The sequence below is a fragment of the Brassica napus genome, chromosome A9, assembly GCF_020379485.1.
Source record: "Brassica napus cultivar Da-Ae chromosome A9, Da-Ae, whole genome shotgun sequence".
In the NCBI taxonomy this organism is placed as follows: domain Eukaryota; kingdom Viridiplantae; phylum Streptophyta; class Magnoliopsida; order Brassicales; family Brassicaceae; genus Brassica; species Brassica napus.
In genome coordinates, this window is record NC_063442.1 from 14447824 (window position 1) to 14736181 (window position 288358).

General features: G+C 34.0%; 27 protein-coding genes, 3 long non-coding RNA genes, 3 other non-coding genes and 1 pseudogene across 37 annotated transcripts; 23 read left to right on the forward strand and 11 right to left on the reverse strand.

The window, feature by feature from the left end:
• Positions 1-2931: 2931 nt before the first annotated feature.
• LOC125578690 lies at positions 2932-3087 on the reverse strand. The gene has a single exon (XR_007316773.1). It is a non-coding gene; the product is annotated as a 5.8S ribosomal RNA (ribosomal RNA).
• Positions 3088-15836: 12749 nt separating this feature from the next.
• LOC106364433 (two-pore potassium channel 2) lies at positions 15837-18092 on the reverse strand. Its single transcript, XM_022692770.2, has 2 exons — positions 16452-18092; positions 15837-16379 (listed from the first exon to the last, which is right to left on the reverse strand). Exons 1-2 carry the CDS (start codon positions 17570-17572, stop codon positions 16205-16207), a joined length of 1296 nt encoding a protein of 431 aa, XP_022548491.2. The 5' UTR covers positions 17573-18092; the 3' UTR covers positions 15837-16204.
• Positions 18093-18682: 590 nt separating this feature from the next.
• On the reverse strand, positions 18683-21144 carry LOC106416973. The gene is made up of 8 exons (XM_022692766.2): positions 20874-21144; positions 20691-20752; positions 20512-20581; positions 20318-20426; positions 19939-20238; positions 19713-19857; positions 19067-19609; positions 18683-18968 (listed from the first exon to the last, which is right to left on the reverse strand). The coding sequence occupies exons 1-8, from the start codon at positions 20980-20982 to the stop codon at positions 18828-18830; spliced, it is 1479 nt and encodes a 492-aa protein (XP_022548487.1). The 5' UTR covers positions 20983-21144; the 3' UTR covers positions 18683-18827.
• A 263-nt stretch (positions 21145-21407) lies between these two features.
• Positions 21408-24198, reverse strand: LOC106362998. Of its 2 annotated transcripts, XM_022691991.2 has the most exons (6): positions 23780-24198; positions 23515-23626; positions 23004-23420; positions 22773-22907; positions 22281-22691; positions 21408-22202 (listed from the first exon to the last, which is right to left on the reverse strand). In XM_022691991.2, the coding sequence occupies exons 3-6, from the start codon at positions 23163-23165 to the stop codon at positions 22044-22046; spliced, it is 867 nt and encodes a 288-aa protein (XP_022547712.2). In that variant the 5' UTR covers positions 23166-23420; positions 23515-23626; positions 23780-24198; the 3' UTR covers positions 21408-22043. The 2 variants fall into 2 exon arrangements, with proteins under 2 accessions (XP_022547712.2, XP_022548489.2); XM_022692768.2 differs by lacking the exons at positions 23515-23626; positions 23780-24198 and having other exon boundaries at positions 23004-23488.
• A 35-nt stretch (positions 24199-24233) lies between these two features.
• On the forward strand, positions 24234-27002 carry LOC106366831 (carboxyl-terminal-processing peptidase 1, chloroplastic). 3 transcript variants are annotated; one of them, XM_048740664.1, is made up of 12 exons: positions 24234-24674; positions 24764-24883; positions 25169-25306; positions 25393-25497; positions 25570-25738; positions 25820-25941; positions 26031-26114; positions 26210-26248; positions 26346-26408; positions 26495-26624; positions 26742-26829; positions 26867-27002. In XM_048740664.1, exons 1-11 carry the CDS (start codon positions 24264-24266, stop codon positions 26795-26797), a joined length of 1437 nt encoding a protein of 478 aa, XP_048596621.1. In that variant the 5' UTR covers positions 24234-24263; the 3' UTR covers positions 26798-26829; positions 26867-27002. The 3 variants fall into 3 exon arrangements, 2 of the variants coding, with proteins under 2 accessions (XP_048596621.1, XP_013661947.1); XR_001273729.3 differs by lacking the exon at positions 26867-27002 and having other exon boundaries at positions 26031-26130; positions 26742-26846; XM_013806493.3 differs by lacking the exon at positions 26867-27002 and having other exon boundaries at positions 26742-26846.
• A 189-nt stretch (positions 27003-27191) lies between these two features.
• LOC106366833 (60S ribosomal protein L32-1) lies at positions 27192-28203 on the forward strand. Its single transcript, XM_013806494.3, has 2 exons — positions 27192-27382; positions 27775-28203. Exons 1-2 carry the CDS (start codon positions 27293-27295, stop codon positions 28084-28086), a joined length of 402 nt encoding a protein of 133 aa, XP_013661948.1. The 5' UTR covers positions 27192-27292; the 3' UTR covers positions 28087-28203.
• A 132-nt stretch (positions 28204-28335) lies between these two features.
• On the forward strand, positions 28336-35951 carry LOC106364432 (annotated as a pseudogene).
• Positions 35952-37012: 1061 nt separating this feature from the next.
• On the reverse strand, positions 37013-40691 carry LOC106366830 (disease resistance protein RPS6-like). The gene is made up of 4 exons (XM_022692762.2): positions 39224-40691; positions 38817-39113; positions 38328-38735; positions 37013-38257 (listed from the first exon to the last, which is right to left on the reverse strand). Exons 1-4 carry the CDS (start codon positions 40325-40327, stop codon positions 37091-37093), a joined length of 2976 nt encoding a protein of 991 aa, XP_022548483.2. The 5' UTR covers positions 40328-40691; the 3' UTR covers positions 37013-37090.
• Positions 40692-51674: 10983 nt separating this feature from the next.
• On the forward strand, positions 51675-57181 carry LOC106366829 (disease resistance protein RPS6-like). The gene is made up of 5 exons (XM_022692763.2): positions 51675-53099; positions 53224-53532; positions 53651-54058; positions 54853-55912; positions 56035-57181. Exons 1-5 carry the CDS (start codon positions 51963-51965, stop codon positions 56169-56171), a joined length of 3051 nt encoding a protein of 1016 aa, XP_022548484.2. The 5' UTR covers positions 51675-51962; the 3' UTR covers positions 56172-57181.
• A 320-nt stretch (positions 57182-57501) lies between these two features.
• On the forward strand, positions 57502-59098 carry BNAA09G18040D (membrane protein PM19L). Its single transcript, XM_013804012.3, has 4 exons — positions 57502-57727; positions 58206-58425; positions 58568-58613; positions 58866-59098. The coding sequence occupies exons 1-4, from the start codon at positions 57601-57603 to the stop codon at positions 58944-58946; spliced, it is 474 nt and encodes a 157-aa protein (XP_013659466.1). The 5' UTR covers positions 57502-57600; the 3' UTR covers positions 58947-59098.
• Positions 59099-59201: 103 nt separating this feature from the next.
• LOC106364430 (ABC transporter B family member 7) lies at positions 59202-69164 on the reverse strand. Its single transcript, XM_048740667.1, has 11 exons — positions 64258-69164; positions 63487-63541; positions 63238-63413; positions 62609-63150; positions 62009-62534; positions 61661-61934; positions 61011-61587; positions 60614-60842; positions 60273-60539; positions 59931-60194; positions 59202-59853 (listed from the first exon to the last, which is right to left on the reverse strand). Exons 1-11 carry the CDS (start codon positions 64486-64488, stop codon positions 59209-59211), a joined length of 3786 nt encoding a protein of 1261 aa, XP_048596624.1. The 5' UTR covers positions 64489-69164; the 3' UTR covers positions 59202-59208.
• Positions 69165-69279: 115 nt separating this feature from the next.
• LOC106366828 (probable methyltransferase PMT14) lies at positions 69280-72591 on the forward strand. Its single transcript, XM_013806491.3, has 6 exons — positions 69280-69435; positions 69776-70455; positions 70536-70746; positions 71229-71895; positions 71978-72055; positions 72119-72591. Exons 2-6 carry the CDS (start codon positions 69790-69792, stop codon positions 72375-72377), a joined length of 1881 nt encoding a protein of 626 aa, XP_013661945.2. The 5' UTR covers positions 69280-69435; positions 69776-69789; the 3' UTR covers positions 72378-72591.
• Positions 72592-73900: 1309 nt separating this feature from the next.
• LOC106364429 lies at positions 73901-75416 on the reverse strand. The gene is made up of 4 exons (XR_001273198.3): positions 75180-75416; positions 74673-74921; positions 74387-74518; positions 73901-74266 (listed from the first exon to the last, which is right to left on the reverse strand). It is a non-coding gene; the product is annotated as an uncharacterized LOC106364429 (long non-coding RNA).
• A 14478-nt stretch (positions 75417-89894) lies between these two features.
• On the forward strand, positions 89895-89966 carry TRNAC-GCA. The gene has a single exon. It is a non-coding gene; the product is annotated as a tRNA-Cys (tRNA).
• A 594-nt stretch (positions 89967-90560) lies between these two features.
• LOC106366827 (AP-2 complex subunit mu) lies at positions 90561-93382 on the forward strand. The gene is made up of 13 exons (XM_022692760.2): positions 90561-90815; positions 90902-91079; positions 91138-91228; positions 91318-91412; positions 91513-91602; positions 91695-91743; positions 91814-91952; positions 92034-92150; positions 92218-92308; positions 92397-92539; positions 92624-92738; positions 92834-92878; positions 93015-93382. Exons 1-13 carry the CDS (start codon positions 90733-90735, stop codon positions 93093-93095), a joined length of 1317 nt encoding a protein of 438 aa, XP_022548481.1. The 5' UTR covers positions 90561-90732; the 3' UTR covers positions 93096-93382.
• Positions 93383-94642: 1260 nt separating this feature from the next.
• LOC106366826 (AT-hook motif nuclear-localized protein 8) lies at positions 94643-96742 on the forward strand. The gene is made up of 5 exons (XM_013806489.3): positions 94643-95406; positions 95496-95545; positions 95730-95852; positions 95939-96097; positions 96175-96742. Exons 1-5 carry the CDS (start codon positions 94965-94967, stop codon positions 96460-96462), a joined length of 1062 nt encoding a protein of 353 aa, XP_013661943.1. The 5' UTR covers positions 94643-94964; the 3' UTR covers positions 96463-96742.
• A 210-nt stretch (positions 96743-96952) lies between these two features.
• On the forward strand, positions 96953-100243 carry LOC106364427 (ATPase 1, plasma membrane-type-like). The gene is made up of 5 exons (XM_048740666.1): positions 96953-98845; positions 98915-99087; positions 99165-99348; positions 99430-99607; positions 99692-100243. Exons 1-4 carry the CDS (start codon positions 98666-98668, stop codon positions 99601-99603), a joined length of 711 nt encoding a protein of 236 aa, XP_048596623.1. The 5' UTR covers positions 96953-98665; the 3' UTR covers positions 99604-99607; positions 99692-100243.
• A 5060-nt stretch (positions 100244-105303) lies between these two features.
• On the forward strand, positions 105304-106615 carry LOC106364426 (RING-H2 finger protein ATL30). Its single transcript, XM_013804009.3, has one exon. It carries the CDS (start codon positions 105745-105747, stop codon positions 106588-106590), a length of 846 nt encoding a protein of 281 aa, XP_013659463.1. The 5' UTR covers positions 105304-105744; the 3' UTR covers positions 106591-106615.
• Positions 106616-117507: 10892 nt separating this feature from the next.
• Positions 117508-121419, forward strand: LOC106366825 (transcription factor bHLH71). Its single transcript, XM_013806488.3, has 3 exons — positions 117508-117886; positions 118452-118919; positions 121163-121419. Exons 1-3 carry the CDS (start codon positions 117533-117535, stop codon positions 121304-121306), a joined length of 966 nt encoding a protein of 321 aa, XP_013661942.1. The 5' UTR covers positions 117508-117532; the 3' UTR covers positions 121307-121419.
• Positions 121420-133741: 12322 nt separating this feature from the next.
• Positions 133742-135202, forward strand: LOC125578284 (classical arabinogalactan protein 9-like). Its single transcript, XM_048740668.1, has 2 exons — positions 133742-134291; positions 134469-135202. The coding sequence occupies exon 2, from the start codon at positions 134469-134471 to the stop codon at positions 134850-134852; it is 384 nt and encodes a 127-aa protein (XP_048596625.1). The 5' UTR covers positions 133742-134291; the 3' UTR covers positions 134853-135202.
• A 5351-nt stretch (positions 135203-140553) lies between these two features.
• On the forward strand, positions 140554-142199 carry LOC106366824 (protein TORNADO 2). The gene is made up of 2 exons (XM_013806486.3): positions 140554-141208; positions 141679-142199. Exons 1-2 carry the CDS (start codon positions 140708-140710, stop codon positions 141988-141990), a joined length of 813 nt encoding a protein of 270 aa, XP_013661940.1. The 5' UTR covers positions 140554-140707; the 3' UTR covers positions 141991-142199.
• A 986-nt stretch (positions 142200-143185) lies between these two features.
• LOC106441926 (protein RGF1 INDUCIBLE TRANSCRIPTION FACTOR 1) lies at positions 143186-145115 on the reverse strand. Its single transcript, XM_048740669.1, has 4 exons — positions 144760-145115; positions 144224-144424; positions 143918-144142; positions 143186-143742 (listed from the first exon to the last, which is right to left on the reverse strand). Exons 1-4 carry the CDS (start codon positions 144820-144822, stop codon positions 143542-143544), a joined length of 690 nt encoding a protein of 229 aa, XP_048596626.1. The 5' UTR covers positions 144823-145115; the 3' UTR covers positions 143186-143541.
• Positions 145116-154006: 8891 nt separating this feature from the next.
• LOC106364423 (putative gamma-glutamylcyclotransferase At3g02910) lies at positions 154007-154898 on the forward strand. The gene has a single exon (XM_013804007.3). It carries the CDS (start codon positions 154265-154267, stop codon positions 154778-154780), a length of 516 nt encoding a protein of 171 aa, XP_013659461.1. The 5' UTR covers positions 154007-154264; the 3' UTR covers positions 154781-154898.
• A 1870-nt stretch (positions 154899-156768) lies between these two features.
• LOC125578897 lies at positions 156769-156871 on the forward strand. The gene has a single exon (XR_007316973.1). It is a non-coding gene; the product is annotated as a U6 spliceosomal RNA (small nuclear RNA).
• A 5051-nt stretch (positions 156872-161922) lies between these two features.
• Positions 161923-163153, forward strand: LOC106366823 (glycine-rich cell wall structural protein 1.8-like). Its single transcript, XM_013806485.3, has one exon. The coding sequence runs from the start codon at positions 161953-161955 to the stop codon at positions 162994-162996; it is 1044 nt and encodes a 347-aa protein (XP_013661939.1). The 5' UTR covers positions 161923-161952; the 3' UTR covers positions 162997-163153.
• Positions 163154-171306: 8153 nt separating this feature from the next.
• LOC106366845 (transcription factor MYC3) lies at positions 171307-173346 on the forward strand. The gene has a single exon (XM_048740670.1). The coding sequence runs from the start codon at positions 171443-171445 to the stop codon at positions 173129-173131; it is 1689 nt and encodes a 562-aa protein (XP_048596627.1). The 5' UTR covers positions 171307-171442; the 3' UTR covers positions 173132-173346.
• A 7617-nt stretch (positions 173347-180963) lies between these two features.
• LOC106366844 (abscisic acid receptor PYR1-like) lies at positions 180964-182177 on the reverse strand. 2 transcript variants are annotated; one of them, XM_013806511.3, is made up of 2 exons: positions 181917-182177; positions 180964-181776 (listed from the first exon to the last, which is right to left on the reverse strand). In XM_013806511.3, the coding sequence occupies exon 2, from the start codon at positions 181762-181764 to the stop codon at positions 181117-181119; it is 648 nt and encodes a 215-aa protein (XP_013661965.1). In that variant the 5' UTR covers positions 181765-181776; positions 181917-182177; the 3' UTR covers positions 180964-181116. The 2 variants fall into 2 exon arrangements, with proteins under 2 accessions (XP_013661965.1, XP_013661966.1); XM_013806512.3 differs by having other exon boundaries at positions 180964-181783.
• A 4392-nt stretch (positions 182178-186569) lies between these two features.
• LOC106363007 lies at positions 186570-188631 on the reverse strand. Its single transcript, XM_022691988.2, has 4 exons — positions 187691-188631; positions 187418-187576; positions 187146-187310; positions 186570-187065 (listed from the first exon to the last, which is right to left on the reverse strand). Exons 1-4 carry the CDS (start codon positions 187922-187924, stop codon positions 186832-186834), a joined length of 792 nt encoding a protein of 263 aa, XP_022547709.2. The 5' UTR covers positions 187925-188631; the 3' UTR covers positions 186570-186831.
• A 198-nt stretch (positions 188632-188829) lies between these two features.
• Positions 188830-190841, reverse strand: LOC106366819 (mitochondrial carnitine/acylcarnitine carrier-like protein). The gene is made up of 3 exons (XM_013806481.3): positions 190549-190841; positions 189758-190149; positions 188830-189449 (listed from the first exon to the last, which is right to left on the reverse strand). Exons 2-3 carry the CDS (start codon positions 190147-190149, stop codon positions 188939-188941), a joined length of 903 nt encoding a protein of 300 aa, XP_013661935.1. The 5' UTR covers positions 190549-190841; the 3' UTR covers positions 188830-188938.
• A 6167-nt stretch (positions 190842-197008) lies between these two features.
• On the forward strand, positions 197009-199074 carry LOC106366842 (transcription factor bHLH28-like). Its single transcript, XM_013806508.3, has one exon. The coding sequence runs from the start codon at positions 197387-197389 to the stop codon at positions 198908-198910; it is 1524 nt and encodes a 507-aa protein (XP_013661962.1). The 5' UTR covers positions 197009-197386; the 3' UTR covers positions 198911-199074.
• A 2048-nt stretch (positions 199075-201122) lies between these two features.
• On the forward strand, positions 201123-207577 carry LOC125578285. Its single transcript, XR_007316370.1, has 2 exons — positions 201123-207199; positions 207269-207577. It is a non-coding gene; the product is annotated as an uncharacterized LOC125578285 (long non-coding RNA).
• Positions 207578-231666: 24089 nt separating this feature from the next.
• On the forward strand, positions 231667-233178 carry LOC125578079. The gene is made up of 2 exons (XM_048740364.1): positions 231667-232773; positions 232840-233178. The coding sequence occupies exons 1-2, from the start codon at positions 231667-231669 to the stop codon at positions 233176-233178; spliced, it is 1446 nt and encodes a 481-aa protein (XP_048596321.1).
• Positions 233179-247915: 14737 nt separating this feature from the next.
• LOC106364449 (transcription factor bHLH28) lies at positions 247916-250164 on the forward strand. The gene has a single exon (XM_013804024.3). It carries the CDS (start codon positions 248120-248122, stop codon positions 249647-249649), a length of 1530 nt encoding a protein of 509 aa, XP_013659478.1. The 5' UTR covers positions 247916-248119; the 3' UTR covers positions 249650-250164.
• Positions 250165-252137: 1973 nt separating this feature from the next.
• On the forward strand, positions 252138-255874 carry LOC125578286. The gene is made up of 2 exons (XR_007316371.1): positions 252138-252440; positions 254777-255874. It is a non-coding gene; the product is annotated as an uncharacterized LOC125578286 (long non-coding RNA).
• The last annotated feature ends 32484 nt before the right edge of the window (positions 255875-288358 follow it).

Sequence of the window (288358 nt, forward strand, 5' to 3'; positions counted from 1 at the left end):
TCACTGGTTAACAAACTAGATCTCGTGTCTCAACGGTTAGTATGTTGACAACGAAAGAGTGTCGATCGATGGTCCTATAGGGACATCGACCGATACACCTTTACCTACGTCGACCGATAGTCAGTTGAGGACATCGATCGACGGGTTCTAGCCAGGCCTATGCGCGAGTATGATATGCCCTATTAAGATACTAAATTGGCGGTTAGCCCTCTCTAGCAGTCCTAATATGATAGATAGATGTCAGGATGGGATAACAAGGGTGCTTGAGTATGCAATCTTATGATCATGTTCTAGTTAGCAAGGCTAAAACAAGCAATGAATACAAATCTATCATGAATATCACAACAAGGCAGATCTATAGTTTGGGACTAATCCCACAAACCTATCTGAACCCTGGATCTAATAAATGAACTACTCAGACATAGCAAAGCAATTCATGACAATGAAGAAATGGAAATTCATAGTATAGAAGAAAAGAAATGAAAACAAGGAGTTCCAATCACAAGTGATCTTCTCTCCAAAACTCTCTCTCTCTCTCTCAAAGTAAAACTGTAACAAAAAAATCTCTCTGCCGTCAAAACACTTAGGCAGTATATAATCTACTAGGTTAAAAACTCGTCAGGGCTTGGACTTGGGCTTCAAGTCCGCTGGATCCAAAATGTCGCATGTTCAATTTCTCGACATCGATCGATGGTACTTGTGTACATCGATCGATATTAATCTTCATTTGTCGAGGCATCTCATGGTGTCGATCGACAGCACTGGATGTGCATCGATCGATTGTTCTTCCTCTCGTCGACCTCTACATGGTCAGCTCGGATGAAATGTCTTTTAAGCTCCAAAATGCTCCAAAGTCATCGCTTTACTCCGTAATGCACCTGAACCTGAAAACATACCTAGAAGAGTAGAAAACATAGATATATATATATATAGTAAAACACCTATATACCATGGATGAAAACGGGTCAAATCCAAGGTATATCACTCTTCCAGCCGCTGGACCCTACCTCCGGCTGAGCCGTTTCTAGGGTGGGCAGGCTGTTAAACAGGAAAGTTAACTCTTTCCGGAATCCCGCCGACGTCTCCGGACTTCGTAACGTAGCCGTCAACCGCCATGTCCCGGTTCCAGAATTTTAACCAGATCCCCTTTCGAAGTTCGTGCATAAGCGCTATCAGACGGGTTTCCCCCGACTCTTAGGATCGACTAAGCCATGTGCAAGTGCCGTTCAAATGGAACCCTTTCCCTTCTTCGGCCTTCAAAGTTCTCATTTGAATATTTGCTACTACCACCAAGATCTGCACCGACGGCCGCTCCGCCCGGGCTCACGCCCTAGGTTTTGCAGCGACCGCTGCACCCTCCTACTCATCGAGGCCTGGCTCTTGCCCCGATGGCCGGGTATAGGTCGGCGCGCTTCAGCGCCATCCATTTTCGGGGCTAGTTGATTCGGCAGGTGAGTTATTACACAGTCCTTAGCGGATTTCAACTTCCATGTCCACCGTCCTGCTGTCTGAATCGACCAACACCCTTTGTCGTATCTAGGTTAGCGCGCAGTTGGGCACCGTAACCCGGCTTCCAGTTCATCCTACATCTCCAGTTCTGCTTACCAAAAATGGCCCACTTGGAGCTCTCGATTCCGTGGGATGGCTCAACAAAGCAGCCACCCCGTCCTACCAATTTAAAGTTTGAGAATAGGTCGAGGACATTGCATCCCCGATGCCTCTAATCATTGGCTTTACCCGATAGAACTCATTTCAGAGCTCCAGCTATCCTGAGGGAAACTTCGGAGGGAACCAGCTACTAGATGGTTCGATTAGTCTTTCATCCCTATACCCAAGTCAGATGAACGATTTGCACGTCAGTATCGCTGCGGGCCTCCACCAGAGTTTCCTCTGGCTTCGCCCCGCTCAGGCATAGTTCACCATCTTTCGGGTCCCGACAGGCATGCTCACACTCTAACCCTTCTCAGAAGATCAAGGTCGGTCGGCTGTGCACCCGTGAGGGATCCAGCCAATCAGCTTCCTTGCGCCTTACGGGTTTACTCACCCGTTGACTCGCACACATGTCAGACTCCTTGGTCCGTGTTTCAAGATGGGTCTAATGGGGAGCCCACAGGTTGACGCCCTGAGCATGAAGATGTCGAGGCACACCATGAGGCGCGTGCTGCAGACCACAATTAAGGCAGCGACGTCTCCGCGGGCGTAACAAAAGCCCGGGCTTAGGTCACCACCTTAATCTGCGTCGGTCCATGGCCCGAATCGATTGGCAGACCGGATTGCTCCGTTCCGCATCCGACCGGGATGAATCGCCGGCCCCCATCCGCTTCCCTCCCGACAATTTCAAGCACTCTTTGACTCTCTTTTCAAAGTCCTTTCCATCTTTACCTCGCGGTACTTGTTCTCTATCGGTCTCTCGCCCACATTTAGCCTTGGACAGAATTTACCGCCCGATTGGGGCTGCATTCCCAAACAACCCTACACGTAGACAGTGCCTCGTGGTGCGATAGGGTCTGGGCACGACGGGGCTCTCACCCTCTCTGGCGCCCCTTTCCAGGGAACTTGGGCCCGGTCCGTCGCTGAGGACACTTCTCCAGACTACAATTCTAACGCCAAAGACGTCCGATTTTCAAGTTGGGCTATTCCCGGTTCGCTCGCCGTTACTAAGGGAATCCTTGTTAGTTTCTTTTCCTCCGCTTATTGATATGCTTAAACTCAGCGGGTGATCCTGCCTGACCTGGGGTCGCGTTGAGGACTTTGGGTCATCAAGAGCTTTTGGACCGGAACGTCTGACTATATGACGAGAATTGAATTCACCACCGCATGTCAAGACGCTCCTGGCGTCCTTAGCTCGGATTTTGGCCAACCGCGTGCGGAAACACACGGGAGATCAGCTTCCGTCCCCTATCCTCGAGAGTATGGGGGGACGAATATTTGTGACACCCAGGCAGACGTGCCCTCAGCCAGAAAGCTTGGGGCGCAACTTGCGTTCAAAGACTCGATGGTTCACGGGATTCTGCAATTCACACCAAGTATCGCATTTTGCTACATTCTTCATCGATGCGAGAGCCGAGATATCCATTGCCGAGAGTCGTTTTAGACTTTACATTGCAGCACTATTTCCGAACAAACACCGTCTCCGGGTTGGCGAAAGCAGGCTGTTTAGTTGCATTTTCCTTGACACTTTTCGTGCCGGGCTTTGGTGATATCCGGAAGCTATGCGTACGATCCAACCAAAACTGAAGTCTTGGGCATGGATAACCACGGAATCGGCAGGCACAGTAAGAAACCGGCCTACCGAGAGTGATGTTTCATCGTTCTCAGGTCATTCTGTTTCCAGGGTACCACAATGATCCTTCCGCAGGTTCACCTACGGAAATCTTGTTACGACTTCTTCTTCCTCTAAATGATAAGGTTTAGTGGACTTCTCGCAACGTCGCAGACGGCAAACCACCTGTCACACCCCCAATCCTGGATAGGATTGTCGGGACGGCCATGGTTCGAGGGAAACGTACCAGCCGGCCTTAAGACCTTAAAGGCTAGCGTTCCATGGCCAAGATAGAAGGTTAAGGACGTCAGGATGCTGAGACTTAACCTTATAAGAGAAAGAAGTCAGCTAGGATAAGCTGTACAGAAGCTGGGCGATGCTTACAAGAAGCTCGATCAGCTAGACGTAGCTCGGTCAAGCTCAGCCTAGCTCGTTCCAAGTTAAATCAGCTCAACTGGCTGGACTACTAGCTCACTCAGCTGAGGCAGCTGGGAGTCAGCTCATCTCAGCTCGACGGACTGTTCGAGTTTTGGGCCGATGGTCCGGGTCCGGGTCAGTGGCGGGCCATGAGGTTCGGCCATGTAGTCCATGAGTCATTGAGCTCTTGTGGGCAGGCCGTGGGCTTGGTTACCAGGTCTTGGCTTGGGTTGGACGTGCCTATAAGGTCTGGAACCTTCAATTTCTGAACAGGTACGATCTGGACCGTTGATTGTAATCGATGGCCAACATCTGTCCCAAAAAGATGCTTCGAAGGGATGTGACTCTTCGCACATGACCTATGGTTCTCTATATAAAGGGGAGGACTTCCTGGGATTGTGAATTCATTCTCATTCAGTCTCATTCTGTCTGAGACAAAGGACACACGTCCTAAACAAAGGGATCCCCCAATGAGAAACGAGGATCCAAGCCGGAAGGGCAGAATCCGGGACCAAAACCATAAGGGCACTATCCGGTTCATGGTGAGTATGGCTTTAGCCATATGAGGCCGTGGCTTTTATAAGTCACTAAGGCCAATAGGAAGACCTATTCCTGGACGGAAATAGGCGCCAAGGACCAAGGGTGGTTAGGCGAGAGACGGACTGACCAATTGGTAAGGGCTATAGCGGCTGTGAGTGGTTCTATCTCTGTCTCTTTATATTATTATGTCTATATGATATATATATATATATATAGACCATATTACCACGTCGTAGACTATGGGGTCATGGTTGGTTACGTTGATTGCTAACCATAGCGGATAGGTTAGATCAAAAGGGTACTAGTCGCCAAAGGTTGCGTGTTGCCAAGTGTCATGAGTTACCAAAGGTTGTGAGATACCAAAGGATGCAAGTAACCAAAAGGTACGAGATACCAATGGTTGCAAGTATCAAAGGGTACGAGGACCAAAGGGTACCAATGACGGTGCATCGTGATCCAAGGTTGCGTGTTGCCAAGGATCATGTTGTGATCCAAGAGGTACGAACGTGTCGTGATCCAAGAGGTACGAACGTATCATGATCCATCGGATGTGAACGGTTCGTGACCGAAAGGGTACAAACGGGTTGGGACAGAAAGGGTACGAACGGAACGGGACCGAAAAGGGTACGAGTTGTTCAATGGTCACAAGGACACCAAATGCATTATGTTGGGCGTGGACCCACATGATGGCAATAAGTTGTTACAGGTCAATACATGAGTGTAAAGAAATAGCAAAGGCCTTAAGGCTAAGTGCAATCCGTACAACATGATTGATGTATGAACCATAATCCATGGTCAATGGATGAAGGTTCTGGCCGCAAAGGCTAAGTGGGATATCTTATGATCAACCTTTGGTTGGTTAGTAGAATAGGCGCCATATGTAGGGCGTAGACCCACATAATGGCAATGGAAGGCCGGTTATATCAGTACATGCTAAGTGGACGATGGCTTATCAAGTCTAGTGGTCGGATCATGTTTCATGACGATGGTTCGATGGCCGAACACTAGTATGTATAGTCACGTTGCTGGAGTAAGAGTATTGATGTGATGCTTCTAGATATCAACCTTGGTGTTAATAGCTTCGAGATTGGCTAAGAGTCATTACGAAGTGTGTGGCTAGTACTATGTGTCGTAGACCATAGATACTGAGCCTAAGTGTGATTGTTCAAGGAAGGCCGTGTAATATCTGATTATGGTTGAGTATGGACGACCTTACCTCTGAATGATGGTTCAAGGTGTCGGTCCTAACCTGATTAATGAATGCATCGGTTGGTATGAACAAATCATATATGTTGTCTGGGTTAAGTCCCAAGGCCGGTCAGGCCAGATGAAGACTCATCAGTTCCAAGTCATGTGAGGATGGTTGGTTGATTGACTTAGGATCTAATGAGCTTTGTCAGTCCAGAAGATGGACTTGGTACTATTGCCTATAAGGCAAAAGGATTTCGGATTGTGCATGAGCCGAGAAAGGCCATATGCAAACCCTTATCCTTTCAAAGACTTCTCAAAGGTTACTTATGTCTGTGGGGATGGTTGGTTTAATGACTAAGTACCTAGGGGAGTTGTTTGATGCAGGAGTCACGATAAGGACCTTAAGTAAGATCATTGAGTGATCGGGGTTCAGCTGTCAAGCAAGAGAAATTTGAGTCAATGGAGGACCGATGAGCTAATAAGCTCCATAGATGTGGCAAAGGTATGATCTAGCATTTACTTATGTAGATCTAAATAGAATGGTTTAGGGGAATGGAACCTCAGAATCGTATGGCTTGGTTTGGGTTTAGGATTGACCTTTAAGCTAAATGGTAGTTGAGTAAACTGACCAAGGCTAAGGTGATTCGACCAGACAAGTGTTAGATTGGTTTTAGACCAATGGTTAACTAGAGAATAATCCGCTGCGTATCTGTTGAAAGGATCTAAGCTATTAATGACTAAGGAAGTCTTTAGATAAGGTTTAAGTTAGCCCTCGCCTTTAGGCGATATTATAAATAAAGGGCAAAAATTAAGAGGTTCGGCCAGGAAGTGGACCGAGCGATGTAAGGCTTCGACCACGGCCTTGTCGGCCGGATCGGGGTATTACAAGTTGGTATCAGAGCATGCTTGATCCTGTTTAGGAAAACGCTCTAAGATTATGAGTTTCATACCGAAATTATTTCCAAAACTATGATGACTATGAAACCTTAGTTTGGGTGAGCCAAGAAAGAGTTGAGGAAAGCTAGGGTATCATGCTTGTGAATGTGGGAATTCTAAGATGAACCGGCTTAGCCAAGATACGTTTTCCAAGGGCAAGAACCTAAAAACAGAAAGGTTGGTCGATCTAGTATTTAGAAGTACTAGACGGGTTGGAAGGGATGGAATCAATGCAAGACTTGTTTATGGATGTCCTGAAAAAGGGAAGTAACATGGACCAGAGAGTGGCTTGGGTTGAAATAAACGTGCAGCATTCTACTGAAGTAAAGTGTTATCCCTTGATGGTCGTTCATAATAAGTAAAGCATATGCAATATTAAAATCTGACTCAAGGGAGACACTACATGACCAGTACACGAGTGGACTTCTGATCAGATGGATCAGTTAGGACTCGGTATAAGTCAAGGTAGGTTTCCATTTAACGAGTCAGATGGAATGAATCAATTCCAATCTGAATCCGTCCAAAGAAAGAATGAGGAAACTCAGGGTATTCGTTCCAATCTTTGGAAGAACATGATGTTAAGTATCATAGTATGATGGGGATTATAGTATATTATAATTGCTGTTGTGAATGGTGTGAGCATTTGCAATAGTAAGACGCTTTGGAGAATGGTATGGGAAGTTTTCCAAATATGTGATCGAACCGAAATCCTACTCATCTAGGTACCTAATGGTAGTGGAAGTATTAAGTGATAGGCGACGTCATGAGGGATGTTATGGGACGTTCTTTGTGGTGTGGTCATGAACTGAGATATTTTCCACAAGTGGATTTGTGGTGTGGAAACACACATACTTTTCGACACAAAGGCTACACATAGTTTTGTGAGTCCGGGACTGGTCGGAAAGAGTCTGTTCTGTCTGAGCTCTGGGATGATTCGAGACTAGTGAGGGCAGCCGATGGGCAAATAATGCATTCACTAGGGCTCAGGAAAAATATCCCGGTGATGATCCAGTAGAGAAATCTGCCTGTAGATCTGATTGAGAAAAATATCCACGCGCCTACAGAATCATGAGATGATCCTATGCATGAATCTGTTTGGGAAAGTATCGGGCCACTCTCGATTGCCACCAAGTTTGTGTGCAATTGGAGACTGGACCTCACCCGATCCAGTACAAAAGTCTGAGTCTGAGTCCGGCTCTAAGGAAAGAAGGGGTGTCAGCAGTCCAAGTGAATCGGATGCTTAGACAGGGTTGTGAAGTATTTTTTTACCACAACTACAACTATGGAGCACGGCAATTCTGTTGATCTGTCTGGGATCTCGTTGGTATCGAGATCCAATGAGTCCTGAGTCCGGCTTTAAGGAAAGTAGTGGTGTTTCGTGTGGATCGGATACTTAGACGGGATTGAGAAGTATTTTTGACCACAATTACCACTATGGAGCGCGGCAAATTCTGTTGATCTGAAAGATCTGTCTGAGGATCCGTTGGTGTCTAAGTTCCCAGATGTGTTCCGCTCGCTACAGGGTGTCCCCCCTGATAGGTCGGATCCATTAATGATTGAACTGGAACCAGGGGCAGCTCCGCTGTCCTAGAGTCTGTTTCTGATGGCTCCTGCCGAGATGGCCGAGCTGAAGTCGACCACGTCCGAGAGAGGACCATGGTCACAGTACAACCAAGTCGGAGATTGACCTAAGGTTGAGAAGAGAATGATCAAGTCCAGTAAGGGATGAGGATCAGGCCACGACCTATTCGGAGATGGACCTATGGTCGGGGTGAAATGGTCGAGTCCCTGAGTGGACCAGGACCGGAATACGATCACGTCCGTAAATGGACCAGGATCGAATTATGACAAAGTCCAGTGAAGGACAGAGGTCAAGTCTGAGGCGTTTTTAGTCTGGAGGGACTAAGATCGCAATGTGGCGAAGCCTGAAAAGGTTGTGGCTGGTTAAGGGGATGATCCAGTACGTTGTGGCTGAGGTCATGAACCTTATTGTCCATAAAGGACAAAAGAACCATAACAATCTGTTAGGAGTCGTTGTAGGACGAGCAGCCTAAAGATTGGAACGAGTTCATGAGGACTTGACTGGTACATCGAGTGGCGTGGGGATTGGCCAAATCTACTAAGGCTCGAGTATGCAGCAAGTTCCTAGGGACTTGTTATGATCTAGTCGTGGACTATGATCAGAGATAGAATAAAATCTGAAGAAGATGATATTCAAAAGAAAGACATAGACTTGTTGGATACTAGGACCGCAACCTGGAGAGTTCGTCTAGTGACACAAGGAATGTCTTTGGATGGAATTACAAGTATCACTTGAATGAATGCTTGATGGACCCTCCACTGTGGTCGAAGTACACCAGTAAGGGTGCCATAAGCAAAACCAGAAGGACCCCTTGATAGGATTGTTTGTGGTTAAATCCTTATCAAGTAAGGGAGACTTGTACAACGATGGTCAAAGGAATTTGATCATCGAAGTGGTTTTTGTTGTTCTGAATCAGGCTTGTTCTATTCCCTTATCAAGACTAGAATAAGTTCGGTTGGAATATTTTGTCTTAAGACAAGGTATAATCATCACCGGATTCGAGGACGAATCCATTTCAAGTGGTGGAGACTTATCACGCCCCCAATCCTGGATAGGATTGTCGGGACGGCCATGGTTCGAGGGAAACGTACCAGCCGGTCTTAAGACCTTAAGGCTAGCGTTCCATGGCCAAGATAGAAGGTTAAGGACGTGAGGATGCTGAGACTTAACCTTATAAGAGAAAGAAGTCAGCTAGGATAAGTTGTACAGAAGCTGGGCGATGCTTACGAGAAGCTCGATCAGCTAGACGTAGCTCGGTCAAGCTCAGCCTAGCTCGTTCCAAGTTAAATCAGCTCAACTAGCTGGACTACTATCTCACTCAGCTGAGGCAGCTGGGAGTCAGCTCATCTCAGCTCGACGGACTGTTCGAGTTTTGGGCCGATGGTCCGGGTCCGGGTCAGTGGCGGGCCATGAGGTCCGGCCATGTAGTCCATGAGTCGTTGGGCTCTTGTGGGCAGGCCGTGGGCTTGGGTACCAGGTCTTGGCTTGGGTTGGACGTGCCTATAAGGTCTGAAACCTTCTATTTCTGAACAGGTACGATCTGGACCGTTGATTGTAATCGATGGCCAAGATCTGTCCCAAAAGGATGCTTCGAAGGGATGTGACTCTTCGCACATGACCTTTGGTTCTCTATATAAAGGGGAGGACGTCCAGGGATTATGAATTCATTCTCATTCAGTCTGAGACAAAGGACATACGTCCTAAACAAAGGGATCCCCCAATGAGAAACGAGGATCCAAGCCGGAAGGGCATAATCCGGGATCAAAGCCATAAGGGCACGATCCGGTTCATGGTGAGTATGGCTTTAGCCATATGAGGCCGTGGCTTTTATAAGTCACTAAGGCCAATAGGAAGACCTATTCCTGGAGGGAAATAGGCGCCAAGGACCAAGGGTCCAAGGGTGGTTAGCCGAGAGACGGACTGACCGATCGGTAAGGGCTATAGCGGCTGTGAGTGGTTCTATCTCTGTCTCTTTATATTATTATGTCTATATGATATATATATATATATATATATATGGAACGTGATAGTTAACCATATTACCACGTTATAGACCCTGGGTCATGGTTGGTTACGTTGATTGCTAACCATAGCGGATAGGTTGGATCAAAAGGGTACTAGTCGCCAAAGGTTACGTGTTGCCAAGGGTCATGAGTTACCAAGGTTGTGAGATACCAAAGGATGCAAGTAACCAAAAGGTACGAGATACCAAGGGTTGCAAGTATCAAAGGGTACGAGGACCAAAGGGTACCAATGACCAAAGGGTGCATCGTGATCCCAAGGATGCAATGTATCGTGATCCAAGATCTGCGATCATGTCGTGATCCAAGAGTTACGAACGTGTTGTGATCCAAGAGGTACGAAAGTGTCGTGATCCAAGAGGTACGAACGTGTCGTGATCCATCGGATGTGAACGGTTCGTGACCGAAAGGGTACAAACGGGTCGGAACTGAAAGGGTACGAACAGAACGGGACCGAAAAGGGTACGAGTGGTTCGATGGTCACAAGGACACCACATGCATTATGTTGGGCGTGGACCCACATGATGGCAATAGGTTGTCCTACAGGTCAATACATGATTGTAAGGAAATAGCGAAGGCCTTAAGGATAGGGCAATCCATACAACATGATTGATGTATGAACCATAATCCATGGTCAATGGATGGATGGTTCTGGCCGCAAAGGCTAAGTGGGATATCTTACGATCAACCTTGGGTTGGTAAGTAGGATAGGCGCCATATGCCTCATGTAGGGCGTAGACCCACATGATGGCAATGGAAGGCCGGTTATATCAGTACATGCTAAATGGACGATGGCTTTTCAAGTCTAGTGGTCGTATCAAGTTTCATGACGATGGTTTGATGGCCGAACACTAGTATGGATAGTCACGTTGCTGGAGTAAGAGTATTGATGTGATGCTTCTAGATATCAACCTTGGTGTTAATAGCTTCGAGATTGGCTAAGAGTCATGACGAAGTGTGTGGCTAGTACTATGTGTCATAGACCATAGATACTGAGCCTAAGTTTGATTGTTCAAGGAAGGCCGTGTAAGATCTGATCATGGTTGAGTATCGACGACCTTACCTCTGAATGATGGTTTAAGGTGTCGGTCCTAACCTGATTAATGAATGCATCGGTTGGTATGAACAAATCATATATGTTGTCTGGGTTAAGTCCCAAGGCCGGTCAGGCCAGATGATGACTCATCAGTTCCAAGTCATGTGAGGATGGTTGGTTGATTGACTTAGGATCTAATGAGCTTTGTCAGTCCAGAAGATGGACTTGGTACTATTGCCTATAAGGCAAAAGGATTTCGGATTGTGCATGAGCCGAGAAAGGCCAGATGCAAACCCTTATCCTTTCAAAGACTTCTCAAAGGTTACTTATGTCTGTGGGGATGGTTGGTTGAATGACTAAGTACCTAGGGGAGTTGTTTGATGCATGAGTCACGATAAGGACCTTAAGTAAGATCATTAAGTGATCGGGGTTCAGCTGTCAAGCAAGAGCAATTTGAGTCAATGGAGGATCGATGAGCTAATAAGCTCCATAGATGTGGCAAAGGTATGATCTAGCATTTACTTATGTAGATCTAGATAGAATGGTTTAGGGGAATGGAACCTCAGAATCGTATGGCTTGGTTTGGGTTTAGGATTGACCTTTAAGCTAATTGCTAGTTGAGTAAACTGACCAAGGCTAAGGTGATTCGACCAGACAAGTGTTAGATTGGTTTTAGACCAATGGTTAACTAGAGAATAATCCGCTGCGTATCTGTTGAAAGGATCTAAGCTATTAATGACTAGGGAAGTCTTTATCTAAGGGTTAAGTTAGCCCTCGCCTTTAGGCGATATTATAAATAAAGGGCAAAAATTAAGAGGTTCGGCCAGGAAGTAGACCGAGTGATGTAAGGCTTCGACCACGGCCTTGTCGGCCGGATCGGGGTGTTACACCACCCACGTCGCCGCGATCCGAACACTTCACCGGATCATTCAATTGGTAGGAGCGACGGGCGGTGTGTACAAAGGGCAGGGACGTAGTTAATGGGAGCTGATGACTCGCGCTTACTAGGAATTCCTCGTTGAAGACCAACAATTCCAATGATCTATCCCCATCACGATGAAATTTCAAAGATTACTCGGGCCTGTGGGTCAAGGTGTGAACTCGTGGATTATATCAGTGTAGCACGCGTGCGGCCCAGAACATCTAAGGGCATCACAGACCTGTTATTGCCTCAAACTTCCTTGGCCTAAACGGCGATAGTCCCTCTAGGAAGCCGACCGTGAAGGGATGCCTCCACGTAGCTAGTTAGCAGGCTGAGATCTCGTTCGTTACTGGAATTAACCAGACAATTCGCTCCACCAGCTAAGAACAGCCATGCACCACCACCCATAGAATCAATAAAGAGCTCTCAGTCTGTCAATCCTTACTATGTTTGGACCTGGTAAGTTTCCCCGTGTTGAGTCAAATTAAGCCGCAGGCTCCACTCCTTATGGTGCCCTTCCGTCAATTCCTTTGAGTTTCAGCCTTGCGACCATACTCCCCCGGAACCCAAAAACTTTTATTTCTCATAAGGTGCCAGCGGAGTCCTAAAAAGCAACATCCGCTGATCCCTGGTCGGCATCGTTTATGGTTAAGACTAGGACGGTATCTGATCGTCTTCGAGCCCCCAACTTTCGTTCTTGATTAATGAAAACATCCTTGGCAAATGCTTTCGCAGTTGTTCATCTTTCATAAATCCAAGAATTTCACCTCTGACTGTGAAATACGAATGCCCCCGACTGTAACACCCCCGGGCCGTCCTAGGCTGGACCAACCCGGAACGTCCCGGAAGCATTACAAGGGTTGACAGTACCGCAGTCGTACCAGTTAAGACTTCAAAACAAATTCAAAGTCTCGACCAGTCCGACCACTGTACCGTCCCTCTCAACCTCGGCCTAAGGCTTGCCAACCCGTACCTCGGTCAAGAGTTGTGTTAAGTTCGGACTAAACTCAAATATCATCGTTCCACGGGGATTTTATTAAAACAAACATAATTTTATTTATTTTACAAAGTCGGGAACTCGACTAAAGTCCTTAAAGATAAACGCAGCAGAAAATAAAACAAACGAGTCAACGGGTACCCATGAAAAACAAAACGAGTTAAAACATCAACATCTTGCACCTTGCAAACAACAACGGAAATCTACGACTGGCCTCATCCTCCACACCCCGCAAACGCCCAATCCCCTAAGGTTACCTGCATAGTAGAAGAGGGAATGAGTAATCGTTCACTAACCAGATACTTCTTCCCCCGAACCTGTTGTTGACAAGCCAAGGGACCCAAAGCGAACCAGAACCATAAAAGAAGAGCCATAACCGCTTCAGCCTGAATACCTTAAGCATAATGTTAAACAACAAATATATCTGGTCATGTACATCTCGATCTTAAATTCAAATTACGAACTACAGCAGGATGCATATATAGTCTATAAGAAACTTGGTTACATCATTCAAACAATTAATCATAGTGAAAATGTTTCTGAAACCCGAAAATGATGAAAACGTTTTCCAGAAACCGTATATAACAACTTCGAAACAAAATGTGTAAATTTTAGAAAAAAGGAAAAAAAAAGAACAAAATGTATAAATAATTGACTGGAGTCGTACATAACCATAATTATAGAAATCTTGTGATAGATTATCGTTGATCCCTAAAAAGCGACTAGTGACTATTGAGTCATGATTTCGATGGATGATAAACGTCAATAATTGCTACTATACTTGAGTTCTTGATTCTTTTTTTAATCCAACAAAAACAAAGTAAGGCTCCGAATGTTTTAATCCGTCCCGCCTCGCCATACAATTAACAGTAACAAAAATCTTTGCATATACCATATATTTATATGTTTTTATAACTATTAAAACCGCATCGCAGTTAAACCGCTTAACTCGCAATTATCATTCGGAACCTATTTCCTTCTATCCAAGGTTGAAAACAAAAAAAAATACATCAAATGTATAATATATATTTATTCATAGGGTTAAACTTATTATCGAACTAGATTTATAACTGCTTTTCATGGTATATACATATGGTATAACTGGATTCGCTGCAGTGACATTTTTTCCGAAGCAGCCACACAGTGCATAATCTTTTCTTTTGGTGTAATTGATTATATTAAAAACTAAAAACTCAATGAACTAAGGCAATTATAATAGGAGGAAAAATTAATGAAAAACTAAAAAATGAAAATAACCAAAACATGACAAAAGATAGACAATGGCTAAGGATAAAAAAAAATTAATAGAGAAGTTCACTTATATTCCGAGAGCATGCATTCGAAAGAACACGTTAAAATCTAGATCGACGTTGAAGAATCCAATCGAAAGATTTTAAAAGCAGCTGGAACCTATTTCTACAGATATATAAATCTTCCGACGTTGCAGTGAGGTGCGGAGAGACTGCTGAAATAGGACTACAAACAAAATCGTCGATGGTACAACTTCTGAAAAATAGTAGTTCACAGAGTCGAGAAACGCTGAGCTTAAGTTACACGCTGCAGTGAGATGCGTAGGTACATAACCAAGACTGAATAATAACAAACTAGGTTTATATTATAACTGTATATATTACATTTGCTTACTGCTTTTTGTTTTCTTTTGAAAAAGGCCTACTGCTATTTTGCTCATAATCTTATTTGTCTACGCGTTCGCATCTTCATATCCAAGAGGTTTCTATGTACAAGATTTTGTAAAGCTTTTTAAATATATTTGAAATTTTAGTATATTTTCTTTTATATTTTCAAGCCTTACTGTAAATTACCTAAATTACTTAGCAGCCAACCACCACTTTGATACGAGACAAAATTCGAAGCTTACACAAAAATACATGTCCTCAGTTGATATTTACGACCAGTTGTTTTGTGGAATATGCATGTGCGGATGCACCAAACTTCTTAAAGATGGTGCGTAGGAATTTTCATTCACTATCTTTGTTTGAATTTATATTTCTTTTTCTTTTTGTTCAAATAATTGTTTGTTGAACAGTTAATTATCGTATAAAAACTGAAAAGCATAATATTAAACATTATTGAAATCTACTCAACGCTAACAAATTGTATAACAATTATATCATAAAAAGGACAAAAATTGTTATACATGAATACGTGTATTAAGGCTACAATTTTAAAGTTACAGAAAACTACAGATCTCACAGCTCAGATCGTTAAGGGCAGCTGTCTCAAACAAGCAAACCCACAAATGTCTATGAGATCGACCTGCAAACATGATGTTTTTTATTGATGTTAAAAATATTAGTATTATTTTTCAATTTTGTATATTCAATTTGCTAGTGATATTATATTGCTGTTTCTTTGTAAATTAATTGTAGTCTATAATAGAGACCACAATTCTTGTGTAAGAACAATGAATTGAATAAATCTATATATTTTTTTTCTATAAGAACTAACTGTAAAATGCTTAAACAAGAAATTCTTTTTACTGAATCTGTAATATGTGGGTCTCTAACCATAAATACTAACAGTTTTGTTGTACCTAAAGGTCCTAAACTAGTTTAGTTTTGTTGTCGGGTGTTTTAAAACGGATTAATCAGTTTTTATTAATTTTGTTGAGTAATTTTTACACTTAAATCTAGTTCTTATATTATTATTCATCTTAGTTGAGTCTGTATATTGATGACAAAAAAAATTGATTATTCATCTTTGTTACAGTATAATTTTAACATGGACAATAATTATATTCACTTTTCAAATGTAAACGAACTAGAATAGGTCGTCTAAGGTATTAATTTATGAGATTGTTGACCTTTTCCGTAGTTTAGACAGGTTTTTTTGTTAGGGTGTGTGACAACATAGGAAGAAAGTTTTCTTTTTTAGATATATGAAAAAGGTAAGTAACTAAATACATAAAAGAGTTGAGCACAAAGAATTTGATTGAAAATAGTCAAATACCATACTGTATATTAGTATACATTAAAATTTACAGTCTCATATTTGGGAACACAAGTTGCTTTACTTCAAACGGCAACAACTGACTTCAATCAAACCGAAGTAATATCAACAATATATGCATAATATAAACCCTTTGAACCTATATATCAAACCGACGCAAGCCATGGGCAATGTACGTACCCATTTGGTATGACATCAAACAGGTCAAAGGAAACCAAACATCAAACTTCTTTCTCTTCATCATCTTAGGTGAGAAGGAGACAAACTAGACCTTAAACCGGCTCAAGTAAACCAAAATTTTATTGGTTATCTTCAGTCATGTGTGGGATCCTAAACCGAAGTTGCAGTGGGTAACTCGTTGGTGCTGGTTTCCAATAAGTCTAGAAGAGTAATCCTTCCACTATTGGTTTTGTCAAGCCTGTCAAACTGGTTCCCGATCGGATCAATGTCCTTATCGGTTATCTTCTCCATCTTCTTTAGTTTGTATATCACAAACTCTGCTTTACTGCAAAACCAAGATGATCATTAGACCAAACATCATGACATTAGTTTGAAACTTTACTAACAACATGAGTACCTAACGCAGCCATTGTGGTCGATATCAGCAGCAAAGAACTGAGAGATAGACATGTTCTCACCAAGAACTCTCTTCGCCCTCTCCCTATTCCTCTTATCAACCCTCGCCTCAGCTAAATATAAAAACGCCCTCGCAACAGCCAGAGTAGACACGAGCAACCACACCGCAGCGAGAAGCCTACCGGGCAAAGTCTTAAACGCCCTGTCTCCATACCCAACCGTAGTAACCGACATAACCGAGAAATAAAACGAATCCAACCAATCAATCCTCTCCACAAAATGCATAATCAAAACCCCAAACCCAAGACACAACATCACAACACCCAAAGCCAACCCAACCTTCAACCTAATCCTCATCCTCCCTTTCTTCACATCGATTATATAAGACCTCTTCCTCTCCGGCTCATCGAAGCTATCGTTCTTCGCGGCTTCTAGCATATAGTTTTCTTGAAGATCAAGAACGTAACTAACCATCGCGCTTAGTAATATATCCACGAAACCAAACCCGACGAGGACGAACAAGATAGAGAACACCTTTGTCAGGACCGTATCTGGAGTTATGTCGCCGTAGCCGATCGTGCACATAGTGACGATGCAAAAGTATAAACCGTCGACGACGGGGTGAGTGTGGACCACCGAGTAGCTGTCCCGGTTCAGCCAGTAGATAAGCACGCCTAAGGAGAGGTAGACGACGAGGAGAGCAACGGCTTGTCTCACGACGGACTTGGAGTCTGCTCTCTCCGTTTTGAGATCGAACGGGTGTGTCAGGTCGTTGATGGCGACCATGGCGGGAGCTGTTTTAGAGCGGTGGAAGGTCGGTTTGGTTTTTTTAGGGGGTAAGTTGTGTTCCGGAGGCGGGAGGAGGATGTCGACGGTGGAGGTGTCGGGGGAGGAGGACGGTGGCGAGAGGTTTTGAGAAATGGCGTCGATGAGGAGAGAGGAGTCGCGTTGGGAGCGAGGGAACGGGCCGAAGATTAAACGGTTTTTGAACTCAGTTGGTGTCATGGGAGTTATCGGGACCGTTACGTCGTCGTTTTCGGGTAAGGGAAAGAGAGGCGGTTGTGGTGGGTTGGTTCTTGGGCTGAGAAGGTATTGGAGTAACGGGTCAATCTCGTTGGCCATGGTCGGAGAAGATAAAAAGGACGAAGCTCTTTCTTTCGAGGGCTCTACAAAGATCAAACCGTGGCTTATTCTTGTGGAGAATCGTTCATAGGGACTGTTGATTATTATAGGATGATAGGTATTAGTTTGCGATGTTGACAGATTTTAATAAAGGGATTAGTTTGACAACGCCGTATTTTGATTGACACGATTCTTTCTTTTCATAGTTGTTTGTGTATGTGTTATGTTGTTTACAGCTCTTTTGTATTCTTATTTAGATGGTGATTAGATTCTTGTAACTATTTTATCAACGAACCATGTGTTGTTGATCATTTATAAATTAGCACCATAACTTTCATTTGTTTCAATCGAGCCAGAGAACTTGAACCGAATTCAACGCATAATATATTATTCTATAGTTTTTAGGGTGAATTTTATATATACTTGAAAAACTTGAAAATTATGGAAAAAATAGTTATAACCAAATTTGAATTCGGTTTCAAATAAGTATCCAAAATATTCAAAAGTTTTAATAACATAAACCAAATCCATATAATTAAATTCAATCTGTTTAGATTAATATTAACTTATTAAGTGATTTGGTGATTTCATGTATTTTTACTAGGATCTATAGTTAGTATGATAGATGTGGCTATTAGCTATCTGTCAATCAGTATTAATGAAAAATGTTTAGATTATTGGAAATTTGAAAATCATACAAGTTGGTATTGTTATGGGTGAGATACGTTAGTATTAGAAATGAAGGGGTCAAAACGTATAAACTATGGAAATATATACCAAGTTAGTGCATATCATATAAATCAATTGAAGGGTCAACTTTGTTTGTCAGCTCTCAGCGACACCTTGTCACTTTCTAGCTGCGAGTGACAAACGGCACGACGTGTCGTTTTCGCCGTCCCAGATTACGTTGTTTCGGCGATTTTGAGCATTTCTTACACCTTTTTCTATAATATCATTTGACACCTTACTCATTTTGAGAAACAATCAATCATAAAGAATATTTCTATTGACAGTTTCATCAGATAAAGCAAGTGATTTAAAAAAAAATGATTTATCGTAATGATAGTATTAACAACAAAAAAAAAGCATAGAACGTAGTATATCCAGAAAACGTTATCAGAGTATTTTCGAAGGCACAAACAAAGTAGCTTAAAGCCATCTAAAGAAAGTCATCAGTTCTGATATGGTTGATTTTTGATTACTCTAGTTGTCTCTTGGCCGTGACCGTTGTTGGGTTTCGTCAGATGGATCACTCCTATCGTTTTGTTGGTTGGGTTTCGTCAGATGGATCACTCCCATCGTTTTGTTGGTCCATAGATGCATAGACATCATTCCAAATTTGCTGTTCTTGTGGGCTGTGGCTGGAACTAGGTCGCCACGCATTGAAGTCTCCACTCTGAGAACAAAACAACGAGCAAGCGAAAATAGAAAGCAAGAGTTACGGAACATACCAAACCGAAATTTTCAAAGGCTCAAAGATTTGATGGGTTTCACCTGATGCGGCTGAATCGATGGCAAGTAGTTGCTTGAGACACCACCTTCATAGCCAAACCTCGAGTTTGCTGGGTTATTATCACTCCACGTGCCAAAGGTGTTAGCAGAACCGTAAGCAGAAGGAACCATAGAGGCAGCTGAGTACTGAGGCATGTTGTAGCTGCCGTGCTGTTCTGGCCGCCAGTAAGGAAATGTCATCATGTTACTACGACCATGTTGCTGAAATGCTGCTGCTGACTGAGGAGGCATGTTGTAGATGGCGTTCTGTTCTGGTCGCCAGTAAGGAGATGTCACCATAGTAACATAATGCGCCATGTTACTAGTAGTACTACCACCATGTTGCTGTAATGGTAGTACTGCTGATGGTGGCAAGTAAGGAGGTCTCGTGATATTACCATACTGCCCTGAAGGAGGTCTCTGTGTCTGTGGTAGGTTCATGGCTTGTTGGTTCCTCTGTGTCTGCGGTAGGTTCCTCTGTGTCTGTGGTAGGTTCATGGCTTGTTGGTTCCTCTTTGGTACAAAGTCAGTGGATGTTATCAATGCCTGCGCCAAAAAATGAAAATCAAAACTAAAAGTATGAAAGAGAAGTAGTTTTAAAGAATGTAAAAAAAATAAATATTAATGGATTATGAGAAAAAGAGTTTACCTTGGTCATGGGAACCGATAGGCTACGAGAAGGTGAAGATGCAGTAGTAGTAATGCTTTGTCTTGTAGGCATTGGCTGATTCACCGACTCATGAGTTCCAGACTGCACATGTTCTGCTTCAAGATGGTCTGAGGAGGAGGGATCTCTGTGAAATAAAAAAAAACATTTAAGAGATTATTAATAGAGCAAATAAAAAATGGAGAGGAAGCTAGAGAAGCAGACTTACATTTTGCTCAGCTCTTTTGAGTCGTCAACATTCTCTATAGGGAGTAGAGAGAGAGGCATTTTAAGTCGATCTCTTGTTTCATCATAGTCACTAGATGTGTAATCAATTGAATTAGTAACGTCTTCATCATCAGGCAAGGGACGGTCATTCTCGACAGGAGCTTTAGTTACACTCTCGTTGATAACTAAATTATATCTCCTCTTCAAAGCATCATCCATTGTTGGCGCCCCAAAACGGCAAAACATCTCGTATTCACCTGAATTTACTGGCACACTCTTGGTTTCAACATTTGTTATGTCACTGCAAAGAAAAAAAAAGGAATGTTAATGTTAGAAAGCGAGATACAACCATTGATTGGTACCAAGCAGATTAATAATACCTAGAAGATGGCTGAAATGTTGCTTCAACCGAGGTTACAGGCACATTACTAGTAGTAGATGAAACAGCGAATAGTTGATTAGTACTGGTTCCTTGCTCATTACTCGTCTCTGAACCAACAACAACCACAAAGATCAAGTCTTTTTGCATCACATGATCGATCATCTAAGATAAAAGCTTGTTAATTTTCACTACCTTGATCACTACTAATATTCTGGATGCTTCTATCAACTCCTTGAGAGCAAGAAGATGACGTGTCCGTGGTCTTGCAAATAATAAGCAAACAAGGAGAGAGAGAAGGTGAAACTTTTAAGTTTTAAGATTAAAGATTCACGAACAGAAGGGTCTGTTGATTATGTTTCTTCTAATTATACCTCTTTCTTCTCGCCTAGGGGGCTCTCATCTTCATGAACAGGAGGTAACGAAGCAATATCAACTTGATGGACAAGCAAATATATAACTCAGAAGCAAAAACATTCGATGGATATATTAAACACAAAGAAAACATACAAGATAAATGCACTGTCGAAGAAGAAGACGAAAGAAAAGGAAGAAACCTTGAGAACGAAGAACGTCCGATATTTCCTGCAACAGCTCATCCATCTCTCCCGCTTCCGCCAGATTACCATCGGCGTTTACGTTGCCGTCTTCCTCTTTCGGCGCCATTTTTGTCGAAACTTGTCAGAGCTTTCTTTCTTTGTTTCACAGTCGCATGCAAGACGAAGGAACAAACCTTCTTGTTTCCTTTCCTTTCCCTCTCTCTCACTCTTTCAGTCTTTGAGCTATATATATATAGGTTTTTGGGATACGAGAAAAAAATGTATATTCAAATTAAGTAGACTTTATTGAAGAAACTAGTGACGGTGACCATCAGTTCCATTCCAATTGTAGTCAACGTGCTCATTGTAATTTTTGGGTAACTCTTTCTATACTATTAACACATGAACTCTTTTTAAGATTTACCCTTTATTTGCTTTGAACATCACATCTTCTACCATTCCTATATCTCTATCTCTAATACTAAAACATGATATTTTCTTACATTTACACTATTAGTTAGAAAATTTGATTAAAATACCATTAATTAGATATCACTTTTTAAAAAAAATAAAATAAGAAAAATCAAGACATTTGAGTTTAAGGTTTAGCAATTATTGTTTTAGAATTAATATTTATTAGGTGGACTTGGGTTTATAAAATTTAATAAATATTTCTTAAACATTGATAAGTAATTTAATTAGTAGGGTTAGTGTAATCATCTTTCATCACAAATTGTAAGTATTTATGAACATAGTTAGTCTTTAAAAGTAAAGTTGAAAACTTGTGTTAAATTTGTGGTAAAATTAGAATTCTCCCCTTATTGTGGACAAATTCTAATGTAAAACTTTGTTCATAATAGTTTCCATGGATCTGAAAGAGTAATAATCTATCCACTAATATTTCGGTCAATCTTGTCAAACCGGTAAGCGATATAACCGAGATATACACAATAGTAAACAGAGCAAAGCTTGTCTTACAATCAGGGGATTTTGAATCAGACCGCTCTGTTTCCATATTTTGTTCAAATATAAGCTAAAATAAGTATATAGCAAAATTAACCCATCACAGGAACATTCTAAAGAAAGCCCGAAACATTGTTCCAGCAACATATTTATTATTCACAAACAAGCAGCTTAAAGCCATTAAAAGAAAGTCATTAGTTCTGATATGGTTGATTTTTGATTACTTTAGTTGTCTCTTGGAAATAACCGTTGTTGGGTTTGGTCAGATGGATCACTCCTATCGTTTTGTTGGTTCAGAGCTGCAAAGAAATCACTCCGAAGCTGCTGTTTTCGTTGTTGGCGGCTACGTCTGGAACTCAGTGGCCCCACAAATGAATCTCCACTCTGTGACCAAAACAACAAGCAAGCGTTACTTGTGCGCCAAGTCATACAAGCCCTAAGAGATATTTGTTTGGGTTTCACCTGATGCTGCTGAAGCGATGACAAGTGGTTCCTTGAGACACCACCTTCATAGCCAAACCTCGAGTTTGCAACGTTATCACTCGACGTGCCATTGCCGAAGAGGTTAACAGAACCGTAAGCATAAGGAGCAACAGAGGCAGCTATTTGAGGCATGTTGTAGCTGTCATTCTGTTCTGGTCGTCCGTAGGGAAAGATAATCATATTACCATTAAGCGCCATGTTACTACCACCTTGTTGCTGAAACGCTGCTGCTGATGGTGGCATGTTGTAGCTCTCGTTCTGATTTGGTGGCGAGTAAGGAGAGTTCGTGATATTACCATACTGCCCTGAAGGAACCTGACGCTGAGAGTAATGTGGGTTCATGGCTTGTTGGTTCCTCTTTGGTACAAAGTCCGTAGATGTTGTTAATGCCTGCGCCAAAATGAGAATCAAACTATAATTATAAATCAAAGGATGTAAAAAGAATAATGGTTTATTAGTAAAAGACTTTACCTTGGTCATGGAAACGGATGACCTACGACCATGTGAAGATGCAGTAGTAGTAATGCTATCTCTTGTAGGCATTGGGTGATTCAAAGAAGAAGCTGAGTATCGAGGATCCAGTTCTCTTGTGTATCTTTGTCGATGCTATAACACATGGAAGACACAATACAAGATCTTGATTCAGCTATATGTATATAAAGAGCCTAAGAGACATTAAGAGAAGCCATTTTGATCTCTCACCATCGCGTTCTGCCTCTGAAGACTCTGTTTAGGAGGAGCTTGCGCAGGATTCACAGGCTGCCAAACGTCAAATGGGAAAGCAGAAGCATGCTCATGATCTCCATACTGCGCCTGTTCTGCTTTAGGATAGTCAAAGGAGGAGGAATCTCTGTGGAAAAACATTTAAGAGATCATTAATAGAGCATATAAAAAATGGAGAGAAAGCTAGAGAAGCAGACTTGCATTTTGCCCATGTACGCATCATGTGCAAACTCTTTTGAGTCATCATTATTCTCTATAGAGAGTAGAGAGAAGGGCTCTTGAAGTTGATTTCTTGTAACATGGTAGTCACTAGATGTGTAATCAATTGGATTAGTAACTTCTTCATCATCAGGCAAGTTGTACTTGGATGCCAAATCAGAATCTCCAACTTGATCACTGCAAAGATAACAAAGGAGTGTTACAAACGAGGAAGATGAATCATCAACTGCCAAACTTTTAAGGAATTTTACAAGAGATGAAAAGAAGGAACCTCTGCGTATATGCAACAAGGGCATTATAAGTAGTAGATAAACCAGACAATTGATGATTACTGGTTCCTTTCTTCTCGCCTTGGTTGCTCCCAACTTCATGAACAGGAGGATCTGGAAAAAGCAACATCGATCATCAGATATCAACTTGATGCACCAAGCAAACTTTAGATAGAGCGATGTGGCAGAAACTGTACAAGAAACAAGTAAAAGAAACAACACCGACGAAGAAGAAACAAGTGATCCTAAGAAAGAAAAGGAAGAAACCTTGAGAAAGAGTATCCTGCATCAGCTGAGCGAGATCTCTCATCTCCTTTAGAAAACCATCCTTGCCGTCTTCGTCCTTCGCTGCCATTTTTGCCGAAACTTGTCAGAGCTTTCTTTCAGAAGAAGGAACAAAACGGATTCTCTCTCTCTCTCGCGCTTCTTCTTGAGTATCAAGAAACCTTCTTGTTAACTTTTTCCCTCTCTGTCTCACTCTTTCAATCTTTGAGCTTTTATAATTTTTTTGGGATACGAGAAGCAAATATATATATATTCATTCAAATTAAGTATTTATTACTTATTGAAGTAACAGTTGACTAAATTTTCAGTCAACGTCCTCATCGTATACTTTTTGGGTTAAAAATGTATTTTATAAAGTTAGTATCTATAAATATAATACTTTAAGAGTACGAGGACATATTTGTAAATACTTTGTACCTTATATCTGTTTGTTTAAGACAAATAAAAACTAAACCGTTAAAACAAGATGAGGCTCTTGCTCCCATTCTCCTCGCCGTTATCCGCCACGTCACCGCCGTCATTTCCGGAACATCCACCGCCGTCTAAAATTGAATACTCCGGTCTAGCCAAAATTTTCAAAAAAACAGTAATCGGAACACTAACAGGAGCTCTCTCACTCACTCTGGTACTCTCGTCGCCGATTCCCTCCGTCGCAGCTTCCATCGATCCTTACCTATCCATGACTCCGCCTTCGTTATCGCCTGATTCTTCTCCGGAAGATTGCCCTAACGAGGAAGAAGCTGATACTGAGGTGCTAGAAGATGACGTCAGGCCTCAGTTAGTAACTAACGAAGGGATTGTTGAAGAGGCGTGGGAGATCGTCAACGACTCCTTTCTCGATGCTCGAAGCAATAGATGGACTCCTGAGACTTGGCAGGTAGTTAAATAGCTTGATGGGTGGATAAAGTAAGGAACTTTATGTGTAAAGATTGAATCTTTCTACTTGTTGTTGTTGAAACTTTGCAGAAACAGAAGGAAGAGATATTGAGTAGTCCAATTAAGAGTAGATCAAAGGCTCACGAAGTGATTAAGAAAATGCTGGGAAGTTTGGGTGATCAATACACTCGCTTTCTCTCACCAGATGAGGTTTGACGGATTCTATGAATTTAGTTGATGGAGGAGTCTTAAGTTGTCTCAGTTACATATCTCTTTGGTTGTGTCACTTGTTGTCAACTACATTCAGTGTTTAGATTCTATGAATTTGGTTGATGGAGGAGTCTTAAGTTGTATCAGTTACACATCCCTTTGATTTTAAGTCTTTAAGTGATGGAGGAGTCTTAAGCTTTATCAGTTATCAATTACACATCCTTTTGGTTTTGATTCTTGAGTGATCTCAGTAACAGACTTCTTTGTTTGTGTCACTTGTTGAAGTTCTCCAGGATGTCCAAATATGACATTACCGGTATTGGAATAAACCTTAGAGAAGTTTCTGATGGTGGTGGAAATGCAAAGCTGAAGGTTCTTGGTATTGTGTTGGACGGTCCTGCTGACATTGCTGGCGTGAAACAGGTTAACATACTGGTCCAGTTTCTTTGTACTAGTTTTGTTCGTTGATGATTTCACTTAAAGAGTGTGTAATGCATTTATCTTGCTAGGGAGATGAGATTCTTGCTGTCAATGGAGTTGATGTTAGTGGGAAATCATCATTTGAAGTATCATCTTTGTTACAAGGCCCTAGTAAAACTTTTGTGGTTCTCAAGGTTATTCTTCTTAATCACAAGATAAAAACTAAGCTCATGACTAAAGATTGATGATGTGTATGCGTATTGCAGGTGAAGCATGGGAAGTGTGGACCTCTTAGGACAATTAAAGTACAGAGACAAGTTAATGCTCAGACTCCAGTCTCCTATCGTTTGGAAAAAGTTGACAACGGAAAGATCTCTGTTGGGTATATCCGTCTAAAAGAGTTCAATGCTCTGGCTAGGAAAGATCTGGTGATTGGTAAAAGCCTTTCACATCTACAGTTTTCAACTTGTGGTTTCATCCCTTTATTAACTTGTGTTTATGCTTATATATCTGCAGCAATGAAACGACTACAGGACAAGGGTGCGTCTTATTTCGTAATGGATCTTAGAGATAACCTTGGTGGACTTGTGCAGGCTGGAATAGAAACTGCTAAGCTGTTCCTAGATGAAGGGGATACGGTAAATCACATAATAGCCTACTTCAACTGCATGAAGAGATTCATATAAATTTACTTGAACTCCTGTTGTATGTTTCAACTGGGTAACAGGTGATATACACAGCCGGGAGAGACGCCGAGACTCAAAAGACTGTTGTTGCAGATAAAAAACCATTGATCAATGCCCCACTTATTGTATGTGATTGATCATGTAAGCCATTTAATTTTTTTCACACTGATGATGATTTTCTTGCATCAGGAGCTGATTAGAATCCTTATCATTGTTGCAGGTAATGGTAAACAACAGAACCGCAAGTGCTAGTGAAATTGTGAGTGATCTTAATAAGATATAAGCTTAGGGAGACTCGTCTTCTTTTGGATCGGATCAGTTAAATGAAATGAGCTTGTCTGTTTTGTTTATTCCAGGTGGCATCTGCACTTCATGATAACTGTAAAGCAGTTCTTGTGGGCGAAAGGACTTATGGAAAGGTTACTATAAACTGTAAAGTCTTAATAATTTTATATTGAATATGTTTGTGATCATCCTCTTGTGGGTTTGAATTTACTGGTTGCAGGGTTTGATTCAATCGGTGTTCGAGCTCAGGGATGGATCAGGAGTTGTTGTGACAATAGGAAAGTATGTCACACCAAACCACATAGACATCAATGGTGGTGGAATTGAACCTGATTTCAGAAACTTACCAGGTTCGCTTAATCTCTGAGTCTTTTGATCTTTCCTCTTTTCTTTTTTTTTCGATGACCATTTGAACATTTACTCATTGACCTCGTTTTAAACTTTGTGTTGGATGATACGGTAAGCAGCTTGGGATGAAGTAAAAGAACGTTTGTCTAAGTGCAACACTCTCCAACAAAGCTGAAACGTGATGAAGTTCATCAGACTATCTCCTCTTATTCTTTCCCCAAGCTTTTTTTTTTTTTTTTGTCACTATTCTTTCCCCAAGCTACAAACAAAAAAAAAACAAACGATTAGCGTCTTTGGGTATATACACGAGCCTACCTAAATTTTTGGGTGTGTCGTAAATTAGAGAAACCTTATGGGGTGCAATTTATATTTTTACAAAATTGGAATTTGATAATAATATTATTCATGTGAAATTACGCTGCCAAATTTTGGACGTTTCAAGAGAAAAGAAACTTTTTAGCTGTAGATTTAATATTTTTGGTTCTATTGCTCAAACCCAAATTAGCTAGTTTCTTCATAGTTTAAGAGCCCGAAAAGAAATTATAATGGGCCCATAACATGGGCATGAGCCCAATTCATGGGTAATCAGAAACCCTAGGACACTCCTATAAAACATTTTGTTCCGGTGTCAAGTAATACGCCTCTGGGATCCATACGCAAAGGAGCAAAAATGGCGGTACCTTTGCTAACGAAGAAGGTGGTGAAGAAGAGGTCTGCCAAGTTCATCAGACCCCAAAGCGACCGTAGAATCACCGTCAAGGTAGCCATTTCATAGTTACTGATTTAAACTTTCTCACTGGTTCGTTGAAGCTTTAACGATTAGATATGATAGTCTAGCTTGTTTACTTTCTTGAATTATATGACAGTTTAGCTGAAAATTACTAGACTTTCTTGGTAGTTTCAGTCTCCATTTGCATCTATGCAGTGCCCTCTGGTATCTGGTGGCCAGGATTAAACTCCTGTTTCTGGTCACTTCGTTTTTTCAAGGGCGTATAGTGAACAACACTCTTACAGGTCTTGCGACACAGTTTGCTTTAGTTCTACAAGCTTACTGTTACTTTTAATCCTGTATACATTTCATTTTCTCGTACAATCTGCTGAGTTGTATTGTTTCTTTTTTTATTGGTTTTGATTTGTTACTACTGTGTTCAGGAAAGCTGGAGAAGACCAAAGGGTATTGATTCCAGAGTGAGGAGAAAGTTCAAAGGTGTCACTTTGATGCCCAATGTTGGTTACGGATCTGACAAGAAGACCCGTCACTATCTCCCCAATGGATTCAAGAAGTTCGTTGTTCACAACACAAGTGATCTTGAGTTGCTGATGATGCACAACAGGACTTACTGCGCAGAGATTGCCCACAACGTTTCCACCAAGAAGAGAAAGGCTATTGTGGAGAGAGCTTCTCAGCTAGACATTGTCGTTACCAACAGGCTTGCTAGGTTGCGTAGCCAGGAAGACGAGTAAAAACATGCCCCTAACTAGGGTTACTTTTTATTGGTCATTGCCAATTTTTCAGTTTATTATCTGTTTTGTCATTCGATACAATTTCACATATTTTTAAAGTAAAACAATTGTGCCGTAGCTTCAAACTTTATAGGCCAAATCTGTCAGATAGAAGCTTATTTTATTAGAAAGTTGAAAACATTGAATATGTTCGAAGCGATTTTCGTTTATCGTTGCATTATTGACAAATAGCCCTGTTCCTTTCGAGAAACTCCAGCGTCTGCGAACAGCAACAATAAATTTACAATCAACAACAAGGTGCTGCTAGCGTTCATCTTCAAATTCAGAATTTTGACTTGAACCTGACCTGTCACATAAAAATCCCTTTAATATCTTTTAATCGCTTGTCATTGAAGCTGCGTTCAGTAAACGAATAGGGCTAATATTGTTAATTGCGAATGAGAGTTTTATATAAATGGAGAATCGTGCCTTTTTTGAACGACTTTGGTGTCGGATGTTTTAATGAGGAATGTGTATCTGCTTCCCTCATAACGTTTTACGCAAACTGCTAAAGAACAGATGAATCTGGGAAGGTGTTTGACGAGAAGGTTCATGAACAAGTGGACTGCTCTATTGTCAGGCTATAGTCTGAACAGAAAGCATGAAAATGCGCTAAATCAGTCAACATTTCCCAGCGGATTAAAGAGATGTAGTAAAGGTTGGTTTAGGAACTGATGCCGATCATGATGAAGATCATCATCTCGTGGAATTAAATTATTGTTGACTTCGCGCAGCATGGGCGAGAAAAGCGGGCCAAATGATTCAGTTAAACATAAAGCCAGATGACATCACTTTCACTGGCTTGTTCTAAAGAATTTTGACTTGTGATGTGAGAGAAACTTTAAATATTAAACAATGTTGGTGGTAATAAAGTCACGAAATAGTCAAGAAGAGGAACTTCCGCAAAGTTGCATCTGAAAAGTCGCATAAACACATGCAATTGCTAGGTACTCTACATCTGATCTCGTTTTATATATGCATGTGTGCATCTTCTCTGATATTATATGTGCAATTTATTTGTTTTCTCTTCTCTGTTTTTTTTTTTACGGAATAACTTATCTGAACAATCTTGTATGGCTTCTTCTTATTCTTCATCCTCTTCTCGCAATTGGTCATATGACGTTTTTCCGAGCTTCAGCGGAGAAGATGTCCGCAAGACCTTCCTCAGCCACTTTATGAAGGAGCTAGATCGCAAACTTATCACTGCTTTCAAAGACAACGAGATCGAGAGAAGCCGGTCCCTCGATCCTGAGCTTAGACAAGCGATCAAGGATTCAAGGATTGCAGTGGTCATTTTCTCCGCAAACTACGCCTCTTCAAGCTGGTGTCTTAATGAGTTGCTTGAGATTGTGAGGTGTAAGGAAGAGTGTGCTCAGATGGTGATCCCGGTTTTCTACGGTTTGGATCCTTCCCACGTGAGGAAACAGACTGGAGACTTTGGGAAGATTTTTGAGAAGACATGCCAAAATAAAACTGAGGACGAAATCATTCTATGGAGGGAAGCTTTGACTGATGTAGCTAACATCCTTGGATATCATAGTGTCACCTGGTACAAATTTATGGATCAGTATATAATATGTACTATTGTTTAACAAACATGATTGTGGAATCTGAAATTTATTTTTCCTTTTATTAGGGACAACGAAGCAAGGATGATCAACGAAATAGCCAATGATGTTTTGGGTAAATTGAATGTTTCTCCATCATATGAGGTTGAGGATTTTGTCGGAATTGAAGATCACATCAGAGCTATGAGTTCATTGCTTGACTTGGAATCAGAGGAAGTGAGGATGGTTGGGATATGGGGCCCCTCTGGAATTGGCAAGACTACCATTGCAAGAGCTCTATTTAGTCGCCTCTCTCGTCGTTTCCAAAGTAGTGTTTTCATAGATAAAGTTTTCATATCCAAGAATATGGATGTTTATAGAGGAGCTAATCTAGGAGACTATAACATGAAGCTGCACTTGCAACGAGCTTTTCTAGCTGAAGTTTTAGACAATAGGGATATAAGGATAGACCATATAGGTGCGGTGGAAAAGATGCTAAGGCACCGAAAAGCTCTTATTTTTATCGATGATTTGGATGATCAGGACGTGCTAGATGCCTTAGCTGGAAGAACCCAATGGTTTGGAAGTGGGAGTAGAATCATTGTGGTTACAAAAGATAAACATTTTCTAAGGGCCCATGGGATTGATCACATTTACGAGGTCTGTCTCCCTTCTAAACACCTTGCTCTTGAGATTTTTTGTCAATCTGCTTTCAGAAGGAATTCTCCACCTGATGGTTTTATGGAGCTTGCTTCTGAAGTTGTATTCTGTGCCGGTAACCTTCCATTGGGTCTTGACGTTTTGGGTTCTAATTTACGGGGCAGGGACAAAGAAGACTGGCTGGATATGCTGCCGAGGCTTCGAACGTCTTTGGATAGAAAGATTGAGAGAACACTAAGAGCCAGCTACGATGGGTTAAATAACAAGAAAGATAAAGCAATATTTCGTCACGTTGCATGTCTTTTTAGTGGGAGGAAAGTTGATCACATTAAACTGCTACTAGAAGATAGAAACTTGGATGTTAATATTGGGCTTAAGAATTTAGTTGATAAATCTCTTATCCATGAAAGATTTAATACTGTGGAAATGCACTCTTTGCTACAAGAAATGGGTAAAGAGATCGTCCGTGCACAGTCCGATGAACCTGGAGAACGAGAATTCCTTATGGATTCGAAGGATATTTGGGATGTACTTGAAGATAATACTGTAAGTTTTATTGTGCTCGTTTTCATATATCTCGCTCAGAGATTAAAATGCATGTCATTTTATTGTTAAGCTAATTAATTTTGTTTCCGTGTGTTGATCTTATATTTTCAGGGTACCAAAAGGGTTTTGGGGATAGAGTTGATTATGGATGAGACTGATGAACTTCATGTACATGAGAATGCATTCAAAGGGATGTGTAATCTCAGTTTTCTAGAAATTTTCGGATGTAACGTTGTTAGATTGCACTTACCCAAAAACTTCGACTATTTGCCCCCTAGTCTCAGATTATTGTCTTGGCATGGGTATCCGATGAGATGTATGCCTTCTAAGTTCCAACCTGAAAACCTCATCAAGCTTGTGATGCGTGCAGGCAATCTCGAGAAGCTGTGGGAAGGAGTTGCGGTAAGCTATGCTAATATCCCTTATATATTAATTGAGGAACATTTGAAAAGATGTAACCTCAATTTTGTATTAATTAAAAGAGGTCCCAATGCATAGGTGTCACTCAATTAGATAGTCAATTACATTCAATTGAAAAATAAGTAGGTCCACATTCGATTTTTATATGTTGTTAGATATATAAGTTGGTCAAACTATATGATATAATGATATGATATGATATTTTCTTTCCTTAAATAAAACCTACGGAATTACCATAAATGACTAATATATATATGACAATTAATGAGTTTAATAATAAAGATTTGATAACAATGTATATCTCCTCCATCATTTTTTGTTTAATTTTATATTATTAAAATAAATTAAACAATCAAATTAGCTATAAAAAGAAAATTTAGATTTTTTCGTATATGTTATATTTTGAATTTTAAAAACGACAATAAATGACTAAAACTATTAAAATTATTATGTTAAAAATTAATGATCAATGGTTTAACATTTTTATTATAAGAAGATACACATGATTTTAAAACCATATGAGTAAAAAATATCATTTAATAATAAAATAAATATATATATATATATTAAACACTATATACCATAAGATTACATAAATATTTTAATATTAAAACTTTCAATGAATTTTCAAGAACATTTATAAATTATAAACTTATTAAAGATTTCAGATTGAAAATTTTGTTATCGATGATTTAAATATTTTGTTATAAAACGATATGAACGATCATAGAACCGTATGATTATAAATTCTTATTTAATAAATAACTATACAAAATATACTATTCCTAGAAAAATAGGTTGGTCTATCTTAACTTATATTACACTTTTTATTAAACTAACTATCGAATTGATAAATAACGTACCAAAAAATGTTTTGCACTTTCCTTAAATAAAAGCTACGAAATTACCTAATATGATTAACGTATATGTGAAAATTAATTATAATGAATAATAAATATTTGATAACAATTTTTGTATCTTAGTTCTTTTTTTTAATTTTATATTATTAAAATATATTTAAAAATCACATTAAATATATAATAAAAACATTTATAATTTTTCTTATATGTTATATTTTGAATTTTTCAAAACGTCTATAAATTATTAGAAATTTGAAGATCCCCACTCTGAAAATTTTGTGATCAGTAGATTTTTTTTTGTCATAATAAGTTACAAATGATCATAAAATTGTATTAATATGAACTTTTATTTAATATTATAAGAAGATACACATTATTTTAAAACCATATGAGTAAAAAATATCATTTAATAATAAAACATATATATTTATATATATATATATATAGATTATACTATATACCATAAGATTACATAAATATTTTAATATTAAAACTTTCAATGAATTTTCAAAAACATTTATAAATTATAAACTTATTAAAGATTTCACATTGAAAATTTTGTTATTGATGATTTAAATATTCAGTTATAAAATAATATGAATGATCATAGAACTGTATGATTATAAATTCTCATTTAATAAATGACTATATAAAATATACTATTCTTAGAAAAATAGGTTGGTCCATCTTGACTTACATTATATTTTTTATTAAACTAACTATCGAATTGATAAATAATCTACCAAAATTTTTTTTGCACTTTCCTTAATTAGAATCTACGAAATTACCTAATATGATTAACGTATATATGAAAATTAATTATTATGAATAATAAATATTTGATAACAATTTTGGTATCTTAGTTCTTTTTTTAATTTTATATTATTGAAAGATATTAAAAAATCGCATTAAATATATAATAAAAACATTTATATTTTTTCTTATATGTTATATTTGAATTTTTCAAAACGTCTATATATTATTAGAAATTTGAATATTCCCACTCTGAAAATTTTGTGATCAATAGATTATTTTTTTGTTATAATAAGTTACAAATGATCATAAAATATAACGCATATGAATTTTTATTTAATAAATATTCAAACTAAATAATATATATATATATATATATATAAACACTAATGATTTAAAGCAACAAAATTGGCTGATCAATTTAGTCGTCCAGTTGAAATCTTTCAAAAGTATGTGAAAGACTAAAATCAAAGTACATATGGATTTAGAATAGTAGTTATATTTTACTAACCAAATACCGAAAAAACCGAACCGAACCGAAACCAATCCGATATCCGGATTGAACACCCGTAATCCAAATAAAGCCAAACTATTGTTTCATTCTCCAAAATATAATAAAAATAATAACTTAATCCCGCGCAAGGCGCGGGTCTTATCCTAGTGGCTTATGTATTAGTGGTCACCCGATGAGTAATTTTCTACTTAACTATGTGTTTTTTATTTGTTTTGGTACAGTCACTTACATGTCTCAAGGAAATAGATTTGACGCTATCTGTAAATCTAAAAGAAATCCCAGATCTTTCAAAGGCCATGAATCTCGAGAGGCTTTGTCTTGACTTTTGCTCGAGTTTATTAGAGTTTCCTTCCTCAATTCGGAATCTAAAAAAACTCAGGGATTTGGAAATGAATTTTTGCACAAATTTGGAGACTATTCCAACTGGGATTTATCTCAACTCTTTCGAAGGCTTTGTTCTCTCTGGATGCTCACGGTTGAGAAGGTTTCCTGAAATCTTAACCAACATCTCAGAATCCCCTTCTTATTTGACTCTCGATGTGCTTAACATGACCAACCTAAGGAGTGAGAACCTATGGGAAGGAGTGCAGCAGGTATGTCGTTCCAAACTTAACCTACACATATATGCAAAAATATAAGAGAAAATTTACATCGGATGTTACATGTAGGAGAATATTGCTATTGAAACTTTCTTTGCATTTCTATGAGTTGCTTTATAAATAGAAAAATTCTCTAGGATAACTTTATTTACATTTTTATATTGAATTAACTAATCTAGACTTAGGGTTTGGAGTTAAGGGTAGAGTTTTAAGGATAGAGTTTCAAATTTTTAAAATCAAAGATAAATATTAAAAATTTCAAAATAAAAAGAATCCTTATAAATAACTTTAAATAGTTTTTAAAAAGATTCAAAATAACTTTAAATAGTTTTTAAAAAGATTCAAAATTAATCGTATTACTTTTTTTTTTCTTACATTTACAACTTTTCGAGAGAAAAAAAAATCACAACAGTTTTTCCCTATTTTTAACTGCATTAAACAACTTTATAAAATATGTAAGTATCATTTTATAGATGTCAAAAACGTATCATTTTATATCTTCTTAGCAGGAAATGAGCAAATAGAGTAAAAAAGATATAGTTGTAGTAATATTTTCAACTGACATGCAGTATATTTAAAATTACTGGGTGATTTCATTTAAAATTAAATTTCTTTTGTTTTTGGGTTCAGCCGTTTACTACCCTCATGACGAGATTGCAACTCTCGGAAATCCCAAGTTTGGTGGAGCTTCCTTCTTCATTTCAGAATCTAAATAAACTGAAGTGGTTGGACATTAGAAATTGCATAAATCTGGAGACTCTTCCAACTGGCATTAACCTCCAATCACTGGAATATTTAGTTCTCTCCGGATGCTCACGGTTGAGGAGTTTTCCTAATATCTCAAGAAACATCCAATACCTCAAACTAAGCTTTTCAGCGATAGAAGAGGTTCCTTGGTGGGTCGAGAAATTCTCTGCGCTCAAAGATCTAAATATGGCTAACTGCACCAACTTACGACGTATATCCCTAAACATTTTAAAACTGAAACATCTCAAGGTGGCTTTATTTTCAAACTGTGGGGCATTGACTGAAGCTAACTGGGATGATAGTCCAAGCATTGTGGCAATAGCAACAGACACTATTCACTCTAGTCTTCCTGACCGTTATGTCTCAATCGCCCACCTCGATTTTACAGGCTGCTTCAACTTGGATCACAAAGATCTATTTCAACAACAAACAGTTTTCATGCGAGTGATACTCTCAGGTGAAGAAGTGCCTTCATATTTCACTCACCGTAATAGTGGAACCTCTCTAACCAATATCCCTCTACCACACATCTCTCCCTCCCACCAATTCGTCAGAGTAAAGGCTTGTGCCTTGTTTGATATCGCTACATTTAGTTTTCATTCATTCAACATCCAGGTATGTTTTCGGTTCATAGACATGTCTGGGAATCACTTTGATGTGCAACCAGAATTCTCAACATCGAGGCTGGGAGGTCATCTGGTTATATTTGACTCTTGTTTCCCTTCAAACAAAGACATTACACTTCTATCTGATCAACTTAACTATGATCACATTGATATACAATTTCGTCTCATTGAGGAAGACTATGTGCTTCAGTTAAAAGGATGCGGCATATTGTTTCCCGAGAACGGTCAATCAATGGGTAACCAACCTTGTAACCCAAAAATTCTTCCACTTGTTTCTGGAGGAAACACAAGCAACAATGGTTACTTGGGAGGCCATGAGACCGTACACAGCCAAGAGTATGGAGATAGCGCTCTGGAGAGTAATCCAGATAATATTTCACATGTTTTTGCAGCTGATGAAGACAATGTTGTTAATGATGGATGCCGTGTGGCTGACCAAAGTGTAGAGACATTGAGAAACAGCAAGCGCATGCGGGTAAGAACTAGGAATGAACTGAACATAATACTCTTTTGTCTTATAGTTCGTTTTATGTTTTAGTATCTTTTGCATTTACTGGACCTCTTTTGGTGCAGACTACGTGAAGAAACATTGGATTTTGATTGTAAATCTTCGAGAAACTTTACCTTCATGCTCATGATTGTAAACTCTCTGGCAGCCATTTTTCCGGTTCAGGGCTTGCGCCGCGTTTTTTTTTACTCTCCGCCCAGACATGGTGGTAATTTAGTATATATCAGTGTCAACTGTCGGTTCAAAGGCAGACTTGGGGACATCATAGATTATTTTAGCCAGCAACAAAACTTCTGGACAGAAAAGAAAGATGGTCATCTGTTTATAATGGACTATTGTATGATTTGTATCCCTCTACACAAAGAAAGTGCTCCTCTAGCTCAACTGAACTATGATCACGTGGATATACAACTCCATGTAAGTACTAGAATGGACTTTGCATTAAACTAAACAATATCTTCTTCGTTGTAGTGAGACTAAGCTCAAATTAAAAGGATGGGGTATACAACTCGCTGAGGATTGTTTATCACCAATGAACCAACTTGGTACGTAATCCAAATACACTTCCAGGTGTTTGTGAAACCAATGAAGACAACATGGTTAATCATGAGCCTAAACACGAATGTGAAGACAGTTGTGAAGGGACAGAGAAAAACAGGAAGCGAATGCGGGTAAGGATCAAGCTACCTGAATATAATACTGTTATGTCTCGCAATTCAATCAAAAAACTATTTTGTAATTGATGACTGGATTTTTTTTTTTTTTTTTTTTGCAGATTTACATGGAGGACCATTCAAGAAACCTCTGCTTTCGCTGACGTCAGTTTGAATCTTTGATTGTGATACCTTGAGAAACTTTCATGGCGATGAAATGAGTTGTTTTTTCCGGTGCCAAAGGAACAACATGAATCGTCACAGTGAGTTGGAGAGACTTTTTTAGTAAACCATAAATCTCATACTTCAGAATATGTAGGTCTTTATTATTAATGTAATTAATTACGTTTTTATTTTTTATTTTTAATAAATGTTATTTTGAAGATTTTTCTGCTATTTTATAATAAAAGTTGTTTTTATTTGGAGATACTTTTTCATAGTTCAACGAAAAACCACTTAGTGTGCATTTAGGCGATATGTAGTAGTGGTATACCTATGTAGAATAACATAAATGATGAGAGCAAAAATAAAGTCACCATTGACAAATAGCAAAAAACAGATTCACAAATGAAAAACAGCCCTGGACTTCACACTCTTCACCGTGGTCAGACTCATCAGCCACATTCTGTTCATCAGTGGATGGACTAAATAGTTGGTTCTCCGGTGATGAAAAATCCTCTATCAGTCGTATACCCCATTCTATCAGTTTGCAGGGAACATTAGAAGGGAAATGAAACTGTATATCCACGTGATCGCAGCTAATTTTAGCTAGATGAGCATTGTCTTCATTTAGAGGGAAACAATAATCGAATATAAACATATGACCACCCTTCTTATATGCCGTGATGTTTTCTTGATGATAAGCAGAATCAAAGTAGTTTCCATGTTCGTCTTTGAACCTACAACTTACTTTGATATACACGCAAACAGAACCTAGGGTTGGTATAGGGTCAAAAACAACAACAGCGCAAGCTCGAAGTCTGAAGATTTGTCGAGAGAGAGAGGTTTGAAGCAGAGGGACGGTCAGAGATGTGGATGCTCCTGTAGCTTTATGAGTGAAATATGAAGGCACTTCTTCACAAGACAAGATGAGTTGCTCAAAAACTGATTGTTGCTGAAGAAGAGCTTCAAGATTCAAGTCAAAGCAGTTGATGAATCTGAATTTGACTCTTGGCAAAAAATTATCTTGAAGAGAAGAAGAGGCCTCTTCGGGGGCTAGTACCTCTGTTTCAATATCATCTGGTCTCATTGCCTCTCCACTTTGATAACCAATCATACCAGCTCCAGTCAATGCCCCACAGTTTGAAAAGTCAACCATCTCAAGATGTATCAGTGTAGAAATGGATACATATTTTAACTTAGGGCAACTTTCCATAAATAGGTATTTGAGCCTAGAGAAGTCCTCAACCCACGAAGGAATCTCTTCTATTCCTGTTTGGCTTAGATTGAGGTCTAAGACATTTCTTGAGATATCAGGAAAACTCCTCAACCGCGAGCACCCACTAAGAATAAGGCGAATGAGCGATGGAAGGTTGATTCCCATGGGAAGAATCTCTAGGTTTTTGCATCTTGTAATGCTCAAATTTGTAAGTTTATGGAGATTCTGAAATGAAGAAGGAAGCTCCACCAAACTAGGGATATCCGAGAGAGACAAGATCCTCAAAGAAGGAGATAACATGGTCATGAGAGGTGTAAGCGGCTGAAAAAAAACATGTTGAATGTGTTAGTAAAAGAGCTCTGAGAAAACTTTTAGGTTTATAACTAAGTACCTGTGCTCTTTTCCATAGCTTCTCACTCTTTATACCTTCCATGGAAAACAAATTAAGATTCTCGAGATACAAATTTGAAGGGAATTCGGTAATGGATGTTTCGTCTAAAATAAGCTCTGAGATGTTTCTTGAGATATTTGGAAAAATTCTCAAGCGTGTGCATCCTTTGAGATTGAGGCGGTTGAGGGATTCAAGGTTCATTCCAGTCGGAAGGGTCTCTAGGTTTGTACATGATGGCATGTTCAATTCAGTCAGTTTATTGAGTTTGCTAATAGATGAAGGGAGCTCCACCAAACTAGAACAGCCCTTGAGATCTAATTTCTCTAGACTGGTGGCTTTCGAAAGATCGGGAATCTCTTTCAAGTTCTTAGATCCCCACAAATCCATTTTCTTAAGATGTCCAAGCGGCTGAAACCAAAAAAAAAAAAAATATAGTGAAGTTACACATAACCAGGTTCTAAGAACATAACAACCATTCTATAATCTTACCGAGACGCCTTCCCACAAGTTTTCAAGATTGCTATTCTTCATTTCAAGAATGACGAGGTTTTGAGGACAAAACTTGGAAGGCAAACATCTCATTGGATATTTGTCCCAACACAATAATCTGAGTTTTGAGGGCAAATAGTCAAAGCTTTCGTTTAACCGCAATCTGGCTTCTTTTCCAAACGTGTAAAATTTAAGGAAACGGAGATTACTCATCCCTTTGAAGGCATTTTCATGGACATGTAACTCATCATGAATCTTGTCCATATCCAGTGCTACACCTAAAACTTTCTTAGTACCCTGAAAATAAAATTAAAAAATAAGATAGAAAAAAACATTAGCTTAATATTGTCTATAGTTCCTCCTTTTATCAAATGACACGCTATTAACCTTACGTAGGAACCACTTACACTGTTTTCACTAAGGACGTCGCATATATCATCCAAATCCACCAGAAATTCTCGGTTTCCAGGCTCGTCAATGGACTGTGCACGAACAATTTTTCTACCTATTTCTTGTAACAAACTGTGCATCTCCACGGTATCGCTTCTTACGTGTATGAGAGACTTATCAACTAGGTTTTCGATCCCAACATTTACACCCAGGTTCCTATCTTCCAGCAACAACTTAATGTAAGGGACTTTCTCACCATTGAAAAGACATGCAATGTGACGATATATCACTTTATCTTCTTCTCTATTCAAACCATCATAGCTAATTCTTAGGGTTTTGTCTATTTCCTCACCAACACCATTTTGAAGCGTTGGCAGTATATCCATCCAATACGCCTTGTCCCTCCCCCGCAAAGTGGAACCTAAAACAGTAAGACCCAAAGGAAGACTACCGGCATGTCTAGTAACTTCAACTGCAAGCTTCTCAAAGCCTTCACGTGGAGAGTTTTGCTTGAAAGCAGATCGACAAAGTATCTCAAGAGCACGCTCTTCAGATGGGAGACAGACCTCGTAAATATGATCAATCCCATGAGCCCTTAAAAAATGCCTATCTTTTGTAACCACGATTATTCTGCTTCCACTTCCGAACCAATGAGCTTGACCTGCACATACATCTAGCACCACTTGATCATCCAAATCATCGATAGAGATAAGGACTTTCTGGTTTTTTAGCCTATTTTCCACCGCACCTAAGTGATCTATCTGTATGTGCCTTGTGCCTAAAATTTCAGACAGAAAATGTCTTTGCAAACTCAGCTTCATGTTATAGTCATCAGGGTTGGCTCCCCTATAACCTTCCATAATCTTAGATATGAATTTCCTGTCAATGAAAACACTGCACTGGAACCGACGAGAGAGTCTACTAAATAGGGCTCTTGCAATGGTAGTCTTGCCAATTCCCGATGGGCCCCATATCCCAACCATCCTTACTTCCTCAGATTCCATATCCAACAGCAAGCTCATCTCAGCAATATGATCTTCAATGCCAACACATTCCTCAAAATCTTTTGATGGAGTAAAATTCAGTTTGCCCAAAAGGTCATTGACGATTACTTCAATCATTTTTGCTTCGTTATTGCTAACAGGAAACAACAAGAATACATTGTCAAATGTCACGTAGAAACATAGATTTCAAGACATACATATATAGCACTAATAGAGTTTTAGATTGTCGTACAAATTTTGGGAATGATATCCGAGTAGATTCGCGACAACGGTCAACGCCTGCTGCCATCTGATTTTCACTGCTTTTATTGGAGTAGATAATGATGAAGTTAGTTAAACTTGTATAGTTTGTGATAAAGATAAGAGTAGTTAGGAGAATATTCACTAAGTCGGTGATTTGTGTAATATATATACGAAGGCAATCTAATGAATACAACAACACGTTTATACAAATTCACATGGTATCAGAGCGGAGATCCGCATAAGAAAGTTTTTTTTTTTTCGTTTCTAAGTTGTCAATAACATCATGGGTGATGATGATTCGAAACAGTTGGTGGTAACCTCGCCATACTCGTTGTTTCCTTCGGACAATCCAGGTGCTGTGATCACATCTGTGAAATTAAAAGGAGACAACTATAATGAATGGGCGATGGAGATGGGGAATGCGCTTAGGGCTAAGAAGAAATTCGGGTTCATAGATGGAACCTTGCCTAAGCCAGCTGAAGATAGCGATAATCTTGAATCGTGGTTGAGTGTGAACTCAATGATAGTGGGATGGATTCGAACCTCTATTGAACCGAGAGTTAGATCTACCGTAACCTTCATCACAGAAGCTCACAAGCTGTGGGAAAATTTGAAGAAACGCTTTGAAGTGGGTAACAAGGTAAGAGTGCACCAGCTCATGGAGCAATTGGCCTCGTGTAGGCAGAATGGTCAGGCAGTGATCGACTATTATGGTCGGTTGGCGATGATGTGGGAGGAGCTACAAACGTACAAACCTCCACCAGTATGCAGTTGTTCAGCGGCTGCTGTGTATGAGAAGGAACGTGAAGAAGAGCGGGTACATCAGTTCATTATGGGGTTGGATGAATCACGTTTTGGTAATGTTGTTACGGCGATCATCGAAGCAGACGAGTTACCTGATTTGGGGAAAGCTTATGCGAAAGTTATCAGAGAAGAAGCTCGTTTGAACTCTGCCAAATCTCGAGAGGTTGTGTCGCAGGAAGCAATTGGGTTTGTCTCGAGGAAAGAAATGCAGACAGATGATCAGACAACTCACAAAGAAGCTCGGGACACAAGGGAGTCCAATGGATATGCGACGAGAACAGAGAACAATGGCTCTGGTTATGGAAACAGAGGCAGAGACAGAGTTTGTCCTCACTGTGGGAAGACTGGTCATGATAAGAGCAATTGCTGGCAAATCATCGGTTTCCCAGAGTGGATGACTGAAAGACGAGGAAGAGGTACCGGTAGAGGTCGTGGAGGTACTGGAAGAGGAGGTGGACGAGGAGCAGCAAATACAGCTCATGCGTCTAGCTCATACAGTTCTGGCGGTTCAGACTTGACGCCAGATCAGTGGAGGGCAATTACTCAGATCATAAATGATGGAAGATCCAGCGCGTCGTCTGAGAAGTTGTCAGGTAAAAATCTTGGTGATGTGATAATAGATTCGGGGGCGTCGCATCATATGACAGGAGATGTGAAGCATCTTGTCAACGTGAGAGGAACTCCACCGTGTGTGGTAGGTTTTGCTGATGGTGGTACATCGATGTCGACTTGTATGGGTGATCTGATACTCACAGATAATATATCACTCAAGGACGTGCTCCTGGTGCCGAAATTAGACTGCATTCTGATCTCGGTGTCAAAGTTACTGAAGCATTCAAATTGTTTTGCGCTTTTCACCGATACTATTTGTGTTTTGCAGGACCGTTCTTCGAAGACTCTGATTGGAGCCGGTGAAGAGCGTGATGGGGTTTATTACTTTAAGGATGTGAGGTTGGGACGAGCTAACAGAGCTGATGCAAGCAAGGATCAACTGTTGTGGCATCGACGACTTGGACATCCTGCTTTTACCGTTTTTTCTGATATATCTGCACTTTCTGGTGTTTTGAATAAGGCTTGTTCTAGTCCTTGCGACGTGTGTTATAGAGCAAAGCAAACAAGAGATGTTTTTCCTGATAGCATTAATAAAACAAACAAGATTTTTGAGCTTATTCATGTGGATGTTTGGGGTCCATATCGTGTCCCTGCGTCGTGTGGAGCAGTATATTTTCTGACGGTGGTAGATGATTATAGTCGGGCAGTTTGGACTTACTTGTTGCTCGCAAAATCAGAAGTCAAGAAGGTATTGGAGAGATTTTGTGCCTACGCAAAGACACAGTTCAGTGAGATTGTTCAAAAGGTGAGAAGCGATAATGGTCAAGAATTTATGTGCTTGAGAGAGTTCTTTCAAGACAATGGAATTGTGCATCAAACTAGTTGTGTGAGCACTCCACAGCAAAATGGCCGTGTGGAGAGAAAACACAGACACATACTAAATGTTGCGAGAGCTTTGTTGTTTCAGTCCAATATGCCGGTGAAGTTTTGGGGTGAGGCTATATCTACTGCAACACACGTCATTAACATGACGCCTACTAAAGTCTTAAAGGGCCGCTCGCCGTATGAGATTTTGTTTGGGACCAGACCTGCTTATGAAACATTAAGAGTGTTTGGCTCACAGTGCTACGTGCATAGGAGAGATAGAAGTAAGGATAAGTTCGGGGAGAGAAGCAGGAAGTGTGTGTTTGTTGGGTATCCTTTTGGAAAGAAAGCGTGGAGAATGTATGATCTAGACAAAAATGAGTTTGTTGTATCAAGAGACGTGAGCTTCACGGAAGATGTTTTTCCGTTTAGTCAAATGAATATGGAACCTGCAACAATTGAAGTAGCGACTGGAGGTCCTGATGATGATTGGGTTATGGATATAACCGATGGAAACAGGGGGAGTAAGACGCCTGAGGCAGGAGAGGGTACAACTGGAGAGACAGAATGTTCTACTATGGTTTCCAGTCCAACTCCTGTAGTTAGTAGCAATGAAGTAGAACGTGATGAAGTAACCGGAGGTAGTGTGACAGAGGCTGTTCAGGAAGTTGCAGCAGAACAGGAGATGGGAAGAGGTCTCAGAGAGAAGGTTCCCTCTGTGAAATTACGAGATTATGTGTGTTACAATGCGCAGCATTTGAAAGAAAAACCCCATCACAAGCTCACTACTCCCATCATCAAATCAGAGTCATCACGAACGGTTAAAGGTACTACTCCCTATCCTATTGATAACTACATCTCTGATGAATATTTTTCACCAGATCATAAAGCCTTTCTTGCGGCCATAACGAGTTATCAAGAACCAAGAACTTACAAAGAAGCGGTGCAGCAGAAAATTTGGAGAGACTCAATGAAAAAGGAGATTGACGCCTTCGAGGAGAATGAGACGTTCAGCGTGGTTGATTTGCCACCAGGAAAGAAAGCAATAGGAAACATGTGGGTATACAAGTATAAGTATAACGCAGATGGTACAATGGAAAGACCTAAGTCGCGGCTTGTAGCTTTGGGTAACAGGCAAGTTAAAGGGAGAGACTTCAAGGAGACCTTCGCGCCAGTTGCCAAGATGACCACAGTTCGTAGTCTATTACGTGTAGTAGCAGGAAGAGGTTGGATTGTGCATCAAATGGATGTACACAATGCTTTTCTACATGGGGAGCTTAAAGAAGAAGTGTATATGAAGTTGCCTCTAGGATTTCAGTGTTCTGATCCAAACAAAGTATGCAAGTTGCGTAAAGCGATTTATGGATTACGTCAGGCCCCAAGGTGTTGGTTTTCTAAGCTCACGGATGCGTTGAAGAAGTATGGTTTCAAGCACTCTTATGCTGATTATTCCTTGTTCGTCTATTCCAAAAGAGGAATGGAGCTTCGAGTGCTTATTTATGTAGATGATTTACTGGTGTGTGGAAATGATGAGAAGCTAGTGACTAAGTTCAAAGATTATTTGAGCAGATGTTTTCACATGAAGGATTTGGGGAAGTTAAAATATTTTCTTGGCATAGAAGTAGGACGTGGTGAAGAAGGGTTCGTGCTGTCACAAAGAAAGTACGCGCTGGACTTGATTGCAGATACGGGTTTGCTTGGATCGAAACCAGTAGCAACTCCCATGGAGCAACGTCATAAGTTGAGTTTGGACTCTAGTCCGTTTCTTAAAGATGCCGAGAAGTATAGGAGGTTAGTGGGGCGTTTGATCTACTTGTCCATTACGCGCCCCGACATATCATATTCAGTACACATATTGTCGCAGTTCATGAAGAGTCCGAGAGAATTGCAATGGGAAGCAGCACTTCGGGTAGTGCGATATTTGAAAGGAACAGCAGGTCAGGGGATTGTTTTAAGCTCCAAGAGTGATCTGCGTGTGTCGATTTATTGTGATGCAGACTGGTCGGCTTGTCCAGTGACACGGCGATCGTTAAGTGCTTATGTAGCATTTGTGGGAGACTCACCTGTGTCATGGAAGACAAAGAAACAAGGAGTGGTGTCGCATTCGTCGGCAGAAGCTGAGTATAGGTCTATGGCACAGGCTACGCGGGAAGTAAAATGGCTCAGGAGACTTCTGTGTGACTTGGGAGCTCCGCAACGTCAGCCCTCAAAAATGTACTGTGATAGTAAGTCTGCAATTTATATCGCAGCCAATCCGGTGTTTCATGAACGTACGAAACACATCGAATCAGATTGTCACCAAGTTAGGGATGCGATTCAAGATGGGTTGTTGGAGACAGTGCATGTTCGTACAACAGAGCAGTTGGCAGACGTGTTGACGAAGGCGCTAGGGAGAGTTCAATTTGAAGAATTGTTGTTCAAGTTGGGAGTTCGAAACTTGCATCTTCCCAACTTGAGGGGGAGTATTGGAGTAGATAATGATGAAGTTAGTTAAACTTGTATAGTTTGTGATAAAGATAAGAGTAGTTAGGAGAATATTCACTAAGTCGGTGATTTGTGTAATATATATACGAAGGCAATCTAATGAATACAACAACACGTTTATACAAATTCACAGCTTTTGTTTTCATCTTACAAGTCTTGGCAAAACCCTCTCCAAACTTGCCCGTTTGTTTCCTGACATGAGATGGATCTAAACCATAGAAAATGGGCAGAACTAGTTGACCCAACTCTTCCATACATCTCACGATCTCCACCAACTCGTCCAGACACCAACTCGAAGAGGCATACTTTGGCGAGAACACAACGACCGCGATCCTGGACGTCCTAATCGCGGTTACAAGCGCAGGGGCAATCGAGTGGCTTCTCTCGATCTCATTGTCTTTGAAAGCCTTGATCAGTTTTCGATCTAGCTCCTTGAGAAAATGGCTAAGAAAATTTATGCGCACATCTTCCCCACTAAAGCTCGGGAAAACATCGTATAGCCAATTACAATAATCCATTAGGCAAAGAAAAGAAAAAGAAAAAACAACTATTGGAAACTGGAAAGTCACGAAGTGAAGAACAATAGCTCGTAACTGAGAGGAAAACGTTTACAGAACTTGGGATACATCATCGTTTTTATGAATAATGGAACCCATTATGAAATTTGTTGGATACATGTTTGGTCGAAGAAAGTCAACGCCACCCGTTTTCATTTTACAAAAAAAAATTGGATACATGCCAAGAGAAAATGGGCCCGTTTGGTCGAAGGATATATACATGTTTGTTCGAAGAAAGTCAACGACACGGCCGTTTGTGAACAAGTCTAACGGAGACTTTTTGGGTACCAATAGAATATTTCCTCTACAAGATCAAACATTCATCAGAGAGGTTGCTAATATTGACACATTATATTTTTGTTATGGTCATAGAGGAAGAATATGGATGTTCATTTGCTTGATTTCCATTAGTCGAGGCACTCGATTGAGTAGCCTTCCTCGGAAGCAGGATAGCTAAGGTCGTTCGGTTGCTTAGCAGAGCCAGGCGTCCATGATCACTTGGATTCGCCTTATATCTGGTACCTTTTATTATGTCAAAGTTAGAAACTTTCTCAACAAACTTTTTTACCTATAATCACATATATACTGTCTTTGATTTAGTGTTGTTTGAGATTAGTGATCAATTACATAATACTCCTTTTTTACCTATTGTTTGATTTATTTTTAGAGATGTTTTATGTAATCAAGATAATAGTAGAAAAGTTTGTATTTTCTTATTCTATGTGTATTAACTTTGAACATTAACTGTAATGAGACAGAGGGAGTAGAAACTTTTGATTTTTTGTAAAATATATTTCTTTTATCTGGTAAAAAAAACTTGACTTCTCAAAATAAAGAAAAAAAAACTAATGAATATTCAAAAATGTGAATAAAATAGAGAAACTCATTAATTGGAAATCATTGACTGTAAAATAGAAAAAAATATTGTAAAAAAATATAAAGATACACTGAGAAGGAACTTTTTAATAAATATACAAATTAGCCAATTGGAGAAACAACATAGTAGAGTCAAATATGACTAAAAATAACATGTGTGAATTTCACATGAATACAAGAATCAGTTTGTCAATATTAACAAATAAATATATATGATAACTGAAATGAAAAGTTGTAATTAATCCAAATAGATGTACAAAAGCTAAATATCTGGAAAAATGAAAACATTTAACTAAAATCTAGATAAATAAATATATATAATCATTACTAGTATTTTCTTAGGTTTCTCTAGATGTGTGATTTTACATGGCCGTTCCAATAAATAAATAACTATTATTAGTAGTATTTTTATGTTTCTCTGCAAATTTTGTGTACACGCAAAGTCTAAAATTGATATTTTAGAGAGAAAATTTGTTGGTGTTAAAAAAAAAGAGAAACTTTTATCAAATTATATGATTTTTAAAATTTTAGTAGCCATTTGTCAAAAAAAGAAGATCATGTTTTAACTTTTAGTGCCAAACTAATTAGGTTTCTGTGTGTTTAAAGTTTTAATATTTATTTATCATTAGTTAAATTATGTTTGAAATACTAAATGATGTTTTATGTTTAAAATAAAACTAAACGATTTCTTAACTTATGCATAAGATTTAAATGTGCATGTATAGCAGAAATTTGACTTTAGAAAGTTCCAAATTTTGACCCGGTCAAAATGTGTAAGTATATTTATGTCTGATGACTCGCTTGCTCTCGTAGCAGAAAGATTTGGTTGGCCCATAATTTGTATTATTTGTTTAGAGAGGGACATTGTTGACTTTCCTCAACTATTGTCCAACAAGTTTCGTTTAACTTTCCATGAAGTTTACCAAAACTAGTGACATGATATGAGTTCCATCATCAAAACGACGATTATCTGCTCTAGTTTCTTTTGATTTTGTCCTCTCAACTACCAGTTATTGTGTTCTTTATCTTGCCACTTCCTAGAAAGATACTAATGATCTAATGGCCTCTTCTCGCAATTGGCTATTCGATGTTTTCCCAAGCTTCAGTGGCGAAGATGTCCGTCAAACTTTCCTAAGCCATTTACTAAAGGAGCTTGATCGCAAACTGATCAGTGCTTTCAAAGACAGTGAAATCAAGAAAAGCCAGTCCATTGGCCCCGAGCTGGAACAAGCCATTAGAGATTCACGGATCGCCGTGGTAATCTTCTCGAAAAACTATGCATCTTCAAGCTGGTACCTTGATGAGTTGCTGGAAATCAAGAAATGTAAGGACATTTTTGGCCAACTTGTCATACCGATCTTCTACAGGTTGGATCCTACTCATGTCAGGAAACAGACTGGAGAATTTGGAGAGGTTTTTGACAAGACTTGCCATAACAAAACAGAGGAAAAGAAAAATCAATGGAAGCAAGCGTTGACCGATGTTGCTAATATCCACGGATATCATTCTCGAAATTGGTATCACTTTATCTATTCTATTATTTTAGAATTTTACTTTTATCTACCAATATAAAATTATCATTTAAATTTAAAACTATATTTTGATCCGCACTGTTGTGCGGATAATTATTTTCATTTTTATACATATAAATCTTTGATATATATGATTAGTGGTATATAATTTTAACATTTATCATATTACTAATAGTTTAATACAAAGACAACAGTTTTATAGTTTATATACAGTAATTTAATCTATTGTTTCAAAATATTATAGATATCTTTCTTATTTAAACATGAACATTAACTAAAACCTTACATTATGTGATATTTACGACAAATTATGTTCAATTTATTAATTTAGAAAGTAATTAATTTCTTTACGATTATACTTGTATTTTAGGTTTAGGTCATACATATATGTTAATCGAATTATTTGTATGAATTAAATATTTGACTGAATAACCTATATTAGTATAATTTATAAAACATATGTTTCATTTAGATTATTAAACCAGAAATTGTAAATTGTGTTTGTTTCTATCCTTTTAAACCTTAATTTTCTCTTTATTATATGTGTTTCTGAGGTTTCTTATGTTGTCTATTGGTGATTATACTTTTCTAACCCAAAACTCTTGGATTATTTACCAATGTTCTAAAAATCGGTCTAGGCGGCGTGGCAAAAACTCGGTCTTATCCAAAACGATTTTCTTAAAATCTGATTTATACCAATTTATACGATTCAAATTGATTTAAACTGTTCTAAATTGGTTAAAATGGGTTACATTCTATCTAAATTAGTCTAAATATGTTACATTAAGAAATAATGTTATTATAAATCTGCAAATTTGTCTAATTTCTTTTGTTTTGTATATCTTATTTTGATAATTCATTACAATAATTTTATAATTAAATTTAAAACTAAAATATGTCATATAAATGTATAATATATATATATATATATATGAATAGTTTGCTAACGCCTAGGTCCTGAATAATCTGCCTAGTAGCTAGTACAATAGATCTTTGAATGTTAAATTTTTCTTGCAATTCTTCATCTATCATACATCATGTTATATAATTAACACTTAAACCTACAACTACATTTGATAATAAGCACACTAAAAACAAAAATATTCATATGAAATATATTTTTTCAATGATTCATCTGTTATTTATGTTAATGACATAAATTGGTAGTGGTACAATAGTTTTTGTAGACCGATTATTTAGATTGATAGCATATTTTCAACATTGTGGTACAGAATTCCAAATAAATAAATCATAAAATGTTAGAGATGAAAGATTTTAATTGAAATAAATTATGTTAAATTAATATCACAAATTTAATACAAAATTATACATGAGTTTAATATAACTACAAAATTAATTAGATACTTAAAAGGTTTATTTTAGTGAAAATGAAGTATACATTTATATTTTAAGAATTACAAAATTAGTTAAATATTTAAAAGGTTTTTTTAAGTAAAAAACAAAATATAAATTTATATAATAAACAAAAACAAAAGTAATTCAATATTTTAAAATATTTGCTTTAATGAAAAATAAAAAATATATTAATATTGTAAATAAAAAGATATGAAAAGATTTTATTTAGATGTAATTCAGAGAGAAAATGAGAATGTCTATTGATTTATTTTAGAATAGTTAAAATAATCAAATATGTATACAAAAATTTATTTAAGTAATTTTCTAAAGGATGTTCCAACTTAAAAAAATTACGCATGATATTAGGTTGTGACTTCTATTTTAATAGAATAGATGGTCCAACAAAAAATATAACAATTTTTGGAGCACATTTACTGTAATTTGGTTACGCATGATATTAGGTTGTGACATCTATTTTAATAGAATAGATGGTCCAACAAAAAATATAACAATTTTTGGAGCACATTTACTGTAATTTGGTTATCAACAATCTGGTCATCCGAATATATTGTTTTTGGTTAACACTTAAATAAGCGAATTTTAACAACCACAATATATTGAAATTATATGCATATATTTTAGTATATAAAGTTTTAGAAACAATTATACAAAATATTTTACTTCGAACAGTATTTTGTTTTTATAATAAGTGTATAAGAAATATTTATATAGTGTTTTTACATACTGTTTATTTTGTATTTTGTTTTATTTGGTAAAGTTGGTATATTTTGTTAATTATATATATATATATATATATATATATATATATATATATATATTAATATATTACTAACTTGTATAGTGTTATGTTTTGTAATGTATAGTATTGATTTTTCGTACAATGTTCTGTTTCATTATTATTTTTATATAGTATGTTGTTTAGTAAAAATAATAGATTTTAAATAATTATATATATATTATATTATAATTTAGCAATCCAGATATTAAGATTTTAGACTAACAAAATTATGAAAAATACATGTTTTCTAGGTTATATTTGGTAACTAATACCTATAGAAATTTGAAGTTTGGAAATACTTGTCTAACAATAGATTTACTTACGAAAGAATATGCTCAAATTTTAGTCTATATATTCTATATATTGATATATATTTTATGAATAATAGTTAGGATCTATGCAGATTTGTTATATATCTTAAAATCTGCCTAAATTATTGCAAGATGTATAAAAATATTTCTAAGAATCTTTATAATTAAAATAAACCGTGTAACTAATGTTTTTTTCTAAAATCCTCCGTAACGGGTTGAGAACCTGCATAATATTTTTTGGAATATGTAAACCGAAGTTTTGTCAACTTTCTAATAATCTCAACAATTTTAACAAATGGTTCAGATTTTCTGTGTATACAACCTGCCAAATTAATGTTAATACAAATTCATATATTAAATAAAATATAATATCCAAAATATAAATATAAATAATTCTTACTTATAAACTATTGTTCAAGACTCATATAAGTAATTCAATACTAATATATAAAAACAACAATATTTTACACCAAATTTTAATAGTACAAGAAAATCATCTATCACTCTATCTATACTATTATTTTAAAAGTGAATTTGCTGATTGTCATGTTCTCCATAATTTTAGCTAATTTTGCTTATTTGTCATGTTTTTATTAGGTTTTAGCTTAATCATTGATTTATTATTAGTTTTTAGTTGACTCACTAATTTATTAATATAAAAAATATCCAACGAATTTTATTTTAATAACATTAAATTTATATTTGTTTATTAAATATCTAGTTATTTTTATTATCTTTGTCATATTTTTATTAGGTTTTAGACTTTTAATTGTCTAGGTTATTGATTTAATATTAGTTTATAACTTATTCACTAATTTATTAATTTAAACAATACCCTTGATGAGTTTTATATATAATTTTATTTTAATAATATTAAATTTATATGTTATATTAAATATTAAATAACTGATTATAAAATAATATAATCTAATTATCAAAAAACATATTTAGAAATAAGATAATTCATATTTTTTTCTATCCGGAAACAATATTTTAATCATAAAATTTAAAAAATTAAGATACCAAAGAATTTATAATTAAATATTAGTCAAGCAAAAACATCTATATAAAGATATTTTCTAAACTACTTGTGTGATATGAGTGTTTTAAAAAAATTAACACAATAATAAGTATATGTTTTGATGAAAAATATTTGACTTATAAATACTTTGATGATTGATTTAACTATTTGAAAACATAAATAATAACTTATTATGCTGATTTTAGATTAGTAAGACATAAACTAATAAGAAGATTATGCACGTATGTGCGGACTAAACGCTTAGTTAAATTTTAAATTGTAATCTTTATTTTAATTTTACTTCTTGAGGTATAATGGCCAGTATTTGATAATTCAGTATTAAGATTTGTTTCATGTTTGTTGTCCTTGTTAGGGGCAACGAAGCAAAAATGATTGAACATATTGCCAATGATGTTTTGAATAAATTTCTTTCAACCACGTCCAAGGACTTTAATGACTTTGTCGGCATTGATGATCATATCGCTAAAATGAGTGTATTGTTGCATATGGAATGTGAGGAAGTGAGGATGGTTGGGATATGGGGTTCTTCAGGAATCGGCAAGACTACCATTGCAAGAGCTCTAATTAGTCGTCTCAGTCGCCACTTCCAAAGTAGTATTTTCATAGATAGAGCTTTCATATCCAAAAGTATGGAAATTTATAGTAGAGGCAACCCGGATGACTATAACATGAAACTGAACTTGCAAAGAAATTTCCTATCTGAAATTTTAGATAAGAAAGACATAAAGATTGATCATTTGGGAGCACTAGCAGAGAGGTTGAAATATCATAAAGTTCTTATCATTATAGATGATTTGGATGATCAAGTAGTGTTAGATACTTTAGCTGGTCAAGCTCAGTGGTTTGGACGTGGAAGCAGAATCATTGCAATTACAAAAGATAAGCACATTTTAACGGCTCATGGGATCAATCATATTTACGAAGTCAAACTCCCGTCTGAGAAACTAGCTCTCCAGATATTATGTCAATCTGCATTTAGGAAAAACTCCCCTCCTCATGGTTACCTGGAGCTTGCTTGTGAAGTGGTAGAGCATGTTGATAGTCTTCCTTTAGGTCTTAATGTTTTGGGTTCACATTTGCGGGGGGAAGATAAAGAGTATTGGTTGAATCAGTTGTCAAGGCTTCGAAAAGGTATAGATGGAAAAATCCATAAGACACTAAGAGTCAGCTACGATGGATTAAATAACAAAGAGGACAAAGCGCTATTTCGTCATATCGCATGTCTTTTCAACTATGCTGGTATCATTGAGATCAAGAAGTTGCTAGCTGATAGTGACTTGGATGTTAACATGGGACTTCGAAACCTCAATGATAACTCTCTCATACAAATAAGAAGGCAGACTGTGGTGATGCATTCTTTGCTACAAGAAATGGGTAAAGAGGTCGTTCGTTCACAGTCAAATGAGCCTGGAGAAAGAGAATTTCTAACGGATTCGAAGGACATCTGTAATGTGCTTGAAGAGGACATTGTAAGTTTTTTCCGCGCACTCTTCATATAACTCACTATAAGATTCAAAATTTTCCATATGGCTTGGAAGTGTAGGCATTTGTTAAACTAATAAGTTTGTCTCTTCTCATTTATTATCTTTTCAGGGAAGTAGAAATGTTTTGGGTATATCACTGAATAAAGATGAGATAGATGAGAAAGATGAACTGCATGTACATAACAGTGCCTTCAAAGGGATGCGTAATCTCCGCTTTCTAAATATTTACACAAACCAAAGTATGACAAAAGACCGGTTGCACTTACTAGAAGGCTTAGACTATTTGCCACCTAAACTCAGATTATTGAGTTGGGACAGATATCCGATGAGATGTATGCCTTCTAAGTTTTGTCCCAAGTATCTCGTGAAGCTCAAAATGCAAGGAAGCAAGCTTGAGAAATTGTGGGAAGGAATTGGGGTAATATATATATCTGTTTTTTTGTGAAAGAGAATATATATTACTATTGTTCTTGTTTTTTATGTATTTTTTTTTATGACATTCTTTTCACCTAATGTGTAACTTACTTGCGTTTCAGAACCTTACATTCCTCGACTATATGGATTTGTCGGAATCTGAAAACTTGAAAGAGATTCCAGATCTTTCTTTGGCAACTAATCTAAAGACACTTAACCTCAGTGGTTGCTCGAGTCTGGTGGAGCTTCCTTTGTCTATTCGGAATCTGAATAAACTCATGACGTTGGAAATGTCAGGATGCATAAATCTAAGGACTCTTCCAAGTGGCATCAACCTCCAATCTCTCGTTAGCGTAGATCTACGGAAATGCTCCGAGTTAAACAGTTTTCCTGATATATCAACCAACATTTCAGATCTCGATCTAAATGAAACAGCTATTGAAGAAATCCCTTCTAACTTGCGTCTTCAGAATCTTGTTAGTCTTCGCATGGAACGAATCAAGAGCGAGAGATTGTGGGCAAGTGTGCAGGTATGTATCTTTATTTTCTAGCATTGTGATAAACGGGGTTCTAGGTGACAGTGATGTGCTATGACAATATATGTTTATGACTAATAGATACACGACACCCGTAAAAATATAAGAAATACCATACGATAGTGTAATGAAATACACAAAGAGAAAAGAAACCCAAAATGACATTTACTAAAAAAGTTAATTTTATATTTTAATATATGATTTATGAATTAGGATTGAGCAATTCTCCTAGATATATCATTTTCAAGTTTTTGTCACAAAAATAGACTCTAAAGAGAAAAATGACCAAAATATTTCACTTAATAGGTAAAAGACTATAATATTATAGATATATAAATACAAATAAAAAATTTAATATTTATAAATATTTGTTTTTCAATTTTTTTTTCACATTTTCATTTCGTTAATCGAAATACTTTTTGAAACTATTTTTCAAATTTTTATTTTCTAAATTTTAATATTTATTTTTTATTTTGTAAAATCTTAAACCTTAATCCTAAATCTCTCTCTTTTAACTCCAAATCCTAAAGTTTGGATTGGTTAACCCTAGGAGATTAAATATATATTTACCTCGTTAATGAAACATTTTTGTCTTTTTAATATTTAGAGTCTATATTTGTGACAAAAACTTTTTTAGTGCTATCTTAGGGTATTTCTCATTAGGATTTATATTTTAATATATAGGGGTAAGGGGTTAGACCGTTAGAGTAAGGTTTAATTGTTTGAAATATTTAGCCATATACTTTTTAAGGTGATTTGTCTAACATTCTGAACATTTTTTGGTTCAGTCGCTCGCAGCTCTCATGACTGCGCTGACTCCTCTTTTGACAAAATTGTATCTCTCGAATATCACAAGTTTGGTGGAGCTTCCTTCTTCATTTCAGAATCTCAATAAACTTGAGCAGTTGAGAATTACAGAATGCATATATCTCGAGACGCTTCCCACTGGAATGAACATAGAATCTCTGGATTACCTTGATCTCAGTGGATGCACAAGGCTGCGGAGTTTTCCTGAAATTTCAACCAACATCTCCACAATCAATCTAAATAATACAGGGATTGAAGAGGTTCCTTCCTGGATCGAGAATTTTTCTAAGCTCAGGTTTCTGTATATGAGGAAATGCTTCAAGCTAAAATGTGTATCCCTTAACATTTGTAAAATCAAACAGCTTGAGAAGGCTGACTTTACAGTCTCAAGGAGACATTCTAATAAAGCTAGCTGGTGTGACAGTCCAAGTGCAGTGGTAATGGAAACAGACAACGTTCACGTTCACCGTACATTACCAGCTCCCAAGGAAGACTCCTCATCAATATATGTGCCAAAACTCTACCTAAAATTCGTCAACTGCTTTATACTGAGTCAAGAAGCTCTCCTTCAAGAACTCTCGGTTTTAAAGGGACTGATATTTCCAGGTGAAGAAGTACCTTCATATTTCACTCACCGATCTATTGGATGCTCGCTGACCATCCCTCTACTCCACAACTCTCTCGCGATACCATTCTTCAGGTTTAGAGCTTGCGCCATGGTTGAACTTGATCTTAGGTTGTATCCACTTTCTCCCTACATTGTTATCCAGATATGTTGCCGGTTCAGTGACAGATTCGGAAACAGCTTTCAGTCCTTTGGTCAGCCACATAGCTTCACGCCATATCATCAGAAGGGTAGTCATCTGTTTATATTTGACTGCCGTCTCCTTCTAAACAGAGATAATGCTACTCCAGACGAACTTAATTACAATCAAGTTTGCATTGAGTTCCGTATCATTGAGGACCGCTCTATTTTTATACTCAAAGGATGTGGTATACGAATCTTTGAGGATCATTGCCCATCTCCAGATAACCAACCTGGTAAGCCACATATATCTAGAATATTTCAGCATCTATATATCGAGATTTATGTATCTCATAATTAATTTTTCAGGATCAACCTAAAATTTATTCATATAATAGATCACTTGAATGCTCTGCAGATAATGTGAGCTCCACGTTAGGTGCAGCTAGATGGGCTCTGCCACATCCTACCAAACGGAACGTCTTTAAAGATTTAACGTTGGCTCTCAATGGCGCAAAGCAGCAGTTTTTAAAACGCCGTGCACGTGGAGAATGAAGGAAAGGCACATGAAAAATAAAAGGCAATACTAGTTTGGTGCTGAGAATGGATTTTCCAGTGGGGACTTAATTCCGATATTGTATGAATAGTGTTTCGGACAAATAAAAGTTTTGTAATATCAGGGTCAGGAGTCAGTTTGTTTTCACTATATATGTCCCTCCTTATGTACTGTAACTTTGCTGATTCGAACCAGACTTCTTTGTTGTTCATGGATCAAGAATTTTCTAAATTGTATTTGCAATTGAATCTGGTCCGGGGCATAGGCAAAGGAACCGGCTGCTGAGGGCATTCTGATTTTATAAAATAATTTTAGTTGTATGTAGGACACTATAAAAATTTATATGAAGAATATGGGCATAAATTTGTATTTGAGCATAAGGCATTACAAGTATTTTATAAAAGTTAGACCGGCCCTTCCTGTGGGTTCAATTCCATACAAAAAGAGCAAATCAGTTTGTATGTATGACACAATGTTTTTTTTTTTTTTTTTGAAAAAATGTATGACACAATGTTTATAGAGAAAGAAACAAGTCACAGTTACGGAATGGGGTACCCTTTCGAGTTTCGACATGCGCTTTTTGCCAATCGCGCCAGCTCAGCTGGAAAACATTTATCTAATTTGACTTTAAATTTATTGAGAAACTCCGCAGATTAAACTTGAAGAATGCTAAAAATTGGAGAAAAGGTTCCATGGATGCAAAATTTATTTTAGAGCTATTTTGATTATATGAATGAATAAATTACAATCTTTAATATCTATATTATATTCTTTAAAAATCAGTTATTTGTGGAAACTCCTTTAGCAGGCTTGACTAAGAGTTACTGACCTGTATTCTCACAAAACCGAGAAGCAAGATTTATAGCCGCCGATTTTAATCATTATTTAACATGTCTCAAATGATCTTACACACGTTCTTTTGCATATTGTTATTACTTCTCATACACGTTTCTTACTCTTTTTCTTTTTCTTTCTTAAAAGTCTATGAAATGGATCGCAAATGTTATAGCTGTATCCATACTGAATTGAGTAATGAATATTTATGAACATGTATGATACAATAAAGTCTAACAACTATATAAAACAAAACAAAAATTACGAAAGAAACAAAGTGAACCAAAGAATCTTTTATAAGTTTCCAAAGGTTTTCAAATTATTTAGTTGTTCCCTGTGAATGAAGCAAAACATAGATTCTTTGTAAGAAAAACAGCAACCCAGCTTTACAACCTGCAAGAACAAGTATTTAATTCCTTAACGAATCCCGAAAACCCAAGCAGCCTTAAACAAGAAAAGCACCATCTAATCAAAACCTATATATAAATCTAAGCTCTTAATTCATTCCACAATTAAGATCTTAACTTCAAATATCTTCCTCAAAAAAAAATTTACATAGTTCTGGATTGTCTTGTCTACGGCGACACGAAGAAAATGGCGGAACAACGAATGCAACCAGTGGCTTCTTTGCTTCTACTCCTGAATTTCTGCATGTACGCCATTGTTCTCGGAATTGGAGCATGGTCCATGAACAAAGCTATCAGCCATGGCTTCCATATTGGTATATAATATTTTTTTTGTAATAGAAAATACTGTTTCAAAACAAACAAAAAAAATACTGTTTACAAGATATACTTTTGATGATTAAGCAATAATTCTATCTAAAAATAAAATATACGATTTGTTGTCAGTAATTGTACACCACAACAAAACTGAACAAAAAATAAAAACTTGAAATGTAACAATTTGGTAGTTAATCCAAGCTTGGTTCTGTGTTCCTGACGAACTGTGTGAATAATATTTATGTACTTCATCGATTTAGATTTTTAGTGTCTAGCTTTAAATATCAATAGTATGAATCCTTACCTCAAGTAAAGCAAGTTTCTAAAATTTGCCTGATAAATGAATATGTAATATATTTTTTTCTGAAAAGATGAATATGTAATCTTTCTTAAATATAAATCTAAACCAATCTTTTGAAAAATATTTGATGATGGTTTGAACTAAGCATCTCAAGTTTCTTTTTCCAAAAATTAAAGGTGCGGATTACAGTCTTCCCGCTCATTTCTCGCCAATATATTTTCCGATGGGTAATGCGGCCACCGGATTCTTTGTGATGTTTTCCTTAATTGCCGGAGTTGCTGGAGCTGCCTCTGTTATCACCGGTGTCAGTCATATCCAGTCATCCACTACAGCGAGTCTTCCGGCAGCTGTCTCTGCCGCCACCATTGCTTGGTCGCTCACAGTTTTAGCCATGGGGTAAGACATCAATCAAAACAACACTTTTGACAAAAAAATTCAATCATTTTATTTCCTACAATTCTTTACCTTTTAAGACGCCAAAGATAAAAATCCAATTATAGTTTATTATTTTTTCTGTTTCTTGAATGTTCTTGTGCAGATTTGGCTGCAAGGAAATTGAACTTGGAATGAGAAATGCCCGTCTGGTAAGCAAATTGTCTTTGCTATAATAATCTGTATAAATATATACTGTATATTAGTTATTTAAATATCTTTGACATAAAGTGTAGTTATTTTAATTAAATATCGTTTGTCATAAGAGTAGTTACTTAGATGAGGATAACAAAAAAGTTTATTTAAATACTTCAGTTTATGACCATAAAATACTTCAGTTTATGACCATAAAATACTTTAACTAACTAAAGAGCCTTAATTTCATTTGAATTTGTTTTTGGCAGAGGACAATGGAGGCATTTTTAATCATTCTTTCGGCAACACAACTTATCTATATTGCTGCTATATATGTAACTCGAAAATAAATCGAGAGAAAAACTGATTTATTTCTTCTTATTTATTTGTTTTGTAATTTATATTTTCTTATCTAATTTGCTTAATTCCAGATGTGTATTTGTGTGGTTTGTATTATTTATTGAATTTCCAATAAAATATATACTCTAATTTTCAACATTAATAAAAAGAAATTTGAATTCCAGGCATGGGATGCTTACAAAAATAATGCGCGCTAGAAAATTACAAAGTAAGTAAAAGTTTTTAAGATCATTACAAAACAAAAACGTTTTTTCAATTCGCACTTATGTGAAAAGCTACAAGCGAAGCATAAGCACCACCTGATATCTCCATTAACGTTTCATGTCTTCCTCTCTCCGCGATCACACCGTCCTTCACAACCGCAATAACATCCGCGTTCTTAATCGTAGCGAGCTGGTGAGCCACCACAACCGTGGTCCGGTTCACCATCACGCGGTCAAGCGCATCCTGCACCACCCGCTCAGACTCCGCATCTAACGCGCTTGTTGCTTCGTCAAGCAACAAAACCATAGGATCCTTGAGAATAGCCCTAGCTATGGCGATCCTCTGTTTCTGACCACCGGATAACTGTACACCGCGTTCACCTACCGAAGTTTCGTAGCCTTGCGGTAACGTGCTTATGAAGTTATGCGCATTAGCTGCTTTGGCCGCGGTTATGATCTCTTCCTCTGTGGCTTCACCGGTTTTTCCATAAGCTATGTTTGATCTGATCGTCTCGTTGAATAAAACCGGTTCTTGACTAACCAAACCCATCTGTTGCCTTAACCAACTCAGTTTCAATGTTCGAACATCAACTTGATCCAAGAGAATGTTGCCTGAATCTGGATCGTAGAATCTCTCGATTAAGCTTATCACCGTAGATTTCCCACTCCCGCTCTCTCCAACCAATGCCACGGTCTGAAAACCAAATCGTTAACCGGTTATATCATTTTGGTATAGTCAAACCGGAAATATCCTATTAACATGTTTGTTACCTGTCCAAAGGAGATAGTTAAGCATAAGTCACTAAAAATCTGAATATCTGGTCGTGTCGGATACCGGAAACTGACGTGTTGAAACTCGATATGACCGTGCACAATTGGTAACACTGTCCCCTTGTTGGAACTCGAATCAATTTTCGGTTTACTATCAAGTATCTCGAAAATAGAAGCAGCAGAGTCTTTGGCTTTGTTTCTATCAGGTGCCATAGCACTCGTTTGAGACACTGCTAGTGCGGTCATAGTTAACGCAAAGAAAACCTGAAACGTTATAACCACTTAAATATTACAAACAAATCATATCTAAACCGAACCGGATAATGTCTCACTCTTTTATACCTGAAAGAATTCTCCAAACGTGGCCATCCTCTTCTGAATCAACCAGGAACCAACGTAAAAACATAAGGAGTTGATGCAGTAGAGAGCCAAGAATGAGATACCGTAGCCTGAACCGCTCACAAGTCCTAACCGGACACCTTGTTTCTTTGGTGCCTCGCATTTCTGTTGGTACAGATCCATCACTTTATCCTCTGCGCATAATGATGCAACCGTTCTTATGCTGCTCACCGCATCACTTGCCACCTGACTTGCTTCTTCGTATTTTTCCTGAACCGAAGTAAACCGGATTAGACTAGGTTAACCTGGAAATTAAAATTAAAACGTTTTTGAATACTACTAACTTTTGCGTTTGCGCTAAAACCGGTTATACACTTGGTCTGAAAGTATCCCTGAAGGACTATAACTGGTGTCATAAGAAGGATGATTATAGCTAATATCCAATTAGCGGCAAACGCTATAATCAATGCAGCGACTACAGTCGCTATATTTTGCATTATCAACGCCAAAGCATCACCCACTATACTCTTCACTGCCGCAGCATCTGTAGACAATCTTGCTCCAATCACGCCACTGGAAATAAAAACGAAATATTAAAAAATTAACGTAAGAAAAGAAAAACTAAGTATTAAAAAATTAATTGGTGACTAGTTCAGAATTATTTAGATATAGAGTTGTTTAGTTATTGTTAGCGAAACAAAAATAACATAAGAGAATGATGATGCATCATGGTTATATTACCTAGAATTTGCGGTATTATCGAACCAACTAATCTCCTGGTGAATAACTTTATCAAAAGATAATGATCTAATGCGTTTGATAAGTCTTCCTCCAGCTATAGCGAACAGATAGTTTTGAAACGGAACCACGATCAGATCCGTTAAACCGAGCAAGACGAAGATGATAGCCCAGAAATGTGAATCTTTACGTAGTTGATCTGAAGGCTCGAAGAATATCTTGATGGTGCTAGACATAAGCAACCCTTGGACCGGGTACACAATACCGTGAACCACTGCAGCCAATGAACCGGCCAACAAAACTGGAATCTCTGGTTTGTTGAGGTGAGCAAGCCGTCTCAACGATACTTTCTTGCGTTTCTTGGACGTTTTGTTTTCGTTGGAAGAGTTATTCTCGTGGATTTCTTCGGTTTGGTTCAAATTAACCGGTCTCGGTAAATCAAAATCAGTTTGGTTGTGACTAACGGATACCGTCTCATGCGGCTCCGATTCCTCGACTCCTTCTTTCTTTGATACTTCTTGTAGACTAACAAGCTGTGAATACGCTCCCTCGGGATCTTGAATCATCTCCTCGTGAGTTCCTGATTACAACTTCTGTTAATATACAAATAAAAACTGATTACTTGTGTTGCACGCTACTAGACAAACCCTAACCTTTCTCGATGATTTTGCCCTGCTGCACAACGGCGATCATGTTCGCAGTTCTAATAGTGGTAAGCCGATGAGCCACCACGATGGTTGTCCGGCTTGACATTAGCTTAACAAGAGCGCCCTGAACTGTTCGTTCTGATTCCGCATCTAAAGCACTTGTTGCTTCATCAAGAAGCAAGATTTTAGGGTTTTTCAATATGGCCCTAGCAATCGCGAGCCTCTGCTTCTGTCCACCAGATAATTGTGTCCCGTGATCTCCTACCATTGTGTCCAACCCCTGAAAAATATAGAGAATTAAGAAATGTAAACTCGGTTTATTGGTCGAAATCGTTACACCTAAAGTTTAAGTACCTGCGGCAGTTTGTCGACAAACCTAGTAGCACTGGCCAGCTTAACCGCGGTTCTAATTTCTTCATCGGATGCATCTTCTTTCCCATAAACAATGTTCTCCCTGATTGTGGTTGCGAAAAGTATAGGCTCTTGGCTTACTAAACCAATCTTGCTTCTGATCCATCTTAACTGAAGCTTCTTTAAATCAATTCCATCAATTAAAACTTCTCCTGATTCCGGATCATAGAACCTCTCAATCAGACTGATCACTGTTGATTTTCCACTTCCACTCTGCCCAACCAAAGCCACGGTTGTGCCATTTGGTACAACCAGCGAAAATCCAGCAAAGATCTGCACGTCAGGTCTTGCTGGATATCGAAAATACACGTCTTTTAGCTCAATGTCTCCTTTAATCTCGTTCAAAACCTTACCACTCATGCTATAAATATCTATCTTTGGTTTTGTTCTTATAGTCTCAAACATTTTGTAGGCTGCGGCTTGTCCGGCCGCGAAAGCGTTAAGAGAAGGTAATGTCTGCCCCAACGACCTGAGAATGTGTAAGAAAATTAGGATTTTCAGTATCACAAAAAAATTATGAGAGCATGTAATCGTTATACTCACATTCCTCCACTCAAAATTGCGAAAATCACGTTCATGACTTGACCTCCAGTATATCCCTTCTCCATTATCAGCCAAGCACCGTACCAAATGGCAATACCATATGTACAATAACTTACAACCATCATTACTCCAAGGCCTAGACCCGAGAAGAGCCCTTGTTGAACCATAGATTTATAGGCAATCTCGAGCTTCTTCTCATATTTTTGGGTTGCTTGTTTCTCTCCGGTGAATGCCACTACCTGACAAAACATCAAAAATGTGTGATATGAATGTATGTGATTATCTAAAAAAAAAGAATTTCGGACTGCGCGAAAACTTACTGTTCTAATCGACCCAACAGCTTGTTCTATTACATTTTCAGCTTCCGCATAAGCGAGTTGGCCACGACCAGCCATTTTGGACATGATCAAGGCCATTGCACCACCAGTGGCCACGATCAATGGAATGCATGGAATAAGAGCTACTGTGAGGCGTCTGCCAATTATACAAGCGACTGTGATTCCACCAAAGAATGTTGATATTAGCTGTATAAATTTCCCAACCTGAAAATTTTGAAATCATAGAAAAAAAAAGAATATTCACCAACTTGTATCGCAAGAAACAGCCGAGATATAAAAATTTATCAAAACCTTTTCTCCCATGGACTCTTGAATAAGAATGGTGTCCCCGGACATTCTTCCGATGACTTCACCGGTGTTTGTCTCGGTGTCAAAAAAGCCAATATCTTGTCTTAATATTGTTTTGAGGTATAGCCCTCGAATTCTGGCGGACTGACGCTCCCCAGTTACCATCCAACATGAGACCTCTGCGAAAGAACGAAAAGGCTTTGTGAACAAGTTAGGTCAAGCTAAAAGAAGGAAAACAGAGTTTTGGCTTACGCAGGAAAGACACAAGGCACGCGTAGACTGCAAGGTAAAGAAACCTCACAGCAACCTGAGATTAATTAACAGCAAGCAGTTGAGATTTAAATTTACAATTCGTGCATATGATAAAAATCAAATTTTAGTTTTCCATTTTGTACTCAAGACACAAATGAGGAAGTAAATTTTCATTTCAATTAAAGAAAGTAGAAAAGAGGAACAAAGTAAAACGAAACTATGAATTGTTTCCAGTTAATAATAATCACATTAAAGAACTATTGAACCTTTTCATGCATATGCACCAAATTTTATAAGGTATGCACCAAATTTTATATTTCTGTGAAGAAAATGTAAAATAGTGTAAAAATTGAGAAAGAAAAAAAAGAATATCTCTTTACAATTTAAGAATTAAAGATCAAAGTAGAAGAAATACATTTGGTCAATAAACCGTGGTCAATCTGACGATTTATGTAATAAACGTAACAAATAAAGTCTTTTGGATTTTTCCCCTTTTAAGATTATAAAACCAAATAATACATCTAAATATTATAACAATAATAATAATAATCTTAACCAGACATCAATTTTTTTACAAAAAATAAAAATCAGTTTGTTGTGAAGGACAACTCTTAAATTTATGCTATGCTGTTTCCTCTTTTCTGTGTAAAAGGACCAGCTAAAACTACAATTAGGAAAAATCAAAATCCATACAGTGAAATCCTCAAAAACCCTTGAACTGATATCAGTAATAACAACTATAAAATGTCATAAATCATTTGAGATCCTAACCTTGGAGACTTCTTTAACCATGTGATCGTGATCAGAGAAGCCAAAGACGTTAATGATTTTGCCTATGAGTACTGACATAATCGGCTGAGCTAGGCCGTTGGCCATGGCGGAGATAGTCCCAACAGCCATTAAAATGATGTCGTATCGATCTGCAAACGTTAAAAGCTTGTAAAACGCTACTTTCTGATTGCCTCCGTCTCCATTCGTGATCCTCTTCGCTTTCTCCTCCATTGGTTTCTTAAGGGGGATAAAAAAAGAGAATGTAACCCAAAAGAAAAACTATTGGAATTATACGAGTCAGATGTTACTCTTTGGACTTTATAAACTCGGTTCATCTGGCCGGTTACAATGAGTGAGACCAAAAGGAACAAAATTCAACATTGCCTTCTCAAGGTACTTTGTCCATTTAAGTTTGTATTTATTCAAATGCTTTTGAATCCTTTGGACTTTGGTAGTCCTTATAATTTATTCTATCCTTTTTTGCATGATCTACCTTTTCGTTTTATTTTACAAGGCATGATCTAAGTACTTATAATGAAGGGAATTGTCTCATATGTACATTACGACTGCCATTTTTTTTTTTTTTTTTGAACTTTAACTACGACTGCCATTATTACATGGTAAATCTACCTTCCTTTGAAAATCATGCATTAGACCTTGGGCTAAATCTCATCAAAAACGGGTTATATAGACTTATAGTTTCTTTTGCTTTAGGCAGCCCAATACATATGATTTGGAATATGATGACCGCTAATCCCAACTGAAAAAAAGCAAAAAGGTATAGTTACGCCAGGTTTAAACAAAGAAATAAAGGCCTGAGGAGACCGATGGATTGGAGAACATATACCCAGCTAACAGAGTTAGAATAATTTGCACGATCATTTTTTTTGTCAACAATAATTTGCACTATCTATTATGGGCAATGGGCATTATTGGTTTTAGTACTGATGCTTTGTATGAAATGAGTTACATGTACCCAGTCAACTGGTATATGTATCGTTCATATGTTGCTTTATAAAACAATTGTTAACATTCAAGATTAGTTTAAAAAAAAATCCATACATACATCTAACAAATACGTTATATACTTATACCATACTGACAATATTTTTATACAACATAGTCACCGCCCACATATTTTCGTTTTTTAAATAAAACTTGGAAATATCCCAAGCCTATGGAAAGACCCTAACTATTTTAAAGGAATGTTGCGATCTACGAACGGATTCACACTCCAAATTTTCAAATGAGACCTATAAAATGGTTTCATGTCCATGTGGTTACAAATTGAAGCGTAGTGGGGTGCTTTCGAACTGTCTCTAGACTATTGAAGCCCACACTGAAGCCTATCTTATGATCTAACAAGAAGTCTTAATGAGCATGTAACTAGAGTTTCTTAACTATGTATATGTCGTTAGATGTGTTGATGAATGTAACCTTGGCTGCCATAGTACAACCTCTTTCAATCTCATTTTATGAATCAAATACAATTTTGTTTATTTTGGTGACAAATTTAAAGCTCTTTCATTTTGTTTCTTTGTTTATGAATAACGTTTTACAAGCTATTTTATCTTTCAATAAAGCTCTTATGAGCTCAATCTTTCTAGTTTCATAAATGTTATCATGGTATCAGAGCTTTAGTCGGTTCATGGATATTATTCCTCTTTCAGAACTTCTGCTAAACTTATCAAGTCAGCTTCGTTGTCACTTTCAATGGAGTTTGGTTCCTGAACTCGAAATCCAAAGAAAGGAGGAGACTTTTTCCATTTTTCAAGCTCTCCTTCTTCATAGACGGTTCATAGGATTATTCTGTTCATCTTCAAGCCTTAGTTTACTCTGTCTGATAAAATCCAGTCATGTTTTTGAAATCTTTTCGGCAGTGATGAAGTCAGAGAAGAGACACGCATTGGTAAAGAAAAGTTGGTGTATTGGTGAGGCTGGCCAAGCTGTTCGAAGAGGATAATGACTTTTCAAACAGAACTAGTGGTTTCTCCAAGTCACATGTCATGTTTCTTCTCACGATTGATAGGAAATAGAGAGTTGAGGTTTAGGCTGTTGTAGAATAGATTTCTCTTTGGTCGTGAGATAGCTTAGTCGAGTTAGGAGGATGACAAAAAATCCCCAATCTATTGTGAGACAAATAGGTCAAAATAATCTGAATATGTTCTCATACTTATGTCACTCTCCAAGCTGAATAATCATCTACCTATTTCCTATAGACCTTCAACTACTTATGTTCCTTTCAAAACCAGCTCTATCTGCATCTTCAAACTTGTCTCAACTGCTTGATTCACCACCCGATGCCAAGTTTGCAGGAGGAAATTGAAGCCCACACTGAAGCCCATCTTATGATCCAACAAGAAGTCTTAATGAGCATGTAACTAGGGTTTCTTAGCTATATATATATCGTTAGATGTGTTGATGAATGCAACCTTGGCTGCAATAGTTGCAGCCTGTTTCAGTCTCATTTTATGAATCAAATACAATCTTGTTTTTCTTGGTGACAAACCTAAAGTTATTTCCTTTAATTTCTTTGTTTAAGAATAAAGTTTTATGAGTTATTTCTATCTTTCAATAAAGTTCTTATGAACTCAATCGTTCTGGTTTCATAAATGTAATCATAGACTACCACCTCGTGATTTTTAAAGTCATTTTTTTATACATCAATATTTAAGCCTCGCAAAATAAAATGTGTGAATAAGAATGATCACACAACTCTACGGTAAAACAAAATGCTATGAATTGTAGAGAAAATCTTTCTACACTCTTAATTTTTTGTATTTTGCATTTTGGTCATTACAATTATATATCACATTTATAATTTTTAAATATTTTGTCGTTATCGTTTTACTCCTTAAAAAATCTTCACTCACAAATATTTCAAATTTTTTTTTATAAATTTAACTTCTACACATAAAATTAAATAAAAATTTAAAATATTTTAAATATTTTAAAACTGGATTTACACAACAACAATATTACAAAAGAGACTTATCAAATTCACGAGTTGATCATATATGAGAGTATTACGAAAATAGTTTTATTTGGAATAGTGTGGTATTTCACTTGTAATTTAGTATTAATTATGTAGTATTCACAAACTTGAAAATAAAATATCTTTTGAGATGTTCTTACAATATCAAAGTAGCACAAATGAGAGAGGAGAGAAATTGGAAAGTTAAATTTATGTTCTATATTTCTTAAATATGCCACAACAAAGTATTGTCTCATTTGAAAGATAAACTTGAATTATATTATATGGTTGTATAATATAATATAAATTTAAAACTTAGTTTATGCAATATACTATAAAATTTATAAAAAAAAAATATATATATATATATATATATATATATCTGCTTTATTTTATTTTTTAAATGCTTTATATAAGAGATCTATATATTTTATATGTAAAATATAAAACTGAATAATTCTTTTGATTATAATTAAAAATATATATTTTTATGATAACCAAAAAAAATACTACTACACATATGTAGATACAGAGATGTACTGACCATTAATACATACTAGATCCGTTCCAGTAAGATAGATGTTTTAGAAAAATAATTTAGTTCATAAAAATATATGCTTACGTTTTGTAGGAGAAATTGTAAACTTAAAAAAAAAATTGAATTTTATTGAATTACTATTGATTAAAAGTTATTAAAAATTGAATTACAAAAGATACATTTAAAATAGTGATTTAATGTGTTTTTTTAATATCCGTAAAAACACTAAAAATATATATCTTTAAGGAATGAAATATTTTACAGGATATATTTTACCCACTTAGTACATTTTTAAAGAATTTTAAAGAATATAATTACAAAGATACATTTATAATAGTGATGTATGTACATTTTTAATTTTTGTTTTCTTAGTCTTAAAATCAAAATTCTCTTGAGAATTGCTATACCCTGGAAGAAGAAGAGTCACCAATGCTATTGGCTTTTACATCTGTCTCACCAACTGTTGAATCTCTTTTTTTTTCCATCAAATTTTTGTTTTATTAAAGAGAACGGGCCAAGCCTAACGGCCGAAACCCAGATACAAAAGCCCACAATACTACCGGGCTAACAAAACCAACCAAAAACCGAAGCCCAATAAGCTAAAACGGCACAAAGCCCAAACCCTCGAACCCAGCACCGACAGGCTCGGGTACGCGTGCGTCGAGGAGGCTGACGCGAGACACGTGTGGAGATCCTGACCGTCAGTGCGCCACGCATCGCTCCGCCTCGACCCGACCGACTCCGCCTCACCGAGCCGCCGTACCGAAACCACTAAACCCTCGTTTCGCCGGAGCTCATTATCCCTTCAAGCCTCCACCGAAACCAAATCTCTTCTTCACCTTCCTGAAACGTTGACGGAGAGCATCATCCCTCTGAAGAGAGCTCATCCGACGGCGAAGCTTCATAACCCTAGAGATCACAAGCCGAGAACCTCTTCCTCTCCATGACCATAACCCAAACTCGAAACAAACAAAACAAACTCAGAAAATCTGAAGCCGGCGACGTAAGGCTGACGGAGCCTTCACCTTGAGCCGACGACGGCAAAGTTGAAGGAACTTCTGCCTCTCAGCGATTAAAACCGGCGGCAGTGGATCTGACGTAGCCTCCACCTTTCGGAACCAAAACCACACTCATCTTCACTTCTTCACTCCTTCCAAACCTCCGCGTCTTCACTCCAGTTACAGAAACCCACAAGAGGTGGCTGGCCAGAACTCAGGCAAGGTGGATGTCGTAAGAACTGAAAGTGAGACACAAACGGACACTTTTATCTTAAGGATGACGATCTCCGGCGACGGCACGCACGCTCACGTGCCGACAGTCCGCCGGAGATCTACTTTCTCTCTACTTTCTTTGTTATTGTTGAATCTCTTATCCCATATATAAATGGGAAATTAGGCCAAATAACGAAAAAAAAAAGAAAAAAAAAAAAGAAGTACAAATTCACTTACCTTTCTCGGTAAATAATTGTTTTAAGCAATATATGTGCTTTTAATCTCTTTTATTAATTGTTGCTCAAAAAAAAAAAATCTGTTTTATTAACGGACGTTATTTGCGCAAGTCTTTCGTCTGTCAATGCGAAAGCTTGGCTTCACTACTCGGCACCTCATCACTGAAAAAGAGCTAAGCAGAAATCTCGAGAGGAAACAAACAAAATAACTTCGAAGAGGTAAGTAAAAATGCTCTCTTTGTAGATCGTTTCCAGCTCTGAAAACTCATCTCTTGAAGAAAGATCCCTTCTGGGTTTTCCAATTTCAGTTTCAAATTCATTTGGGTTTCCATGTCCAGTGCTAAAGTTACAATCTTGTTTTTCCTTTTTTATTCCAATCTAGAGTTTGTAGCAGTGCCTTAATTTTCAAATTTTGCTGTTTAAACAAATAAAAATCAAAACTTTATAATCAGTTTCTCCTTAATGAAATTCGAGTTGTGTCATATCAAGTTTTTTTACCATTTTAATATATGATTTAAATGTAAATTTAAATTCATAGTGTATGTTACTAATGTTTCAGAAATTTCGAAAGTGATGATGATGGCTTCTTCTAAGAACACTCCGCCCGTGAATAATCGGACAAGAATATCTATAACCATTGTCACTGGTTTGTGTTGTTTCTTCTATCTTCTTGGAGCATGGCAACGTAATGGGTTTGGTAAAGGAGGAGGTGTTATAACACTGGAAGCAGTAACAAAGCAAGCTCAATGTACAAATACAACAGACATTGTAGCCAATCTCGACTTTGAACCTCACCATAAGACGATAAAGATCCCTCACAGAGCTAACCCCAAGCCCATCATGTTCAAGCCCTGCGATGTGAAGTTCAAAGACTACACGCCTTGTCATGAACAAAAACGAGCAATGAGATTCCCAAGGGAGAACATGGTTTACAGAGAGAGACATTGCCCACCTGAGAATGAGAAGCTGCGTTGTCTAATACCTGCTCCTAAAGGGTATACAACTCCTTTCCCATGGCCTAAAAGCCGTGACTACGTTCACTACGCCAATGTTCCTTTCAAGACATTAACAGTTGCAAAAGCTGGACAGAACTGGGTGAAGTTTCAAGGGGATGTGTTTAAGTTCCCTGGAGGAGGAACTATGTTTCCTCAAGGCGCTGATGCTTATATCGAAACGCTAGCTAAAGTAATCCCTATCAAAGATGGATTAGTTAGAACGGCTTTGGACACAGGATGTGGGGTGAGTTTGGTTTCATTTACACAAGCTCTCAAGGCTTTTGTTGATAAAGCTTTTATTGTTTGTTCTCTTTTGCATCTTAGGTTGCAAGCTGGGGTGCTTATATGCTTAAGAAGAATGTACTGACTATGTCGTTTGCGCCACGGGATGTCCATGAAGCTCAAGTACAGTTTGCTCTGGAGAGAGGTGTTCCAGCAATCATCGGTGTTCTCGGGTCAATACGTCTTCCATATCCACCGAGAGCTTTTGATATGGCTCAATGCTCTCGATGTTTGATCCCATGGACCTCAAATGGTAATACACTTTCTCTATTGATTCTCTTACAACAGCTAAAAAGGCACAAAACCAATGTTTTGAAAACCGGATCGGACATTGAGTCGGTTTTGTAGATGGGTCACTCAACCCGGTTTTAAATTAAGTAACTATGTATAACTGTAAACTTATTTTTATAATACGTTATATCATTTTTAGAATCTAAAAATTATATGAAAATAAAATGAAAACTTCAAAATAATATAAAAATGTAATGAAAACTAATTTATTTTGATAGATATTAAACACAATATGAATTTTTTATGAAATTTTTTTTATTTTTTAACTTGAATTTAAGAAAATAAGGTTTTAATATCAAACCGGGTCATCGGTTTTAAGAGTTTGACCAGTTTTCTGCTTACCGGTTAGAAGAACGAATTATGGTCCACCGGTCTGACAGACCTGTCTGGTCTGGTTTTTTAAACACTGCACAAAATTCACTATATTGATTGTCTTTTTTGCAGAGGGAATGTACTTAATGGAAGTGGATAGAGTCTTGAGACCGGGAGGTTACTGGGTTTTATCCGGGCCTCCAATCAACTGGAAGACATACTACAAGACGTGGAAGCGGTCTAAGAAAGAACTCAAAGCTGAGCAAAAGAGAATAGAGGAGATAGCAGAGTCCTTATGCTGGGAGAAGAAGTATGAGAAAGGAGACATTGCAATCTGGAGAAAGAAAACTAATGACAGATCATGTCGTATGTCATCATCATCATCATCTGTTAAAACCTGCAAAGGCAAAGACACTGATGATATCTGGAACAAGACAATGGAAGTATGTGTAACTCCATTCCCCAAAGTATCAAGCGATGTAGAAGTAAAGAAGTTTCCTGAGAGGCTATTCTCAGTCCCTCCGTGTGTAACCAAAGGTTTGGTGGAGGGTGTGAACGTTGAATCATATCAAGAAGATAATAAGCTGTGGAAGAAACGAGTGAGTAACTACAAGAGAATCAATAGACTGATAGGGAGCAGTAGATACCGTAATGTGATGGATATGAATGCTGGACTTGGTGGATTTGCGGCTGCGCTTGAATCTTCTGAATCTTGGGTTATGAATGTTGTTCCAACCATTGCAAAGAACAGTTTGAGTGTTGTCTTTGAAAGGGGTCTCATCGGCATCTACCATGACTGGTAATGACAAAAAAAAATTCAAAGCGGTTTGATCATTCAAGTACACCAAATCTTGATAATATTCGCTTTTATAAATGTGCAGGTGTGAAGGGTTTTCGACTTATCCGAGGACATATGATCTCATCCACGCAAACAATGTCTTCAGCTTGTATCAAAACAGGTTAGTTCTGTTGTCATAAAGCTACGAACTTTCAGACATAACTGTTGAAACTTTGTTATGTAGATGCAATGTTGAAGACATTCTGCTTGAAATGGATCGGATTTTGAGGCCGGAAGGAACGGTTATTCTCAGAGACGAGGTTGATGCTCTAAACGATGTAAGAAAGATTGCAAAAGGAATGAGATGGGACACTAAGTTGATGGATCACGAGGATGGTCCACTCGTGCCGGAGAAGATTCTCGTTGCCGTTAAGCAGTATTGGGTCGCCGGTGACGGTGGTAACGTAAGGAACAGTACTTCGACGTTGAGTGGTGAAGAATAAGAAACTACCGAGGTTAAACGAGTTTTCGCAAATGTCCCATAATTTTAGATGTTTACTTGTTTTAACCACCAAGTTTTTATTAGGTTTAAGTAAACCCCGTTGATCCTGGCGTTTTTCTTATTTCACTTTTCATTTTAGACAAGAAGTATTGTCAAGTGTATTTACAAATTAGACATTGGAATTACAAGTTTATACAAGACACTGTATTTACAAATTTTCAGATTTTTACGTAATGATCAGGTTTCAAGCTGTTAAAGTGGGAAAGAATTAGACATTCATGGCTTAAATTAGAAATTACAGCAGTAAAGAGTGTACACTTTCTTTTGTTAAAAAGGTAGACTACAGTAGAATATTTATAAATTCATATTTTATTAACTAATATTTCTGATAAGTTAAGAACATTTTAATTATAACTACTAGGGCCGGGCCGCGCTTCGCGCGGCGAGTGGATTCGCTAAGTAATTGACATGATTTTTTAAAATAATTTCTAAAATTCAATTATATATTTTGTATAGGGCATTATTTCTATGAAATCGCTTTATACTGAATTTCAGAAAATTGAACCCCAAAATCAATGCAGTTAAGTAAATTATGTGATAGATGATTTGTCTTATGCTTTTTATAAAATACGTATCATTTATTTTTTTGTTATAGATCACTACAAAATGACAAAAGAATAATTGTTAAACAAAATGAATAATATTTCAATCAGATATACATAATCAAACTAAAATAGTTATTGGAAAAACACATAATACTACCCTATATAATTTTACTATTTACTTAATGTTTAAAAGAATTTTGATGTGGTACTTATTTGAAAAAATACTTAGAAATGGATTGACATTTGTTTATGTTCCATGATGTATAATTAATTATAAGATTAACTTTCTTTAATTAAATGATTTTGGAAAAACAAATTAGTTACACTACAATTACTTATTGTCATTATTGCTAGATATATTATGTAATTTCTGTAAATAAAAACATCAAAGAATCCCTTTGGATTAAAAATAATTGGTACTAAAACTGATACTAAGATAATTAATTTTTAACTGCAAATTTTAACATTTTCATGGCGTCTCCTTTGGTCTTTCTTTTGTTTGATATTTTTAATATCCATTCTTCATCTCAGTGGATTGTTGTTTTTGGGTGTCATCAAAGGTACAATAGACACTTCTTTTTTACAAAGTGTGTTTTGTGTGTTTGAATTAAACCAGTTAGTTAAATCTTGAGCAATTTTTAGATATTCTTAATCAATATAGTGAGCCATTTATCTTGTAGTTTTAGGGACTGAGTTGTTTTTATGATTCTGTATTTGATCCTTTCAGATTAAAATCATATGAAAATTTTATTAGTGTTTTTAAATTTGGGATTATTTTGCTCTATGTTTTTTATGTCATAATTTGTTTTAAGGGTGATGTGTATTTGTGTTATCCGTTGAACATGCTTAGACCACGAAGAAGATCATCTTGAGGCTTCAGTGCCAAAACTGCAAGCACTCTCTCAACACTCGATCAAGGTAAAATGAACTATCTCCATGCATTAAATTTTTTTAATCAATTCTAGTGTATTCATGGGTCTTACATGTTATTCTAAAAGGTGACATCGGCCTTGGGCTCATCACTGTTCAAGCGATGCAAGAAGAAAACACTGAAAAGCAGAGCACTAAATAAAAAATGAGACAACATGTCTGGCCAAGAGTCATAGTACTCAAACGAACTGTAAGACATCAGAGACGAAGAACCCTGAGGTGCAACTTCCATCCCCATACTGAAACGTGTAAGCGCAAATGTTGTTCTGAGTAGAACAGCCTGAATTAGAGGACTGAACACCCCAGCTGCATCTTTGGTCAGAACATGAGATTGGTGTCGTTGTTACTGAGCTCCCTGGATCAGAGTAAGTCATAGCAACAGATTAATCTCAAATCAGAGGATTTTAAAATAAAAAAGACATGAAAATCACAAAACATCACAGTGAATCACATTAACTCAAATCAGAGAATTTACTTGAGGAGTTTACTGGTTTGAGGGCAGCCATTGCAAAAAGCACAACTAACCCACAAAACATCACCTCATGTGTCAATCTGTACGTAAAAGGCTCTTGGGGGAGATCACAGCCGCAATTTCGTGTAGTATGATCTGTTTAAAATACGAACACCAAATTGAGCAGAAGACAACAAAACCAGAGAAACAACTATTTGATTGAGACATGAGAAAAGCAGACAATAACTCAAACACCTTATAGGCAATTAAAATCATGTATTGAGAAGATAAAGATGGAAACTTTAGTTACCCAACAACTAAAGGATCAAAAGTTCCCTTGACAGGATATTTACTAATCTGCCGTGTGACTGTAACAATATGTCGTATCTAGCTTGATCATGCAACTTGAGTTGAATGATTTCCATCTCGTGACTAAAGGGAATAGCTTTTTCCAGTTTCAGCGCTGCCTGAACTCTCATCCTCATCTCAACTCCATCTCCTGAAAAATAATCTTTGCCATAGCTTTTTTCCAGTGGCAGCTAAGATCTTCCACCTCCATCTGGTTTGTATTGAGCCAAGAGTATATAAGACAAAAGCATAAGCAATCCATAGTGTTTATCAACAAATCTTATGGAGAAGAAAGAGAAAAACAAAAAGACAAACAAAATCTAGAGTTTGATAAACATAACAGCCGTGGAAGAACAACATTTGCTTTCAAATCAGAGTGGAAGACAAATGATGCAGCCATTATAGAAAAAATAAGAAATCTCTCGATAATAGGAGATGAAAAGATGATGTTCAAGGGATGAATAATTACCTTTTTATAGGAGAGAATCACAGACTGGAAACTGAATAAGATTCATTGAATTCTTGATCGTGGTCCTAGTGGCGAGGAAGAGTTAAGTTTGTGTTAATTATGCCAATCTCTGCAACTTGTAACGGTTCGGAGGTAAGACAAAACGATCAGAACATAAATGGACTTTGAGATTATTGACAAAATGTATACGAAAATCTCAGAACTGCAATTGTTAACATACAGAATGGAAGATTCCTAAAGCTGGTGAACCCTAAATTTCAGACTGAGAAGAAGATGCAAGTGTCATGGGCCAGCCCATGAACATAACACAAAACAATAGCGAAGCCCGTAACAATTAAATGAGGAAACCGTACGTTTTGGTCAAGTGGACACGTGGCAGGCTAGGAAGAGATGAATTAGTGACGTGGAGGCACAGGAGAGAGGCAAACAATACTTTATATATATAGATAGATATCTCCAATTTAATTAATTTTATAAATTAATATTTTTTTACGATTAATAAACTACCACGGTTGTAATAATGCTAATCTATAGAGATTTTACTAAATTAATGAAAAATTAATAAACTACCATGGTTGTAATAATGCTAATCTATAGAGATTTTACTAAATTAATGATTTACACCAAATTCGATAATAAAAAATTAAATATAGCATATTAGTTTTGTATCCTTGTGTGATTTATAGTATCAATGTGATGCAGTAAAAATACAGGAGAAATAAACTGCAGTTTTATCTACATTTTTTTCCATTCACCACTAATATGCATAACCAAAAAAAGTAATAAAATACTTATTGGATTGCTTTCAGATTATTTTGCATGTAAAAAGTTTGTTCCTGCAAACACAGCAAAAAGGAAGGTGGCCGAAAACAGAGACCCAATAGATGATTTTTTTTTTCTTTTTCCTATAAATACTACACTCAATTTCATTTCTTTATTTATAACCTAAAAAGTTCTATAATATTTTCAAAACACTTATATATATTAACTTGACATCTTCTTAAATTTAACATAATTTTCTGTAAAAAATATTTTTACACATTATTTTAGTATGCTATAAAATATATAAATTTACTAATTAATCAGACCGATAATATAACTTCACTAATTAAAAAGTTAGAAAATATATAACTTTACTAATATAAAATATATAACTTTACTAATTAATTTTTTTTTACGAATTATTTTAGTATGCTATAGAATATATAACTTTGCTAATTAATCAGACCGAAACATAACCGAAAAATATAAGTTCACTAATTAAAAAGTGATAAAATATATAACTTTACTGATTAAAAAGTATTTTTAAAAATTATAACTTTACTAAATATATGCTAATTAAAAATATTTTTAAACAATATTATAGTATGCTATAAAATATATAACTTTACTAATTAATCAGACCGAAACATAACCGAAAAAATGAAAGAGAAACCAGACATAAATTTTATAAAAATCCAAACGTGTACTATTTCTTTAAATCTGAAAACAAAAATTGAAACAAAATTGAATGGATATCCGAATATCCAAAAACATAATAAAATACTCCAATTTTTAATTTTAAAATATCTATATTTTATACTTTTTAAATAAAACATTATTCAACAAATCTGATTGCTCGAATATTTTTCAGTTTTTTAGGTCTTTAACTCGAATTTTCAGGGTGTTTTTGTTTTCATTTTTTTGGCTTTAAACTCAAAGTAAACAGAAACCTTTTTTAATTCGGCTATATATGTTTCGGTTTTTATACAAAATCTGACATGAACATGACATTAATTATTTGAACCGATCCATTGTAAAATATGTTTAGTTTCTAAACGGTCCTAAACATTCCAATCCGAATAGTTAGACCTGACCAGAACCGTAAATTAAAAATATCCAATGCTAATTCAATCAACAATAATAATTTAGTTGATTTGCATTTGTCCAGCTTGATCTGCATTTGTTCAACTTGATCTGCATTATATGTTGATCTACATATTTTGAACTGTGTTACCCATTTGAAGCCTTAGTATAAAGGTGCCAAGGTTGCACAAAAAAAGGGTATAAAGGTGCCAAGGTGACTAGGGAATATAGGGGTTAGCATTTTGGTCTAAGTTTGAGTTTAGTCTAGGTTCGGTTTAGCTTGTTTGGGTCTAAACTTTTGTAACTGAAGTCAACCATATTTATTTGGTTTGGTTATATTCGGTTTGGTTCAGTTTTTGAATTCGGTTGGCTTGTATTCAGTTCGGTTTAGTTCGGTTTTTTTTGTATTAGTTTAGTTAAATTAAATTAAATTATAATTTTATTCTATTTCAGTTATAAATATATAATTTATAAAGATATACTATTTTTAAAAAAATCAAACATCACAAAATAATACAACTACAAGCTGATCATACAGAGAAAATGACATAAACAAACATGAAGACAACCATATGAACTAAGACAAAACCTTTAACAAATATTACAAACAAATTATAAAAAAAACGTGGATCTCCACTAGTACATTAATGCATCAAAATGAGGGAAATCCATCTTCAATGGTACTTTATTTTGAGGGAACACTATTCACCATCTCATTTTGTGTCAAGTCTTTTTATTTATATAATGGTTCTTTACTTTTTGACAATCTTTATTTTATGCATAAATAAAACATTAACACTAAACATAACTTTTATAACTTTATATCTATTATGTATATACTGATTAAACTTCTTAAAATATAATTACCAATAATTGGTTATTAAAATATAATTTATAATTTTATAAATTATAATATATAAGTAAAAGAAAATAAAATAGAAAACAATACCATTAACCAATACAAAGTTAAGTAATAGTATTGTTTAAGTAAAATTCTACTATTACTTTGTATGTTGTTATGTACCTTTATTAATGTAATAAATATTTGATTTTTATAAGTTAAAATTTGGTTAAATTATAGAATTTAAAAATAAGTGAGTATAATCTAAAATTTTATGAAATAAAAAGTGTTATTTGCAATAAATAAAAAGTTGAAGAATAAATATAATAATAATTGAGAGAGAAAATAAGGAGAACCATCGTAGTAAATCATAATTTCATTTTGAATTTACTTCATTTTGAGAAAAAAATGAAGAAAACCATCGGAGTAAATGGTCTAATAACATTACAAAAACAAGAAGAGTGAAACGGGAAATACAATAACTCGAAGAAGAAAAGTAAAGCGAAACAGTTATTTTCCATCTTCTGTAAGCTTTAAGGACGCACGAAGCCAGTGGCATGTGCCCTATGATTAGACATGTCAAGTGAAGTAAGTACATAACCTATTCTCTTTCTCCATAATTGTTATAGATTGTCAGATAAAAGTCTACAGAAAAGTGAAGCCATTATTTGCACTATTCACGATATCAATGTAATGGTTCGAATGGTAACTAGTGTATAAGAAAAGTTTGATAATTCACATTAGTAAAAAAAGATCAAGATTTTAAACTAGTGTCTAGACCGAGGAAAAAAAGCTTATGCAAGCAGGAATATATAGAGAAGAAACAGCTTTGGCTTCGCATGACTTATTTTTTGTTTCAACTCTACAGCTTTCGATGCTAACGTTCAGATTATCTCCTCTCTATAGCAACTTATCTTTCCTTTAATTTTCACATTTTAATGTGTGGAGAAACGTATATTCTCCTGCCTCCTCAACTGCATACATAGCACAAATCCAAAACCAAAATCAAATCCCACCATTGTTGTTACCTCCAGAGGGAAGAAAAATCTCTCAACTTAAGCATTCATCTTCCATTTTCTTTTTTCCATCCAAAGTTCTGATCTTTGTGGAGAAAACTAAAAAAAGAGAGAAAATGGGTCCCTTTTTTTTTTTTTTTTTGAAAATGGGTTCCTTGCATTCCAAAACAGCTAATATACATTCTTCTGCTGATCCATCAGCTCCAGAAAAAAAAGAATCAAGTACTCATCTCTCAGATTCTATAGTCCTGTTCGTTTCATAACTGCTAGACGCAGCGTCAGCGGCAATAAATTAGCCTTTCATTACGGTAACCCAACACCGGTGAAGATTCCGAGGTTACTTATTTTCCAGACGCAGCGGCAATCAATGATGGGTGGAAGAGACACAGGAATTAATAGCGTCACCGGCGCTTTACTTTTTGTGTCTCCGTAAGAGACGCTGAGATTAATGGCGTCACCGTTTTTAATTTTTTGTGCCTCCGTGCTTTATTTTTTTGGACACAGCCGCAGCATTCGGCGTCTACCAAAAGAACACGCCTATAGTTACTTTTTTTACTAAGAGCAACATTATCGGACAGAAATTTGCATTATTTTTTTGACTAAGAGCAACATTATCGGACAGAAGTCCTTAAAAAATTTTTTCTTTTTTTTTATTATTTTCTGGTTTTTTTTTTTAAAGTCAACCAATCGCGGGCCACTACGTATCGTAGAGAGCCCGCAAACAGTGCAGAGAACGCAGCAAAGACATTCCCTATTTAACTATTTCTCTCCCTTGTCTTTCTTGGTTTTGCCAAATTGTGGTCCCCCCTCCTCTAAAGACACCAGCAAGGATCTGCAATAATGTTGCTCTAATGGATTTGTTCTAAATTGTGGGTTTTAATTTTTTTAAGACTTAAAGCAAAACAAAAGTTGGCAAGTTTCAACTTTCAATCTTTTTGGATTTGAACTCATGTTTTTTAGATTAATTGCTTTTCACCGCTATACATTGGGCCTAGTTGCCTTTCTTTTAGCAAATAATGGGAATACTGTTTTTGTGTTGACATTGGTTGACTTGTGAAATGAGGTGGAAGCAACCGGTGTTGGAAAAAGCTTACGAACAAGAGATTAGTTAGTTTGATTGGTTGTTGCGCAGAAGGAGATGAGAGATTGTTGGTAGCAGAGTATACGCCCAATGATACTCTCTCATAATATCTCTTTCACTGTAAGAGCCTTATCTTCATTTGATTATTTCTCTTACAAGATCCCTTTTATAATAATATTCTTTAGATGTTTACTCTCTCCTTTATGTTTGTTTGCAAGGGAAAAGCAGCGGCTTCCATGGGGAATGCGTGTTCTTTTTGCAGACCATATTGCACAAGCACTTGATCTGCAACAATGAAAACCGTAAGATTTATCATGACCATAATAAGCATTAAGCTCGATCATCATATCATGAATTTTTTATATATATTACGGATGCAAATAATTTTTAAAGTTTGCAAATATAACTTTTCATCGTATTTTGTATATTGAACAATGTATATATGTTGTATGTATTACACACAGGATAATAAAACTACATATATCTTCGTAATAATTGATAATTTGATATATGTCATAGCTTCATAGAAACAAATTAAAATGAGCAATTCCTAAAGCTAAAACTTCCGTAATAAATATAATATTTTCCAAAAAGAAGCACTTGCTGACGGAAGCAAGCATTTGATTATAAATAAGTGATGTGCAATCGAATAAAATTACATTACAGAAAAAAACTTTTATCCTTTACAGAACAAAAACAATGAGATAAGTGACATAAAGCAAAACTAGTTCTTCAAAAAGTTCTAGTACAACTCTAGTCACTGCTATATGGGATTTGAGAATGCAAGACTTCCTAACGATTGTGATACCAACGATCTTTAAAAAACATCAACATCGCTCTGAAGCAACAAGATCCAAATTTTATTTGGAAGAACTAATTGATGTTGGTACTATCAGACTTTATCTTTTTTTCTGTTATCAAATTTTCAAGCATTCAAATAGAAAACATTAGATGTCAAGCTAAAGAAAAAACAAATGACTGTTATAAATTGTTGTATGGGATAAAAATAGCAATCGATGTTAAAAGAATTTCCAATCTAGTGTGTTTTCAATTGACTTTTTAGCTTTCTCAATTTTGTTCTACCTTATTCTCAGAATAAAATTATGAGAACAACAGATTTAACTGACATACAAGCAATATATCTAATAAATTTTCATGTTGATCGAGTACTTTTGATAATCGCCTGTATGTCATTAATATCTGTTGTTCTTATAATTTTTCTGCCAAAAAAATAAAAGAAAAACACAATTGAGAAAGCTAAAAAAAATATGAAAAACATTAAATTGAGATTTTTTTTTTTGATTGCTATTTTCACCCACTACGACGAACGTGTAACAGTCATCTGCTTTTTATTAGCTTGACATTGAATGTTTTCTCTTTGGATCCTTACGAATTTGATACCAAGAGGAAGATAAATTTGGGTGCACCAACGGCAGGTAGCTCTTCTCTTCCAAATTTTTGTAAGATCATTGATATCATACTCTTTAGTAAGTTTTGCATTCTCGTAGTCCCATATGGCCGTTACTGGAGTTGAACTGAAACTCTTTGAAAAACCAGTTTTGATTGATGTGGCTTTGCTCTTTATTTTGTAGAGTATGGAGGTTTTTTTTTGTAACTTAGTTTTAGAGAAAGATAAAAATTTATTTAATTGCACATCCCTTTATTTATAGAGCACATGTTTGGAAAGAATTAGGTTAATTATATAAGTTTTAGCTTTATGAATTTTTAATTTGTCTTATGAAGCTAGGACAATAACTATTACGAATTGTTTGCAGGTCAATTGTGGTGGTGTGCGGGTCAATTGTTTGCAGGTCGGGCTTGGGGCTGGGAGTACGGAGAATGCGGCCTTTTTTTATTCGGACCGACATTTTGTATAGGTCGTGTTTGGGCCTAATAAATGCTTGGTTTGGTTGTTGTGGGTGTTAGACCTCTTCTGTTGCTGTCTATTCTTGTAGGCGGGTGCTATGAAGCCCTTGGCGAGCTGTTTTCGGTTGGGCCATTATTTTTAAGAGCGGATCACCGGGGAGGCCAAAATTACCGGGGTCCGACTCTCGGTTGAACTTGGCTCAACCTTTTGCGGCAAGCTTTTGGTGTGGACTTAGTTGAGCTTCGGGTTTGCAGTTGCGGTTTGTTGTGTCTTCTTTGTAATCGCTAGATTGAGTCTGTGTTTAGAATTTTTTTTTTTTTTCTGTTTTTTGTTATCTTTGTAATTCTGTCAAAAACAAAAAAAATTAGGTAATAATATCTTTACATTTTTACCAAAAGAAAAACTATTACGAATTGTATTTGTACCCAATAAAATAACTAGTACGAAGATAGTTGTAGTTTTGCTAAACTGTTGGTAATACACAAAACATATAATACAATTTTCAAAGTTTTGTATTGGTAGTTTTGCTAAACTGTTCGATATAAAAGAGACAATGAACAGGTCATTAAATTTTCAAAGTTTTAAAAAATATTTGCATCCATAATCGATAAGAAAATGCATGATATGATGATCGAGCTTCATGCTAATTAGGAACAAGAGATTTGTCAGTTTGATTGGTTGTTGCGCGTAAGGAGATGAGAGATTGTCGGTAGCAGAGTATATGCCCTCTTCTTTCTATGTTTGTTTGCAGGGAAACGCAGCCACTTCCATGGAAAATTCCTGTTTGAATCGCAGACCCTATTGCACAAGCACTTGATGATCACTGCAACAACGAACAAGATCTATAAATGCATACATAATCCTCTTTGACGAGGAAGGTGATCCTCGTCTATCTACTTTTGGTCTTATGAAGAACAGTAGGGATGGTAAAAGCTATATAGTACACTCCACCTGAGTCTTTTCGGACAGGTAACAACAACATTCTTGACTTGTGAATCTCACTCCAAGACAAACCAATTCTTTATTTGAAGATCTGCTCTTTTTGCAGGCAGACTCATTCCTGAAAGGGTGATCTTTAGTTTATGGAACTATTCATTTAGATCTTTTAGGCGGAAAACACATTCCACCTACCTATGTATGTGCCATGCCTCTCACTCTTATGCACAGTTTTTTTTTTGTCAATTGGCTTACCATTTTCTGTATGGTTTCTTATTTGAATTAGTTTATGATGTTCATATTTAGGCTCTTGATATAATAAGGGGGAAGAACGCATTGCTATTGATTGATTCATCTCTCGGCAATATGAGAGTGAGGATGCGACTACACTAGTTGAGCTTGCTTCAAAATTCCTTCAATCAGAGGCAAAGGATCGACCTGACACTAAGTTTCTTCTCTCTGGAGTGGCACCACTGCTAAAGAAGGAAGAGGTTTGAAGAAAAAAATATCAAGAAACTGACAATATCTTGAATATCATATAATCCAAAATGTTTATTTTGGTTTCAATTTTGTTGCTTATGTTGCATGTATTAATGGGCTTGCTTAAAACTGGTTACAAAGATGAAGAAGGTGCAGAAAATGCGCCACACGTGCTTTCTCCGACTTAGTGACAGACCAACAGGAGCTTGCATTAAGAGATGCGAGGCAGGCTCAGGTGTGCATACCATAATTAGCACTCTCCAAGCTCGGAACGGAGACAGATGCTCAAGATATGCGCAGTGATGGCGCAGCCTATGATGCCAAGCGACAGAATAGCCGACGGTCCAAATATTTTATTGGTTTTTTCAGACAGTAGCTGAAATGTATGTGTAAGGGAGTAACTGAAGTGTTTGTTTACTTTTGTGCATCTTTAAGAAAGTTCATATTATTTGAGGGAAAGAGAAAACAAGACTGCAAATAACTAATTTGATTCCTTCTTCCTTGTGATAATACAAAAATATTAAAACTAACAGAAGATTCAATATGCTATTACAGTATATCAAACCATTTGGCTCATGCACGAATATCGACTAAGCGATGATGAGTATTCAGAACAAGGATTATATAGTTACAAGTGTTGAGAATTGCCTAAGTGTCAAGAAGTCTCTACCCGAAGAAGAGGGTCTCAGTTGAGCGTTAATAAGAAGCACGAGGAGCTCACGTGTGAGTCTTAACGGTTTAGAAGGGCAATGGAGTAATTAACCATGCCACCTTCAAGCTGGCTTTTGTCTTCTTCCTCTGTACGGAAACGAAGGGGAAAAACAGAGAAGAGAGAGAGGAGCGTTGCACCGTCAGTGCACTCCTATAAAAGCCGACAGGAACTGAGACATTAGGGTTAAGAGAGAGTATCAGAGAACTGAAGAGAGCAGCCGCAAGTCTAGCGTTTTGTTCTATCTCAAGGGTTAAGTGTAACCAAAGCTTTCTAGTGGATTTCCGAGCACACCTCGGCCAGACGTAATGTCCTCACACTGAGGCGTGAACTGGATAAATTTGTGTGTGTCTTTTCTTTACTTGCTTAACGAAATACACACGAGAAAAACAAACAAGAGAGGTGAGTGAAATCCAAAGTCATCGAGCATAAAACAGAACAAAGTATCAGAAAGGTGGAAACTTTGTAAAGATTGAAGCTTTTCTGTAAAGCTTTGCCCTTTATGCGAGAGATGACCTCAGGGCGTTCTGAGGTGGAGAAGTTCGATGGAGATGGCGATTATGTTCTCTGGAAAGAAAAGTTGTTGGCTCACATGGAGCTACTGGGTTTGCTAGAAGGTCTCGAGGATGTAGAAGTCGTAGATGTTGAAGATTCTACAGCTGAGAAGGAGGTAACATCTGCGACCGAAGCTTCTGTCAAACCGGAAGAGAAGATCCTCACAGACAAAGCTCTTAAGGAGAAGAGAGGAAAGGCCAGGTCAACTATCATTCTGAGTCTGGGAGATCATGTCTTAAGGAAGGTCATAAAGGAACCGACTGCAGCTGACATGCTCAGAATGTTAGACAAGCTGTTTATGGCTAAGTCACTACCCAACAGGATATACCTTAAGCAGAGGTTGTATGGGTACAAGATGTCTGAAAGTATGACGATGGAGGAGAATGTAAACGATTTCTTCAAGCTGATCTCTGATCTGGAGAACGTAAAAGTTACAGTTCCAGACGAAGACCAAGCCATAGTGTTACTAATGTCTTTGCCGAAGCAGTTTGATCAGCTAAAAGAAACTTTGAAGTATGGTAAAACAACTTTGGCTTTGGATGAGATTACTGGTGCTATAAGGTCAAAAAGCCTTGAACTTGGAGCGACTGGTAAGCTGAGCAAAAGTAGTTCAGAAGCGCTGTATGTTCAACAAAGAGGAAGATCAGATAGAAGAGGCAAGAGTTCAGACAGAGGTAAAAGCCAAAACAGGTCGCAGTCAAGAGATAAGAAGACTTGTTGGATTTGTGGTAAGGATGGTCACTACAAGAAGCAGTGTTTTGTTTGGAAAGAAAGAAACAAGAAGTCTAACAGCTCAGAGAAGGGAGAAACCTCAAATGTTATGGAACAAGTTATCGATGCTGCTGGTTTAAACGTTGAAGAAGAATCAAACGCAGTAAACGATGGACAAGAAGATGAGTGGATCATGGACACAGGGTGTTCATTTCACATGACACCAAGAAGAGATTGGTTTGTTGAGTTTGATGATTCAAAAACAGGAAGAGTGAAGATGGCAAATCAAACTTATTCTGAGATCAAAGGTATTGGGAGTATAAGGATACAGAATGAGGATCTCTCAACGGTTCTGATCACAAATGTAAGATTTGTTCCAATCATGTCAAGAAACTTGATCTCAATGGGAACGTTGGAAGATTAAAGGTGCTGGTTTCAGTCGAAGAATGGGTCTCTGAAAGTAATAAAGGGCTGTTTAACACTGTTAAAGGGGAAGAAAGTTGGAACACTATACATTCTGCAAGGAAGGGTAATTGCAGGAAGTGCTAATGCTGTAGTGAGCTCCAAGAACGAGTCAAAGTTGTGGCACAGTCGTCTTTGTCACATGAGCAAGAAGAATACTGACTTGTTGATCAAGAAAGGATGCCTACAAGCAGATAAAATGAAGGGTTTTGAGTTTTGTGAAGACTGTGTATATGGGAAAGCACACAGGGTAAGTTTTGGGACTGGTCTACACGTCACAAAAGAAAAGCTTTAGTACATACACTCAGATCTTTGGGGAGCACCTTCAGTACCTAACTCCATTGGTAATTGTCAATACTTCATGACATTCATTGATGATTTCACCAGGAAAGTATGGATTTATTTTTTGAGAACAAAAGATGAAGCCTTCAGAACATTTGTTGAATGGAAGACAATGGTGGAAAATCAATCGAACAAGAAGGTAAAGAAGTTGAGGACTGACAATGGACTTGAGTTTTGTAACCAAGAGTTTGATGGTTTCTGCAAAGAAGAGGGAGTTGTAAGACACAGGACTTGTGCCTACACTCCACAGCAAAATGGAATTGCAGAACGGATGAATCGGACAATTATGGAGAAGGTAAGAAGCATGTTCAGTGAGTCTGGTCTTGAGAAGAAATTTTGGGCAGAGGCAGCTTCAACTGCTGTGTATGTGATCAACAGAACTCCTGCGTCAGCAATTGAGTTTGAAATACCAGAAAAAGCTTGGACAGGAGTCGTGCCTAATCTTAGCGGTTTGAGAAGTTTTGGATGCATCGCTTACGTGCACACAAGTCAGGGTAAGCTCAATCCTAGAGCGAAAAAAGGTGTGTTTCTTGGTTACCCGGCAGGGGTAAAAGGATACAGGGTTTGGCTCATTGATGATAGAAAGGTTGTTATCAGCAAGGATGTAGTCTTCAATGAGGAAGTCATGTACAAGAGGTTAACCAAGGAAAACACAAGTGACGTTAGATCAGAAGCAGAACCTGAAGTTACAGTTATCAGTGTCCCTGCAGCAACAACAGCAGATGCAAACATTGATCAAGGTGGAGTTGTAGAGAGGGAGAACGCAACTCAAGAAGGAATGTTTCCTGAACAGGAACAAGGAACTGAGTCAGACACAGATTCAGAGGAAGATTATATGCCACCAAGTCTTGCTGACTATCAATTAGCAAGAGACAGAGAAAGGAGAACTACAAGACCTCCTAAGAGATATGATGAGTTAGGAGAACTTGGTTTCGCATATAACTTGACAGAAGATGGTGGAGTTCTCGAGCCACAAAGTTACAGTGAGGCAATGGCAGGTTCAGAAAGTGAACTCTGGAAAGCGTCAACATATGAAGAAATGGTATCATTGAAAAAGAACCACACTTGGGATCTCGTTGACAGGCCAGCAAAGAAGAGACTGATAGGCTGCACGTGGGTGTTCAAAAGAAAGATCGGAATTCCAGGAGTTGAGAGACCACGACACAAGTCAAGGCTCATAGCAAAGGGTTACTCTCAAAGGGAAGGCATTGATTTTCAAGAGATTTTTTCACCTGTTGTTAAACATGTTACCATACGTCTAATGCTATCTGCCGTTGCTCATTTTAATCTAGAATTGGAGCAGATGGACGTCAAGACAGCTTTCTTGCACGGACCATTAGACGAAGAGATATACATGTGTCAGCCTGAAGGTTATGTGGACAAGAGTGCTCCAGAGAAGGTCTGTCTGTTGAGAAAGTCATTGTACGGTTTGAGACAATCACCAAGGAAGTGGAATCAGAGGTTCGATGAGTTCATGAGGTCTACCGGGTACACTAGAAGCTTGAAAGACAGTTGCGTGTACTTCAAGATGAACCAGGAAGAGGAGAGAACGTTTCTCCTACTGTACGTTGATGATATGTTAATCATATCGAAGAACAAGGATACAGTGAAAGAGTTAAAGGAGAGTCTAAGCTCTACTTTCGAAATGAAGGATCTTGGTTAAGCTAAAATGATCTTGGGAATGGAGATTCAAAGAAACAGAGATCAAGGGGTTTTGGAACTTTCACAGAAGGAGTACCTACAGAAGGTACTAAGGTCATTCAGAATGGAGAACTGCAAGGCAGTGAAGATGCCGCTAGGTGCTCATATGAAGCTTAAGTCTGCTACTGACAAAGAAAGGGAAGAGGAAGCTGATCAGATGAAGTCTATTCCCTACACTAATGCTGTCGGTAGTGTAATGTACTCAATGATTGGGTCAAGACCTGATCTTGCTTACCCAGTAGGAATGATAAGCAGATTCATGGGGAAGCCTATTATGACACACTGGCAGGCTGTGAAGTGGGTTCTCAGGTACATTCAAGGATCACTTGGTACGAGATTGAGGTATAAAGCAGAAGGAGAGTTTATAGTAACTGGGTACTGTGACTCAGATTACTCAGCTGATCTTGACAAGAGAAGATCAATTACAGGTTACACATTCACAATTGGAGGAAATGTGATAAGCTGGAAGTCAAGCCTGCAACCAGTGGTCGCACTGTCTACCACGGAGGCTGAGTACATTGCTTTGACAGAAGCAGCAAAGGAAGCTGTTTGGTTAAAAGAACTGATGAACGAGTTGGGATTCAAACAAGAAGCCATTGAGATCCATTGCGACTCTCAAAGCGCAATAGCGTTGGCGAAGAATGCTGTTCATAACGAAAGGACAAAGCATATACAGAGAAGATTTCATTACATCAGAGACACAATCACTGATGGTGAAACAAAGGTTTCAAAGATATCAACCGTTCACAATCCGGCTGATATGCTTACTAAAGTACTGCCTGTGAACAAGTTCCTGAGCGCATTAGAGAAGCTCAGGATCACCAGCGACTGATAAGAGTATCAGGATCCGAGGTGGAAATCAAGCAACACTAGAAAGAAAGCAAATGAGAAAGCAGAAGTCGACACTACGGCAAGGTGGAGTTTTGTTGAGAATTGCCTAAGTGTCAAGAAGTCTCTACCCGAAGAAGAGGGTCTCAGTTGGTCGTTAATAAGAAGCACGAGGAGCTCACGTGCGAGTCTTAACGGTTTAGAAGGTCAATGGAGTAATTAACCATGCCACCTTCAAGCTGGCTTTTGTCTTCTTCCTCTGTACGGAAACGAAGGGGAAAAACAGAGAAGAGAGAGAGGAGCGTTGCACCGTCAGTGCACTCCTATAAAAGCCGACAGGAACTGAGACATTAGGGTTAAGAGAGTATCAGAGTACTGAAGAGAGCAGCCGCAAGTCTAGGGTTTTGTTATATCTCAAGGGTTAAGTGTAACCAAAGCTTTCTAGTGGATTTCCGAGCAAACCTCGGCCAGACGTAACGTCCTCACACTGAGGCGTGAACTGGATAAATTTGTGTGTGTCTTTTCTTTACTTGCTTAACGAAATACACACGAGAGAAACAAACAAGAGAGGTGAGTGAAATCCAAAGTCATCGAGTATAAAACAGAACAAAGTATCAGTCTTTTTCTCATCAACAAGGTTATAAGAACTTTACATTTTTGGTCAAATTATAATATAATGTTTATTTGTTTCTAATCTTGATGAGAATTCAATATGTTTAATCACAGGGAGCATTTGTGTTATGTCGTGTGGATAAGAAGAGTGAGCTCAACACTAATTCGAAAAGAAATGTAAATGAACAAACACTTGGATCAGGAGAAATTTCAGGTTATTCGAGTCTAGTGACTTCACCTAATTGTGATGTAACGATGCCTTTTCACTGGATTGTACATCCAAAACTGAAACTCCATGATTAATAATTTCAAAACTGGATTTAAGCAACGTTAAGGAGACTAATATGAAATCAAAAGAGGATAATAAGAAGAATAGTTCGTATCATTATATGAAATCAGAGAAGACTGCTCTAATGACAATCATGCGTACCAGTCGGTCGTCTTGAAGCACAAGAAAATCCAAGAGCTAGAGGCGAACTACGAAGAGAGAACGAATACCCTAGGAACAGTGTCAATTTGAAGTACTTAATTGTTTTTAGATACAAAAAATATTCATTACTGAGGCTCATACATTTTATTATTAGGAAAAAAAAATTATATACTCGTTTGAAGTCACGATTTCTGGAAATGGTCCCAAAGTAAAAAAAATCACACATTAAAAAAGTTTGTGATTTACAATGTGATTGTTAATAAGATATATTAGTGATATACAAAAAGAAATAATAAATTGGGTCCATAGCTCAGTGGTAGAGCAATTGACTGCAGATCAATAGGTCACCGGTTCGAACCCGGTTGGGCCCTTAACTATTCTGTTGTTTTATTTCTTAATTTTGCTTTTAGTTATGAAGTGACTCGACTTGCCAAAAAACGACATCCGAAACACCCGACAAAAATGTTCTTTCTATAAATTAACCCTCTCAAATTACCAACTCTACACAAAATTCCGGAAAAAAAAAACACGAAATCAGTTTCCATTGATATTGAATGGCTAATAAATGAAACACAACTTTCTCTGATTCAGTCATCACATACACTAATCAGCAAAGTTTTTTCTTCTTGGTGTTAATTGCTCAACGCATTAATGGCTGAAGTTATCACTAAACCTCTCACTTTTTTTGCATCTTCTTGGCAAAGTCTTAGAGTTATGATCTTACAAAAATTCATCTGCGACATCCCCCCCGTCTTCATCACACTTGCTTTATATCATTGGTTTTAAATTTTTATAATTTGAAAATTTTAATAATATAACTAAATTGTACTAATATATTATTTTCAGACAAATTGTAATTTTTTTCTTAAGGGCGGAAAAACAATTAAGATAGTACAGAAACGAATGAGGACGGCCCATTTATATTCTCCAGGCCCATTTCGAAACGACGAATAGTCGAATACTTTCTTTTTTCACCTATTCAGTGTCGTCGTCGTCGTCTTCCTCATTTCTCATTCTTCCTCCGATACCGAGATCTCGTTAACAAAAAAAAAACTAATCTCAAATCTCCAGAAACCAGCTCGTGTGTATATAACAGAAACCAATTCGATCTGTGCCTAAGAATCGCTAGGATCGAAGATGCCGGTTGCAGCTTCCGCCATCTACTTTCTCAACCTCCGTGGCGATGTACTCATCAATCGCACCTACCGAGACGACGTCGGGTGAGACACCTTCTCTGATCTGTTCATAGGATCTTACCTTGTAGGGATTCGAGCACTTCTCTAATTAATTTGATTTGATTAATTAGGGGAAACATGGTGGACGCGTTTCGAACGCACATAATGCAAACGAAGGAGCTAGGGAACTGTCCCGTGCGTCAGATTGGTGGATGCTCCTTCGTCTATATGCGAATCAGCAATGTCTACATCGTCATTGTCGTCAGCAGCAATGCTAATGTTGCTTGTGGCTTCAAATTCGTTGTTGAGGTAAAGATTGATTCTTAGAGAGTTAATGGAGGACTCTGATGTGTTGATTCACTTGTAGGCTGTTGCTTTGTTCAAATCATACTTTGGTGGAGCTTTTGATGAAGACGCTATTAAGAATAACTTTGTCCTCATTTATGAATTGTTGGACGGTTAGTTAGTTAGCCTCTCATGCTTTCATGGTTAAACTGTTTTCTACAAGTATTGCTTGCTCGTTTAACTACTTGTATGGAATTTGCAGAGATTATGGACTTTGGCTATCCACAGAATCTCTCCCCTGAAATTTTGAAGCTTTATATTACTCAGGAGGGTGTACGGTCACCGTTTTCATCTAAGGTAAATGATTGAGCTTCTGTTTGGTGTACGGTGCTTGCTAGTGAAGTAGGTTTTTTACTGATAAGTTTCTTTTTTTTTTTTTGTGTAAAAATGGAAACAGCCGAAGGACAAGCCTGTTCCGAATGCAACGCTGCAAGTTACAGGTGCTGTTGGTTGGCGAAGAGAGGGTCTTTCTTATAAAAAGAATGAGGTCAGAGTTGTGTTTCTTTCTTTCTTTCTGTGTGTATTGCGTTTGCTAGATTGTGAGGAAGTGTTGACATTATGCATTTTCCACTACTGCAGGTGTTTCTGGATATTGTGGAAAGCGTAAACCTTCTTATGTCATCTAAAGGTAAGTCGTTCCCTTTCCTTAAGGTTTCTTTCTTCCTTGTTTTCTTTGTATAATTGTTTTTGCACATTAGGCAATGTTCTTCGGTGTGATGTGACTGGGAAAGTTTTAATGAAATGTTTCCTTTCGGGAATGCCTGATTTGAAGTTGGGGTTGAATGATAAAATTGGTCTTGAGAAAGAATCGGAAATGAAATCTCGTCCAGCTAAGAGGTAGCCTTTGTTTAAAACACTGATCCACACTAGCTAGTAGCACTTTCCATGGTTCTCACCTAGCTCACTCTTTGTGTACAGTGGTAAAACAATTGAGCTTGATGACGTCACTTTTCACCAGTGTGTGAACCTGACGAGATTCAACTCGGAGAAGACCGTTAGCTTTGTACCACCGGATGGTGAATTTGAACTGATGAAGTAAGGTTTGGGAATGTTTACTGTTACCTTTTGTTCTGAAACTTTACTGAGTTGATGGTGTCCTCAGGTATCGAATAACAGAGGGTGTGAACCTGCCTTTCCGAGTATTACCAACGATTAAAGAACTTGGTCGCACACGCATGGAAGTAAATGTGAAGGTACATAGTTTTCCTTCTCAAAGGTTAACCAAAAAAGCGGCTTGATCTTTGCGCTCTTACAATCCACTTCCATATTTTGTCTTTTCAGGTTAAAAGTGTGTTTGGTGCTAAAATGTTTGCCCTTGGAGTCGTAGTTAAGATTCCAGTGCCAAAACAAACAGCAAAGACGAACTTCCAAGTGACATCTGGTCGCGCTAAGTACAATCCATCAATCGATTGCTTGGTTTGGAAGTAAGTTTTATTCCCTTTTAAGAAACATTCAGACAGTTTCAACGTATTGTATAAATTATTTACCTTCTCTCTTTTACTATTTAGGATAAGAAAGTTTCCAGGACAAACAGAATCCACACTAAGTGCAGAGATTGAGTTGATCTCAACAATGGGAGAGAAGAAATCCTGGACAAGACCACCAATCCAGATGGAATTTCAGGTCAATCTTCTTCTCTTGTCGGCACTTTTAAATAGAACCAGGTTGGTTTAAGGTTATTTTGTTAGTTAACCGTCTCAGCTTCGTTCTCTTTACAGGTGCCAATGTTCACAGCATCTGGTTTGCGAGTTCGTTTCCTCAAGGTACGCTTTGGTAGACCAAGAATGTGATTACCTAAGTATTCGAATCTTTAACCCATATCCAGTTCAATTTTTTTTAATGTTATTTTGGTTTGCTTCATTTGCTTCACTATTACCTTTTTACTTGAATGGTTTATAGGTGTGGGAGAAGAGCGGTTACAACACGGTGGAGTGGGTTCGATACATAACGAAAGCTGGATCCTATGAGATCAGATGCTGAAATTAAAAAATCACATTTCAGGTTCAGTCAAATCAGACTTGAGAAGCTCATGGCTTCTAGCTTTTGTTCCTTAAGAGTTAGATATCGTTTATATCTCGTTGCTTGACCATAAGAGGTATCTTGTGTTCATATGATTTCTTACGTCTTTGGTTTTTAATAAGTTCTCTTCTCTGTTTGTGAAATTAATTTGGTGTAGTTGAGCGTGATCGTATTTGTGAAAGAAATAAGTTCTATGATGTGTTAACTAAAATGAATTTCGTAATTAATATTTGAATGTTACACTGAAATTCCAAAAATTTATTGGCTGCATTACGTTCTTTTATTTATCTCGAAGATTCGCTCTTTTGTGTAAAAAGACTAGAAGTCTAGAAGCTTTTTGAATATTTTACGTGCTAGGAGCATATTATATGATAAATTGTTTAAGAACTTTCACATAAAATACATAACAAAATGGAGAATGCACTTCCAATTAAACATGTGAAAGAGATAGGCATCACTGTAAACCTTCTGAAGGCGAGTACAACGGGAGAATGACCACAATTTCACAATAGACCTGCACCACTAGTTGCCTCATTGGGATGTGGTGATCCATCGAATTGGCAACGAGCTTGAGCCATGCCCAAAATACTTCTCTATGTGAAAGCAATTTTTACTCTTCCATCCTTCATTCGTTTATTTCATTTAATAAGATTTATCATAATTAAGTTACTATTGATTTTTTTTTTTTTTGCTTGAGCTTAAAATTCATGGTTAGAGACATCACTGCAAATGCTAGCTAGAGTTAGGTGGATTTTATATGGACATGACAGAAAAATCTGCGCAGAAGATTATGAGAAGTCCCACCAATACAGACTTCTATGTAATAATGTAAATAGAAGTTGAAGTTTCTAAAAGTTGCAATAACCAAACTGCGAAGGCTTGTCTATACTAATATAAAAGCCACTAGCGTTGGGAGGAAACTATATGAACTTCTTCGCATATATTTTAAATATATAAAAAATTAACTATAAAACAAAAATGTCAAAAGATCTCACTCTTTTAAATGAAAACTATTTTCTATTCTCTTTTTCTCTTCTTTTTTTTTATTATTCATTTTTATTGCTAATAGAGATGTTTAACATTGTGTGGACATCTGTGTTTCAAAAAAAAAAAAAACATTGTGTGGACATCTACCTGCTTTTTCTGCAACAACAGAAGATTACTGAATATTCTCACAAAATGTGGTAATTTTTCCTATAAAAAGCTAGGCCTGAAGCTAATGTTTTGGCTAATGATCTGGTCAAACAAGCTAATATTAAATCACAAAGTAAATGGATCATGTAACTTTTAGTAGTAATAAATCTTTGGAGGATAAAAATATATACTATTAAATTTTATAAGATATACTTACATTTTTCATAGTTTATATAAGTATTAAATTCATATTAGAAAGGATTACCACAAATATTTGTTGCTGTATTATGGATGATAATAGAAACAAACGAAGACCTAATAAAATATTTTCTTGCATGATTTAAGTAGAATATCCATTCAAAATATTAGATTAAAGTCTACAGGATCCTTAATAATATCTAATATATTAAATTTAAAATAAACAGAAAATAAAATATCCTGAAAACCTATATAATCTTTGTTTTCTATTAAATTACAAATTCCGCCCACAACTTCGTCCTCTCTCTCGCGTTTGTGATAGAGATAGAGTTGTTAGCTAGCTCACACGCTTCTATTTTCCCGACTCGATTTTATAGGAATTAGCAGCAAAACAGAAAAAGATAAAAAAAAAAACCAAAAAAACTGGGTCTGCGAAAGTTAGGCCGAAAGAAACGATCAAACAGTCTTTGAGATTGTTTTTTTTTCTTTCTCTCTCTAATGGATTCAAGAGATATCCCACAACAGTTTCAGCCACCACTGTTTCATTACCCTAACTTTAACACTAGCGCAATGATGGGACCTAACTCGACTTCCCAGTCGATTAATCATCGTCTAACTTTTGGCTCTCTCACACCTCGTGGGACGCTTCAGCAGCAAGAAGAGCAGTTGGATCAGAAAACGCTTGAATCTCTTGGATACGTCGATGAAGTATCGCCTTCTTCTCAACCGATGCGATCTGGGATCGATCAGAGCCAACAACAAGTGAAGAGGAAGAGAGGAAGGCCAAGGAAATACGCTCCTGATGGTACCATTGCATTAGGTCTAGCTCCGACTTCTCCTCTTCTTGGTGACGGAGACAGCGGCAGAGTAAATACAAACTCTGCTAAACGAGCAAGAGGAAGACCTCCGGGCTCCATCAAGAAACAATATGATGCTTTAGGTGAAATAGAAACTCTAACCCTTTGGACATGTTTGTTTGTTGTTACATGCAATAATATTTTGACTGTTTTGTTTTGTGTGTGTGAATAGGAACATCAGGAGGTATGTTTACTCATGTCATTGAAGTGCAAGAAGGAGAGGTACAACTTTATTGTTTTCGTTTAGTAATCTTTAAATGTGATTGATTGGCATTTAAAAAAATGTTTAAATGCTTCAAGATTGGTACATTTTAAGAGTTTGGAGGAAGTATTATTTTTCAGTAAATTAGATGGAAGAATGATTTACGAGTTTTTGTGGGTTTTTTTTTTTGTTTTGGTAAATCAGGAAATAGTATCAAAGGTGGCGGCTCTTTCGACTCAAGGGCCACGAACAGTTATTGTTCTCTCTGCAGCTGGCGCAGTTTCTAGAGTGATACTTCATAATGCTAGTGGAATTCAGAATTATAAGGTTTTTAACAAACTATGTTCTTTCACTTCAGTAATGTAAAGCTAATATTTGTTTGTGTTGAGAATTGTACATGTGTTCTTTTGCAGGGACAGTTCGAGATCGTTACACTCTCTGGCTCCTTCTCCAATTATGAGGTAAATGGTTCCATCGAAAGAACTGGTAGTTTGACTGTGGCTTTGGCTGGTCCCAATGCCCAGATTTTAGGTGGCCTAGTTGGTCGGTTAGTAGCTGTAACACCAGTGCAGGTAACAAAATATAAATCATTATTGAGTTTGTTGGAGTCATATTTGTCATTTGACTCATAATGTGGTTCCGTGTATAGATCATAGTGGGAAGCTTTGTTGACGAAGCAAAGAAACTGAAACAGAGTACCGGTAACAATGCTCAGGGACAGAATCCTGAACCGGTTTCAGCACCAGCTAATATGTTGAACTTTGGATCGAACTCTCAAGGACCATCTAGCGAGTCATCAGATGAGAATGAAAGTGGTTCTCCTTCAGTGCAGCACCATGACAACAACAATAATGGGATTTATGGAAACTCAATGGCTCAACAACAGCAACTGCGTCAGATGCAAATGTATAATCTTTGGCCTAGTAGTGGTCAATAAATAGAATTTGCGTTTTGGTTTTGGTTTGGTTTGGTTTAGGCTGGTTTTGATCTTTGTTTCCTTTGAGAAGGTTAAGCTTCAAGCTTGAGGATTCTTTGTAGCTTCTTTTGTTTTGTTTTTGGAGATTTTAGATACATATAGGAGATCTTAAAATTAGGGTTCTTTCAGTTTTGTTTTACTTTACTCATTGTAAGAGTGATTAATTTAGTTTCTCGGTCAATTTTCTTTTATTTTATTTTACCGTGATGGTCAATAAAAGATCTCTCTTTTTCTTGTTTCTTATTCAGGAATTTAAAGAAAACTTGTTTGTGACGTTAGGGTTAATCTATACTATATACTATACTAAAAGCCAAATATACTCAATAGGGAGGCTATCCACATCAGATTAATAAATTGACCAATCAGGAACATGTTTTTTTGACACATCAGATAGGCTTCCGTGTGGGCTTCTACGTCTGGGCTTCAATCAATTTGTTATTGCCCAAATGACCCCATTTAGAAAACCAAACCTACGAATGATGAATCTAACACTTAGTCTTCTCCGATTGAAAATCATACAAACTCAGTTCTAATCAATTCTCTTCTTACACCCGTCAATCAATATGCTCTTAAAGAGTTCGTTTCACCTCCCTATTTTTCTCCTTCTTATATACTGTTCTTCTTTCCTTTCTCCAAACAAAAACCCTAGAACCGCTTTAAGCTCAAGCCGTGGCGATGAAACCAAACGGAAAGTCCCCTGTCTCCTTCGCTAATGAAGAAAAAGTAATGTTCTTCAAAGATGTCTCACAAGATCCCTACGTTAGGGTTAATCTATACTATATACTATACTAAAAGCCAAATATACTCAATAGGGAGGCTATCCACATCAGATTAATAAATTGACCAATCAGGAACATGTTTTTTTGACACATCAGATAGGCTTCCGTGTGGGCTTCTACGTCTGGGCTTCAATCAATTTGTTATTGCCCAAATGACCCCATTTAGAAAACCAAACCTACGAATGATGAATCTAACACTTAGTCTTCTCCGATTGAAAATCATACAAACTCAGTTCTAATCAATTCTCTTCTTACACCCGTCAATCAATATGCTCTTAAAGAGTTCGTTTCACCTCCCTATTTTTCTCCTTCTTATATACTGTTCTTCTTTCCTTTCTCCAAACAAAAACCCTAGAACCGCTTTAAGCTCAAGCCGTGGCGATGAAACCAAACGGAAAGTCCCCTGTCTCCTTCGCTAATGAAGAAAAAGTAATGTTCTTCAAAGATGTCTCACAAGATCCCTACGAAACCCAGTTACAGCTACCGCTGAAGGTATTTCACGTAAGCATCTAATTGTCCCGTAACTGCAGTAATTGTTAGCATCTTATCCATGGGTCTCTATTAGAAGGGTTATATAAATGTCGACATAGACCCATGAACCATGTCGTTTTGTGAACCTTATTGTGATTTCATGAGAGAAAATATGTGGTGGATTCTGAAACACTCAAAGTCTGCTTGATGTGTTGCTCAATGGATAGTGAGTGGTGTATTTGTTTGGGCAGGTGATATACCGTGACTTCAGATCTTCTAATGTACTCTTAAATGATAACTTTTGTGTCCAGCTTTAATCTTGCAAGAGAAGGACCTCAGGGCAACAATAATCACGTCACAACTGAAGTAAGTATTGTATACTTCCTTACCTTCTTTTGTTTATTGTGCTGTTAGTTTAGGTGGTGTGCATTCAATTAGGTTCTGTTTTGGTTTAAGTGGTTTTAAATGATGAATTGATATTTCTTTTTTTTTTTTTGAGAAAGAATATTTCTTCCTCTTGATCCTTATCTCCGTTCATTTTATAGAAAGTTTTAAGGCACGGCTAAAAAGCCCCTGAGTATGTTCAAAGATGTTATTTGCAGTCAAAGATAGATATTTATAGCCGGTGTGTGCTCTACAAGATCATAACTGGACAACAAACTTTTGAGAGGAACATGCCAGCCACTGAACAAATAATTGGGTGAAATTCTTAACGCTTCAGCATGATCGTTAACCCTCTGTTACGCAACAACTATCCAGCTGCTGGAGCAATGAGCAATCCACTTATAGTGTAAACATTAAAGAAGATTATCAAAGAAATGAATAGTAGAGATTGTTCGATAGAGTAAGAAGCAAGAATGTAGCCCCATAAACATGTGCAGGGGAGGTTTGAAAGGGTTAAGAGTATAACTTTCATGTGTTGCTGTCTTTTAGGTACTATCATGACAATCTCAAAGGATAGAGTCAAGCCATCTCCAACACCTGATAGCTGGAAGCTCAATGAAATCTTTGCCACTGGAATTGTCTTGGGAGGCTACCAAGACGTTATGAGTGTGATTTTCTTCTGGGTGATTCACAAGACTGACTTCTGCTCCGTATGTGTTAGGGAGATTGTATAGATAAATATATTGTGTAAGAAACTAATATTTACCTTTTACTTACAGGACAAGTTTGGTGTGAGGTCAATCAGGGACAATAACAATGAACTAATGTCTGCTGTATACCTACAAGTTAGTATCATCAGCCAAGCGCTTATATTCGTCACGAGGTCAAGGAGTTGGTCATTCGTTGAACGTCCTGGGGCGCTTCTGATGATTGCATTCGTTATTGCACAACTGATAATTAATTAAGAACATCATATATTTTCAAAGAATTCAAGAAAATAAACTCATCTCACTCTTTCTTCCAAACGCAGATTGCTACTTTGATTGCAGTGTATGCAAACTGGATATTTGCAAAGGTGAAGGGTATAGGTTGGGGATGGGCTGCTGTGATTTGGGTTTACAGTATTTTAACATACATCCCACAAGACATTTTAAAGTTTGCCATTAGATACATCTTGAGTGGAAAGGCTTGGGTCAGCATGTTTGACAAAAGGGTACGTACACACAGCTAACTCTCTTTTACATCTTGATGGTAAACATAATACTCATTGCTTTTGCTGTTACTTTGTGAGCAGACCGCTCTGACGACCATGAGCGATTACGGTGCTGGAGAAAGACAAGCTGAGTGGGCGAGAGAACAAAGGACACATCACGGTCTGCAGACAAGACAAGAGGTCAACGTCTTCCCAGAGAACGGGGGTTACAGAGAGCTGTCTCAGATCGTTGAGCCCAGAAATGGGCCGAGATAGCTAGGTAAGTGTACTTTGATTAAATCGATTTCAACGGAAGAAACTAGAATTTGCTTGATTCTTATTGGTGAATGCTTTGTTTTGACAGGCTTAGGGAGATTCACACATTTAAGGGACATGTTGAATCAGTCGCAAAGCTAAAGGGCTTGGACATTGATACATCAGGACATCATTATACTCTGTAGTTGCCATAACTATTCCCAAAAAGGCAAAAACTCTCTTTTTTAATTGTTAGTCATTGTTCCTAAACTTCTAAAATAGAGCTTTGCATTTGCCTTTGAAGAAACAAGGCTTTTGCGTTAAGAGTATATATATATATATTTTTTAAATTGTTCATGCAATTGAATTGGTTTTCCAAAAATTATCAGTTTAATATCAAATACAAAGCTTGGGTTGCCAAAATCATAGAATAAAGGGTAAGCTTTATATATTATAACACCTGAATGTGAAATTTTATATTACATATGTATATGTTTTCTTATCCTATCCACAAGAAAGCACTCAAGCTTAGGCTTTATAATTCACACATGCACTTACATGTTATCTCTTCTCACACACAGAGCTTGACTGGTTTCCCTGCTACCACCCGCAAACGCAGCTTTTGCGGTTGGTAACGGTTGATAGCGTTTCGAAACAACTATACAAACCGCTATAAATCGTTTCAAACTGCTCTCAACCTCTTAAAATCAAAAGCTGGTTCCAGCTGGCGTTTGCGGGCGGTATTTTTTCTTTTAAAAAAAAACCAAATAAATACAAAAATAAAAATATTCAATAAATTTTTTAAAATGGAATTATAAAATATTAAAATATTCTATTATATTTTAATTAATATTATAAAATTTTAAAATAAAAATATTTTCTAAAATTTTAAAAATTTGAAACTATAACTTTCTAAATATAATTTTCATATTTATTATAATATTATGATTTTTGATATTTTTATAATTATATAAAATATAAATATTGTTAATTTATTATTTAACTGCTGTTGTATTTGGTAATTAACCAGTCATAAGTATCCTGCAAACGTAACAATTTCTAACCGAAGAATCAGTCATACAAATTTCTCAAAACCGCTAGAAACCGTAACCGGCATCCGCAAACGCCCGCACTATAAGACTCAACAGCAAAGCAAAAAGATAGTTTTTTTCTCTAATTTTGTTATGTAAAATTAATTACTTAAAATTCATTTTAACATTGGTTTTATAATTTATCAAACTCTGTAACTAGACTTATTTTCGGTAAGTTCTTAGTATGTCTTTCTCCCTGTTTTTACCAAAAAAAAAATCTTTAGATAAGGAATGTTTATTATCGGAACAATTTTGTTGTCTTCTAACCTATACAAACTAAAAATAGGGTTACAAAGGCAGCATATATGGTTTGGTCGCTGCATTTCTGGGGAGCATATAGCCACATTAATCTTACTAATATGCTGATAAAAATTCCTCTTACCAACTTTACTAACACATAAATCTCTTATGTAAGCTATACTAATCCAAAACACTATACATATGGCGGAACCACAAACATTTTGTATCGGGTCAGAATTTTTTTATGAGGTCCAAAATTATTTTTTATGGGATCAAAAGAATTTTTTTTTACAAAAACAAATATTCTTTTCTTAAAAATAGTGGGGGTTAGCTAAACCCACTCTCCGTATGTTACCTCCGCCCTTCAAGATAAATTTCTCAACTAAAACACAAAAATTTACAGTATTATTGTATTTTATTTCCTAAATCTTTTGGCCATTGAAATATATAATTATGTTTTAGCTTCATTTAACTACTCTGGGAGATGGTCTATCCGTAAACCATACCTCTTTTTAGAGATTAATCTAGAACTTTCTATAAGTATGGGATATCCTCAGATCGATCAAAAACAAAAAAAAAACACGTTTGATTTTCTTTAATCAACAGAAAAGTAATCAAAAATTAGAAGGAGTAGATATAAAAAAATAGGAAAGAAAGAAAAGATATGGTCAAATAAAATGCGTCATTTTATTTATTTTAATAAGATACCTATTACTATGATATTGTGTATAAACTTAAAGTATTAATTTTAAAAGAAATAAATAAAATTGATTTTACTTAATTTTAGTTTAAGTATTTAAATAATGATATGAAAATATATTATAATAATTTCAAATATATATATATATACAAAAGTGTATTAAATTTACATATATACAAAAGTGTAGTTTTTTTAAAAGTTCAAATAAAGATGCAGCTTTCAATAAAATCTCATATAATTTTTAAACTTTTTTATAATCTTTTTTTTTTTTTGTCATCGACTTTTACAGACTCATACTGACTCTGTAAACCAAACTGGGTGATCTGCATCCATGTGAACGACAAAAAACGGCTGCTTCCTAACACTGCGTGCTAGTCTATCCGCCTTTTTATTTTGCGTTCGTGGTACATAGATAATCTCTGATCGGATAAAACTCTTTTTCAGAGTCTTGACATCTTCCAAATAATCTAAAATACATAAACCGCGCGTAGCGCGGTTAAACGATCTAGTGTCTTTAATATTAATTCGTGTTAGTTATATCTCAGCCGATACATTTGATAAATACATTACCTGAAGTGAGAGTAATTTTCTTCTAAATATAAATTGCTAGTTTCTTATATTTAGAAGAAATATCATTTCTCTACTTTTTACTTTATATTAACAGTAAATCTCATCTTTCTTAAAGTTTTTTTATGTAGAGTAAAAAAAAAATACATTGGAGATGGTCTTAGTGATAACTAGTCAAAATTATTATTTAAAAGATTAACCATAGCAATAATTTTCTTATAAACTGATGATAAGAAGATTTCAAATATTAATCTTCTTCGCCGGATATGAAAATATCTTTGACTGTGTTGTATAAGTAGCAAAAGAAATTACATTTTTTTAAAAGGGGGAGAAAGGTATTTTAGAATACCTTATATGAGTGAGGAAGCTTGGTAATGGTCGGGTGGGTGTCTCTCTCATTGCAAGAGAGACGGGTACAAAGCGCAAACTATTCGAACCCGTTGATGCCAGCTCACTTCCACTTGCTCGCTGCACCACCGAGCCACTCGAATAGCGGCTGTACTGTTATGAGCTTACTCTTATTTAAGCTTTCATTTGTCTTCTGTCGTTTGCGTTTTCATCCTTTAGCTATATAAGGCATTGTCTGTTTGTTTCTGCGTCTTAATATGTGTTTTATCAACATGCATGAGTAATTAGCAAATAAGAAAATAACATTCTCCTAATTAACTGGATAATGTCTTTAGAAGGCTTTGAAATGATAATTTCATCTAATTCTACAACCAAGGTTTTGGTGCTCGTACAAAGTTAAAAGTTCTCAAAATATTCGATTAGCATATAGAACGTTCGTAACTTTTAAACAAACTAGTATTTACAAAATGTTTGGTCGCATGCATACTGCGTGGATGAACGTATGAAAGAAGATTTTAGTAATTGAACTGTAATCTCGTAAAATGCAAATTAAGCTATGATCGCAGCCCCTCGACATGGGACCGTCAAGGAGAACATGAATCGTTGTGAAACAAGTCAACGGATGGTGTCACGTGTGAATGATGGACTGTCGTTAATTTGAAACGTGTATTTCTCAACAAACCATGAGATTTTAACAAGAAAAGGTACTTTAGAGTACCTCATGTATACGTTGAACACAACATCATCATCAGCAGCAACATCATCACCACTAATGCAGTTGGCTATACTCAAAACATGGTCTCGTGTTAACACTCGCACGATGCTCGACCAAGGAGACTAGAGCAACGACTGCAGCAAGTTTCGCAAACAATAATTAAGGAATCTGTTTGTATGTCTCCTTTTTTCAATGAAAGTGATTAAAAAAATGGAATCTGTTTGTCTCAGTTATGATGCTGTGGTTTGATTAAATTAGTTATTTGTGAGTATCAGTAGTAATCCACAAATTTTAAAAGAAATACAAGGGCTAAGACCCCAAAAATCTGGTATAATTGCCAAACTTTGAAAAGTTAGTATACAAATTGAATAAAATGTATCTATCTAGTAATCTTACAAAATAAAAAACAGCACTGAATTATTAACAAAAGAAGACATAAAAAACTATATGATAATAACACAAAAGAAAAAGGTATTTTAGAATACCTCGTTTATGTATATAGTATATACAGTAAAACTCTATAAACTAATTTGAGACAAAGCAGCTAGTTTTCTTTGGGAACGGTACAACTATCTAATTTCATACTAATTTCAAAGCTTTTAAGAGGTAAACAATTTCCATAACTAAATATTTGACATTTACAATTCTTTAGTCCTTTATATATTAATTGAGAATCATAAAAAAAATTGTAACTTTAAGTTTATGTTAATTAAAAAAAAGAATATGCTGAGGTGTCATTTAAATATGATGATAATTTAGTTTATGTGGCAGCTTAAGAATTAATTGAAAAAAAGTTGGTCCAAATCCAATTATTAGGGAGTATTATATTAATCCAAAATATAAAAAATATGTATTATTTTCTTAAATAAAAACTACAGAATTACATAATATAATTAATTTTTTTTTTGTCATCATACATAATATAATTAATATATATGATAATTAATGACTATGAATAAATATTTGGTAATAATTTTTGCATCCTTCTTTCATTTTGTTTAATTTTATATTATTAAAAAAATTAAACAATCACATTAATCAAATGATAAAAAATTATATTTTTTCTTACATATTATATTTTGAATTTTTTAAAATGAATTTAAATTACAAAAATGAAGAAACCTTATATGTTATATTTTAAAATTTTTTAAACAACTTTAAATTAAAAAATGAGAAAATCTTATATGTTATATTTTTTTTATATGTTAGATTTTATCTTATATGTTACATTTTGAATTTTTTAAAATGATTTTAAATTACAAAAATGTAAATTTTCCTTAAGCATACGACTAAAAGCATTTTTATGATATGTATCAATTTGATGGTTAATCTGAAACCTTTCAAAACCATATGAAAGATAAATGTCAAAATAATTCAACTGTATAAATAATACTGTTCATTTTTTTCAAGAATGTGTTCAGTGGAAAAAATAAGGTTTTTGATTGTCATAATTTGTTTAATGTCCAATCTGATCAACCCATGATTTATTAGTTACAGTTTAGTTTCAAAATTTTAATAAAAATTGATCTGGTTCATCGAAAAAAATATATAATAACAACAAAAAACATTATATATGTATAAATAAAATGATTAAATATATAAAAAAAATTGTCGATAATATATAAAAATAAACTCAACTTGCGCAAAGCGCATGTCTTATCATAGTTTCTTACTAATTTTAAAGCTTTTAAGAGGTAAACAATTCGATCAAAAAAAAATAGGAGGTAAACAATTAATGTATGATGTTTAATTAAGTACGGAGTGGTTGTATAACTTGTATTCCTTCAATAAATGGTTGGAGATATCGAATAATTGCTGCAGATTATATCGATGGTAGATCCATACCAAATGAGAATATAACCCAAAACTGTCTGTAATATAGCCCACCTCACACAGCAGAAGGGCGAGCCAAACATCTTGACTTGAACTTTAAGCAGCCCTTCTGCGCTTTTCAGTATTTATACTAAGGGCATCTTTAATGAAATAAAAAAAATTTCTTTATATTCCACACTAAAATAGAATAACTATTTGCTCCAATAATTCACTGTATAATAAAGTTACTATATAATAGAGTGAAATATAGAGTAATATTGATTTTGAAAAAACAACATTATTCTATATTTCACTCTATTATATAGTAACGTTATTATACAGTGAACCATTGAAGCAAATTTAACTCTATTTTAGAGTGAAATATATAGTAATTTTTTGTATATCATTGGAGATGGTCTAAGTAGCTTAATTATGTGGTTTAATCATCAAATTAAACAATGTAACTAAAGACTCGTTCAATGCAAGTTAAAACAATCACACACACAACTAACAAAAACTCATTTCTAATTTAAGTAAATCAATCCTTAGCACACTACACACTCACTTTCTCACCATATTTCATCCGTAAAAAAAAAAACTGAAAATCCATAAATTTAGAAACCAAAATAACATTCCAATTTTTGAATACCTACGTCGGAGATATACATTCTCTGACACTCTTTTCTTCAATGCTGCCGAAACCGATCGGACCAAACACAACTCTTGAATCTCAGCCGCCACATCACTACAATAACCCACAACTAGTGGTTATCCTCCTCCTCGTCCTCTTCATCGGTTTCTTCGCTCTATGTTGCTGCAAATGTTTCTTCCACACTCTCTCAAAGGCTTGGGATCGCCTTCACCGCAATGGACCACCCGAAGATCAAATCCAATCACAACCAGAAATCGACGGTCAACCACCGGTTAACCCCGGTTTAGAGCCACAAATCATACAATCCTTCCCATTATTCCCATTCTCCTCAGTCAAAAATCTCCGAGAAGATAAACACGGACTCGAATGCGCGATTTGTCTTCTTGAATTCGAAGAAGAACACGTCCTTCTCCGACTCTTAACAACCTGTTACCATGTTTTTCATCAAGAATGCATCGACCGTTGGCTTGAATCTAACAAAACATGCCCTGTCTGTCGCCGGAACTTAGATCCAACCGCGTCTGAAAACATCAAAGAGCTGATCATTGAAGTCATACACGAAAACAGCAACGGAAACCAAGATCAAACGTCAACATCAAACGAGGTTTTGCGATCGAGACAGAGTAAAGAGGTAAAGATGGAGTCCTTACCGGATAAATTTTCGAGATCGAAGACGACAGGTCACTCGATAGTGAGGAATAAACCAGAGGAAGAAGACCGGTTTACTTTGAGATTACCGGATCATGTTAAGATCAAGGTAACGAGAAGACATAATAATAACCAAACAGAGAGTTGTATTTCGTTTGGTGAGCTTATGAGAAACAGAGAAGGCCGGTTTGGTGAACTCTCTGGTCAATCACTTGTACCAGAATCAGAAAATTAAAGAACATTTTTATATTTTTATTTTGTTCGTTAACTCTAAAAAGGAATTTTCCATATATGTTAACATCCGTGATCCTCAGGTTTCCATGCTACAAAGTAGCTTGATTGATGTCTTGCTACTTCAAAGCTAAGGAAACACAAAGAAGCGGTTCGGATTCTTCGCTCGGAATATGATGTTACATACACCACAATGCTTAAAACTGTATTTCAAAACTAAGATGATTTAGAAAGGGCTTACGCTATTCTCGAAAAAACGAATTTTTGAAGTTTGCACCTTCTCTGTAGAACTTTTTATTATAGGAGGGTATCTGTTAATAATAGAAAACAATAAGAGTTTTTTTTTAGCAGAAGACTAAAGATAAGATTCTGTTTACTCTCTAAGACGTGTATAAATTTGACAATAACAGTTTATGCTCTTCGTCGTCTTTGTTGTTCTTGTCTTTCTTTTTCTTGGACTTGGTAAATTCACACACACTTATCTTAATCTCTTTATATAGATACACTTGCTTCCTTTGAAGCAGAATATTGGCGAAAAAAATCAATGCTTCATGAATCCATAATAGCAATGTTAGTGACCTAGGTAGAGTCTTAAGAATCAAATGGGTACTGAATCATTCGGACTATGTGCATGCAACAGAAATCTCTCGGCCTTATGCACTAAGATTGAAGGATTACTATGTGCAGATTCATGCATGAGAGACATGATGATTTCTTTGGTCTGTTTTGAAACCGGATTGCCCAGATCTAGTAGATATGATTACGAGCCCGATGGACTGGCTAGTCTTTGCTTCGGAGATTGATGCGTTCTGGAATCTACATGATAATTTTGAGAGCATGAGCTTGCTCCACATTCCCATTAGCAAGAATGGCCGGACAGACTCATTAGCGAAATAAGCTAGGATCAAAGATACTTTTTTCTTTCATATAGATCAGAAACGGCCAGATGGAAGTTATGTTCAGAAAAACGTCTTATCTGATAAAACTTGATTTGTTAAAATGGACAGCGGCCAAAAAAAATACACAAGTACAAAAATATGTTGCATGTTTAGAGATGGATGCTTTCAGAGATTTTAAACACTTGTTTGTTTATTGTTGCTACGAGTCAGATTAGAGTAGACACGTTTTCTGGGTATGAAAACATTCACAAGAATCTTTAAGTGAAAACTACATTCGTTGGAACTTGGAGGAAGCAAACAGACATTGTTGCTTGTCAATGAAATTAGCAGATGGGATTAACTAATAAATAGAGACTGGTTTATTAAGTGTTTAGTACTTTAGCATACATGAAATTTACAAATGGTCGTACAGTTTAGAAGACCCGGTTATCCCAAAATATAAAATCGAACCCAGCCTAATTTTACTTTAACATAAACGGCTATGTTAGATTTTCTGTTCTGTTGGAGGTGGATTTACATCCTTCCTCAAGACCCATTAGACAATAAATTAGGCTTATTTTACTCTGTAGCCTTAGCTTTTTTCTTTGTATAAATAAAAAGATACCTCTATTTATCAAAGGAGAATCTCTCCTTCTATTTTAGACTAGAGCACTTCTTACAAAGGGTTTATGGATTCTTAGATTTACTTTACACTAGAAACGATTCTTATAATACATTCTTTGATCAATAAACTATTTTTAATATTCATTTCTCATTTGATTATTTCAAGATTTCTCATAAACTTCAAGAATCTAATTCTTATCTTCAGATTTTTTTTATTGTATGGTTCCAATAAACATCATCAGCATAAAAGCCGTTTTTGGATCAAACAGTTGGTACTACAGAAAGGGGGCTAAGGAGAACTATCTTCAAAGCATATCAATCTTGGGAGAATCCTAGATCTATGATGATCATTCAAGTAGGTTTCTACACACACAAAAAAAAAAGAGAAGAGAAGAACCAAGATCGACTCTTTCCTCTTCCATTATCGAAACAGCTCATGAGTCTTGTCAGTGCATCGACAGGAACGTGACGTTTTACCTCAAGCTCTCCAGACTGGGTGACATCGCGAAGAGTCTCTCTAGAAAAGGTTCAACCTTTCGACCCACAAATCAAATCAGAGATGAGATATGGCGATTGATACATCCCTCCGAGGACAGAGAGCCACACACAAACAGTGGCCATCTGCTCCAAGTCATCAAACCCAATGGCGAAGAACCTAAGCGGCGGAGGCATTATCGGCGTCTGTACAGTTAAGTTTCCTCGCCAAGAGAAGAGTCTCTGTCACTCTCGTTGAGAAATCAGCCCTAGCTTGCTCTGCTTCAGGTAAAGCCAGAGACTTTCTCGCTTTTGATTGGTACGATGGAGGTCCGGTTGCTTCCTTAGCTCGTGCAAGCTTCAACCTCTCGAGATGGGCTCTGACTCAGTCACCCGCTAGAGGACACTTATGCGCATCGAATGTGACTCTGTTAGCTTACTTCCTCTACTCTTTTTGGGGCAAGAACACATGCATCTCAGCATTAAGGAACAGGTTCTTTAAGCGAGTTGAGTGGGCTGAGACTACATGATCTATCTCATGACCACCTCAAAGACGAGTTGCCTTAAGAGATCTCCACGTTACGGCAGCAATGCATGATCAGCAACCTTAAGTATGGAAAGTTCTGATGAGTCTGTGTTTCTCTGGACCTCTTCCTGATTCTCTCGGCCACTGCTCCAAGATGAAGATCTTGAGTTTGGCCAAAAGCGAGTTCACCAGCAATCCAAGAACATGAAGTCTCTTCTGTTACTGTCCTTATCCAGCAACAACTTTGCGGATTTGTCAGAAGCTATGAACGCGTTGCGACATTGCAGAAACGTCTCCACTCTGTTGCGGATTCTTCTCAGCAGAAGTGGTGCGACAGAACTGTAAGAACAGACACACCAAAACAGAGCAGATAAGATAAAGGTTTCTGAAATTTTCTGTGTTATTAAACGTCTCATACTCAAAGCCTTATATAGACTTGAGACACCTACAACAAACTACCGAAACAGACTCCAACTCTTCAACTAGTAGTTTCCTACAAACCAGGACAACTACGACACAACTACGACTCTAATCCCTAAGACTTAGCAACAGTCTTAGACTTATTCAAACTAGAATCAAACACTAACTTCAATGACAAGAAACAAACCAACTCAACTAACTTTATTCTTCATATCCTCCCCTAAACTGGAATGCTTTCTTTCCAGTTTACTCTTCTCTCGTGCATACTCCCAACTTCTTCCTCAGCTTCTCAAAGACCTCAAGTTTCACTGCCTTTGTCATGATGTCTGCAAACTGCTCTGATGTAGGACAGAACTCAAGGTTGATTACTCCTTCATTCACCAGATCACGTAGGAAGTGAAACCTTACGTGAATGTGCTTACTGCGACCGTGTAGAACAGGATTCTTTGAGAGCTTGATCGTGGAGCTATTGTCACAGTAGACCATCGTTCCTTCCCTTTGAGCCAACCCTATCTCTTCTAGTATGTTCCTCTGCCACATTGCTTGGCACGCTCCATAGGATGCTGCAACAAACTCAGCTTCTGTTGTTGATAACGTCACAATGGGTTGCTTCTTGGACGCCCATGATACAGCTCCTCCTCCTAACATGAACACATATCCGGACGTACTCTTCCTATCATCAAGATCTCCAGCATAGTCACTGTCAACATACCCAACAAGCTCTTGTTCTTCTCCTCGCCTGTATCTGATTCCGAAGGAGCTTGTTCCTTGTACATACCTTAAGATCCTCTTAGCGGCTAGTAGGTGTTCCTCTTTGGGCTCTTCCATATAGCGACTGACCAAATTGACTGAGAACATCAAGTCAGGTCTTGTTGCGGTTAGATATCTGAGACTCCCAACCAGTTGCTTGAACCGTGTAGGATCAATAGCTGAACCAGCGCCTTTCTTAGTCAGTTTCTGTCCAGGAATCATGGGATTCTTGACAAAGTTACACTCACTCATTTCAAACTTCATCAGGACGTCTTCTGCATACTTCTTCTGAGTGATAAAGATCCCTTGCTCATCCTGTACAACTTCAACTCCAAGAAAAAACTTCATTTTTCCCAAATCAGTCATTGCAAACTCTTTCTTCATGGATTCTTTGAACTCATTCAGCAACTCGTACGAGTTTCCTGTGTAAATCAAATCATCAACATAGAGACTTACAATCAATATGCTTCCCTCCTTAACCTTCACGAAGAGTGTATGCTCACAGTAGCACTTTTTGAACCCTTCCTTCATGAAATATCCTTCTATCCGGCTATACCAGGCCCTAGGAGCTTGCCTTAAGCCATAGAGTGCCTTTCTCAACTTGTAGACCTTGTTTGCAGCTTCTCTGACCTCGAAACCCAGTGGCTGCTCCACAAAGACTTCTTCATTTAGTTCACCGTGCAGAAACGCACTCTTTACGTCGAGTTGAAAGACCTCCCAGCCTCTTTGTGCTGCAAACGCAAGTAGTGTTCTTATGGTATCCCATCTTGCAACTGGAGCAAATACTTCATGAAAATCAACACCTTGAGTCTGATGATATCCCTTAGCTACAAGTCTCGCTTTGAACTTCTCGATCTCTCCTTTCTCATTGAACTTGGTTTTAAAAACCCACTTAACTCCAATGACTTTGGCTTCATCAGGCAGCTCTACAAGTTCCCAAGTGTTGTTCTCCTCAATGGACTTGATCTCAGCTTCCATCGCCCTTCTCCACACTTCATGTTATGCTGCATCTTCATATTTTTCAGGATCTTCTGCTGCAAGGAATAGAGCCATAACCTCTTCCCCCTCTTCTTGAATGACTAGTTTCACTCCATCAGTTACATAGTCCTTCATCCAGACAGGTGTTTGTCTAATCCTTGCTCCTCTTTCACGAGCATGCCCGTTGTTGTTCTCTTCAGTTTGCACTTCTACATCTCCTCCCTGCTCCTCCACGTTGTCTTCTTCTGTCTGGTTTCCATTGTGAGTGACTTCCTCTCCTTCTTCAGAGTCGCTCCCCAGACCCTCTACAGATAAGCCTTCATTTTCCTTTGTCTCTTCCCAGTTCCAACTCTTCTCTTCATCGAATTTGACATCTCTGCTTGTCACAATTTTTTTCGTCTCTGGATCATAAAGGCGATAAGCCTTGGATTCTTTGCTCATCCCAAACATTACACACCTCTTACTCTTCTCATCCAGTTTTATGCGTCGTTCATACGGCACCAGCGCATACGCCACACAGCCGAAGACCTTGAGATGTTCCACTGATGGTTTTTGTTTACTCCATTTCTCTCCCGGTGTGATATCTCCAAGGATTGCAGCTGGGCTTCTGTTCAGAATGTGTACTGCATAGGAGGCAGCTTCTGGCCAGAACCGTCTTGGTACTCCCATACCAATCAACATGCATCTAGTCATGTTCATGATGCTTCTGTTCTTCCTCTCAGCTACTCCGTTCTGTTGCGGAGTATAGGCAGCAGTCAGTTGTCTCCTGATTCCATTCTCTCTACAAAACTCCTGGAACATCAAGGAGTTGTACTCACCGCCTCTGTCTGATCTTAAGCACGCCAAGGGTTCTCCAATCTCCTTCTCCACCATTGTTTTCCAATCCTTAAAGGTCTTGAAGGCTTCAGACTTCTCTGCCAAGAAGAAGGTCCAGCACTTTCTGCTGTAATCATCTATGAAATTGATCAAATATCTCCTTCCTCCTTCTGAAGTTGGCGTGATTGGACCACAGATGTCAGTATGAACCAGCTCGAGTCCTCTGCTTTCTCTCCATGTGCTTTTCTTTGCTATATTCTCACGGTTTTGTTTTCCTTTCATACACACCTCACACACGGCTTCGAAACTTCCTTCACCCACAGCTTTACTCAAGCCTTCAACCATCCCTTTCTCAGCCAGCATTTGGATACCTCTGTAGCTCAAGTGCCCAAATCTCTTATGCCATAGCTCGCTCATGTTCTCGGCTGTGACTTGCAGGCAACTTGAGTCCACATCTTCTCTCTTTTCTTTCACCGATGCAAGTATGATAAACATCCTGTTCTTTGACATACTTGAGTGCATGATCAGTTTTTGTTGTTGCTTATGCCATACCTCACATGTGTCGTCTTCAATGATGATCCTTAACCCTTTCTGTTGGAGCTGCCCCATGCTCAACAGGTTGCTTTTCAGACCCGGTACGAAGTACACTGAGGTGACGACTTGTGTCAGACCGTTGATCTTAAGTCGAAGATCTCCTTTTCCTTCTACCATCAACCTCCTATCGTCTCCCAGCTTCACATTCTGTCTGTAGGTTCCATCAAATTCGATGAACCACTCCCTGGAGCCGCACATGTGGTTACTGCAACCACTATCCAAGAACCAGACTTGCTCATCGTCAGCTTTGATTGACTCCACATGAGCCATCAGCACCATGTCTTCTTCTTCTTCTTCAGCATAATTCGCCCCTTTCTCCCATTCTGGACACTCATACTTGAAGTGTCCTAGTTTGTGGCACTTGTAACACTCCACTGTGTCCTTCTTGAAGCTCGTACTCCCACGGCCTCTTCCTCTGCCACCGCGTCCTTGATACCATCCTCTACCGGAAGAGTTTCCTCTTCCTCTCCCTCCTTGATATTCCACTTTCAGAGCTTGCTCCTCCTTCACGCCTTTCCTCAGGTTTTGCTCATGAACCTGCAGGGAGCTCTGCAACTCATCAACAGAGAGTTCCTTGATATCTTTTGATTCCTCAATTGCACAAACCACATAGTTAAATTTCTCCACCAGTGTGCGCAAGATCTTCTCCACTATCTTGGCGTCCGGCATGTCCTCTCCAAGGTTTCTCATGTCGTTGGACACAACCATCACTCTGGAGAAATACTCTGTGATAGTATCTTCCTCCTTCATCTCCAACAGTTCAAAGTTTCTCCTCAACCTTTGAAGTTGAGCACTCTGCACCCTCTTGTTTCCTTGGAATTTCGTTCGCATGGAATCCCATATCTCCTTCGATGTATCCTTCTTAGCTATCGTCTTTAGTATGGTCTTGTCAATGGATGCAAAGAGATAGTTTTTCACCTTCAGATCTTTGATTTTTTGTTCTGCCGCCTCGGTTCGTTGAGCTCCTGTCAGGATCACGTTTCTTTCTGGTTGAGTGATTCCGATCTCGATCAGCTCCCACCATTCCTTTGATCGCAGCAGGTTCTCCATGAGCATAGCCCAATGCTCATAGTCTCCATCAAACTTCGGTATGTTCAGCGATCTCTCCTTTTCACTCATCTTCACTCTTTGTTAAAGGCTCTGATACCACTTGTAAGAACAGACACACCAAAACAGAGCAGATAAGATAAAGGTTTCTGAAATTTTCTGTGTTATTAAACGTCTCATACTCAAAGCCTTATATAGACTTGAGACACCTACAACAAACTACCGAAACAGACTCCAACTCTTTAACTAGTAGTTTCCTACAAACCAGGACAACTACGACACAACTACGACTCTAATCCCTAAGACTTAGCAACAGTCTTAGACTTATTCAAACTAGAATCAAACACTAACTTCAATGACAAGAAACAAACCAACTCAACTAACTTTATTCTTCAAGAACTAGAGATCAACTTCTGCTGATGGGAATGGATCGATTGATAAATAGAGGGAGACAGAGAAAATGAGCACCTCTATTTAGCACCATTCTTGACGACCACGTTCATCATCCTCGTTGTTGTTGCCATGACACAAAAACTGACGAGATAAGTTTTCTAATTTAATTAGTTTTTTATTTACACCAGATACACTGCTTTATACATTGCGGCAGTACAAAAAATCTTCACTTAATATCTTGCTAGTAAAGTTGATATTAAACATGATTACCAATATTAATAGTTGACATGTTTGCTTGTGCCTCACGGCACCCCATTTTCAATACAAGATCAAATTAATTGAATTTAATTTTCTCTGTATAGTAGAATGGAGCCGAGCATTCTTCCCTTACACTAAAGGAGCAGAGAAGATGAAGAATATGCGACCCACTTTGCAGTTCGCGACGACTTGATCACGGTTTTCACGACTCTTGCGGACTTCATCGTCGCCAATCATGAGCTCATCACCGGACCTCGCAACTCACAGCGCGTTCATCAACGCTATCATAGCCTGACGAACATACACGCCAGCAACTTGCTCGACACACACGATCTCGACACGAGACTTCGGGTCGGCAATAGTTCGGTAAACTTGTATTTTAGACACGAGTTTAAATTGAACTTGTTTATTATTAGGCACGAGTTTGCAGTCGACTCGCTTATTGCTAGACACGAGTTTACAAAAACTTGCCTTTGGCTAGGCATGAGTTTAGATAAACTCTCCTTCTACTAGGCACGAGTTCTCAGTAAACTCGCCTTTGTCACAGGGTGAATCCAGTAAACTTGTCTTTCGCTAAGCAATATTTTAGAGAAAACTTGTATTTTACCAGGCACAAGTTCAAAGTAAACTCGTCTAAATCGTCATAGGCATTAATGTGTCTAGTTAATTGTCTAATAAACCCTATTCGTAAAATTCATAGAGATCGACTTCATCTCTCTCTACGAATTTGGGGGGCGTACTGTTGGGGGTGGATTGACATCCTTCCTCAAGACCTATTAGACAATAATTAGGCTCATTTTACTATAAAGCCCTATTTTCTTTCTTTGTATAAATAAAGAGATACTTCTATTTATCAAAGGAGGATCTCTTTTTCCATTTTAGACTAGAACACTTTTTACAAAGGGTTTACGGATTCTTAGATTTACTTTACACTAGAAACCATTCTTATAATACAATCTTTGATCAATAAACTCTTTTTGATGTTCATTTCTCATTTGATTCTTTCAAGATTTCTCATAAACCTCAAGAATCTAATCCCTATCCTCAGATTTTTTATTGTATGATTCCAACAAACATCACCAGCATAAACATTGTTTTTGGATCAAACATGTCCTCAGTTGTCTGATTTGTGAAAGTTAACGTTTTTGTTTCTGAGAATCTAATAATATCTGCAGAAAAACTGCGGATGATTAAACTTAAAAGTAATTTATAGAAAATAGATAATAAATTTCTATAATCACTGGTTGTGTTTTTTACCTTCACACAGTAGAACCTCTATAAATTAATAATGTTGGGACTTTGAAATTTTATTAATTTATAGAGATATTAATTTACAAAAGTTTCCTTATTTATATTTTTTACTTTAAGATATATTTATTCTAAGATAAAAAATATTTGATTTTAGTATATAGACATTAATTGTTATTTTTTGAAATTTCACATTTATATTAATTATATTATATTATTTGGTGTATATAATATATATCGCATAGAACTTAAATGTGGTTTTAGATATAATATTACTAAATCTCATCAAAATTTTATTAAGTGTTAAAAAAATATAAAGATAATTCTATTGTGAATATAAAACAAATAATATAATAGTAGGTTCTTACTTATATAAAATATGCATGTATATAAATTATTAATTTATAATTTTATTGGGATCATATATTTACATAGAATTTTATTAAAAAAATATTATCTTATTATTTTATCGATTTGTATCAAATTTTGAGCCGGCCCAAGTTGGGACTGACGAAATTTATTAATTTATAAAAATTATTAATTTATTGAGTATTAATTTATAGATGTTCTACTGTATATAGTTTTGTTGGTCCTCTTAAGTCCTAATGTGCAAACAAATCTGACTGTATAAGCACAGTCCTTTTTAATTATAAGCCTACAGTTGTTAAAATTATTCCTCCCTTTTCTAAATATCATCAATGAAAAAAAATCTTGTGGAGATGTTTATTCAAGAAATAAATTTAAGATGCAACCGAAGAATTAAATACATAGAAAAAAAAATTTTGAATGTGAAATTTTGCTTTCTTCCAGCTCTCATTTGTCCATATATGTGTATGCTACTGTCCGGTCCCCACGACGCACTCATTCCAATACCGAACCGGTTTGGTTCCATTTGTTTTCTTCTTCAATCGAATACTTATCAAGTCTCTCTTTAGATCATTGAGTTTTTATTTTTTATCAAATATAACAACATATATGTAAGAACAACATTTCATAAATTATTTAAGAACCATGCCTTCTAAAAATGTAATACGTTACAGAGAGGCTAAGGTAGTAAGTAGTAACTAAATGTAATAGTAAGGGTAACTAAATGTTAAAGAAGTGATGGTCCACAATTTCAAGTGATGGTCCATTTCTCTTCTTCCTACTAGTCATTTTCTCAATCATCAAAAATACAAATATATACATACATAAGAGTATGTGTAGATATGAATTTTATACACTTTGATTGTGGAAGACGATTACATACCTTGCGTCACTTTCATGATAGTTTCATCACTACGATCATATCAAGCTAACTCATTTAATTTACAACTTACCACGAATATATCTGATGAATTGATCTCTCTAAAGTTTATTTTTCTTTTTTGTTTTTTGACTAAGGGCATTCAAAAAAGTTTATTTTTCTTGTATGAGTATTCATATGATCTCCATATTTCTTCCGATTAAAATTTAGGGTTGACAAAAAAAAAAATTTAGGGTTTTCATTAAGAAGCCACAATGATTATGTCTTCGACCAGATAAAAATATGTGAAAACCTAATACTGATTATGTGATTATATGCTTGTTTTTCCATCAACTTCAAAACAAACTTAAAAAAAAATGTATAAACGTTTTTTTAAACGATAATATTTTTTTTCAGAATTATATGTCATTAGCAAATTTCAGAGATAAGCTTCCTTCCGAAGTACATGACAGTACCGACCAAAAATCAAAATCAAATAATGTCTCACATGTCCAAACTTAGAAAACTCATAGTCTCATATATTCAACAATTTTTTTTATTTTTAATCATTCCATTTATTTTTCTGAAAATGTCGTTTGCCCAAAAAAATTTTATAACTCTATTTTCTTTTTTTAAGCAAAAAATTAAAGATTTGGAATGTTGCTATATAATCAATGACACTTAAGTAATTCAATAAGAAACGTCCTAAAAAGCAATGACACTGGAAGCTTTATCATCAAACGGTCTCTTAAACTTTGTTCTATCCGAGACTCTTTCACCAACCTCAGAAAATGACATCATCGATCTCGAGCCACCGCTAGAAAATGACATCATCGTCTCCAAGAACACAGTTCCAGTGATATCTCATCAAGAACCATCGTCACGGCAACTACCACCGGCAAGAAGTGGGAAGAAGCGGAAGTGGAGGAAGCCTAGGGTGTGCAAAAACGAAGAAGAAGCTGAGAATCAACGAATCACTCACATCGCCGTAGAAAGAAATCGAAGAAGACAGATGAATCAACATCTCTCTGCCTTAAGATCTCTCATGCCTCAGCCTTTTGCTCAGAAGGTCAATTGCTAATATAATATATTAAATTTTCTTGTGCTTTCAAAAATATATTTTAAATTTTCTTAGAATATCAACAAAGGTTTCAATTTTATGGAAAGCCCATTATAAGGGCATGATTAACCTTAACTCTTATCTTTTAGCCGGGATTGTTAACTCATTTTTTTGTTTTTTGTTTTTTTTTTTACATTTTTCAACTAAAAGACGACTTTTATATATCTTATTTAAGAGATGGTTCTTACTTTTTCTTATTTAAAACCTAATAAAAGTTAAGAACAAGTTAAAAATCCCAGTTAAGACTGAAGTTAATCATGGTTTAAGTTTTTTATTTTTTTTATTTCTATTGGTTTCTAATTTTATGAAAATTAATTCTTGTAAAAGGTGTAAGATTTTTAATTGAGTTTCAATATTTATGGAAAATTATTTGAAAGGGAATAAAACCTTTGATTTTGTGAATCAATTGTATGGCGAGATTTTTTAAGGTTTAAATTTTCATTTTTGGTTGTTATATGCCTATTATTTACTTGTATGCATATTATTTTTATGCGCTTTTATTTTTTAATGAAAGGGCGATCAAGCTTCAATAGTTGGTGGAGCCATAGATTTTATCAAAGAACTTGAACAACAATTACTATCTCTTGAAGCTCAAAAGCTTCAAAAGGCTCAAACAAACCAGACGGTTAGTTCTTCAACAAGTCAAGAGTCTTACGGCGAACAGGAGAATGGCCATAAACCATGTTCGCTATCCCTCTCACACTTCTTTCTCCACTCTTACGACCCAAGCCAGGAGAATAAAGTTGGCACAACAAGCTCCGTGAGAACCGCTATGGAAGATCTCGAAGTGACCCTAATCGAAACTCATGCTAACATAAAAATCTTGTCGAGAAGAAGAGGTTTCCGATGGATAACGGTGGCCACCACCGGGCCACCACAACTTTCCAAGCTGATGGCTGCCTTAGAATCACTCTCCCTCTCCGTGCTTCACCTCAGTGTAACAACATTGGACACTTTTGCTATCTACTCCATCAGCACTAAGGTATTTAATAAAACCCTATCATCTTAACCGAACTTAACGGGACTAAGCATAATTAGTTCAACACAAATTTAGTGGAATTTCGGTTAAATTTTTTTTTGGGCATACATGTGTTACTTCACTCTTAAGTATTTTGGTAAATATGTATCACCCTTGGACATACATGTGTTATTTCACTATATCAGCATATGGTATTAGAACTCTTTCATCATCGTATATATAAACTCTAAACCGGACTAGACCGGATTTATTCTATAACTATTTGAAGGATACCTGTAATGGAATTAGAGCTCGACAGCACATCATGAAGGCCTGGGCATTCGGTTTTTGATTCGGTTCTAGAGATATAGGAACCATTCGGTTATCTATGAAATTCGGTTGGGGTTTGGTTCGATTATTTCGGTTTTCGGTACGATTTGGGTAACAATTATAAGAACCGGCTAATATACAATAAACTTTTGGTTCCGATTCGGTTCCGGTTTTCCGGTATTTGTAGATATCCAAGTGGTCGAAAACAGATCTTTTCAGGTTTTTAAATTAATAAATCGGGAAATCCGGATAAATTTTAATATTTTGGATAAAACGGTTCGGGTATTTCAGTTTTTAGGTTAATTCATACAATTTTAAATTTTTTAAATAAATATTATTTGGATAATTTGGTTTATAAGTAATATTTTAGAATATTTTTTAATTTTAATACTATATATAATTACTATTTTTAGATATATAAATTGTATTTCAGATATTTGGGTATCCATTCGGTTTTTGGTTCGGTTTTGGTTTTTCGGTTATAAAAATATAGGAATCGTTCGATATTTTTGAATTTTGGTTCGGTTTCGTGTTCGGTCTTTTTGGTTTGGTTCAGCTTCGGTTTTTGATTCTCGATTTTTATGCCCATGCATGAACGGTCAGAGAACAGAGAGAAGAATCACTGAACATGAATGTCTACGAAGTACGAACTCTTAGGAGGGGTTATTGGGAAATGAATTTGTATAGAGTTTGTGAATTTTAATAGCTGATAGATTTTAAGAGTTATGTGGATCGTGAAAATTTATAAACATTGACTGATGAATTTGATCATAAATTTTTTGGATTAGTATAGATTTTCATGAATTTCTATTACCTATTTTTTATAATTCTTTTTTTAAAGTAAATATACAATTTATTTATTTTCTAAATCATATAGCATTATTATTTATTTTTTCTTTCAAATTAAAAAGAAAAATAATAGTGACACATACAAAATTGGAATTTTTTTTTAAATAGCCATTTAAAAGTTTTTGTAACAAAACGAACATTCAAAGAGAAAAATGACCAAAAACAATTTCATCAGAAAGGCAAAAGATGATTTTACCCCTTGTTTTATATATATAAAAGTAATAAAATAATAAAAATTAAGAATAAATAATTTTCTTTAATAATTTTGAATTATATGTTTTCAAATTCAAACTTTTTAATAATTTTTATAATTTTGAATTTTGTTTCCAAAATATTTTCTAAACTACGGATTGTTCGCGTAAACCAAGATTTGGCTCTCAAAGTTTCTTTTTGAAATTCAAAAAAAAATAATTTGAAACTATTTTTAAATTACTAATATTTATTAATGTAATTATTAATATTTATATTCAAAAATGATAATTATTTATAAAGATATTTATATATTCTAAAATGTAAAAGTATATAAATGTAATGAATTATAGTTTTGGACATATAATTTGGATTTAAGGTGCAATAGATATTTGGTAAGAATAGTTTTTTTGTTTTCTAGTTTTTTATCACATGGATCTTGAAAATCACAAGGTTACATATGATATTTTGAAAGATGAATCTTAAAAGTAAAAATGAATAGAATTCATTTCACATTAACACTAGATTTTGTTAAAATTAGAGAATCAATAATAAGTAAATTTTCTGAATAACAATGGATTTGAATGAATTTTGAAATTTTTTAAAATAATAACAATGGATTCTACTAAAAATTTTGAAATCTAAAAATCAATAATAATAGAATCTCAAAATTTTCAAAATTCAGAGAATTTATTTACAAATAACCCTCTTAGCTAGATTTGGTCAAATATTTATTACCATACTCAGCGGAGCCCTTTTCTAGGGATTTTCACCCATCTCTAGAAAGAGGTTCAATTACTGCAACGTGAATATAATTATTTTTTTTCTTCCAAATTTTACATGATGTCATTTTTCTAGAGATAATTGTAAATTATATCATATTTTTTGGATTTTGAAAGGTGGAAGACAGTTGCCCGCTAAGTTCAGTAGATGACATTGCAGGAGCAGTTCATCAAATGCTAAGTATCATTGAAGAGGAGCCTTTTTGTTGTTCATTAGTACCAGAATTACCCTTTGGTTTCCCTTTTAATCACTCAAACTAGGTAATAACCCGCACCTTGCGCGGAATGTGATTATTAGTTTTGTTATTTTTAATAAAAACACATTAAATCTGTTTAATTTGGATATCGGTTCGGTTTTAAGTTATTTTTTGGTTTTTAATCTTCTAAAATATAACCATTATTTTAAATTAATATTTATTTTGGGTTGTTTTGTTAGAATGTTTGATTTTTTAGTTTTTTGGTAAAAATCAAAAATTACTATTATTTGTTTATTTTCATGTTATAAATTTTAGATAATCGTCATGTCGAACCAATGGTTTCATATCATAGTTTGTAAGTGGATAAGAGATCAAGAAAAAAAAAATTATTAAGACAAATCATTTCACTACAATTTGGTCGGTAGTGAAAGAATCATTAAGAAAAAAAATAGTTCAACTTTCAAAAAAAAAAATAGATACTTCAGTGGTGGTAAATACTTAGAAAGTGCTCACATTAAGGTGCACATGTATATGTATGTAAAAGTATATAAGAATAAATGACAAATATATAAAGATATTGTTAATTAATATTGAATGACATTTTTGTTCTAAATAATACATGAAAGATAAAATTAAAATTAATTAAAAATTATAAAGGCCTTGACTTTAGTGAATTTTTTTCATATAAAGAAAAATCAATTGTATTCGTAAATAGAGGTGGACACAGATCGAATATCTGGGTATTTGGAGGCATTCAAGTCGATTTAATCTTTAGCCACATGGATAGTCGGTGACTCTGATAACCGAAATGATTTAGAATTTGAAAGAATATCCTATTTGATCTGTAAATAAAATAAAATTTATAGAATAATTGAAAAATTTAATAATAACATTTTATTACAAAATAAAATATTATTTAACTTTTTAAACTTTAATACCTATTATAATAAATTTAATTCATAAAATATTGTAAACTTATATAAACTATAATATATATAACATATATATATATATATATATATATATATATATATATAATTCTGTACATATATGTATATATATGCATATAAAATATCAAATTTGATATTCGTTCCTAAAAATATTGGAATTTGTGATTTGTTTTTTTTAATTGTATTTTAGTAACTGATTTAGAGTTACGGATATCCATATTTTTTTGTTCAAATCAAAACGGATTACGAATCGAATTAAAATTTAGAAATATTTTGCCTGACTTTATCCGTAAACAATAAAAATAATATATATATATATAGTTTAGATTTTGATTCGTTATTTGTTTTGATTCGAAATGAAAAATCTAAAGTTTTATTGGAACCATGCATATGAGTTTTATATTAAAAATATAAAGTATATAGTGTGAACACATTTATGAATATAGTGTGAACGCGTTAGCATATTTATTATCAAATCATTGTGAGGCTGCCACGTGTCTATTATAGTGTGAATGCATTTATTACAATGCTTCTCCTTTAATATATAAGGGATGCCACTCATTTTCTCTGAATCTCCCTTCCTTTTTTATTCTTTCTTTTATTTTTTTCTAATTTTATCACATAGCCGATCTTTCAGCATTTTTCTTTCAGAATAAAGAAAACTAGCTTTTGACCCGCGCATCCGCGCGGCTGTTTGTTCTTCATAATCATATATTTTTAACTTTCAAAAATTTGATAAATTCAAATGCGTATACTCAAGATGTTACAGATTCATATGTTTTCAAGTTTAACATTAGTGCATCTTGTCAATGTGATTAGCCTTCATTTATAAATTATGAGATTGTGTTTTTGTTTTATTGTGCTTTTATTTAGTTTATTTGGTAAATTAAACTGTAAAGTTCTAGAAGTTTGAGTATACTTGTTTGTTTTATTAAATTTTACTACAAAAATTTTGTTTTAAAGTTGAATATAAAGTTCAAAATTTTTATATCGATTTTTAAAACAAATACATTATTTAGGCAAACCAAAAATAATGAAACCAAGTTAAAAACCATTCAAATATAAGAAGAATGTAAAAAAAAATAAGAACAGATTTTAAAAATAATAATTTAACAAACCTAATAAATGTTATTAAATTGGGACATTTTTTATGAAAAAAAATTGGTATATCATAATGGACCTTTTCCAATAATCCAAGCCCATATGTGTATATTTAATAAATCTATTTTATTAAAACGGGAGTGAATTTTATTTTATATAAAATATTTTATTTGACGTAAAATATTTTATTTTGAAAAGTAAATTTGTTAATATAAATATACATGCTAATTATTTTTTTTAGTTTATAAATAAACACATCAACAAATAAATGTAATTAAATTTACTAATTGAAGATTATTTATATGACATATTATTTTTATTAATTTAGTATCTAACCACAATATGAACAACCAACAAATTATAAACAATTAAAAATATTGATCTATCATAAATGTTATATACTACAAATCGAAAACCAACACCCATATGGATATATCTGATATTTAGTGCTTTTAATGACTTCTAACATCTAATTTTATCTCATTTTAATTATTTAGATTGCATATTAGGTGTACATATATTGCATTTGCATATATAATTGCATATAAAAGGATTAAAGTGCACACTTGAAAAGTTTGAGGCAAAATTCTGAGGTTATTCCTATGAATTTAGAATTATTGGGGCAAATGTGAAAACAAAAGAAAATTCAGATACCAAGGTTACAAAATTGGAATATTCGCTGGGTTTAGATGACACAATTGAAAGAGTCGGGGTTGATTTGAAAGGATGTGTCTGTAATTTACAAAGCTTTTGGTCGATCTGAAAATAATCAGAAATGTGAGGGATCTAAAGTGCAAATACTTAGAAGCCAGCCATTGGAATGGATTGAGCTTTATCTTCGCCGGATCTGGAGTTTGACGACGCCGGCGGCCATGACGATGAAGCCCACGACAGAGCAGAGACACGGAATGGAGAAGTTGTGGAGTTTCGTTATGCAGCAGGCAGCAGAGATGGAGACTGGAGGCCATGGAGGAACATCCCTCTCGATCTTTCTCTTCTTGCTTCCTTTTATAATCGGAGTTTCATAAAGATCACAGTTCTTTTTCTTCACAAAGAATCTGGGCACGACCGAAGGAAAACAGAGAGAATATTTTCAGAATTGTTGGAAGGTTCTATCTATAGCAAAAGGAGAAGAAGAAGACGTATCTTGCTTTAAGGCAAACTGGAAGAAATCCTAGAAAGAGAGGCAGATAATAAAGAAGAAGGATAAGATGGAAGATCAATAATACTGGAATGCTGAGACTTAAAACGATCAGGTTTAGAAGAGGGAGACATATATAAATTTCATGTTATTTTAAAGTTATGATCGATGGTTTGGTTTGTAATGGGTTATTGAATGTATGAAACAACAGATCATTGGTTTCCTTGGTTTGGGTTCAAAAAATGTAAGGTTTACAATGTCCCAATTTAATTAATTGGCTGGTGTAGCGAAGGCACAGTTTAGGAAATCTAATTATATAAAGTATTGTTTGCCTCCCTCCTGCAGTGTCCACGTGGAAAGTCGGCTTCTGTGGGCTCGACACGTGTCCCGCTTGCACAAAACGCATCACTTCATTTAGTTTAGTTATATTGTGCGTTTGGTTTCAATACGTATGGGGCATGTTTCTATGGTTTTTGTTTCAGGCACATTTAGGCTTTACATTATTGGGCTACAATAATCTTTATTTGGGCTTGTTACAGAAAAAAAAAACCTAATTCTGCTACTTCTTCAACAATGGGGCTGTCGACATCTGTTCCTCATGCTCATCGACTTTCTCATTCATCTCCAACGATGGAGTTTGTGGAGAGCTATTCTATATGAATCGTGATGATAATTTCCCAGATCGAGAAGTTTTAGTGTCGTTTCATCTCCGGTTATTCTCCTAGGGACCGTTACGCAAAGAATTGATTCTCTCATTAACTACCTTATTAACTCCTTCGCCCTACTACGACCATGATTTCACATACCTCAAATATCAAGGCGGTGCATCTTTGCTATAAAAGGTTAGTCTACAAACCTCAAATATCATCTTCAAAGATCCAAATAACACTTGGAATTTTTTTTCTCAGTAGAATGGCGTCATCTCAAGGCGGGTTCGTAAGCACACACAGGAAGCTGATAAAGGTGTGTTGGGGGATGGATTTGAAGGGTATGTGAATTTGGTGATGGAGGAGATGCTGCAATTGAACGCGCATAAGTCGATCATTATCATCGTAGGTGGTGCTAATATGAGAGGGTGGTCTGAGAAGATGATCGATGATGAGCTTCAGATCGTGAGGAATGCTGGTGTTGTGCAGCTTCAAAGAGAGAAGACATGCGTAAGTCAAAGCAATACAAAGGTCTGATCACTTTCTTCCTTCTCGCTTTCATGGTTCTGTTTCTTGAAACTATAACAACTTTGTTACTGCGCTGGGAAGATGTGTGTTCTTCTGTACACGCCGTCAATTGGTTTACGGTTTCTAAAATATTTTAAAGGAACTTTTTATGAATAAAGCCTAAAGCTTTGCTTATATTTCAAATCGATTGGTGAATGGTTCCTAAAGGTATTGTTTTGTTGTAGTTATTGCAATCACTTTGTCTAAGACAAAAAAGAAAGGAACGGAGGGAGCTCATGGATAGTTTCGTTGATGGAATCAGAGAGTCTGCCGAGATATGGGTGCTGATTGAAAGTAACTGAGATTAATATATATTTCATTTATTCTTTGATTTGTAGTTTGGTACTTCTTATTGGTTCAGCTTCTTCCTATGCAAACAAAGTGATGCAGTTTTTCCTGGGTCGTTCTGCTTCTGATGATATCGATCTTTTTAAAGTCTTCAAAGTTGTATATTCTGCTTCTTAAAATAGTTTTTTTTTTATATTAGTTGGTCTTTTCTCACCGGTTGCTCTTTTACATATGATTTAGAATTTTTTTCCAGTATTGACTTTTTTACGGATATGCAAAAAGAAAAGGTCGAAAGGTATCATCTTTCTCGGAGCACTCTTTTTTCCTATCTTGCTTTTGGTGAGAACAATAGTGAAAATCTTTTTTCGGAGCACTCTTTTGTATGTTTTTTTTAACATAGAATTTTTGATGATGTTATTATATTTTAAGAAATGATACGGTGAACAAATGTGACTTGGCATATGATATATTTTTAAACATGATATATATTATTTATAAAATACTTAATAAAAGGTAAAGTATTCACTTTGAAAATAAGTTGTTTAAATAAAAAGATCAGTTATATACATAATACAACCATTATAAAAACAAATAAAACAAATAATAGAATAAAAATAAAACAATCACTACTCTGAAAACCAAACAATAATAGTATTTTCTGGAAAATCTAATCAGTTTCGAGTAGTATAATATTTTATACTATCTACCTAATTAAAAATAATAATAATAATAATAATAGTGAAACAATTATTTTATTTTCGGTATTAACTAAATCAATATGTTTAAAGAAAATGTATAAGAGTAACTAATGTATATTCAAAAAAAAAGTATAAAAGGTAGAAATAATTCATAACTTATAAGTTGAATTTCAGCAACGATTTTGAAACAATTAATGTATTTTACTTACTGAATATAGTAAAGTAAAATAAACATTGAGAAAAATGTTAAATAATGATATTTGCATAAGACTTTATTTCTACTAGACAAGCTCATTATTATTATAGAACAAAACAAGCTTACTTTCAGTTTAGAATAACTTAAATATTTTTCTACAGTGTAAGGAAGTTTATGTGTATGTACCTGATGATGACATCACCAAGTCCTTATTCTCAATTTGTTTCTTAAAATACCATTAGGAACTTTATTAGTAACTCTGTTGACTCTCTGCACGTAGTAAACTTTACAACATCCCGTAAGCTCTCCGCACATTATCGATTTCGTGATGAAAATGTAACTGCTCAAAATGGGACTACGACACGCCATTAACTCGCAATACTTTTTCTTCTAGAAACACCACAGCTCATGATGGGCCACATGTTATATACGGATATTATACAAGTCTCATCTCATCTGCACATGTGTTTCCGACATGATGACACAAAATATATATCAATCCCTTTCTTTTCTGCAGTAACTTTTAAAAAATACAGATTGGGCCTTTTTCTTTTCTTGGATTCTCTTGAGCTTTTATGAGCCCTAGATTGTCAGATATCATCAAAAGTAATGGAGAAGACATAGGTTTTGTTAAGGAGCCTTACTACACCAAGTTATGAAATGTTGCCAAGTTACGTATTATTCAAGTTTTCATACTTGAATACAAAAATTTCCGAGATAAATAGAAAATCTTTTAAAACGAAAGAGAACAATCTAATTACAACATTGTTTTTGAAGTGATTCTCATGAAATTTGCTATTTTTTTGTCACTAAGCTCAAGTTAAATAAATTAACAAAAAATAAAAATGGAAACCATAACGAATGATCAATAAACAATCAGAACAAATATTTTTATAAAACTTAGTTTAAAATTAATTTTTAGAAGATATAACAAATAAAAATTAAAAAATTATTGAAAATACATAATAAAATTGCAAAAATAAATCAACAAACAATAATTTAGTGAAATGCATGATCTAATCTAATATATGATCTAATTTAATATATAAACTACCAAAATATCTGAAAATCATAATAATAAAAAGAAAGGAAGTACATTACTATGTTTAAACTCAGACAAACGAAAAAAAAATGTATTCTCACAAATATTTCATACTATATAAATTGATATGCGATTGATGGAAAAGCACAAGCAGTGAATATACATACTCAAAATATTTTATTTTTAAAAAGTAAAATTATCTAACAAATAATAATAAAAATATCCATATGACTATCACCAAGTATTCACACACTTTTGAAGTAGCGAAATGACATCATAACATTGTTTCTTGAACTTTTATAACTAAGTAAATAACTACAAGGTTATGATTAACCGCAATACTCAAAAGTTTACAAAGAAAACATATGACGATGGATAATCTCAAATAAATCAAAGAAAACAAAAGAAATGCATCATCTAAATAAAAAATAATTATTATTTTATTCAAAGAATCAGAACTATGTAATTATGTAATTTAAGCGTCCACACTTACTTCAGTTATCAATATTGTTAACATGTTTTATAAAAAAGATCACATGTCAATAATGCTTTATAAAAATAGATAACTAATTTTTTAAAACATAAAACACAATGATCTGAACACTTAAACTACGTCAAAATCCCGCGCGAAGCGCGGGCTCGCCCTAGTATATAAAATTACTGTGTTTTGATTAGTGGTATAGGATTGTAATTATTGTGGAAAAGTCAGGGTCAATTCAGTTTTGTACTCCTGTTTTAATAGTTTAGATTTATTTCTTTTATTTTTTAGTTTCCTAGGTTCTTTTCTGTCTCTCTGTAAAGGCTAAATATGAATCCATATGGAGTATAATTTCACAGAATATATTAGTTGTTTCACTTTTTTCATTTTCTAATAAATTTTAAATATTATATTTATGGGGATTTAAATCCTTTTTATATAATTTGACCTTTTGGAAACAGCTTTGTATTGCTATATAATTATATTCTTATTTATCACTCATTATAATTTTCAGGTAGACTCACGATCTTGAATTTTGTAGTAGTATAAAATTATAAGGACTTAAACGATACCTTATGGAGATAGTTGTCAAATTTGGAGGCAAAATACCAAATCTAAAAAAATATATCATTAGAAACTATATTTATTTGTACTACTTTACAGTTTTGTAAAACTTGAAGCGATGCAAATTAATGATGGTGATAATGTTCAAAAGTTATTATTTTACGATATTTTGAAATTATATAACTTTGTTGTAATAATATTGTTGCTACATGCTGAAGTAGAAACTCTATAATTTAATGGTGATGATTGGTTCGACTGTGGCTTAAAAAATTTACACTACAAGAAAACGTAGCAGTAACAACGGCATTTTACGAGGAAATTATTTCCTCGTAAATTTACATAAGCTTTACAACGCAATTACGACGCGACATGACTTCGTCGTAAACTCGATGGTAATTTACGACGAAATGTATTCGTCGTAAAGTTAATGTAAGTTTACGACGAAAGTACGTGGAATGCAAAATAGTTGTAAACGTTACATCGACATTACAACGAATCATGTTACCGTTACATAAAGGTGAAAACGTGTATTGAAAGTGCTTTAACTTACCTAAGTTCGTTGTAAACGCGTTGTAAATTTTCCATGTAAAATCCATGTAAAACTTACCATATTTCTCTATATATATGTCATTTCCCACAACTCTCTTCCTCACAACACACAACTCTCTTCCTCACAACACACAACTCTCTTCTTCTCGAACCACCAATTACTATTTCGAAGATAACGATAACGAACATGAGTCATTCGTCTGTCTGCCAATTCAGTAGAGCGATAAGGAGAAAATGGAGGGAAGTGAAGTTGGTTTATACTTGAGTGAAACCTCCGACCATCGTCAAAGGTTCCTCTCAAGTACAAACCAGCTGCACTTCCGTCCACTTTCTCCTTGTCGTTCCACTGAATTGGCAGACAGACGAACGACACAGGTTCCTTATCGTTGTTTTAGAAATAGTAATTGGTGGGGTAACAACGCAATTACGACGAAACCAAATTTCGTCGTAAACGCCATGTAATATTACGACGTAAGTACGTCGAAAATGAAATTTTACATCGATATTACAACGAATCATGTTACCGTTATATTTAGGTGAAAAACTTATCGAGTTTCGTTGTAAAGTCGTTGTAAAAAAACTATGTAAAATCCATGTAAACTTTCCCTTGTAAAATCGTTGTTATATTTCAACTACCCAACTCGAAAATTTCTCTATATATATGTCATTTCCCACAACTCTCTTCCTCACAACACACAACTCTCTTCCTCACAAGACACAAACGGAAAAAAAAAAATTTAAAAAAAAATAGTAGAAAAAATGGTCGGTGGCGGTAGTATTTACGAGTTACGAAGTTGGATGTATTTGCACAAAGATTCCGACGGGAGAGTGACGAATGCATTTCTGAACGGGCTAGAGACATTCATGCACCAGGCGGGCTGTACACCGATCACGCAGGAAAGCGGTAAGATGTTCTGCCCCTGTTCAAAATGCAAAAATTCGAAATTTGCACGTAGTGAAACTGTATGGAATCATTTAGTAAACAGAGGATTTACACCACAGTATTACATTTGGTATCAACATGGAGAGGGTTATGGGGGAAATGAAGCTAGTAGTAGTAATGCTAATTTTGAGGATGCTCATCATAATGAAGAACCGAATCATGTGCATAATGAATATAATTATCATCAAGAGGAGCAGATGGTAGATCATGATAGGGTTCAAGATATGATTAGTGATGCATTTTTAGAAACAACTACAACAATAGCAGATGGAACTGGAAATGTAGAAGAACCTAATTTGGATGCAAAAAGATTTTATGAAATGCTAGATGCTGCAAATCAACCAATCTACACTGGTTGTAGAGAAGGTCTCTCTAAATTGTCTCTAGCAGCTAGGATGATGAATATTAAAACGGATCATAATTTACCTGAGAATTGCATGGATGCATGGGCGGAGTTGTTTAAAGAGTATTTGCCAGAAGACAACGTGTCTGCTGAATCTTATTATGAGATTCAGAAATTGGTTTATAGTCTTGGGTTACCCTCGGAGATGATTGATGTTTGCATCGACAACTGCATGATCTACTGGAAGGAAGATGACAAGTTAGAAGAGTGTCGATTCTGCAAAAAACCACGATTCAAACCGCAAGGCCGTGGGAGGAATAGGGTACCGTACCAAAGGATGTGGTACCTACCAATTACAGACAGATTGAAAAGATTATATCAATCTGAGAGGACTGCTGCGTCGATGAGGTGGCATGCCGAACATGTCCAGAGAGATGGTGAGGTTGCACATCCATCAGACGCAAGAGCGTGGAAACATTTCAACAAGGTACACGGAGATTTTGCTACAAATATTCGGAATGTCTATCTTGGGTTATGCACCGATGGATTTAGTCCATTTGGAATGTCTGGTAGACAATATTCTTTGTGGCCAGTCATTCTTACGCCGTATAATTTACCGCCGGATATGTGCATGGAACAAGAATTTCTATTTTTGACCATATTAATCCCAGGGCCGAAGCATCCAAAACGGTCTCTTGATGTTTTTCTTCAACCGTTGATAGAAGAGCTAAAGCAATTGTGGTCAGAAGGGGTGAGGACGTACGATTGTTCCTTGAAAACCAATTTTACGATGCGAGCAGTTCTGATGTGGACGATAAGTGATTTCCCTGCTTATGGGATGTTGTCTGGCTGGACAACACATGGAAGATTATCTTGTCCGTATTGTCTTGGATCCACGGATGCTTTTCAACTGAAGAATGGTAGGAAGAGTTGTTGGTTTGATTGTCATCGTCGGTTTCTTCCACTTGCCCATCCGTACAGAAGAAACAAGACATTGTTTCGACACAAAAAAATTGTCAGAGACAGTCCTCCTCCATATCTCACCGGCCAGCAGATCGAAGCGGACATTGATTATTACGGAGCTCAGGAAACAGTTAAGGTTGGAGGAAATTGGCATGTTCCTGGAAATATGCCTGATGGGTATGGTGTATCTCACAATTGGCATAAGAAGAGTATATTTTGGGAGCTACCGTATTGGAAGGATCTTCTCTTACGCCACAATCTGGATGTCATGCATATCGAGAAGAACTTTTTTGAGAACATCATGAATACATTACTTAACGTCCCTGGGAAGACAAAAGATAACAAAAAGTCAAGGATGGACTTACCTGATATTTGCTCAAGAAGTGAGTTACATATCAAGAGCAATGGAAACGTTCCTGTTCCCATCTTCCGGTTGTCATCAGCAGCGAAAACAACCTTGTTTGACTGGGTTGCATCGGAAGTTAAGTTTCCTGATGGTTATGTTTCAAATATGTCAAGATGTATTGAACGAGGTCAAAAGTTCTCCGGAATGAAAAGTCATGATTGTCATGTGTTTATGCAACGACTGCTTCCATTTGCTTTTGCCGAGCTCCTTCCAGCAAATGTCCACGAAGCACTTGCAGGTAATTATAAATTTATATATATACCTATGTTACGAAATGTTATTAATTTGATTCCTTTTAAAATATACAGCCATCGGAGCATTTTTCAGAGATCTTAGCACACGTACGTTCAAAGAAGAAGTCATCGAACAACTTCATCAGAACATTCCGATCATATTGTGCAACCTGGAGAAGATATTTCCTCCTTCATTTTTTGACGTCATGGAGCATCTAGTTGTCCACCTACCGTATGAAGCATTGCTTCGTGGACCTGTTCACAACGGATGGATGTATCCGTATGAGCGACAGATGAAACATTTGAAGGGGAAAGCAAGAAATCTTGCAAAGGTAGAAGGTTCAATAGTTGCAGGGAGTTTGACAGCCGAAACATCTAACTTCACATCATACTACTTTGCTCCAACTGTTCGTACGAGAAAAAGAGTTCCTAGAAGATATGATGATGGTGGAGTACCGACATCATATCCAATTGATGGTGTTCCTGACATTTTCTGCGAAATTGGACGGTTTGGTGGTAAAACGAAAGAAGTATGGTGGTCATGTGAAGAAGATAAACATAGTGCCCACACTTATATTCTGCTCAACTGCGAGGATGCAATGACCCGTTACTTTGAAAGGTAAATTTTTTTGTGAATGTTAATTATATGAATTGAAGTTAATTATGTATGATTTGATTATTTGTTCAATTTGCAGGATGTTTGTATCTCAAGTTGAAGAAGCAATACCAGGAATATCTGCAACTGATGTGGATACACGTAAAGATAAGCACTTTGTCAAGTGGTTAAAATCACAGGTAATATATCTCATACTATTATATTAATTAAGTAAGTGTTTAAGAATATATATATGTTTTTTGCAGGTTGATTATGACGATCCTTATTATCCCGTATGGTTTCATGAATTGGTTCAAGGTCCAGTTGCAAAGGTCACCACATCACCTATGTATTTCACACGAGGATTTACCTTTCACACATACGAGTATGGGAGACATCGGGCAACGAGTAACTACGGAATATGTGTGAAAGGTGAAACAGACTTTTACGGGATATTGCAGGAGATTATTGAAGTGGAATTTCCGGGGTTATTGAAGCTAAAATGCGTCCTCTTCAAATGTGAATGGTTCGATCCTGTTGTGAACCGAGGGATTCGGTATAACAAATTTGGTGTTGTGGATGTCAATTTTGGGAGAAGATACAACAAATTTGAGCCTTTCATTTTAGCTTCACAAGCCGAGCAAGTTAGCTTCCTTCCTTATCCTCGGCTTCGAACTTCCGGGATAAACTGGGTAACTGCTATCAAAGTTACACCTCGTGGACGCATTGTCGTTGGAGAAGAACCGCCCTTGCAAGAAGAAGACGCTATCACTGAAGTTGAGGTACCAGAACAACCAACTGATGAAATCCTTTTGATCGACCCGCAAAACTTTCAATATGAAGATATTCCCGAAGATGCGACAGATGAAGCACGTGAAGACGAGTTCGAGAGAAGCGACGATGATGATTGTAATGATAGTGATGAGAACGAAAACGATTTAGAGTGATGTAATATATGTATCAAATGTTGGATTTCTCTATTGTAACATTTTCTAAAAGAAAGAGTAAGAAGTAGTATGATATAAGATATGATGTTAGATGATATGTCACTTTGGGGTTTAGGGATTTCATTCTCGGTGTTTAGGGTTAAGCGTCGTAATTTCGTCGTAAATGGAAAAACGCGGGCCTGGTAATTTCGTCGTAACTCGAAAAACACGGGCCTGGTAATTTCGTCGTAAATTAAAAAACACGGGCCTGGTAAATTCGTCGTAAATGGAAAAACGCGGGCCTGGTAATTTCGTCGTAAATTTACGTCGATTTTACGACGAATCCTAATCTATATAAGGGGACGCCGAGAGCGAGGCTGCCTCGCTCATTCCTCCCAAATTCCTTTGCTCTCTCTAAGGTAAACTCTCTCTTCTCTCTCTCTTTTTTTTTTTTTTTAAATTAGTTTAGGTGATTAGTTAGGTAACGGAATTAGTTTAGGTGATTAGTTAGGTAATTAGTTTAGGTGATTAGTTAGGTAACGGAATAATATTTTTATTATGTCGTAACTGATAAAATTTATTTTAATTTTTTTTAGATGGCTCCTAGAAGAAAATCCAGAGCACCTAGTTATAGAGATTTGTTTGGCGACGATGGTTCCGGTACATCTTCTTCCGGTCCATCGTCTTCTGGTCCATCATCCTCCACCGCAGTTCCAGACTCTCAGCCTTCTCAGAGAGTTGCTTGGAGTCCTCCTCCACCGCAGATGCCTCCACCGCAAATGCCTCCACCGCATATGCCTCCACCTCCTCCTCCAGCGGCTGCACCTGAGCCTGTCCCAGAAGGTGCAGTTCATCCGGATTTGCGTGTGCCTTCATATGCCCCATTCGCGAGATATACGGTAGAGGATTTGCTTGCCCAGCCCGGACGAGAGGGTTTGGATGTTCTAGACCCCGATAGACCCCGAGGAACTTATTGGTAAGTTATTAATTTTTATTACATAAAAATTTAAAATATTTTTATTTTCTAACGGTTAAATTGTTTTCCTTTCAGGTTTGGGGCTAATAACCGTGTTGGCCGGAGCGTTTCGAAAACGATTAAGGGTTACTACGACGGGGCATATCCGAACTGGAGCAAGACTCCAAATCACGTTAAGATCACGTGGTTTAAAATGTTTGCGGTAAGATTTTTAAATTTAATTAAATTTTAACTTTTAAATATGTATATATTTTTTAAATATTATTATTAATTGTAATTTTTTCAAATTTTTTGTGTTTCAGCAAAAGTGGCATTGGTCTTTGGGAATCACCGAGATGGTGAAGGCGGAATTCGTTGCAAAAGCAAAGATCCGCCTCTGCAACACAGTCTCCGATTGGAAGGACAAGTGGGAGCTCGACGGGTATGAGGGAAAGCCCACTGAGCTCACGACGGATGTGTGGGATGGCCTCATCGCCTATTGGAAGCACCCGTCTTCGATCAAAAAGGCCAATTCGTGCTCGGCTTCTCGAAGAACGAAGGATAAAGATGGTAATTTGCCCATGCTTCACAGAACCGGCCAAAAACCACATGCAGGCATCCGTCTAGACGTTGTAAGTTTTGTTTTTAAATATTTATTTTAAAATATTCAATTAATATAACTTTTAATATTTTTTTTTTGTAGTTGGAGAAGACGGGAGTCTTACCATCTCTGTCTGACCTATTCAAGATGACTCACGCCACATCCGACGGAGTTTTTGTGGATCCTGCATCAGAGAAACTCGCTCAAGCAGTGGCTACTCGGATTGAAGAACGGGAGACGCAACTAACTCAGGAGTCTCCCGATGGATTACCCGTCACATTGTCCACCGAAGAAGCCGACCGAATCTTCGAAGAGGTAGTACAACTAAAATTTTTTTTTTCATTATTTTTAATAACTATATTAATATATGTTTTAATTTTATAGCTGGCTCCTAGAAAGAAGGGCCGAATAGTCGGTATAGGCTCCGTTAACCAAGTTGCAAGGGCAACTTCGTCATACACTTCGAGACGGGATGAAGAGACTTCTCAGATGAAAGCTCGAATGGATAGCCAGCAGGTTCGTTTAGACTCTCTTGAGGATTTGCTAGACGTGATGGCCGTGGGAAACCCGGTTATGCAGAGAATGTTGAGTCAGAGACGAGCCGCTCTTGGGTTGCCAGTACGAGATCCCCAAGAGTCCGATCCAACCCGTCAACAGCCGAGCAACCCCACCGACTACTTCGATGATATGTAGTTTTTTTAATATTTTCGGTTTGTATTATGAATTTAAATATTATGACTTTTAAATGCTTTTTTATAAATGTTTTTTATTTTCATATTTCGTTTTAAAATTAAAATTATTTAAAATTCAGAATTTTAAATAAATTCAAATTTATATATATATATATATTTGAGGTTAAAAATAATATTCAAAATATATTATAAAACGAAACGTCGATGTAGGCTCGACGTAAACATTTACAACTGATTACCGTCGAAAATAATTACGAGTCTTTTACATCGAAGATTTTACGTGGTCTTTACATCGAAATGTTACGTGGAGTTTACATCGAAATATTTACGAGGGTGTTACAACGAAAATGTTTACGTGTGCTTTACATCGAATCCATTACGTGGAGTTTACCACGAAATTTTACGTGTCGTTTACGACGAATCTCTGCCCTGCGCTTTACGAGGAATATATTTCGTCGTAAACTTAACAAGTCATTTACGACGAAACGTCGGTTACGACGGGCGTTTTACGACGAAACGTGTTTCGCGGTTCATTCGTCGTAACACCCCGTTTACGACGAAGTTACAACGTATATTGCCCTCGTAAAAAATATGTTTTCTTGTAGTGTTAGCTGTAGATGTTTAGTTGTAAATAAATTGGTTGTATCTGTAAAATTGTTAGTGTAGACTTTTTCTGCAGAGACTTTTGCTGTAGTTAAATTAGTTGTATCTGTAAGTTATAGACTGTAGATATTTTAAAATAAAATATATGAAATATGTGTTATATATATAAAATTATTATTTTATATGAAATAAATAAAGCTAAAGTAGGGAGATAAAGCCTAACCAATCACCTCCAATGATCGATAAATTAATATACACAATAAATTAATACATTTCTTTGGTTTCAAATTATGTTAATGTAGAATATGACATAATAAAATAATAAAATTTAAAGATTCTAAAATAAATAATATAGTAAACTTGTATAAGGGTACATAAACATAAACATAAACAAATATTGTATTTTTTGTTTTTCTGTTTAAATCACAAAATAATATAATAAACTTGTATAAGGGTACATAAACATAAACAAATATTGTATTTTTTGTTTTTCTGTTTAAATAAAATTAATTTATACTTTTCATTTTAGCATTTTTTATTATTTTATTGAATTATATATAAAACATAATTATGTTCTAGGATATATAATTTTGACTTAAAATTAATCAAATAATTAAGTTAAAAGGAAATCCAATTCTACAAAAAAAAAATTAGTATCTCCTCTATTTTTTAAAGAGTGTCGCTTTATAACTTTTTGCACAAAATAAAAAATAATTGAAATTCATATAAATTTTTAATAATTACAACTTTTAAACCAATAATATTTGAGATGAATAAAATATTTATAAAATAAATATATTTTATAATTTATCAATATCTTAAAATAAGTATAAATTACTTAGAAAATCTTAAGTGACATTCGATAGGTAACAAGAAACAGATAGAGTATATAATATCTAAAAATGAAATATTCTTCTTTTAAAAATTGAAATATTTTATAAATAAAAATATAATAATAATTATTTTGGTAATAATAATTCTATAAATTAAGAAATTATCATACTCTTAATATTATTAATTTATAAGAAAATTTACTATTTTATTAGAAATACATATATTTGTTTTAATTTTTTTGTGTGCAACCATTCATGAATACCTTAAATAAGCTTACTCCGGCTGAATGACTAGAAGTAAGCAAGGATAAACATGTTTAGCTGGAGAGTCAGCCTATTTCCCACACAAAGAATGAAAGAAATGAGATAAAGTCAATTTGATATATAAATGAGGTTTTATTAAAAATAAAATCTTTCTATCATTGTTTTACAAATATATAAATGTAAAATAAAAATAAAAAAAAAATTAATTTGATTTTTATATTTTTCAAAAAATATTTTGTCAAAAAACTTGTTTTCAAAATTTTATTGTGGAAATCCAAAAATTCTTTTGAAACTATTTTAAAATATATTATTTAAAAGATTAATTTTTTTCTAAAAAAATCCTAAACCTCACATTTTCCCAGACTCCACTTCCAAAATCTAAATTCTAAGTATAAATTAGTCAAATCTACTGTACATATATTTTCTTTACCTCTTTAATGAAATTTATTTTGGTTATTTAACATTTGTGTGCTATATTTATGATAAAACTTTGTAATGTTATTCTAGAAAAAAAATCTATTAAAAATCACTAATTCTTAGAATTTCAAATAAACAATGGTGTTTCTAATATAATTATATAGTTTTATTTGGAGTTTTCTTCAAGGGAAGCATACACATCAAATATGACTATAAGTCTATTTGATTTTATTTCGTTGTTAGGTTTTAGCGTTAAAAAGTTATTTGAAATAGTGATCGAAAACGTTCACTTCCGGAGTTGTTATTTGTTATAGAAAAATTAGGTTACATATACATAACAACCAAAGAAATTAAGTTTATAACCAGTACAACTGATTGGATATGATATTATGTGTAATTAGTATTGATTGCCTTTTGCTCTTTTCTATCACACGCACCACAAATTCTTGTATGCTCTCTCTCCTTACAATTTTATCTGCTCCATGTTCGATTACATCACTTCTTATTCTGCGGCAATCACTTCCAGTTATAATATCACCACCTCCGACATTGCATATTGTTTCATTCTTCGCTACCCATCATCGATTCCACCATTGTTGCTACTGTCTCCTTTCCACCAATGTCTCCACCATTTTATTTTCCACCACTGTTTTCTCTTCCACTATTGTCGCCATCATTTTAGTCTTCACTGGTTTTTTCTTTTATCACCGCCACTATTCGTGATCTCTTTACTTCTTCACATCGTCTTTTCTTCGCTTCTATCTTATGTGTGGTTTTTTAATTCTCATCAACTACGAAAACTCGAACAGTTTCTTTGCTAATCATATTTCTTCTTCTTCCGCTTCGTGATTATTTTTCTTCAATATAATCTTTGTTTTGTTCTATTCTATTTAGCGATCATAGAATATAAATTTGACTTTATTGTAAAGAACATGTGTTATATTTTGTTGGTGTATCATTTTTATGAACCAATTGATTTATATTTATTTATCAAGACTAAGCAATTACAAGCAACAACATACCAATACTATAGTTTTTGAAAATCGACAAAGACCAAGAAGGTATTAAATATTGTGAACCAGTAAAACAAAGAGTATGCCATTTGGATAAAGAATGTAGTGTAGTATAGGATATATATGGTATTAAATTTCAAAATTGGAAAAGATGGACGCTGGCATCTCCGCAAATCATATGTTCTCCTACTCTTTATGATTGTTATCTTCCACTTTTGGAAAATAACAATTCAAAATTGAAATATAGTATTTTGTTTTGTGCTATTCTATTTGAGAACAATATAATAGAAATTAACCTTTAGAATCTCTTTATATATGTGTTGTTCCTGTAAATTGATTGTTATGTACTATTTACTTAAAAAATTATAATATAGTATCCAATCGAACATTGTATTGACGAACCGTCACATGCAGAGAAAAAAAAGTCATCCACTTTCATACCAAATTGTCACAAATATCAATATATCAATATATGACTATATTCTTAATTTTTATAAAACTTTCTATTTATTTTTCGAGTAATTTCCTATTAGTTACACTAATTTCCTACGTAATTGATTAATTTACTAAAATAAAAATTACAATGTATTCACCTTAAACATTAGTAGGCTAAGAGTACTAAAAAGCGAACACTTTGCATATCTTATTTTTGTTTGCATCTTCTTATTAGACCATCTCCAACCCACCTCTATAGAGGCATACATTAGAGTAAATCCACCTCTATAATAGAGATCTCTATTTTAGAGGAAAATATAGAAACATACATTGGAGATGCTCTTACAAAAATTCTTTATGATTTCATAATAATCAAGTATTATAATGTTCAATTTTTGAAAAGGAATATACTGATTCTGAAAATGCATTCAAATGTGTAATAAATAAGTTTTGATTTTTTTCTCTCTTTTGAGAAAGGAGATAAAAACTATAAATGGTAACCGTGAAATGAAATGAATTGAAATCAATTTAGAGGAAATTAGATGAATGGAACTAGTTTTAAAATGGAACAAATTCATTCCATTTAATCCAAATCAAAATTGTAGAGGAATTTTTAAAAATGTTTTTTTTTTTCTGTAAATCTTTTGGAATGGTTGTAAATGGTAAAGAAAGTAAGAAACTATGGAATCAACAGAACCAGTCTTTTCAAAAAAAATTATTCAAAAAATTTAGCCATCCACTTCAGCCAAAGTCAAAGTACCTTCCACATTGTTTTTATTTTCAACTAGTTTCCCTTTTATGTTCAATACAATTAATTTTTTCAAATGTTATTATTACCCTAAATCCTTTATATCTAACCAAAAAAAAACATTTTACACTTTTTCTCACATGTGAATGTGAAATCTTCTATCTCTCTCGCTCTTGTCCTTCTTCTCTCCATTTTTTCTCTCTCCCTAAGTTATTACAATTATTGTAAATTTTCAAGAACACGAAAGAGTTAATATTCCTCTCCTCCCAGAAAAATGCCTTTAAGCAACAATGTAATCGGTTGCATAAACTTCATCTCCGTCCTCCTCTCTATTCCAGTCATCGGCGCCGGGATCTGGCTCACCACCGGAGCAGTAAACTCATGCGTCAAGCTCCTTCAATGGCCAGTAATAATCCTCGGAATCTTGATCCTCCTTGTGGGTCTTGCTGGTTTCATAGGAGGGTTCTGGAGAATCACTTGGCTTCTCGTTGTCTACTTAATCGCCATGCTTGCTCTCATCGTACTTTTAGGTATTCTTGTCGGATTTATTTACATGGTCACCATTAAAGGAGGCTCTGGTCATCCGGAACCAAGCCGAGCTTATCTTGAGTATAGTCTTCAAGATTTCTCTGGTTACTTACGTCGACGAGTTCAGAGATCTTACAAATGGGATAGGATCCGAACTTGTTTGAGTACTACTACTATTTGTTCGGAACTGAATCAGACATTCTCTACGGCTCTAGATTTCTTCAATGCTCATCTTACTCCCATTCAAGTAAGTATCTCTTTCTTTCTTTCTTTTTTCTTTATTCTTTATTAACTTTTTTGTTAGTTTTTGTTCTTTAAGTTTTGGAGGATTCTTAGTTATTTGCCGCAATCTACGCATCCTTGTCGTTTAATTAGTGTAACTCGTTAATCGAGGAAAAATATGGTGTAAATATGATAAAAAATAAGTTTGGGGTTGAAAACCGAATAAATGAAAGAAACGGGCGGTAATGCAAAATGTATATAGAATTGGTGCGTTGCTGCTTAGGTTTGTCTTCCAAAACAGACATTGATTCTTAGCTTATAGGCTTTTGTCTGAACGAGAACTGGAAAAGTTTAAACTTTCGATTAAAATAAAATGAAATCCACCACTTTTCTAGATCTTTCCCATTAGGTGAACTTTAATCAGTCACGCGGAATAACTTTTTTCCCCATATTTAAAATAATTTTTAAATCTAACCCTGTTTGCTTATTTTTCAGTCTGGTTGCTGCAAGCCCCCAACAAAATGTGGATTCACATTCGTGAACCCTACGTACTGGATAAGTCCCATAGATATGTCTGCAGATATGGATTGTCTACAGTGGAGCAATGACCAAAACGCTTTGTGCTACGCTTGTGATTCTTGCAAAGCCGGTTTGCTCGCAAATCTTAAGGTAGATTGGCTAAAAGCCGATCTCTTTCTCCTTTTGGCGCTCATCGGGTTGATAATCGTTTATATAATCGGCTGCTGCGCGTTTCGAAATGCGAAAACTGAAGATATTTTCAGGAAATATAGGCAGGGTTATACATGATCGGGTTGAGAAGTTTGGTGGCAAAACTGAGAAGAATGTTTCTTCTTGTGTTCCTATGTTTTTAGTTTCTTTATGTTTCGGCCTTTGTAGTTTTCTCTTTTATGTGTACGCATGACCAGAACGTTTGGTGTAACTGGAAGAATGTTTGGTGTATCTCTTTGGTTTGAGTTTGCAAAACTTGCATTTGTTAATTAATTTTATTTTATATATTGTGATTATCTATATAATCTGCAAAACCGAATTCACATCCATGAGACATTGCCAACGACCACTGATACTTAAAACCCTCAATATTTTTATCTTGTTCACACTTCGTTGTCTAACTACATTGCATAACATTTGTTTTTTGTTTTTTGTTTGTTTTTGTTTCCAACGACCACTATCAATTCCATGTGATGCTTGTAGATTGATTGACCAATCGGTTTCGAGTTATGCTTGTATACAACTTACCATGCGTTATTAAAATTACGTGCCATAGTCATATATCTTTCTCACCTACCTTTCTCCTGAAATTTGGTCATGCTGATGTCTCAAGAATGTTGTCAACTAGATGAAGGTTGTTCTTATGTAGAACACCGTATGTGCGGACTCATAGGGAAGTGTGGAACGGTAAATAACCTGAATAGGAGCACGAAGAACGAGACAATGGTAAAAACTTTGTAAGATCGGGGTGTTAATTTGATAAAACATTTTTGTCCTGAACATCATTTAAGAATAGAGTACTAAATAATGCTCGAGGTGCAGACAAGCAATGTCAATATGTCAGGGATTCGTTCTTCTTATCCACTCGCCTGACTTCTACAAATTGAATACAATGTGATTGTTTAACCCATATAAAAGTCATGGACATCCCTAATGTTTCCCCATATTTAGAAATTGCTTCAAAGAGAAGAGCACATGAAAGGGTTGCAAGAAACATTGTTGGCTACTCATCTACTACATGTCAACACCCTACAAACACAACGAGCATCCTCCATTTGCTGAGCAGAAACCGCAGCTGGGAAGTGACATATATGAGAAACAATTAGATTCAACATAATTGTCAACAATAGTATCACTAGGCCTATTTTGTGATGGATGTAGCCAATTTTATCGAGTTAGGTATACTACAATGAAGTTTGAGCTGATTAATTGGTTTTCAAACTATTTAGAAATTGTTACGTTTGCATATAATTTCCGATTTGTCCAATAATCATTTCAAAAACAAAATATATAACTTATGTTATTGTGTTATATATAATCAATCAAAACTAAATTTACACAAAGTACTTTGTCAAAAAAAACAACTACTAAATATCCCTCAATATTATGTCTTATTCCCACTCTAACTCCCTAAAACCCCCCATGCCTCAATGGCATAAGAATATACAAAAAGATGGCCATATATATACACACTTACTAGTTATTTGACTACTTCATAGAACACAAAACTAAGGCCCTTCTTTGGTAACCTTTTATATTGAGCTTTATACCCTTCTTTTTGAGGATATTTGTATGTGACAAGAAACCTTGAAGTCTAACACAACCTTCTTCTTCTTTGCTGACCAAACCTCATTGCAGTGGCGATTGGTAAGGGATTCCCTTCCTTGGTCTTTTTCTCAAAGAAGTAGAACTAGGAAGTTGAGGTGTTGATGGGGTCAAACTCTGTGGATTTGGAATGTTATCCTCTACTCCTGAGCTGTTGCTTGAATTTTCTGATTCCATTTCTGCATTCTTCACTCTCTTCCTAAAGCTTCTAGAAGTTCCTGCTACCTGTTGATTGCAATTCCCAAAACACACAGAAAAGGTTCATCAAAAAGAAAAAAAAAGACTCTTTGCTCAGAGTTATAAGATAAGTCCAAGAAAAGGAAGAGACCCAAATCAAAAGTTTCAAACTTTTCTCTGTAAAATAAACCATAGACTTGAAATGTGAGCAAGGGAAATGTACCTTGCAGCCAAGAGAGCAGAAGCGGAAGCAATCATCGACAAGGCCACGATAACAGACGTTGCAGGCGTTAGTAACTCCTTTAGCAGGTCTAGGCTGAGGCTGAGGCCTCTCATTCAAAAACACAACCTTTGCGCTGTTGATCACATACGTCTGAATGCTGAAGATATCTAAATGCTTCTGAATCTCACTTACCCTTATCACATCATGATAAGATGATCTCCTTATCTGCATAATCAAAGGCCAGCAGCAACATTCAATATCAAACTTTCTCCAAAAGCAGTCTGAAAATATGAAATGCAAACGCACCTGAATGGTACGATGATCCTTGTGATGGGCAAGACAGAGAGAGCAGAGGGAGCCGTTAGTGCAGTCCAAACAATACATGTTGCATTCGCTCTTAGGTGAGTGTCCATGGAAGTTGCATTGAACAAAAAAGGGTTCTTTAAGTAAAGGTTTCAGCCATGAAGGCCACCACTTCCCTTCTTCCTCCTCTCCACCACCACCTCCCTGATAATAAAAAAAAAAACCATTAACAACATGATTCGTCAGCTTCTTATCTACCAGAAACACCATTGACTTCAAACATATCATAAAGTCTTCTCCTTTATAGATTTAAGGAGACTCTTGACTAGTTCTCTCAGGCTTTGATGGTTTTTCTAAATTTCATAGAAAAGCATTTTGAACGGCGATAAATACTTAAGCCGTGAATCTAGTTTTGAAATAAATCTTAGAATCAAATAATGAATCGGTAGAACTTGAAGAACATTGCGAGCAGACAATGCAGAACAATGAGTCAACAATGTAATAATCTAAAAAGAGGTGACTTTTTTTTAAAGACATACCATGACTGTTCTGTTCTTAGGATTGATTTCTCGATTTGGGTTCTCGTGGTCTTCAATGGCCATTGTCGGAATGCGGTAAAAGAGTAGACTTTTCTGAGTAAAAGGGGTTCTAGAGAGAGAATGCGAGAAAGGGTTTAAGAAAGCGAGAGAGAGAGATGGGTTTCTTGCAGAGTGGGTTTTAGAGAGAAGAAGAGGAGAAAGAGAAAGATTCCTCCTTATTCTACTCCCTATGCCGACTAACCGAACCTAACATCTGAGCCTAAGATTGTTTTGGTTTTTAAAATCGAACCTAATTCCGAACCTAAACTCCGAGCGTAAGATGCGTTGGCTTCAAGGAACTCTCCTTGGCTCTTCTCTTTTATTATTCCTTTTGTATTTTTAAAATATCTTTTTGTCCTCCTTCGGTCTTATCTCTCATAACTATATACCTTTTTTTTCCATTGTAAATTGTTACTAGGTGTTTTGCCCGCACATGCGGGCATGTCTTATTAATCCAAAAATCCGCATTATAAAACTCTAATTGGTGAACATGATGAAAGAAAAATATTATGGTAAATTCTTTGTTCCTCAAAATTTATACCAGTTATGTTGAAATTTTAGTCAAATTTTTGAAAGGTATATCTCATTTTTTTCTTCTAAATTCCCCATGGAGGAATGAATTTATAAGAAAAAAATTTTCCTATGCAATTTTGATAAGGAACAAATTGAACAAAAATTCATATTTTTTTATTTTTTCAATTCCAAAATTTTATTTTTTATTTTGTTCATTTTTTTTCATTCTTCTAGTGGTTACCAACTGAAGCTATAGTGTTTCACGGATTAAACTTAAACTGGTTTAAAGTAAAAGCAAAAAAAAATATTTTGAACTCAGTCACAAATTAAGTTATTATTTATGATTTTAAATAGTTAAATCAAACATCAAATTATTTATATATGCCAAAAAAACGTTCATCAAACTATGTACTTATTATTGTGTTAAAAGTTTTAAAACACTCATATATTAGAAATAGTTTAGAAAATATCTTTATATAAATATTTTTGTTAATATTTAATTATAAACTGTTTTATATCTTAGTTTTTTTACTTTATAATAAAAAATATTATTTTCAGATAGCAACACAATATATATAAGAATTCTCTTAATTTTTAAATATATTTTCACAATTTTATTATATAAATAAGAACTAATAATAAATTAATGACCTATATAAAAGCTTAAAACCTAATAAAATATGACAAATAAGAAAATAAAAATTTTATTATAACATATAGATTTAAATATCACTAAATCAAAATTCGTTTTTAATTATATATAAAATTCATTACGGATATTTTTTAATTAATAAATTAGTGATTCAGCTAAAAATTATTAATAAATCAATGACTAAGATAAAACCTAATAAAAACATGACAAATAAGTAAAATTGACTAAAATCATGGAAAACATGACAAGTAAGCAAAATTAACTAAAATCATGGAAATCATGACAAATAAGCTAAATCACTTCATAAATAATAGTATAGATATAGTCATCACATTTATTGGTTGTTAGAGTTTGTTAACTATTTCAAAGTTTTGATACTTTTTTTTTTTGAAAAAGTTGAGAAAAGTATTGCTCCATTATTGCAATTTGACATCTCATATCTTATCCTTAATTTCCATTACATGATTCTTTGTTTCCTCATTGTATATGTGTGTTTCTCTATTTTTTAAATTGGGTTTTCTAAATCATAACATTCCAATTTATTTACATTTTTACGTTTTCAACCAAAAAAATCTACTTTTATTTATTCATAACATTCTTCAGATTTTAACATTTTATGTGTCTAAAACAATTATGTTAAAATTTCTGCACATAAAAACTAAAAACAAATTATCTACGAAATCTAGATTTTAGTGTCTTGTGAACGCCATTCAGCAAAATTTTGTTCGCCTAAATGTGTTCATTAATTTATTTTATCATGCATTACGTTGTTTGATTAGTCATTCCTGAATTTTGTTTATGCATGGATTTAGTGTTGGGATATTATACTGGACAAATCTCCAAAATAGCACCTTTCTAAGTTTATATCACAAAAATAGCACTCAAAAACTAAAATGACCAAAATAGCATTATATCTTTTGAAAAATTTAAATTTTTTTATTTTCAAAATTTGAAATCTTATCCCCAAAACCTCACTTCTCAACTCTAAACCCTAAAACCTAAACTCTAAACCCTAAACCATAAATTCTAAACCCTAAACCCCACCCTTTGAGTGCTATTTTTGTGACTTTTGGACTTGAATGCTAGTTTAGGAACAAAAACTTGATTTAGTGCTATTTTGGTCTTTTTCTCTATTATACAAGTTTTTAGATTGATCTTCTAACTACCACGATTTTAAAAATCAAAATACTATATAAATATGGCTTAAAACCTGTATAGATCATAACTATTTTATATTCAGAACTTTAAATAATTTAAAAGTGATTCTTTCAAAATATTAAAATGATAGTTTATATAACTTCTCTTTTTGGAACGGAGTATATCTATAAAAATCAAAATTTACCAGTAAACCCTCAAAATTCAAATAAGTATCTAACTATGTAATGCATGCTTACATATTATTTATAGTTGATTATATCTTTACATATTGATAAATTTAAAGACATGATAAACCCAAAAAATATAAACTAATATGTTACTTTATTGTTATTTATATACATTTTATTTATATTCTTTAAATTAATCTTAAATAGAAAGCAGTTTAATTAACCGGTAAACCTACTCGCTCACACAATGTGACAATGATGCAAAATTATAGTAAAATTTGTATAAATTAATACTCGATAAATTAATAATTTCTATAAATTAATAAATTTTGCCGGTTTAAACTTGACCGGTTCCAAATTTAACAAAAATCGATAAAATAATAAGATAATAATTTTAGAAAATTTTATATAAATATATGGTCCCATTAAAATTATAAATTAATAATTTATATGTATACATATTTTATATAAGTAGGAACTTATTATTATATTATTTATTTTACATTCTTAATGGAATTATTTATATTTTTTTTTGATAACCAAAAAGGTTAAACCCGAGTCTATTAAAGACACAGACCTAACTCTTGGGTGGGAGATGCAGTCCACGGATAGACTCTCTCCCGGGTATTCAAATGGGCCGAAAATAAATAGCTCATATTCGTGTAGGGTGACCATGAAAATGTGACTTAGTTTCGTATGGTCCAATATATCTTAAAATAAATATATCTTAAAATTAAAAATTTAAATAAAAAAACTTTTGTAAATTGATATCTCTATAAATTAATAAAATTTAAAAATCTCAACATTATTAATATACGGAAGTTGTACTGTACCTTTTTAAAAGTAAATTTTGCTTACGTCATGAATCATTTATGCTTTTGTATATATGAAAGTGTTTAGGTTCAATTTTAATTATACGCTTAATCATAACTATGAGTTGGAAAGTGAGTGAACTGCACTTTATAATTAAGTAGTACTTACACAACGAAGAGACTGATAGTGGAAGAGAGGGACCAATGTTGTGTACTTGTATGTGATACATATACAAAGAGAGTTAAGCTTCTTAATTTGGAGACTAACGTAATCCATATATTATTTTAGTGAAAGGAAGAGATTAATCCACAAATCTAGGTTTGAAGATGAGTGATTACTCATTGCCCATTTATGTTTTAGTGTTTGAGCCTGCTTGGTTGATGTTTCAATTTAATTAATCAAGAGGAAACCTAAATCGCAAAGTCAATACAAACTATTCCAGCAGGTATCAACTGAAAGGGAATTTCGATTTAAACTAATACCGTCCTTGATGCAATATTTTCTTTTATAAAAACTTTATAGGTGGACAATTAACCGATATGAACGAAAATAAACCAAACTGAAAACATTGATTAAGGGTCTGACTGGTTCAAACACAGCGGTTGCGGTTGCGGGAGTTTGTGGATGCGGGCAGTTGCGGTTTCCAGCGGTTTTTAAGAGATTTGTACGACTGATACTGCGGTTAAAAATTGGTGCGTTTGCGGGTGACTTATGACTGGTTAACTACCAAATACGGTAACAGTCAAATAATAAATTAATAATATTTGCATTTAATATAATTATAAAAATATCAAAAATCATAAAATTATAATAAATATAAAATTTGTATTTAAAAAGTTATAATTTTATTTTTTGAAAATTTATTGAAATTGTTTATATTATAAAATTTTATAATATTAATTAAAATACATCTATTATATTTTAATATTTTCATAATTTCAATTTTAAAATTTTTATTAAATATTTTTACTTTTGTATATATATTGTTTTAAAAAAAAGAAAAAAATTTTACCTTCCCGCAACCGCAAACGCTAGCTAGAGCCAGCTTTTGAATTTATGAGATTCGGAGCGGTTTAAAACGGTTTAGAGCTATTTGAGTGATTTGAGTGATTGTTGCAAACCGCCGATAACCGCTACCAACCGTAAAAACTGCGTTTGCGGGTGGTAGCGGGAAAACCAGTCGCCCCTAAGAAGACAAAATTATTTTTGTTTCAGGTTATTTTGATTATCGTTAAGATATAAAAAACAAAAAATGCTATAAAAAACTGAAATTAAGTCTCAGACAAACGAATACAAAGAAAGATCTCTGGAAGTTCCAAATGAATGATGAGCTTCATTCCAAAAAATAATTGAAAAAGAACTAAAATCATATAAAAATTTAGTTGTTAGTTAGACATACATATTATAAGCTTCCTAGTCATAGATGTTCAATTCGAATAAAACAAAAATAATATATTCAATCCAAAAGAAAATTGAATTGGAATCGACGCAGGTTTAATTTGTTCATAATAATATTACCACTAAAATATAACAATTATAACTAAATCCAACACAAATCCAAAATGAGAACTTCACTTCCGACAATTTTTTTTAAAGTGTTTGATTAATTAGACTTTCGATTAAATCCTTACGAAATTGATATACTGACTAATCTATTTTACTTTGGTCAATAGCTAGTTGTTTTAAGCGGACAGAAAACAAATTTTAACTATATCGATCTCACCGAAATCCAGAGTCACTCATATATTTGTCTCACAAGATATACGTAGTCCAGTTCTTTATTAATTAATCGATGGATAGTTAAATATCAAGTTAATTGTGTAGGCTCATCCTCCATGAAGCATGCACACTTGTAACATTTATTGTCCTGATGGGCAAGTAAACATTCTTACTTACATGAATCACACCATAATTTTTTGATATTTCTTTAGATTTTAAAGGCCATAGACATATGTACTTATGTAGTCATCATGCTTAAATGTCTGTTGAGACATGCATCATAAATAAATGAAACAAGGCAAAACGATTATTATACTAAAGGAAAAAGATACTTTAGGTGCATTATTAATCCGTCATGATAATAACAGCCTATCTTCATTTTTCATGGCATTTGATAAACAATTTTTGTTTTTGAATTCATGTGATTATCGACTGAAATTTAGTCAATCCTAGGAATATATAAGAAGAAAATATCATTTTGTCATGTGACATCTATAATAGTTAATCATTTTACGAAATCATAGTAGATCTACGTTTGTCATGTCATAATCTTTATATGTATAATGATGATGTCTTTCATTTTATTTTTGTAAACGATTGGAAGATACTTCAAAATTTCAAGTTTATATAAGCAACTTTTTTGTATCCTATGATAAAGCTAGCAAAAAATATCATAGAAAAACCGGTGGCCCTCGAAAGAAAGAAAAAAAAGGTGAAGCAATTGGACACGCCACGCCATATCTGACTCAGGAATATTCACACTTTCTCACTAGTCCCATATTGTATGGTTTTCTTCTCTTATATGGTTATGGGACCAATCGGAATATCGGTTTTGTAAAATTGTAATTATATTAAGATAAACACACAATGTGCCTCATAATGGACTCAAGAGTAAGATATATACCGTAACTTGGAAATCCAATTCAAATTAATGAAGGTTTTTTCAGATTTAGTGAAACTGTACATGTGGTTAAGTAATAATCTTGTGTGGAATTTACATATCAAACGAACTGGTCTTCATAGGCCACCCAACCGGTTAGGCAAACCGGCATTGGTTGTTGTGGGACTTGCAGCTTTCTACGCGTTGGCCGTTGACTTACTATTCAATTCTTATTACTCAAGTCTTCTGTACGGATATTACATCCTTTCTCAATGTATATTCGGTGGACTAAAATGTTTTAACTGATGTACGAGCCTGTAAAATGGTAGGGTTTTTAAGCGTTCAAAGCGGTCCAAATTCACCTAAAGCTTATATTGTCATCATTCAGAAATAGTGTTCGAACGCAACTTATTACTTGGTGCAGCTATGAACGATTTTTTGTCTTTTTATTAACCCCATCTCCAATAGAGGGTCATCTTTTTCTCTATATTTTTTTTTTTTGCTAACCGAGTATCCTGGCCCCACCGAGGTGGTCCAGACTAGAGACCGAAGTGAGCAAGGACACTGCCAGGACGTCACCATGTAACTCACCGTGTAACAGTCTTCAGTCTCGGATGCTGCAGCCCATATGTAAATTCCGCAGTGGCCAAGACTCGAACCCAGTGGCGGGCACTTTACACTAAAATAGAATAACTTTATAATAAAATTGAATTTGCTCCAATAGTTTATTTTATAATAGAGTAAAATATAGAAAAATATTGTTTTTTACTCTATATTTGAAGTAAACAAAATAACATTCATTTATATTTCACTATATTATAGTGTAAATCTATTATAGAGTAAATCATTGGAGCAAATTCACATTTATTATATAGTTACTCTATTTTAATAAAATATAGAGCTATTGGAGATGCCTTTATTATTCGCCGTTACATCTTAACAGGTGCCACTCTGTTTTTCTTTTCATCAAAATATATCTATAATATTTAATTTAAATAAAGTTTTTGAAATGTTATACCGTAAAATCTCAAATTTCAGTAGAGTTAACTAGAAATTCCACATTCTATTTGATAGAACTCTTTTGAAAATTTTGTGTAATACGTGTTACTTGATAATACTATCAAATTAACGCTTATAACTTACCAACGGTCCCATCCAATGTCTCGGAGGAAACAAGTCATCGGCACTGTTCACCTGTTAACTTTTTTTTTTTTTTTTGCTAACCGAGTATCCTGGCCCCACCGAGGTGGTCCAGACTAGAGACCGAAGTGAGCAAGGACGCTGCCAGGGCGTCACCATGTGGCTCACCGTGTAACGGTCTTCGGTCTCGGATGCTGCAGCCCATATGTAAATTCCGCAGTGGCCAAGGCTCGAACCCAGGGGCGGGCACTCCAGCTGGAGCTCCTATACCACTAGACCAAAGCAACTTGGTTCTGTTAACTTTTACTATGACATGTATATTTATACTTCTATTTCCTTGGTAGCTCAGTGTTGTCTATGATCCGTGTTCTCAAACAAATCATTTGTCTGGTTACAAGAGGTAATTTTGTAAGAAAAGATTATACTAAAAATAAAGATGTATCCACCAAGGTGGTTGTCAAAATGTTATTGCACCATCATTTTGATTATATAGAATATTTCTGGCTGGAAAATACTTAAAAAAATTATGTACATAGGAAAGTTAGTTGTGATTTTTTTTATCTTAATAACATTTCTATGCTAGAATAGTTATTCATTAATTTATATTCTATAACAAATTATGGATAATCAATATATAGATACTGGATTTGCTTGAGGAATGAGGACAAATATAATATCTATTGCATCGCCTTTTGAAGAAAAGAAACATGCGTGTGATAAAAATGAGAAAATGCTGCTACTGCTAAACAATCAACTTCTAGTATTAAAATAATGTATTAATCTCAAAACTCCAAGCAAATTCTGCCGACCTCTTCACTCTTTTATTCAAAAGATGAAAAAGTCATGTGAACGCACATTACACACTCGACTTTCACTATGTGGAGATGATCTCATTGGTGGACCCAAATTAATGAAGAGTTCTTTTTCTTGGTCAAAAATGAATGAATGATGTTCTCATATTTTGTTGTTTTATCTATTTAAAATACCCCACAACTTTTTAAAAATATGTTTTTATATTTGCATATTTACATATTCTCTATTAAGAATAACAATATATATATATAAATTTAAATCGAAATAAATAATTCTACATAAATTTTAAAATAAATATTTTTTTGTTTTATATTTTCCAAGTAATAAACACAAGATAATTTAAAATTATTATTAAATCTATTCCATAAAAAGAGATGAAGTTTAAGAGTCCAAATCAAATGAAATAAGTTTCTAATTGTAGAATTTTTAAAATAATAAATTTTGGTAAAAACAATATAAATAAATAAAATATTTTACTAAAAAAAATTGGTCTCAAATGATTTAGATGAAAAAAAGAGAGCAAAAACCACTACAATCAATAAAAAACCACCGTATATACCCATTTAATTTTTAATAAAAAAAGTTTTTTTCTACCCAATATATTAATGTCACATGTCTTGTTCTTACTTTTATTGATTCAACCGGTTGAATTTTTTCAACCATGTTTAATCCTGGTCTTCTTTTATTTTTTATTCAACTCACCACTGGAGTTGTTGAATAATTTCCCATTGCATATAATCTTAGCGAGTGCAACTTACCCAGAGAACTTACCTAATAATTTCCTTTCATTTGCCTTACAAAATAATCAAAAATGAAAATTACTGAGTGCATAGGCACCCATCATAGGCTATAACTGGTTACCAATCTAAAGAATATCATGAATGAATGTAATTAAAAAAATGGAACATAGATGAATGAAATATATGAAGTTATGGAATAAGAAAATTGAATTTCATTCCATTCATTCTACTTATTCATGAACTTTTTTAATCATGAATGTTTTATAACTACATTTCATTGTTTTCCAGACATTCCAAAAAGAATTATTGGAATGAGATTTGTTTTTTGTTTCATTCAAATGGTAAAAAAATTTGAAATTTGTAGGAATAAGCCATTCCAAACAATTTCATTCCAAAAACTTTTAATCCAGTTGCACCCATAGTCTTCTACTTGCCTTCACTCCTAGTTTGAATTGAGCTAGAACATATGAGCTGTTTTAACAATTTTCTCGCCGTTGTCCTCTGTGTTTGTTACTTCATTTTGCATGAGCCTTGACAGCTTTTTTTTATCAAGAGCCTTAACAGCTTCTGCAACATTTACTGGACCTAATTTTGGATTATGTTAATAATAAGATTCTAAGTTTTTCTTTATTCACAAGTCAAATTCAATCAGTGTTTAGTACGTTTAAACTGAAAATGAAATTGAAATGGGAGTAAAACAAATTAAATGCCATACGCATGACACAGTCGATACTGTGATTTTAAGCCCATATATCCATTTTTGAATCAGACGACATAAAAGCCCATTAGAGATTATTAAGAAGCCCACAATAAACGAGTAAGATAAGCTTTACAACAAGGCAGCCACCGTGTTCAATCGCGTCGCGAAACCATGGGAGGAGGAGGAGCACTCGCGAACCACATTTTCGTGTACGGAACGCTGAAAAGAAACCATCCGAACCATTTCCTCTTAGAGGATCTCATCTCAAAGAACGACGCCGTTTACGTCGGCCAACGCACGACCCGGTTATCGTACCCGCTCGTCACGGGTCTCTACGGGATCCCTTACTTGATCAACCAACCCGGGTCGGGTCAACGGATCCGCGGCGAGCTTTACTCGGTTTCAAAACGCGGGCTTGTGAGGCTTGACGAGTTGGAAGGGATCAAAGTCGAGCACTACGAGAGGCTGCCGGTGGAAGTGGTTGAGGAGGAGGAGTCTAACGGCGTCGTTTTGGCGGAGGCTTACTTTGCTCATCGTAGGTTCGGTGAGAGATTGTGGGAGAAGAGAGGAAAGCTTGGTCTGTGTGAGTTTGGTGTAAACGACGGCGTTTTGTATGTTAGGCCCAAGGATAGGCCCAGGTTTAGCTCTGTTATTGATGAAATTGAAGCTTTTGTTGTCTTCTACTAATGATTGATTCATAGCTCAAAATTTGATCTTTGCTGCTCCTTTCGGAGTAAAGATCTCTATATTGTAATAATTGGTTGCTTTCGATGATTGTGATTATGTTTAACTCTGTTATTGTTTAGATGATTATGGTTTAGAGAATTTAACAGTACATTTTAATTCTCATCTTGGTCATACTCAAGCTTCTAAACAAGAAAGATGTTACCATAATTATCTTTTTTTTGAAGATAAAAGAATAGTAGATGTTACCATAATTATCGTCAAAAGCTTTAAGCTTTGATAGAATCAGATCCCCAAATGAATCATATACCTTCTTTAATGACAGTAACTCTTTATTATTAGATTATTATGTTTTATGTTTTATCTACCAAAACTACCACCAAAGTATAATTTTCAAACTACCATAAACTTTTAGGTTTAGGAGAGGATACTAATCATGTTTGTGATAATGATTTTGTTATTTGATTACTATTCTACTATACTATTCATTTAACGTATACCATTTTACTCCTATGTTTTACGAAGAAAGTAAGCAACGATTATAGATTTACAGATTGATGAGTGGTAGTAGGAGAAGTAGCAAAAAAAAAGATAGGATAGGATAGGCATTATAAAGCCCGGAACGAATCCTATCTATACGCACTTTGTTTTGTTTTCTCTCTTTTTCTTGTCGTTTCAAGTTTTAACGATACGTGTCATGTCTGAGAGAAACCATAAAACCAAGTAGTGGACTTTTTTGTTGTTGTATGTTGTTGTCAGGCTATGTGATCTCCATTGTCGGTGAGGGACCAAACGCTTTTTTCCTAGTGCAATTTTCTGTAAGACTCTCAAGTACAAAAACGCTACGTTCCGACCAATAATGATTTGAGCTAGAAAGGAGCTAAAGATCAGTGAGTTATTACGGACTCAAAAGCCATAGTCTGATCCGTCTAGAGTTGTAATGTTTTTAGAGAATCAGGGTTGGGCTCGGTTCCTCACTTATAGGCCAAACAGGTGGACCAACCCCGTTAAACCAAACCGAGTCGTAAAATCAGGATCACACTAAATCACCATTGGATCAAATACATATCAGACTTAGCTGAACTAGATCGAGGAATACGTTTTATGAATTGTGACATATGGCAACCTAATCCAACATGTTACGTCTAGTATTAATAAGTTGATAGTAATTGTACTTAATATTGGTAGATGGAGTTTTAAAGATTGTATGTTCAAAAGGAAAAAGAGTTTCAAAGATTGTTAAACCTCTCTTACGGATCAAACTTGCTGATTCATGATTCAAATGAATACACTTTCTTGATCATCAACTCCTCTATAGGATTTATGATTCGATTGAGAAAACACAGTAATTAAGCATTTTTGGGGAAGCGTATGAAAATAAGTGAAAGAACAAGGAGCACTATGGTACTAGTATTGGTCCTACTACTTCTCCACGCCAATCTTCAACAACGATGGTGTGTGCTTTTTCCCACTTTGTGTTGCGGATGAAACTGTACATATACCCATTCATATGTATAAGTCTGTATCTACGTATCATCATTACCTTCATCTCTCAATGGAACAAAACTGTATTTTGCTGGAAACCAATTATGGGTAAATTGGGTGCTTATCTTTGGACAATGCCAAAAGCTTGAGCTCTTCGTTTGTCAATTTTCTTACACACTATGACCATAGTCAAATGAACAACTTATTTGTTTCTTTAAGATGTTCATTTGTTAAAAAAATTATTTGTTAAATTTTTATATACAGTAAACTTTTACCCCATGAGCATAGTCAAATGAACAAAAAGTTTGTCTTTATTTGTGATATTATCGTCTATTTATGTGGTGGGATAACATGATAGATTTGTATAGAACATAGGAGGTAATTTGATCAATTATTTTATACTTCAATTATCAAATTTAAATATTATAGTAACTATAAGAATTCAGTGTGTATGCTAATATTTGTGTATTTTATACACTGATTGTTTTTTAAAATAATTACTAACGGTCCCTTCGAGGACGTCTCATAAAATTGGAACGATACAGAAAAGATTAGTATGATTTCTACGCAAGGATAATATGTACAAATCAAAAACTAGTCCAAATTTTTAACTATCAATCAAAAAAAAAAATTACTAACGTATGAAATTTCATTGAAGTTCATTTCAATTGGTAAACTAGAAGAATATCTTACAAGTAGTTTTAGCTTTGAATAGCACCATTCTTTGGTGAAGTAGTATTTAACTAGTCTTAATTGAAAAAAAAAACATAATTTAGCAATAGCATGTCTAACATACAAGATTTTTGTAATATCCCGAGTTGTGACATATAAAAAGATTTAAGAGAATTGATTTGGTTATCTATGTCACCAAAATTAACTTATCTTTTCCATCACACATCCGTTTAGGACTTCATAGTTAAACGTTCTTGGGATGAAGTAGTGAAATGATGAGTGATCTATCGAAAAGTGATTCACAATACCGTGCTACTGAAACTAAAGCACAGAGAAAGGTCGGGTGGTGATTACATGGTTAGTAAACAAAACTTTTAGGCTTTGGAAAAATTAATGCACCGCTCGTCAGAGGAGACGGGCCCACGGGCCAAGAGAGCAGGCGTGGATGGTCCATTAGCCATGGGCGGTCAGAAAATTATAAGTGGTATCAGAGCCAGGTTAGCCATCTTGGTTCTGACTCGAGAGACGTCTCGAGACCTGTCGTGGGGCGCAACGAGGGTATTGCGTTTTTTGAGAGAGGGTGAATTGTAACATCTTAAGTTGTGATATATAGAAAGGTTTAATATAATTTATTTGGTTGTTTATGTCACCAAAATTGACTTATATTTTCCGTCATACATTCGTTTAGATCTTTAGAGTTAAGTGTGCTTGGGTGGGCTGAAATAGTAAAAGGATGGGTGATTTATCGCGAAGTGATTTGCGATACCGTGCGAATGAAGTCAAAGCACGGAGAAATGTTGGATAGTGATTACATGGTTAGTAAATAAGACTTTCAAGCATTGAAAAAAATTAATGCACCGCTTGTTAGTCGAAATAAGGCTCAAGGGCCAAGAAAACGGACGTGATGGCCCATTTGTTGTGGGTGGTTAGGCCGTTATAATTTTACTACGCATAATTTAGAATAATCTATTGAATAACCATGGATTGTATATGAAATTATGTTCTATTAAATTATATGATTAAATAACAAACTTTGATTGGTAATCGACGTAATGAAAATATGATTATGCTATCATGCAGGTTGTTACAAATCACACAATTTTTACAGTGTTGAGTTACACTACGGCATTCTACTATAGTGCCTTTTTTATCAAAATATGTTAGTTAATATGCCATCTTTAAAAAAAAAAAAAAAAAACTTTCATGTAATATAGTTCCACATTTCATCACGAATCGATATTTTTTATTCTGCATTTTTATTAAGTGTAGCCTTTGTTACTGTATCATCAAAGAAACTAAATTTCAAGAGACTATCCAGTTAGCCTTTAAATTTTCAAACATATAATTTCATATTATAACAAGAATCTTTATTCTTACTTTAATAAATGAATGTTATTTGGATAGTGCCTAATGCATACAGTTTTCTCAATGAAAACGTGTCGCGATACACTTATTGATCTATTTTGGTAAATATTTATTTCATCTTATTGTTATAGACATACTTTCTCCATTTCGATTTAATTGTCGTTGTAGAGAAAAAAATTTGTTTCAAAATTATTTTAGAGTTTTAATACAAAAATTATTAATAAAATTGTCTACTTAATTTTTCTATTGATTGAAAAATAGTTAGGTGTATAGATAATTATGTTTTTGTTTTGGAAATATACAAAATTATATATATTTTTTAATTCGTGTGCACAAACTTACAACCTGGATTAAAATGAAATGGAAGAAGTAATAGAGAAGTGGTCATTGGCTGGACAGCACAAAAGTCTCAAATCTCGACAGGTCTTCTTCTGATCTTAGTGGCAATGCTAAGACGCATTAATAAGTTTTTTTATTGTTTTCTTTTTTTTTATGAAAAAAAGGCTTAATGTTTTGATTGTTAGAGCATCTGCGATGGAAATTCTTAAGAGGGAGTTCTTAGAGAAAAAATAATTAAATAATCAGTGGATCCTACTAAAAGCTAAGGATTCAATTCTTAAAATTTCTAAATAAGGATTTTTTCTTAGTGAATACTTGCACTATTTGCGGGTCCCGACGACATGTGGCGATCCGCGATTGGTTGATATTTATTTTTTTATCTAAAAAAGAAAAAAATAATAATAATATTTAAAAAATTAAAATACATTTTTTATGAGGACTCCCTTCGAATAACACCATTAGGGGTGCTCTTAGTAGTAGTCTTTCACAAAAACCTTTATTCTATTCGTATATGTTTCGGTACCGAAGTTTCGTGCATTAAAAAAAAAATGTTTCGTGCATTAAAATAATTATGATTTGATTTCAGCTTTCTAGAAGAGACATCTCATCATATTGGAGTGATAAGCCTACGCATTCTTCTATAGGTGATTAATATTTTACGTGATCATGTCAAAAGACGAAGGATGTATCTACTAATTAAAATAATGTAGAATATAGACTTCGCATTATATAGATGATACAGAAGTAAGAGATTGGCTCAGTTAGTGCAAGATATATGTCTTAATTATGAGAAACTAAGTGCTTTTATAGCTCAATGCAATATCTGTCTTAGCAAAAGATTTAAAGATAAAGAAAGAAAAGATAAATTGCAATCAAAATTTAATTGCAATAAAATTAAATAAAAGATAAATTGGTTTGAGAAAAAATGGTCCTCTGAAAATTCGGTGAGCAATGGAGGAAATGTGATACAAACGACTACCAATAACCCATAACTGTAAATTCGACTAATATATATAATCTTTTCCGTCGAAATTAGATTTTCGTTCTTTGTGTATACTGGAGTCTAAACTGTCTGTGTAAACTATGTGATTAAAGGTTTTGGGGTCTGTACTTTACCTAAATACATGTTTCTTGGAAACTCTTATCGTCAAAAGTCAAAACTAAAGCATTGTTCATCTTCAGAGTAACCAAACGACTAATCGTTTATGCAACAATGGAGTTTAGTTAATTATATGACAACGCAAGACCATAATTACATTTTGGTGAAAGTAAAGAATAAAGAAAAGTTTAGGTGAAAGTAAAAGAGGAATTGGTTCGGGAATAAATGGGTTGGTAAACTCTTAGTTGATTAATGGAGGATATAGAAGTCAAATTGAAATACTCAACACCATACTTCACGATAGTGTATCTTGTTAATGATATTCTAACTACCTTTCTATCCATATTTTTGTTAAAGATACTTTTATATCCATTTTAACAATGTACTAGATTTGGACCCGCACAACCGTGCGGGTACTAATTTTCATGTTTTTATATATATTTTACATAATTAAAATATATTTATAAAGTTACTTATATATTTAAATGTTTATATATAATAATTTGAATATATAACAATTTGATAGTTTTCATGCTGTAAGTTAATTGATTATTTTAAATCATCACATATATTTGGTATTTTTTTTTATTATATTTTAAAATTATTTTTATTTAATTATTATGATCCTGATCCGTAATTCAAAGCGTTAGATTTTCTTTATCAATATTTTTTTTATGTTTATTCATTTAAGATAATAACTATATATATATATATATATAAAAGTTTAAGATAAGTTAAATTTATACATGAATTAACCCGTTCTACTAACATATTATATTTCTAGCATAAATTTTTAATGTTTGGAAAATAAAATATATTAATTTATCAGTTTAAAATAATTTTATCATATTTAGTTAAATACAATGTTTTATTTTAAAATGATAGATATAAATATAAAATAGTAAAATTTGATATTTTTTTTTCATTTTATAAAATATAACTGAGTATATATATATATATATATATTAATGTATAATAACATTAAGTTCATTACTAATTACAAAATTAGTGAAAATATTTATATACAATACAATTTTTGATAATTAAAATATTGTTATAATGTTTTTCAACACATTTGTTAAGAAAATTAAATATATATATATATATATATATATATATATATATTTAAATTAAAAGATATCAAATTATATTATGATTTAAGTAGTTAAAAGATTATATATTAGCATTAAGGAAATATATTTAATACAAATTTTAAATAATGATCCGAATAAAAATATCACACATGAATCAAGGTGAGGTTGTTAACCCATCCGGATTTTTAGGAGTGGATGTTATATTAGGAATGATATATTATAAATCTATATTATTAGTAATAAATGAATTAACTAATTTCTAGTGAGGGTCCATTTTTAAAAAAATCATACATGAATCAAAGTTGTGACTTCTGTTTTAATATATAAGATATCAGTGACACTCTATTTTAATACATTCATAGTGCCAAAAAAACAAACTAATTATTTTAGTTGAAGATTTCTACTGGTTAATAAAAGTATAAAAGCACTCTAGAAGTATGTTGATAAAGGTAATATAATACCCTAGAGTTTGATTTAAAAAAAAAGCATTCTAGAGTATGGTTTATGCCAAAATCGGATATAATTTATACAAGTTCTAAGCTCATGAGCATGTACATTTTCAAACCATGCAATTAACTCTCTGGAAAATATGTCCTCTCAACCGGAATCCACCCTATATTTCTTACGTTTTCAGTAAATAAAGGACTTAACAAATATGCTGATTTACACTTTTTAGCCACATAATGAGAGATTTATAACATTTTGGGCCGAGGACTAAATAAATTATTCTCACCTCCTTCATAGTCGATGTTAGAGCTGGAGACCTTCCTAGGTGTCGAATATACACGCGTGTTAGCTAAATAAGGCCGATCCGTAATCACATCTTCAGCTTAAATTTGTAACTAGGGTTTGTTTCTAACGATTTAGATTGACGTCTTGGTCATTAAAATTGCTATAATACGTACATCTTATAAGAATATTGATTAACTTGGAGAAAAATGAAGAGATTGAAAACAAAATTAGGAGTAATGGTGGGGACAGTAAATCTACACTTTTCAAGTCATAGGCATGTGCTTCATCAACCACTCTTTTTACACTGAACGCGGCTTAAGATACCAAACCCCAATCACTATAAATACCTCACTGAGCCCTTTCATTTTACTTCATCAAACTCAAAAACAATGGTTTCTCTCAAAGCTCTCTCAACTGTCTTTTTTCTTATACTCGGCGTTGGCATTTGCTACGCCACTAGCCGGAATCTCTTAACATACGGGGAGATGCCCGCTGGCCATGGTGGTGGCGGTGGAGGAGGACATGGTGGTGGTGAAGGTTATGGAGGAGTGAGTGGTGGTGGTTATGGGGGCGGTAGTGGAGAAGGTGGTGGTGGTGGATATGGAGGAGCTGAAGGTTATGCAGGTGGCGGTGGTGGTGGTCACGGTAGTGGCGGTGGTGGAGCTTCTTCTTCTGGTGGATACGCTAGCGGAGGTGGAGAAGGAGGTGGTGGCGGTTACGGTGGAGCAACTGGTGGATATGGTGGTCATGCTGGTGGTGGTGGTCAGGGTGGAGGCGGTGGTGGAGCTTCTTCTTCCGGTGGGTATGCTAGTGGAGGAGGAGAAGGCGGAGGTGGAGGTTATGGTGGAGCAGCTGGTGGTTATGGTGGTCATGCTGGTGGCGGCGGTGGAGGTAGTGGTGGTGGTGGTGGAGCTGCTTATGGCGGTGGAGGAGATCATGCTAGTGGTTATGGAAGTGGTGGTGGTGAAGGAGCTGGTGGTGCAATTGGTGGTCATGCTGGTGGGGGAGGTGGTGGCAGTGGAGGCGGTGGAGGATCGGCTTATGGTGGTGGAGGTGACCATGCTAGTGGTTACGGAAGTGGAACTGGTGAAGGTGGCGGCGCGGGTGGAGGTGAGTATGGAGGTGGAGGTGGAGGTGGACATGGAGGTGGTGGAGGATCAGCAGGTGGAGGGTCTTATGGTGGTGGTGCTTATGGAGGCGGTGAAGGAGGAGGAGCTGGAGGTGGATCAGGAGCCGGAGGGTATGGAGGTGGTGGCGGTGGAGGGAGTGGTGGAGGAGGAGCTTACGGTGGAGGTGGAGCACATGGAGGTGGTTATGGAAGTGGTGGTGGTGAAGGAGGTGGTTATGGTGGTGCAGCAGGTGGATATGGAAGTGGTGGTGGAGGCGGTCACGGTGGTGGTGGTGGTTCAGGCGGTGGAGGCTATGCCCCATGAAGAAACCAACTCAAGATATAACCAAAAAAGAAAGAGCTGGAAATAAAAGATTGTGGAGGCAGGGGTATACAAATTAAAATGCCTTGGTTGAAAACATTTTATATCCATTATTGAACGTTGTATTTCCTGATAATCAAATATTTTTATTATCTTACTATTTTATCATTAAAAACATTAGTTTATATAAAGTAATGTTTTATAGATTTTGGGTTGGAGCTTTACAAAATCTGATAAGAGTTGATATACACAAGAATCACAAACACAAAAGACCAGAAGATGAACTTTTTATTTTATCTACAGCTAACTATTCTTCATAACAAGTTAAAGAAAGTTGAACAGATCCCAGTTTTTATCCTAAGCTCTCATTGGATAGCCGTTCAGAGAGATTCCTGTGAAGATCCCATCTTCTGATGTTAGAGATTTTCTTCTTCTTGACCTCAACACCCAAAGCTGCAGCAAAGATTCGAGAGCGCGAATGGGGGCATGCTCATGAGTAATGAAACAATATGTTCTTTCTCATTAGGATCTGCAACAGAAGCTGCAACAACAATGCTTCTAAACGGCTTTGTTCCACGAGTTTCTTCTTTCATTTTCTTACTTTGCAAAATGGTGACGCTGAATTTGAAAGGTTCCTATATACAGAGTCGCACACACATTCAGACCTCATGATGTTTCCCCTATCTTACTTTTTTTTTTTGACATAGTTTCCCGAATCTTAGGGGGTGTTATTCAATATGGTAATTTAATGGAATTAGATGTACTTTAATTCCCAAACAAAATCACGTGTTATTCAATTGTGTATTTGTAAAAGTGAATTAAAATCCCTTGTTATTCAATGTTCAACTGATTTTGTTAGAATTCAGTTGTTTTAGATTTTAATGGACTTTTATGTTTAAAGCAAGAGTAAAACAATTACGTATTTTTCCTCTGGTTTTAGGAAGGATTTCAAATATACTCTGTTATTTCTTCTCGTCTCTATTTTATGTCTCTCTCTCTCTGCAAAATGTGTATTCGATTAACATTTTTGTGTGAAAACTCAAAAACATAATTCGATTCTTCATCCAAAAAGGACAAACATAAAAATATCTTTTAAATTTTGTGTAACTCAAAATCAAAACAAGAAAAAACAACGTGTGTATGACAGTTTTGAAAGACATTCTGATGTGTTCATATTGCAAATCTTATTAATCGAAAAGTTCTCTAGAAATATATATTTTCTGAAACTTGGGTAGTTTTAAAAATCAAAAATTCCATAGCAATGAATTACAATGAAATCTACTTGCCTTGCATTGAATCCATTAGAACTTAAACGTTTGGAGCTGACTTCTTTTCCATTTGAATTACAATAAACTCCACTAAAATTCATCTTTATCTTGTAAAGAATCCAATCAAATCCACTGAAAGACTCCTAACTACGGTTACATTGAATTCTTAATTCAATAACACCCCCTTACTTAGTAATCTCTTCCACATGTTTTAGACTAAAGCTTATTAAATACACATAGTAGAGTACCTTGGCTTTTAGAAAAAAAATGGTTTTTGAATCTTTAGCTTCGGCTGATAAACTTCACCACTGATAGCCCTCTCTCTCCTCAGCTGTACATATAATCAAACAAAACAAGAACAAAGCCTTCATATCAGTTCGTTAACCCTTAACATAGGTTTCTATTGGAATCACCTATCTAACTATCTTTCTTAGTATCCTCCACAGATAAGCTAACAAAAGTACACTGTTATAGGTATACATGAGGCGAATGAATGGGATGAAATGTTCTACAAGGATGAAGTTGTTAATGAGGCGACTCAAGACAACAGAATGATCAGAACTTCTCAATGGATGAACCCACCACCAGAATGTTACGTTAAGGTTAATTGTGATGGGAGCAAGAGACAAAATCATCTAATGCCAACATTAGGCTGGATTATATATGAGGGATGATCATGGTTTCTATTTAGGTGGATGACAGAACAAAAAAGTAACAAGTGGTCGAAGTTTGGAGATTGAAATCCAAGCTTTATTAATCGCAATGCAACATACGTTGATAGGAGGTTATCGAAAGGTCAATATTTGAAGGAGATAGCAAACAAGTTTATGAGTTACTCAATATGAACTTCCAAGTTATGACTTAACAAACACAAAACTTTTTGGATAAAACATTTTATAACTTGGTGTTATATATTATCTAATTTTATAATAATATTTGTGTGGTGTATAATATTATTATTATAAAATTTACAATTTTTTTATTTTTGTAACAAAATTTATTTTGAATACATTATTATGTAACAATACTAATTTACATAATTTGTTTTATTTCTAAATTTGAAACATACGTGGAAACTAAATTAAGTTGAACCTACATAATAGATAATTTGGTATATAGTAGTTATTAACTTAACCAATTTAGTATAGCTGTTTATATAATAAACCGATTTTTTTTTTTAATTTAGGGGAATACACAGCCGTTAATTATAGTATAGTAAAATCTTATATATACGATATGAATAAAGATCAAATGTTTCATCTATGAAAGGAGGTGTAAACTAGTTGTATTACATGGTAAAAATATTTAAAGGTGTGATTTCTAAGTGGTCTAAATTAAAAAAATCACAAATGAAATAAGTCATAATTTTTGTGCTAAATAGATAAGAATTTTTATTTTTAAATTAGAAATATAAATGAATATTTTTTAAGAACATCTTTTAAAGTACTTATTAAATTTAATTTTGAAAATTAAATCAATTTAAAATTGTTATTATCATTAAAATATTATTAATTTTTTTTATATAATTATTAAGTTTCTACAATCAAAACTAAACTAAAATTTAGTTTTTAATTATACTTTTTGATAATTAAAATTTAAATTAACTAATTTCGAAAGTATATTTTAAGAAGATTCTAAAAGATATTTGAAAGATTTTGTTAGACATTTCTTTAAGATATTTATTAGTATTTCAGATAAAAATAAAGATATTAAAAGATATTATAATTAAGTTATGTAAAATTTAATAATTTTTTTTTAAAATGGTCCAAAATAAAAATATCACACATGAAAGAAGTTATGACTTCTATTTTAATAGTATATAGATATATTGATGATCTAAATAGGATAAAAATATTATGTGTAGACATGTTACATAAAATGTTGCACAAAAAGGACATGTTGTATAAAACATATATGTAATATGATAAATGTTATATATCTATAATATAAAATATATGTAAGATATTTATTTATATTCAAAAAATTACATCAGCGCTGCCACGCGGATCAAAGGCTAGTGTTTTTTTAAAGAAGTATGCTTCTCTTGTTCTTGTTGGAGATATTGATATGGTTAAAGATTGTTATAAAATTTAAATTTAAATACTGAAACTTTGGAATACATGGAAAATTCAAAAAATCTTTTCGATATAATTGGTATTGGTTGGTACCATTATAACTATAGTATTTTTCTCTTTCGTTATTGATTTGCATTAATTATTCAATTTGGTGTTAGTCACTTATTTTTGTAAAATAAATTCAGGGAACAAAGATTTATGGGTTTGTTTCCAATCTAAGTTATCTTAAAAAGATTCTTCTATTAGGAGTAATTTCACCATGGTGACTATACCACATAATATAGAACGATGATCATCTGAATTTTAAGATACACTTCTATAGAATAACCAAAGTCACTCTTTATCATGATTTTTTAATAGATTTGCAAAATAATTATTTCAAATAATTTAAAGATATATTGGACGTCAATATGAAAAAGAGCTTAGTTGGTGAGTTTTCTATATTATATTGTATTGTTATTGATGTGTTTTATTTATGTTCTCTTTGTTTATGGGTATGCAAAATAAGTATCAAATTTCTTTATACATAATGAGTCATCATGTTTGTACGTGTTGCTCGATTTGTTTTTGTACGAGAATACAAAGGTCTTATTTTTCTTTCATTGTTTTTAAAAATCGAAATTAATGATAATATATTATGTTTATCAGATATTTTATTTTTTTAATGTTTCAAGAGCTGTGTCGTTTCTAATAATTTTAATGCCACTGAAATTCTTTTTGATCCACAATTACAAGAAGTATTTGATTTCAAATCAAAGTTACCTAATGATTTGGTTATTTATAGAGAATACTTCGATCCAAAATCTACACCTTTAAAAGTAGATTTATATGATGAATTTTTTGTTAAAAATCCAATAAATATATAAGTGAAATAAATGTATCGAATGAAATATGTTGTGCTTATAAAGAAGAAACTACCCAACTTAAGCAAAAAAAAAACAAATATCACCTCTCTTCGATATCAAAATAAACTTCCTTAACATCGAATTCAATCAAGTAAATAATTAAAATTATAAATAGAAGAATTGTGTATAAAACCGTAAAAACAAGTAATAGCTATTAGAATTTTGACTAAAGAAAATTGAAGAAAACATGTCAAAATGAATTTAATATGTCTATCTAATTTCATAACTTAATTATAATAAAAATAAGAATATTAATTTTATATTGAGATTATAAAATGAATTTAATTTTTTTCTTCGCCTTTTTATTATGTTTTTCCTTTTTTTCATTAACTTTTTTTAAATTCAAATAAAGTTTTAAATTTTGATTAATTTGATTAATCAAAAAGAGTTAGTTTTGGGATTATGAAAAAAAATTATATTATAAAAACAATTTCATGTTGGTTTTATACTATAAGGACAACCATGTTAAATTTTTGTTCCGTTTTGGCAATCTTTTCTTTTAACTTTTAACTAAAATTTTTAAAATTATTAATCATGCTTTATATTGATTTTCAATATTACAACCTTCAAATAAAAAAATTTGTAAAAATGTTATTTTTAAAAGCAATATATTTTAAGCTGAGAAAAAAATATTGCTTTACCAATATCTTTTACTTCTTAGTTTAATTTTTTTTTTTTGACAGCAAACATTTACAGACTCATGTAGACTCTGTAAACCAAGGTGGCAACTCTGCATCTATGTGTATGACGAAAGACGATTGAATCCGAGCACTGCGTGCCAAACGATCCACCTTTGTGTTTTCCGTCCTAGGTACATGAACGATGCTTGAGTTGGTGAAGCTTCGTCTCAGAAGCATAATGTCTTCTAGGTAGCTTTCAAATGCTAGCCATTCATCTGATTCTGAAATCATCTTCACCACTTGGGAACAATCCGTTGCAAATGTCACCCAAAATTGTTTTAAATTCTTCATACATTCCATCGCCCAAATTAATGCCTCTAACTCCGCATGAAGAGGAGAGAGACATGCCCTTACATTCCTAGCCCCTAATAACCCGTCAAACCCTGGTAGTGTACTATACCATTCTTGTCCTGAAAATGAGTCCTTATCTTTCCAGGAACCATCTGTAAAACACCATATTCCTGTAGTCCCATAAGCCGTTCTTATCTGTATATTTTGTTCCAATCTGGGATGAGTAATAACCTGGGCCTCAGCCCAAAGTCTGGATTCCAGTTCTGCTAAGTTTAGTGTGTCCATCGGATCAATGTCAAGATTACTGAACACCTTATTATTCTGGCCCTTCCAGATATACCATAATATCCATGCAAACTGATGGTCTTCCATATTTGGATTCACCCTCCAAAAAAGATGATCCATGTTAGCAAAAAGAGATCCCATAGGGAAGAGATTTGGATTCGATGGAATCTTCGATAGTGCCCACACTTGACGTGCCGGAGGACATTCAAAGAACACATGATTAATTGATTCCTCCGGATCTCCACACCTTGCACAAAGAGTATCTCCTTGTATTCCTCTCACCTTTAGATTTTTTGTTACCGCGATACAACTTGTCAAAAGCTGCCATAAGAAATGTTGTAACTTTGGATGATACTTCACTTTCCAGCAAAATACCTTAAGTATATCCACATTTGGTCCATAAAAGTCGGGTGATTTTTCCTTATCAGGATATATCTTTTCTACATAATACCCTGATTTGACCGTGTATTTCTCTTTAGTAGTGAAATGTCATCTACTCTTGTCTTCCATCTGATTCTTACTCAAAAGAATACTTTTGATCATTTTTACATCTTGGGGTTCCACCAGTGTCCTGATAGTCTGTAAATTCCATGTTCGGGATTCCTGATTAATGAGAGAATCCACAATGAGATTCTTAGTTTAATTTTAGAGCTAAACAGATACAATTAAATAAAAAAAATCTTACTTTCTAAATGTTAGAAAAAAGTTATAATTATATATCAACCAATCATTACCCTATTTATAAGTTGTAATCTTATCCTACAGTTGATTAGCGGATAAATACTAAAGTAAAAGGACACAAGTGAAAAGTTGTGGTCCGTTAGTTCCACAAGGGAAATGGCACCCAATATCATATTATTGATATTTAATCGTGAATTCAAAATTTAGCTCTATGATTACAATACAATATCGTCTTTTAAAAAAGTGTTACTTTTTAGTCATTATGATCTATCTTGTTGTATGTATGGAACTAATCTCTTGTAGATTAGATTATATGAGATAAATCATTAGATTATATATGTAAAAAGTTTATTTAAAACAATAAATCAATTATTTATGAAATCCAAAAAAAATGTGTGATAAAAGTAGGGGTGTTCAATCCGGATATCGGTTCGGTTTAAGTTCGGTTTTTTCGGTTTTCGGTATTTCGGTTAGTAAAATATAACTACCATTCTAAATCCATATTTACTTCGGTTCGGTTTAATACCGTTGGTTTTCGGTTTATTCGGTTTTATACCAAATAAACATAATTATTTAGTTTGAGATCATATTATATGAATTTTAGAGTCATATTGTCAACACAGTCGTTTATTAAAAATATATTACATATTCAAATAAATGAACAAAAAAGTAAACTAGGTTATTAAAAGAGTTTATAACATCTAATTCTCTAAAAACGAATTTACTTGATACAATGGTTTTGGGCCTTTTGGCCAGTATGCTGAAGGAATACAAATAATTTATTATGTTTATTATGAGATAACTTATGAGTTATAACTATAATCATATGCTGTTAGTCTATGATTAGTGCGTCTGATGTTTGTTGTAAGTTACATCATCCACGAGCAACACGTGAAGTGGAGCATGTTTAGCCATCGTGATTAACCATTTGATATTCTGTATTAAAATAATATATATTGTCCTTCTCACTGAATACTTTTCTTCTTTTTTCTCTTGAATATCATGTGCAGTTGTTTTGTCGTTTTCATGTGTAACTATTCAAAAATGATATTTTCGTGGTCATGGAAGTCACAGTAAAACGGCAAAAAACTACAGTGTGGATTAAAACTGATAGTATAACATATAACTTATACTCTCTATTTCTGAAAAGAAAAGATTTTTATATTTATTTTTTGTTTCATAAATTCTTTTTTTTTATAAATTTAAAATAGTTTTAATAATTTATATTAATAAGTTGTATACTTTTTTAAAAGAATTAGAAATATATGAATTAATTAAATATTATTAATTGATATTTATTAGAAAATATATAATACATGAATACTTTCAAATATATACTCCCTCCGTTTTTTATTATAAGTCGTTTTAGAGAAATTTTTTTGTGCCAAATTATATGTCGTTTTCGGTTTTCTATGTAAAATTTATTAATAATTAATGTTGTATGACCTGGTAATATATCTTATATTTTTCTATTGGTTGAATTGTGGTTAGGTAAATAATTAATGATGTTTTTGTTTAGAAAATATAAGAAATTAATGGTTTTTTTAATCTACGTGCATAGATGTAAAACGACTTATATTAAAAAACGGAGGGAGTATAATTTTACAACATAGTATTTATTGTCATCTACTCCCTATATATCATATTAAGTGTCATTTTGAGTCTATAAGAAAACAATTAATTTTGCATATTTTCTCTATAAAAACACAATTACCTATATACCTAATCATATTTTAACGAATAGAAAAATAAATTGATGAATAAAATTAATAAATTTTATATTAAAGTCGAAAACAACACTTATTTTGTAACGAATTTTTTTTTCTACAACGACATTTAATACGAAACAAGAGAGCATGAATTATATTATTCAACTTGGCCTAGTTTTTTTTGTCATCGTTGAACTATTAATCAATTTAACCGAAGAGATCGAGTATCTAATCAACTAGATTTTAACAAATAAAAATGTCAGTATTGGTGAGAAAATAATGAAAAGCAGACAGAACTAGGCCAAGTCAGGACCCAGACAATAAAAGTGGGCTACACAACATATAATTCCAACATTAATTTATTAATTAATCCGTATATATGACTTAATTGCGAGAAAAATCATTTTCATTATATATTTAAGGGTAATAATGAAAAAAGTCATAGTTTCCTTCCTTTGTTCTATTCTATCTTTTAAGCTCTCTGTTCTCCTCTTCACCTTCTTTTCCAGATCTTCATCTTTCCCGTGAACACCAGAAAACACGTAACCTCCAAAGATGGATGATCATCGGAGTCGTGTCTCTCTCTCTCCACCGGATGCTCACATGAGCAACTACTTCCTCAACCAGTCAACAGCCACCGACGACGATAACGCCTCCGCCGCGATGGAAGCTTTCATCGGAACAAATCACTGGTCACAACAACCATCCCTTCCTCCTCCTCCTCCGTCACTGTCTCAGTTCAACGAAGATACTCTCCAGCAACGTCTCCAAACGCTAATCGAATCCGCGGGTGAGAGATGGACTTACGCGATCTTCTGGCAGATCTCGCACGATTTCGACTCTCCCGCCGGAGAGAACACGGTGATTCTCGGGTGGGGAGACGGGTACTACAGAGGAGAGGAAGACAAAGAGAAGAAGAAGAAACAGAGCTCGAGCTCGAATCCGGCGGAGCAGGAGCATCGGAAGAGAGTAATCCGGGAGCTTAACTCGTTAATCGCCGGCGGCGGAGCCGGAGTTTCCGACGAAGCCAACGACGAGGAGGTTACGGATACAGAGTGGTTCTTCTTGGTTTCGATGACGCAGAGCTTCGTCAACGGCGTTGGGCTCCCCGGAGAGTCTTTTTTAAACTCCCGCGTGATTTGGTTATCCGGGTCGGGTGCGTTAACCGGGTCGGGCTGCGAGCGGGCCAGGCAAGGCGAGGTTTACGGGTTGCAGACCATTGTGTGTATCGCTGCGGAAAACGGCGTCGTTGAGCTTGGTTCGTCGGAGGTGATAAGTCAAAGCTCAGATCTGATGGATAAAGTCAACGGTCTCTTTAACGGTAACGGTGGAGGAGAAGCTTCTTCTTGGGGGTTTAATCTCAATCCTGATCAAGGTGAGAACGATCCTGCTTTGTGGTTATCTGAACCGAACATAACCGGAATCGAACCGGTTCAGGAAACGCCCGCGATTGAGAACGCCGCTGATTTGAACTTCTCGAGCTCAGGGCTGAACCAAAACGGTAACTTTAAACAAGGGTCGTCAAGCAACAAGAAGAGATCTCCGGTTGGGAAAGACGAAGAAATGCTTTCTTTCAGCACGGTGGTTCGATCCGCGGCGAAGTCAGTGGACTCTGATCATTCCGATATCGAAGCATCGGTGGTTAAGGAGGCGATTATCGTCGAACCGGAGAAGAAACCGAGGAAACGGGGGAGAAAACCGGCTAACGGGAGAGAAGAGCCGTTGAACCATGTGGAAGCAGAGAGGCAGCGAAGGGAGAAGCTAAACCAGAGATTCTACTCGTTGAGAGCTGTGGTTCCCAACGTTTCGAAAATGGACAAGGCTTCTCTTCTTGGAGACGCCATTTCGTATATCAACGAGCTGAAAACGAAGCTGCAGCAAGCGGAGACCGATAAGGAAGAGGTTCAGAAGCAGCTAGATCGGATGAGCAAGGAAGGTGGCGGGTCTAGGAGGGCGAAAGAGCGAAAATCGAACCTAGATTCCGCGAGTTCTGTGGAAATGGAGATTGATGTGAAGATCATAGGTTGGGATGTGATGATACGTGTACAATGCGGCAAGAAGAATCATCCTGGTGCGAGGTTCATGGAAGCGCTTAAGGAGTTGGATTTGGAAGTGAATCATGCTAGTTTATCTATGGTGAATGATTTGATGATTCAACAAGCTACTGTGAAGATGGGAAGCCAGTTTTTCAATCATGATCAGCTCAAGGCTGCTTTAATGTTGAAAGTTGGAGAAGACAGTTAAAAGAGTTGATTAGATGCAGCTCTTATTTTCTTTGATGCACCTCCAGCTTCATGTTGTTAACATTGTTGTTCATTAGGAGAAATAGACCTGTTTAGCTCTTAGTTTAGGGCGAGATCGAAGTTGGAGGAGCAGAGAGAGGTAGTAATGTAAGAAATCTTGTGTTGCACTTGTTTGTATATATGTATGGAATAATAAGTGAGATCATTTCTATTGAATTGGATTCGGTTCTGTGAATGAAGGTTTTGTGTACACTTTTATGTTATGAAGAATTTTAGATTAGATTATAGACCATACTGGTCCAACTTTATGATTTGTAACGTAACAAAAAGCAAAGGAAAATAATTGGTCTTAAATGGGTTTTGGAGAGGATGGTATATTGGAGAGAGGATGGGTCTTAAATGGGTTTTAGATTCGAGTTTATTATGGGCTTCCAACTTAAAATCAATTGGCAATTAGTAGATTGACTCAAGTCCCTTATATATTACTCAAGTCCCTTTCATATTTCCGATGTGGGATCTTTTCTCCAATACCCTCCCTCGAGATAATGGTGCGTATAACCATTAATCTCGCAGAATCCACCATACCCCCTCCGAAATCATGCTTCATTTTTCTAGCGATCTCGGCGGAACTGAGCTTTCTATGGGTCATCAGCTAATGGGATGATCGGGTCACTGTCCGGGCCGGATTAATGGGTCAGGGTATTGGGACGGCTCTGATACCATGATAAGTTTTCTGGACTTCCAACTCAAAACCAATTGGCAATTAGTAGATTGACTCAAGTCCCTTATATATTACTCAAGTCCCTTTCATATTTCTGATGTAGGATCTTCTCTCCAATATAGTACTCTCATCTTTTTGAGGGGATACGAAGAAACTGTTTGTAGTGCAAAAATGTGGAAACATGCGTCATGTGTGTTGTATATATCTATAACTATGACATAGTATATCTAACAACAATAAAAAGCAATGATTTATTGTTTAAAGTTTAAAGCTATGGGTAAGAATCTTTTAGTGTCTATCTTATGTGTGTTTGAGTATATCTCTATGTTGAGAGAGCCGTGTGATCTGTCTATCTATGACTTAGAGTCTTATGAAATATTAAGACTGATTTATAATTCTTAAAATATACGGGGAAAACTAAGATCTTAACACACGCATGTTTAAACCAAGGGGGTCATAACCAAAGTTTTGCGCAAGTGTGAGTTGTAGTGTCAAGGCATTTTGTTGATATTTCCACAAGCACGATGAGCATTTATTCATAGTAATATTATTCATAGTAGTAAGAAGATGGCTAGAAAGCTACTTTTCTATATCATTGATGATTTCAAATAAAACTGTGCCAACTTTGTTTTATTCTTTCGTCAATCAAGTAGACAGAAAATTAATTTAGTACAATCAAGTTGTGACCCCTTTCTTAAGGATATTAGTTAATAGCCATCTTTCAATCTATCTTTCGTTATGTATACTAAAGTTCCTAATGGTAATGTGTATGACAACTGCCGGGTAAGTACGGTACGGTTCAAATAATAACAAACATTTATAGAGATATATAGGTATATGTAAAAAATATTGTTACTGTTGACGGCGGTTCGGTACAGACATTTAGTTACCATTCGAAACCTAAATAATTCACTCGTTCGTTCACACTACATATTGATATTGTTATAAAATATGACAACAACTATCGTTGATTCTTACAAAATTTGTCTCAATTAGCCCACGACCAAAGACAGAAACTTTATCGAATCTATATATTTAGTTGTTGAAATAACTGTGTAAGTTAATATATCTTTTAGAAAGTTTACGTAAAACTCAAATTTACAAAAAAGTAAATATTAACCAAATTAGTTTTGTTTATTAAAAAAATAACTTTGTTAGTCTTTACTATAATAAAGTCGCTAACCAAAAATAAACCAACTCTCTCTTTCTTCTCACGAACATATTATATTTCATCAGAGTTCAATCTCTCTGGTATCCCGACCACCAGCTGTGGAGATTAATCATGTCATGAGTAAAATCCATTGTGATGATCACGTTGCTAGAATAATTTGGTCATATATTTTGAATACTAGGATGCATGAAAAGATTGGATGATTAGGATCGTCTCAAGTTGACAAAAAAAAAGGATCGTCTTCATAAAGATAATGAAGGTGATAAAAAGATTGATCACATTAGGCTAAGTGGTCCGGTTGGTTCTAACCCGAGCAATGGACCGCTCCAACCGGAACAACAAAACTTGTTAGGAACAGTGGAATAAAAAGGAATTGAAGTTTTGAGAATTTAAAATATTAAGGATTGATAAAAGGGAAGAGAAGGATTAATAATAGTCACCAGTGGTTTATATGATTCTAAGGTTTTGCGAAAGAAAAAATTGAAATTGGTTATATATAGTTTTGACGACCAAAAAATATGTTATATACAGTTTTGAATCCCGATTTTGTTTCATACACAAGGGTGCATCTACTGTGAATATTTCCAACCGTGTTTTACTATCACTAAATTCTATAACTATATTATTCTTTTACTGTAAAAAGTTATAACTATCTACTCTGTTAATTTAGTATTCTATTTTTATCTATTATTAACAAGTTATGATAGGACCACTTAAAGAAATAGTTAATATAACATATTTGATTATTTACATTAATAATAAACCAACTAAATTTTGATTTTTTTAATTATAACAAAATATGTTGAGAAATAATCTAACAAAATCTAACTTAAAAATTTAAATGTTTTTATAAAATAATACAATAATTAATTTTTGTAATTAGTAATATAATATTATTATAAATCAGTGTTAACTAAAATCTTATTAAAAACCAGAAAATAAAAATTATATACAATTCTTATAAATCTTATAATTATATTTTGTATTATATAAAACAAAATGCCATATGAATTAAATATGACAAAATTATATTAAATAGGTAAAGTAACAAATTTTATTTTTTAAATTGTTTCATTTAAATAGATTATCACTCATCATTAAAATAGGTTAAAATCCATAAACTATATAATCTTTTATAGGTTAAACTTTTATATCTACAACTATATATTATCTTTTTATTTATTTTGAAACTCTCAACAATATATTTTTAAAAAATGTTTATATACAACAATATAATAGTACAATAACCTTTAGTTCATATACTATTTAAAAAAATATGTTATTAGAAAACTTTTAAATTTTAGTAATTTATTTAAAATATTAATGAAAAATCAAAATTTAATCATAAAATTATTTTTATATTTTAATTATAAAAAATATGTTGAGAAAAATTTAGAAAATATTACCTAAAATTCAAATATTTGTTTATAAAATAATATATTAATGTAGTAACATAACAAATTCAAAATTCATGTAATCTTTTAAACTCAAAAATAGTTGTATAATTTCCCAAAGTTTTCTTGATAAAACATAAAGTTTTGAAAATAAATATTAAAAATCAAAATCATAATATTTTAAATTTTTAAATAGATAAAATCGTTGATAATAAAGAATAACTTTTTGAAATGCACCACGAAAAAGAAACTAGATATGTTACAAGAAGTAAAGCAATCTAATATTTTGAAATATTAATTAAAAAAATAAAACTTAATATCATAACATTCACAAATATCATATATCAATAAAATTTACTAAAAATAATATGTTAGATGCTACTATGAATAAAATTTTCTAAAATAATAGGGTTATATTATTTAAATAAAATAGTGTTTTTACTTATAAATTTTGTAAAATACTAAAATGATAGATGTTAAAAGTGTATTTTTTAAACACAACATGTAAATATAAATTATCTTAAAATATTTATTTTATATAATATAAATAAAATTTAAAATGTATTATATGCAAAATATATAGATTAAAGGAAAAAAATATTTTGAAGAAGTTATTTATTTGATTATTTCAGATTGTTATTTTATTTTACCTAACTTGAAAATTTATTAGTAAGTAATAAAAACTAATAACAAAATAAAATGTATTAAATAAATCACTATATATTAATAATGCTGAATAAGAAATATAAACAATAATATTATAGAGTTACACAATATATAACACTAAAATTGAAATTCTATATTTAAAATGTTTGTAATAAAATCAAATATATTTATAAAATAAAAAATTATCTGCACGGACGTGCAAGTTAAAATCTAGTATATAAAATAAAAAGTTAAAACTAATAGCACTGTTGATAAAAAACTAAAAGAACTGTATTAAATAAAGAAGTTTAAAGTTTATCATTAAAGTGTGAGCCTTTGATTTTCACTTTTTATATTGTTTTTATTGTCCAATCAATAAATCTCAAATTTTACTTTCTGACATTCTTTTATGGGTATCAACCAAGTTGGCAACTTGCTCTCTCTCAGTGCCCACTAGATTCGTCCTTCTCTTCCCTAATGGAATCATACGAGAAGCAATGATTCAACGGCTCTGGTTTAGCTTCTCTTTCTTTTGCGTCCAATTAAAATGAGAAAAATAATCTGACCCCAACTTTGTAGTAATATCACTTATCCATAAATGGGCGTAGTTATCTCTTAAGGACTTCCCACTAAGTGCATCTTCAAAAGAACTCTATTTTTAAGTTTTTAAAACTTTATATTTGAAGTTTCAAGGTGTTTTTCTCCAAAAGCAAAAATTTAAACTCAACTTCAAAACTATTTATATTTTATAATATGGTCCTTATATTTGTCATAACTAATTTGAATTCATACAACTTTTGTAAACAACTAGCACATATATAAACATATTACAATATTAATTAATAAAATATTTTATTAAAATATAAAAAATTTAAATAAAAATAACTTAATTAATATTAAACTTCAAACAAAATACCATATTATTTCATAAAATTATTTCGTAATGCATATATGATCTATTAGTGCATTTCGAAGTAAAAATGGCTCTTCTCATTTTTACTTTGTAGATTACGAACTAAAAATTGCTGAAATCGGGTAATATTGATAATTGTAAATACATTAGAATGGAACAAGAAAGTAAAAGAGAAACATAAAATATTGCTAGAAGAGTAATTTCCTTTCGATTATATTAATACTCGTGAATATATTCGATATGAACAAGAAAGAATTGTACGAAAAAGACATCAAAAACAACAACCATCTTCAGTCACACAAAAAAAATTGGATAATATTTGAAAATTTTGAAGGTTCCGGATCAAACTTACATGACTACTAGTGTTGTTGTAATATTTAGATTTGTGTAATATTTATGTCTTCATGTAATTTTTTTTAAAAAAAATTGTTAAGTTTTGTTTTGTATATTATTGTTGTCTAAATCTAGTTTAAAATATTTTAAATCTTATTTTAAAGTTTCATTTAATTTTATGTGTAAAATTTAAAATCTGTAAACAAAATTTAAAATATTTATGAGATATAATTTTTTTAAGGATTAAAACAATAAACGAGAAAATATTTATGAATCATAAAGGTGATGTGTGATTGTAGGGACCAAAATGCAAATAAAAATATGAAACTTCAAATTTGAAGTTTTTTAATAGTGAAACTTCAAATATAGAAGTTTCATTCCTCAAAACTTCAAATTTGAAGTTTTGAAATTACTTTTTGGAGAGCAAAAAACTTCATATTTGAAGTTATAAAGTGTCTTTTATAGATGCTGTAAGTGCCCAACTTCTCTTCCCCGAAAATACACTATTAAATTCGAATATAGTATAGTTGCGACTGTGTTTCAAAAAGAAAAAAAAATGTAGCTGCGACTGACATAAATCACGATGCAATAAGTTGAGTACTTACATTCAAGAGATAAGTGAATCAACCGATTTTTTAAAAAAAATTCATATTAATTCTTTTTTTGTTACTTGAAAGGAAGAATTTTTTAAAAAAAAAAAAGATAAAGAAAAAAATACGAAGTCCAACCAAACTTGTAATAGATTCAAAAAAAAAAACAATAAGCCACAAAATAAAAAAAACACCAGTGAAAACCAAACCACACAAGAATAAAAGCCATATTACAACTAACTCACAATAAGCCACAAAATAAAAGAACACCAACGAAAACCTAATCACACAAGTAAACTGTCGTCAACAACCACACCACCGCCAAAAACTACCATAACAACAGAACTCAAGATAAATTCGAAAGAATTGAACAATATACGCCATTGCAGCAGCCACTAAAGAGATCCAGACCACCATTCACTGACGAATGACAATATACCCTTTGCACCAGCCACCAAAGAGGTACATACCACCACTCACTGACGAATGACTACAAGTGGGAAAACTTATAGTACATGACTAATCGAGTAAGAAAAATATATGATAAAATTAAACTGAGTTAGTCGTAACAAAACTATTCTTGTAATCAGCCATCACCAGAGGAATACTTGCCTTCGCTCTAGAATAACGAGCATACTCATAAATCATGGAAGTTCAAGCTCCTCCAAACCTCCCTCAAGCTACACACCCCCTATGGCTCACCTCTTCCCCCCTCCATTTACAAAAAAAAAAACAAGATCCAATATGTTCCCCGGTGAGAGAAGAACAACCACTCTTAAGAAAAACATTGGAGCTTATCCTCAATAAACCTGGACATGTAAGAAAACATAGATTTAACCACCACTTAGATAAAGCTATATAGAGAATCCATATTCACCGCAAAAACTGCACTCAAGATGAATCAAGAACCACAAGTGAAGCACCAACGAAAAAAAAAAGAGACAAAAAAATAATCCGTCATAGTTCCGACAAAAAAGGAAAAAAGTTTAAATAATCAATAGAATATTTATTTTCAAACAATTTAAAAATTGGGAAAATATATTTGACAAATGACCAATAATTTCACATTTCATGTACTATAAATATTTGTTCCAGCTTTCTAGTTGTTGATGAAAAGTTATACCACACATTTTGCTAATGAAAAATTGGACTGTGAAAAAAAAAATTACGAGTATAGTAGATCAAGTTTTTCTCATATGGCTTACAAAGTTTAAGCTATTTTATAAATCATCTACAATAGAATAAAATGAGCAACATAACAATACTTGAAAAAAATACAAATCCCTAAATTTTTACTAAAAGTATAAATGTTATTAAATTAAGTAGCGAGAGAAAAAGTGAGCGATTGTCTCATTTCCCACTGGTGAACCGTGCATGATTGTTGTCGTGTAGGATCTGTGAGGAGAGGGCTTATTGTCTTTATTTTTCTTTGTTTTTTCTTCTGTAATTTCTTATATATGTGAGGCAAGAAACATGTCTTAACCGACTTAGATCTCGTTAATTTTGAGTTCGGTACAAAAATTTCAACAGTGATGGATCTACATCTTTTGGCTGTTGTGCTTCGCTTATCTATCTCATGAGTTGAGCGTGTGGGAGCTTCGGTGACGCTCTTTCGTGTGATTTCGGTGGATCAAGAAGTTGACTATGCGGCAACGACATTCTAGTGTAACCAAATCCGAGTTCATTTTTTTGTTTTGGTTTTTTTTGTTCTCGTAGTTTATTCGGGTGGTTCTCTTTAAGGGTTTTCTTATTATGGTAGACTGGTGACTGGTTTAGGCTTTTTGTCATTTTGGCTCTTGAGACTGATCATGTTAAGTCTCCGGCTTATGTTTATGGGGGTTACTTGTTTAACCGCTAACTTGTGTCTTTGGATTTGCATTAATTAATGCAATCGTCGGCTATGGTTCCGATCGTATGTAATTCTGTGTTAAGTATAAATTCAGATCACAAAAAAATAAACATTGTTAATCAGTTTCTGGCTGAACGAAGGTACTATCCCTAAATGCTATCTAACATTAGATTTAACTCCAGATTCCAACTATCTAGGAGAGAACAAAAACAAGGGATAAAAATGAAAACATGACAATAATCAAAGGAGCCAATTACAATTCAGTAAGAATGTTCTTTCAAATGAAATATTACCCTTACAATTAAAAAGAGAAAAACGAAGAATATTCCCAAACTTTTGTCGTATTTATTTATTTCACTCCATCAACATTTCACATCACCGGAGAGTTTCTCCCGTCGCCGGAATTACGATCCATCCCTTCAGCAACCGACGCGAGTTTCTGCAGATTCAGTTTAACCACAGTATCAGCAAACAAACGAGTATCCTCTTCCGTGTTCCCTGCCGGCACATCAACGACGTACGATTCAAGAACAACGGAAGAGATCCGTCCTTCTCTCTCGAACCCATGAACCGTCGTCACCGACTTGTAGTTCCTCAGCCTGTGCTCGCCTCCGGTGATGCTAAACCCCGTCACTCTCCGATCATCGTCGAGCAGGTCGAGCCTCTCCCTCGACGTGTTCGCCGGAAGCCCGCTGATCACGTCCACGTAGCGCGTGCACCCCACTCGCATCTCGAACCCTTCGTCGACGGAGCAGCTTTTGATGAAGTGTTTGTAAGTCTGAGGCCGGTCGAAGCGTCTCACGACGGACCAGACGGTTTCCGGCGGAGATTTGATGCGTTGGACGAGGAGGGATGAGCAGCGTCCCGGACCGAGTTGGTAGGTGTGGAACTCGGTGATTGAGTCGGTTAACTCGGCGAACTCGTCTTGAGTTAACTCGGAAGGAATCATTTGGTGATGGAGAGTAGAGGCTGTTTGGGTTGCTTCTTCCTCTTCTCTGATTGGCTGTGAATCCACCATTGATTTGTTGAACTGAAATCTAAACCAAACACAAGTTGAACTATAAGTAATAACGGTAAGAGTCTCTCATATGTGACTAGTTAGAACCATAACTGTCAACTACAATTTATGACCCAAGTTTGGATCCAAGTGACAAGATCGATCAAACTAACCTCGATTGTCCTAAAGGATCAGCTTAACGAGACCTTCTCACACTAATCCTTAACTCGTCTTCTAGAAAGAATCACTAACCCTTCTCTACCTTTCTCTTGAACAAGGTCTATAACTTTCTTGCGAGGTTTATACCAAAAATAAATTTCTAGCTAGGAATATGATGTTAGAGAGAGAAGATGGAGATGAGAGGAAGCAAAAGATGAGAGAGATATAGAAGAGGATGAATAAAATAAAAAAAATTCTGGATTAATTTGTGGAAATGGCCAAATGCTGTGTATTGATCACACAATTATTATAATTGAACCATTGAACCAAAAATTGACAAATAGATTAAACCAGAATAAAAGAAATAAACAATGACCACTAATGGAGTTTTCTGTAACATAATTTTCCAAACATGGATAGTTACATTAAAAAGTTATTTTCCAAGTTATTTATGATTGGTAATAATTTGTTAGGTCCGTTCAATACTTCAATTTACTACTAACGCAAAACGCAACATGAAAAGAAAAAACGCAACATAAAATCCATCGGCTATGGTTTTTTTTGGCGTTATGGAGACATTAATCATTCATTTGTACTTAGTGGTGTTCAATCCGGATATCGGTTCGGTTTAGGTTTAGTTTTTTTCGGTTAGTAAAATATAACTACCATTTTAAATTCATATTTACTTCGGTTCGATTCGGTTTATATACCGTCGATTTTTGGTTTATTCGGTTTTATACAAAAAAAACATAATTATTTAGCTTGAGATCATATTATATGAATTTTATAGTCATATTGTCAACACAGTCATTTATTAAAAATATATTTCATGTTCAAATAAATAAACAAAAAAATAAAAATGCTTCTACCATCAAATAAAATAATTAAATCTATAACTAAAATCAAAGCTTGAAATTTTGAAAATAAAAATATGAAACAAAACAAAAACATGAAAGAAAAGTTTTTCCACTCTCTTATATTTAGTATTCATTAAAATCATGCTTTTTCAATTGAAAATTTTCCATTAATTATTGTCCATCAAATTTATAATCTTCTTATTAATTTAGTAAAGACTAAAATAAAGCAAAAAGATCAAAAGAAGACTTAGAAAATAAGATGTCTGAATTGCGATGTATTGTTATTTAATTATAGTTCAAGTGTTTTACAAATTAAAGTTCTTTATTACTATAAAATTATGGTAACAGTTATTAACACAAATTTAATTTATGTAACAAATAGATTTTCATGTATTGTTATAAAATAGATACATATTTACATGTTTCTACTATGAATCGGTTTTTTCGGTTTTTCGGTTTAATCGGTTATATACCAAACCATATCTAAATCCTATGGTTTTTATAAAATTATATTCATTTGGTTTATATGGTAAATACCAAAACCAAACTATATTGTCTATTTCGGTTCGGTACGGTTCGGTTTTACTATATTGAACAGTCCTATTTGTACTAGTTTGGTGATTCCTCTTTAAAAAATTAAGGGAAAATTGGAAAAATAAGACATTTTGAATTTCGATTATTTAGGAAAATAGGATTCAAATTAATGTTAATACCATTATACTCTTAAATTAATCATTTTTGTATAATTACAAATTAATGAATAAAATGTTTCGTAACTGATTTAATATTAAAATGAAAAAAAAGAAAAAAAAAAGAAATAAACCCACGAGAGAGGTCAAACAAGCAAAAGTGGGTTTAGCTTAATTTAATCATCATTTTACTCCTTTTCTAAGCAGTAGCTTCAACTTGTATCAATGGCGATTTGGGGTTATGGAATGTCCTTGTTTCTTCATTAGAAATCATAAAATCTTTTGTCTCTAATCTCGTTTTCGTCTTCTTCCTTGTCGTTCTCAGACATGACTGGAGATTTGTTCTTCGTTGGACAGTCTTCTTCTTCCTCTATAGTTTTGTTTTCATTTTTCTTCTTCCTCTATATTTGAAATTAACTGCTCAGAGGGTGTCAAAGTTCAGGGAGTTATTGGCCCTTGCGCATCTCTCGAAAATGTATCATTCAAAAGTGTGATGGGATCTTTGATTCGTTAAGTTCGTTGTGATGAAGAAGTTTACTTTCTGATGATTGTTTCCAGAAAGGACCATTATGAGCCTCTGATACTGGCATCGATTAGGGCCACACAAGCGCTTGCAAGTTTACTTTCTAATTTCTAATGATTGTTTCCTCCTCTCTGTCCATATGTTTGGTTTTTGAAATTGCTAAAAGGGAGACAACTGATGTCGTTTTGCAATCGCATATCAATCAGTTCTATTCCAGTTTTTAACATAGTAAGTGATCTGAAGCTTTCCATCTAAAATTGCAAGTTATGGACGGAGAGGGGGAAACACTTTGTACTTAAATGAAATTTACGTTTCTGTAGTTATCATCACTCAGATGGTCAAACAAGGCTTCGGGTTACAACTCTTTTTTTTTTTGCTAAATTGTAAATATCATTAGAATGAAAGAAGATTTTACAAGAGCAAGATCTTGAGTTTGGTCCATCTTGGCAAAAAATAATAAAAACAAGATGGATCACCATTTGATAATAACATAAACACCTAAAAGATCATTTTAACCAGGAGGCCATGAGCGATTGGAATTGCTTCCTATGTCTCCTAGCTGAAATAATGTTTCTCATCTCCTTATCAACAAAGTAGAACACTGAGGCAGGTGGGAGTGAGATTTGGTTGTGGATCAAATTGTTTCTTTGTTTCCAAAGATGAAAAATGATCGTTTTGAGTAGCCAGCTTCCTCATGAGCTTCAGCTCTTATGGGTCATGGGAACTGAAAAATTACAGGCAAGTTTTGAGTAGTATGTTTTATGATATACAAGAAACTCTCTTGATTGGATTTGGCCTTTTTGTTTAGTCTTAAATCATTAGTTAGTCCTGTTGCGGTAAAAACTCCATCCACCCGTATGTGTTTAATACATCTAAAATATGATGTATTATGTTGTTTAAATTCAGTGTAAAATTTTTATCTTATCTTATTATGTCAATTTTTTAGATATTCGAGAGGTCAAAGGAGGTTGCAGCTAAGGAAGTCATGAGTCGCCCTCCTCTTCAGGCAACAGATTCAACTTGAAGTTGTCATCAGATTCAACCTGAAGTTGACATCCTCATCTGAGCTTCAATGTTCCTTTGCACAACTTGCAAGTTTTTTCTATTTATTATCTTAGCTGAACTGTTCATTGTTTTTGTATATTGTGTACTCAGCCCCATCTGTATACTCAGATCCATCTGTACATTACAACATTCTTTGATGGAATACAACATAGTAGTAGTTTATAATGTTATCATTAGACTACGCCTTTCTTTTTCTGCCAAGAAATTCTATTGATCACTGCAACTTGATATCCATTCACCAGTTTTAGCATAGATTAAAACCATGTTGTATTCAAAGTTAGAAGTCCTATTACATTTTTGTGAGATAAATACCAGAATATAGAAGGTAGGATTTTGTTTTATTCCCTTCGAAAACAGTGAATAAATCAACATTTTCAAATTGTACAGATATTCGAAGTAGCTTAAATTTACAATTTCGTTCTCTTAACGTATTGTAAGTTGACTTATATCATCGTCAAACACCATACTATTATGGGAAATCGTGGTATATATCTATTTAATTTTCTACAAACTAAAAGCAGTTGAAATCATACGGTAATATTCTAATTTATTAGTTTTAGGTATTTTACTTGGACCCAAAAAATCTGAACTAATACCATCTCAAAAAAATCTGAAATGAAATTGATCTAAAATTCTATAGATTCAAAATTATTCTATTTTAAACTGGATCCTATAAACCAATTTGTAAATTATGATCCTATAAGAACCCATTTAAGTTTGAACTTAAAATCAAATGTAATTTGATGTGTCATAATAAAGTCGAAAACTTCACAAATGCAATTTGATATATCATAAAAAGAATTAAGGCATATCTAATCCATGTCATTTTTTTCTAATGAAAAAAATTTTAAAAATATATTCCTAAATAATGTGTAGGAGATATTTTACTGTAATGGTGATATCTGAATTACGAGTTATTAATATATTTTAAATATCTTGCAAAAACAAACATTTATACTTATAATTTACTTTAATGTCATATATGAATTACTAGTAATTATGATATTTAAAAAAACCTTTCTAAAAAATAAGTCTTTATATAAGAAATTGTACATGTCACAATTTATGTCACAATTTTCAAAAAAATCATGTCATCCTTTTTAGCCATGCCATTTTTCTTTGTTGAGAATCACTGTAGTGATAACATATGAAATTACTTTGAAAATAATATTTTAGGGGATATTACACTTTTGCTTACACTTTTGGAGCTATAAAAGAGAGCATATACAAATCTTATGCACTAAAATATTTTATCATAAGAGTATACAAGAATAAAATAATATAAAATAATACTCACTAAACAAAAAAAAAGGGTTAAAGTACACTAAACCTTAAAATATAAACTCAACAATATATACATATATATATATATATATTGTTTATATATATTGTATAGTTCCTTATTTATATATAAAATTCAAGTTCTTAATATTTTTAGTTTTAAAATATTATTTAATCATGTAGTTAGAGTTATATAAATATATTTAATTTTATAATTTAATTGAATGCTATTTTGTGATTTTCACTCTTATATGCCACTTTGCAACAAAAAAATATGTATTTTGTTACTATTTGGAAGTATTTTTCTATATATACCCTTATATGGAGTACTATATACTATAGATTTGCAATTCATATTGCTAAACTAGTCGTTAACGAAAGAACTGCATTATAGGAAGACACACTAGATTCCTTTTTTTTTATAGATAATCATGTTTGTAAATAAGTAAATATGTTAAGCAAATTTTTTAATTAATTCTAATTAAGTTTGATGGATAACATATCCCATATTTGTTTAGAAGGAAAACTTAGGTTTAAAACGAAATATGAAATACTGCATAGTACAAATAATAAAAAAAAAATAGCAACCCAATAAGTTAAACCAGGACCATTTCTTGGAAGATTTTGTCTTCTTCTTGTTTGGTTTGCATGTTTCATTAGCATCCTTCTTCTCCAGCAATGGTTTCTCAATATTTATCACTTCCTCTTCCTCTTCCTTCTCCTCTTCTTCAATCTTCTCTTCTGTTTCCTACATATCATAATGATATGTTAATATATTGATTAACTACATATATATGTGAAAATAGACAAAATGATAAATATATATACCCGAGGGTCTAGTGAATGCTGTAAGGGAATATGAAAAGGATTAATGTTGCTACTGAAAATGGATAATGTCTTTGTCAAATCTCTCTTAATCCTTTGGCTTGATGTTTCACCGGACCCTCCAGTTGAAGTAGAAGATGCACTGCTCGACTCCAACTCCAAACATATCTTTTAAACATTATATAAACCATTAAACACAATATTATATACAAATACCTTAAGACTATACTCAACTTGTAAAGAACTTTTGTCTAAAACCTGTCGTAAAACCATACCTGAAAAAGTCTGGTCTCCAATGCTGCAATTCTATCTAGTAATGATCCTTTGAAATAAGCTTCTCTGACAACCGTGCCTCTATCGATTAATCCACGTGTAGTAGATGCACTTTCATCTTTCCATTTCGGAAGGTTCTGTTGTCTTTCTAAGTTCTTTATCTACATGAGAAACAATCCAGTTCGTAGTCGGAACAATGTAATGAAAAGTAAATCCATCACAATGTAAGTAAACTATCTTTTAACATAAAGTTCAAAGGTAATAGAGCGATTTACAACAAAGTCCAAATGCTCAAGCCTAGAGAGCATAGGCAATGAAGAGAGTGAATGTCTTTGTTGCTCCATGGTCTCCATCAGACTTGCTATTTTTTTTTCTTTCGATATTCTTTTTGCGGATTTATAGTGAAAAAGATGCAAATAATAACAAAATGTAAGAAGAAAAAGGATGAAGTAGTTATGAGTTCCCTCCTTTTTTTCTGTTGACACTCTACTGTGCAAGGCACTAGTCATACGCTAGTTTGTTATCCGCCACGTAACATATTTTAGTTGGGTCTCTGTTTATATGGCCCAGCCCATGTTTAAATGAAGCGTAATTGTGGATTCGGTTTGGTAAAATGTTTATTAACTAATAGTCTAACTAGATTATAACGAAGGAAAGGTATATTTTTGTTTTAAATTTTTTTGACAAATTTAATTTTTATATTTGTGTTTTTTAAAATCAAATATATGTTTAGTACTAATTTAATTTAATATAATTTTTGGTAACTGCTTATGTTAACTATAATCTATAGAAAAAAAGATAAATGTTTATATTATTGAAATATATATTATTCAAATATTATAACATATATTGTCCGTGATAAAATGTGTAGTTGTTTTCATAAAAAAATGTAGTTAGTCATGTATAAATGGGATGTAGTTACTTTTTTTTTTGAAAAAGATAAATGAAATGTTGTTACTATATAGATTTTAGTCAAACATGTACCAGTGATTTATTTGCACTCTCATAGATGTGGTGGTTATGAATCCCTGAAATATAAGAATTATAAAGGAAAATTACAATAAATAAAATTATAAATAAGTAAAAAAATGTAGATATATCGACAGTTATAAAAGATTTTTTTGGACTTAATATTTATCAATTGAACATGATTGTGTTTTAATAGAATAGATAGATGTAACTGTGGATTTGATACCGTGAATTTTGGACAGGAGGTTACACATCCCTGATATACTTTTATGGAGTTATATTTTACATTATGCAGTTATGTTTTAGATGCAGTTATATTTTAAAATTGATATATAAACCGGTCATGTTCCTAATTTAATAGTATAGATATATTTTTAATCTGTTAAAAGATCATTTAAATTTTAATAACATCTTCCGTGTTTCAGAAACAAATTGTGTAACAAGATGATGAATTTTTTTCTTAAAATTTAAAAGAATCATTTAATACCCGAAACGTTAATCAAATGGAACAACAACAAATCGAACCAACAGTCAAAGCCCAAAACCAAACCCGTTTATCCCAAGCTAGACCTTGTCATCTCATAAGCCAAGAAGCAAGCAGCATTAGCAGGGACACTCCTAGCCATTGCTGGACCAAACCCTTTATACAAACCTTTAACTCCTTCAGCTTTCAAAATCTTCCTAAAAGCATCCATCGAACCCGCGTACTTAGGGTTTCTATAATCATCAACTTGAAGAACACTCTTCACCACATCGGTCGGGTACACAAACCCCCAATAGGATGCACCAGCAACTCCACCAGCCATGATCAATGATCCTTGTCCTAAGCTTGAAGTGTCTGAACCACCAGCTAAAAACCTCTTGAAACCTTCGTAGGCTGCAAACATTGTTGCGTTTCCAGGGACTTCACGAGCAAATGTAGGGAATAAACCTTTGAATAGACCTCGTGCTCCACCTTCTGATCGCAGCACATGACGTGCTACGTCCATTGGTCCACCGTATTTCACAGCTGCAACTACTGAGCCTGTGGTAGAGGCACCAGCTAATGCACCTTGTGCTTGTAACCTACACAAACACACACAACGAGACATCTTTCAGTTCTGTTCCAGCCAGTACCAGGGACGGTTCAGAGCAGCAAAGGAACCGCTTAAGGTATCATGATTTTAAACTATAATTTTAGTTGTATGTAAGGTACTATAAAAAATTTTACATGAAAAATAAGGGCACAAAGTTTTAAGTTAGTATAGGACATTAAAAAAAATTGAAAATGTTGGACCGGAATGCAGGTAATATAAAAAACAACAAAAAAATTCTGAAAAAAACAACTATTTTTCTTTTTCTTTTTAAAAAGCGAAATCAAAAGAATAGCTAACCTGCATTTGATCAACTCGGTGGGACAAGCAAGGAACGAGACAGCGAAACCAGCGCCTGCGCCGCACACAAACTGTTGACTAATGGTCAAAGGAACTCCAGGTTCAGACCTAAACATTCCTTCCATTTGACCTCTCACGGTGAACAAAACGGCGTTGAAGGCAGCAACGGTTGCAAGAGGAGCTCCCATACCTTTGTACAGACCTTTAGGTCCTTCCGCAGCAACGGTCTGCTTAACCGCATCGATTGCGCCGGTGTACCTAGGTGGCTGTCCAGGTGCTGGAGCAGGTTGGCTCTGAAGTTTGACCTTGATAGTGTCGAAAGGGTGGCCTACAATGAGCTGAGCCGCTCCTCCGACAGTCCCTGAAGCTAAATCCTTTGCTGCATCCGCCATCTCCAGTAAAAAAAAAACAAAAAGATCAACCAACAAAAATCAAAACCTTTTTTTTTTTGGTTAATGAAGAACTTTTTGGCCTAAACAATTTAAATCAATCAAAAAGCTTTAGAATCTTACAAGATTAGCAACCAAATATCTAAAAAATCAAAACTTTTATGTTAACGAAGGATATTTCTGATTAATTTGAATATACGCAAACTCAGATTCTCTAAAAAAAGATGTGATTTTTTTCCTTAGAAAATTAGATTATTTTCAGAGAAAGTTTGAATATTTATCAAAATAACGTACAATGTGGAAGATTCAGAAGACAATGAAACATTCAATAAAAGATTACATTTTCGATATCAGTTTGAAAAAAAAAGAATCAATTCGAAAGTGAGGAGATATTTGGCTTACCAGGGATTGACTAGAGAGAGGGCAATCGATATAGAATGGATCTCAAATTTCAGAAAGCTTCTCCTTAAAATAAAATAAAATAAAATAAAAAACGAATCGAGATGCGGATGCAAGGGGGATAGATTCAGCGACACAAACGAGTGATCAGAAAAAATCCAAAAAGAAAATAGAAAAAAACTTTCAAGTGGACGTAAAAAGTTTAATCACTCAAACTGTTTTCTACGCCACAAAGGAGATGATGAAGCTTCGTTGAGACAGAAGCTTTTTGTTATTCCGATTTTTTCTTTTTAAGTGGTTGGTGAAGACATGGGAAGATGGGTCGATAAACATGACAAATTAGTTGGTACGATCAGCCAAATTGGTCCAACGATAACCGGGTTCTATTTATTTGGCTACATTTAAAATGACAAGCTTTTTTTTTAATTAACAAAGAAACCGAAAACTATAACTTAAAACGATAAGTGGATGAATTTAGACACCAAATGACCTATCTGGCCTCTAAATGAATTCAAAAGACACCTCAAAATCTCAAATGTTTGTAAACAAGTAAAATTATGAGCATATCAAATATTTATTTAAGCTAATATTTTTTAAAGACAATATATTAATAGTGTTCAGTGTTGTGAGTATTGTAGCACAAAATTTGCTGAAGTTTTCTACATTCATAACAAAATGGTATGACTATAGATGTCCAATTTAAAAGTTATTTATGCAAAAATTACCAAAATGAGTGTTTTAGTGTCCCTAATGAAAATGACTTTAGGTTTTAATGGCTACGAATATGAATTTGCTAGCTTACTTTATTTTGCTAAGAGAATCTGTTAGCTTACTTTTCTTTTTTTTAGCTATTTATCTGCACCTCTAATATTTGTGATGGACCATCTCACCAAATTTCTTGAAATCAAAAGTAAATTTGTGTTGGCTATTTTTCTCTTCTTATGACATGTTGAAAGAGGCGGGGTTGTGAAACATGTCCCATATTTAGAAAGTATTATTTCTTTTGTTTGTTTTTAATGGGTTTTTACAATTGATATGTGGATTTAGATTAATGTTATTTGGACTGAACGATAAAAAGTTAGCCCACTTCACATTTTTCTTCTCACCTTAGATTGATATGTCAGTTATCCACATTTTCATTTTAGTTACTTATAAATAAATATCTAAACAAAACAAAGTTCTAAATATAAAATTAACGTAGCAGAACTTAATTTTGTGAGAAAATTGACAGTTTTTAAGAAATGGAAAAGTTGAAAATATTTTTCTAAAATATCTCAAATCTAAAATTTAAAATACATATCTAAAAAATAAGAAATGGAAAAATGAGCCAAAACATTGAAAAGGTTCGAAACAGAAAATAGGAAAGACACGAGTGGATGGCTAATATATGCATAGGTTTTAGTGTATCCCATAGACTAATATAACACAAAGGATTGAGTAGTATAAGTTATTTAGATTTGAGTGAGTAATGAATGGTACGAGAGAAAGTTGACATCCAATAAACAATGGTGTTGTTAAAGATAGGGATGGGCAAAAAACCCAAACCGAACCGAACCGAACCAACCAAACCGAAGTTAAACCGAACCAAACCAAACCGTGCTCTTTATGTAACCCAATTGGTTCATATTTTACTCAACCCGAACGGTTTGGTTTGGTTTGGGTTTAAACCGAACCAAACCGAACCAAACCGATAATCTAATATATATATATATATATATAGTAAAAATATATATGATATATATGTGTATTAACATATTGCAAATTTTAGTTAAAGTTTTGTTTTTCATTTTTTCATAACTTTCATATCTTTAAAAAAAATTAGAAATACGATTCAAATAATACTATTATATATAAAATCATGTAGCATAAGTTTTTATATTCTCACTCTATCGTTTATGAGTTGATTATATTTTAATAAAAATATAAAACTGATGCCTTCATATTTTATAACCAACCCGAACTACACCGAACAAAACTAGACCATAATAATGTAAACCGAACTAAATCTAAACCGAACCGAACCAAATTAAACCCAAACCGAACCCAAACCAAAGCTACTTTGGTTTTAATTGGTTTGAGTTTTATAAAACCCAAATTACCCAAACCAAACCGAATCCAAACCGAACCCGAAACTAAACCGAAATGCCCACCCCTAGTTAAAGAGAAAAGTGACTACATAATTGCACAAAATAGTTTGGTGTAAATGAAGACCAATTGTGATTAAAATGATATATATGGTGGATTTTGGATCTCATGGAAGATGAACACATGGTACAGTTCGTCCATTATGAATAGAAGATAGCAACTAGACACAAATCTAATGGAAAAGACCATGATGTTGGATATACAATTCTAATAAAAAATCTAAAAAAAATCAGATAATTAAAACTTATGAAAACTAAATGAAAATGTGGAAACAAAAACCTATATATTTTCTAAATAAAATAAGACAAGTATGCTAAAAAATGAAAATGAGGCAGTTTTTAAATATTGATTATAAATATAACAATTAATTTGAATATTTAATTAAATTTCATAAAATATACTTTAAAAAGTTTTAATCAAATTATAATAGTCAGATAGCTAGAGATTTTTTTTTTTGTGGTCAAACTAATAATAGAAAATCCATAAGCATATTAAACCATGTAATGTCCTGTTATCGCATTCCAAAAACGGTTATGAAGAAGCTAACGAATGCGGTGCCACAATTTATTATCAGATTTGGATACTCTTTTTTTACAACCGAAAAGTAAGTTGACGTTGACATGAAAAGGAACTAGCCAGTAAACTTATTTACGTAAAAATGTTATATATTTTGATTAAAGAGACAATTAACCTTCAAAGTTAATCAACATTTAGTCTAGTGAATAATATAAATTTCAAAAGAAACATTTAGTCTAGTGGCCAATTTGTGTCTCACGGAGGAAACTATCACTACGAATAAACTGAATATTTTATATGCCGTCAACCAAAATTATAGTGTCATTTTTTGGGGGTAAAATATAAAGTGTCATTTTTGTTTATTTTATTTGCCTTTTGTCGCATAATGTCATTTATATCGAGCATTTTCGAGTTTTAAAGATATGTTAATGGCCATTGCCATTCAAGACATGTGGGATAGATATAATACAGTCGACGGAGTAGGCAGGGGCGGCTTAAGTGCGAGGGCGAGCACTGAGCAGAACGATGGCCCCATGCCCCACACATAAAAGGGGTCCACTACAAAATTATTTGTGGTATTATATAATATTCAAGTTATTTTGATATTTTCATTTTAGTTTAATTTAGAACTTAGAAGTGTAGTGGCTAAGTTAAAAAGCCAACCAAAAACACATAAAATTGATCGGATCAAAATAGTGGACCAAAAGCTGAAACGAGTCAGAGAGAGAAAAAGTTAGAGAGACATTTTGGGGTTCCGGCGGTCGGTCGGCGCGTGAGCGTCCGGGCCGCCGCCGGAGTCTTTTCCTCCTTCAGAATAAATCACCAGTCTTTGTCTCCTTCTCTCCTTCTCCGGTTTCTGTCTGTCGGAGCTCTGGTCACCCAACAATCGCCGGTGGTTGTGGTTCTGGAGTCACGACGCGGTTGCGGGAAGGAGGGGATGGTTTAGTTGAGTTTTCGGTTTCCGGGAGACGGAGGCTCTCACAGATCCGTCATCGCCGGACTTTGCATCCGCGGCGGGGAAGCTTCCTTAGTTCCGCCGTCGTCGGCTCTAGTCCCCGGGGGGTGAAGGCTTTCACAGCTTCGCGTCGCCGGATCTCGTCCCCTTGTCCTTTTGGGTTTCGTCCTTTTAGTTTAATTTTTTCTCTTCGCTTAGTTTTATGTTTTTTTGTGTTTTTGCTGGAGGAGAGTGAGGCTCTCCGGTGGAATCGGTTCAAGTTGCAGGCGTTAATTTCTTTGGGTGGTTGCGGTGAACTGTGTTGGGGGAGCTCTCGCCATGGCGATTGATGCTCTCCGGTTTCAGAGGCCCAAAGAGGTTTGAAGTAAGATTTGGCGGAGCTGCAGTGCTCCGTTTTGGTCGAGAGATCCTAAGGCTGGATCTCCGACGAAGATGAGAGGTGGTGGAGATGAGGCGTCCGTGTGACACGTGCCCCTCGTCGTCGAGGATGGCAACACGTGTCCGGGCTTCGGAAAAGCTGGACTTTCGACGCGGCTGCTCTCTTTCCTGTAGGGAGATTAGGGTTTCTCTTGTTGGGCCGGAAGGTTATGGGCCCACTTGGTTATCGGGTTTAGTTGTAGTATGGGCTTTTATTGTAATGTTTCTGGGCTTGGCCCATATCCTTTAATATATAAAATCATATTGACGGGAAAAAAAAAGCTGAAACGAGTCTACTTACAATAAACAAGAGACTAATGTATATAACTTTTTAATGATAATGTTGCTTTTATTTGCTGTACTTTTTGGGTTTGCATATTTTTTACCGTTCAGATTCATATTACTAAATTCATATATTATTTTTTCTTTTAAGTTGAATATTCAGTCATAAAAGAATTTATTAAGTAAATTTGTGATATACTAAGTGCCAATGAATTTTCAAAATTCAAAGTAAATAAATTTTCTCAGTTGATAATAAATTCAGTTTTTGTTGGATTTAAACTAAAAATGATAATAATATTTACTTGAATGAAATGATTTCATGTTAAGCATTTGCTTTTTGGTTGTTTAATAAACTAAAACTTTTTTGGTTTAGGGGGGTCATTTTAAAAAAGTTATCCCAAGGGCCTATAGGTTATGTTGAAACCGGCCCTGGGTAGTAGGTGCCGAAATAACAAAACGACAAAAAGTTCCTGTCTCTGCACCTCCTGTTCGGAGGACAATGCGTGATAGCAACATCCAGAGATGGTATCAAACATATAAAACAGATATTTGAATTTGTCATCTGAGGAAAGCATGTTTACACGTACGATGTTACTATTATGCCTACAACTCTTGCGGGTGTAAAGAGCCAATTGGTTTTCACTCACTGGCTACAAAAATAGGGACCATGATTAGTCTTTGTCTTTTTAAACAATGGTTGGGACCATGAATAGTTCTAGTTATCATGGGATCCATACCATAAGTTTCATTAAATAGGAGCGGAGTGATCAATATTCGTAAAATATAGAAAAGAGTTATACAAAATAACTCAAATAAACCATTTAAGATAGCATGGACATGAATATTTGTGGAAGAAAAGCGGCCAAGGTCATTCTCTTCGCATCCTGGGCCACAAAATCATACATTTTATGCAAATGCTATTTAATTTGATAGTTTTAACAAGTTTGAATTAACGTCTCTAATTTTTTTAAAAAAAATTGTGTAGAAACTCATATATTTAAAAGCTGTAGAAACAATGAATCCAAATCTAAACATCATATAGTTTTCACTTTGTTTATTGAGTGGAGAACCACATCTCTATTATGTTTGTATATCATCCCCCTGTGAGCTCCGATCGATGATCTTCTATTTTGAACTTGTTTATCAATTGAGTGATAGTCGTGAACCGAGCTGAGGAGGATCACCATGTCGCAGACTATTTATTTTTCTCCAAATGGTATGTTAGGTAGTCCGAAACACATAGCAAAATAGGAAAATGCCTGTTTTTCTCGAGATCTATCTGTCACCATTTTCAATGATGTGCCTCCATTGATTTGTGTAATTATTACCAAGAAGGTTGATAGTTAACGGCTTCCAAACTTCCTCCAAGAAAATGCACTCAAGGAACAAATGGTCTCTTGTTTCTACTAATGCATTGCAAAAATGTATGATGCATCAACCTGATGTTTCATGCATTTGTTTATAAATCACTTAAACTCAGACATTGGTTAGATAACTTTTTCACAAAAGAAGAATAATATAATAGTAAAAGATTAAGAGGGGAAGTTTAAGAAATTTGTTAAACATTAAAATGGTAATTTTAACAGTTCAATAATAATAATATTAAGCACAGTGATTTGAAATGATTTATTGATAATATATACTTGAATTCACATGAGTAAGTTTAACAAAATGGTAGATAAGAACTATTTTGAATGTTAGTTTGTTTCTATGTTCTCAAATTTTAATATGTTTTTTAATTATTATGTAAAAGTAAATTTACATAAGTTTATTTCTATAACTTTAAAGAAAAGAAAGCATATTTCATATTTAATATTACGGTATGAAATATATCATGAAATAAAATGTATTCTTATTAATTACAAATATCCACCTAAATTAAAAAAGAACATCATTAAAATTCTAATTTATCATATATAGGTATAAACAATTAAAGGAAATAATGAATAATGTGATAATAATCATTTACTTTAACTAAACTATAACTTTAATATTGCACCTCCACTGGTTTAACACCAATCGATAACTATAAGGAATGATGGGGAACATCAGAAAATTATTTTGATACGTGGAAGACTAGTCAATCTTGAGATGTGTAACAAGTAAAGGAAATTTAAAGGTAAGAAATCAAGCTTCAATTCCAAACAATATGGTGAATCTTACTATTCCAAACAATTTGATCTTAAGAAGAAGATGCATGGTGTAATGGTGACAAAGCAGAAAAAGTATTGAAGGATAAAAAAACAAAACAAAAAGATTTAGTGTTACGAGCAATCATTTTCATAAGATATTGGCCTTAAAGAAAAAAAACAAAAAAGAGAAAATAATTTAGAAAAACAAACCAACGACGACCATATGATATCCACTCGTTTAATAATAAACACTACACAGTTGATCAGTATTCACACGTGTATTAGATATTCTGTCCCGTTCTTACAACAAAAAAAAGAGTTTATAACGTACAAACTTTCAGATAGCTTCTATAATTTTCCATGCACAACACTTCCTTTCAAAGACTAATCCACGATGGATAGCTTAAATACAAACGTCCCCGCATCAATGATCGACGCTCTCATGAGCTCTCCCTCTTCCGGTTTCTGGCCGCCACAATCTCCGGCGAATCCCAGCCCAGACAGTGCTCTCCAGAAGCGGTTACAAGCTGTGTTAAATGGCACCCACGAGGCTTGGACCTACGCCATTTTCTGGACACCGTCGTACTACGACTATTCCGGCGAGTCGGTGCTCAAATGGGGCGATGGAATTTATAAAGGCGAAGAAGCTGATAATACTCGGCGGAGGAGGAGGAGGATGACGGTGGCGGAGAGAGAGCACTGGAGTATCATTTTGCCGGAGCTTAGCTCGATGATCTCCGACGAAAATGTGTCGGTGATAGAAGGCGAAGATGACGTGGAAGTGTCGGATACGGAGTGGTTTTATATGGTTTCAATGACGGTTAGCTTTGGTAGTGAGACCGGGTTACCGGGTAAGGCGTTTGCTACGTATAAACCAGTTTGGGTTACCGGGTCGGATCATATATTGGCGTCGGGCTGTGATCGTGCTAAAAAGGGTGGGGATTCAGGGTTGCAAACCATCGTATGTATTCCTTTGGATAACGGCGTGTTGGAGCTTGGATCCACGGTTGAGATCCAGCAAAACCCGGATCTTTTTAATAAGATCCGAGTCGTTTTTAGTTTCGAAGGATCCAGAGATTTCTCGGGTGATCCGAATTCGAACTCCTTCCAGCCTTTCTCAACTCATTTAGAGAATGGTGGTGGTTCAAGTACCGTAACCGTCAATGCTAACCTGTATCCGAATCCGGTTTATCCGCAAACCGTAAATTACGCGATTTCCCCGTTAGAGAGAGCTCTACATAGTCCGAACAGGAATTATCCCCATCAGATACCGATAGACAACGGTGAACTCTTACATTCCGCCGGGGACATTGATGGTTCTGATCACTCTGACATAGAAGCCACGGTGGTTCCGGGAAACAAACAGAAAAAGAAACGCGGGAGAAAACTTGCAAACGGTAGGAAAGAGCCGTTGAATCACGTACAAGCGGAGCGGTTGAGACGCGAGAAGCTAAACCAGCGATTCTACGCGTTACGAGCGACTGTGCCAAACGTATCAAAGATGGACAAAGCGTCGTTGCTAGGAGACGCGATTAGTTACATTAAGGAGCTGAAATCGAGAGCAGAAAACGCGGAATCTGAGAGAAACGCGATTCAAATCCAGCTCAACAAACTCAAAGAGGAGATGGCGGGAAGAAACGTGGTCTGTAGGGGCGGGGAAAACGCATCGGAGATTGAAACGGCTAATATCGACGTGAAGATTCTTGGATGCGATGCGATGGTTAGGCTGGAATCGAGCAAGAGAAATCATCCTGCAGCGAGACTGATGAATGCGTTTATGGATTTGGATGTTGAGTTGAATCATGCTAGCATTTCGGTGATTCATGATCTTATGATTCAACAAGCTACGGTGAAGATGGGATCGAGAATGTACACGCAAGACCAGCTTCGGGCCATGTTGGTCTCCAAAATTAATTAATTAGGGATATGTTTTTGAGAGTTCTGTGAATCTTATCGTGAATTATCAGATGTTGGATTAGATTCTGTCTATTTATTAGCAAAATCTCTGGCAAACCCTAAACTCTCAACATTGGTACGTAAGATTATATTTATATGGTTTAAAAGATCGAGTTTGGGTTTCAAGTTTTCAACTATTTATTTATCGGGGTGGTCGTGCATCTTTTAAACTCCAAAATCATATATACCTCACGATAAGTACGTAAAAAGAATCATATATACCTCACGATAAGATTTAAAACCCTAAGAACAACATTATTTTTTTTTAACGTTGTTGCACTAATCTTAACATGGTAGCTCAACAATTAATTAAATGAGAAATAATATTATAATATTGTTAGACTAGCACCCATTAGAAATAGATCTCATATGTCGGTTCAAGATGATGGAGTTAAAATTGCTGGTGATAATATTATATATGTAATGTTTTTCATTAAGTAATATTAAAAAAAAGTATTTAGCTAAAAACATTCTATAAAGTTTTCGCATCCACTTTTTTATCCACATTAGGAAATCCTAACTGGTCTCATGACTTACTCAAGAAAAAAAACTGGTCTCATGACATAAATAGTCATAGGTGTCCATACATTTTAAAGAAAACTATAGTCTTGTAATTTCTATTTCAGCTATCTTGCATCCACCTTATGGATCTGAAAGATTTTTGCCAAATGATTTTTTTTTTAGTAAAATATTTTATATGGTTAAGAAAATAAAAAAATTGCATCATTTTTTGTTTGTAATATCATGAACACTTACGCCATCAGAGCATGCATCTGATGGTATTTAGGTGGATTTTTCCAGAATTAAATGATAAAAAGAAAAGATCAAAAGAGGTGAAAGAGAAGAGGATTATCTGACGATATCCAAAGTGTTGAAAATCTGATCCGGCAAGCTGTCAATTGTCCTTATTATTTTATAATTTTTTTTTTTGAGAAAGTCACTTATGTACTACTGAGGATGATGTTCTAACCTCCGGTTCCACCAAGAATCAAGTCTCCCTGCTCAAAATTGTCCTTCAAACTGTTAATTGTACGTTCTGAAAAGAACCTTTTTTCGTCAATCAAACATGGTGAAAGGTTTCAAATCTGTGGTTTCACCTACATCCAATAATAGGTTTAGACGGAACAGATAAGATTGGTAAGGTTGTGGTCGGCTCTAGTTCTTGCACTGGTAACGTCTCCTCTTTGCTTTTTTTTTGTGTTGAGTTCCGTTCTTAGGCTTGATTTTCATGGTTTAGAATGGTTTGATATCCGCTTGTGTGGTAAGAGGATTGCATTAATAATCGGTTTGTATTTGCGTTTGGAGAAGATAGTAGAACTAGCGAACTATGTTGGTGTTTGGCTTAGCCGACATTGGAATAGGATATTTGTAAAATGAGTTGTGAAGCTCTCTATTTTGGTGCCAGATCTAGGTGTGTTATTAAAACTTCGATTCATAGACGTTGGAAAATGGAAAGTGGAGCGTTTTATTGTTACTGTCTGACAACAAATGCTACACAGTTGAAGTGTTGAAAAAATACCGGGAATATGACGTATTTCCACACCAAAACTATCATATAGTAACAAATGTACATAATCTTTCAACCTCGTCGTAATTGCATACCTTATAACTATCACAACCAATTTTCACACACATAATAGTTCGAAACCCGTTTCCACACAAACCAAAATTTGGCTTGGTTTTAATGGTTTATGATACTAACTGATAGTAAACCAGTTTGTATCGGTTGATATTGGTATAATCCGACCCAAACGAAGATCCGACTAAGGTTCAATTTAAACCCAACCCAAACTCGTTTTAAAAACCCCAAAATCGATTTCATCTCTTAGAACCCTAAAATCTAAAAATTCAGAACAGAGATTCAGAGCAAAGATTCAGAAAGTATGAGTAATGAATCTGGAAATTCGAGTGGAGTCTCTAGCGCTCGAGCAAGAGGTCGAACTCTGGTACATCATTCCACTCAACATTCGCATCAGTCCATGACTCCATTGTCGATTCTACAAAACAGAGAGACTGAAAATCAAAACCACAGAGAGACAGAGAGACAATACAATAAGGACACAAAGAAAGGGAGAGAGAGAGAGAGTGAGAGAGAGAGAGAGAGAGAGAGAGAGAGAGAGAGAGAGAGAGAGAGAGAGAGAGAGAGAGAGAGAGAGAGAGAGAGAGAGAGAGAGAGAGAGAGAGAGAGACAGACAGACAGACAGAGAGAGATAGAGACAGAGAGAGACGGAGAGAGAGACAAAGAATTATCAAAATTACCTGATTGGAGCCAAGCAGAGGAGACGTTCTTCGCGGGAGAGACAAGGGATTTTTGTTTAGGGTTTCAAATTGGTTTTAATCGGGTCTTCAATCAGGTTTATTAGACCCAATTGAATTAGGTTCATTTAATCCGATTTATTTTCTCTAATCGGGTCATTTATGGTTTAGTTAAGTTAAACATTGGTTAAGTTCAGGTTTAGGTAACACTAACCAACTTTAAACCGCTATTTGTTGGTATCAGTTCGTCCTTTAAATTTTAGGTAGAAACGGGTTTCAAACTATTATCGTGTGTGGAAATTGGTTGTGATAGTTATAAGGTGTGCAATTACGACGAGGTTGAAAGATTGTGTACATTTGTTACTATATGATAGTTCTGGTGTGGAAATACGTCGTCTTCCCAAAAATACCCATTGATTTTGTTTCCATGTTTTTGTTTTATTTTCTTGACTGTAGGACCGACCAATTTATATAAGTTAAACAATTTGGAATCACAACAATGTAATACCTAAGCTATTCATTTTATCTAATATTTATTTGACAAAAAAAAATATAATATTTATATTATTTATTATTAACCAGAAAGGCATGATTATACTTTTTAAAAGAACTTTGAAATTTAATTAGTTGAATGGAAACTCGACTGATAGTTCGATTGGAATCATAATCTTTTTAAAACGCATTAGAAATAATTTTTGAAAATGTTATTTTGAAAACGCGATGGATACTAACGTTTTTATCTTAAATACTCGCTATCATATTTTAAAAACGTGAATTTTTTTTATTTTTATTTTAAAAATATGTAAATAATTAAGGGTGATTTTTCTCAATATTCATAAGAGCTAAAAAAATTAAGAATATAGCCATTGAATAGTTGATGTGACAATTAGAGCCAAAAACTTGACATTTTTCTCCTTCCACTCTAGTACGCGTGAGTATATGCGCGTCACATTGTGTGGCAAACATAACTGAAATATACTATATTATAAACCATATAATATAGTCGAAGTATTAATACAAATATACATGGTGAAAAGAGAAACATGTTACAAACGTTAACAAAAATACCACACCAGCAATAATATTCTAGATTATACAATATACAAGTTAGTCAAAGCAGAAACACACCAAAGCATCTACCAAATTTCTTATGCTACCAGTCATAATAGAATGAAACCAAAAAACTAAAATTTAGTTTATCTTCTTAGATCATTTTGTAAGTAATAGCAGTAAAAGTGAAGGTATAAATAAGAGCGGCGGATGAAGATATGTCGTTGTTGCTACGTAAAGTAAAAGAGAAGAATATGTGGTGGGGGGATGAAAAGAACCTACACTGGAGGTGGAATAGATGACAAGTGGTGACAATGGTCGAAGAGAAGATGGCGGCAGCGACAAAACAATCATTAATAGTGATGGTAACAATAATAGAATCGAGGTGAATGAAGAAGAAAAACAAAAAAAAAAAGAAAAGAAAAAAAGAGTGAGTTAGATATGATGTTGCACAATTTGGGATATAGAATAACCCAAAGCGGGACAGAAGGTTAGCCGATACTATACTATAAAAGTATGTATTATAGTATTTACTAACGTAAACAAAACATCTTACCTACTTAATTCACTGGGGTACATAAATGACGCTGCCATTGTGTCATATAGGGTGGTCGAATGTGTTATCTTCCGACGGAAGAAACACAAGAAACTACTTCGAACCGTAAGGAGATCATAATTGTGGAATTTAGTATAGCATACCCATATATAAGCTAGTTGTTGCGTAAGCAGTTGAAAGTTATTCTATACTATCAATAATAGTATAGAAATGACCCAACTGGTATATAATACATATGAAACCTGATATTAGGTATGGTGTCCGAATAAATATGAGAAAAAAAGACAAAAACATTTATGTAGAAGTCTAGTTTGGCTGCTGAAAAGCATAAGTTTGACGTCCAATAGGAAGATGAATAAAAACACTGTTATAAATGAATGTCAATTGATAAACAAGTCGTTAGCGTTGTACTTAACCGTACATAACTTCCGAAATAATACACAAATTGAGATGCACACCACAGTAAAAATGGAGATATTAGTAGCAAAGCTTAGTAAAAACGAAAACCTATAAGTAGCATATGAGTAGAGAAAACTCTAAGGGGTTCCATCCAACATATAATTACGGGAGTTGGTCTGGGTGAAGGCCGAGAAGGCTGCAACTGTATGTCTTCGCTACAACTACAAGTGACGCATAATGAGTTTTCACACCATCAAAGACAATCATGGAAGCGCATATGTATATAAATCACACTATACTATCATGTCAGATGGTATAGTACATGACTGATTCAAACAAAACAAACAACACAACTATGCCATTACAGATTTATAATAACATTAATGAACAACCCATGTAAACATATGTTCATTTGAACAAAAAAAATAACAATAAAACCATTCATGTTTTACAGTTTAGGCAGGACATTCAAGACTTACATAACAACATGCATGAATGCATGCATATAGAGATATGATTATGTAACATATTGAAATCATATGTCACTTTCCAACATACTTGAAATGGATATTACAGACACTATTGTGTTACATCTACCCTTACCATAAATATAGTCACAACACAAAATTTTCTAATAGACTCCTACATTTCACACATAGGCTAATGCCCTTGCACATCAAATAACACAATAATGAAAGTACAAATGAATATAGTTCGAAACTCACCTAAACATAAAACCTATTTCAAATGTTACCGGATAACTATACTATTTAATTTATTCATATAGTATAGGCATCTCTTACAAATCACTATTCATTGTCTCCCCCACAACCCAATCCCACAACCATATGTTCTCCATCAGATGTTTCAATAGACAGTTTTACACTTGGCTAGTTCCCGGGAAATCGGCTAATTCCTACATCAACAAGGATCAACGGTCCCGATCAGTACATAAACATGTTACCTGTGCGAAAACATACATCAACTAGTACAAAATTTAATTTTCATACATGAACTTTCAAAATTTGGTTTTATCATACATTGACCTAATTTCCGTTAGTCAAACGTTGAGTTGTCGTTAACCGGTAATAGAAAACCGGCTAATTCCTACAACAACAGGGACCAATGATACATATCAATACATAAACACTTTACTTGTGCAAAAACATACATCAACTAATACAAAATTCAAATTCAATACATGAACTTTTGAAATCTGGTTTTAACATACGCTAAAGCTTGATATTTACCTAACTTCAACTAGTCAAATAATATCGAAGATAAATTGTCCGTCACGTATTGATTAAGTAAGGTTTTTAATGTATTATGTGGTAATTAAACTGTATTACGCGGTAATTGAATGAGAAAAATAAATCATGTATGTCAAACGATTTTTTTTGTGTGTAATTTATTAGTTAGTTTTTCTCTTTAATTTTTTCTTCAACTTTTACGACAACAGAAAACACTAACACCAAAAAAATGAAAGAAGACAAAATTGAACAAAGAGAAAAGAGAATTTCTTCGATAAGCTAAACATTTTCATTTCTCTCTGTCAATTACTACGTACTATGGTTTAATTATCACATAATACAATAAAAAACTTTACTTAATCAATACATGACATACCATTTATTTTCGGTATTATTTGACTAGTGGAAATTAGGTAAATCTATTTTATTAAATTTAATTACAAAATAAAACTAACACTATTTTCAACAGATTTATTACATCTTTTCTTTCCTTATTTTCACTCAACTTAACTACTTTATTAATTGCATTTTTTTCAAATAATTTGACAGCATGTCTTATAAAAATATAAAACAGAACTTACCTATTTTTAAGTGTTTTATTATATCTTTTACATTTTTTTATACTTCTTAACTACTTCATTAAGATATGGATATCAAGTATACGGTTGGGTATGGATTGGTTCTTTCGGATATCAAATTTTTTTAGGTTTTAAAATTATGCTTTGTTCGGGTATTATAAAATTTTGGGTGAGATTCGAATAGGGTCTTTCAGATCCGGATGGCTTTGGTTTTTATGTATAGGAACATAATAATTAACAAAAATTTATATATTTAGGAATGTCACTAAACAATTTATAAAAAAATTAACAACAAATATCCGCACGGACGCGCATGTCAAGCTTTAGTGTATGTTAAAAACAGATTTCGAAAGTTCATGTATTGAATTTAAATTTTGTATTAGTTGATGTATGTTTTTGTACAGGTGAAGTGTTTATGTATTAATCTGGACCATTGATCACTGTTGATGTAGGAATTAGCCGATTTTCTGTTACTGGTTAACGACAGCTCAACGTTTGACTAACGGAAATTAAGTCAATGTATGATAAAACTAAATTTTGAAAGTTTGCGTATGAAAATTAAACTTTCTAGTAGTTGATGTATGTTTTCGCACAGGTAACATGTTTATGTACTGATCGGGACCGTTGGTCCTTGTTGATGTAGGAATTGGCCGATTTCCCGCTAGTTCCCCTTTTCATGCTAAAATATTCAACTCATGCATGTAGTTCCCCAATTTTACATTTTTCCTCTTCCTCTGTTACTCCCTTCACACCGGAACAACGGCTACAATTTAATTGCAAATCTGGATTCATCAGAAACTAATGATTTGTCAACTTATCTGCAACCCTAACTTTTTGATTGCCGCCTCACAAAGCTCGGAAACACTGTTTTGCGATTCGTAACCACTTCTTACACACTCTATTGCAATTTCAAAATTCTGTTTTTTTATCTCGCATGCTTGTGTTTTAACAGAAAAACTGCATTTTTAGTTTCCTAGTTAAACAAAAAAACCAAACTATCTACTTTGCACGCGTAAATAAGGATATTTTCGGATAATTACAAAACATTATATAATATATAATAGCCATGTCGATTCTTATGGTTATACACTTAATTTTTTGTTTTTTTATGGTCATGCCCCCTAATTTCTCAATAATTAATAAATATAGAAAAATATTTTTTATTTTGATAAGTTTTATGGAATGATAACATTGTTGGTCTTTTTTACTCTTTGATAAAAAGTATATAAATTACAAAGAGAAACAATACTTTTTATTAATGGGCTTCTCTCTTAGATAAACTATATAGAAAATAATAATAATAATTCATATATTAATCAATTGTGTGTGTGTGTATATATAGATGTTTCTAAAATGTTTCTGTTTGTTTTTCTTAAAAAAAATAAATATCACGTTTTTACATTTGGAAATGTTTTCTTTCCGTATATTTATTTTCGATTTCCTGAAACCTAACTTACAACTTAGTGGCATCCAGATGGATTCTATAGAAACATATATTATGTTTTTTCCGTCAAACAAAAATTGAATAATATAAATGTTATTATGTCGTTGTCTATCCAAAGTAGGATTCTACACCAATTCCTTATATAATTGTGGGGACCGAAGTTAATAAACCTTGGTTTCAAGGAAAAGTCGTTACACCATTGGGAAAAGATCTTTATCGGTCTGTCTCTGACACTTCCTCTTGTGGTGGAAAATCACAGCACGTGTTGTTAGCACTCACGATCTAATAAATTATTGGCCATATATATACAAATAAATCTAAAGTTGATAAAATCAATTCAATAATTATATAGTGACATGATTGTCATTTTTCTAACAGTCACATGCTAAGATGATGAGATTTAAGTAGATCTAATAAGTTTTTTTTTTTGTCGATGTATATCTAATCTATTAAAATAGAGTCCTATCTGAAATTATCTTGGCATGTTTTAAGTTTGGGCCTATTAAACAATATTGTGCAAAATGTAGCATGTTTTATATATATTTATTTGATGACCGATATATTTACATTAAACAAACCTTAATCATTGGATTAATATTAAAATCTATCCAGCATCTAGGTCATCTCTAGCGTCGTCATCTTCTCCTCTTCCTATGTTCCACCATCATTACCTCCGACCACTATACACAGATAGAGCCTGTTATCCACTTCAGTGGGTGTATGTAATCCTGATTTTCACCATCTTCTTTGATCTTTTTCTTCTCACCTTTTTATATATACTCTGCAGCGAAGCCAAAGAAAGGAGCTTCTTCCTGAGCTTTCGTGATTGTTTGTGTTACAACGCTTGATATATTTTTTTTACCTTTTTTCACTTTGTTTACTTCTCTTTCATTTAGACAAGTAACCGTAATTGTAAAGACATAATGATGATTGGTTTCTGGATAACTCAAGCCTTAAACTCTTTATGCTTTTGAGGTAGATTAACATATACACAACTTTGAAATAAGGTGCATCTGAGTTGTAATTTCGCCTAAATTTGATTAATGTTTACTAAGTTTTTTGTTAAACAAAATAAAATAAATAGTTAGTTCATATTGCTTATTGATTTGTCTCTATCTTCAGAAACTATACACTTTAAGTAATATGATATTTCGACTTATTTTTAGAACCAATATCATATTAAGGGTAAACTTAGGGTTGGACAAGATACCAAACCAAAGAACCGACTTAAAATCGATTCAAAAATCAAAGTATTGAATCTGATTGGACACATGCATAAATACTCGAACCATAAATTGTTATATCCAAAGAACCAATACCAATTTTGACCTGAACCAAAACCGAATAAGTATTCAAAAAAATACAAAACATTAAAATAACTAAAATGATTAGTTATAATCATATTATTATTAGTACCTAAAATGAAAATAATAAATCATCTACTCTATTAAAATGAAGTCCAAAAATATATCTACCACTACAAGAAAATGCATTTTAATAGCGGACGAATAACGCTATATAACGATACTATAGCGGTTTTTGAAGCGTTGTATCATCGCCCGTCATAATAGGTCAGACACATTAGATAGCGGTTTTTACTCTGCTATCCTATTCTCATATATTATAGTGTTTTTCTAGATGCAATTAAATAGTCTTTAATAGCATGTTTTTTTCTTATTATTTACATTAAAATTATTTATTTTAGAATTATTTTTTAGTTAATTATTTAAAAATAAAACATAACTAAAATTTAAAATTAATTCATGAATTAAATTTTCTTTATTATTTAAATTTATCTATAATTAAATTGGTTTACAAAAACATAAAAAATAAATCTAATTAAACAATAAACCAACAAACCAAATAAACCAAAAACTAAACCAAGCTTTAACCTAATTACTACCAAACGCCGCCGCACCAACACCACCTTCGTTGTCTTCTTCATCTTCCAATCCTCACCCGCTGCACCACCACCTTCGGCGTCGTGTTCTTCCATGACCTTCGTCGTCGTATCCAGCCATGATTCTTCTTCTTCTTCGTCGTGGGATTTGAGAGGCAAGTTGCAGAGAGGAGGCGTTCTCGTCATCGCATCCAGACACCTTGGTCTTCGTCGTCATTGTCTCCTCTCCACGAAGCTTTCTCGTCGTCTCCTGGTCGTCTTCGCCAAGGAACTTGAGAGGAGGCGTACATAGGCCAGGTGCAGAGACGTTTTGTTTCAGTGACTATTGTACAGAGGCATCTTCATGTCTCCTCTACGAGATTCTTCATCTCAACTCCTGGACCCAACCTCCAATCAAAATCAAATCTAATCGTTTTGTTTGCATGAATGAACAGAGTCAAAGATATTGAACAGAGGCGTAAAAATTGTAAAGAAAGAAGAAAGAAAAGTGTGAGACCGTAGAACCCAAAAAAAAATACATGAGGGCATCATTATTGGTGTCCCTTAGGTTGAGGCCCTTAAGCGTAGGGTCTCTTAACTTTTAACTAAAAACGCTAAGGGACTTCTCTCAAGTCCCTTATTTAAGGGCCGTTCCTTAGCGTTTTTAGTTAAAAACTAAGGAACCCTACACTTAAGGGCCCAACTTAAGGGACACCAATAATGATGCCCTGAGATCTCAGATCTATCGGGAGTGAGAAAAGAGAGGGAGTGATTTTAGACCTTCAGATCAAAACAAATCAATGGCTAAAAAGTGTGATCCTTGACAAAAAAAAATTAACCAATGAGAGAAAAGGTTGAAGATAAATAAAAGAACAAATTTTAACCTTTAGATTAGAATCAATCAATGGTCACAAAAAAAAAGACAATAAAAATTGTTTTTACATTTCTTTTTAACTGTTTTAAAAAATTTCCAAATTTAAAGATTATATATTATAATTTAACATTTTAAATATAAATTTTAATTTTAATTTTGTGGTTATACACTTTTTTAAACTGCATAATAGGGTTTGTATAATTATATTGTATAAAGGTTTGTATAATTATATTGTATAAAGGGTTATGTTTATGATTTAAGGGTTTATATTTTTGAGAGTATAAGTGTTAAGTTTGTATATAAATATTTTGTGATTAAGATTTAGATTTGAAATTTGTTAAATAATTAAAATTTAGTTCGAAGTTTATATTTAGTAAATTTATGGTTTTATATATGCTTGGTGTTAGGGTTTAGGGTATAGAGTTTGACTGAAGAATTAAAGTTTGTGTGTTTGGAAGTTATACTATGAGTATATTATAGTTTTAAAATTCATATTTAGAAGGTTTAAAAACTTGATATGCTTTAGAGTTTATATGTTTAGGATTTAGAATTTGGTGGTTTAAATTTTTTACTGTTTGAAAGTTAAGGTTTAGTTTTATGCTTTAGGGTTTAGTGTTGAGATGTTTTTAATTACTTGTAGAATTTGTATTTAGAGTTTGGAGTTTAGAATAAATGTATGAGTATAGGGTTTAAAAGTTAAAGGTTTGAGGTATTGATTTTAAGATTTGAGATAATATTTTGGAAAAAAAATTAATTTTTGAGTTTATATCTAACATTTCAAGTTAAATTTATGATTTGATGTTAAAATAGAGTTTAAAGTTTGTATTTAGAGTTTATGGTTTAAAAACTTGTTTTAGGATTTGGATTCAAAAACCAAACATAGCGTTTTTAGTCATGTTTTGCTATTAAACCCAAGTGTTACATATAAAACCATATGTTATCATAGCGCTTTCAAATATATCACTCTATCATAGCGTTTCCAAATATACAAACGCTATCTAAAACTAACGGGTATATCAAACATAGCACAATCGTAAAAATCGCTATTCCGGTCTACTATTAAAACCCATTTTTCTTGTAGTGTACCGTTTTCAAGTCGTTTTTAATTTTCAGACCCATTACTAGAGAGTTACATGTGACATTAGTTATAGGCTGATTAATAAATAAACCGATGATGTCATATTTAAATCGTACCACCACATCGGGTAATTTAACCAAACCATTATTCTTACTATCGATTTCATTAACAATAAACCGGTTATCTATTATTATAAACGTAGATGCAATACACAACTCTTATATATAAATTACATCTTACATACATACTTTTCTTAGAGAAACATGCTTACTGCACTTCGAAGCACCACAATTTCTCCAGTCTTTGCTTTAGTTCATATCAATAACTGCATAAAATCAAATTCAAATTCGATATAAATAGTACAGTACACAACTCGTACATCGTACGCACATACTCTGCTTAGACAAACTTAGTCTACTTGGACAAACACTTTACTTCGCTTCATTTCATAACTTGAATCACGAAATCTAAACATACATTACACCTGCAAGTTTTTAACATTTATTTTCATTCGCATTATGACATAATATTGTCAACCATATAAACTTTAATCTTATATATAGATTATATCTGTTTTTCCATTATATTTATTTAATTTTTTCTTATGTTAATCTACACTTACCATAGAACTACAGAAGAACTAACGTATAACATATAGTATAGTAGATTACTATATTCATATATTTAAATATATTTTTAAATTGTTTTGAAAATATAACTTATCCTCAAAGTATATATAATTTGTTACAATAGATTTATGTTCTCAAGTTTCTAATCAAGTTCACAATAACGTGTTCTGCAAACTAAATATTCTTATTTTTGAACCATCAGTTATAATCCACCACATCATAATAGATTTGATCAAATCTAAACTAGCTTTTCGACCAGTAAAAAAAGATCTAACAACTTAATTATGTTAAGAACATATTTTCCTTATTCATTTATTTTTGAAAACAGAAAATATTTTTGCAGGAGACGTTATTGTGTTGCTTTGCAAATAAACGGGACATACGATTATGGGTCTTAACCAACTAAAACTAATATTATGGACGTTGAAATTTAAATAATAAAACATAGTATATAATATATCCACAAAAAATATTATAATTAAAAAATATATAAAAACTCCATTGTGGAAATTTTTTTTTAAATGTAATATTGTAATTTCAGTAACAGTTAAAAAGGTTTGTTTAAATAATTTGCTTATAAATTTTGGATCTCAAACTTATTAACATTTATATATATGGGATGTTGGAATTTAAAAAAAAAACTGTATATATTATATCCACAAAGGCACAAACAATATTATAAACAAAACTATATATATAAAAACTATGGATTTTTTATAAATAATATATATATTCTAATCTCGTTAACAATTAAAAAGATTTGTTTAAATAATTTCCGCCCTTGAAAAGGGCGGGTTACTATCTAGTAAATCTATTTATAAGAGCGTCACTATCACTATCAACCGATATTGAGCTTTTTTTTTTCTTTACCAAAATAATTAACAATAGGTAAAAGAATTTAGAGAAAGAGTGTAATAATATAATCGTTTCTCTTGTGAAAACTTTAAAAATATTGAAAAATATTATTTCATTCGTCCTTTTTCTAAGTGGTAGACGTTTTCTTCGAATCATTTAATTGTAATACATGGCTAACTTATTTTTAAATATTAATATAATGAAAATAAACTAAGGTAGAGAAACTCATTAATATAGATGTTCTTGCGGGTGGGATCCTTATGCTTCGAATGTTTTAATCCACCGTAGTTAACAGTAACAAAAATATTTAAATGTATCATATATCTATATGTTTTTATAACTGTTAAAACTGTATTACAGTTGTAATATTTATTCCGCATCGCTCAATCTATTGTTACCATTCATAACCTATATTTTGCAGGATAGATGTATGTCGGTCTAATTTGAATTATGATACTCGTCAATTTGCAGATTAAAAAATTGAAATTGTTTTTTCTTCGAAACTATATAAGACAATAAAATATAATAATTATATATTTTTAATTATATTAATATATAACTTATAATATTTTTAAAATATATTTAAAATAACTAATATTTTCAAATTAAAAATGTTCATGGGTCCCACGAGTTATCCGCAAATTTCAACAGAACAGGTGTGGGTTGACTATTTTTCTTTACGATTTATGCCGATCAGATTTTTATATAAAAATAAATTCAGGTCGCGGCGGACGAGTTATACCCGCTTCCCAACACTATTTCTAAGGAAGGTTTTGTACAAGCTTAAAAAGTGAACTGAGATAAAATTAAATATAAAACGATAATAAGAAAAGAAACGATTAAATATAAAGTGATAATAAGGAAATAAACGAAATGAAAGACGATATGAAAATGTTTTTGTAAATGAGACTAGACCTGGGTGTTCAGTTACCCTTTGGGGTTTAGATCAAGTATTTTCGGATGGGGTATTTCTGATTATCAGGTTTTTGGATTTACATTCCTAGATTCCATTCTAATATTTTATTAGTATAGTTCGGGTTTGGATTAGGCATGAGCGTTAGAGGGCCCGTCGGATTCGGTTTGGTTGATTTGGATTTTCAGAATTTTGAGACTATGCTCATAAGTCCCGTTCGGGTTTTACTAGTTTTCAAGTCGGATTTGGTTTGGTTCCTTCAGGATTTGGTTCGGATCGGATTATAACCAATATCTGAAATCGTCCAAAAATATATTTAAAAGAACTTAAAAATTAACAAAAAAATTACTAAAATATGTAGATTATTTAAAAATCTAATTTAAAACTTGTTAATCTACCTAAATTAACTCAAACGTATTCCAAATAACAAATAAAACAAACAATAAAAATCTTTAAAATGCTCTAAAATATATAAATTACCTTAATATATATAGAAACAATAACATATTTAACTAATTTTGGATATATCCGGATCTTACTTTGGAATTTCGGTTCGGTTCGGGGTATACACAAATCCCAAAGTACCAAGCTCTTAAGTCTCGTTTGGATATTTTTGTATAATGGTTCGGATGGGGTATCAGTTTTCAGTTCAGGTTAAGGTCGAGGCTTCAGTTTGGGGTAAAACGCCCAAGCCTTGTTCAGATAATAATACTTTTGGTTTGGTTCAAATTTGTATTGCGTCCTAAAACCGATAAAGTAACCATATATCATTCGGATTCGGGTTATATCAGTTCAATTCAGATATCCAAAGTAAAAATAAAATTTTAAAGGAAAACATAAAGAAAAAATCTTAAATTGAATAGAAATTATCGCACTATAAAATAATAATAAAATGTTAAATCAAACATGAAAATAAACATAAATTGTAAATAATATGCATTACCTTTTAGATAGAGTAGATTTACTATTTCAACAAGCATATTGTGAAGTACTTATTTATAATTAATTGAGTATTTAAGGTATTTCTTAAAATTTAAAATTTATTTTTATATATCATATCAACATAAACATTGAATTTAGTTTATGAATACTTATCTATATTTTAAATATTTATATTGACTATTAATTTCAGATTTTTCGGGTTACCTACTCGGATTCGGTTAATAACAATTGAGATTCAGATATGTTTTGTTCGCCCTACAAAACCTATTCAGGTAGTTTTACATTTCTGATCGGATAACAGATAAAGTTTTTTTGTTCGAGTTCAGTTCGGATCTCATGCTCCGGATTTTATGTCCAGCCTTAACAAGACTGTAGAATCACTCTCTTTTCTTAACTATTTATATTTACTCTATAAGCAAAAGCGAACCCAAACTTCTTTTCCAGAGGGTGCAAAATTTGTGTAGTATATATAAGATTACACATTATAATAGGTATATATATAAATTGACAAAAAGGTATATATATATATATATATAATTCCTTAAGAAATATACAAGTTTTTGAAAATTTCATCTATCCTCTTACTAATTTCGTCACTGTCCATAAGTGCGACAGGTCATAAACAAATTAGGAATCCTAAGGAAAAACTATGATTTTCCTGCAGCATCCACGAATAGTTTCTAAGAGCTACATTGCCACAAAACACTCTAGAAATACAGACTTACGTTTAGGGATTTTTTGCTGAAAAAAATAGTTTTCACAAAATGTATTGTACGAATAAGGAAAGACGAGTTATTTAAAGAGGAGAGGGAGAACTACCATCAGTAACATCCGCATCACGTGTGCATGTTAGCGGAGATATTACAAAAATCTTGTAGGTGAGGTAAGAAACTTCCCCCGCAAGAACTTTTCTCTTAAAAATTTGGTCATGTAGAAAGAATATCTAATCTATTAAAATAGAGTCCTATTTTTTATCTACCATATACAAGTCTATGTAAGACTATTCATTAGAAATTTAACTAAACATCCTAAAACTACTCATCCCCTATATATTATTTGAGAAGCATTACAACTTCTTTTTGTAGCCACATGTCATCACTAGGATGATTCTTAGAATCATTAGAGAAATATGTTGGTCCATCTAATTATATAATAAGTTTTTTATTAAACTAACAATAAATTCATTATTAATGTATTTCATTATTTCCTTAAATAAAATTACGAAATTGCCTAATGTGGTTAAAGTATATATATGACAATTAATGATTTTGAATAATAAAGATTTGATAAAAATTAGTGTATATTCTATCATGTTTGTTTAATTTTAAACTATTAAATAAATTAAACAACCACAATAACCATATAATAAAAAATTTAGATTTTTCTATATATGTTATATTTTAAATTTTGAAAAACGATTATAAATTACTAAAACTGTTAAAAGTTTCACTTTGAAATGATTACAAAATTATATAAGTAAAAAGTATAATTTAATTAATTATTAATATTGATATATATATATATATATATCGTTTTAAATTAAACTATAAACCATATAACATACATAAATCTTTTAGTTTCAAAATTTACTTTGAACAATTTTTTGGTAAAAGTTTTGAACGAACATTGACAACTTATTTTTTTTAAATTATAAATTATTAAAACTATTAATCTCACAATGAAAATTTTGTTGTTAGTAATTTAAATCTTTTGCTATAAAAGATACAAATGATCAAAAACACTATATGAGTAGAAATCATCATTTAATAGACATTAATATTAAAAATATACTAAAATATACTATGTATGTTAGTATCATTTAAATTTAATTACATATCCTATCAATTTTTTTAAAAAAAAATTAGATTATTAAAATTGATTTATATGTTCACACCAATTTAATTATATATTTAATAGTTACTGACTTTTAATTATTCAATATATATTTATTATTTCATAATATGTAAAAATATTTAATACATAAAATAATTTTTATATATAATGTTCATCCCGCGCAAGGCGCGGATCTTAACCTAGTATATGATATTCTTCTAACAAAAACAATATACATCTAAACAATAACATTTCTAGGAAAAGATAAATATATTGTCATTAGGTAATTATCATTTGATTGTTTATCATATTTAATATAGACCATATTTTATATATTCCAGTAACTAATTTTGAAATTAAATAGTATAGTCCAATTCTTTTTAAATTATCAAACTAAATTTTTATATAAAACAAAATAAATAATATTTTATTTATTGTAACATTTTATGTTGATATTTTTAGTAAAAGTAAAAACATTAAACTGAAATATAATATATTGAATAAAATAATACTTTAAAATATAACAAAAATAATTTAATTTGTTCACATAAAAACATTTTGAGAATAAAAATTTCTAAACAAAGAAGCTAATAAATGTTTTATTAATTCATCTAAACTAATGTTTAAAATTAAACTATTACTATTGATTTTGTGTTTTAAAGAAATAAACAAAAATACTTCATTAATATATGATTTGTACAATATCATCAAACATATTTCAACAAATATAAAATTTCAAAATAAAAATTATACATAAAATTGATATTAGATATATATCTTTATAACATATTTTATATTATAAATATTAATTTAAAAATATAAATATATCTGCACGGATGTGCGGATTAATATCTAGTGTGTTTTTGTATCACGAACTACATATTATTTAAAAGAAAATACATATTGATCTTTCAGAGAAAATGAGCAAAAAAAAAAGAAAAGTAATTTGGCCTAAAAGTAGTAGCCCTACGCCACAGTCTCCCTGACCCAGTGCTGTTTGGCTCGTCGCGCGCGGAGCCGTCTCTTCTTTCTCCTTGAAGACTTTGTTTGATCAATGATACGACACATATTTGCTGAGACAAAAGCTGACTGTGTTTTTGTCTTTTGATCATTTCAACTTGCCTTTTTCATAGCTTCATTTTCTATTTAGTTTGATTTTTTTGTTTGTATATACTAAATTATAATGTTCATTACATGTTTTCCAACTAGCTATTAATCCGGCTACGACGAACGGTTTGGTTGGTAAAACTACTGTAAAAATCGAAAAAGTCAGTCTATTCATTTTATCAAGGAAGAAGACAGACTTCCAACAGGTTTTGATGACGAGAATAAGCTTCTTATAAACGTCTGTTTGGAACTTACCGTTGAAGATTAAGAAGAAGCTGATTTTGAAAGGGTTTAGTAGATTTGGTGAGGATATGCTCTGTGTTGAATCCTAAAAACGGTAATCGAGTTTATGGATCCTTAATCAAACAATAAATAGTGATTTAGGGATCCACAAGTTTCGTTTATTGAAGTGTTTGAGCTAAATGCCGAAAGGAGAAAATGCAAAAAAAAATGAACTCGTCGCCAATGTTAATCTTTATCTCCGTATTCTCTTCGCCTTTTCTCTTGTTCTCCTGCCTTCCTCTCGCTCCCTTTTTATAAACTTTTCTCCGCGTCGACTTCATCTTCTTTCATCATTACGTGTCTGATTTAAGAACAGTGTTCGACAGAGTTGTTGATAGCTATGTCTGGCGCCATAGTAGGATGCAACGCCTCTCTCTCTCTTTCCTGGCACTCGGTTACGTGTGTCAGGTCATCCTGAGGGATGCGTAAGTCAACCGACTCTCCATTAGTTGGGCTCTTGCTGGGTCGTCTTACCTTTTCATGAGGTGGTTATTCTACTGGGCCGAGTCAACTATCGGGCCTTGATGCTAATATGTGCCCATATCCAACAATAGTCCCCTGAATCCGTCAAATTATTGAGTTCGAGGGATCTCAGAGAAACGTCGTAGAGGAGAGTTGACTTGGCCTAGACGCTCTGGGGTTGTCCTTATGTGGCGTATTTTGGTTGGGTAATTTATTCTCTCTCTTTATAAATTGCCGGAGTTGGCTTCATAAACTAAGTTTCTTCTTTCCTACTACTATGCTGCGATTTCCGTCTGGTCGTTCTCTTCCTCTAGTTTTCTTCCAGCCGGAATAGTTTAGTACTTCTGCCATGAGAATCGAGTCTAGACTTTCTTCCGCCTCTGTTGATGATCATATTGATTCTCCGACGTCCTTTGTCTCTCTGATAAGCGCCAGCGCTTCAGAATCCACTGATGATAATATTCTGATCATTCACCGGACGGTCCCTCGCCGTGGAGGGTCTGGTTTTCTTCGCCAGAGGGTTCGGACGACCCCATTGTACGAGCGAAGTTCTGATACTTCATCTTGTTGATGAGGATGTTGTCGAGCTTGCTGACAATGATGGCTATGATAATGATGCTGAAAATCCCCCGTGGGGAGGTGACCGCTTGGTTGGGCTTCCCTCGGTTTTAACTAGCGAGGTCCTCGAGGGGATCACCAGGATTTGTCATTTTCCGCCAGAGTTGTCCATACGCATTCCGTCGACAAGAGGCTGTGGACTCCTCCTGGGTGGATATGTTTATATGAGGTGTTCTTCTCTCATTTCCGTCTTTGGTTTCCTCTTCCGCGACTTCTGATGTCGTATGCCGAGGCTAGAGACATTGCCTTGACTCATTTGCTCCAGCTGCTATGCGGAATGTTGTTGCCGCTTTGGTCATGGGCGCCGAGGTCGGCGTTGACATTGATCTTCATTTTTTCGAAGAGCTAGAGAATATCAGCAGGATTCCGAGAACTCTTCATACCTTTTATATAAACATCAAGTCGCGGTACGTCATTCTTAGGGGAACGGTGAATAAGGTGCATGAATGGTTTCAGCGTTATTTCTTCGTTTGAATTGATTATTTGTCCGTTGCTGATCCCAATGCTGTTTTGAGGAGTGCTTGGAATCTACCATAGGGATTTTTACTTGCGTGCTTTGGGATTCTTTCAGATCGTCATCCAATCTCGCTGCCTCCTCCGGGGAATTTTTCCGTTGGTGTGGAGAAGATTCGACGGTTGGGTGTACTACAATGGCCCCAATTTGGCCGTGACCGGATCTTTCTCAATGTTCCCCATATTACGGCTGGTAAGTGTCTTTTCTTATTCTTTTTATATGGGTTTTGGTATTTCTCTGATACGGTTTTCCGTTTCTGATTTTTAGCCGCAAGGAATGTCGGTAATGACAACCACGACTGCTCGAGCTGTCGGGGCAGGGGTTTATTATCTCCGCTAAATCCTCCTTCTCCAACGCCGTCGCGTTGTGACTTGGTGCGTACCCCCTCAATCCGAAGCGGGGGAGTTTGGCGTTATATTCCCGCATATGCCAATCTTCTTAATAGCATGGCAGTCTGTCCTTCTTCTCAAGGAGGAAACAGAGGCATGGCCAAGTCCAGCCCCTTGAATTATGATATGGAGCCCGAGAGGGCGGATGGTAGACCAAGTGGTTCAAAACAGGTTGCTTCTTCGGTCGTGTCGCCGGTAGGCAGATCCTTATCTATGGTGGACGCCATTTGTTCCTCGTTGGGTCGAGGGAATTGTCAGGGCTCAGAGTCTCTGAAGCGTCACCTCGAAGATGTCTTGCCGGAAGAGGCCTCTGGAAAGAAGCCTCAGAAGGATCCGTATGCTCGGGTATTTTGCACAACGGTGACACCCCGTTGTGAACGGCGAGTGCGCCTGTGCCAAGTATTTCTGCTGTGCGAGGAATTCTTTCACTGATATTCCTGATGCCGATGACCTGGTTCATGCTCAGGAATTTAAATATATGGTCGTTCTGATGCTCAGGTTTTCTTTCTCTCTTTTTATTTTTGCTTCGTTGTGTTTTGTATTTTGTATTTTGAATGCTTGATTTCCAGTTAGGGCTAAACTGGAGGACATGTTTACTGAGAAGGAAGCCCGAGATGACAAGGTAAAGGAGCTCGTGACGGTGGCTAAGGAGTTGGCTTCCGCTGTTGAAACTGTGACTGCTAAGGCGGAATCTCTTCAAGCCGATCTTGGGGCGTCGATTAATCGTGAGGCTATCCTTCAAGCTCAGATTGGCGATCAGCAGGAAACTCTAGATGAAAAGATTGCTCATCTTGACAAAATCATGATGACTATGCAGCAAGGAAGGTAGCACGGGATGTTCGTGATGCGATCATGAGGTACCGAGGGAGTCTTGAGAGGTGGAGTACTTGATCGATCAGGAGCGAGTCAAAAAAACTTATTTTTAAGGAAAATCAAATGTCCGGGATCGTTTTGTGCCTTGAGGCTTGCATTAGGGTAGCTTATATACACGATGAGAGACTAGGGTTTATGGTAGTTAATGAAGAGAATATTGACTATCCTTAACCTATGAAGATTCCCATATCAATCATATCTATGATTGATCCTTAATAACTGCCCTGATATGTCTGTGGTAATACCAAGGTTTTTTTGTCTTTTTCCTTTGTGATTGAGTCTAAAGGAGTGATATGTGTAGGTTGATTAATGGTTTTATTGGATTACTACAATAAAACATGCGGCTTGCGCATGGTGAATTTATATGAAAATTATTTAAAAAATATCGTATGGAAAAATAAAATTTAAATTCTTGATCGAATTAATATTTTTGGCCCTTAAACGATTTTTTAAAAACTTTTTTTGTTTATTACATACTTTGTTTATTGATGAGATGATCTCATTTTTAAAAATATTTTAGGTCAAAAAATCACTTATCGCATAAGAACCTAACGTTTAGGCCGAATAATCTGAGGCCTACTATTTGGTTACAATAAAATTCTGTCAGCTCGGTTTTATATCATGTTTTAACAATTTAAAAGTTAATTATGGTTATGAGAAGTTTACGTTCACGTGCCAATCCTATCTCTCTTCAATATTTTTCTCATTTATGTGTCGCGTTTTTCATTTTGGTTATTGCTCGATATAAATATTGATTTTTAAGTTTATTCTAATTTTCGTTATTTTGTTTTGGCCTGAGATTTAGAAAATGTTTAAGATTTAAAATTATTAAAGAGGTACATACTTAGGTTAAGGTCTCTGCCTTGTGCAGAATAAATATTTTTTTATTTATTACTTATTTTATGTATTTGCATATTATGAAATAATAAAATGTTAATTATATATTAAATAACTAAAAAATCAGTTACTATTATATAATAAATTGGCGTGCGCATATAAATCAAACGATCGCTCTTGTTTATTCGCAATCATTTTAGGGTAAATAAATCAAATCAATCAATCTTATCTATCGTATATGATATATAATTAAATTTAAATGATATTAACATAGATATATAGTATACTTTTGATATGGATATTTATTAAATGATTTTTATATTCATATGATTTTATGATTATTTGTATATTTATGTAACAAAATTTTAAACCAAAATTTTTTTAATGCAGAATGTTTAGTGGTTTCAATAATTTATAATCATATTAGAAAACAATAAAGATTTTACCTAACATAATTAGTCAAGAATATTCTTATCCAAAAAACCCGACTCAGAATCGACCCGAAAATCCAAGTCTCATACTCAGTGTTTTGAAATCCGAGCCGGATCCGTGGTGTAACCGTAAATCCAGTGACCCAAGATAATTTCGGTTTGGGTTTTGTAAAAAACAATATTTAAAAACGTAAGATATCTGAGTATGAGACCATATAAATTAGGATAAAATTTATTCTTTTTTAGTTTTTAATTATTTTTAAAATCTGTTTTGTATAGTTTTTAATAGAGAAGTCAAATTTTTCATTTTTGTTATCTAGAATTTAATCAATTTATTAATAATGTTTTTCCAACATTTTTGTTTGGCGGTTGCTATCTTGGTAGTCCTAAAATATATGACTTTAGTAGTTATGAACTGCCTTGTTATTTAGATGTCATATTATTTAATGTTAGATTTTTGGTTAAACAGTTATGTTTATTTATGCATGTAAGCAGTTATATTTAAATGCTCTGTTTTTAAAATTTGGACTGAACTAATATCAATTGGACATGTTTCTCATTTAATAGTATTGATATATGTTCAACGTAGATATCAAAATATAATTATGTACTTTCATATAATGTATAGTTTAATTTAAACGATATATATATATATATATATATATATAGATATATATATATAAACATAAACACCTATTAACATAAATTTATTTATTGATATGATTGTATAATCATTGTATCTTATTACAGAAAAAAATTTAAACCTTGATCACAAAAAATTATGTGAAACTTTTAGCAGTTTAGTAATTTATACTCATTTTGAAAAATTCAAAATACAACATATACAAAAGAATCTAAATTTTTATTATATTATTAATGTAATTGTGTAATTCATTTTAATAATAAATAATTAAAAAAAATGATAGAAAAAATACAGATTGTTAGCAAATCTTTATTATTTGAAATCATTAATTGTCATATATATCTTAATCATATTAGGTAATTTCATAGGATTTATTAAGGAAAAAAAAAATATATATATATATATATATATATAACAATTTCAATTTGATAAATGAATGGTCCATAATAGACATAGTATATAATATAACATTCCCTAACAATTTAATTTTAGAATAACAAAATTCTCAATTGATTTTTAAACCGCCACGTAAGCAAAATTAGTTTTCTAATTAAGTGACAACTCAACCTGACATTTTTTTAATTAGTACAAACAACATGTTATAACTTATTAAATGTTTCTCTATTAATATATAAGGGATATTCAGATTGATGGGAATCATATTCGTGTTGATAGAGCATGTCCACCTCGTAAGAAACTGAAAGGTGATCATTTGTATGATTCTAAGAGGACAGTCTTTATGGGTATAATCTCCCTTTCGACGTTATAGGTTAGTAGTAGTAATCTCAGGGCTCTCTTTGTTCAGTTGTGATTAATCGAACATACTTCAGATTCTCAGTTTTGTTTTTGTTTATCTCTTAATGAAGGATGACGACATGCTCAACTCTTATATGCTTTCACTCTTCGTGTTTTTCTTGCTCTTGTTCTTTACAATTCTTTTTCGTAGAGTTGGTTATTTCTTGCCTGTGGAAATTTTCTTTTACCACTCTGTTACTCCTTTAGTTTGATATACAATCCCAGCCTTATAAACACACAATAAAAAGCTGTTGTGTATGTGTTTAGTATTTTCTTGAATTATCATATACAGAGAAGAACCTGAGCGAGTCATACATAATATGCATGTCAAATGCAAATGTTCCAAGTGAAGGTAGAGGAGAGGCAAGCTTTGAAGTCCTTCTGATCATGTTTTCATAATGTTATACTAGTTCCCGTAGAAGCATTGGGTGGAGGGAGTGCGCGGATCTATAGATAATAGGCTGAATGAATTCTTTATTAGATGTATAGAGAGTATTTATACAATACGTACAAGTAGGGTAAACAGTAGAATAGAGTATTTACATAATGATCCTTTATATCTTAGGTATTTACTAACATGCCCTCTCAAGATAGTGGAACCTTGGTGACACCAATCTTGTCTCGCAATGTCTGAAATTGTGTTCTTCGAAGCGGTTTGGTCAAGCCATCTGCGAGCTGATCATGAGTAGACACATGGGTTACTCGGAGAGCATGATTCTGGATCTGTCCGCGAACAAAGGGGTAGTCTAATGCGATATGTTTCATGCGAGAGTGAAATACGAGATTTGCACACAGGTACGTGGCGCCAATGTTGTCGCAGTATATGGTCGGGGATTTTGGAAGCGCAACACCAAGTTCTGTGAGGAGAGAGTATACCCATCTTAACTCAGCCGCAGTGTTAGCGACGGCACGATACTCGGCCTCTGTCGATGAACGAGCGACGCCTTTTTGTTTCTTCGAGGCCCAAGAGAGAGGATGAGTGCCGAGATAGACGATGTAGCCATTCGTAGAAACATAGTCGTCAGTGTCTCCAGCCCAGTCAGCGTCGGAGAATGCATGAAGGAGAGGAGCCATCTATTTCTTAAGAAAAATGCCATGGCTTAACGTACCAGAGAGATATCGTAAGACTCGTTTCACAGCATTCCAATGGTCCAGAGTAGGACGATGCATGAATTGAGAGAGACGGTTAACTGCATAGGAGACATCAGGTCTGGTAAGAGCTAAATATTGCAGACTGCCAACAACCGTAGATACTCTGAGGGATCGGATAAGGGAGAGCCCGAGTTCAACGTAAGCTTCGGCGATGCTGCAAGTGGTGTCGCAACTGGCTTGGATTGAAGCATGTTTGTCCGCTGCAGCAAATCAGTCACATACTTGCGTTGCATCATGTGTAGTCCTTGAGATGTGCGGATGGTCTCAATGCCAAGGAAATAACCAAGTTGCCCAAGATCTTTGATGGAGAATTTAGCCGCAAGAGAATCAATGACAGCACTTGTACCAGTAACTAGAATATCGTCTACATAGACCAGAACATAGACGAAGTGATGATCATGCCTCAAAATAAAGAGAGACGTATCAGATACTGAGTTTCGGAAACCGGATCGGAGGAGGAAGCTTTTGAGTTCAGAGTACCATGCCCGTGGAGCCTGCTTAAGCCCATAAATGGCTTTTCGTAGCTTACAAACATGAGTGGGTCGATCTGCATCATGAAAGCCAGGCGGTTGGCACATGAAGACTTCCTCATTGAGATGGCCTTGAAGAAAGGCTGTTTTGACATCAATCTGTCGGACCGGCCAGTCACTATTCACCGCAAGACCCAAAATTAATCGAATTGTCGTGGACTTGATTACCGGACTGAAGGTGTCATTGTAGTCAACTCCAGGCTGTTGATGGAACCCTTTAGAAACAATCCTCGCTTTGTATCGATCAATACTCCCATCAGGGTTGTACTTTATCGTGAACACCCACCTGCATCCAACAATATTCATATGACGAGTAGCTTCAACAAAATCCCAAGTGTGATTTTCATTGGTTGAGTTGAACTCAGCTCCCATTGCCTTGCGCCATCGTTCATGTTTTATTGCTTGTTGCCAAGTTGTGGGAATCCAATGAGGATCCGACTGAACTTCAACATGAAGATTGTATTTGGAACTAGGCTTGGTGATGTTGTTCGAGACCTGGTCGTCATCGAATGACGTACAGGAGGTTGCACCACAGGAGGAACAACAGGAGACGCGGCAGCTGGAGATGGTACAGCTGTAGATGGCACTGCCGAAGGCGTCACAGCTGGAGATGGCACAGCCGGAGACGTCGCAGCTGGAGATATTGCAGCAGGCTCAGACCGTGGAGCTTCTGCAGGAATCACAGATGAAGTATCAGAAGCAGGGACCTGATTGTTCACTGCCGACGAAGAAGACCGTATGAGTGATGGCACTGGGATTATAGTGTAAGGTTCAGGTGGGACTACTAGGTCTTGAGGTTTAGGTAGAGGAGCAGGGTTGATAAGAGTGTGGTAAGGGAAGACGTTTTCATTAAATCTGACGTGTCGAGAGGTGTAAACACGGGCAGAAACAGGGTCTAAACATTGATAACCACTCTGTGTCAAAGAGTATCCAAGAAAAACCCAAGGAAGAGAGCGGTTTTCAAGTTTATTTGGGGCATACGGGCGTAACCAGGGGAAGCACAGGCAGCCAAAGGTACGGAGTTTGTGATAGTTTGGTGTGGTCTGAAAAAGTTTTTGAAAGGGGGAATGGTTTCGCAAGACTGGTGTGGGCATTCTGTTCATCAAGAAGACTGATGTAGCAAAGGCATGGGGCCAAAAGGTGAGGGGTAGGTTAGCGACAGAGAGAAGAGATAGACCGTTTTCGACAATGTGTCGATGTTTCCGTTCTGATAGACCATTAAGCTCAGGAGTATGAGGTGGTGTGGTAAGATGGCTGATGCCATGAGTCGCTAGGTAGGATCTCAAGGCAAGAAATTCGCCTCCATTATCAGAGAAAAAGGTTTGAATTTTTGTTTGGAATCGGTTTTCAACAAGAGGTTTAAAGGCTAGAAAGATCTCTTTGACTTGAGATTTAGCTGTAAGTGGATATAGCCAAGTATAGCGAGTGAAATGGTCTACTAAAACAAGATAGTATTTGTAGTTTTGGGAGGAAAGAACAAGAGATTGCCATACATCACTGAAGACATATTGCAAGGGTTGTGTGGATCGTATTGTGCTCTCATGAAAATGAAGCTTATGAGTTTTATTAAGTAGGCAATCATTGCAAGGAAAAGCATTCAAAGAATGTTGTAAACAAGGTAAAGAAAACTGAGAGACAACTGTTTTAAGAATAGAGGAAGAGGGGAGGCCAAGACGCCTATGCCATTGGTTTAAGGTAGCTTTGGTATAATATATAGATAATAGGCTGAATGAATTCTTTATTAGATGTATATAGAGAGTATTTATACAATACGTACAAGTAGGGTAAACAGTAGGATAGAGTATTTACATAATGATCCTTTATATCTTAGGTATTTACTAACAGGATCTTGGCCACGATGGAGTTGAGAATCTGACCTCTACGTCTACTAATGCCCCATTGGGTTCTCTAGGCAGCTTCAGCAACTCTTGCATAACGGTATATACCAAGAGCTCGTGTACCCGAGTCAACAACAACCACAATCGCGATTTGGGAAACATCAATACATCATGTATTAGATGACATAACTAATGGAATGCTCGTTGGACCATATCCAATAAGGAAAAGAACCATGTTGCAAACATACTGTCAAAGGAAAGATATAAATTTCCACAATTCAAGTTTCTACATATACAAATTGGCTTTTTAAACTTTTGTACTCTTCTTTTACAATCTAGTAAAACTCAGTGCCGTGCGAAGAGTCTTAGGGGCCTAAGGCAAATTTTAAAAATAAACTTATTACAACTATAATAAAAACAATTTTGCAATACGATATATCGTTTTCACCAAATACACAAATCTAACGCTGTAAAAGAATAAGTTTATGCTATATTATGTCATTTAAGAAAAAAAAATACATGAATTCAGAAGGTTAGTTAGTCTATTATGTGGAAAAAGTTTTTAAAAAGTAAGTCTAAACCATTAGATTATAAATTATTTTAAATTTTGGGGCCCTACAAAAATTTATATTAATCGGGGGCCTAAGGCGAATGCCTTTTTCAACTGATCTGACAAAAAACGATTTAACCAATATTTTTTAAAAAAATGATTTAATAAAACTGATCTAACAAAACACGATTTTAAAAAAAACTGATATTTTTTTAAAATGATCTAATAAAATTGATCTGACAAAAAAAATGATTTAAGAAATAATTTTTTTTTTTTCACATTTGGTTCAAAAAGCCAACTCTCTCTTTCTTTTTGTTTGTTTGTTTGAGAAACTCTCTTCTTTAAAATCTGTCAGTTGTATAATGGTCATTGTGTCTAGCGAAGGAAACTATCAGTACGAATAAATATTTTATTTGCCGTCAACCAAAATTACAAAGTATCATTTTTGTTTTCTGTTTTTTTTTTTTTTTTCGTTTTGTAGCAAAAATGTCATTTATATCGAACGTAGTCAAATTTAATAATATAGATTAATGGCCACGCCATACAAAGACAGGTGTGGTGAAATACAGTCGACAGTATTAGGTGATAAAAGAACAAAACGACAAAAAAGTTTTTTTTGTTATCGGACAACTCCTTTTTGAAGGAAAATTCATTGATAGCAACATTCAAATATCGGCTATCAAACATAAAAGATTAGATATTTGAATTGTCATCGGAGGAAAGCATGTTTACATTACACGTACGATGTTACTATTACGCCTACGTAAAGAGACTTGGGTTATCACTCACTGGGCTACAAAGATCGGGACATGATTAGTTTTCAAAAAAAGAAGAAGATCGGAACATGATTAGTTTTTACTTTCTAAATTAGGGTTGCACCCAATCAGTTGACAAAAAAAAAACTAGGGTTGCACCATGACTACCCTACCATAACCGTTAGGCCCAAATCTCGACAAGATATAATCATGCTCTAATCAAGAACGGGAAGGAGAAAGAGGAGGACACATTCAGAACCCTAGAGATTTAGCACATCACACAGGATGTCGACCTTGATCTCTCATTCTCTCATTCTCGATACTTTGTTCTTTATTCTTAGTTGTTGTAACCCGATCTCTTTGTTATCATTGTATTCAATCAATCCTTATCAATAAAGTCTATTTTTGTCAACCAAAATATGATTACATCGTTGTGTTCAGAGGATATCGTTACTCACGTTCTTTTCTTTCCTAATCTTTTACAAACAATCACTACCAAACTCCTAGTGTGGATTTTAGGATCCGCATTTTGGCGCTGTCTGTGGGGAAAAGAAACGAAAAATATCCTTGCTAAGAACCCTATCTAAGGTTCCTAGTCACGATCATGGATCCCACGCGAATTCCATCTAGTTCCACCGAACCAAGAACTATTGACGTCGATCTCCCCATATATGACTCGAGAAACGAAACATCAGCAGCAGGCGTGGAACTGATGGACCAGACCGCGAGGACCGGAGGGACTCAGAAGCAGTGAACACCCTCTCCTACGGGCACGATGGGATCCTTGGTCCCAGAACGAACTAACACAAGAGTCTGGAATCGATCTGGCGAAAGGCAATCTGCCAACGACACAACCACTCGAACAAAAGCAGCGCGACCGATCTCTCCTCTGCCTCTAGCGCAGACCCGGGAAAAAATGGCAGAACTCCTGGGTATGGTTTCAACGCTCATCGACAAATCACAAAACCAGGAGATCGCGTATCGAACCATATCCAATCGACTGGAGCAACCCAAAGAGAACTCTCCACGCATCGTGCCAAATGTTTAAGAGGACGAGAAATTGACCAGATCCGACAAACCAAACTCCTAATATTTTATATCATAAAAGTTAAAAATTAAGATATAAAACGATTTATAATTAAATATTAATCAAACAAAAACATTTTTATAAAATATATTTTTTAAAACCTGTCTAATATGTGAGTGTTTTTAAAATTTCAACACAATAATAAGTATATATATTAATAAAAAAATTCATATATAAATAATTTGATGTTTGGTTCAAACTTTTAGAAAACATAAATAATAACTTATCATGCTGATTTTTTAATTCAAAAACTATAAAAATAAATATTTTTAAGGAGATTATGTCCACATATGTGAAATTCTTTTAATTGTTTTCTCATATAGACGCCAAAGGACAGGGGATTTTCCAGACAACTCTCTAATAATAGTTTAAATATTATCAAAAACAAGACTACTTATATATGTTTCTTTTAATAATGGTGGGTTAAAGTATTTAACTTTATTGATAAAAAATGTTATTTACATAAAAAAATTAAAAGTGAAAATAATCTCCAACTTTCAAATCTACACTAAAACATCATCAATTTACAAACTCGCCATTTTAATCACCTACTTTTAGGTAAACACGAATACGTTCCATAATTTCTTTGACCAAACAATTTTGACCAGTTGAAAGTTAACCGTTGAGTTTGTTAATAAATATTTAGCTTTTGACTTTTGAGGAATCTAATTTGGCTTGGTCGATTTAAAAATTGAAATCTACACAGAATTTTGATTTGAAGAAGAAAAAATGAGTTGTACTATGATCTGGAGGTTTACCGTGATGGGTTTAAAATATATTCAAATTGAATATGGAATTATCCAAAACGAACACGAACCAAAATTTATAAATATCCGAATGAGGTTTAAACCTCCAGCCCTCTTGTATTGTTGTGCAAGTGTAGCTACTTATATCCGAATGAGGTTCAAAAACAAGACTACTTATATATGTTTCTTTTAATAATGGTGGGTTAAAGTATTTAACTTTATTGATAAAAAATGTTATTTACATAAAAAAAATTAAAAGTGAAAATAATCTCCAACTTTCAAATCTACACTAAAACATCATCAATTTACAAACTCGCGCGCCATTTTAATCACCTACTTTTAGGTAAACACGAATACGTTCCATAATTTCTTTGACCAAACAATTTTGACCAGTTGAAAGTTAACCGTTGAGTTTGTTAATAAATATTTAGCTTTTGACTTTTGAGGAATCTAATTTGGCTTGGTCGATTTAAAAATTGAAATCTACACAGAATTTTGATTTGAAGAAGAAAAAATGAGTTGTACTATGATCTGGAGGTTTACCGTGATGGGTTTAAAATATATTCAAATTGAATATGGAATTATCCTCGCTCCAATATGGAGTATCTTGAACTATGGGCCTCTGACCACAGACCAATACGCATATGTTTTGCATTGGGGAGAGATGAACCGAATAATGGCAGATTTTTCTTCGATAAGAGAATGCTATCTCGGGAAGGATTTGAGGATCTGGTTCGTAGAAGCTGGGAGGGTGATGGGACTGGCCAAGGATGCACGATGGATCGTATCAGCAGATGTCGGCGTAAGATAATGGAGTGGAAGAAGAAGGCAAATTTGAACTCCAGAGAGAAGATCGTCCGTTTGCGTGCGTCACTAGAGAAAGAAGTGGTAAAACTGAATCCAGCTTATCGATTGATGCAGAAACTGAAGCAAGAGCTTGCGATGGCGCTTAGAGAAGAGGAACTTTTTTGGAGACAAAAGTGCCGTGAGGAATGGCTCCGAGCTGGCGACCGCAACACGAGTTATTTTCATAATTGTGTTAAAGGTCGGAGAATTCAAAATAGAATCCTGATGTTGTTGGATGATAACAACCAGGAACACTTTTCTGAAGGGTCCAAGGGCAATTTGGCAGTAGAATTCTTCAGAGACCTCTTCACCAGTTCTAACCCCTTTGACCTAGAGACCCTGTTCCAAGGCTTATCCAGCAGGGTGACGCCGGAGATGAATGCTGGTTTAATAGCTCCGGTTACGCCGGACGAGATCAAAGCCGCTGCGTTCTGTGTCAAAGGGAGTAGTGCACCAGGAGAGGATGGACTTACAGGGATTTTTTATCAAAAGTTTTGGCACATCGTCGGTCCTAGTCTCACAGAGGAGATCTCTCGCTTCTTTCATACGTCCATACTACCAGAGGGATGGAACCATACCCAACTGAGCCTCCTTCCGAAGATACCAAAGCCAGAGCGAGTGCGTGACATGAGGCCGATAAGCCTCTGTTCAGTCCAGTACAAGATCATCTCAAAGATCTTGTGTAATCGCCTTAAGCTAATTCTCCCTGATATCATCTCAGAGACGCAAGGAGCTTTCGTATCTGGCCGGCTTATATCAGACAATATAATAATTGCCCATGAGATGGTCCACGGACTTAGAACAAATGAGAAGATTGCAGCGGAGTGTATGGCAATAAAAACCGACATGTCGAAAGCCTATGACAGAGTGGAATGGAATTTCTTGGAGGTTCTAATGGAAAAAATGGGCTTTGATCATATTTGGATCAAATGGATAATGGCCTGTGTCAGCTCTGTTACCTTTTCGGTACTCTTGAATGGGAATTCTCATGGCTTTATCAGACCAGAACGTGGAATCCGGCAAGGCGATCCTTTGTCACATTTCCTATTTATTCTTTGTGCTGAAGCCCTAGTAAGCAGGCTAAACACCTCGGAGTCCTCTGGCCTACTTCACGGTATCAAACTGACAGAGTCGTGCCCTTCAATACATCACTTGTTGTTCGCAGACGACAGTCTCCTCCTTTGCAAGTCGTGTACTGCTGAAGCGGAGGAAGTAATGCGCTGCATCAAGTTATATGGGGAAGCTTCAGGGCAAATGGTGAATTTCCAGAAATGATCAATTATTTTTGGATCGAAGGTACCTGAGAATATAAAGACGTCGATACAGAACATCACTGGAATTGACACTATAGGTGGAGAAGGTAACTACCTGGGTCTCCTAGAATGCTTTAGTGGATCAAAGAGAAAGGTACTGAGCTTTATTCGGGAGAAGTTACAAGGCTGTCTCAATGGCTGGTTCTCTAAAGCCTTATCACAAGGTGGCAAGGAAATCCTAATTAAATCAATCGGCCTAGCCTTACCCATTTTTGCAATGTCATGCTTTAAACTCCCTAAAGAAGTTTGTGCAAAGTTGACAAGTGCAATGATCGAGTTCTGGTGGAGCAGTGGAAATAATAGGCGAAAAATGTCATGGGTAGCTTGGCAAAAATTATGCAGAGACAAGGAGGTTGGAGGCCTTGGCTTTAAAGAGGTAGAAAAATTTAATCAAGCTCTGTTGGCCAAACAAGCATGGAGGATATGGAACAATCCCAGCTCCTTAGTTGCACGTATACTGAAGGCGAGATACTTCAAAAGATCGAACTTTCTCGCCAGCGGTATAGGATCACGCCCTTCTTATGCTTGGAGGAGCATCTTGCACGGAAAGGAACTGTTAGAGCAAGGTCTTACCAAGGTTGTGGGAATGGCGAAGGAACGAAGGTATGGCTAGACAGATGGATCATGGGCCCAGTTCCAAGAGCACCATTGTATCGTCAAGATGCTGATGTTGACCTTACACTCATAGTCAGTGACTTGATGGTTCTCAATTCCAGTGTTTGGGACACTCGCAAACTACAAGAGCTGTTTGTTGATGAAGACATTCCGCTTATACTTCAGGTGAACATTCACAGAGATAAAAACGATGACCTAAGGTGGGGGCTCTCGAGGAATGGTGTGTACGATACGAAGAGTGGCTATAAGTTAGCGGAATGTATCGCCGACATGAACTCAGGGCAACAATGCTCCCTCCCTCTTCTAGAGAAACAGATTTGGAAAGACATATGGAAAACGAAGACATCACCTAAACTCCGTCACTTTCTGTGGCGAATTTTATCTGGAGCCCTTGCAGTGAAACAGCAACTAGTCTCTAGGGGCATTCCTACTGTTTCAAGATGTCCGGTATGTCAGCAAGGTCCTGAAACGATTTGCCATATGCTCTTCCAATGCCCATTGGCGAAAGAAGTATGGGAACGTTCAGCTTTTCCTCTCCCCCATGCTGGTTTCTCAACATCCTCGACGTTCTTGAACATGTACCACCTCCTGGCAAATAGTAAAAAACCTTGCTTGAACCCCAAGATTCGCCTAGCATTTCCTTGGATACTATGGCAGATATGGAAGGCTCGAAACTTGTTTTGTTTTGAGCAAAGACGCCTCAATGCTGAAGCAGTTATTAACAAAGCTATGGAGGAAGCCGCAGTTTGGTTACATTTGCATTCTTTTATTCCAGATGACCCTCCTGAGATCACAGTGGAAGAGAAGACATCACAGGCTTGGGAGAAACCACCACTGGGATACTTTAAGTGCAACGTGAGCACGATGTGGGAAACACAAACTGGTAATGTCGGTGCAGCTTGGATTGTTAGAGATTCTTTTGGGGAAGCTTTATTTCATAGTCAACGTTCCTTTGTCGGAATTCGGTCTTAGGGGGAAGCTACTATGATCGGCCTGGTGTGGACAACAGAAGCTCTGAATGACATTCAGGTGAGGAGAATCATTCTTGAAACCTCTTCTCCCCAAGTTCAGAAGAACTTCTCTCAGGCATCCCTTCCATGGAGCCTAAACTCACTTTGGAAGAGATTTCGGAGAGCTCTGGATCGGTTTGAAACTTATCGAGTGGTTCGCATCAATGACGGGTGTAACACAATTGCTCAAAACATTGCAGAGAGTGCCTTGCAGGTCCAATGGCAACAATCTTATTTGGCAAGGAATGGCCCGGAATGGCTCGATGGTCGTATCAATATGGAAGCATCAGTTGTGGTATAATAATCTCTATCTTGGTTCTCTCGAAGCAGCATGAAGTCTTCGAGTTTGATGAACTCTGGCTCTTTTTCTTACCCTTCTGTTTGGGTTTTCAAATGCCTACTGGCACGTATTGCTTTATTACTTAAGTCTGTACTTTTTAAAAAACCTGGTTGGTTGGTAGTCCTGCATGGACAATTTCAATGACAAAAAAAAAAGAATATGGAATTATCCAAACCGAACATGAACCAAAATTTATAAATATCCGAATGAGTTTAAACCTCCAGCCCTCTTGTATTGTTGTGTAAGTGTAGCTATTATATTGTTGTATTTTGAAATGTTTATATATTTATTTTAAAATAAACACTCGCATGGACGTGTGGATCAAACTCTAGTATATTGGTTAGTCTTTTAAACAATAAATTCAAAGTAAATTGATATATAACTTAAAATAAGCAAGTATATAACTTAAACTATTTTGTAAATATTTTTTTGTAGAAATAATCATTACAAGGATTGTTTTAAGAACAAACACAAACATGACCACGTTTTGGAAACAACCGTGAGTAATATGTTTGTGTAAATTTATTTTAAGTTACATACTTACTTATTTTTAGGTTATATCTAAAATTACTTTAAATTATTTACTCACATGTTTATGTCTAAATTTATTTTAAGTTACATACTTACTTATTTTTAGGTTATATCTAAACTTACTTTAAATTATTTTGAATTTGTTGATATCATAACTGACTATTTTTGTATTGATCAGTTATAAATTTATATTTAATTTAAAGTAAGCTGTACTATGATCTGGAGGTTTACCGTGATGGGTTTAAAATATATTCAAATTGAATATGCAATTATCCAAACCGAACACGAACCAAAATTTATAAATATCCGAATGAGGTTTAAACCTCCAGCCCTCTTGTATTGTTGTGTAAGTGTAGCTATTATATTGTTGTATTTTGAAATGTTTATATATTTATTTTAAAATAAACACTCGCACGGACGTGTGGATCAAGCTCTAATATATTGGTTAGTATTTTAAAAAATAAATTCAAAGTAAATTGATATATAACTTAAAATAAGCAAGTATATAACTTAAACTATTTTGTAAATATTTTTTTGTAGAAATAATCATTACAAGGATTGTTTTAAGAACAAACACAAACATGACCACGTTTTGGAAACAACCGTGAGTAATATGTTTGTGTAAATTTATTTTAAGTTACATACTTACTTATTTTTAGGTTATATCTAAACTTACTTTAAATTATTTACTCACATGTTTATGTCTAAATTTATTTTAAGTTACATACTTACTTATTTTTAGGTTATATCTAAACTTACTTTAAATTATTTTGAATTTGTTGATATCATAACTAACTATTTTTGTATTGATCAGTTATAAATGTATATTTAATTTATTTATTAAATATTAAAAAGAGTTTAAGATGAGAGACTACTATCTAAATAAAAGCCAATTTTTAATCAAATCATTGATATAATCATACTGTATATTTATCTTATATTTCTTTTTTTTTTGGAAAATTATTTTCAGAAACATGTAAAAATCTCAAATTTAAGTAAGTCATTTAATTTTTTTAATTAGAACCAATAAAATTTCATACTTTCGTTGATCAAACCAATTTAGACCCGTCAAAGTCAGCCATTAAAGATTCACATTCACTAATGGACTTAACAATTAACTTTCAAAGGGTCCAAATGGTTTGATGAACGAAAAATATGAGATTAATTCATGTTTGACTAAAAGTTGTGATGAAAAGACATGTTTGTGAGTTATTTTTTTTTATTTAAATTTGAAAGTTAGGTATTATCTTCACGTTTTTCCCAAAAATGATTGAAAGTAATGGAATTTGGAAAGAGCCAAAACTTTAGGGAAATCAAAATCAAATCAATGGAGGAAATCAGGTGTGAGCTTCGTCGCTGTTGGAGTAGTAGACCTTCCAGTTTACTAGTACTTGGCTTTGGGTGACCTAAAGAGCTGATTCAATCCGAATTAATTATATTGTCGATACTGGGGATGTGGTAGGATGGATGGTGATGGTAATGGTTGTGTGTGTCACCTTCCATGTCGCTCACTCCACATATTGTATATAGACTATAGTTGCTTGGAATAACGGTTTGATCATATTTTGTCAAAGAGAAAAACAATTTGATCAAAACTGAGTCTGAGGTTTCAAAAGTTACCAGATACAAGCTTGGTATCCTAGTCTACGTTCATATGGTGGCCAAGGAGTGTATAGTATCCACTGGATACCCTAGCTAGTTATGACCATAAGGTATTACGGTTTATATATATGTGCAAGCAAAAAGGATGTTTGCGAGGCTTATCAAGTTCACCACGAAAGGCGGACACGTCTAAATGATTTCCAATAATATAGTTTTCTAGCTTATTTTTATTCACCAAACAAGTAATGAAAGGTATCTTGAGATACCCTGAGTGAACCCATGCCTGATTCTACGTAGGAGTGAGAATTTCGGTTTAAACGGGTTTGATTTGGATTCAGTTTTGTTTGGTTTGTTTAGTCTACCAAAATTTTAACCAAAGTAAACCCAAATTAATTTGGTTTGGTTTGTGTTTGGTTCAGTTCGGTTTTAGTTAGGATTGGTTTGTTTTCGGTTCGATTTAGTTTAGTTTGGTTTAATTTACTTTAATTTGTATTTGTTCAATTTAATGGAATTGATTTTTTTTAGTTTTGTTCTAGTTCAGTTACAAAAATATAATTTATGAAAACATAAACAGTCGTTGTTTGACACTAAATCGTTATTTTCTTCACATTTAAAATTAAAAACAAACATCACAATAAAAATGTAGAAGACATCATCTAATAATATTATATTATTATCTTCAAACCTTATATAAATATCATAAGTAACTTTCGGTTTTGATGTTAATGTATGCGATTCATATTCTTGTATTTTATTTTTAGTTGTTTTATTATATTCATTTAGAAGTAAAATATATAAATTATGTTTAGTTGTTTTGGTTAAATGTTTAAATATATTAAACCTTAATATTATTAGGCTTTTTTTTATTTGGTTCCGTTTAAAACCAAACAAAATCAAACCATTTGGACTGATAAATTATTGAACCAAATGGTTTTATACATATACTTTGGCTTACTTTGGGTTGGTTTATGTCCGATTTGGTTTGGTTCGGTTTTATTTTTCACTCTTAAATCTACGTGTCCGCCGGCGACAAAGTCCTAGGCCCAAGATTCATGCCCAGTTTTTAAATAATTTTTTTAAGGAAAAAAGTCCATATCATAATAAATCAGCGTTAAAAAAAAATATCAATATTAAAAGAATATTCCTAAATATTATACAAAGAAGAACCTGGGCAAGTCATACATACTATGCATATCAAATGCAGATGTTCCAAGTGGAGGTAGAGGAGAAAGCTTGGAAGTCATTCTGATCATGTTCCTGTAGAAGCATTGGGTGGAGGGTGTTCGCGGATCATGGCCACGTTGGAGTTGAAAAGAACAATGTTGCAAACTATCAAAGGAATTAAAGCGAGCTTACAAAAAAAAACTATCAAAGGAAACACATTTAAATTTTAACCAATATTTTCTTATTTATTTAAATTGTTACATATTTTGTTCAAAAAGCCAACTCTCTCTTTTGTTTTTGGTTCAAAGAGCCAACTAACCTTTAAAATCTCTCGGTTGTATAAACAATATTTGCGTTCATCTTCTGTGGTAAACTATTAAATTCACCTCACTTCTTATCATCAATTAAACTATCACGTAAGATTAATAAAAAATATTAAAATTAAAAAAACACACAAAATAGTTGGAAAAAAAAACGACGCTTACGTTAACGATGTTAGCGCCATCAGTAAAACTTTAAACTCTGAACTTTAAACACTAAGTCCTAAATCCTAAAATCCTAAACTTTAAAATCAAAAATTCTAAATCCTATAAAGCCAATCCTATTGGAACGACGTCGGCGTTATGGTTTAGAGTTTATTATTTAAGGTTAGAGTTTAAAATTTAGTGTTTAAGATTTAGGATTTAAAATTTCACTGATAATATTAAAGTCTTCTCAACTGTTTTGCTTTTTCTTTTAGTTTTAATATTTTTTTATTAATTTTATATGATATTTTAATTGGTGATAAGAGTTAAGGTGAATACGAGAGTTTACCACAGGTGAACCCAAATATTTTTCCGATTGTATAATGGCCACTGTGTCTACGAATAAACTAAATATTTAATTTTCCGTCAACCAGATTACAAAGTATCATTTTTGTTTTCTGTTTTCTGTTTTTTTTTTTCGTTTTGTCGCATAAAGGTCATTTATATCGAATGTTGTCAAATTTAATAATATAGATTAATGGCCACTGCCATACAAAGACAGGTGGGATGTAATACAGTCGACGGTATTAGGTGACAAAATAACAAAACGACAAAAGTTTTTTTTGTTATCTGACTACTCCGTTTTGGAGGACAATTCATCGATAGCAACATTCAAAGTTGGGCCATCAATCATAACATAAGATAACATATTTGAAGTTGTCATCTGAGGAAAGCATGTTTACACGTACGATGTTACTATTACGCCTACGAGTTTTGTGGGTGTAAATACATGATTAGGTTTTACTTTTCTAAACTAGGGTTTGGACCATAAGAGCATGATTAACTCTAAAATCCCATTTGGGATTCTTATTTTTTTTATTTTTTGTCTGATTTAAAAAAAAAAAATTTAAAACGAACCAATCGCGGATCACCACGTGTCAGTGAAACCCGCGAACAGTACCACAATCCAAGCAAAGTTGGTTCTTATTTGACGACTTCTGAAACTGGTTTTTAACAATTTGTGTGTCTCCCCCCTTAAAAAACTCCTAACCCCCCCCCCCCCCCCCCCCCCCCCCCCCCCTCCCCCGGGATAATCATGGCCTAACTACTTGTCTATATCATTAGGCTGTTCCACAAGTTTCATTAGCTAAGAGCGGATCGATCGATATTCATAAAATATAGAAAATAGTTACAATACAAAATAACTAAAGTAAATCATTTAAAATAGCATAAATGAATAATAAGTTCTATGAATACTTTAAGATAATAATAAAAATTAAAAACCATATATTTTTATATTAATAATATATAAATGTTTAATAAGTTTGAATTAATATCTGAATTGAATTTTTTCTTATAAACTAATATATTTGAAAACAACTCATAAAAGTTTCTAAAGAAACCTAAACCACTACCAAACCTGAGTAGTAACACCATTTTGAACTGGTATAAAAACATAACTAGTCTTGTATTATATTACTTAAATTTTGACATTGATTATATAAAATTTTCACAAGAAAGATAAAATCAACCAATTGTTTATTATTATCTAGATTCGATTTAAATTTGAAAGAAATTTTTGGGCATTAAAAGAAAGAAAACAAATAAAATAGTTTGTCATATTAAGCTAGGCACAAATACTCGTCGTTGTCAAGTCAAGTATTAAGTCGTTGAGTTTTGCTACTTGCAAGTATAAGGCAAGTAACAAGTATCAAAAATAAAATTAACGACTCGCCTTGATATTACTCGTTACTTGTTTTAAGACTGAAAAATGATAACTAAACCATAAAAAATGAAAGCCCTAAACAGATATTTTTTTGTTGTAAAAAGTAAACAATATTTTTATATCAAAATACATATATTTTTTTCCTTCTTTTTTTATATTAAGTGCAAATAATTTATTTGAAGTAAACAAAACAAACTTTCACTACTTTATCTAATAGAATATTATCTACCAAGTAATTCTTAGTAACTTGGAAATATATCCAAATAATTCATAAGTACTTGTAAGTAATAAGTAATTGAACGAGAGAAGTAATTTGCAAGTAACATATTTTTTGACAAGTAATCGAAATAACAAGTACATGTTTTTAACAAGTCAAGTACAAGTCCAAAAATTTATTACTCGTTCAAATCAAACTAAGTATCAAGTATACATAAAAAAATAAGTACTCGCCTTGCGTCCACCCCTTATGTCATATATATAATTATAGAGTTTTCTCCTCTGTAGAGAGTGCACCTTATAAATATAAGAAATTTAACATTAAAGACTATTTAATATAATAATTTAATACAATAATAAAGTGATATTTAATAAACAAAATTTATACAATTGAAATGAAACGAATACTCACTGAAAGAAAATAAAATAAAATAATAGTAAAAGATTTAGTGGCAAATTAAGAAATATGGTAATCTAAAAAAGTAAAAAATTTCCATAATAATATTAAAGACAATGTATAATAAAAATTTAATATATTTTTAACTACAATGTAAGATTGTTTCTGAACTTTTAAAATTTTAATATATTTTTGATTACAAAGTGAAAGTTAATTTAATATAACCGTATTTTTTTAATCTAAACAAAATAAAGTCAATTTTAATATTAAATATTAAGGTATGAAATATATAATGCAATGTAACTTATTCTTATTATAAATAATCCACGTAAATAAAGAAAAAAAAATCATTAAATCTAAGTTCAAATATAATTTATCATATACGCCATTCATAACTTAAAAGTAATAATAATATGTGATTTTAGTTTCAAAAACAATTATAATAATATGTGATATGAATATTTATTTTTAGTTGAAAATATAATTTTGATATATTACCTCCACTGTTTTAATTCAAGGTGGATTTTAATTTTACCGCAAATTTTATATCAGTTTTCAAATTTACTCTTAAAAATTAATTATTTCCATAAATACATTAAATGGGCTTATTGGAATGATGATTTGGAGAGATTTTTTTTCTTTCAAATCTCACCTTATTGGATCTAGTATTTATAAATCATGTTCTAAATCCTACTTTATTGGATCTAGTATTTATAAATACTGTTCTAAATCCCTCTCTATGGGAAAATAAGGATTTCATTTAATAGAATATATCCAGAATTATTATGGGTTGTTTGTTAAAGATTTGTAGTTAAAAGTCAGTAGATAGAAATACCATCTCAAGAAATGGTATTTGAATTAGATTGAACTATTACGCAAAAAATGTGTTTGTAAAAAATAGAAATACCAATTTTGATCTGTTCCTACAGAAGAACAAATTACATCTTCAGAAGCTCGATTTTTCATATTGGCTACGCCATAAACTATTTGCTTTGCCAAAAAAAAAAAAAGAATCGGATTCCAATACTGAACCAATAATTGTTTGATCGAATCACTGAAAAGAGCTTCAGATTTCAAGGTGATTCTGAATTGCATGTTTACTCAATTGAATTGTAAATAAGATTTCTTTCTTCTCTTGGATTCAGTTTTGTGTGATTTATCACTCGGTCGTTGTTTTGTTTGCAGAGTAATATAATTAATTACATGTGTAGATTAGGTGATTTGTATCTTCGCTAAAGTTTGATCGTACAATAATTTGTCTTTGATTAAAAAACTTGTGCTTTTGTTGGATTCTTCGCTGTTTTCTCTCCCATCGAGGAATTGTTAGCTTGAATTTTGGAATAAATAAGCAGTTTTTTTTTTGACTAAAGGCTTAGAATAAATAAGCAGTTAGTTTTAAATGTACAATGATTATGATTTGATTCGTGTAGGATCATTTTGCTAATGTTTTGTTGCTGCGCAAAAACTACCTTGTGAGTTTAAAAAGAAAAAATTAAAAGTAAAAAAATATATTCTCTTTCTGTTTTACAAGTTTTTTCAAATTTCATTCTAATCAACTCCTAAAAAATTGGTCACATCCCAGATTTCCTTAAAATTCCTATGGATTTTGCATATATTAAAATTTAGTTTTGTACAAAAATAACTCAAAATTCAAAGTCAAACACAAAACTAATCTATTACTTTTTTGAAACTTTTATTTGCTCTATTCATCCTAAAATTTTGGATTATTCACGAAAATATCATTATTTATTAAAAAGATTTTTTTTCAAAAATGGTTGTTGTACTCAATCATCCTCATCTTTCTCTTTTATTTACAACATTGCTATTGTCATCAATATATCAACCACCATGAACAAACAATTTCAAGCTCTAAATGCCCCTAAAATTAACGTCTACATCTTCATATTTCTATTTCTTACACACACAAACCATTTTCCTTCCACTTTCTCTTTTATTTCATCCCATAATCCCAACTTTTTATTTCAAAATTTATAAGCATACTAGAGTTACTCAAGTTCATGATTCTTGGTCAAGAACGAGTGAGTAACTTTCATTAAGAAGTGATGTGTGCTTGGAGAAGTTAAAAATGAACCTCTTTGGATCTAACAATGATTTTTGAATTTTTTTTTCAGATCTGTTCGCAAGAAGACTTATGTGTAAGTCTTATACAATGAGAAGACTTATATGGGAGTCTTCTATCCAATGCAAAGGTTAGTTTTGCAATTGACCTTATGTTGGTTTATTTAAAGATGGTTTCTCTCGAAGTCTTCCAATTTTTATTTGTTAACAAAAAAATCCCAAAAATACAAGAGAAGTCTTCTATGATAAACAAGTTAGTTTTGCAATTGACCAAATTGTGTCAGAAATTTGACTTTTTCTTGAAGACTTACATAGAAGTCTTCTCAACTATCGGTGGAAGTCTTCTCACTGTCGGTGAAAGTTGTCTCATGTTACTTTTGCAATTGAAAAATAAAACTTAACTATTTTATTTTATTTAGACGGTTTTCATGTAAGTTTTCCGAGAGAAGACTTACACGGAAGTTTTCCAAAGATTTATTCCGAGATTCTGGTCAAACCTTCGGTTATCACAGAAGACTTATGTGTAAGTCTTCTGCCGAAAAACTTACATGTAAATCGTCTAGTTAAAATAAAATATTTAAATTTTATTTTTCTCGTTGAAGACTTCCATGTAAGTCTTCTAGAAAAAGTAAAATTTCTGACACAATTCGGTCAATTGGAAACCTAACATGTTTATCCTAGAAGACTTACTTCTCTGGTATTTTTTTTGAGATTTTTTCAAACAAAACTAGGCCAATATTAACAAGGGAAGATTTACAAAGAAGTCTATTGTAGAGTAGACTTCTCTGAAAGTTTTCTTTTGTAAATTTTCAATTGCAAATATGACTTATGTAGAAGACTTCCTAGAAAACTTCCATGGAAGTCTACGTCAATGTTTAATAAACTTTCATTTTCTTTAAAACTTTAAAGACTTTTTAATATTTTCTTGTTAGTTCATGTATATTAGTTAATATTGGAGCTACTAAATGAAATTGATAACTTAATTGGTGATAATTATGAGGTTACCAATATTCATGTTTATTAAAGTTTCTAGCTAATTTGAAAAGACTTATGTGGAAGTTTTCTACGTTAGTTTTTGTAAACTTGTTAAGTAACTTTAAGATTCAGAACTCAGAAGTGTTTAAGTAACTTCACAAATATCAAGTCATATGGTTTAGTGTGTCTTCTTATATTATAACATATACTTTTTAACTTTCATGAAATTTAAAATTTCAATTTTCACTTCAAATTTGAGCTTTCCGCTTAAATTTCTGCTTATATTTTTATTTCTCGCTTGAAATTTAAGTCTTCCGAGGAGTCTTCTGAGAAGTTTTCCGAGAAGACTTCTGGTCAAAGTGTTATATGTTTGAACTTATGTAATGTTTGATCTTTTGTGAATTTGACTAAGTTTTCTTGAAAAAAATTCTCCCTTAGTTGTAGTAAATTTGACTAATTTGTTAGTGTTATTGTGTTTGCTCTTTAAGTTGTATCAATAACTTGAATAACTTCAATAATATCAAGTACTTTTGGAAAGATAATATTATAGACATGAACATATTTACCTAATTTTTTTATTAATATCTATTCAAAATTTACAAAAGAATTCACAACTAAATTGAGTACACATAAAAATCACAAAACCGACCATAAACAAAACTATTATATATCATTCCTCTGCAAAGATAAGTGTGGACTCCACTTGATATGGGAGAAAACTCCGTCACAAGAATTTCTGGTATTCTTCTAGAGCATTATATGTTAGAAAACTTCCCATAAGTCATCCAAAGTCTGACTCGGATGAGTCAGATCTAAAAAATTTGCAAATCCAATAACGTTCAAATGAGTTTAAAACAAAAAAATGAGTGGAAGATGAGATATATCTACCTTTAAAGAACACACAAAAATACATATCCAAAAAATTTAGATATGCCTTTAAAGGAGTAGAATATGAGAAACATGTAATAAGAACATGCAAAACAAGATGAATTAGTGAGAAAGACATGAGACAAAAACTGATATATTGATATAAAGTTTAGTGTTTTCAAGTTCTAAGAGATTATAGAGAGGTTAGTGAGTTTTAGTTTGAGAAAAAAGGTAAGAGCTTTAAACAACCAGAGGTTACGAAATGAAAAAAATCAGACATAGAATCTTACCAAAACACTCATATATGTTATGAAAGAGGAGACATGGGAGAAGAATCATCATAAGACTTCTAGAAGGTTTCCAAAGTCTGACGTAGATCTGAAAAACCTGCAAATCCAAAAACATTAAAATGGCTTCAAAACAGAAAAATGAGTAAAAAATAAGATAGATCTACCTTTATAAAACACACGTACATATCTAAATTTATAGATCTACCTTTAAAGGAGTGTAAGATGAGAACCATGTAATTAAAAAGCTTCAAAAACAAGATAAATTAGTGAAAAAGACATGAGACAAAAAATGAAAAATTGATATAAATTTTGGTGTTTTCAAGTTTAAATAGATTAGAGAGAGGTTGGAGAGTTTTAGAGTGAGAAACATTATATTTTTGTTGCGGCCATTTGAGAGGAAGAAAGAGAATTTGTAAATTTTCTTTATATAGTGAGACAAAAGATTCCAATTATGTTAAAATATTTTCGATTCAGAAGACTTTTAGTGAAGTTTTGTAACTTAGTTTATTATTCGCTCAGAGGACTTCTTCTCTAGAAGTCTTCTAGTGCATTTTTTGTTAGAAAACTTAACTAACAAGAACTATAAAATCAAATAACTAATTAAACATAAACAAACTCTTCATTAAACTTAAAATCAATTTTTAAAATATGCAATGTACTCAAAACTAAACACATATATGTCAAATTTAATTTTTTTAAGTGAAGATTCTAAAATCTAACCCTAAAATACAAACAATACTACGACATATGCTACCAAACCCTAAACCAAAGAATATCATGATTCAATCTACATTCACTCATCTATTTCAACAATTCAATTTTACTATATCATAATTTATATCATTTACAAATCTTTATAATTACATGAGTTCAAATTTTCCCCCGAAAAATATTTTTTATAAAATTTATACTTATCTTTTAGATCAACTATATGAGAAGACTTCTTCGAAATCTTACACATGACTTACAGAACCTCAGAAAACTTCCAAGTGTTATATTCATAAAAATGAATTCTGTTTTTTTTTTATTTGGTCATATGGGACTGGTTGTATTTTTACTAGCCTTTTGGATTATTTTTGCATTTTATTGAAGTTTAGGTATACTTCTGAGTTTAAAATCAAGTTTTGAGTCATATTTGACAAATTCCCTATTAAAATTCCTTCAAATCATTAATTCAATAAGACCCCCTAACTTTGTGATGAAAAGACTAAACTAACTATCCCGATTTTTTTTATAAACATTTAAAAGTAATTTATAAAACATTTATAGAATTTTATAAACCCAACCGGCTCCTAAAATTATAACTTTAAATAATAATCACTAAACCGTAAACCAAAGTGTTTAAGTATTTTTGAAAATTATTTTGATAATTGGAAGACTAATGAATCTACAGATATGTAACAATTAATGAAAATTAAAACGGTAAGAACTCAAGCTTCGATTCCAGACTACATGGTGAATCTTACCATTCCAACGACCGTGAATTAATTAGTTAAGTTAGGGAAAAAAGTTTGCTAGCTACACGAGATTTACTATAATATGGTGGAAACCATCCGATGTATCCGAATGTGTCAATAACTACAAGACGTTAATGATAATACATGCCACATGTACAACATATCATTTAGTATGTTAATACCATCACAACAATGTTTAATTGATTTTAAGAAAAGTTAATGGGGTTATTATGTAATATTTTAAAGTTAAACTCCAATTAACAATATCCGACCCGATTCATCTCATAAACCCGACCCGAGGAACCCTTCTTCCCCAAATCGCCATTTCATGTCTTCCTAGGGTTTGAAAGGAAAAAAATTGGAGGTTTCGTAGAGAGATTGAGAGAGAGATAGAGAGACACAGAGAGAGGCATGGGTGAACAAGGGGCGGAGGATGTCTCCTCAACTGCACCACGTGCAACACAAACTTGATGTATCTCAGACATGTCTTTTTCTGTTGTTTGGAAGTGTCTTGGTTGGTTCTCGGAAAATGTATTGTTTTGGTCATTTGAATGTGTCTTCTTTGGTCCTTGGATATGGCCTTTTGGCACTTGGATATGTCTTTTTGTAATGTCTATGACAAATTTGGTTCTCGGATCTGAATGTGTTTTGTTTGAATGAAAAATTGATTATTTTAGATGTCAAATATGAAGCTCATAACAAACAATATATTACACTAAACACATGATGTTCAAACCATTACAAGGGTTTTTGAGGATCTGATACTAACAAATAGGAATAACATTACAAGGGGTTTTTGAGGATCCGACAATAATCATGACCAAAGCATTCCTTACAATAACAACTTCAGAGTTTGAGAAAAGCGTTGATGATGTCTTCTTCAGCCTCTTATTTTTTCACCAAATCACTTCGAAGCTTTGGAGTGGTCTTCTTCAATTCTGTAATAGTTTTGTTCTTCTCGTGAATTTCGTTTCTAGCTTCAATCAAAGCTTTTTTTTTGCCATCCAAAAGCATCTTCCTCATCAAACCATTGAAAAAAATTGCAGTCACCTCCTCTCTAACACAAAAACAAAATTAAAAACTTTCCAAGAAACTCCATGACAATATATAGAAAGATTCACAATTATCTTATACCTTGTATTTTTCACACCCATAGAAGCTTCGACCCGGATTTTTGTCTGTCCAAGCTTGAGATATCTTGGCCGGAATTCCACAGTAGCAAAGCACATTGCCTTCAATTGCCTTGCCCTTTAGCTTATTGCTCCATCCTCCACCCAATTCCATCTCTTTGTCTTTCTTTCTTTCTGAAAATCGATTTAGGGATAGTCTTATCGGTTTTATGGAGTTAGGTCGGGTCGGGTTTTCCTTTGTTATCTGGGGTTTACGTTTTTATAATTACATAATAACCCCATTAAATTTTCTTAAAATCAATAAAACCTTGTTGTGATGTTATTGACATATTAAATGATATATTGTACATGTGGCATGTATTATCATTAACGTCGTGTAGTTATTGACACATTCGGATACATCGGATGGTTTCCACCATATTATAGTAAACCTCGTGTAGCTAGCAAACTTTTTTCCTATAAATTATATGTTTTGTCATTTTATGTAACAAGTAAACAAACTTTTGCGAACCAAAACTGAAAACCCACCATGAAATCTTAGTTGATATATTCCTTCAGTGTTTTAAAAAGAATTAGGTTACAAAAGATAATATATCATATTTTAATTTAAGAAAAATATGCAAGGGGCAAAGCAAACAAAGATTTAATGATAACAACAAAACAAAAATATTCAGTGTTACGTACAATCATTTTCAGAAGATATTGGCCTTAAAAAAGAAAAACAAAAAAATGAGAAAGTAATTTAGGAAAAAAAAAACAACAGATAAGCATATGATATCTGCTATGTGATTGGTAAAATATTGATAAATCAATTGATCACACAATTCACTGGTGTATAGAATGTTGCGTCCCGTTCTTACAATAAAAATAACTAGGTTAAGACCCGCGCCTTGCGCAGAATGAATATTAAATATAAATTATTTTTAAGTATTATATATTTTGTACATAATATGAAACAATAAATATATATTAAATAATTAAAAATTTAGTAACTATCACGTATATAATTAAATTGGTACCAATACTTAAATAAATTTTATTAATCGAGACAAACACTTTTTCTATTTTATATGTTATAAAATTAAGTTTACATGATATTAACATAGATATATAGTACATTTTTAATATTGACATCTGTTAAAAAATATTTTATCCTCATATTATTTTTGATCGTTTGTATTTCTTTATAACAAAAATTTTAAATCAATGATAACAATAAAAAATTTGTGGGATGTTTAATAGTTTTAGTAATTTATAATTGTAAAAACATTCAATGCAAAGTTTAAAATCAAAATATTAAGTTGTCAATAATTGTTCAAAATGTTTATCATAAAAATTCAAAGCAAATTCGAAATTAAAATACTTATGTATTTTATATGGTATATAATTTATTTTTAAAAAATATTAATATACATATATATAATATTTATTAAATAAGACTTCCTACTTCTGTAATTTTGTAATCATTTGTATCTTGTTATAACATAAATTTTAAACCATAGATAATAAAAATTTCAACGTGAGATTTTTAACAACTTTAGTCATTTATATTCGTTTTTAAAAATTCAAAATATATCATATATGAAAAAAATCTAAATTTTTATTATATAGTTAACGTGGTTGTTTAATTTATTTTAATAAGTTAATGTTTTTAAAAATGATAGAGAATAGAGTAATTTTATCAAATCTTTATTATTCAAAATCATTAATTGTCATATATACTTTAGCCACATTAGGTAATTCCGTGATTTTTATTTAAGGAAACAGTGAAAACCATTTATGATTAATTTATGGTTAGTTTAAAAAAAAATTATTATATATTTATATGGACTAATATATTTTTCAAAATTTTTTAAGAATGATTGTGATGATGACATGTGATTACAAAAATATGTTTTAATGCTTCTCTTTTAATATATAAGACATTCGTAACTTACAACCTTCCCTGTAGCCTTCTATAAATTTCCCAAGCAAAACACTTTCTTTCAAAGAATTATCTATACGATGGATCACTTAAATACAAACGTTACCGCATCCATGATCGAGGCTCTCATGAATTCTCCCTCTTCCGATTCCTGGCCGCCACTATCTCCGGCGAATCCCAGCCCGGACAGTGCTCTCCAGAAGCGGTTACAAGCTGTGTTAGATGGAACACAAGAAGCTTGGACCTACGCCATTTTCTGGATGCCGTCGTACTACGACTTTTCCGGCGACTCGGTGCTCAAATGGGGCGACGGAATTTACAAAGGCGAAGAAGCTGATAAGACTCGGCGGAGGAGGAGGACGGTGGCGGAGAATGAGCACCGGAGTACCATTTTGCGGGAGCTTAGCTCGATGATCTCCGACGAAGCTTTGCTAGTGATGGGGGACGAAGACGATCTGGAAGTTTCGGATCCATCGTGGTTTTATTTGACTTCGATGACGGTTAGCTTCGGTAGTGGGTCCGGGTTACCGGGTAAGGCGTTCGCTACATATAAACCAGTTTGGGTAACCGGGTCGGATCATATAATGGGGTCGGGTTGTGATCGTGCTAAAAAGGGTGGTGATTTAGGGTTGCAAACCATCGTATGTATTCCTTTGGATAACGGAGTGTTGGAGCTAGGATCCACCGCGGAGATCCAACAAACCCCGGATCTTTTTAATAAGATCCGAGTCGTCTTTAGTTTCGAAGGATCCAGAGATTTTTCGGGTGACCCGAATTCAAACTCCTTCCCGCTTTTCTCAACTCAGTTAGATAACGGTGGTGGTTCAAGTACCGTAACCTTTAGCCCGTATCCTGGTCCATTTTATCCACAAATCCTGAATACTTTATCTGAGGAAATAAATTTCAACACGTTAGAGGGAGATCACTCCGGCGAAATACATACTGCGAACCGGAATGCTTATCCCGGTCAGATACAAAACGATGACGGGCACATTGATGATTTCGTTCACTCTGACATAGAAGCTACCGTGGCGCCGGATAACAAACGGAAAAAGAAACGCGGGAGAAAACTTGCAAACGGTAGGAAAGAGCCGTTGAATCACGTACAAGCGGAGCGGTTGAGACGCGAGAAGCTAAACATGCGATTTTACGCGTTACGAGCGACTGTGCCAAACGTATCAAAGATGGACAAAGCATCGTTGCTAGGAGACGCGATTTGTTACATCAACGAGCTGAAATCGAGGGCGGAAAACGCGGAATCAAAGAAAAACGCGATTCAAATGGAGCTCAACAAACTTAGGGAGGAGCTCGCTGGACGAAACGCGGTCTCCAGCGTCTGTAGGGGGGAGGGAAACGCATCGGAGAATGAAACGGCTAATATTGACGTGAAGATTCTTGGTTGCGATGCGATGGTTAGGCTGGAATCGAGCAAGAGAAATCATCCTGCGGCGAGACTGATGAATGCGTTTATGGATTTGGATGTTGAGTTGAATCATGCTAGCATTTCGGTGATTCATGATCTTATGATTCAACAAGCTACGGTGAAGATGGGATCGAGAATGTACACGCAAGACCAGCTTAGGGCCATGTTGGTCTCCAAAATTAATTAGGGATATGTTTTTGAGAATGTTGTGATTCTTCTCGTGAATTTACAAACCTAAACACTCAACATTGGTAAGAATATTTGTGGTTTTAAAGATCGAGTTTGTCTTTCCATATTTATCGGGGCCTCGGGGGTGGTGGTGCATCTCTTAAACTCCAAAATAGTATACCTCACGATCGGTACGTAAAGAGATGATTGATTTGGTCTTACGTAACTACACGTATCTCTATTATTAAAATAGAAGTACCCATTAAAAAATACCTTTTAGTTTTTAAAGTTAATTACACTTTCATGCCAATAAGAATTAAATTGAATTTCCTATTTTAATGCTTGTCTTTTTCAGTTAGATTATTGTGTTTTCCTTATTCAAATATAAACTTAATGTCATTAAATGAGCCTATTTATTTTAATACTTGTCTTTTCCAGTTAAATTAATGAGTTTTCTTTAATCAAATTTAAACTTAATGTCATTAAATGAACCTAAAAATACATCATATTTAACGTAGCTTATTACGGACGAGTACAACCAATAATGAACTTGAATTTTATTTTTACGAAAACGTGAATCACTTGACATATGTAATATTTAAAATATATTAACTACAATATAACAAATGCATATAACCTAACTATACTTTAGTTTGAAATGATCATGCTCAAGTTTTATATAGTCAACTTACATCATGCATCTATCGATGTACAATATTCAAACCACCTATAGTTTTCGTTTTCTTTATAGGATGTATCAACTAACCAATCATCTTATTGATTTTCTAAGCTTTATAAAAAAACAAATCAATAAATACAAACTCAAAATCCAATATCATTTATTAATCAAAACATAATATCTTCAATATCGTATCTTTAATGTACTTATTAAATATAGAAACTGTAACCATAATTACACTAATTATAAGAATATATTTGATTCCATCCAATTGATCTATTACTTTGGTAGTTGATTTGCTTGCAGAAGAGGAAACAATAAATTTAAAATTTGTAAGAATATAATGATATAGAGATTCCAACCAATTGTCTATATTTGCGTATGATTTTCGCATAATAAGCTTCAAACTGATCTTTGAAAAAGATAGAGATTTTTTTAATCTTTTACCGACACAGAACTTAAACAAAACGAAGAGTTAAAGGTAATTTTTTTTTGTTACACTTCCCGGAAAAAAACGGTTACACCATGGGCTTTCATAATACGGCCTTTTAACATATTAATGTTATGGACATTTAATAATTATCTTAACGGAAAACAAAGACTACAAATAATTTATTATTAATAAAATTATGAAATTATTTACAATTTGATGACTAATTAATCGCCCTTTTTATATGTTAAATTTTTCATTGAAGTTTAAAAATCATTGTAGTTCCTTTAAACATGTATAACTGATTTATAATCTTTTATGCCATACTAAGTCATAATATAATATTTCTTCATATTTTACATTAATAACCATTGTTTTTATATATCGTCTACAATTCTCTAATTACGTCCATTTGTTCAATTTTTTATATGATATTGAATATTCATCGTAAATAGATGGTTTAAGGTGCCAAAAAAATATTTAGTTGGTGAATATAATACATCGAATATTAAAAATACATCATTTAGTTAAATGAATAACCAAAAACTGAAAATTCATAACCGCGCTGGCGCGCGGATCAGGGTCTAGTAAGATTTAAAACACTAAAAACAACATTATTTCTTTTAACGTTGTTGCATGAATCTTAAAATGGTATCTCAACAACTCATTAAATCATTTTAGCAAAAAAACAACTAATTAAAATAAGAAATATATTATAATATTTTAGGTATCTAAAACCATTCGAAATGGATTTTGCATCCACTTTTTTTTTCATCCACATTACGTGGTCTCCTAACATATATAGACATGTCCATACTTTTCTAGGAAAACTATAAATTATTGTAATTTACACTTGAGAAATTGATTGAAATATACTAATTTGCATACTATTTTCAAAAATACATTAATATTTGGGTTTATTGTTTAGTAATTATTATTTAGGGTTTTAATATTTAGGGGTGGATCTGAGTTATAAACTTCTATAAATAATTTTTAAATATTTATCGATGATTTAGGAGGGTTAATTTTATCTTTTTCATAATAAATTTAAGGTATTTATGAAAATAATTATCATTTAAAGGTAAATTTGAAAATTGGTAGTAAATAGAGATAAAGTTAGAATTCTTCTTTTAAATATCAGCTATTGTGCATCTACTTTATGGATTTGAAAGATTTTTCCCACACGAATTTTTTGAGTAAAATGTTTTATATAATTAAGTTGATCAAAAATTATTTCATTCTTTTGTTTTGGTGTATCATAAACACTTAAGCCATCAAAGCATCTGATGATATTTAGGTGAATTTATAAGGAATTAAATGATTAAAAAAACATAAAATAGGTGAACAAGAAGAGTCAAGACTTAAGAGGATCGTCCAAAGTGTTGGGAATCTGATCTGGCAACCTGTCAACTAATGTCGTTATTATTTTATAAAAGTATTATTTTGTGAAACTTAAGAACTACTGATGCTGATTTTCTAACCTCCGGTTCCACCAATAATCAGGTCTCCCTGCTCAAAGTTGTCCTGCACACTGTTGATTGTATGTTCTGGAAAGGAACCTCTTTTGTCAATCAAACCTCGTGAAAGCTTTCAAACCATTGGATCCAATAATAGACTTTAGACGGAACTGATAACTCATAAGAGGTTGTTAAGGTTTTCTTACTTCAAAAAACGAAGATAATTGTTCACCGTCTGCAGTTGGTAAGTTTTTTTTCTGCTCTAGTTCTTATGATGATAACGTCTCCTCTTGGTTTTGTGTTGAGTACGGTGCTTAGGCTTATTTTCATGGTTTGGAATGTTTGTTTCGCTTGTGCGGTTAGGATTGCATTACAATCGGTTTGTATTTGCGTTTGGAACGTAGAACTAGTGAACTATGTTTTGGTGTTTGGCTTTGTTCTAAGCCGGCACTGGAATAGGATCTTGGTAAAATGAGTACGTGTTTCCAGGGGAGGATCCATTTGGAAGGTGTCAACTGACACCACAAAAATAGGATAAGTCTCAGTTTGTGTGGAAACCGAAATTCATAATCAAGAAAGTTAAAAAACATTAATTTTCCCTAGGGTCACGGATTTCGCTAAGCCAAACGTTAAGTGATCAAAATATGGAAAACAGACAAAGCAAAATAAATCGAAAAGAAAAACTGAGAGCAAAGTAAGGATGATCTTGTTTCGAGTCCGTGTCTGAGCGTAGCGATCGTACAATATGTCCTAAAAGCCCCGGCTTCATGAGCTGTCAGCGAGATCTACAGTTCTAACCACCTAAACTTCGAATCTAGTTGACTCACAGCTCGCTTACGAAATCAAAAATTTCTTAAATTTCTCTAAGGTCTAGGTTGATGTATAAAAGTTTTTGTCCCTTGCTCCCCTCACCTTGGCTCTCCTTATATATGCCTCCAAGGTCGATCGTTTTTCCTTTTCTACCCCCGATTCGAGTCTATCCCTTCGCGAACATATTCCTTATTCTCTCGATCTTCATGATTATCTTGGAAACTTGACATTTATCTTTGCGAATGCCAGATAAACCATAATTGTAATTTGGGTTCTTTGTCGTCTGAAATCGCAAAGGGGCTTTTGCCGCAGACATTCTCGGGCTTTTTTTTACTTACACATTTTTACAATTTCTTTCGGAGAAATCGTATTTTTATACAATGTTGGTTCCCATTCTGTTGATCCCTTGAGACAATCCAAACTAATCCTATAGTCGAGATAACAATGGTGTTAAGTTAACCGTTATCGTTTAGACGATTGATTCGAAATTTTGTGAAAAACAAGTCCTTGTTTTTTTTGTCGTAAATTTTCAATGATAACTCCAATCGAGATGGAACAAGGATCAGTTCAGCCAAGACATGACAGAGAGTGCTATGAAGACAAGACGAACTGAAGAGTGGGATTTCGTCGACTCGTAGCGACGGGGAACGGTGTGACCGCTCTTATGGGCGTCGAGAGGATGTGTGGCCGCCCTTATGCGCGGCGAGACGAAGACGTGACCACCCTTATGGTCGGCGAGAGGAGGCATAGCCGCCCTTATGGGCGGCGGAAACGAGGCACGTTGGCTGCGCTGGTGGTTGGATGGAAGCATGGACGCCCGCTGGCGAGATGGACTGGAGACAATGAGAAGTCGGGACGCGGCCGTTTCTCGTCTCATCGTGTTGAGAGGTCAAGTATACCTTCTGCGAGAACTTGTTTCATCGATTTTTTAACCACAACATTTTTTAATTCTCTTATTCTTTTTACTTTAAAGGGAGAAAATGTTTTCCACGGTAATTTTCAGTCATCGATTCCGTTGTGACCGATTTTGACCCCAGCAGTTTGTAATCTATTTGTTTATTAATCAATTGTGGCTCAGTGGTAGGAAAGTGTAGTAATGAACCCTAAAATATTGGGTTCGATACCACCGAGTGAGTCCTTAAAATATCTTTTTCAAATTTACACAATTTTATTTATATTGTGACCCCACATAAATTTTCTGATGGTTCCGCCAATGCTCCGCTGCTTAGTGAAGCTCTCTATTTTGGTGCATGATCTAGATGTGTTATAATTTTTTGTCGTCAACTTAAATAGACTCGATTAAGACTCTGCCAAATGTGTTTTATTAAAACTTCGATTTATAGAGGTTGGAAAGTCGAGCGTTTTGTTGTTTAAACAACAAATGCTACACAGTTGAAGTGTTGAAAAAATACCTATTGATTATGTTTCATGTTTTTTAATTATTCTCTTTATTGTATGGCCAATTTAGATAAGTTAAACAATTTGGAATCACAAATTTGTAATACCTAAGCTATTCATTTTCTCTAATATTTATTTATTTATTCTTAACCAAAAACATGATTATTCTTTTTTAAACGGACCTTACAAATCTTATTAGTTGCATGAAAACTCGGTTGATACGTTTTGGAATTGGAAATTTTGGAAATGTATTAGAAATGAGTTTTTCTAAAAATTTCATTTTGAAAACATGATAGAAATTTGCATCTTTATTTCAGAAACTCATGATTATACTTTTGAAACATTGATATCTTATGTTTTTCATTTGAACAGTGGCGAAGTAATTCAATGGTGCTCCAAGGGAAACAATTCTCTTCTTCTTACTTGTAATTTTTTCTCCAAGTATCTGTCTGGAGAGAAAGAAGAAGAAGAAGAAACTGAAGTACATATCTCCGATGATTCTTCGTCTGAGGAAGAAGACGATCTAATAAATCCTGTCATCATTCCGCTCGCAACAAAACCCAAAAAACTCCAGGACGACATGATCTTGCCTCTGGTTCAGAGTCAAGTCCTTCCAATTGGAAAATGGATTGGAGTGGCATTTTGATCATATAGATTACTATTTAGACATATTTAGATTTCATTTCCATTCATATGTTCTTATTAGGTGTTGAAGTGTCCTCATGGAGTTCATGGAAACAAAATAGGTCAAGATTGATTAGTTGAGTTGATACAAACTCAAGTGTTAGAGTGGGGTACCAAAGCTACACGAGAAGGCCGATGTGAACCTGGTGCAATCTAGAGCGAGCGCTTGGAGTGGGACACCAAGCTCACTCCATAGCTCCCATTCTCGAAGGTCATTTGAAGAATCTGAAGGTAACACAAAGGACGAGAGCGAGCATTACCCAGCGAGGTGAAGTGGTCGCTCTACATTGGCGCACACTAGAGCGGATGTCGATAGCGACTGGGAGAGACCGCAGGAGGCATGCCACATTCGAACCTAAGCCTTATGAAGTCTCAAGTGTTGGAGCGAGTATATGGATGCAGGGTATTCTTGTCACTCTACATTGAGCCCACACTGGAGCGAGCTGAGGCAGCGACCAAACTGGCCCACTCCGAGGCTTGATCACATTCACGTCGAAGCCAAAGTATCAGAGGGGCCATTTGGAGCGAGAGCACCAACCAGCTCCACTTCAATCACATCATGGAGCGGGTATATGGAGAGAGGTCACAAGGCCGCTCTCGGGCTTTACCTTGGTCAGTTTTATCATTTTGTGGGCTTTCGTAGACTTGTTAATTGGGCCCACTCGTCTAAGAAGTTATATAAATACATTTTAGACCTAAAAGTTGGACTTATCTTGTTTTCTCCCAAAATACTTCCCTGCTTTGGTGAAACCTAGAATATTTATCAATCTAATCTTTCTTTCTTGAGTTAATCTGAGTTAATTTCTTTTCTTAACATGATTAGTCTTGAATCTATCATGGATTTAAGGTTAAATATGGTGATTAGTGAGTAGACTCCTTTTGAATCCATGAGTTAGGTAGATTTAGAGTGATTAGTGAAGAGTTAAGGTGTCTAATGTTAGATCTCTTTGTTTCTATGCTTATTAAGTGTTCTTAATGTTTGATTACTCTCCTCTTGATATTAAGCTATTTTATGCATTGAAAGTGTTTGTTAAAATATTTGGTTACACTTGATATCACTCTAGATTAAATAACCAAAGGGATTTGATGTTAGAATTGCTAAATGGTTAGTAGACTTGAACATACTACATGCTTGAATCATTTGAACCAAAGGAAATTGATGTTTCATGATTGCCTAGGGATCTCTATATTGAGAAAGATTTGATATTTATTGGTATTCTAAACCTATACAAATTTGTGATTGCTTAAAGTTAACACCTTAACTTGGAAACTAATTGTCTTAGATCAATTGACTGAAAGTTTTAGAAATCACTTAACTACTTAGATTGCAATTAGATTAAGCATTTTTTTTTGTATTCTCTTTGATTCATGATCATTTATGATTGGATTGACATTTTTCAATACTATTTTGACAAAGATTGAAAAAAGTTCTTATCAAACGCAAATGTTTTTATTTTAAAATATGTAAATAATTAATAAAGATAAGATTGTATTTGTTATTTTAATAAGTCTTACTCAATGATAACATTGTTTGTTTTCTACTCTTCGATAAATTTGTTTAAACTGAATAAAAACAATTTAATTTATATGTTGATCTATCGTGTGTGTATATATATATATATATTTATTTATTTATATTTATATTTATATTTATATTTATATATATTTCTAAAACATTTCTGTTTTTAGAAAAATAAAATTACATTTTGACGTTTCAAAACTTTTATTTTTGCATATCCATTTTTGATTCGCTAAAACCTTACGTACAACTAAGAGCATCTCCAAAAAGGAACTCTATTTTGAAGTTTCCAAAACTCTATATTTGAAGTTTCAATGTATTCTTCTCCAAAAGTAAAACTTCAAACCTAACTTCAAAATTATTTATATTTTACACTATAGTCCTTATATTTATCATAGTTGATGTAAATTCATAAAAATTCTATAAATAACTAGTACATATATATAAATATTACAGAAATAATAATTAAAAAAATCTTTCACTAAAATATAAAATTATAAATAAAAGTACATAATTAAATATTAAACTACAAGCAAATACTACATTATTCCATAAAATTATTTTCATAATGCTCCCATATATGATCAACTAGTGCATTTCGAAGTAAGAAATGACTCTCTTTGTTTTATAAATTTTAGTTTTAAAATATTATAAATCTTGTTTTAAAATTTTTATTTAATTTCATGTGTAAAACTTAAATTTATAAAACAAATTTAAAATATTTATGAGATATAAAAGTTTTAAGGATTAAAACAATAAACAAAAAATATTTAAGAATTATAAATATGATCTATAATTGGAATGACCAAAATGCAAATAAAAAGATGAAACTTCAAATTTGAAGTTTTGAAAAGTGAAACTCTATATTTGGAGTTTCACTCTTCAAAACTTCAAATTTGAAGTTTTGAAGTTTCTTTTTGGAGAGCAAAAAACTCTATATTTGAAGTTATAGAGTTTCTTTTGGAGATGTCTTAGTGACATTCAAATGGATTCTATAGAAATTGATATAAACAAAAATTGAATAATGTTATTTTGTCGTTGTCTATCCGAAATAAGATCCTTCACAATTTTCATATATAAACAATGGAATAGTGGGGACCGAAGTTAAAATACACCACGACACCAGTGGCAGATCCAAACCAGATATTTGATGCGAGCACATAATTAATAATACTGTGTTATAAAATAACTTATAATTTTATAGTATCGAGAAATTTAAATAAAGGCAAAATTTTATATCCGTAGAAAAAAATACTACTGATACAAGATAATAACAAGAGAGAATATGTTATAAGAGGAAGAAGAGATGGTGTGTTTTACAATCGAACGAAAACGTTCGTATATATAAAAGTAAAAAGATAAAGTTACTGTGCGTGCATAGTGACGGTAGGCTCCACAAATTTTTACGTTCTCATACAATGTCAATATTTTCGGTGCAGCAAACATTGACCTTTGTTCCATCACGTTTATAACACTCCTCCTTGGAGACCAGTGTCACTATTACTTATTGCTTAACGTCTTTGTTGCCTCGTTAAAAACCTTTCTAGGAAAACTCAATGAGAAAAACTATAGTAAGGTAAAAAGAGTACACCTACGTAAGCTCCCCCTCGAATGAGCAGTCATAGATCCTTCTGATGACGCATTTCAATGTTATGGACATGTTTTCTGAATACCGAAGTCGGAAGTGATTTTGTGAAAAGGTCGGCTGCATTGTCGCATGATCGGACATATCTTACTTTAATCTCTTTCTTTTTCACGAGCTCTTGAGTGTATGAGAAGAACTTCGAATGAATATGCTTCGTTCTATTGCTTTTGATATATCCGTCCTTTGTTTGAGCAACACATGCTGCATTATCTTCATATAGGATAGTTGGCTCTGTATTTCCATCAATCCCACTGCTAGAACAAATTTGTCGGCTTATTGATCTTAGCCAAACACATTCTCTACTTGCTTCATGGAGTGCGATGATTTCAGCATGATTTGAAGAAGTAGCCACGAGCGTTTGTTTCTGAGAACGCCAAGATATAGCAGTGCCTCCGATCGTGAAAACGTATCCTGTTTGCGATCGGGCTTTGTATGGATCTGAAAGATATCCTGCATCTGCAAAACCAATCATTTGACCTTTTGAATCTTTAGGGTAAAACAAACCCAAATCAATGGTCCCTTGAAGGTAACGAAAAATATGTTTAATTCCACTCCAATGTCTTCGTGTGGGAGATGAGCTGAATCTTGCCAAAAAATTAACAGCGAATGATATATCAGGCCGTGTACAATTTGCAAGGTACATCAGCGCTCCAATTGCACTTAGATATGGTACTTCCGAACCAAGTATCTTTTCATTTTTTTCAGGTGGTCGAAATGGATCACTTTCAATATTAAGTGATCTAACGACCATCGGGGTGCTAAGAGGAGTATATTTATCCATTTTAAATCGTTTCAACACTCTTTTAGTGTATGTGGATTGATGCACAAATAATCCATTTTGTGGATGCTCTATTTGTAGGCCAAGACAATATTGTGTCTGTCCAAGATCTTTCATCTCAAATTCTTCTTTGAGATAGTCTGATGCCTTTTGTATTTCCTTCTGAGTTCCGATAATGTTAAGATCATCAACATATACCGCGATTATTACAAATCCGGACATTGTTTTCTTGATGAAAACACATGGGCATATAGGATCATTCACATATCCTTCTTTTGTTAAATGCTCACTGAGACGATTATACTACATACGTCCAGATTGCTTTAACCCATATAATGATCTTTGCAATTTTATTGCACATAACTCTTTAGGTTTGTAACTTAATGCTTCTGGTATTTTAAAACCATCAGGAACTTTCATGTAGATATCAGTATCTAATGATCCATATAGATAAGCTGTAACAACATCCATGAGACGCATCTCTAGATTTTTATCAGCGGCTAGACTCATCAGGAATCTAAACGTGATTGCATCCATAACTGGAGAATACGTTTCTTCATAATCGATCCCAGGTCTTTGAGAAAAACCTTGAGCCACAAGACGAGCTTTGTATCTCGTAACCTCATTTTTTCTCATTTCGCTTTCGAACGAAAACCCATTTGTACCCGACTGGTCTCACATCTGCAGGTGTGAGGACAATAGATCCAAATACTTCTCGTTTATTAAGAGAATCAAGTTCGACTTGTATTGCATCTTTCCATTGTTTCCTATCATGTCTTTTTTGACATTCATAGACAGATTTTGGTTTTGGATCATCGCTTTCTTCATTTATTTCACTTGACACAATATATGAGAAAACATCATCAACATCATCATGTTCATTTCTATTCGATATCTTCTTATTATGGATGTAGTTGATAGAAATCTCATGATTCTTTTCTGACTCATGATGCTCTACATTGTCAGTGTTCTCATCATTTGTTTCTTCCAAAATACTTTCTGCTATTTTGGGTGTGTCTTTTATCTCGGTATCCTTTTGTTTTCTAGGATTTTTATTCTTAGAACCAGCAGGTCTGCCACGCTTCAAACGTGTTTTCGACTCACGTGTATCATCTACTTGTCCTTCCCCATTTGATATTTTGATACAAGCATACAAGCAGGAGCATTTGCAGCTGGTATATGAGATTTAGTTACCGTTTTGGTATCCGCAAATGCATCAGGTAGCTGATTAGCTATACTCTGTAAATGCATGATTCGTCGAACTTCTAGTTCAGACTCTTTAGTAGGAGGATCAAGATATAGTAATGATGATACATTCCATTTGATATCATTTTCTACATTTTTGTTTTCTCCCCCTAGAACTGGGAATACTTTTTCATCAAAATGACAATCGGCGAAACGTGCCGTAAAGACGTCACCAGTCTGTGGTTCTAGATATCGTATAATTGATGAAGAATCACAACCAACATATATTCCCAATCTTCTTTGTGGTCCCATCTTTGTACGTTGTGGTGGTGCTACAGGCACATATACCGCACAACCAAAGATTCTAAAGTGGGAAATGTTTGGTTCTCGACCAAACGCTAACTGTAGTGGGGAATACTTATGGTATGCACTCGGTCTGCTCCGAATGAGTGCTTCAGCATGCAAAATAGCATGTCCCCATACAGAGGTTGGAAGTTTTGATCTCATGATCAATGGTCTTGCAATCGATTGCAGACGCTTAATTAAAGATTCAGCCAAACCATTTTGCGTATAAACATGAGCAACCGAATGTTCAACTTTAATTCCCGTTACCATACAATAGTCATTGAATGCTTGGGATGTGAATTCACCAGCGTTGTCTAGTCTAACTCTTTTAATAGTATAATCAGGAAACTGTGCTCGCAGTTTGATTATCTGAGTTAGAAATCTCGCAAATGCCACATTTCGAGATGATAATAGACAAACGTGTGACCATCTACTAGATGCGTCAATTAATACCATAAAATAGTGAAATGGTCCACAAGGTGGATGTATAGGTCCACATATATCGCCTTGACATCTTTCAAGGAACTTTGGTGATTCTTTATCGATTTTGGTTGGCGATGGCCTTACGATCAATTTTCCTAGAGAACATGCAACACATGTCATTTTATTTCCTTGAGAAATCTCCTGGATTTTCAGTGAATGACCATGCGAACTTTCTATGATTTTACGCATCATTGTAGTGCCTGGGTGGCCGAGACGATCATGCCATAATGCGAACTCTTCTGGGTTCCGTTTTACTACAAGGTTTGATTCGATCTCATCGATATAAGTATGATGTAGTCCCGAAGGAAGTTCTGGAAACTTCTCCAATATGTGTTTTCTGCCACATTGCTCAGAAGTTACATACATGTATTTCTTTTCATCCTTAGTTGCAGACTGAGTATCATATCCGTGAAGATATATGTCTTTAAAACTCAACAAATTTCTTTTAGAGCTTGGAGAATATAAAGCATTATTTATGGAAAATTTTGTTCCATTTGGCAACGTAAAGTTTGCTTTACCAATTCCTTCAATCACGTCTGCAGGACCTGATTTGTATTGACAACAATTCTTATCGGTTTTATATTAGAGAAATATCTATTTTGTCTCAGAATAGTGTATGTTGTTCCACTATCTGGTATACATATTTCACGAATCCGTTTCTTGGATTTTGCTCCATTAGTATTTCGATCCATTTCTGAAATTGTCATAAATATTAATAAAAGAAAGACATAAAATTCATTCATATAATAATCATATAAGGAAACACACAATAATTATACATTAAGGTGACGTTAAAACATCATTTTTTTTTGTTTAAAACAGGAAATATAATAATTATACATGACAATACTGAAAACTATTCAATAGTCTTATTATAAGCATCTCGGTTCTCTTCAGGAGTAATATAGTCCAGCTCATTTGCGAAGTCGGAGGCATCGAGGTACGATGTCCCTTCAAAGTTTTCAGTGAGGTTCACTTCTTTAGCTTTGCCTTTCGCGGACTCTTGATATAACTTACAGAAATGTGGAGGAGTACGACATGTACGGGACCAATGTCCTTTACAGCCACATCTGTAACACACTGTCTCACGCTTCTGGGTGGTATCCCCTTGAGTTTCTTTATTCTTAGAAACTTGTTCGGATCTAACCCACTTGTTAGATCCCTTCCATTTGGGATCGAAAGTTTTTCCACGTTTGTTGTTGAAACGACGACCATGACCTCGGTTGGTCTGGTTCCTCCTTTCCGAATTTTCTACCGCCGTACCATTCACTTCAGGAAATGCTTTGGCTCCCGTAGGTCGGGAATTGTGGTTTTTGATCAGGAGCTCATTGTTCTTTTCAGCCAACATGAGCGCAACCATCAATTCAGAAAATCTTGTGTACCCGCATTTTCTGTAAATTTCGGGCAAGAAGTGAAACTGTTTGTGGAAAATGTTGTATGTTTTATTCATCATTTCAGCCTCAGAGACAGGGTTACCCCAATATTTCAGAAGTGAAACTATCCTCAGGACAGCGGAATTGTAATCCTCAACCTTTTAAAAATCTTGGAACCTCAGATTTTTCCACTCTTCTAGAGCGTGAGGGAGGTTGACTTGTCTCTGGTTATCGAACCTTTCTTTTAAAGCTTGCCACAGTTCAGCTGGGTCTTCGACGCTTGCATAGTCGTGCGTTAGATTCTCATCTAAATGCTTCTTCAGGAAGATTATCGCTTCGGTTATATGCTCGGATGGCAATTTGTTAACGATTACAATCGTTTCAGTTATCTTTTTCATCACCAGATATGGTTTCACGTTTGTGACCCATCCGACGTAGTTTTCGCCAGTTATTTTCAGAGCCGGGAACTGAAGTTTCTCGATGTTTGCCATTTGTATTTCTAAAACACAAAATAATATATTTTATTAGAGTTTCGTAATTTTAAAACGAACCATTTATATTAATAATACATGCAATTACAAGGAGAAACAATGCATAGAAAAGTAAACCGACATTAAGCGTAAATTCTTCAGGAGCAAATTCTCCAATAAAAAGACCGAACATAGAAGCAAAAATTAGAATTGCACATAAAACCAAAAATATACGAATCCTCTTTCTTTTAATGAAAAACCGGAGTGTGGCGATTTGAAAAAATTTGAGAGAAGATGAAATATTTTGGATGAAGTAAATGAGTGAAGAATGAGTATATATATAGATGAAAATACTGTTCATAGCCGTTTGAAAAAGGGTAGAAATTTTGAATTTTTTCTTTGTGACCGTTGGGATTAAATCGTATGAACCGAAAATCAATCTGAAAATATTGTAACAATCAGTCAACCAAATTCCGTAAATTTTATAATATTTTATATAGGTGACCAAACATTTATATAATAACCAAAATATAATAAATATCAATTGTATTATGGTGATAGAAAAATTATAGCATTAAATAAACTATGCGGCGGCACAGCCAAACCAATAATTATAGTGTAATTAGCAATCAAGGTTTATTAACGAGGCGACATACCGTCCGCATTAATATAGATAAATAATAATAATTAAAACAACCACCATAAAAATGATTAATAATAATATTGGCGGTATACCGGCCATTATAGTAGAGTAAAAATGATACATATAAATTTTACCGATCACAGAGTGATCGTGCTGATAACGTGTTATAAAATAACTTATAATTTTATAGTATCGAAAAATTTAAATAAGGGCGAAATTTTATACCCGTAGAAAGGAGATACTACTGATACAAGATAATTACGAGAGAGAATATGTTATAAAAGGAAGAAGAGTTGGTGTGTTTTACAATCGAACGAAAACGTTTGTATATATAGAAGTAAAAAGATAAAGTTACTGTGCGTGCATAGTGACGGTGGGCTCTACATATTTTTACGTTCTCATACAATATCAATGTTTTCGGTGCAGCAAACATTGACGTTTGTTCCATCACGTTTATAACATAATGTATATTCATTTAATTAATACAATAGAATTAAATAATAATCTAATAAAAATATTGAAAACTACTAATCATAAAACATAACTAGATTTTGACATGTACTTCAAAATCACTAATTTTTTTATATCGCAAACAAAGTTTGTGAATTAGTATTTTGGAGCTGGTGTTCATTATTATATTACAAAGTCATTATATCGAAGAAGAATATTTGTTTAAAATTATATCATTTTTGAATTAGTTTATAAGATTTTGAATGTACATTCTTATATAACTATTTGTAAGCATGGATATTTTCCCGGATTCAAAAAACCAAACCAAAATCGACCAAAAAATATAGTTGTGGTTTGGGTCTGGGTCTAGAAAAAAAGTATATATTTGATTTTTTTTCTTTGACCCATAGTGTATGTTTGATTCAGGGTCCTACCTGAAACCCGATTAGATATCCAAAGTACTTGAAATGTTTTATGTATTAGGTATACTAGGTGGTTGCCCGTAATTTTGCGGGTATCAACATTGTATGAAAATTATATATTAGATTTATAATTTTGTGATTTAGAATAATAACCATAATTACTAAACTAAGCTTTAAATTTTAAATATTTGAAAATTAAAAATCGTGGTATTATTTATATTTTAGAAGACTTTTGACATACAGTGATAATTATATAAATTTCAATTTAAGTTTCCAAAATTCTTTTTATGACCTAATTTGTGATTAATAAAAATCTGAGGATTAATGAACAAAAAACACTTTCTATTTTTCATTTTATCTTGTCTACCACTTTATTTTATTTAGATGAAAATTTGTTTCAAAGTTTTCATAATTTTCTCAAATCACAAATCACTTTCTCACACATTTTTTATTTAATATTCATCCTTAATTTTTTTTAATCGTCACACTATCTTATCTGACGTTGATTCCTTAATTTGACTAAACTTTTCATTAAAAGTAATTATGATTTAGATATTTTAACAGTTTTTTTTTCATTTTACTTTAATACATCCTGTTTTAATTAAATCTGATTAACTAACTATATATTTATATATTTAAATATGATATCATTATTTTAGACATATATACTTAATATTAATGTGAGATTCAATACTATTATGACATCAAAATAACATGTTTTTATTTTTATAGTTTTCATAGAACTTTGTTATCATACATTGTAAAAAAATATTATACCGTAAAAACAGATATCGTTATTAATTTTTTTTAAATTTAATTTAAATTATATTTTCCATACTCTACCTTATCAAATTTAGAACTTATAATTTATATTGATTTTCTTTAGTCAATTTATCTTCATGTTGTAAAAACACACAAAACTAATTAATTCACATTTATAGTAATACATAAAACACATGTATTTCCACAAACAAAAGAAAATTAAGTTACTTAAAGTATAAAATAACCAAAAATACAACAAGCAAGTTTTATTATTCTTCACTCATGTTTTAAGTAATCTTTCTCTTTTCCTATTTAAAAATAAGCATGTCAGTTTTATTATAATCAAAGCAATATAAACTATATGAATAAAGTATTAACTCTAGTCTCGTATTAATATAATGTTTCCAATTTTTAATTTTATATTATAATAAAAAATCTATTGATTAATATTATTTTAAACCACGTACCATATAATTGTGTTATAATCAAAGCTATATGAATTGTATTAATAAAGTGTTAACTCTAGTTTCATATTAGTATAATGTTCCAGTTTTTCAGTTTTAGACCATCCTAATGGTTTTACTCTATTTTTTCTTCTAACATATAGTAACTCTATAATAGAGTTAGATGTTGCTCTAATGGTACTCTATTTTAGAGTGAAAAAATATAGAGTAAAAAATAGGTTTACACTATTATAGAGTAGAAAATAAAGTATCGTTGGAGCATTTTTTCTCTAAACTCTATTTTAGAGGGGAAAATAGAGTGGGGTTGGAAATGCCCTTATATCATTATAATTTTTTCTTTATTAATATTATTTTAAATGATTTACCATATAATTTTTTATGTTTTCAAAGAAATATATATATATATATAAAATCATATCTGAAATTGATAACTCAACTATTCCATCAACATTTGTCATTGAAAAATGACTGAAATTTTTTAAAATTATATATTTGACAGTTTTGCATTCATTGGACATATTGATAGAAAAATATATAAAGTGTGTATAAGAAATATTATTAGGTTTAAGTTAATTAGTTTTATGAACATAAGATTATTGCATTTACTATTAATAAAATAATTAATAAAAATATGTTGATTATTTCTATAATATCATATGTATTTATATGTATATTCTAAATATGTCTAATGTAATATATGATATTTAATTGTTTCCATAAACAAATTATGTTAATTTCATATATATTTAAGATGTTCAATTGTTTGTTTGGTAATATAGATTAGCTTAGGTAATTCTAAGATTAGGTTCCCTTAAAAAAACTTTATTAAATAAATAAAAATTCAAACACCAACAACCAATCAAATTAAGAGAATCAATTCTAAACTTCACCTATGAATGACAAGTAAGCAAAATCCACTTAAGTGACTTTTCAATTAATATATAAGGGAATATTTTGGTTATTAGTAAAACAATTAAGGTATTTTTGGTTCCATAGGTCAGATTTATGGTAAACTTTTGGGTTTTTTTTTTGGGTATTTGCATATTTTCAGGTATTTGTTGTGTTTTCAGATATTTATCATGTTTCAGTATTTTTGGATTATTCAGATAGTTCGAGTACTTTTTGAGTCTTAAAATATCTATATTAATTTGTACCCTTTACTTATCCAAAAATTATAAGTATTTTACAGGTAGTTGAATTATGGATCCGGACCCATGCTTTAAAATTTGATATGTATGTCACGTGACGTGACCCTATATTGTTAGAGAAATATAAGGTTACACCAATAATTAGCTAATGAATAGGTGCAATATATAATATATTCTTAACAAAAATATTTTATGTAGTTTTCTTTGAAAATCGTATATATAATATATTCTTGGGAAATTGCATCCCATACACTAGACTTTTACCCTAATTAAGCAAATACCCTAAATCCCACAATGTTATACCTTTCTCCATAGACACAAACTAGTCACATCATAAGTATTTTTATTTTTTTAGGGTTTTAAACCAATTCACCCTATATTCTTAACAAAAAAAAAATCTCAGAATATATATACATAGCATATTCACAATATATTCATTTTTCTTTGACATTGTTTGTGATGATTTAAAAAATATAATTAGTGAATTTAAAATCTGAAATTTTAAGACAACGTTTTCAACAATATATATATGAACAAAAAAGATTTAGTTTAATTATTTGTTAATTAGCAACTAATCTTATCGTTTTAACATTACGGGAATCATTCTAATAAAATGTATATCACAACATTTTAATGGTATGGAGAAAGTATGATCGTAATATAGCTTATGTGATGAACATGTTATGATCGGATCAAAACTATGGGGGTCTAGCTATTTAGCAGTGTCATGGTTTTGATATGAATAGGTAATATTTGAATAAATGTTTTGACATCTTGTATTTTTGTTTCAGGAAGAGAAGACATGTAATGTAATGGGAAAATATATTTTACATTCTCCATTATCAAAGAGAAGCTATGAAAACTATAAAGTTAACATGAGACATCGAATGAGCTTTTTCATTTTAACAGACAGAAGTTCGATCACGTATAGGATGGAGTATACCTTACAGTTCAGTCAGATTTTTATTATGATTTTAATGACAAAGGTATATAGATTGGTCACCTTATTGATTAAGGTTTTGTTAGGAAAATATAAGGTAAATAAATATTTCCTAACGTGAGTTACATCATTCGGTAGTCTAAAAATAAATAAGGGGATTGACTAAACAATTTAATTTGATATGTATCTCTGCTACTTTTTACTAGGTGACCGGTCCGCACCTTGTGCGGGCATAAGAACATGATCGGTCCGTACCCTGTGTTCTCTCTCGGCCCGTACCTCACGAAAGGAAACACAGTAACGTCAGTATGAAGAGGCAGACATTGTGTGTACGTATAATTGCAACGTCACAAAATATTTTATGTGTTTACGAATATACTTTCATTCAAAAAATAGAATAAATAGTGTATAGTTTTAGAAGTAACATATTTTATATTATCATTAATTAGAATTGTATTGTATATGTTTAATAATTCTTTATTTTAGGTGAATAATATTATTTTTCCATAAATAATAAACAAACATTTATGTAGACATATTAAAAGAAAATATAATAAAAATCAAAATATTATCCATAAATAATATAAATTATGAAGTACATTTCTCGATAAAGAAAGCAAATTCAATTAGAAACTTGCAAAAAAATAAATAAATTTTGTAAGCAATTTGACGGGTTAACATTATTTGATAGATTTATAAATTTCTAAATTTTATAGAACATGAAATAATATTAAATTGACATACCGTCATCGGTCTCCTAACACATCACAACCCATCTAGCAAATACAAAAAATAAATAATTGCAACAGTTTATTCATTTTAAAATTTGTATTTGAAAAAAAGTAGATTAAAATTACGTACCGTGACTAGAAAATATTCTGAAAAACTTGTTTGTAGACAACATTCAATATTTTTGTCTGCGGCTTCCCTTCTTTACCAGTTATTGGGATTTTTAATCCAGATTTCGACTTAACTCTTGAAAGTGAAACTTTGCCTTGCATTTTGTAAGCATTTTATAAATTATTTTAAAATTATGATAAATTTATTCTTTAAACAACGATAAATAATTTAAAAATAATATTAATAAACATTTTTGGACTTTGTAATATTTAAAATAGTTATTATATAATTATATTCGAACATAATTTATTAAGTAGAGTATAAAACTATTATAATTATCTTATATAAAATTTCGTTCATTGTATTTTATAGTTTATAAATATTAAAAGTAATAAATAAAACATTATTAATCTTTCTATAATACTTCCAAGGTAAAGTGGGTGGCAGAGTCGATGAAAGTGGGTGGCAGAGTCGATTCATCAAGTAGCATATAATACTTCCAAGGCAAAGTGGGTGGCAGAGTCGATGAAAGATGAGGAGCCTTTGCGTCTAAACACATTTTTCTTAGTACACAAGCAACATCGTCGTAATACCTTAATAGTATGAGAGGAGAGATTTGTGAATAATACTTTAAATAATGAAAAGAGAATGTTTGTATTTTAAGATCTTGGGTGTCACATATATATATACAGTCGATTTATTTCTCATATTAATGACGCACAATATTTTGCACAATAAATAATGAAATCGTTTAAAGAAAGATATTAAATGTGTATTGTCAAAAAATGATTTGCATATGATATGATTTTGACTTGTGCAAGTAATCCATATTAGAAAGGTAAGTTATTAAAAACAAACAACCTAATTAGAAACATTAAAATATTTTGTAAGCGATGTAATAAATATGATATCAACATGCGCAAGTTTACCGTTTGAATAATAAGGAAAGTTTTTAATATTTGTCTTAATTCTAAATCTTGCCCAAGGGTAAACTAAATCGATAATATTTAATGATTTCAACTTGCGCAAGTAATCCATATTGTGAATAACTGATTTGCATATTTATTGATTTCAACTTGCGCAAGTAATCCATATTAGAAAGGTAAGTTATTAAAAACAAATTTTGTCAATAAGTTATTTGCATATTTAATGATTTCAACTTACGCAAGTAATCCGTATTAGAAATGTAAGTTATTAAAAAAAACAACCTAATTAGTAGGGGTGGGCACTTTACCCGATATCCGAAGTGGCACCCGAACCCGATCCAAAAATGCATGTCAAGTTTTTTATTTAAAAAATTAATAAAAAATTACATCCAATTTTTTTTAAAAAATAACTAAATTAATGCCTTTTTAGTTTTAAATTTTTATGTCTAAATCTATTACCCATTCAATCTATTAAAAATAAAAAATTAGTTAACTGAAAGTTATATTAGAAACTTGAGAAATGAAAATTTTAATTTTTTTTTTCAAAATCTAAATATCCGAACCCGATCTGAAATAACCGAATCCGAACTAAAAATACCTGAACCCGACCCGAAGTACAGAAATACCCGAACGGGTTCTACACCTCTATACCGAAATACTCGAAAATCCAAAATACCCGATCCGAACCCGAACGGGTACCCGAACGCCCACCCCTACTAATTAGAAACATTATAATATTTTCTAAGCAAATGTAATTAATATGATATCAACATGTGCAAGTTTACTGTTTGAATAATAAGGAAAGTTTTTAATATTTGTCTTAGTTCTAAATCTTGCCCAATGCTAGACTAAATCGATAATTATTATCCCCTAGCTATATATGGGCTTAACGAAATCGACAATAGTTTTGGGCTTGTTTACATAAGCGATTGATTAAAATAAATGAAAAATAAAATTCAAAAAAAATCGACCAATAGAATTATAACAATTTTTCTGAGAAGCGCTATATTAATGCCATGTCAGCAGAAATCACTAAAGTGACTTCTCTTTTAATGTATAGGAGGATTGTATATGTGTCGTAATTCTTTATTTAGGTGAATAATATTATTTTTCCATAAATAATAAACAAACATTTATGTAGACATATTAAAAGAAAATATAAAAAAATCAAAATACTATCCATAAATAATATAAATTATGAAGTACATTTCTCGATAAAGAAAGCAAATTCAATTAGAAACGTGCAAAAAATTAAATAAATTTTGTAAGCAATTTGACGGGTTAACATTATTTGATAGGTTTATAAATTTCTAAATTTTATTGAACATGAAATAATATTAAATTGACATACCGTCATCGATCTCCTAACTCATCACAACCCATCTAGCAAATACAAAAAAATAAATAATTGTAACAGTTTATATATTTTAAAATTTGTATTTGAAAAGTAGATTAAAATTACGTACTGTGACTACGGAATATTCTGAAAAATTTGTTTGTAGACAACATTCAATGTTTTTTGTCTTCGGCTTCCCTTATTTACCAGTTATTAGGATTTTTAATCCATATCTCGACTTAACTCTTGAAAGTGCAACTTTACCTTGCATTTTGTAAGCATTTTATAAATTATTTTAAAATTATGATAAATTTATTCTTTAAACAACGATAAATAATTTAAAAATAATATTAATAAACATTTTTGGATTTTGTAATATTTAAAATAATTATTATATAATTATATTCGAACACAGTTCATCAAGTAGATGATAAAACTTTTATAATTATCTTATATAAAATTTCGTTCGTTTTATTTTATAGGTTATAAATATTAAAAGTAATAAATAAAACATTATTAGTCTTTCAATAATTTCGAGAATAGTTTCCATAAATTGTTATTTGTAATATTCGTTAGATTATATGGCAAGTGATGTTAAACGTCAATAAGTTAAACAATTCTTCCATATTTGGCAAACATATATATATAACAATGACAAATTAAATTGTAGAGTATGTAAACATATGTTTTCTACCAGCGTGAGTTAGAACACCGCCGTATTTAAGAATCATAAGGGCCTCTACAGGTCTTTATTCTTCGCCTTCACCATCCCACTTCAGCGGCTTCAGTTGAACCTTCCTGTATATCCCTGAGAAATTTCCTCCCTGCGCTATTCCAAAAGGTTCTCTGCTGTGAGAAAATGACCTCATGAATTAAATAAAAAATGCATAATGCTAGCTTACTTATAAGATAGTATATTCAACAAAAAAAATGATATAAGATAGTATTACTAAATGATACTATGTAATACTTTCCCGGACAATATTCAACAAATAGAGAGAAAGTACTAAAGAACCTCTTCAAGAACTGCTTTAACTTGGCGAAGCTTCTCAGCATGTTCAATCAAGGTTTTCTGGATCACTATCACTCTCACGACCTGGTCTACATATAAAAAAAGGAAGACCATATTGTCGTTACCAGTATTCAACATATGGAAAAGATAGACCAGACATGCTTTTTGGAGACAAGACACAAATAGTTGAGTACAGGGTTCTAAAGATGAGGAGCCTTTGCGTCTAAACACATTTTTCTTAGCACACAAGCAGCATTGTCGTAATACATTAATAGTATGAGAGGAGAGATTTGTGAATAATACTTTAAAGAATGAAAAGAGAATGTTTGTATTTTAAGACCTTGGGTGTCTCCTATAAATATACAGTCGATTTATTCTCATATTAATGATTTTAATATTTTGCACAATAAATAATAAAATCGTTTAAAGAAAGATATTAAATGTGTATTGTCAAAAAATGATTTGCATATGATATGATTTTAACTTGCGCAAGTAATCTATATTAGAAAGGTAAGTTATTAAAAACAAACAACCTAATTAGAAACATTAAAATATTTTGTAAGCAATATAATAAATATGATATCAACATGCGCAAGTTTACCGTTTGAATAATAAGGAAAGTTTTTAATATTTGTCTTAATTCTAAATCTTGCCCAAGGGTAAACTAAATCGATAAAATTTAATGATTTCAACTTGCGCAAGTAATCCATATTGTGAATAAGTGATTTGCATATTTAATAATTTCAACTTGTGCAAGTAATCTATATTAGAAAGATAAGTTATTAAAAACAAATTTTGTCAATAAGTTATTTGCATATTTAATGATTTCAACTTGCGCAAGTAATCCATATTAGAAAGGTAAGTTATTAAAAACAAATAATCTAATTAGTAGGGGTGGGCACTTTACCCGATATCTGAAGTGGCACCCGAACCCGATCCGAAAAACCCGAACTGAAATCCGAACCGAAGTAGCAAAATACCCTAACGGGTATTGAATAAGGAGAGATTGGATACCCGAACCCGAACGGATAATACCCGAACCCGAATGGATATCCGAAGATAACCAAACATATGTATAATTAACCTTATATTTTTAGTTTACATCTCTCATTTTATATAAAATATTTATATTGATACTACACATACTTTAAGTTCATATGATATACATACAATTACGAAAAAAATGATTTGCTACTCACTTAAAATGCATGTCAAGTTTTTTATTTAAAAAATTAACAAAAAGTTACATCCGAAATTTAAAAAAAATAACTAAATTAATGTCTTTTTAGTTTTAAAATGTTATGTCCATATCTATTAACTATTCAATCTATTAAAAATAAAAAATTAGTTAACTGAAAGTTATATTTTTAAATATAAGAAACTTGAGAAATGAAAATTTTAATTTTTTTTTTCAAAATCTAAATATCCGAACCAGATCCGAAATAACCGAATCCGAACTAAAAATACCCGAACCCGACCCGAAGTACAGAAATACCCGAACGGGTTCTACACCTTTATACCGAAATACCCGATCCGAACTCGAACGGGTACCCAAGGCTAAACTAAATCGATAATTATTATCCTCTAGCTATATATGGGCTTAACGAAATCGACAATAGTTTTGGGCTTGTCTACATAAGCGATTGATTAAAATAAATGAAAAATAAAAATTCAAAAAAAACCAGCCAATAGAATTATAACGTTTTTCCTGAGAAGCTCTGTATGAGTGCCACCTCAGCAGAAATCACTAAAGTGACTTCTCTTTTAATGTATAGGGGGACTGTTAGGGAAATATTAGGTAGGACCAAAAAATATTAGTTAATGAAATGGTCCAATAAGTTTTTAAGTGATTTTTTGGTAATGATTTCTTTTTAATAGTATAGATCATCTATAAACTGTAAAAATAATTTAACATTAACTTTTTTCAACTCAGAATGCTTTTATAAAATAACTCTAAGAATTCTTAAACTTCTTCACAAATGTTATTAATCACAATAATTCTGTTATACTTAAAAATAATTTGCAAATATATAGAAAAGCAATCTTCAAGTTTACATATATATATATAAGAAAATATCAATATCACACATAACTTGTTTTTGTCATCATATCATAAAAAACTCTAAAATATGAAATAAATATTAATATATCATTTATTACTTTGATATTAATTGGTTGTATTTATTTACTAGCAATTGTGAATGTCTATTATTAAAACAATATACTTTAAATGTGGCATAAAAATTTTAAAATCTAAAATATGTAAAGTATAACAGAAAAACAATGAAAAAATAAATAAAGGAAGATGTAGGGAAGAAAGATACAGTAAGAATAGACATGTCAAACAGAAAATGGTTATTCGGATTATTATCAACTTTGAAAATTTTGAGATTCAATTGTTATTGGTTCATTGATTTTAACAATCTTATTAAAGTCTTTTGTTATTTGTTTGAATTTTTTAAAAATTCATTAAAAAAATGTTATTCAAAAAGTGTAGTTATTTTGAATTCTTTAATTCTAACTAAATCTATTGTTATTAGGAGATGAATTCTTTTTATTTTTATTCTTAAGACATAACTTTAAGAATATCTTGTGTATCCATGAGATTTATAAAATCTATCTGATAGAAAAGCCTAGAAAACAAATATCTTTTGCACCTTCAACCCAAATTAAATATCCAAAATTATAATTCATTACATTTTATACAATTACAGTTTTGAATTTGTAATTGTATTTTATTGTTTTATCATAAAAAAATTATATAATTTTTGAATTATACGTTTTTGAGTTCGAACTTTTCGATAATGTTTTTTCAAAATATTTTTTCTATATATTTTTTGAAAACAAATTGGATTTTTTTTTCAAAATTTTAATTTGAAATTCGAAAAAAATTGAAATTAATTTTAGAATCATCCTAGGAAATTTCTCAATCATATATTTAATTTACAAAATGAATGATAGAAAATAAATAATATAAATTAATGAAATATCAATCTAGAAAAGTTACAATTAAATTTTGTAAGTTAGTGTATATATTTTCTTAATCCACAAAACGTTTAAGATCTTATCAACTTTTAAAATTCACAAACTCTATTATCTTTCTTTAGTAAACCCGCTAAATTGTACAGCAAGAGGGGAAGAAACAAGAGTAAGACGTGTCATACAAAATAATAAAGCGTGTGGCTTCGAACACTGGACGTTACCGGGGGAATCTTAACAAATTAGGGTCTGACTGGTTCAAACGCAGCGGTTGCGGTTGCGGCTGCGGGCGTTTGCGGATGCGGGTGGTTGCGGTTTCTAGCAGTTTTAAGAGATTTGTACGACTGGTTCTGCAGTTAGAAATTGGTGCGTTTGCGGGATACTTATGACTGATTAACTACCAAATACAGCAGCGGTTAAATAATAAATTAACAATATTTATACTTTATATAATTATAAAAATATCAAAAATTATAATATTATAATAAATATGTAAATTATATTTTCAAAGTTATAGTTTAAAATTTTTAAAATTATAGAAAATATTTTTATTTTTAAATTTTATAATATTAATTAAAATATAATATATATATTTTAGTATTTTTATAATTCCATTTTAAAAAATTTATTGAATATTTTTATTTTTGTATTTATATGGTTTTTTTTTAAAAAGAAAAAACATTATCCTCCCGCAACCGTCCGCAACCGCAAACGCTAGCTGGAACCAGCTTTTGAATTTAAGAGGTTCGGAGCGGCTTGAAGCGATTTGTAGCGGTTTGTATGATTGTTTCGAAACGCTGTCAACCGCTACCAACCGCAAAAGCTGCGTTTGCGGGTGGTAGCTGGAAAACCAGTCAAGCTCTTAATCTACCAAAGTCAATTGTTCCCTTGGTCAACAACTTACCCCGTTCCCGTACTGTAGATCCACCCTTGCTACACCATTGGTTTCGAAGAAAAGTCATTGCACTACCCCCAAACTGGAAAAGGATGTTTATCGTACACTTCCTTTTGTGGTGGAACATCACAGCACGTGTGTGCTTAGTTCTCAAAATCTTTTTTTCTTTTTTGTCACGAAGTTCTCGAAATCTAATTAATTATTGCATATATATATATATACAAATTAATCTACAGTTGATAAAATCAATTCAATAATTATATATACAATGACGTGATTGTGATTTTTCTATCACAAATAAATCTAAAGTTGATAAAATCAATTCAATAACCATATAATGACATGATTGTGATTTTTCTAGGATGGAGAACGCGTTATAGATTAGGATGGAGAAAGCGTTAGACCAGGAACCAAGAAAAGCAGAATTGGACCAAAGAAATCATTAAGGAGTTGGATTTATTTCGGTTTAAAGAGAAAGCCAAAAGAATTCAATTTTTATAAGAACTAGGGGTATAGCCTTCGCGCTTGTGGATATAGTTGTTTCTCTAGCTAAATATGTGGAGGTGATGCCCTGTTTTGCTGTAGTCTTTAATTTTGTACAATTTATAATGTAATATGATTGGAGTGGGATGATGAAGTGGGGTAACTTTTTTTGTGTTTGGTGTCGTGAATCAAGTAAAATATGCCTGATCTAAATGATTAGAATACTTGTTGGACATGTTATATTAAAAATGTGATTGTTATTCATATGGAAATCATTAAATCATTGTTTTTTTCTTGCAACACACGCAATACAAACTAATTAGTGTATTTGTTTCCTCTTAAAATGATTGTTTTAGTCTTCTTCTGTGTGAGTATTCCCATGGGTTCTATGGCAAATCTGGAAGTTGAGGAATGCGATGGTCTTTGAAAATGTCCAATATAATCCCATTTCAATCATTTCAAAAGCAGAGGAAGAGGCTGACATTTGGTTTGCTACCAATAGCCCCTCGGGAGGTGTTGAAAGAAGGAAGACGAATGTTGTTCAGCTCGTCGGAGGTTGGCAAAGTCCTCCTCGTGGGCTGTCAAAATGCAGTACCGGTTCTTCTTGGGATGCTATGAGGAAGATGAGTGGTGCCTCTTGGATTATTCGTGACCATTTGGGCTCAATCTCTGTTCATAGCTTTGCTCGTATTCAGAGGCGGAGGCAGCTAAGGGGTAGGGGGGTCAGCTGACCCCACTACTTTAAAAAAAAAAAATATTTTTTTAAAGATAATTTTTGTATTGACCCCACTTAAAAAATAAATTTGACCCCACAAAAATAATTACAAAACATTAAAGGCAAAATTTAATTATACAAATAATATATTTTCATTTTTTATTTTAAAAACTTTGGATTTATATTAGTTTTTAATCTTATTTTATTTCTATAGTTGCAAAAAAATTTTAAAATCATTAAACATGTTTTGGGTATTTAAACTTTAGTGTTATTTTAGTTTAAGCCTAGCTTATATTAAGCCCAAATAAATTATAATACAGAAACATTAAAAATAGGAAAAAAAACTTTTCTCTTCCCCCTGCAAACACAAGACGACGGCGACCTGTTCCAACTCGTGCTCTCCACATTCAGGTTTGTTTTTTATATACTTTTTTGGTTATATTCTACTCTTTTGTTTATTTTGTTACTTTATGTCATGATCTTAATATTTTTAATGATTAGTTTTATATCTCAAAAAGACTAATCTATCTTGTCACTGGCCTTGCAACTAAAAGATCAAGACATCCTAAATGCTGTCTCACTAGTAGAATCCACTAAGCGGCAACTACAGAAGTTCAGAAATGATGGCTGGAATTCTTTTGTGAATGATGTTTCAGCTTTTTGTAAGAAACATGACACTGGTATTCTCAACATGGAGGACGATTTCATCGATCCAAGGAAGCCACGCAAAAAGACCAACATTACCAACTTGCATCATTATCAAGTCAACTGTTTTTATACAGTATTGGATATGGAGCTTCAAGAGTTTAATGGTCGCTTTAACGAGGTAAACTCTGAGTTACTCGTTTGCACATCAGCTTTAAGTCCTACTGGTTCATTCCGTGAGTTTGATAAAGAAAAGTTATTGAGACTGGCTAAATTCTATCCTGAGGATTTTAGTGTTATGGAGTGCATATCACTTAAGCAGCAACTTGACATTTATATTGATAATGTACGAGGAGATGAAAGGTTTGCTGATTTGAAACATCTTGGAGATCTATCGCGGTTAATGGTAGAAACCAAGAAACATCTTTCTCAACCTTTGGTGTATAGGCTCTTGAAGTTATCTTTGACTTTGCCCGTTGCAACTGCAACTGTTGAGAGATGTTTTTCAGGAATGAAGATCGTCAAGACAGTATTACGAAATCGCATCGGTGATCAGTTTCTAAGTGATTGTCTTATTTGTTTTATTGAAAAAAAAATATTTGAAGATGTAGCCAATGAAACTGTTATAAAAAGGTTTCAAGCTATGAGTGAGCGTAGAGTACATTTGTAGTTTTTTTTTGGTATAATACATTTGTAGTTTTTTGGTCATTTAAACATTATGTTTTGATTTTTTTTTCCGACCCCGGTACAAAAAGTTTCTGGCTCCGCCACTGCTCGTATTCTACTGTAAACTCTGAAATGGAAGCGGAATTACTTACAGTGTTCTAGGCTGTGGACAACATGCGAAGTATGAAACAGCACAACTTCATTTTTGAATCCACATCCACCTTTGCAAGAGTGGTTATGCTTAAGCGTCATTTCTTCCCGTGGCATGGTGCTCTTATATCTGAGATTATCCATCGCCTTCATTCCTTTGGTTGATGGAGTATGGAGAACGTCACTAACAGCAGTAACAATGCAGCTGAAGCAATCGCTGTTAAAATAAATTTTCTTATCAGATTTTAAATGAGTTTTTAACATAAATAGATAATTTTTTTGGTCAAATAAATATCTATTTAGTTCCATTTAGGTTAATAGATTTTAAATTGGTAGTTCGACTAAAGCTCATTTATTAAATGGAGTTTTGCTTAAAAATTAACATAGATCTTATTAGCCTGTGTAACTTAATATATTTTAATTAGTTAAAAAATTAATAAAAATAAATCTAAAAATAAATATATATTCTAAAATTATTTTTTCAAAATTTCGTTTTCCATTTCTTCAATTTTTTCTTTTTAAAAATAAATAAATAAAACTTTAAGTTTTTTTTTCAAAAAAACACTCTTTGATTTTTTTCTTAATAATTTAAAAATTAAAGTTTTTATTCCAAATAATATCACTTTAAATGGATTTAAACAGGTAAATATAATATTTACGAATCTAAATGGCTAATTATAATAAACCTTATAACTAAATAGGCCTAAACATGTTTTAAAAAATGAAATTTAAAATTTCATGTAAAAGCTCCATTGTAGAATTGATGCCTAATGATTAATCAAGAAGACACCGCTTGAGGACACATGACTAACACTCGCTACTCTGTTACATCTTAGCAGTGTTAGCAGTGTAGAGTGTGGGAACTCTAAGAGAGAAGTTTTGAAGTTGTTGTATTTGCAACCGACGTAGATAACAGTGTGAGAGAAGTTTTGATTATGCAGGGGCGACTTTGGTTACCATAGTTTCATATGCTGTGAAGGAATTGTACGATCTTCAATTACACTCATTTTCTTGTTAAACTAATTTAAGAAGCTTCAATTAAACTTATTTCCTTGTTAAACTAATTTAAGAAGAGGAACTTTGGTTTAAATACACTTAAAAACTATTTACTTCTCACTTATAGGTTTACTAGGTGACCGGTCCGCACCCTGGGAGAATTCATCAGCCATGGAAAAAAGCTGGTACTCAATATTTGAGATGGACGAGAAGGAACAAAGTAACTTCAGTATGAAGAGGCAGATATTATGTGTACGTATAATTGCAACGTCCCAAAATAATTTGTATGCTTACGAAGAAACTTCCATTCAAAATATGGAATAAATAGTGCATAGTTTTAGAAGTATCAGATTTTATATTATCATTAATTAGAAATGTATTATAAATATTATCGTAATTCTTTAATGTTGGTGAATAATATGTTTTGTTCCATTAATAATAAAAAAACATTTGTGTAGACATAGTAAAAGAAAATATAATAAAAAAAAATTCAAAATATTATCCATAAACAATATAAATTATGAATTACAATTGGATAATCTGCACATAAATATCTCTTTGCAAGGCACGAGCTCTGCTACAGTTTTGAAAGTAGACATATCTATGATGATCTCTTAAAATTAGGTTATACGAAGTGTTTAGGTTGAAATATGTGTTGTTATATAAACGTTTTTTTAATAAATGGTGTGTCCGTCAAGGAAAATTATATATCAAAGATCTACAAAATTATTATGCGTATATCCTCTAGCTATATTTACTGGGAATCATAAATTTGTTACTAATTCTAATTAATACAATGATCGACATCTGATGTAATATAAACACATTTAATTCTTAATTGGCCAAGTATATTTTCTACAGTTTTAAGAAAGATATCAATCTGAATTACGTATTGGTCAAGTAAAATCAGTTCCTAAGTTATACTTTTCAAATTTAATATTAGGACGGCTGCATGCATGTTACCGGTAATATTTATGATATTAGAGAAACTGATATTTTCTTTCTTTTAAAAGTTGGTTTTAAGATATTGATTTTTAGACACCTAATCACTTGAATATTTAAGATATTATTATGCTTCAAATTAAACTATATAAGCATAATATTACGACGGCTGCATTCATGGTACCAGACTACCAGTAATGGATAAATATATTAGAGAAACTGATATAAGACAAATGAAGATCTCTAATATAAAAATTAAAAAAACCCAATGAAGTAATAAATAAAACCAAATGTAATAATTAAGAGTTAAATACGACAAATAAAAAAACATATAGTAATCTTCAAATCTCAAATTTAGGTGTCCATGTTTTAGTCAATGGATCCCAAACAAAGTTACAAACAGCACAGCAATATAAAGACTTTAGATTTACTCCTTGACGTATTTGTTTGTTAGTCTCCATCCAATCCATAAACTTGGATTTATCTGGGTCATCGTGGATATTGGCTGAATGTTGGTCTCTGTGTGTAAAGCTCATCATAATGTGATATTGATGCCTCTTAATGACTTTATTCTCTGTATGATTGTCAACTTTTTCGTAAAACTGTCACATATTGTACGACAGTTTATGACTTGTAAGTACTCCAAACGTATAATAGAAACTAAATATTTTTTGTGTAAAAAAACTTACATAGCCATAGGAAGACAGTGAAGTTTTTTCATGATCAAATGTGCATAATTCCTATAGGATCACAAAAATGAGTCTTTTATGATGAACAAATTGGTATTGCAAAAATATTTGGTTCTCAAAATCGCTAGCAAATTAAGAACTTAGTCTTACTTTGGGTCACGCAACTCAACCAAGAGCCTCATGTTGTCTTTTCCTTTTATTATTTTGTTTTCCAGAGATCCGAAGTTAACTATTTGGCCAACCACATCTACATAACAAAAACAAGCGTCAAATCAGGAACATGCCTAACAAAAGTGAAAGACTCTTTAACTGAGTAAGAAACTAACTAACCAACCAAACAGCTATGATCAAGATTTCCACCAAGAATATCAGAGAAGTCCGCGAAATACTTTTCGGGAACTGCACTTGGAAAATCATCAGCTTTTCCAACAAATGTTGTTTGAAAGAAACCAATTTTGTACGGATGTGGCGTTGTACGGTATTCACCAATAGCATCGTACACTTTGAACAACTGGATGACAATCGCATCTCCCTCGCGTAGCTTGTCATCAAATTTTTTGATGAGTTGTTCACCAACTGAAGCATGAATTCTTGTCCCCTGGTCACAAAAATTATAAAAGTTTTATAAACGCAGAACAAGTATATATCTCGAAATGCATCATAAACGATGCTTCACAAAAAAATGCATTTTGTATGATGTATACTTACTTCTTTATCAACAAAAACCATTTCAATGGTGTTTCCTGATTCTTTGTTATAGTTTCTCCACAAGCGAACAATCCTAACTTCAATACGCGACATATCTTTACGGGGTTTTAATTCTCTAACATAAGAAACAATGTTTTTGGAGGCTCGCACCATTGTCATTGTTCTGGTAAGAGCTGAATGTTTGTATTTTAAGCATTCGGGTGTGTCCTATATATATAAAGGCGATTTATTTATCATATTAATGATCCCTAATAAAGAATGAAATCGTTTAAAGCAAGATATTAAATGTGTATTGTCAAAAAATGATTTGCATATGATATGATTTTAACTTGCGCAAGTAATGTAATAAATATGAGATCAACCGGCGCAAGCAATTGATTCGAATATCACTAACAATCTTGCGCAGGTTATCTAATTATTATCCCCCAAGCGAATAAATATATGGGCTTAACTAAATCGACAATATATTTGGGCTTTTCTAAATAGGCTAAAGACATTTTTTTCTCTCCTAAGATAATTAAAGCTAATTAAGAAGATCAAACTTGAAAATCCGAAAACCAAAAGACCAGAAACCGCAAGGAATGAAACCGACTGATTAAATTAGTAATGTGAAGCTCTAAATCGTGATGCAATTAGCGATGCAACAGACTGACTAAATTAGTAATGTGAAGCTCTAAATCGTGATGCAATTAGCGATGCAACAGACTGACTAAATTAGTAATGTGAAGCTCTAAATCGTGCTAATGAAACAGAAAAACAAACTTGAAAATCTCAAGAGAGGACTGTCTAAATGCTTGTTGAGTTATTAAGGAGAAGATAATCTTATAGTCCTTCTTCAGAGACTGAAGTCGAATCCAAGTTTGTTGTAAATGTCAGTTGTCTCTTCTTGTTCCATCAGTAGACAGTCCGCGAAATACTTCTCTGGTCGTGGCAATTATTTCGATGGTGGAGCTGAATGTTATTGTTTAAGAGAATCAAGACATCACAGCAAAAAGGTTAATCAGTCAATTAGATACAAAGATTCAAAATGTTAATAAGCAGATCGTAGTTTATAGCTTAACAATCCAATCAGAGAAACCAAAAAATCTTTGTATCATAGCTTAAAAGTCGAATCCAATCAGAGAAACCAAAAAATCTTCGCCTCATAGCTTAAAAATCGCATCCAATCAGAGAAACCAACAAATCTGTAAATTCCGAGAGTATCGACAAACTTCACCTCGTCGATGTGATCGATGGTGGAGAGAAGGAAACTCATCTGGTTGTCGCTTCTTGACGCGATGGATATGATTGAGTCTTCAGAGTATGGAGAAGCAAACTCATCTGGTCGGACTGTCTTCATCGGTTTGAAACCATATCCCCCTTCAATTGATACGCGATTGAAAAAAAAAAAACCTTCATGAAATACGACGGCGTTTTTCAATCCGCGGAGGCGAGTGAATAAAATAAATAAAAAAGAAAAATTCCAAAAACTCAACCAATAGAATTATAAGAATTTTCATGAGAAGCTATATGTGATTACCACGTCAGCAAAAATCACTAAAGTGACTTATCTTTTAATGTATATGGGGATTAGTTTTTTCCGCTCTGGTTATCTTGCTCGCCTAGTTACTCATGAGATTTTTTTCTTCTTTTAAAAAGTTATTTAGAACTCAGCGGTGTGATTTAGCCCAACAAGGTTATTTAAAAGACAGAAGTGAGCCTTAGGCCAGTAAACGTTGTAGCTTATTCCTTTTGCGATGTGGATGTAATGTGTATTTAAGCATGAACCAAACCAGACGTTTGTTGTGAAAAATTACAAATACCCTTCAAGGTTCCCTTTATTAATGTTGCCAAATTACTACACTCCTACTGGAAGCTTGATTGAAGGTAACTAAAAAATCAAAAAAAAAAAAAAAAACTTAAAACATAGGAAAAGAGTAGTAGCTGTAGCTTATTCCAGAGCTTGTAGAATAGGGAAGCAAATCTAAGTGGGAACAAAGGTTTGCTGAACTTGCTAGGATAACACACGTGGGCGGTTCCGGCTCGTCTATTCGGCTCCAAAGTTTAGTGGTATTGGTGGGGATCAACTTTCATTATGTTTGGAGTCTCATCACCAGAATGTGTGCAGAAGCGTGTGGTTCCTTAGATTGGAGATCCAGCTGAGGAGGGATGCTGGCTGCTGCTGCTTTCCCCTTGAAACAAAGTTGGTCACGTGGGTCATTTTTGTTTAACCGGGTTACAATGTATTCGTACCTCACGTAGCCTACCTCTGACTTAGTTTTAGGAACAAATATCATCACTGATTGCAGACACTGTGAAGGTCCGGTGTCTGGGAGTGAAATTATAGGGCGTTATCCGAATTTGGAAAAGGTACTGCTGCCCATCAAGATCCGCAAGGCAGCTTAAAAGCTCATACCCTCCACTGCCATTAATCTGTCGCAGTTGTAAAAGTTTTTAAATGACAATAACCATGAACAGGTGAGAAGCAAGAGATTAAATAAGTGTAACTATGGAAGTTGACCTCCTCAAGAGCGACTGTGGTTACATTTTTTTGTCATCTTGGACTCAAAGACAACAAACGTATTACTTTTCATGGCCATCATCAACAGCCAACTCAAAGTGATACATGAGGAGTTTACGTTTACGCCCAAGTCTTATTTAAACTTTGAATATGGTTATAGGTATGAATATGTAAGACTCTTTGTTACCTTAAAACCCCGGTGATCATGGGTGATACACATTTGTTGCGGTATAGTGCACTCCATGATTTGTCCAACTTCCTGCTGCAACCGGTGCAAGAAACGTACGGCCCACCATTCTGTTGTAGCACACTTCCAAGCTTTAAAAAGGAAGTTAGCTTTCTGGGTCTTTACGGTGTCAATAGAGAAAAAGTAGCTGGGACAAGTTTCATTTTTAAAGTCAAGAAATGATAGAAAATAGAGTTTTGGAAACCTGGTTGTTTGACTTCTATGTACGTGTGGAGGCCTGCTATTGAAACATGTACGTGGGAAAGCCTTGGTTGGTGCAACACCCAAGATGCGTCCAAAGATATATTTTAGCAAGCATGCCATATAATAGCTAATATTGATTGGACAATAGACAGCAGAAGCAATGTACAAATGAAACGCAGTTAGGTATCTAAGCGTGGGTTAAAAAAGTAGAATAATATGGTGATGCTCCGTTTGCATAACACTTTAGACTGACCTATTGGTGAAAGCTTCGATGGCAAGGATGTTGGTGTCCAAATAAAATTTGGTCGCTGGGGTGGAGTTCAGATAGAGATTACCTAACATGACCGAGTGTGCGTTAGTGAGTGAGTTTCACACGTAGCTAGTAATATATTTGCATAGAAAAGATTGACCATCTGTATATGCACAATGTGAAATATAGGTGACCGTACATCCAAAAACTTTGGGATTTGGAAGACGAAAGGGCTATCCGTTATCTTGTACATATTAGTACAACGTCCAACTTCGAAACCACCACCTTTCACAATGGCACCTGATCGTAAAGCTCCATGGTATTCATTAGGACGTGCAGCTAGAATCCATGGATCAACAGAGAAAAAAGTATAAACCATTTGGGTTTCAATGTTGACGATCCCGTTATGAATTAATGATTTGGTGCTAGGGTTAGACGTTGTTACCTTTTCACCAAAGTGATAGCCATGAATTATATGCTCTTCTGATGTCAGGTGAATCCTAGAATCGGAGAAAACGACCAACAATCTCCTGAGAAGAGCGGACAAGTCCAAGATCCTAAATCTGGCGGACGTAACAGCAACTGGAGCAGAGATAACATCACCGACAGACAGTCCATCTTCGAATAAATGGCTAATGATTTCAACGGGGAGATTGTCAGAATGAGGATATGAAGCGTGAGTTTCTCTGTTGGAATTTCCACTATTTATTCTGGTGCAGCTCATCTTCATTATGTACCGCTTCCGCTCTTCTTCTAATGAATGAATTCAGAATCCAGAGAGAAAGTGGAAAGGAAAGAGTTGAATGGAAATATTGCTTGCGGTTGGTAAGGGTGTAAGAGCATGTCTAATGGTTAGAGCCTTTGATGGATTCTAATGATTTGTTTAATTGTTAATTGTGTACTTTATGAGTTTTGAGCTCTTGTTTATGTAATTAATTTTGTCAAGGTCCAAGGTTCTTAAATTTTTTTTTTTTTAGAAGTTGAATTATTAAATTTAAAGCTTACAAAACTTATAAATAATTAGATTTCATAAAATTTAAACAAATGAGATAAAACATATTAAAAATAAAAATACAAATTTATAATTAGATATTTTAAACAGACATCTCTTCTCAGCTCTGTTCCATGATTCAATTGTTCAGCAGATCAAACCAAAGAAACCTATAAAAAGATTGTAAAACATGACGTACTTGTTCCAGGTTTCAATTACTCACCGTTGGCATAATCAAAGAGATGACCACGCCTACAATAAAAATTACATCAACCTTGAAGACTGCAACACCACATGATAGTTTTGAGAGTCGTTCTCTTGCTCTCTTGCTCGAACCCACTTTTCATGTATAGCCTCTTCGCTGCTTTTCATTGTCCACCGTCACATGCACGTACATATATCCGTTATCCCTGAGCGCCATATCACAACTCTCTTTTAAGTCCAATTTAGAGAGTATGATGGGTTTTGATCAGAACATTTCTTACCGCATTCTCTAGCAACTCCTTTAGACTTTTTAATGAGTTTGTAACCAATTACATTACGATGCAGCTCTTTCGCAACACAGACGTTGCTCAAGTACGCACTCGCAAAATCCACATTAAACACCAACGTTGAGTTGGCCTAGTGGTAAAGGAATTGATAAATTAGATTTATCCAGAACGACGTTGTTTTGATAAATTAACGGTTGACTAACATCTTTTACAGTCAATATATGTATATATATATATATACATAGGATTTTGAGAGTTCATATAGGATTTTTGAATTTTTTGAGAGTTCATGATAAAAAACGCACTACTGCAAAATTCGTGAAGGAAAAAACACGATGCGTAAAGTCTTTGAAATACTTTTTCCGTCAAAGTTAAGCGGCGTAAAGGAAAGATGAAACTTGTAGACAATTTAACGTGCCAATATGAGTTAGTTATGGAGCATTGAAAATTGGCCTTAAAAATCTAATTTTTTTTTGTCAACGGTGTTTCTATTGAAACTAGCCCAATTGGCTGAATTACAATGTTTGACCGTTTTACAAACGAGGTCCAATAACATAATCGTAAGAGCATCATTATAATAGGAGGGACAAGTCCTTAGCATTATTATTGATTACTTTAGGGTTTAAGGACAAAGTTAAGGACTTTTGAATTTTTGTTGATTATTGGTAAGGACTTTTATGAGTCCTTAGAAAATTTTGATTGTTTATTTTAAGGGAAAATTGGAAAAAAAGGACACTTTGAATTTAGATTTGTCTCTATAAGATTTTTAGAAGATTATTTAGGAAAATAGGATTTAGATTAATGTTAATACCATTATACCCTTAAATTACTCAATTTCTTTTAATTAAAAACTAATAAATAAAATATTTCGTAATTTTCTTATAATAGAATAAAATAATAAGAAAACAGAAAATATTCCTCCTCGATGGCGATTGAAGGTGAAAACAAATTAGGGTTTCAATGGTTCTTCGACGATGGGATCCAGGGATTCAATGGTTGTTATGGAATCAGAAAGAGCATCATCACGAGGGCAGGATCCGAAAGATACAGAAGAGTCAGGGAGATTTGGCAAAAAAATATCTTCCAGGGTCGCGAAGGATTGTCTCGCAAAAAGGAGATATCGGTATGGAAAGATCTGGGAAATTACCAAGATATTCTGATTGGATTTTGAGCTCAGACTTCATCAAGTCACAATCTCAGATTCAACGAGTGTTTTGGCGAGGGGAGTTGGATAACTGGGTTTGCTATAAAGAGAGATGTGCTTACAATTTTTTTTAGCATCACTCTTACAATTGGAAAGTCTGGAGACATGAAAAGCGGTGAAGCAGAGAGGTTTCGTGAGCAGTCATGGGTTTCTGGTTCTTGGTTTTTATATGTTTTCGTTCTTATCGGTTTTTCCTTTGAATTTCTTTTGTTTTCTATCTTATTTCTGATGTTATGGTTAAGGGTAGAAACCCTCTATAAGTTCAAACTTTGGATTAAAACTGGCTCTTTGTGTTGCTGTTATTGCTGTCTCTCGGATACAATCATTATAAGCATTGTTCTTTGTTGTTTTGTCCATCTCTGTGGGTTGTTCAAGTATTGGAATGCGCTTCATATTGTTGGTGTCAGTTGGCTAGGTCATTCTTACTTGGAGTTTTGGCATGTTTTGGTTCTGTCATCAATAAGGGATCCTCGGCTGTGTCTGGTAACATCTTTCTTTGGTTACTGGTATTGTTCTGTCTTCATTTTGTTAAGAGAAACATTTATGGGGTATGGCTGTGGCTCCTCTTTATCTTTTAACTGCCAGGATCTTAAACTTGGGTATGGATTTGGGTTCTTGGGTTTTTTCTATTCTCGGTTAGGGTCTTGGCCTGTTATGATTGTTGTTTTCAATATAGAGCAGGTAGTGTGTTTGGTCTCATTAAACCACACACATCCTCTAACTAAGTGCATGGAGAAGCAGGTACAGGTGATTAGGAGATTATATCACTTCGAGGGTTACAGGTGTAAGGAACAG

Bases quoted from the DNA above. Each gene is read 5' to 3' on its own strand.
- LOC106364426 (XM_013804009.3), top strand. From the start codon at position 105,745: ATGCTGCCGAAACCGATCGGACCAAACACAACTCTTGAATCTCAGCCG.
- LOC106366824 (XM_013806486.3), top strand. From the start codon at position 140,708: ATGCCTTTAAGCAACAATGTAATCGGTTGCATAAACTTCATCTCCGTC. The intron at 141,209-141,678 runs GTAAGTATCTCT...CTTATTTTTCAG, and splicing joins CTCATCTTACTCCCATTCAA to TCTGGTTGCTGCAAGCCCCC.
- LOC106364430 (XM_048740667.1), bottom strand. From the start codon at position 64,488: ATGGAGGAGAAAGCGAAGAGGATCACGAATGGAGACGGAGGCAATCAG. The intron at 63,542-64,257 runs GTTAGGATCTCA...AATTAATCTCAG, and splicing joins TGGTTAAAGAAGTCTCCAAG to GTTGCTGTGAGGTTTCTTTA. The intron at 63,414-63,486 runs GTAAGCCAAAAC...GTTCTTTCGCAG, and splicing joins GTGCCTTGTGTCTTTCCTGC to AGGTCTCATGTTGGATGGTA.
- LOC106366844 (XM_013806511.3), bottom strand. From the start codon at position 181,764: ATGGTGGATTCACAGCCAATCAGAGAAGAGGAAGAAGCAACCCAAACA.
- LOC106366828 (XM_013806491.3), top strand. From the start codon at position 69,790: ATGATGATGGCTTCTTCTAAGAACACTCCGCCCGTGAATAATCGGACA. The intron at 70,456-70,535 runs GTGAGTTTGGTT...TTTGCATCTTAG, and splicing joins CTTTGGACACAGGATGTGGG to GTTGCAAGCTGGGGTGCTTA. The intron at 70,747-71,228 runs GTAATACACTTT...TCTTTTTTGCAG, and splicing joins GATCCCATGGACCTCAAATG to AGGGAATGTACTTAATGGAA.
- LOC106366827 (XM_022692760.2), top strand. From the start codon at position 90,733: ATGCCGGTTGCAGCTTCCGCCATCTACTTTCTCAACCTCCGTGGCGAT. The intron at 92,540-92,623 runs GTAAGTTTTATT...TTTACTATTTAG, and splicing joins ATCGATTGCTTGGTTTGGAA to GATAAGAAAGTTTCCAGGAC. The intron at 92,739-92,833 runs GTCAATCTTCTT...TTCTCTTTACAG, and splicing joins CAATCCAGATGGAATTTCAG to GTGCCAATGTTCACAGCATC.
- LOC106366831 (XM_048740664.1), top strand. From the start codon at position 24,264: ATGAGGCTCTTGCTCCCATTCTCCTCGCCGTTATCCGCCACGTCACCG. The intron at 26,249-26,345 runs GTGAGTGATCTT...TGTTTATTCCAG, and splicing joins CCGCAAGTGCTAGTGAAATT to GTGGCATCTGCACTTCATGA. The intron at 26,625-26,741 runs GTTCGCTTAATC...TACGGTAAGCAG, and splicing joins TGATTTCAGAAACTTACCAG to CTTGGGATGAAGTAAAAGAA.
- LOC106366829 (XM_022692763.2), top strand. From the start codon at position 51,963: ATGTTTGTTGTCCTTGTTAGGGGCAACGAAGCAAAAATGATTGAACAT. The intron at 53,533-53,650 runs GTAATATATATA...CTTGCGTTTCAG, and splicing joins AATTGTGGGAAGGAATTGGG to AACCTTACATTCCTCGACTA. The intron at 55,913-56,034 runs GTAAGCCACATA...AATGCTCTGCAG, and splicing joins ATCTCCAGATAACCAACCTG to ATAATGTGAGCTCCACGTTA.
- LOC106441926 (XM_048740669.1), bottom strand. From the start codon at position 144,822: ATGGCCATTGAAGACCACGAGAACCCAAATCGAGAAATCAATCCTAAG. The intron at 144,143-144,223 runs GTGCGTTTGCAT...TTGATTATGCAG, and splicing joins AGGATCATCGTACCATTCAG to ATAAGGAGATCATCTTATCA. The intron at 143,743-143,917 runs GTACATTTCCCT...TGCAATCAACAG, and splicing joins TCTGCTCTCTTGGCTGCAAG to GTAGCAGGAACTTCTAGAAG.
- LOC106362998 (XM_022691991.2), bottom strand. From the start codon at position 23,165: ATGTTTTTCCACAGAGATTCCTCCTCCTTTGACTATCCTAAAGCAGAA. The intron at 22,908-23,003 runs GTGAGAGATCAA...CATGTGTTATAG, and splicing joins TTCAGAGGCAGAACGCGATG to CATCGACAAAGATACACAAG. The intron at 22,692-22,772 runs GTAAAGTCTTTT...ATTTTGGCGCAG, and splicing joins CATCCGTTTCCATGACCAAG to GCATTAACAACATCTACGGA.
- LOC106364433 (XM_022692770.2), bottom strand. From the start codon at position 17,572: ATGGCCAACGAGATTGACCCGTTACTCCAATACCTTCTCAGCCCAAGA. The intron at 16,380-16,451 runs GTACTCATGTTG...TTGGTTTTGCAG, and splicing joins GACCACAATGGCTGCGTTAG to TAAAGCAGAGTTTGTGATAT.
- LOC106366823 (XM_013806485.3), top strand. From the start codon at position 161,953: ATGGTTTCTCTCAAAGCTCTCTCAACTGTCTTTTTTCTTATACTCGGC.
- LOC106416973 (XM_022692766.2), bottom strand. From the start codon at position 20,982: ATGGCGCCGAAAGAGGAAGACGGCAACGTAAACGCCGATGGTAATCTG. The intron at 20,753-20,873 runs GTTTCTTCCTTT...TTGTCCATCAAG, and splicing joins GGACGTTCTTCGTTCTCAAG to TTGATATTGCTTCGTTACCT. The intron at 18,969-19,066 runs GTGAAACCCATC...TTTTGTTCTCAG, and splicing joins CATCGATTCAGCCGCATCAG to AGTGGAGACTTCAATGCGTG.
- LOC106363007 (XM_022691988.2), bottom strand. From the start codon at position 187,924: ATGACTAGTGCCTTGCACAGTAGAGTGTCAACAGAAAAAAAGGAGGGA. The intron at 187,577-187,690 runs GTAAATCGCTCT...TTTCTCATGTAG, and splicing joins TTGAGCATTTGGACTTTGTT to ATAAAGAACTTAGAAAGACA. The intron at 187,066-187,145 runs GTATATATATTT...TATGATATGTAG, and splicing joins AGCATTCACTAGACCCTCGG to GAAACAGAAGAGAAGATTGA.
- LOC106366830 (XM_022692762.2), bottom strand. From the start codon at position 40,327: ATGATTGAAGTAATCGTCAATGACCTTTTGGGCAAACTGAATTTTACT. The intron at 39,114-39,223 runs GTAAGTGGTTCC...TTTTATTTTCAG, and splicing joins ACGTCCTTAGTGAAAACAGT to GGTACTAAGAAAGTTTTAGG. The intron at 38,258-38,327 runs GTACTTAGTTAT...GTTTTTTTTCAG, and splicing joins AGCTATGGAAAAGAGCACAG to CCGCTTACACCTCTCATGAC.
- LOC106366842 (XM_013806508.3), top strand. From the start codon at position 197,387: ATGGATAGCTTAAATACAAACGTCCCCGCATCAATGATCGACGCTCTC.
- LOC106366825 (XM_013806488.3), top strand. From the start codon at position 117,533: ATGACACTGGAAGCTTTATCATCAAACGGTCTCTTAAACTTTGTTCTA. The intron at 117,887-118,451 runs GTCAATTGCTAA...TTTTAATGAAAG, and splicing joins CTCAGCCTTTTGCTCAGAAG to GGCGATCAAGCTTCAATAGT. The intron at 118,920-121,162 runs GTATTTAATAAA...GGATTTTGAAAG, and splicing joins TCTACTCCATCAGCACTAAG to GTGGAAGACAGTTGCCCGCT.
- LOC125578079 (XM_048740364.1), top strand. From the start codon at position 231,667: ATGGAGGATATGGAACAATCCCAGCTCCTTAGTTGCACGTATACTGAA. The intron at 232,774-232,839 runs GTTAGAGATTCT...ATTCGGTCTTAG, and splicing joins ATGTCGGTGCAGCTTGGATT to GGGGAAGCTACTATGATCGG.
- LOC106366819 (XM_013806481.3), bottom strand. From the start codon at position 190,149: ATGGCGGATGCAGCAAAGGATTTAGCTTCAGGGACTGTCGGAGGAGCG. The intron at 189,450-189,757 runs GTTAGCTATTCT...GTGTTTGTGTAG, and splicing joins ACCGAGTTGATCAAATGCAG to GTTACAAGCACAAGGTGCAT.
- LOC125578284 (XM_048740668.1), top strand. From the start codon at position 134,469: ATGGCTCCTAGAAGAAAATCCAGAGCACCTAGTTATAGAGATTTGTTT.
- LOC106364427 (XM_048740666.1), top strand. From the start codon at position 98,666: ATGTGTTGCTGTCTTTTAGGTACTATCATGACAATCTCAAAGGATAGA. The intron at 98,846-98,914 runs GTATGTGTTAGG...TTTTACTTACAG, and splicing joins ACAAGACTGACTTCTGCTCC to GACAAGTTTGGTGTGAGGTC. The intron at 99,088-99,164 runs GATAATTAATTA...CTTCCAAACGCA, and splicing joins GCATTCGTTATTGCACAACT to GATTGCTACTTTGATTGCAG.
- LOC106366845 (XM_048740670.1), top strand. From the start codon at position 171,443: ATGGATGATCATCGGAGTCGTGTCTCTCTCTCTCCACCGGATGCTCAC.
- LOC106364423 (XM_013804007.3), top strand. From the start codon at position 154,265: ATGGGAGGAGGAGGAGCACTCGCGAACCACATTTTCGTGTACGGAACG.
- LOC106366833 (XM_013806494.3), top strand. From the start codon at position 27,293: ATGGCGGTACCTTTGCTAACGAAGAAGGTGGTGAAGAAGAGGTCTGCC. The intron at 27,383-27,774 runs GTAGCCATTTCA...TACTGTGTTCAG, and splicing joins ACCGTAGAATCACCGTCAAG to GAAAGCTGGAGAAGACCAAA.
- BNAA09G18040D (XM_013804012.3), top strand. From the start codon at position 57,601: ATGGCGGAACAACGAATGCAACCAGTGGCTTCTTTGCTTCTACTCCTG. The intron at 57,728-58,205 runs GTATATAATATT...CAAAAATTAAAG, and splicing joins CAGCCATGGCTTCCATATTG to GTGCGGATTACAGTCTTCCC. The intron at 58,426-58,567 runs GTAAGACATCAA...GTTCTTGTGCAG, and splicing joins CTCACAGTTTTAGCCATGGG to ATTTGGCTGCAAGGAAATTG.
- LOC106366826 (XM_013806489.3), top strand. From the start codon at position 94,965: ATGGATTCAAGAGATATCCCACAACAGTTTCAGCCACCACTGTTTCAT. The intron at 95,407-95,495 runs GTGAAATAGAAA...GTGTGTGAATAG, and splicing joins GAAACAATATGATGCTTTAG to GAACATCAGGAGGTATGTTT. The intron at 95,853-95,938 runs GTTTTTAACAAA...GTTCTTTTGCAG, and splicing joins GTGGAATTCAGAATTATAAG to GGACAGTTCGAGATCGTTAC.
- LOC106364449 (XM_013804024.3), top strand. From the start codon at position 248,120: ATGGATCACTTAAATACAAACGTTACCGCATCCATGATCGAGGCTCTC.